Below are 288,358 nucleotides of genomic sequence, written 5' to 3'. Positions count from 1 at the left end.
ATCTATTCTTCGTTTATGTCTGTGGATTTTCAGATCTTTATCCCGCATCGCCGCTGGAACGGTTCCCCATTCGTGTCTGCTACACTCATACACTTTCTTTACCGTACCGCGTTTGTTGCTGAAGCTTCATAATCTGCAGATAGATAAGAATTATTATACAACATTTTATTCATATCTACTTCTGTGATCCAGAAACCGCAAAATGGTGTACGGCAGGAAGATACATGTATACCTGAAATAAAGCCATCCCTACCTCCACCTTTAACTCCTATCGCCAGTTGTCGGTACCCCTTTGTATTTTTGACAACCGCTTTCGGCAAATGACTTTTGTTACTAAACATTTTCATTACGAGAGAAAAGTCTCATTCTGTGTTGTCATTACGGTGGACAAAATACAGTATTTTGTAAATAGCTTTGTCACAAATTACAAAAATTTATTGCTAAAAGACACCTTCTGCACGTGGCATGTCCATATACTATGCACAGCGCTCACAAATGATTGTTAATTCTTAAAAATCACAATGAACTCATTCAGTAACAAAAATTTTTGCAGGAGAAGAAGATGAAAATTATATCTGTCAAAAACTGTTGTCAAATGTAAATACGAATTTATGCCATCTTCGCCATTAAACGTATTCTACCAAGTAAAACAGAACGGTCCTTATAATTTCTAAGCATGAGAAAATTCAAGCTTCCTGTGACGTTTTCACGCTGACTAACTGATCTCCCTTAAGTAAAAAAGATCGCTCCTTCTAATTTCGAAACATGAAAAAATTCAATATTTTTGTGACTTTTCATGCTGACTAACCAGTCTTGTGACAAAATGCAAAAATCTGCCTTTAATCATGGCTCCCTGTTTCCTTGATACAAATTGTTATGGGTTCCACGTCAACGAATTGTACTCGGTAATCGGTCCAATGTGTATTCTATAAGGAACTTTCCCCTTGTACGTCATCAACTATTCCACTCCAACTGTAAAAATGAAGTCATTTTTTAATTTCCAAGGAACAGATAGCTTGTTGTTAACTAAGTTATGTTCACCATATACAACTGTACGGAAAGGATTATTCGGTTGGAGGAACGCACCATCAGTGTTGTTAGCCTGCAGTGAAGAAAGGCCGTTGTGTACGAGTTGCCTGAAATGTGCAGACAGCCGGAAACGAAAGCTTTGTGAAGTGATTATCAAAAAAATTGTTCAAATGGCTCTGAGCACTATGGGACTTAACTTCTGAGGTCATCAGTCCCCTAGAACTTAGAACTACTTAAACCTAACTAACCTAAGGACATCACATACATCCATGCCCGAGGCAGGATTCGAACCTGCGACCGTAGTGGTCGCGCAGTTCCAGACTGTAGCGCCTAGAACCGCTCGGCCACCCCGGCCGGCGAAGTGATTATCGCCCCTAATTATGTGGAACTGTGAACTTACTCACTGTGGCAAACGAGGACAATATAAACAGCTGCTCCTGTGCCTGAGGGAGAATGAGCTATTGTCGAGAACCGTTTGCGGCGTATAACCGAGTTACGCTTGTTCTGCGTGATTCCAAGCATAGCTGTTGCCAACTAACGGGTCACTCAGTTTGAACAGTGGTGCATTATGCAATTTTGTGGTTAATCTGTGGAAGTGGTTAAATGGCCTGTACAAATTAAGTGAATCCATTAACTATTATGATTAAACAGCGGTTGTTGGTAACACACGCGTTAGCTGCAGTCTACTGATGAAACTACTGCCATCCATAAACATTTCGAATGTGTAACGGCTGCACACTGAATATGTAATAACTCACCCTAAAATTATCACCAAATGTATTATTTTTATTTCATCAACTTAAATAAATCCGTTCCGAGATGTTCGTAATAAACATTTGCTGATCACAAATATTTTTGCAATAGTAACCCCAGTAGCAAAGAAGGACTAACTTTCTTTTATATGGACTTATTATGCTATCGGTCTCCATAGGAAAAAAATCGAATCTTGAGAATTAGAAGCTTTTCATAATTCAATAATGAATTACCAAAGATTGCCTTCCTCGTACAAGCAGAAAATGTTCTCGTTTTTTTGAAAATTTTTCGAAATTAATGAAAGAAATGGTGGTCAATGGTAAGCTGTAATGTAAAGATCATTATTTAAATCGTGCGATTAGCTGATTTCGACAACTTGTGATTTTAAAGCGTCTGTACAACCATCGCGGTAGAGCATCATATTTCCTGCACACATGTGCATAGATCTGCATGTGTAAGTAAGAGGATATACAACTCACAGTAATGTACCATCTTATCGCTTAGTATTCCTAGTTACATGTGTGATATTATGTTTTACATGTCGGAAGTGTCAAATTATTTTTCATTACACATTGAAAGTACACTTTATATTCCATTATTACATTGGGAATGGATCACATCGACGTGACAGCGTTAAACGTTGTATTAGGAACTCTGCTGCCAGTACTGCTGCTTGACAACTAGCATCAACAGATGTGATGTCAAAGTCACATATATCCAAATATCGTAGTACATTACTTTTACTTGAAAAGTGGGTCCAAGAATTAACCCAGATTGTACGGGTAGTAACGTTTCGTTTTCATGTTGTATTCGCTTTCATTCATCAATTTTCGTGTATAACCCACGAATGACGTACAACCATCAGTGATATAGTAACAACTTTAAACACGGTTTTTGGATATTATTATATTACATAGAGATTGGGAACCTCTTGTATATTGATTCATTCAAAAGTATTGCTATGCTTCCCACTGCTTGGACAAGCTATTTGGCTGCCCAGACCTCTTTATTTATAAGTTGCAGTGAATACTAATGTTTTTTTTCTTTTGTTCTTTCTACAGTGATAACCGTTATTTCACGAGGAACGAGTGCTTTACAACCCTCAAACACTACCAGATATTACAATAAAATGCAACTCCGCACAAATTTTAGCTCACTTTTCCTCATTATTACGCTTTCACTCAATATGTACAGTGTTGCAGTTTCGCGTGCAGTAAGCAGTACCTCGCCTGCTTTTGCCATCAGATCCGTCGCAAGATGCTCTACATCAAGGATGCTGCGTATTCAGTTGGCTGCTGGGAAACTTCAGCTGTCTGGGAGAGCCGCTGCAGGCGTGGGCACGAGAGGAACTCTTCCAGCTCCTAGAAGGTGCCGACAGGCGGCGAAGAAGCCGTTTCGACGGCAGAGGAGGGCGGTCAACCGATAGCGCCTCCACGCTTCTTCAGAAATCCTGACAACCGCGTGCTCCGCCGTTCTGGAATGGTGCTGGAGCTTTTATCTCTAGAGAAGGAGGTAGCTAGCTCGCTAATGCAGGTTCGTATGGGAAGATGTACCGCTCCCTGCCGCTCAAAACTACTTACAATACACAACATGTTGCGTGAGAACACCGTGACATGCCGCCGCTACTAGGCAACGGTTGCTTTGGAATCACGCCTGGCCAGTGCAGTTGAGACCACAGCACTGCATGACAACTTACAACTGACACTTGTTAAGGAAAAACTGTCAGTTGCTACGGAACAACTGAAAATTGCTGCGGAATTACCGACCAATGATAGTAAACCAAAATGTAGAGAGTTAGACGTTTTAGCTGCAGCGAAGCTTGTGGAGGAACGCTCTGTATGCATTCGACAGTTCTTGCAGTACGGTATTTGACGAAAGTTGTTCTGGTATCGATTGGTGTGACATTCCGTGTGGTACGGCAACAAGTCTGTGAGACATCATTTGAGTGTTTACGATAGTGAACGAGCACTTCGACGATACGAAGCTGATCAAAGTGTCACTACTACCGATACAGTAATAGGTGTGTCCAAAAGTGTCAAAGAAATGGTTCAAATGGCTCTGAGCACTATGGGACCTAACAGCTGTGGTCATCAGTCCCCTAGAACTTAGAACTACTTAAACCTAACTAACCTAAGGACATCACATACATCCATGCCCGAGGTAGGATTAGAACCTGTGACCGTAGCGGTCACGCGGTTCCAGACTGAACCGCCTAGAACCGCACGGCCACATCGGCCGGCTCCAAAAGTGTCACCTCGCGATTAAAAAAGGGCCGCCGAAGGTGGAAATGCTATGTGAAAGCATGCTGGTGGTCGTAAACGGACCACCGGAACGCAAGAGGATCAATATGTAGCCATACTGGCGAAGAAGAACAGACACCTCATCCCTGGGGGAGACCACTGCATACCCTAGCAGCCACTATTGTTACACGTTTCTCTGACAGAAGCATTCCGTGACGATTAAATCATGTCGACTTGCATCCGCGGATATCCCATTCCAACCACGCCGTTGTTAAGAAAGAGTTCGTTGGAGTAGGGAAATTGTTGATTGGGGTCAGCAATACCTGAGGGATGTTCGCCGACGAATCCCGTTTCACTGGTGCAAGTTATTATGGTCATCATTTTGCGTGGAGACAGAGGAAAACAGGTTACACACCACAAAATGTTCATGAACGTCATCGATAAGGCCTAGGTGTTACAGTGCGGGCAGGTATTATGCACAGTGGTCTAAAACCGGCTGCATGTCATTGCGCGAGATGCCGTTCAGCAAAGCTGTATTGCAGGGAGATTATTCTGTATCATGTCCGTCTGTTTAGAGATGCGGAAGGTCCCGACTTTCTGATTATGGGCGACAATGCCCGACCACACAGGAACACTGAGGTGTCGGATACGCTGAAAGTGAAGATATTTATCGCATGGAATGGCTTGCATCCTCCCCGGGCCGAAACACTATAGAACATGCCTGTTATACTCTTGGCAGACGTGTTTCTGAACGGACACCTCTTTCCCGAACCGAGCAAGAACTGAAAACCCGCTTGAGAGCGGAGTGGGACAGTATCCCCAAATAACTCCTCAATAGCTTGGAATTCAGCATGAATAACAAGTGCAAAGCGTCCATTGTGGCCTCAGTAGGTCTATTTCTTACTGAGGGTCTGATGTCGACCTTTATGTTTGGCGCTTCACCAGTGAGAAACATAAACGTTATTTACGTACATTATCCTGCTTTCCCATGTGGTGAAATCTGTATCATTTTTCGTTATATATATATACCGCTCCATCTTTGTTAAGTATGTACTGTGTTTCATGTCATCCATTATTGTCTGTGATTATCCCTGTCCAACAACATCTACACTCCTGGAAATTGAAAAAAGAACACATTGACACCGGTGTGTCAGACCCACCATACTTGCTCCGGACACTGCGAGAGGGCTGTACAAGCAATGATCACACGCACGGCACAGCGGACACACCAGGAACCGCGGTGTTGGCCGTCGAATGGCGCTAGCTTGCGCAGCATTTGTGCACCGCCGCCGTCAGTGTCAGCCAGTTTACCGTGGCATACGGAGCTCCATCGCAGTCTTTAACACTGGTAGCATGCCGCGACAGCGTGGACGTGAACCGTATGTGCAGTTGACGGACTTTGAGCGAGGGCGTATAGTGGGCATGCGGGAGGCCGGGTGGACGTACCGCCGAATTGCTCAACACGTGGGGCGTGAGGTCTCCACAGTACATCGATGTTGTCGCCAGTGGTCGGCGGAAGGTGCACGTGCCCGTCGACCTGGGACCGGACCGCAGCGACGCACGGATGCACGCCAAGACCGTAGGATCCTACGCAGTGCCGTAGGGGACCGCACCGCCACTTCCCAGCAAATTAGGGACACTGTTGCTCCTGGGGTATCGGCGAGGACCATTCGCAAGCGTCTCCATGAAGCTGGGCTACGGTCCCGCACACCGTTAGGCCGTCTTCCGCTCACGCCCCAACATCGTGCAGCCCGCCTCCAGTGGTGTCGCGACAGGCGTGAATGGAGGGACGAATGGAGACGTGTCGTCTTCAGCGATGAGAGTCGCTTCTGCCTTGGTGCCAATGATGGTCGTATGCGTGTTTGCCGCCGTGCAGGTGAGCGCCACAATCAGGACTGCATACGACCGAGGCACACAGGGCCAACACCCGGCATCATGGTGTGGGGAGCGATCTCCTACACTGGCCGTACACCACTGGTGATCGTCGAGGGGACACTGAATTGTGCACGGTACATCCAAACCGTCATCGAACCCATCGTTCTACCATTCCTAGACCGGCAAGGGAACTTGCTGTTCCAACAGGACAGTGCACGTCCGCATGTATCCCGTGCAACCCAACGTGCTCTAGAAGGTGTGAGTCAACTACCCTGGCCAGCAAGATCTCCGGTTCTGTCCCCCATTGAGCATGTTTGGGACTGGATGAAGCGTCGTCTCACGCGGTCTGCACGTCCAGCACGAACGCTGGTCCAACTGAGGCGCCAGGTGGAAATGGCATGGCAAGCCGTTCCACAGGACTACATCCAGCATCTCTACGATCGTCTCCATGGGAGAATAGCAGCCTGCATTGCTGCGAAAGGTGGGTATACACTGTACTAGTGCCGACATTGTGCATGCTCTGTTGCCTGTGTCTATGTGCCTGTGGTTCTGTCAGTGTGATCATGTGATGTATCTGACCCCAGGAATGTGTCAATAAAGTTTCCCCTTCCTGGGACAATGAATTCACGGTGTTCTTATTTCAATTTCCAGGAGTGTATATTCCTTAGCAGTTGTCAAGCAGTGAATTATAGTACACACCGGTTTCATTTAGGGAAGCTGTCAGGAAACCATAAGTAACTTCTGTCGTCGCTGTACGACAGAGTTATTTTCTTACGTTGTCAATGTGAGCTGTATGGTACTAGTAAGGACCTAAAACGTCACCGAATTTACATATTTTGAACAAATTTCGTAAGGAACTAAATAATATTCATAACCTTAGACAAGAAGTCTTCGAGCGATTCAGTGGTCAAGTTGACACTAATAATTGTACATTTATCTTGGTCGCCAAGTATTTTTTTCTTCATTTTTAACGTCTCACAACTAGTTTCGTATTACCCTGTTATCAGATCTTTAACATCGATAAGCAGTATCTTGTCACTTATAATCAGTACATTACATTAGTGCCCAAATTGAATGTAATGATTATAAAGGACAAGATGCTGCTTATCAGTACGAAGTATCTGATGACGGATAACCCGAAGCGCGTCATGACAAACTAAAAATAACGAAAGAAATTGGTAATCAAAACAAGTGCACAATTATTAAATTATTTTCATTTGAAGTAACAATCAGTCAAACATCGACTTATATCATTTTCAATTTTTTTTATGTAACAGCCATTTAGAGCAACAGCGGAGCTATTTAGAATGACATATTTTTTTGGAACAAAGTACGTGATTGCTGGACTTGAAACACATTTACTACATGCGGACAAATCTGAAGAGCTATTTAGTATGATTGCTCTAGTCTTATCGTCCTATTTTACATTTTTATTGTGTGTGACGTTGAAACACTAGTATAGGTTGAATGTTGTCCGCCTTCCTCATTTACCGCACTAACGGCTTTCCATCTTATGTAATAGTAAAAGCACCGCATCGAATTTATGTATTACATAGTTCTCCCCAGCTGTAAATTTGGAGGCTTCGAATCGTTTGTGCGTATTTCGGCCTGAATCTGATCATTGTTGCTGTACAGATATTACAGGATATCGCCCGAAATTTGCTGGTGTTGCTATCGGCACACTGGCTTTCTCGTCAGATAATCGAACTTAAGCAATGTCGGGCGTAATGAAATATTCCACTCTACAGCGTAGTGTTCGCTGATATGAAACTTCCTGGCATATTAACACTGTGTGCCGGGCCAAGACTTTGCCTATCGCTTGCTAGTGCTCTGCCACATGAGCTACCCAGTCACGACTCGTGACCCCTCCTCATAGCTTCATTGCTACCAATAACTCATCTCCTACCTTCCAAACTTTATGGGAGTTCTTGTCGAAGCTCAGCACAGAAGCAGTCGAAAACGTACGCCGCGTACGGTAATCTACTTTCCCTTTGCCTTACAGAGAAGGGAAGGAGAAGTAGTGGCGTAAAGTCTCTGGTCACCAGGCTTGCGTCATTGTCCTGGGTTAAACTCCAAACGTCTCCGCATTGTCTCATGATGTGAGAGAATGTATCTTGTTTTTTCTTTATTCTTGCTTCCATTATCAACCGCAATTTCAGAATTGCCTCTATGGTGCCTTTACGTTTTCTAAAGCCAAGCTGATAGTCATCTAGCACAACCTCAATTCTCTTTTCTATGCTTCTGTATGTAAAAAATAATAAAATAAAAAACAAGACATATCTCGTATATGACGTCACTCGGTCCCGCGGCGGCCGGAGCTGCTAAGAGCTGGTCAACTCGCCTTCCGCGAACGAGAAGTTTCGGCCCTCTCCGATTGGTGCCAGCGGCCGTAAGCGTAGGTATATAAGCGGAAAATACTGTCAGCCCCGGGAGTCAGTAGTTTTACTCCTGACGACGATGGCGGAGTTAGCCATTGAAAGCTCGAGAATTTTATTGGAACTGACGCGGCTTGAAAACCGAGATTTTATCCAGTCACGCCTCCGTGAAAGACTCCGAGGACACATGCTTCCTTTACTGCTTTAGTCACTGAGGCGGTGAGTGGCGTACATACATGTTGATGTGACACGTCCCGTTCTGCTATTGTGTGTAGGAGAGTAGAGTTACGTAGTGCTGAGTATTCTTCTGAATGTGAAAGTGTTTTGAGCCGTTTCTCTTATGTGTCCAGTGGCGTTGGAACCCACCAGTTAGAGTCTGGTATATTCTATATTTTGCGGTAAGTTTGGTCGGCACATGTTGTACTGGTCAGTTAGGGTATCACCTTTTTGGAAACTGGTTCTGTCTCGCTTGCTAGGTTCTACAATTACGTGAACCACGCGAAGGGTCACTTACCAATTGATCATCTGTCTGTTATTTTGTACTGTCAATTGTCTACAGAAATCTCTGACTTTGTGTAACCTGACCAAAATCTTGCACTTGTTCCCTTTTAAAGGGATTCCATGATTTGCTGAGTGAATTGTCGATGGAGTAAAAATTCTGCGTGGCATTCGAGACAAAACGAACAGTCAGTCTCGCTTGTTGTACTGTTTACAAGATTAAGCTACCGTGATTGACTGTAGGTATCATAATGAACTCCGGATGCACTGTTGTTTAATTTTTGATTCGATAGGGTGTATCCCTGTTTCGACCGTCTGACGGTGTGTGGTTTATGAAAGCCATCCGAGCGAGCATTTAGTTTTGGCTGGCAGTGTTCTATGAATTTTTCTTAGTCTTGTTGACTATGTTTATTGAGCACCTGTGTGAAAATTTAGTGTAAGTTGTTGACTTGTGTCGACCCGTGTTTACATTCAGTATTTCCATTGTCTTCTAGCATTACACGGTTATTACTGCCAGCTATTGAATGTTGGTTGTAACGAATAAATTGCGTACTTACGGAATATCGTCTCAGTTATGTGACTGGTTTTGTGATTTCCTGTCAGAGAGGTCACAGTTCGTAGTAACTGACGGAAAGACATCGAGTAAAACAGAAGTAATTTCTGGCGTTCCACAAGGTAGTGTTATAGGCCCTTTGCTATTCTTTATCTATATAAATGATTTGAGGGACAATCTGAGCAGCTGTCTTAGGTTGTTTGCAGATGACGCTGTCGTTTATCGACTAATAAAGTCATCAGAAGATCAAAACAAACTGCATAACGATTTAGAAAAGATATCCGAACGGTGCGGAAATTGGCAGTTGACCCTAAATAACGGAAAGTGTGAGATCGTCCACATGATTGCTAAAAGGAATCCGATAAACTTCGGCTACACGATAAATCAGACAAATGTAAAGGCCGTAAATTCAACTAAGTACCTAGGAATTACAATTACGAACAACTTAAATTGGAAGTTTCAAAATAGTTCAAATGGCTCTGAGCACTATGGGACTTAGCTTGTAAGGTCATCAGTCCCCTAGAACTTAGAACTACTTAAACCTAACTAACCTAAGGACATCACACACAACCATGCCCGAGGCAGGATTCGAACCTGCGACCGTAGCGGTCGCGCAGTTCCAGACTGTTGCGCCTAGAACCACTCGGCCACCCCTGCCGGTCCGCAGCTCGTGGTCGTGCGGTAGCGTTCTCGCTTACCGCACCCGGGTTCCCGGGTTCCATTCCCGGAGGTCAGGGGTTTTCTCTGCCTCATGATGACTGGGTGTTATGTGTTGTCCTTAGGTTAGTTAGGGTTAAGTAGTTCTAAGTTCTATGGGACTGATGACCATAGATGTTAAGTCCCATAGCGCTCAGAGCCATTTGAACCATTTGAACCACTCCTGCCGGATAAATTGGAAGGAACGCAAAGAAAATGTTGTGGAGAAGGCTAATCAAAGACTGCGTTTTATTGGCAGGACACTTGGAAAATGTAACAGATCTACTAAGGAGTCTGCCTACAATACGCTTGTCCGTCTTCTTTTACAATACTGCTTACTGCTGCGCCGTGTGGGATCCTTACGAGACAGGACTGACGGAGTACATAGAAAAAGTTCAAACAAGAGCAGCATGTTGTATTATCGCGAAATATGGGAGAGAGTGTCACTGAAATGATACAGGATTTGGGCTGAACATCATTAAAAGAAAGGCGTTTATCGCTGTGACGGAACCTTCCCAAAAAATTCCAATCACCATCTTTCTCCTCCGAATGCGAAAATATTTTGTTGACTCCGACCTACATACGTAGAAACGATCACCACGATAAAATAAGGGAAATCAGAGCTCGTACGGAAAGATTTAGGTGTGCGTTCTTTCCGGGCGCTATACGAGATTGTAATAATAGAGAATTGTGGATGTTGTTCGCGAACACTCTGCCAGGCACTTAAATATGATTTGCAGGGTATCCATGTAGATGTAGATGTAGATGATCAACGTACTTTGCCATCACGATTCATCCACTTTGCTCTGTGGGTATCTTGGCTGTTAATCGCAAAGCCAACACCTAGAGCGTTTCTGATTATACCAGCGGAAAATCAGCGTTAATGGCCTATTTATTAGCAAGGCTGCCGTCATAACTTTGTATTCTAGTATCAGCATTGACCAGGCTAAGCCTGTAATGTTATGAAGGGGCTACCTTCACACTCTGTAATGAAAATGGAGATAAGCTAAGGCTAGTGCCATTATAGGATAAGAGGATAGAGTGATATTCTACGATAACAGCTACCATCTTAGTTGTGAGTGACGGTATCAACATAAAGCTAATAGACATCAAATGAACGATCTAGATTAAGAGTCAGCTTAGGTGTAGCTTAATGAGCAGTCTTTAGTCGGTGTATTAATTCACAGCAACCATTACTGCTAACCGGATCTATAGCAAGATGTTTTTATGTAAGTAACTAATTCTGCTATGAATGTCGTTTGTTAATTGCAAACTTTAGTGACCGTGTGCTAATCAATAACATTAGGTGATTGTGTTTCCGTGAAGCGGCTTTCGCTGATTATCAAGTGTACGATAAAGAATGTGAGTGCCTTATCTGCCTTCATCTTAAACAGCCCTTGATGCCAGAAACCTACATTCTTGGAGTATACAATTAGTTGAGATCAGTGAAGGTACTACTGACCGAAAGTTTAGATTGTGTGACATCGAAATAAGAGTCCAAGGAATAGAAAAGCAACTGGAATCACTCAACAGAGGAAAGTCCACTGGACCTGACGGGATACCAATTCGATTCTACACAGAGTACGCGAGAGAACTTACCCCACTTCTAACAGGCGTGTACCGCAAGTCTCTAGAGGAACGGAAGGTTCCAAATGATTGGAAAAGAGCACAGGTAGTCCCAGTCTTCAAGAAGGGTCGTCGAGCAGATGTGCAAAACTATAGACCTATATCTCTGACGTCGATTTGTTGTAGAATTTTAGAACATGTTTTTTGCTCGAGTATCATGTCGTTTTTGGAAACCCAGAATCTACTATGTAGGAATCAACATGGATTCCGGAAACAGCGATCGTGTGAGACCGGACTCGCTTTATTTGTTCATGAGACCCAGAAAATATTAGATACAGTCTCCCAGGTAGATGCTATTTTTCTTGACTTCCGGAAGGCGTTCGATACAGTTCCGCACTGTCGCCTGATAAACAGAGCAAGAGCCTACGGAATATCAGACCAGCTGTGTGGCTGGATTGAAGAGTTTTTAGCAAACAGAACACAGCATGTTGTTATCAATGGAGAGACGTCTGCAGACGTTAAAGTAACTTCTGGCGTGCCACAGGGGAGTGTTATGGGACCATTGCTTTTCACAATATATATAAATGACCTAGTAGATAGTGTTGGAAGTTCCATGCGGCTTTTCGCGGATGGTGCTGTAGTATAATACAGAGAAGTTGCAGCATTAGAAAATTGCAGCGAAATGCAGGAAGATCTGCAGCGGATAGGCACTTTGTGCAGGGAGTGGCAACTGATCCTTAACATAGACAAATGTAATGTATTGCGAATACATAGAAAGAAGGATCCTTTACTGTATGATTATATGATAGCGGAACAAACACTGGTAGCAGTTACATCTGTAAAATACCTGGGAGTATGCGTACGGAACGATTTGAAGTGGAATGATCATATAAAATTAATTGTTGGTAAGCCGGGTACCAGGTTGAGATTCATTGGGAGAGTCCTTAGAAAATGAAGTCCATCAACAAAGGAGGTGGCTTACAAAACACTCGTTCGACCTATACTTGAGTATTGCTCATCAGTGTGGGATCCGTATCAGATCGGGTTGACGGAGGAGATAGAGAAGATCCAAAGAAGAGCGGCGCGTTTCGTCACAGGGTTATTTGGTAACCATGATAGCGTTACGGAGATGTTTAACAAACTCAGGTGGCAGACTCTGCAAGAGAGGCGCTCTGCATCGCGGCGTAGCTTTCTCGCCAGGTTTCGAGAGGGGCGTTTCTTGATGAGGTATCGAATATATTGCTTCCCCCTACTTATACCTCCCGAGGAGATCACGAATGTAAAATTAGAGAGATTAGAGCGCGCATGGAGGCTTTCAGACAGTCGTTCTTCCCGCGAACCATACGCGACTGGAACAGGAAAGGGAGGTAATGACAGTGGCACGTAAAGTGCCCTCCACCACACACCGTTGGGTGGCTTGCGAAGTATAAATGTAGATGTAGATGTAGAATTGCATGCTTTTATTTGGTGTATCTATAATACGAATGTTGCTAGCCATTTGTACTTCTAGTCGGAATCAGAAGGCATTTGAAAGCTTTCAGTAAATGACACTAGCTATTCAGAATTCTGTTTGATAACAAATCGTTTGTGCCTTCTATGTGTGTTCCAACCTCAGCAGTTCGGAAGTTCGCGCCTTCGCTGATAATGACGTCACTCTCTTCGAGTTCTGATGTCTGGCACAGGGTTCACTCTGAAGACAACAAATGGACGAAATTCTCATCAGACTGCGTACACCGAAAACTGCATGCTTAAGAAATTTGAGACTGAAGCACAGCCGACTCTGACACAACAATCCACACTCCACACCCCAGTCACGCTGAGTGGCACAAGTGTTACATTCTTTTTGCGTTGTTCTGGAGAGAGAAAGAGAGAAAATGAAACACACTGGCAGCACTCAGCCCATTGTTTTCGATTAGCATCAAGAGGAACGGGGAGTCTAGCGCCGTTATCAGCCAAACAGAGAAACCACCAACAGCATAACACGTCATACCAACAGACACTGCGGAATGCTCTGACGTTGAACGCAAGACATTGGCACCAATTCTGCATGTCTGAAGATTGTGCCACCAGTGTCGCCAGCCAAATACTAACAATGCAGACTGCTTCAACTACCAGTGTACAGACAGACATTCTCCGAATACAGCGCCAGAGTCCAAGCGTGTCTAAACTGACACTGCGGGGCAGATAGTAAATATTTAATTTAGGGAGAACGCATGCACTGGTCATTATCAAGGAATAAATATGCCGAGGGCTGCGTGATCTTATTCAGTGCAGGCTTTAAATATCGTCGCTAAATTTTTTACCGGTTATTGTAACACTCTTTATACGAGTAATATACAGGGTGAGTAATAAATGAGGAAAAAAATGTCAAGGACCGCATGCTGCTATGCGTAACACGTAATGCACCGTTGTTAATTTCGTTCTCCTCGGTGTACTGTGTACGTAAAATAAAAACACCTGTTATCCATTGACTGAACGAAATCGACGAGCCTCACGATCACGACATGTCATTCACCCATAGATACAACACATAACACACCATTGAGCTGATGTGTATCTGCCAGCGTTTGAAAGACACGAGGAAGAACCAACCCCATCGTAATGTGTGTGAAATTGTATCAGAACTTGTTAATCACACGTTGCCGGCAGTAATGGAGTATACAGTCCCATGTTAGGGAAAGTGTGTCCTGTAAGCGGAAAGAGTGGTCATCGGCGGAAGTAAAACCACGTGTGTACAACACCTCTGCGCTGCTCACGCTGCACGATACTCTCCGTGTCGACAGTTGCTAACGGCCGCGTCGCAGTGTTACTACAGTACCACGGCAAGTTTTACAGACTATGAATACGCCGACATCCATCTCATCTACGGGCGTGCAGATGGAAGAGCTGACCTTTCAAGGCAACTGAATCACGAGAAGTTTCCTAGCCGGCGCCTTCCATCCACAATAACGTTTTACTCTGTGGACAGGCGCTTGAGGGAGTATGGTGCATGAGTAGCACCTCCAGAATTTAGTGGTCGTGGCCGACCGTCGACGTACAGTGCGGATGGCGAAGAAAAAGTGTTACAAACTGTTGCGGAGGACCGAACAATAAGCACCAGATCTCCCGCCACTGCGGTCGGAATGTCACAATCTACTGTTATGCGAGTACTCCATAGAAACCATTACCACCCGTTAAGCATGCAGAAGGTACAAGCATTATTGCCGGAAGACTACCAGAGGAGGCTGGACTTCTGCAACTTTATCCTACGGCGTCAGACCAAAGACCATTCACAAACAATACTGTTCACCGACGAAGCCTACTCCACGAAGGAGGGTATAGTGAATTTGCATAATTGGCACGAGTAGGCGGAAGAGAACCCCCACAGCACAGTGATACGAGAGTACCAACAACGATGCGGTGTCAATATCTGGAGTGGTATTATTGATCACCATCTCATAGGGCCACATGTGCTACCACAAAGGCTTACAGGAGAGTGGTGTCTGAGTTTCCTGGATGCTACATTACCGGAATTGTTGGAAGACGTTAGTTTGGCCTCTGTTATGAACCTGTGGTACATGCATGATGGTGCACCCGTTCACTTCAGCGGCACAGTGTAACGCCACCTGGACAGTGCCTTCCCTTCGAAATGGATCGGTCGTGGAGGCCCAGCAAAATCACCGGACCTGAATCCACTGAATATCTTGTTGTGGGGCGATCTGAAATCTGTGATTTATGAACGAGAGGTTGTTGATGTCAACACCTTTCAATGGAGAATACAACAACGCAAAGAGTTACAGACGTGTTGGATCGTGTTCAGCAATCCTCCGTGTGAAGAGTACAACTTTGCCACACACATCGTGGCCGTCATTTCAAACAGTAGTCATAAACCCCCACTGCAGCTTCTGGTCATGTGTTTCTATGTTAGTTTCGATTTGTACAGCTGTATTGCATTCGTTCGTATTAACTGCCTCATACCTGTGTAGTTGTATTTTGTATTCTGCATCTATGTACTCCTTTCATAAAACTAAGTCTGGGACACAAAAACCAAATTATAAAACATGCATGTACAGTAGTGCAGCCCCTCCTCACGTTCCTTTCCATATGCCAACTAGCCACCATACATAATACCGGCCAGCGTAACCGGTGCGAGATAGATGTGGGCGCTGTCATTGCTCACAGTGTTACGCAAACCGTCGCTTGAAGCCGCATGCCTCGCCTACTCATGAGCGACTAGGCTACCTACAACACTCGCATGTTGTGCCTTGCTGCCGATATGTCCCCTTGGCCAAAGTTGGCGCACAAGAAGCCCACCTCATATTTACAGATTTTTACCATTCAATTTCATTGTCATTTATTGACATAAGAACATGCGGGAAACGGATTCATGTTTGTAGCTCAGTTTGAGACAGTTTGCTTGACATATTTTTCCTAATTTATGACTCACCTTTTATTTTGTTTCCTTTACTGCATTTGGTATGTTTAATTAGAATTCTACCCCTTAATCTCAGCAGCTACAACGTTATTCACTATCTTGATTTGAATAGACTGTTAGCAGTAAAATACCATTCATTCACACGCAGAAGTGAGACATATCATTTCATTCAGAGACATATGGCTAGCTGACTTTGGGGTGGAGGTAACCCTGAAGGGGTGATGGAGAATGATGATGACACTACTGCAGGAAAAGCCTAACGTTGTGGGCGCCAAGTCGCTATGACATAATATTAGTTACCAACAAAAACCAGAAACTATGAAGTAGATGGAGCTCAGGGACACTGAGTATTAGCTGTAACATAATACCATTCGAACAGTAATGCGTCACTGATAATGAAAAAGACCGTCGTTAGTAAAAGTAAATGATGATCAGCATATAGGAAGATGTTCGAACTGTTATGCAAAGATTGAACTTCTTGAAGGATTAAGTAAACCGAACGGCCATTGCTCAGACACAATAGTGACATTTATGTAGAGGGTATAATATCGTATGGTAGAACTATTCATCACAGTGTAATGGTAACTGCCTGATCAGTGGAAATGCCGTGTGGCTAGGGCCTCTCGTCGGGTAGCCCGTTCGTCTGGTGCAAATCTGTCCAGTTGATGCCACGTCGGCGACTTGCGTGTCGATGGGGATGAAACAACACAACACCCAGTCCCTAAGCGGAGAAAATCTCCGACCCAGCCGGGAATCGAACCCGGGACGGTAGGAATGACATTCCGTCTCGCTGACCACTCAGCTACCAGGGGCTGACGCCTAACGAGTAACAATTCCCTTGCCGCTGTCAGGCGTCATTGTACTTCTAATTAATTGTTATTTATATATTTAGGTGTTGCAGACGTAATATTACCACCTGAGACACAACATTAATAGGCCGTCGAAGAGGAAGTGATGGCGAGTAGATAAAAGATTGTTTTTCGTTATCGTCGTTCTTAGGACAGTTAGTCGCATGTACAGCCAAAGCCACTTATTTCTTTAATTTGCATGAATAACTAAGCCACTGAGTTTATTACTGAATTCCAACAGACCATACATCATTATCGAGTGGAAAACCGGAATTATATGACAAACAAGCCGGCCAGCAGGAGACCACTTATGTGTTTGGAATGTGAGTGGAGGTTTAATCTGTAGGAGTTACAGGTAGGTTGAGCGCAGCCGTCAATGCGATGGATAAACCACGGTGTGATCACATACATACGGACTATATAAGCAAGGCTATCGGTTCCTAATGCTGCCGATTCGAAGTGTGGAAACAGACGCTGCTCACTATGGAAAAAGCAGTGACAACTCGTTGAGCTACAATATTTTTAACATGGAGTCGCTAACGAACAAAAGGATTAAAGCTGATACCGATTTTTCGAGGAAATAACTACTTACATTGTGATTCTTCAACTTCTCCTATCGTAAATCACGAAGAAATAGTTCACAGATGAATGACGGCCAGATGTCAGTGTCCAATGGGACCACTAAACTGTTGTAGCTGTTTTCTTCTCCGTCCACTGCAACCCACGAATGACACACTTGTGAGAAATCGCTCGCAAGTGGAGGCGAGTGCATTCCACCGTTTATGAGCCTGCCTAGCAGCTCAAACATGTCGCTAACGAAGCGTGCAGTCGCCAAATTTCTTCTTTCAAGCAGCGTGCGCACCCACTTATGCTGAGTTTCAAAGTCATAGTTAGGAATACGTGTCAGTTCTAACTTCTACAATTCTCTTTGGCCTACAGCTTCCATGCGATTACCGTACTTACACACTAACATTAAGAGAATGCTTTGATAACTCTGGTAAAAAGACAAGAAAAAATGTTTATTTCTTTAACAACTCACCTTACTTCTCGGCACAGTCACCTTAGAGGGATAAAGAAATGGTTCAAATGGCTCTAAGCACTATGGGACTTAACATCTGAAGTCATCAGTCCTCTAGACTTGGAACTGCTTAAACCTAACTAACCTAAGGACATCACACACATGCATGCCCGAAGCAGGTTTCGAACTTGCGACCGTAGCAGCAGCGCGGTTCCGGACTGAATCGCCAGGAACCGCTCGGCCACAGCGCCCGGCAGAGAAATATAAATTTTGTCCAACGATCCCCCCACTTTGTCATCACACCGGAAAACTTAATTCTGTCAACTCTCCAAAATACTCGATTACTGCAACTATCACTTCCTTGTTTGATGAAAATTTCTTCCCAGCAAGTCAGAGAACAGGAAGAAGCCACATGGGGCTAAGACTGGTGGACAGGGTGAATGAGGAACCAATTCAAATCCCGGTTCATGCATTTCAGCCAGAGTTATCGCTGATCTGTGGGATGGTGCATTATCCAGGTGAAAGACTACTTTTTGCGTGACAAAAGTGATATTTTGTCTGCAAGTGGATGCTTCAAACGATCCGGACAGAAAAGCATACTAGAGTCCAGCTATGGTTCTGCCTTTTTCCAAGTATTCTATGAGACATCACAATAAAAGGATGACAGCCAAAACAGTTGCAGGATAAAATTTTTTTATTAAAATTCTTGACCAAGGTTTCGGTACATGTAAATATACCTTCATCAGAAGCAAAACTTCCTGAACAGAAAGACACATTCATTAGAAAAGCCATATCAGCGAAAGTTTTTTTTTTTTTCCTTTATTGTAATTTTCAGCACCTCATACAAGGCGGGCTGGCAGCAGCTTAATACGCCGCTCTTCAGCCGTATGGGGTACAATAATATGAGATAGGTGACACAGAAAATACAAAAAATGGCGGGCAAAGAAAGTAGTTACAAAAAAAACAAAAAAACAAGAAGCCGTTCACGTTGGACGAAAAAAACACTTACACTTGTTGACACGGCGCACAAAACACGGAGAGCTGCGACGGCACATGTGAACAGTGGAGTTGTAACTGCACGAAACACAAAACGAAGCACACACACTAGACACTGACGGCGATGATCTCCGGTGCGCGAATGTTCACCATGCGTGTGCGAGTCCGGGGACCTGCCAAGAGAGGTGGAGGAGGAAGGGGAGTGGGAGAGGGAGAGGAGAGAGCGGAGATGCCACGGGCAGGGGAGAAAGGGGGGAGGGAGGAAGGGGGAGGGGAAGCCCGGGGGGGAAGAGTGGTGGAGGGAGGGGACGGGGAGAAAGGAAAATGAAGGGGAGGGAAGGGAAGAGAAGGGAGGGAGGGAGGGTGCCTAAAGGAAAGGACACCGGAAGTGGGTGGTGGGGCAGGGTCACAGTTGATAGGAGGGGTAGATGGAGGGGAGGAGGACACCATCAGGGAGGGGGAGCTGGCGGAAGCCACCTTGGGAGAGAGTAAGGAGGGTGGAGAGATGGAGACCGGGCGGGACGTGGGAATACAGGCGCGGCAGCGGGCGGGGATGGGAGAGGATTGGGGAGACGAGCAGGTGAGGAGGATCGAGTTTACGGGAGGTGTACAGGATCCGTATCCTTTCAAGGAAAAGGAGGAGGTGGGGGAAGGGGATGAGATCATACAGGATCCGCGTGGGGGAGGGGAGACGGATGCGATAGGCGAGGCGGAGAGCATGGCGTTCAAGGATTTGGAGGGATTTATAAAAGGTAGGGGGGGCGGAGATCCAGGCTGGATGGGCATAACAAAGGATAGGGCGGATGAGGAATTTATAGGTGTGGAGGATTGTGTAAGGGTCCAGACCCCACGTACGGCCGGAAAGGAGCTTGAGGAGACGGAGTCGGGAACGTGCCTTGGCTTGGATTGTATGGAGATGGGGAGTCCAGGAGAGGCGACGGTCGAGGGTGACGCCAAGGTACTTAAGGGTGGGAGTGAGGGCGATGGGACGGCCATAGACGGTGAGATAGAAATCAAGGAGGCGGAAGGAAGGGGTGGTTTTGCCTACAATGATCGCCTGGGTTTTCGAAGGATTGACCTTGAGCAACCACTGGTTACACCAAGCGGTGAATCGGTCAAGATGGGATTGGAGAAGGCGTTGGGAGCGTTGCAGGGTGGGGGCAAGGGCGAGGAAGGCGGTGTCATCGGCAAACTGGAGGAGGTGGACGGGGGGCGACGGCGGCGGCATGTCCGCCGTGTACAACAGGTACAGAAGGGGGGAGAGGACGGAGCCTTGGGGCACACCGGCGGAGGGGAAAAAGGTGTAGGAATCTGTGTTATGGATGGTGACATAGGAAGGACGGCGGGAGAGAAAGGAACCGATCAGACGGACGTAGTTAATGGGAAGGGCAAAGGTTTGGAGCTTGAAGAGGAGACCGGAATGCCAGACGCGGTCATAAGCGCGTTCGAGGTCAAGGGAGAGGAAGATTGCGGAGCGACGGGAATTAAGCTGTTCGGAAAGGAGATGAGTGAGGTGAGGAGAAGATCGTCGGAAGAGAAGGATGGCCGAAAGCCACACTGGGTAACGGGAAGGATACGGTGCTGGCGGAGATGCTGGTGGATGCGGCGGGTGAGGATAGATTCCAGGACCTTGCTGAAGACCGAGGTAAGGCTGATGGGACGGTAGGAGGAGACGGCGGACGGCGGTTTGCCAGGTTTAAGGAACATGAGTATACGGGAGGTTTTCCACAGGTCGGGGTAGTAACCGGTGGACAGGACTACATTGTAGAGCCTGGCCAGGGTGGAGAGGAAAGAGACAGGAGCTTCACGAAGGTGACGGTAGGTGGCACGATCGTGACCAGGAGCGGTGTTGCGTTTTGTGCGGAGTGTATCAATGAGATCCTGGGTAGTGATAGGGGCACTGAGTTCCGTGTGTGTAATGTTGTCCAAGTAGTGGAAACCAGGAGCGAGGGGAGGGACAGAGGTGTCAGTTCGATCGCGGATATCCGGGAAGAGGGAGTAATCGAACTGGGGATCGTCGGGGATGGAGAAGACATCGGAGAGGTAGGAGGCAAAGTGATTGGCCTTACTAAGGGTGTCAGGGAAGGGGTGATCATCGTGGAGAAGAGGATAGTAGGGGGAGGGTTTAGTTCCGGTAAGGCGACGGAAGGCCGACCAGAACTTGGACGAGTTGATTGGTAGGGTGGCGTTTAAACGGGTGCATGTCTGTCGCCAGTCCCGGCGTTTCTTAGCCGCGAGCAAATTACGAATGTGTCGCTATAGTTGCCGGTGGCGTCGTAGTGTGTCCGGGTCACGCGTGCGGAGGAAGGCACGGTAGAGACGACGGGATTCATGGAGGAGGAGAACGGCCTGTGGGGGTAAGGTAGGACGGTGGGGGTGGATGGCGACAGTAGGAACGTGGGCCTCCACGGCCTCAGACAAGGTCTGCTGGAGAAAGGAGGCGGCATGGGTGACATCGTCAGGGTGGTGGTAGGTGAGAGGGTGGCTATCGACCTGGGTGGAAAGGGGTATCCCGATAGGCATTCCAGTCGGCTCGGGAATAGTCGTGGACATACTTAGGGGGAGGGTCAGTACGAGGGTCGGGGCGAGGGCTCAACGAAAGTGAGAAACAGAAGCTTACGTAACGGTGAAATTACCAGAGTAATACACACACAAAATCTTTAGTACTTACTAAAATTACATCATGCAATGGAGAATAATAAAACAATTATGCCAAAGGCGTCGTCAGTAATTAAGACATCTCCAATTGTACAACATGTGTAATGGGCGCAAGGTCAAAGCGAACAGTTTAGCACCATTACTTCGCCTATGAACTATTGAAACACGAGTGGGAAAGCACTAGGGCAGATGGTTTCGCCGAGAGAGGGCACTTGCATGTGCCAGACTCGCGCACATTAAAATCCGTGAATACATACATAAGCGCATCAAAAATTATTAAAGGTTGTGTTAATTCAAACTGTGTCTTAATAAATAAAACGTATCAGCCCAATTAAAGACATTTATGTAAAATAGAAATATATAACCAATTTACCTGTGTCCTAGTGTCAAACGGATAAAGCTTGCGCTTGGAACAACTAACGAGAGAGGGCACTAGTGTAATGCGCGAGAGTCTCGCGTAACGTAGGCAGTGAAATACATACTAGCGAAACAACCAAAATGTTATAATAAAACGAAACCATCTGTCATTATGAATAAAACATAGTAGTCATTTAACCACACATACACATTGAAATTCATAACTAACAAACATCAAAAACGTATAACCCCAACAAGACAGGAAAAGCGCATTTCACCGGCATCAACAAGCAAGAAATAACTATTAGTCAGCCAGACTATATTACATTAAGGCAATAAGGGGTTTGAAACTGTCTAAAAATTTTTGTTTCGAAGCTGCACCTGTTCATTAAGAACAAAACCATTTTTTAGAGACAGATGCTTGAAAATCTCTAATTCTTCAAGCAAGTCTAGTTTGTAACCTTTATTAGCTTCATGAAGCAGCTCTACGTCGTCCAATTCACATGGCGTGTGCCGTAAGAGCCATAGATGTTCAGCAAAGGTGGAATTATATACGTTTTCCCCATTTTTACCTAACATGTGTTCTTTTACCTAATTTTAATGGGTCTACCTGTCTGCCCTATGTAATAATTTGGACAGTCGTTACAAGTAATTTTGTATACCCCGGATTTAGTGCTGAGTTCTTCTCGTGCTCCAATATTATGAATTACTCTACGTTTCAAGCTATTATTTACGGAAAAGGCAACTCTATAACCGTATTGTTTCTGTAAAAGTCTTCTTATCTTATATGAAACGTTCCCCAAGAATGGAATAGAAATAAAGTTATTATTCTCATACTTTTTTGCCCTGTTATCTCCTAAAGTAGAAAATTTTACAGCTGTTTTTTTCTTAGCAATTTGGTCAATTAATTTAGGGTCGTATCCATTGTTAGTAGCTATTGATTTTAATAAAGATATTTCATTTTCAAAACAATTCTGTGCTAAAGGTGTGCTCATAGCGCGATGAACTGCAGAATGAAAAAAGGCGATCTTGTGAGTTTGAGGATGACAGGAATGTGCTGGAATAATATTATCAGAAAAAGTTTCTTTACGAAAAATGTCGAAGCTAATAGTGTTACCCGATAACTTAAGTTTCAAATCATGAAAATGGAGTTCTCTCTCGTTATTTTGTATCTCTTTTGTGAATTTCATTTTCTCGTGGAAACTGTTGAAAACATGAAACAATTGTTGTAGATCTTGGTCACACCCTTGAAATAGTATGAGTATGTCATCAGCATAACGGGCATAAAAAGAAATCTTATTGCCTAACATAGGATTGATTTTGAAGAAATTTTCTTCTAGTGCATTCACAAAGATGTCAGCTAAGATGCCAGCTAACGGGCAACCCATGGCTAAGCCGAATGGTTGCTCATACATTTTACCATTAAACTGAAAGCAATTGTAATCTAGTACAACCTGCAGTAGTGACATAAGTTCCGACAACTGTAGCTCACTTAGAGTTCTATGTTGTCGAATGTTACCTTCAATAATCTTAAGAGTGATATCCACTGGAACATTAGTGTATAAACTTACGACGTCAAGCGAAACCAAACGAGAGGAAGAAGTGATCTCTATCGATTTTAGCTTGTTTATTACCTCAGCACTATTTTTAACAGAATAATTGTTTCCAAAAACAAAGGCTTCTTTAATTTTAGTATGTAAAAATCTCGCAAATTTTTGATGTGGGCTCTTTATTCCGTTAACGATGGGACGAACTGGGTGTTGACTTTTATGTACCTTAAACTGACTTCTAAGCATAGGTGCTCTAGGGTTCATATTAATTAAGGTTTTCTTTTGAAACTCTTTCATAAGATGTTTACTTCTTCTTAACGTATCCCTAATTTGCTTTTGTAACGTGGGGGTAGGATCCTGCTCAATTTCAAATATACCATTTTCTTCGAAAAAAGCCAAAGTTTTAGCAATGTATTCACTTTTATAGGCTACAACGAGCGAATTTCCTTTGTCTGATTTAGTGATAAGATCCTCATTATTTTTTAATTTACGGTTAATACTAGTAAAATGTTACCTCCTCTCTGTTTTAAATCACTGTTTTTTACCGACTTGACCTCTCTTTCTATAATTGTACTACATTCATGAGCAATCCTATTTTGTTGGGATTTTTCAGTTTTTACGGAATCAAGACCAACTTTAAGGTCAACAATAAAATTATCTACCACTTTAGGATCGTTAATATTAGGCATGAAATTATATTTAAAACCTCTCGCTAGCATGGCGCTTTCTTGAGGGGTAAAGCTTATAGAAGTTTTGTTTAGTACTCTGTCGAAAAATTGGTGTCCACAATTGACAGTTCTTTTTGCATGAACAACATTAGATTTTGGGGTAACATTTTCCAGTTTATGAAGTTTAAAATCATGCCTACACTGAATTTCAATCTTACGATTGTGTAACCACTCATTAACACTATGCCAGATACTGTCTACGTGAAAGTTAAAATAATCTTTAAAAGTTCTAGTAATACAGAGATACAAAGAGTAAGCTTCTTCATTTAGTTTATATTTCTTCTTATAGAGGTCACTGATTCTGTCACTCATAGTTTGTTTCACCAGTTTAGCTTTAGTAGATGGAAACTTCATACACTGTTTCATATTGATAAAAGCCTTCACGTAATTCGGTGTCAAATGGCGTCTCTCACACTGCTTAGTGAAGTCAATAGCCATACCTGTTTTCAGGATTTTAAATGAGATGTCCATGTATTTCGAAACAGCCTTTGAAACCTGGGAAGGTACATATTTCAAGATTTTAATGGCGAAGTAATGGTGCTAAACTGTTCGCTTTGACCTTGCGCCCATTACACATGTTGTACAAAAGGAGATGTCTTAATTACTGACGACGCCTTTGGCATAATTGTTCTATTATTCTCCATTGCATGATGTAATTTTAGTAAGTACTAAGGATTTTGTGCGTGTGTTACTTTGGTAATTTCACCGTTACTTAAGCTTCTGTTTCTCACTTTCGTTGATATGACTTTTCTAATGAATGTGTCTTTTTGTTCAGGAAGTTTTACTTCTGATGAAGGTATATTTACATGTACCGAAACCTTGGTCAAGAATTTTAATACAAAAATTTTTATCCTGCAACTGTTTTGGCTGTCATCCTTTTATTGTGAAGAATTTTAACAGTTGCTGCTGCAGCCATGTTTAAAATCTTGAAATTATTCTATGAGAATCACAAAAAAAAAAAACAGTGACCATCACCTGACCAGCTGGCAAAATGGTCATTTCTTTCTTAGGTATTCTTTCACTCGTCTTTGTCCATTGTTTTGACTGCTGTTTTGACTCTGGTTGAAAGGTATGTCCTAACGTCTGATCAGGGTAGAGCCAGAAAATAAAGTCGGTAGTTGCCAACCACAAGTTGTAATGAGTATAATATCTTTGAGTAGGAGGATCTTTGATGGTTAAGAGAGCCGGGCGCGCGCAGTAAAAAACTGGGGTGTCGTAGGTAGGTGCCCGGAGGAAGCAGACGTGTGCGGACAGCTTTAAGGTAGGAGCCGCGCTCGCTGTGCAGTTAACCTAAGAAAACTTTAGCACAAAAATGTATAATTACTTCAAATTGGTTTTGTTAATGTTCAGAGTTAGGTTTTGTATGTCCAAGGTTCGACACAGTAAGCGTTTTTTAAAATTTTTTGTAAGAGTGGTTCGTGCTACAAAAATGTTGTAAATGGTGGGTTTTTTACCAATATATATATTGAGATCAACATTGTGTTTAAATCTAATACCCTGAATCATAACTGTGGCCGAGCGGTTCTAGGCGCTTCAGTCTGGAACCGCACGACAGCTACGGTCGCAGGTTCGAATCCTGCCTCGGGCATGGATGTGTGTGATGTCCTTAGGTTGGTTACGTTTAAGTAGTTCTAGGTTCTAGGGGACTGATGACCTCAGAAGTTGAGTCCCACAGTGCTCAGAGCCATTTGAGCCTGAATCATAATCCACATCCTTCGCTTGTATCGAATATGAAAATGAGTAGTAAAGTAAAGTTACCCACCAAGGAAAGAACGTAAAGAAAATTAGGTCTCTATGCAATATATATTTGTGCAGTTCATGGTTTGAAATCGATTTTTGTAGAACTAACGTTATCAGAGCAAAGTTATTTCAAATAACTAATTTTAAGCCATTACACAACTGGCATTATTCAAGTAAAGATATAATTTCATTAAGTAAACATCAGGGCCAAGAGTTAATTTTCGAGTACCATCTTAATGCCATTGCACAAACAGCATTATTCCCTTAAACTTGATTGCTGAGTCAAATACATGTTGCATTTCTGGCAAAATGGAGGAGTGCAAGAAACAAGTTCACACACGCAGTCAGCTGCAGGTTTGTTGAATAATTAATCTAGATCAATCTTATCGTTGATACTTTCACAAATAAAAAAGGACACAATTTTCGTTAGATACTTTCATGGTGTGCAATGATGGACCCAGGTTTCATCAACAGTCACAAATCGGCGCAATAAAATCTTGGGGACCACGACATCTCCTGAGAGTGTGCTGAGACGTTACGCCAGATGCTCGTTTGGTCGACTGTGGGCAGTCGCGGTACCCACCTCGCACCCAACTTCTTCATAGCCAGTTCTCCGAGCAGCATATTATGCACTCGCTCAGTTCAGATACTTACAGTCTCAGAAATCTCTCCAATTTTTATTCGGCGGTTTTGCATTAAACAGCATGGATTCTGTCAATGGTTTCCAAAAGTAAATATTGTTCAGTGATAGTGGAAAGACTACGTGAACTCCATTCAGTTCAGTTTTGATGTGTGCAGCAGTGTAGCGCTTCAAATGAAAATGTTTAATAACAATATCAAACTCGGAGTTCCCCATTTTCAATGGCAGTCGACACACTGGCCAATTCAGACAGTTGTCAAGAACGAAATGTATGCTGGACGTTGTTGAAATTCATACGTAATCCTTGAAATAGTCAAATTTTCGATTCTTTCATGGAAATTTAGCAGACTTATCAAACCACCATTGTGCAGGCATGTAATTTCTTTCTATTAAAGTTTGCTTAGCGTGCAACAGAAACAATAAATCTGACTATTTTAGTTCGTATTTTAGACAAAAAAATTATTCATAAATGACATTGTATTGCAGCATTACATGGCCTTATGGCAGCTGTGGATGTGGCCGAAACTGCATGTGACCATATCACTGCCGGCCGGAGTGGCCGAGCGGTTCTAGGCGCCTCAGTCTGGAACCGCGCGACCGCTGCGGTCGCAGGTTCGAATCCTGCCTCGGTCATGGATGTGTGTGTTGACCTCAGGTTAGTTAGGTTTAAGTAGTTCTAAGTTCTAGGAGACTGATGAGCTCAGCTGTTAAGTCCCATAGTGCTCAGAGCCATTTGAAACATCTGAACCAGATCATTGGCAGATGGGGGTTGACCGCATACCGCGTTGGTCTTAACCCTGAAAGTGTCATTTTATCTTCATCATCGTTCACAACCATCGATCAGGCATGAACTGAAGCTTGTTATGTTTATACCCCTGTAAGTTTCTACTAGACTACTAGACTGGCAACTAGAGTGTTGATAAACTGTGCAACATTTCTTGTTTTTGAAGTCATTACTTTATTGCTACAGATTACACCTGAGTTGAGCGAGAGTATAGTAAGCTAAGTGTACGTCAAAAGGTGTTTTGAGGCAGCCACATTCCTCACGTGGGAAACTGCGCCTACAGACCTACTGCACAGTGACTGGCTGCTGTAGTGAAACCTACAGCTGGCTATCATCTGGTCTGCTCGCCTAACAGCTTATGTTCATTTACTAATAATAAAGTTGTTGTTGTTGTGGTCTTCAGTCCTAAGACTGGTTTGATACAGCTCTCCATGCTACCCTATCCTGTGCAAGTTTCTTCATCTCCCAGTACCTACTGCAACCTACATCCTTCTGAATCTGCTTAGTGTATTCATCTCTTGGTCTCCCTCTACAATTTTTACCCTCCACGCTGCCCTCCAACGCTAAAATTGTGATCCCTTGATGCCTCAGAACATGTCCCACCAACCGGTCCCTTCTTCTCGCCAAGTTGTGCCACAAACTGCTCTTCTCCCCAATCCTATTCAATACCTCCTCATTAGTTACGTGATCTACCCATCTAACTTTCAGCATTCTTCTGTAGCACCACATTTCGAAAGATTCTATTCTGTTCTTGTCCAAATTATTTATCGTCCATGTTTCACTTCCATAGATGGCTACACTCCATACAAATACTTTCAGAAACGACTTCCTGACACTTAAATCTATACTCGATGTTAACAAATTTCTCTTCTTCAGAAACGCTTTCCTTGTCATTGCCAGTCTACATTTTATATCCTCTCTACTTCGACCATCATCAGTTATTTTGCTCCTCAAATAACAAAACTCCTTTACTACTTTAAGTGTCTCATTTCCTAATGTAATTCCCTCAGCATCACCTGACTTAATTCGACTACATTGCATTATCCTCGTTTTGCTTTTGTTGATGTTCATCTTATACCCTTCTTTCAAGACACTGTCCATTCCATTCAACTGCTCTTCCAAGTCCCTTGCTGTCTCTGACAGAATTACAGTGTCATCGGCGAACCTCAAAGTTTTTATTTCTTCACCATGGATTTTAATACCCACTCCGAATTTTTCTTTTGTTTCTTTTACTGCTTGCTCAATATACATATTGAATAACATTGGGGAGAGGATACAACCCTGTCTCACTCCCTTCCCAACCACTACTTCCCATTCATGTCCCTCGACTCTTATAACTGCCATCTGGTTTCTGTACATATTGTTAACAGCCTTTCGCTCCCTGTATTTTACCCCTTCCACCTTCAGAATTTGGCCGGCCGGAGTGGCCGTGCGGTTCTAAGCGCTACAGTCTGGAACTGGGCCACCGCTGCGGTCGCAGGTTCGAATCCTGCCTCGGGCAGGGATGTGTGTGAAGTCCTTAGGTTAGTTAGGTTTAATTAGTTCTAAGTTCTAGGCGACTGATGACCTCAGATGTTAAGTCGCATAGTGCTCATAGCCATTTGAACCTTTAGAATTTGGAAGAGATTATTCCAGTCAACATTGTCGAAAGCTTTCTCTAAGTCTACAAATGCTAGAAACATAGGTTTGCCTTTCCTTAATCTTTCTTCTAAGATAAGTCGTAAGGTCAGTATTGCCTCACGTGTTCCAATATTTCTACGGAATTCAGATATAGCCCAAGATATGTGGGAGAGCTCTCAGTACTGTAGTATTATATGTAATTATAACATCATTTTATAGTTAGTTTTAGACTACATTTGATATAGTAAGGAGGGATGAACCACTCCGTGCTTCATCTTTAATGTAATGACTGACGACCAGAGGAGTAATTTGCGCCAACAAATCAGCCCTAAGTTTCACGGCATACAGCTGTGGTCGACGTAGTTGACCTCGTTCATCTGCAAATAATACAGATCGTAGTATAAAATCATTTGCCTTGTGATACGTCAATAAAGCGTTCTTCATTAGAAAATGATGAAGACGTGAATCTTGAGTACGACAGATTATTCATCATCTGGTCTTGGTAGACTTATGCATGGTTACGCACCGTTGTGGAACTCAGTTTGCTACTTTATCTGACAGGGTATGTTTGCTGGTTTGGCTATAAACTACCGACTTCATTATTTAGATGAGATAAAAGCCATAGCCCGTCCACTGCCAAAAAATACGGCCTGTTTCGGAAGCAATGGACTGTACGTGCTACTTTGGTGCTGGGACAACAACATCACTTTAACGCGCCAGATTGGCTGAATTTCCAAACTTTAGTGTCCTATTCTGGTGTGGCGAGATACTGTTTAGGCGTGTTACATGTTCTGGGGACAGTATCGTGTTGTCTGTGGTAACACAGAGGAGGGAACAGCGAATTGTTTTCATAACCATATGTTATTCACAGTCGCATATTTAACCGCTGGTGGGGAAAGGTGTGGTATATTTTCGCCGTACGTGCCACATTAAATCCTTTGCAGTGAGAGTTGTTTTAAGTTGGCCTTTTGCCTTGCACTGTCGGACATTTGTAATTTGGGTAGATGAGTGTACGGGCAGCCTAGTACTTTTCTGGGGTTCGGTGGAACCGCCAACAGCCAGCATGCAGCGCTGCAGTGTGCTGCCCGCTAGCTCCATACAGCGTCAGAGAGGGCTACCTCAACGTGCATCGACGGGTTCTTGCTTAACGATTATTCTGTCTGTGGCTGACGATTAATGCTGAACTGGTGCAGGCTCCTCACGTCACTTTGGGAGAGATTATTTTTATTATTATTACTATCGTTTTCGGTGATGCTTAATCCTTCGGTGGAGTGATCAAGTGTCCTTGCCAAGATTTTGGACGCAGCTTAGAGCAGGTTTTCATTCTAAGATATATACTTTGTACTCGATGCAAGTATGAACTTCATGCACTCTTTCTTGAACTGTTGTGATCCTTATTATTAACATGCGAAATTAATGTGTAATAGAGACAGTAAATCTTTAATAAAAATCAACTGGCACCTGTATGAAAGGTCATAACTTGAGAATGGCTTGACAGATGTGGCAAATTTGTTTTGTTATTGTTGTTGTGTTCATAATTGACAGGACAAAGTTTGTATGAAAGAAAATTTTTCGAAAATCCATCAGAAAAATCGGAAATTTTTATGGTATTTTTATGTGAAAATCTCGAGGAAAGAAGTGACAGTCGGTTTGACAGTTCTGGTGTCACATGTCTGCGTAACAAAAAAAATGTGATATTAAGTTTGACAGTTCTGCGGTCGACTCTTTTGTAACAAGAGTAAATTTCCCATTGAATGCTGATATTTTGTGGAGAAACAATAGGGCTACAATTGAAAGCAATATTTCTGTGTCATCATATCTTTGGCGTATTGCAAACATTCATTTAATTTCATTTTGTGGTTTATTCCTTTGGAAAAAAATGCCACCAGTCAAGCACAAAGCAGTTTGTGTTAAACCAACTGTGAGAAAGAACATGCTAAGCTGTTCTGTGAAAACGTGGGGTTTTGTTTTCCTTCTTGCAGTCATGTTTGACAGAGAAGAGGGAAGTTATATGTATGATAAATTTATAACCGTAGTTGCTCGTATATTAAAACCATGCGAAATACTGTCATTAAAGCTACTATTCTCACAGACACAGCAGCTGGAAAATGTTGAAAAGATTAGGACGTATATCCAATTCCCACACATATTTAGCAAATGCGAAGCATTGCCAGGTTCACACAGTAATAGCGTAAATGTACTGACAGAGTGTTTACTAATTCCAATGGCAATCGTTAATATGGTCCTCGTATTCTCCGACTATGTAGTGTCTATCCTGTATAATCACCTAGATCCACATTAATATCTACATTTATACTCCGCAAACTATCATTTGATCCGTGGCGAAGGGAATCTTGTGTCGCTGAAAGTAATTCCCTTTCCTGTTCCGCTCACAAATGGACAGACAGAAAAATGACTGCCTATATGTCCTGATATCTCTTATCAATTACACCAAACAGAAGTTATTTCCAAGTCAACCTATATCCCATTTCATCTTCATACCTCAGGGGTCAGTGTGCTTGGCTGTTATGTGGAGGAGCTGGATTCTATTCCAGTTGCTGTCATAGATTTTTCCTTGGTATTGGCCTCGCACTCAGCCTTGTGATGCCATTTCAGGAGTTGACTGAATTAGTGAGAAGTAGTGACTAAAGGGTGAAGAAAAAATCCGACAACGGTCGGGAGGGCGCTGTGCTGACCACATCTCTCTATACCACATCTAATGGAGTCATTGGCAGATGATCAGTCCCGACTGTCCCGTCTGAGCTAGAGCACGGAGCTTTCCTTTCCGCTTCCTATATCTTCATACAGTCACTCAAAGACGAAACTTTCCCGTACACTACAACTTCATCAGTAAACAGTCTAGCCGGAGTAGCCGAGCGGTTCTAGGCGCTACAGTCTGATACCACGCGACCGCTACGGTCGCAGGTTCGAATCCTGCCTCGGGCATGGATGTGTCTGATGTCCTTAGGTTAGTTAGGTTTAAGTAGTTCTAAGTTCTAGGGGACTGATGACCTCAGAAGTTAAGTCCCATAGTGCTCAGAGCCATTTGAGCCTAAACAGTCGTAAGTAGGCTGATTAGGTTTTATGTTGGTAACGCCACCTAGCGCTCTGTATGAAAATCACTGGCTGTGCTGTGTGCAGTCTGTGGCTGGCTTGCATTGTTGGAATATTCTAGTGTTGGGCAGTTGGATGTGAACAGCGCATAGCGTTGCGCAGTTGGAGGTGAGCCGCCAGCAGTGGTGGATGTGGGGAGAGAAATGGCAGAATTTTGAGAGGGGACGATGTGGACGTGTGTCCATCAGAAAGAGTAAATTTGTAATATTGGATATCATAAAAATATGGTGTGTCAGTGTAGTGTTGATCAGAATAGGTAAAGAGCGAAATGTCTGAGTACGTTCAGTTCAGCTCAGCTGTTTAAAAATCCAATAATGTAAGAGGTTTATCAGCACAGTAATTCATAAATTGTTCTAAGCGGACGTTCCACAGTCTCACATTGCGGCTCATTCCATCATTAGATTATTTAAGTATATAGAAAAACAGAGCAGTCCTATGTGCTTTTATCCAACCTTCTACCTCCTGCATGTTGGTTAAGAAGAGAAGAAGTAAGTGTATCATTCAGTACACTAAGACCCACGAGCCGATAACAGCACCATATGAAATGTCTCTAATGATTGTCAGTGTAGTGTTCGCGATACTATTAATATGAACATAACGTTGCCAGTAGTGACATTTAAAAACTGAGAATAATGTTCCAGTAAAAGTCAACAATCAATAGCACAATGGACATGAGCGACCATGTCAATGCTGTTATCTTGCGTCAAGTGCCTAAGACGTCCCACTACATAGTAGCCGCCCGAGCTAGACAACTACCTACATTGTTTGTTTGGTTCAAATGGCTCTGAGCACTATGGGACTCAACTTCTGAGGTCATTAGTCCCCTAGAACTTAGAACTAGTTAAACCTAACTAACCTAAGGCCACCACACACATCCATGCCCTAGGCAGGATTCGAACCTGCGACCGTAATGGTCTCGCGGTTCCAAACTACAGCGCCTAGAACCGCACGGCCACTTCGGCCGGCATTGTTTGTTTGCCACCGCTTTGGTCACAGTCTGTATTATTGGCTTGTACATTTTATTTAAATATATACATCATGATCTATCAAAGCCCGTGGATTGGCCACGCCATGCCTTTCTCACCGAAAGTGGTCTCAGTAAAATTGGAGAAGACTTCTGATGAGCTGCGAATTAGTCTGGCGGTTGATTTCCCGATGTGTTTTCGTCTGGTGGATTCACGGGCTATGTTACTACTTTGCTAATTTTCTGGAATGAGACCAGTATTGATATGAATTTCCAAAGCAGACGTTATCTTATTAGGAACACGCGCACCATTGTGTTTTCATCCGGGTGTACAGCCAGCAATGACATGAGCGTCTTTAATGTTGCGTAACTGGGTATAATGATGCTGTGCTACGAAAGGCTGACCTCGTGGATGAACGCCAGCATAATATCGACGTCAGGCACCTAAAGACGCTAACTCGATCCCGAGGCATGTTCGGAACACCCTAGGGCGTGAAGATCATTACCATGGGTTATTCTTGACCTGCAGACGTGGTCCTCAACAACGGGTGACATCACCACAATCCACGCTGGACGGCTTATCCACAATACGTGGACCCATTGTACGAGCAGTTACATTATGCGAGGGCGCTATACTCGGTACTGATGTTCTACTAATCTCAGGTGGGGACACACTAAATTTGAACCAGAAACACACCGTGGCCGGTTTTTCGACGTGCTTTGCATCTGCATTGCTGTGCAACATGTAACAATGATGGCAGAACATCTTTTATTGCAAACAATATCGCCGTGTCCCTCTCTGTCTCGGAGACCTCGAAAATAAGTACGCCCACGTTATCACAACTTCATTTATCAAACCGAACCGTACAAGACAGTAAGTGTTAACAGCATTAAGACACACATGTATTTTACGAGCACTTGTATGGTATATTCCGTGTTTGAGTCCTATCAAAACGAGAGTAACATAAGGATGGAAGAGGATGGCTTTAGGTATGTCACGGATTATAGGTAAGTCAAATGTAAAGTGGGAACTTACTTTTGGTAAGGACACATAATCGATCGTTAAAGAATTATGGCTAAGTACCAAGAAGAAGGAATAAGAATGAAAGTCGAAGAATGGAATGCTCGTATTAAAAAGGATGTAAGACAGGTATGCATTCTTTCTCACACCTTACTTCGAAGGGACAGTAACAGAAATAAAAGATGGGTTCAGGAGTGGGATTGAAATTCGGGGTGAAAGAATATTAATGATACGATTTGCTGATGACAGTATCCTTAATGAAAACGGGGAAAAATTACAGGCTGTAGTGAACAGAATTAACAGCCAATTGAGCACAGAGCATCGATTGAGAATAAATTGTAAAAAGGCGAATAATGTATTTGTGAATAGCAGAAATTAGAAACATGCTATCGAAACTGGGGACCACGAAATAGATGAACTGAGGGACTTCTGCTGCCTTAAGGTTAAGTTTGTCGCTAGTCACTTTCTAAATATACCTGGTTCCCGTTTCTTACGTTAAGTTTATTTCTAATCTTGCTTTTTTAAAAGATGGAATACGTAAGCACATTACTGTTAATTGACAGTGTTGGCGTAAAGTTGACCTCGAAAGGTTTAGAAACGCAAACTCGCATAATCAGTCACTGTACCGATTCTCCACCGATTCTGATGTAATTCAACATGGTACAAATGGTGAAACCACAAGGCTGCTAGAGCTAACACGAGTGCCTGTGTGCGCTACGTCCCATATTCGTCGACATGACTAGGCCAGCGCTTCATACACCAAGTTGCTGCCAGATTAGTTAAGGGACTGCCACACTCTGTGTCTACTTTGCCGGCTTATCGGTGCGCAAGCCCCATTACCTCCCCTCAGAGAGTAAACGTATTTCGTGGAATTATAACACAAACAGTAGGTTTCACCTACCTAGGACCCTATATGTACCGATTCATAAAACAAGGACAATGGCAAACTCTTCACCGTCGCTGCTGTCCGCCTCTGAAATAAACTGCCCTGCAGTCCTCTCGCAATTCAGATTCATGCTATGTTTAAGAAAAAAATCGAAGAAGTTCCTTCGATCATCCTCATAGCGCTTCCTCGAAACACGCAAATGGCCAACTTCCCCTCTGTCTAAAAATAAAGCCAATGCTTTTACACTAAAGAGCCAGAGAAACTGGTACACCTGCCTAATATCACGTAGGGCCCCCTCATGCACCCAGAAGTGCCGCAACACCTCGTGACCTGGACTAGACTAATGTCCGAAGTAATGCTGGAGGGAACTAACATAATTAACCCTGCACGGCTGTCCATAAATCCGTAAGAGTACGAGGGGTAGAGATTTCTTCTGAACAACATTTTGCAAGGCATCCCATACATGCTCATTAATGTTCATGTCTGGAGAGTTTGGTGGCCAGTGTAAGTGTTTAAACTCCTGTAGTCACTCTTCAGCAATTCTGGGCATGTTAGGTGTCGCATTGTCCTGCTGGAATTGCCCAAGTCCGGAGTAATGCACAGTGGACATGAATGGATGCAGGTGATCAGACAGGATGATTACGTACGTGCCACCTGTCAGAGTCGTATCTAGACGTATCAGGCGTCCTTTATGACTCCAACTGTACAGACTCCACACCATTACAGAGCTGCCACCAGGTTAAACAATCCCCTGCTGATATTCAGTGTCCATGAATTCATGTGGTTGTCTCCATACTCGTACACGTCCATTTGCTGGATACAATTTGAAACGAGTCTCGTTCGACCAGGCAACATGTTTCCAATCATGAACAGTCCAAGGTCGGTGCTGACGGGCCTAGGCGACGTTAAAGCTTTGTGTCGCGCAGTCATGAACGGTACATCAGTGGGCCTTCGGCTCAGAAAGCCCACATCGATGATGTTCCATTGTATGGTTCGCTCGCTGACACTTGTTGATGGCCCAGCATTGAAATCTGCTGCAATTTTCGGAAGGCTTGCACTTCCGTCACGTTGAACGATTCTCTTCAGTCGTCATTGGTCCCGTTCTTGCAGGATCTTTATCCGGACGCCGCGATGTCGGAGATTTGATGTTTTACCGCATGCCTGATATTCACGGTACACTCGTGAAATGGTCGTATCGGAAAATCCGCAATTCTTCGCTACCTCTGAGTTGCTGTGTCCCATCACTCGTGCGCCGATTATAACTGCAGATTCAAACTCACTTAAATCCTGATAACCTGCCATTGATGCATCAGTAACCGAGCTAACAACTGCGCCAGACACTTTTTGTCTTACATAGGTGTTGCCGACCGCAAAGCCGTATTTTGCCTTTTTGCATTTCTGTGTATACGCATGCCTATATCAGTTTCGTTGGCACTGATTGTATGTTTTTGTTACCTGTACTACCGTAATTTTTGTTTATCTAAATCTAGTATAAAATGCTTTCTGTAATACATCCAATGTAAAATACGTAGAACGTCTTGTTATGTGTAAGAGGGAGCCTGACGCCACTATTCTTTACAGTCAAATAAATAAATAAACTCTGAATATAATTTGCATTGACCTGAAAAAAATCGATGACAGACTTCTGCAAGAGTAGACAATGATACTGTAACGTCCCAGAATGAGACGAGGTACTGGCAGAATTGAAGCTGTCATGACGGGTTGTGAGTCGTTCTTGGGTTGCTCAGTCGGTAGATCACTTGCTCACGGAAGGCAAAGGTCCCGAGTTTGAGTCTCGGTCCGTCACACAGTTTTAATCTGTCAGGAAGTTTCAATATTGTTTCGTCTTTATCTTAAATTGTCCTGTCGTCCTCAGCTGCATGCGATAGCGTGTTGATAATTGTCACGTTAAGTCCCTCTGTATGCAGTCCTCAAGAGCTGACGACAAGATTAAAAACAAAATATAACAAAAATGTGTGTACATATCTCGGAACTGTCCTAGTGATAATTCGAAAGTCTGAAAACAAAAGAACAGCTTTAAAACCTCCAAAGCGACCACTCAAGTAGAGCAACAGCTAACGACCTTGCAGTAAAAATGTAAAATATTATTACCTTATTGTGCCAAAACTGTTTCTTGATTACTTTCAAAAAGCTCCATAACACATTATCTGTTATACTACGCCGGCAAGAGTGGCCGTGCGGTTCTAGGCGCTACAGTCTGGAACCGAGCGACCACTACGATCGCAGGTTCGAATCCTGCCTCGGGCATGGTTGTGTGTGATGTCCTTAGATTGGTTAGGTATAATTAGTTCTAAGTTCTAGGCGACTGATGGCCTCAGAAGTTAAGTCGCATAGTGTTCACAGCCATTTGAACCATTTTTTGTTATACTACCTGTATGTATTTTGTGTGTGCGTGTGTGTGTGTGTGTGTGTGTGTGTGTGTGTGTGTGTGTGTGTGTATGTGTGTGATATAATGTTTGTGTTGTGTGATGACGATGATGATGATGGTGGTGATGAGAAAAGGAATGCTGCTGCTGATGATGATGGTGGTGATGATGATGATGATGATGATGAGAGAAAGGAGAGGGTGAAACCTGGTACTGGTACATAGGCTATTGCTCACGAATAGCACCAAGGGGGCCGCCAAGCTTTATGTCCACATCCAGTAGATGGATCACCATCAAGAGTGTCACATGCATTTCAGGAGACACTGCTGAGATGTTTGGTATTTAAACTACGACGTTGACGCAAAGTGTGGTGGTCAGGAATTTGACGCCACCATCTCTCCTACCCTTGCCGGCCAAATATTGGCAGTGAAAATTTTTTCCACCACCAACACTCAAACCGGCTTACCCTCTGGTCAAGCGCCAGCGCACAATCGTGCGTTCGCGACGCCGGCGACGAAGGCGGCTGTCAAAACTGTTTCTCGCCCGAATATATAATTTCTAGTGTGTAAAGCGAAAGAGTATACACAAAAGCATGAAAGACTGGCCACGTGCGGGTAGGACACGAACGCTGATCGTTCCGCACAAACTTGATTATGCATGCAGACAGTTCAACTGTTCATGGAATGGAGAATGTTCTGGCGTAACCACAAGCGCGGGAACGAAGGTGCGGAACGCAAGAGCAGAGAAGGTGGTGAGGGAACATCGGCTAATGGTGCGCGGAATTGGAGCGACACCTGGAAGAAGTGAATATAAGTGCCGCTCCTGCTATCCTCGGCCGCTCAGATCGCCCCAGTCTATAACAGACATTTCTTCTACGCTATCAGATTGTCGTGATCGGTATCAAGTGCTTACTTGGACTTTGTGTATAGCAAGAACTTTACTGTTTTCATGTCACCTCTCGTTAGCGACATTTGCTGTAATAAAAGTTAAGTATTTTCAATTTGCTTTCTAGAAATTAAGCTACTAATATAATTTGTTTCAATTGTTGTATAGCATTCCGAGAACGCTGCATCCCTTAGGCACCCCATCAGCGACGATTGGGCAAGACCCCACAGAGAACCGTGACGATTTGTGCATATTACTACACCGCCAAGGGGTTACAGACCTTATTATGTGACATAAATATCCATTTGATACGTCTAACAGTTTCTGAGAGAAAAGGTTTTTAACAGTGGCACAGGCAAACAGATGGACGGAGAACAAAATTATCCTATTTGGAGGTTCCTACGCCATTCTGTGGCATCTAGTAGTCAGGCCTTCTAGATGAGTGGCTTCCCAAGTGAGTGCAATTATTATTCGTACATCAGAAATATTTTCATGATTATCATACCCACTGCAACTATGCTTGAAATATGAGTGAAGTTCGGTGGTAGGAGGAACAAGAGGTTGATGTTGTTGTGGAGGAGGAGACCAGACAGCGAGGTCATCGGTCTCATCGGATTAGGGAAGGACGGGGAAGGAAATCGGCCATGACCTGTCAAAGGAACCATCCCGGAATTTGCTTGGAGCGATTTAGGGAAATCACGGAAAACCCAAATCAGGACGGCCGGACGCGGGATTGAACCGTCGTACTCCCGAATGCGAATCCAGTGTGCTAACCACTGCGCCACCTCGCTCGTTTTGAAATATGAGAACTAGTGCCTATCAGTTAAGCTATAATTTAATTTCGTCCCTACTTTTTAATGCAACGGAATGGATAAAGCATCTGACTAATAGCTAGTGCACATTTCTGATGGACTCACTCCACCCTGGCAAGGCCACATTTCCTTCCTCTCATTTATTTTTTATCCAAAGCTTGAACAACCCAGCAAGAAAATGGAGATTATGTTAAAATACTTCAACAAAAAGTCTACACAAAACTCAATAATCAAGACCACTGGTTGTCTCATATATCTCCTGTTTTATTACAATAAATTCTTTCACTCTAATGTTGAAAAATTCCTAGCATTACACTTCAACACAGTAGTTAAACAAGTGATTCTCTACCCAATGGGCATGATATAACATAAGAATTTTACAATTCTATGGTCTCGTAATGTTTCTGTATATTGCTATTATGCACTTTCTGGATTGGTAAAGAATCTTTTGGTACTTCATTCTTTCCCACACTCTCGCAATCTCATTCATTAGCAACATAACGGATTTACTGACTTTCGTGCTGTACTAGGAAACATCATGCTTGACCCACTAAATTCGCAAATGTCCCATGCAAATCACACAGATTAAATACACATAATAAATCACACTGACATTATAAAACACATCTCAAAAAGCAATATGTTTGGTTATCTACTCGTTCTGCTTTCTCACATCAAACAATGGTCATCCCAGATTCACACGTCACTGACCCACGTACTAAATTTACCTGCCACAAACTCTGAAGGATTTATGCACATCTCCCTGTGCAATGCAACCCCCATGGAGCTGTGAGGTAGATGGCTGACTCACCTTAATTCACTCTCAGAGTATCTGGATATCATATTGGTCTCACACGAATGTATCACATAATGGAAGTTTTGGTATCTTATTCACCTTACACACGATCCTCAACTGAATGCTAGGACAAGCACTTCTAATTCTTTTTATTGTCTCACAGTCAGGTTGAGATTCACGCTGTATTCACCACGTGGAAGTGCTTGTCTCAGTATCAAGTTCTGCCCACGGAAATTTTAATAATTTTGAACTTAGATTTACACGCGCATGTATTTCATCGCAATACTATCACACGCTGGTATTTCGTCTTATAATTATAACACGTGGTTTCTTTGTCACTTCCGAAGAATCCAATGTTCCCCATGAATTTTTACCTGCCTATCTTTTTCAGAACAATTTACATGAGCCCCTCACCAAAAGTTTCTGAAAACAGATTGTATTAGTTCATCTAATCCTAAATATTCTACTTGCATACCAGTTTCATTTAACTTTCTTTTTCGGGAGCACACGTAGAGCACGTCTTCACACCTCAGGAACCAGCGAAAGAGTGCTGAAACATGGCCGTTCATCCGGTCATCCCGCGCTTAAACAGAAGTGGGGCAGGACCTTGCCACCATATTGGTTAGCCACATTCCAGGCCTTCTAGTGCTCTGGTGTACTTCCTCTCTTTGGCTCAGCCACAGGTGACCAGAGAACCGTCTCAAAGGTGATTATAGAATCCACCATCTGTGGTCAGCATACGACAAGCCATTCATTCAATTCACAAACATTACCAAACTCGATTCAGGGATCTATTTGAAGGAAGTGCACATCTGAATAATTAAACACACAAATTGCCCTTCTTTCCTACATTGGTATCCGGCTTTGCTGTATTAAATAAAATGGTGTTATTGTCCAAAAAACGCTGTTCTGACAAGAACAACATAGTACACTACTGGTCATTAAAATTGCTACACCAAGAAGAAATGCAGATGATAAACCGGCAGTCATTGGACAGATATATTATACTAGAACTGACAATTGATTACATTTTCACGCAATTTGGGAGCATATGTCCTGAGAAATCAGTACCCAGAAGAACCACCTCTGGCCGTAATAACGGCCTTGATACTCCTGGGCATTGAGTCAAACAGAGTTTGGATGGCGTGTACAGGTACACCTACCCATGTAGCTTCAGCACGATGCCACAGTTTATCAAGAGTAGTGACTGGCGTATTGTGACGAGCCAGTTGCTTGGCTACCATGGACCTGACGTTTTCAATTGGTGAGAGATCTGGAGAATGTGCTGGCCAAGGCAGCAGTCGAGCATTTTCTGTGTCCAGAAAGGCCAATACAGGACCTGCAACATACGGTTGTGCATTATCCTGCTAAAATGTAGGGTTTCGCAGGGATCGAATCAAGGGTAGAGCCACGGGTAGTAACACATCTGAAATGTAACGTCCACTGTTCAAAGTGCCGTCAATGAAAACAAGAGGTGACCGGGACGTGTAACCAATGGCACCCCATACCATCACGCCGGGTGATACGCCAGTATGGCGATGACGAGTACACTCTTCCAATGTGCGTTCACCGCGATGTCGCCAAACACGGATGCGACCATCATGATGCTGTATACAGAACCTGGATTCATCCGAAAAAATAACGTTTTTCCATTCGTGCACCCAGGTTCGTCGTTGAGTACAACATCGCTGGCACTCCTGTCTATAATGCAGCGTCAAGGGTAACCGCAGCCACGGTCTCCGAGCTGGTAGTCCATGCTGCTACAAACGTCGTCGAACTGTTCGTGCAGATGGTTGTTGTCTTGCAAACGTCCCCATCTGTTGACTCAGGGATCGAGACGTGGCTGCACGATCCTTTACAGCCATTCGGATAAGATGCCTGTCATCTCGACTGCTAGTGATACGAGGCCGGTGGGATCCGTCACGGCGTTCCGTATTACTCTCCTGAACCCACCGATTCCACATTCTGCTAACAGTCATTCGATCTCGAGCAAGGTGAACAGCAATGTCGTGATACGATAAATCGCAATCGCTATAGGCTACAATCCGACGTTTATCAAAGTCGCAAACGTGATGGTACGCATTTCTCCTCCTTACACGACATATCACAACAACGTTTCACCAGGCAAAGCCGGTCAACTGCTGTTTGTGTAAGAGAAATCGGTTGGAAACTTTCCTTATGTCAGCACGTTGCAGGTGTCGCCACCGGCGCCAACCTTGTGTGAATGCTCTGAAAAGCTAATTATTTGCATATCGCAGCATTTTCTTCCTGTCGGTTAAATTTCGCGTCTGTTGCACGTCATCTTCGTGGTGTAGCAATTTTAATGGCCAATAGTGTATGTTGTTGTATATTTTTTCTATATCGGGCAGTACTGTACCCTTTCACTGTATAAGGGTTCAGGTGTTACTGATTGACGTACAGAAACCTCAAGAAGAAGGCGAAATGCATGTGGTTTTATAAAATTAGTTTTAACCAGTTGCACATAGCGAAACTAACGAAAAATCTAACAACAAAGTAATATTGAGTTTTATTTCATACTTCTATTTATATCATGGTTCTCATAGTATAACACGCAGAGTGTGTCGTTTCAATGCATGCTACAGACGGAAGAGGAAGAAAGCTGGTAGCAGCAGCTGCGCCCAAAGCGGAAATAATGTGCCAGTCAGCAGCGAGCATTAACAACTTGCAGTGACGGACGGAACGGCGGGCCGCAGCTTTGCGAGTTCGTTCGACGCCGCGTTTTCGGGCGGTCGTAAATCCTCCGCTCGGCAGAGTCGTTAACGCTGCGGGCGGCAGATGGACAGCTTCGCACCATTTGGGACGGTCGCCGTAACGACAGCCCCGACCGCCGGCGCAAAACTAGCGCCGCCGGCGGATAGAGCTGGACGGCTGTCCGCTGGCGCCGTCTGCGGCTGCAGATTAAACGCGGCAGCCGAGCCCTTGACGAGCCGGTAAACACGACCCCGGGGGGGCCGGCCCACCAGCGCAGCAGCCCAGATGATGGATGTCCGGCGCGCCGGCGGTCCACATTAAAGTGGAAGAGCGGCAGCGGGGGCGCGGACCGCAGGCTGACCGCCCACTGAGCTCTCCCCAGCCCGTCGTCATTCATTAGAAAGTTCACAGACTACGCTTCCCAAAGGTTTAGTCACAATGCTACAGCAGCCTGCCACTTCTTGCGCTACGCAATCGTCGCTTTTTCAGTAGCAACTGTGGTTCCCACCCATTCTGAGACCTTTCCCCCTGAACAAATTAAAATCTCTGTCAGTATCCCTGAAATTTTGTAGCCTTTGGGCGTTGGTGGATGTTACTGTAGCAGATTAGCAAAGATGCGCCGACTGACATTGTTCACTGCAGGATCACAAAAAAAAAAAAAAAAAAAATTGTTCAAATGGTTCTGAGCACTATGGGACCTAACTTCTGAGGTCATCAGTCCCCTAAAATTTAGAACTACTTAAACATAACTCACCTAAGGACATCACACACAGCCGGCCACGGTGGTCTCGCGGTTAAGGCGCTCAGTCCGGAACCGCGCGACTGCTACGGTCGCAGGTTCGAATCCTGCCTCGGGCATGGATGTGTGTGATGTCCTTAGGTTAGTTAGGTTTAAGTAGTTCTAAGTTCTAGCGGACTGATGACGACAGATGTTAAGTCCCATAGTGCTCAGAGCCATTTGAACCAACCATCACACACATCCATGCCCGAGGCAGGATTCGAACCTGCGATCGCAGCGGTAGTGCGGCTCCAGACTGTAGCGCCTAGAACCGCTCGGCCACTACGGCCTGCCAGGATCACTCACCTGCGGGCCTTCTGTCCAAGGCATTGGACATAGTTTCTTACAGCAGGCGGTTCATCGATAGTAAGGAACTGATTTACAAAAGGGGCAGTACGGAAGCAATAGACAATGAAAGTCGTGATAATCCAGAGCAATATTTATTTAAATATTAATATGTAAGAGGCGTCCAAAAAATTCGTGATTTTGCGCCTATGGTGTGTTGGAGTGAAATGCATTTGGCATCCCTGCATACGTCCGTATTTAATGTGTTCAAATGGTTCAAATGGCTCTGAGCACTATGGAACTTAACATCTGAGGTCATCAGTCCCCTATAACTTAGAGCTACTTAAACCTAACTAACCTAAGGACATCACACACATCCATGCCCGAAGCAGGATTCTAACCTGCGACCGTGGCGGTCGCGCCGTTCCAGACTGAACGGCCTAGAACCGCTCCGCTACACCGGCCGGCGTTTAATGTGTTGGTTCAAATGGCTCTGAGCACTATGCGACTTGGCTTCTGAGGTCATCAGTCTTCTAGAACTTAGAACTAATTAAACCTAACTAACCTAAGGACATCACACACATCCATGCCCGAAGCACGATTCTAACCTGCGACCGTATTGGTCGCGCGGTTCTACACTGAAGCGCCTTGAAGCACTCGGCCACAACCGGCCGGCGTTTAATGTGTAACTGCCGGAAGTTTCATTGTTGTATGTCTGTTAAATATTGTTTAGTGCTGTCTTGAGTAGAACGTTGTGCCGCACAGTTTGCGAATTTCGAGATGGCAGAGTTAGACGAGCAATGCGTCTACATTAATTTTTGCGTGGAACTTACAGAGACACCAAATGATGCAGGAAGCCTACAATGATGAGTGCTTAAGTCGTACTCGGTGTTACGAATGGTTCACACCGTTTAAATATGTCTGGGCGGAGGTTGAAGATGACCAAATTTCAAGATGCACTTTGACGTCTACCAACGAAGCTTATCTTGGAAACGTCAACAAAACTGTGCATGCCAATCGAAGACTGACTTTTCGACAGACTGAAGAATAATGTAACATTTCAGTGGGATCACATCATGAAATCCTGACACAGCATCTTGGAATAAACTGTGTTGCCGCCAAATTCGTCCCATCGCTCATGTATCAAGACCAGGACGACCTTCCCCTTGCAATCTGTAAAGAGCTTGTGGATCGCGCAAATGAGAACGAGAGGTCCCCTAAGAGAATCATAACTGGCGATGAGACGAAGGTCTACGATTGTGATGTTGAGACCAAAGTTCAATCCTCACAGTGGGTCGCGAAAAATTCTCCGAAACCAAAAACTCTCGTATTGATAGCGTTCTTTGACTTTCAAGGATTAGTTCATGATAAATCAGGGCCACAGGGACGAACTGTTAATCGATGGTAATAGCGGGACGTAGTGCGACGAGAAAATGTGAGAAGGACACGGACTGAAATTTGGCGAGACAATTCACGGATCCTGCATCACGCATTTCCAGCGTTGAAAACCCCTTTAAAGGAACGAATATTTGCGACGATAGACAAGAAAGAAGAAAATTCGCAGACGGCGCTTCGCATGCTCCAGCAAGAGATATACCGAGACTGCTTCCGGAAGGGGAAACGGTGTTGAGAGCGGTGTACCAATGATGGAGGAGAGTATTTCGTAGGAGACAATGTACAATAAGTAAAAGATAAGCCCAGAAAAATTTCGTGGACGAAGATCCGGAACTTTCTCTAAGACCTCGTAAATGAGCGTTCGCCCCCTCACAAGGGTCCATAAATTATCACTCACAGAATGTAGCCGCTGGCCAACCAATAGACCTCCTGTAGAACAAGTTGGAAGTACACAAGTTCATACAACAAAACCGTCTTCAGAATAAAGACCCGTCCCTAGAGAGGGCACAGAAATGAAATAACGGATACCACTGTAACAGAAGAAACTAAGCATGGGTCATGTTGAAACCTTCCCGTCTCCTCTATATCTCTTTTTTTACGCAACCTTCTCTTCTATATCTCTTTTTTTTTTTTTTTTTTTTTTTTTTTTTTTTGTTACGCAACTTTCGCTTCTACAATAACCTATGAAACCTTTCCTTAGGATTTCTATATCTTGCTTAACAATAACAAATCAAATCTTCCCTTTGAAATTAATTCTCTTTCTCAATCTTCGCATACAAATTTAAATGCTGCTTATTAAAAGTTATTTTCTGATTATTTCGACGAAACATAGAATGTGTCGTCGTCGTGGCCCTTAGTCGTTACCTGCAATAACCCAAAACTGTTCCTTACCTTTTTTACTGTTACTGGATCGCCATCTGACTGCTACATCGAACTGCGACATGAATATACTTACTGTGTTTTACTATACTCCATTAGCTGCTGGTGGGCTGTCATAATAAGTGGCTGTATTTATTACCGAAGCTGACGTTATTCTTTAATAGCAAAGCTGACGTTATTCTTTAATTAATTTGACTGAAGTTACGTAATTCATAGTAAAACTTTTTCTTGACAACAATAAAATTTTGCAAAGTTTTACGTTAATGGTTTTTTGGGATGGATTATAGTCAGCAATGCAATATTGCTGGCAAAAATAAATTATATTGTGAATGAAATGATTTTACAAACGTTCAAATGTGACTTACTTTTTACAATAATCATACTACTAGCAATGCGCAAACATACCTTCAGTAGTCTTGAGTTTCTCAAAAAATTAATTCAATAATATTAGTTCCTCTTATAATAATAGTTAGCCGATGTCTCTGTACATTCGTTTATAATCTTTTGTAAATCATAGCTGGTGGCTGGCAGGCACACGGCTCCTCTCAACCTCTCGCTTCAAACCTGCTACCGACTCGCTTCACATCTCGCTTACTAGTGACTTCCTACGAACGCTAAAGTTCGGTCTCTCTTGCCAACAATGCATTCTGGTGCACACAGTCCATGCTACCATTACAAAATGTATCAATGCGCGGTCTTTCCCGCTATTTTCTTAAAACGTATCCATACGCGGTCTCTCCCGCCCTTTTTAAAATTATATAAATTTGCGGTCTCTCTTGCCAACAATACTTTGGTGCAGACATTCCCTACTACCACAATTATTTCCAACATGACAAATATTAATTATTCCTACTTAATCCTATTAATAAAATATAAACATCTTTCATAAATTGTGGTTTGACAATAGGCAATAGAAATATACACGTCTTACAATGTTTACGATAACAGTAACAGGGGTCTGCCAAAGCAGCTCTCCACGCTACATGTCGATCTGCAGCGCCTGTATCTTGTGGTGCAGAAGTAATGCTATTAGAGTCGCAACCATTGTAATTGCGATGTAGTTAGTAACTTTAAATATCACGAGAGGTCTGCGGATAACGAGCCTAGACTGTTCCCAAGGTAATATTAAGCACTAGCACTTCAGCGGGACGTTCCGTACACAGATGCCCGAAGCAAGTCCAGCTTTTCCCGCCATACACCACTCCCAGCTGAACAGGAGGTGTCTACGTTTGCACTCCATGGGACGGAACCAGGCCGCCGTTACAAAAACGTTACCTCCAGTACATTGGTCATGAACCTACGAGCCAATCAACTGAAGCTCATGCACAATTCAGAAGAAATTCCGCCCACGACTCTCCTTCTCAACGCTATTCTGCAATTCTTTTCGTTTCGTCAGAGAGCACATGCTGCCCGTTCTGTCTGCGCTACAAGGGATTTGCCGTCTCTAGCGTCATAAACCACCTCCACAATACACTGTTCTCTTCCAGAGCAATAAATATCCGCCCCTGCAGATACAACGAGATGCATCCCTGCCCCTCCTTAGCCGTTAGCAGCTGCTGAGGAGTGTGAGGCCACTGGGCCGTTTCTGTCACTGCTCGACCTTAATCAACTCCCAGACATGCAGTACCACAGCAATTGTTAGATCGTGGTGCTAGCGAGTAACAACCAACGAGCTGATTAATCCCATTTTGTACAACGTAAATATAGATCTACAAGTATATTAAATGTATGGTGGCAAAATCTTGCCGGCTTACAATACCCAGAAAACTCCAGCGATATTAACTTCAAACGTTTCACGGCTGTACCAAATAATCGCACACATTTTGTATGGTATTAATATTAGGCAATTATGCGGGCCATTCGAGGTGCAATAGAGTGCCTTGTAATGGTACGTGAATTACGTAACCATTACGACACCTCACCTCAACCTCTCGATTCCAGCAATATTCTACTGTGTTTCTATAAAGTAGTTAACATATTTCTGAGAGAACATTCAGATTTGATTTCATTAATGTAGAGGTACTTTGATACATCGATATGTTTATGTTGCAATGATATTATTCTTATGTGAATTCTTTCTTTTGTCACTATGATCTTTGTCGTACCTGTAACTCTGATTTTTGGGCGCGTAAGCGGTTATTAGAGAGTCAAGTCTTGGTCGTTATGTTGAAAAGACGCAAATTGTAGTCAGTTTACAAAATGTGAACTTTAAGAGTGAGGAAGGTATTTTCAAGTATGCTTTATATTGTGAAGCGATGTTTTGTGAGTTACATGATATTGCAACAAAAGTAATAAAAAAGAAGTGTAACTTAAATTCGAAGTTCTGATTACTTTTTCTACGAAATTACAAAGCTGGTACTTCTTGCTCATGATACAAGTATAGCTATCACACCCGACAGACAGGAAGTAACTGGTGAAATTGTAAACGATGTTTTTCAGAAAATCATTAAGTTGTTCTCTGCAAATGGGCTCTCATTAAACTTTGACAAAACACAGTGTATACAGTTCCACACAGTAAATGGAATGATCCCATTAATAAATATAGACTTCGATCAGAAATCGGTTGCTAAGGTAAAATATTCAAATTTCTAGGTTTATGCATTGATGAGGGGTTGAACTGGAAAAAACACACTGAGGATCACCTGAAACGTTTGAGTTTAGCTACTTATGCTATTAGGGTCTTGCAAATTTTGGCGATATACATCTGAGTAAATTAGCTTACCACGCCTATTTTCATTCTCTGCTTTCGTATGGCATCATATTCTGGGGTAACTCATCATTGAGTAAAAGAGCGTTCATTGCACAAAAGCGTGTAATCAGAGTAATTGCTGGAGTTCATCCAAGATCATCCTGCAGACACTTATTATTTTTACTTATTTGTTTTGGGGAAGGAGACCAGACAGCGTGGTCATCGGTCTCATCGGATTAGGGAAGGATGGGGCCGTGCCCTTTCAGAGGAACCATCCCGGCATTTGCCTGGAGAGATTTAGGGAAATCACGGAAAACCTAAATCAGGATGGCCGGACGCGGGATTGAACCGTCGTCCTCCCGAATGCGAGTCCAGTGTCTAACCACTGCGCCACCTCGCTCGGTGCAGACACTTATTTAAAGAGCTAGAAATCTTCACTGTAGTCTCACAATAAATATATTCACTTATGAAATTTGTTATTAACAATACGAACGAATTCAAAAGTAATAGCAGTGTACATGGCTACAACACTAGGAGAAAGGATGATCTTCACTACTCAAGGTTAAATCTAACTTCGGCTCAGAAGGGGTAAATTATACTGCCACAAAAGTCTTTGGTCACTTAGCTAATAGCATCAGAAGTCTGACAGATAGCCATATAGCATTTAAAAGGAAATTAAAAGAATTTCTTAATGGCAACTCGTTCTACTCATTAGATGAATTTTCCATATAGTAAGTGGGTAATTTCCAAACCCCCACAAAAAAATATTGAGTGTCATGTAATATTTTGTCTAATTTAATATCTTGTATAGACACCTTTTATTAACCTGACACGTTCCACATCATTACGAAGTGTCGTATTCATGATCCATGGAACAAGTACTAATGTAATCTAATCTACATCAACCATTGTCTTAACTTGCAAAAGTTTAATCTTCAAGAATGGTTTATGAAACACATCTATAAAACTTTTGAATATCGCAGAAAAACACCTAGGCCTCTTTGCATCCGAGAGTGGAATCATCACCATCTAGATTTTCGACGATTGAGCCATGAGTTCACAACGAGACCAGCGTGGGAGAACACGAAAAGATGAGTGCCTAGTTTATCCATTATTTCATGAAATGGCTCTATTAACTGTGCTCTAACGACACCTGCCACATAATATAACGTTGTTGTGGCCCGAAAATGCAATATTTAGTAGCGTGAGCAACACTACAATCATAATTAATTATTGACCTTTGTTGTGGTAGGGTTGTTACAGCCTGAATGTTCGCCAAATCAGATCCATATGTGTGTTCATACGGCTGCATTTCTCTCGGAAGGTGGACGTCTCCACAGGATACTCATCATCAAGCTGTCAGGGCGAGGTCGCGGAGGATGTTGGCATACACATTCTGGTTGGTGTTCAAGGTAAGGTATATGAGTGGGCCCGAGACCTGGTGCGAAAAAAATCCTCAAAACCTTCCAGGACCTCCTGCACACTAAAATACTACGCCAACTCTCTGCGAGTTTAGCTTTTCACTGGGCCGTCGTGCACTCGCCATCTACCATAGCTTTAAAAGAGGCGTCTCCAATCAGCTGCTGTCCACTTCCCGTTGTGTTGTGGCCACTGAAGATGAGTAGCTTTATGAGCTGATGTCGTCAATGGTCTTCTACGAGGTATCTGAGTTCAAAAGATAATTGGATGCCCTTTTCTCCGTAATGTTCACTCGAAAACTGGCGGACACCTATTTTTGTTCACTGACACAAATTCCTGACGAGTTTGAAACCGATTATTTGATCAAATTGTGTGCCAAACTCTCTTAACCAAACGACAATTACACTATCTAAGCCGGCCGGAGTGTCCGTGCGGTTCTAGGCGCTACAGTCTGGAGCCGAGCGACCGCTGGTCGCAGGTTCGAATCCTGCCTCGGGCATGGATGTGTGTGATGTCCTTAGGTTAGTTAGGTTCAATTAGTTCTAAGTTCTAGGCGACTGATGACCCCAGAAATTAAGTCCCATAGTGCTCAGAGCCATTTGAACCAACATTATCTAAGGCATCCGATTCATGAAGCGCACCTAACAAACACCTGACAATGAAACACTAATGTCTCGAAATCGATTGAACATACATGAGATAAATGTCAAAATAGAACTTCCAGCTGCTAGGTAACTTAATTTCATAGGAATAGCTATTAGACGGATGGATGTTCCATAAGTAACTAACTCCATCAAAAAGGTACACTACTGGCCATTAAACTTGCTACACCAAGAAGAAATACAGATGACAAACGGATATTCATTGGACAAATATATTATACTAGAACTGACATGTAATTACATTTTTCACGCAATTTGGGTGCATAGGACCTGAGAAATCAGTACCCAGTACAACCACCTCTGGCCGTAATAGCAGCCTTGATACGCCTGGGCATTGAGTCAAACAGAGCTTGGATGGCGTGTACAGGTACAGCTGAGCTGCCCATGCAGCTTCAACATGATACTACAGTTCATCAAGAATAGTGAATGGCGTATTGTGACGAGCCAGTTTCTCGGACACCATTGACCAGACGTTTTCAATTGGTGAAAGATCTGGAGAATGTGCTGGCCTCGGCAGCAGGCGAACATTTTCTGTATCCAGAAAGGCCCGTACAGGACCTGCAACGTAGGGTCGCGCATTATCCTGCTGAAATGTAGGGTTCAAAATGGTTCAAATGGCTCTGAGCACTATGGGACACAACTTCTGAGGTCATTAGTCCCCTAGAACTTAGAACTAGTTAAACCTAACTAACCTAAGGACATCATCACACATATCCATGCCCGAGGCAGAAATTTAGGGTTTCGCAGGGATCGAATGATGGGTAGAACCACGAGTCGTAACACATCTGAAATGGAACGTCCACTGTTCAAAGTGCCGTCAATGTGAACAAGAGGTGACCGAGACGTGTAACCAACGGAACCTCATACAATCACGCCAGGTGATACGCCAGTATGGCGATGACGAATACACGCTTCCGATGTGCGTTCACCACGATGTCGCGGGACACCACCATCGCAGGCGCTCCTGTCTGTGATGCAGCGTAAAGGATAACCGCAGCCATGGTCTCCGAGCTGATAGTCCATGCTGCTGCAAACGTCGTCGAACTGGTTGTTGTCTTGCAAACGTCCCCATTTGTTGACTCAGGGATCGAGAGGTGGCTGCACGATCCGTTACAGCCTTGCGGATAAGATGCCTGTCATCTCGACTGCTAGTGATACGAGGCCGTCGGAATCCAGCACGGCGTTCCGTATTACCCTCCTGAACCAACCGATTCCTTATTCTGCTAACAGTCATTGGATCTCGACCAAGGCGAGCAGCAATGTCGCTATACGATATACCGCAATCGCCATAGGCTACAATCCGACCTTTATCAAAGTCGGAAACGTGATGGTACGCATTTATCCTCCTTACACGAGGCATCACAACAACTCTTCTCCAGGCAACGCCGGCCAACTGTTATTTGTGTATAAGAAATCAGTTGGAAACTTTCCTCGTGTCAGCACGTTGGAGGTGTTGCCACCGGCGCCGACCTTGTGTGAATGCTCTGAAAAGCTAATCATTTGCAAATCACAGCATCTTCTTCCTGTCGGTTAAATTTCGCGTCTGTAGCACGTCATCTTTGTGGTGTAGCAATTTTAATGGCCAGTAGTGTATATTGAGTACAGCCACCGGGACAGCCTAAAGTGTCACAAGGGTTTTCATTACAACAAAAAGAAAAATCTTTTTTCCGTGACTGGAGACACATGATTAATGAGGGCAGAGCACGTAACCCCCTGATAACTAGTTTATATTTCCTCTCAAGGCGCGTACACAATAGGCCAATGAATGACAGTGACAGGATTCGCCTGAACGTTGGCCGCCAATGCATTGGCTTTCCGGTTATCACTCACACCCAACAATGGTCTTGGGCCAACGGTTTCGGCCAAGTGGATTCGTAGTTGGTTCCGATAACTTGCTGACATTGCTCCCGTTTTGTTAGTTGCGTTTAATTTACAATTTCACCAACCGATATTATGAGGAGGGGAGAGGCTTTAGCAGTCGTCACATGTGCAGCATTCATTTTACTATAAGAAGCTAATCGTCTGAAAATGAAGAAGAAGAAACGATGCTGATGTACAATATTTCTTTCCAAAAGTGGCCAGCAGTGTGGTGGGACAAAATTAATGTCCATTTTAAAGCTGAACTGGAATATGGGATATCTCATAATATTTTCTCTAATGAAAGCAACAGATTTCGAATTGTTATTGTTTCGTGTGGACCCCGAAATATCCAGAGCTAACACTTCTTTTAGGAAAACTGTACCTGCAGCAGAAACATTTGTTTTTGTCTTTCACAGCAGAAAGAAGTCAATTAAGATATATTTTCTTTTTCATATCGTGCATATCACTTTCTAATAGCTGAGTTATTTCGCTCCCAAGCCTATAATCGTTTCAGTATGTTTCTATAATCGCAGTTCGTAGGAACTCATAAACATCCCCGTTCACGATAAAACTATCAGGTTTAATGCTCTCTCCATATTCCACTCTCTACTCCATATTTTTAAACACAATAAAGACCCATCGTTAGTGAGGGTAGGCATTACCTGCAGGGGAACGGCGGCAGTTGAAATTAAGTGTTTCAGGACAGCCACGAGTCGCACTCAGTATGTTTTACTGACTGGTATCTCTCTTTAAGAGCCAGCTACTGTACTTTAAAGTGTATATTCCAGAGATTCTGATGATTCTCTTGTTAAACTTAAGATCGAAACTGGTCAATGAAACATACTAAATGCGACCTGCGGCTGTCTTGAAAAACTTAAGTACCCACTCTTTCCAGAACACAACAAGTCGCTGCTCAACCAACGAACACTCGACCGGGCCTACACAACCGACAACGCTTTGATATTACCGTCAGCAGATCTAACTGCAACCAAGGCCAACCGGTTCATTGACTCAGATTTTTCACCCGTACTATAACACTACCGTCCGCTACTGTTATACTATATCTTCAAAGCTGGAGGCAAATTGTATCACCTAATTATTAATCAAAGCAGTTACAGTATAATGAAGCAGAGCAGTGTTTCCCTCTGGAAGGAATTTTGTTATGTTGACCGTGGTGTACCTAACTAAAGTGGCTTATCGGAAGGGAAGGTAAATGTTTAAACAGTAACAAACAATATTTGGCCTATCCACACTATCCAAATGATAAAGAAAACGATCGCCAGCCTAATTAGGCATGAAAATAAGTAACATTCTCGTTGAAGAAGCTAAATATTAGTAACTTTAATGGACAGACACAGCCTATACTTTACCACACGCGAGTGCAATGAACTCTGGTACCTGCATATTTTAACGTTAAGGTTGGAGCTGACAGTTAGAGCAGAACAAACTATTTGCATAAATATAACAGATAACGATACACACTATTACCTTCAGGGCTTAGTCAAACTGAATGGTCTCAATAATATTACCATTAATATTCACTGTAGAATCATAAATTCGACATAGGTTCAGTATTACTTTTTAAACATTTCCTATCTGACTAAAAATTGCAGATGTATTTTACTGCAAAATTATGAACTGGGCATAGGTTAAGTCTCTCTCTCTCTCAGCTAAATACTTTTCTATGTAGAATGAAAGTTGAATGTATTTCACTAACAAACACTTCCTCACTGACCTTTGAGTAAAAGAAGTTACTGTTTTCGTAGATAGAGGTCTTTCTATTAATCGTTATTTAGCTTGAGCACAATAGACAAACTGTGGGTCCTGTTACACTATTAATAAGCACTTTCAATACACTAGAGGAACTCAATACTGTACAGAACTTGACAGGAATGGCGAGAGTAAATGAAACTTTCTATAATTAAGTAACTTTGTGCATTTGGACTACTTTCAATTGGGGGGGGGGGGACGCTTAATCTTGTACTAGGGCAAACTAAATGCACTTTCATTGCATTAGTGAAACAAGCACTTAGCAACTAAGAACATGCAACCCTCAACAGTTGCAGTTCCGAACTTTTACTGCAGTGAAACACAAAATTGAGATATTTGTAAGATCCTTTCAACAAACAGTATTAATTTTAGCACACTCTTTTGCCACATTAACTATAATATGCTTTCAATAAAGGACACTTGGTAAGCACTTTATCATGGGAGGGACCCTGAGTGGATATGAGACTGAGGATAAAACACGGTAGGTGCAAGAGTTCAGGTATAATTTACCTTATATTTGAGCACACTATAGCATCCAATAATCTGATCCTTCACTGTACATTACTATAGTTCTTCTGTTCCATTACAGCCGGCCGGGATGGCCAAGCGGTTCTAGGCGCTACAGTCTACAACTGCGCGACCGCTACGGTCGCAAGTTCGAATCCAGCCTCGGGCACGGATGTGTGTGATGTCCTTAGGTTAATTAGGTTTAAGTAATTCTAAGTTATAGGGGACTGATGACCTCAGATGTTAAGTCCCATAGTGCTCAGAGCCATTTGAACCATTTGTTCCATTACAATGATTGCGCAATGTGGTGGCGAGTGCATGTTGGTAGGTGGATTTGCAGGTAGAATTGCTGGACTCTGTCATTTCTTGGCGGCGATGACAGATGTCAATTCTGTCATAATTCCAGCTAGGTACTGCATCGATCGGAGACTTTGGCACATTGGAAAATGGGACGAAAAGCTCCTCTCGGCACCAGTATAATTCACAATCTTTCCTTGGTTCAGAAGCTCGTCCCCGGCTGACTCTTTGTTTCACCTTTCTATCCATGCCAACCACATTTTGCGCGCGCTACACAGTTCCATTCCTGAGGGGAACCACACCACCTTTTTACATTGAAACGCCCCCTTTGGAAAATTAATGAATTACAGTGCTGATAAATCTCTTACGTTATTTGATTTTCAAAGAAATGGGCAAAACTGAACGTACTCAGACATTTCTCTGCTTACTTATTCTGATCACCACTAAACTGACACACAATATTTTTAACGCAACGCAATCTGACTTTCAATAATCCCTACAAAAGAATGGTCCTGACTAACAATAACCTATGACTTTCATGAATCACTTATCTCCCAAAAATCTTCGTTACTCGAACTACTGCAGTACAGCGAGCTTCAATACTGCCAGCTAAAGAAAAGATTTTAACTACTGAAGGCACTAACTACTGATAGGCATAGATAGAAAATGAAAGATTTTGATAGAGAACAAACAATGCATTTATCTTAGAAATGTTAAAAAGTCAAAAAGCTCATGATATCCAATATTACAAATTTACTCTTTCTGATCGAAACAGGTCCAAATCGTCCGCTCTCAAAATTCTGCCATCTGTCTCCCCACATCCACCACTGCTGGCGGCTCACCTCCAACTGCCCAACGCTTCACGCTGTTCACATCCAACAGCTCAACACTACAATAGCAAAAATTCCAACAAAGCAAACCAGCCACAGACTGCAAAGAGCACAGTCAGTGATTTTCATATAGAGCGCTACGTGGCGTTACCAACATAAAAACCTAAACAGCCTACTCACAACATACAAAGTAAGTAAGAACCCTAAGTAAGGATCAGTAATTATATAACGGCAACCAAACATATTAAATAAAATAGATCAGTTACACATGTTGGTATTACTACCAAAAAAAAATAATAATTATTCACACTGAAAATACAGTTATATATATTAAGGTTTGTTCCCTCCGAATGAGGCAAAGAATTTGACTAATAAAGACAATACTTTGCACAGTATTTTATCGAGACAAATGTTCTACAAAGAAAGAATTATACAATTTTGTGTTATCGATTCAAACCAACAACTTTTACAGAAATTCAACGATATAATATTGAATAAACATAAAGCAAAATGAATCAGTAAAGAGTTAGGTAGGGTCTGAGTTGTGTTGTTACAGTACACACTAAGCTTATCTCAGCTACCGAGGCTGTTGGCTGTCGTTCGTTGGCCTTCTCCCTGTGCCTTTCTTTTAGCTCCTTTGTCGTTTTATATGAAATTTAATATCATGAATAGTTAATTTTGCTGTTTCTCCGTTGATGTAGCACATATGAGACATAACGATAGTGTGCTTAATTCGAGTGCATGAGTGTGCAAACAATTTGAGAGATTTTTATAAACATTCGTTTGATTTTTGTGAGTGTAAGGTTGCTGATAACTTCGCCGCTGAGCGAGCGCCCATAAGCTCCAAACACACACGACACACACTCGTTGACCTAGTGTGTTCGTGACTTCAGAGGTTACCCAATTACATCCGTGTTGAGTGAAGAGTACTTTTGTGCCTCTGACATCGGACCATTGTCACCAATGAAAGGCACAATTTGCATTCGTGTCTCAGATATAGTAGCAGCTCGGCGTGCGTCGCAGGCCTGGGAGGTTAACGCCAGTACGCGCTCTTCTCCGCCACTTGGAGCAAAGGCATGGTTTTCTTTATCGGTTGGCAGATATGCTTACTATTCTTCCAGAAAAAGAGCTGTCGTTGCGGAACGAAAACTAATCTTGTGCATATAGCCTAGTGAAGAAGTAGTTACTTGGTATTTATAATTCACTGCATGAGAGCAATAATTACATTATTCTTTTAAATTTTCCATCGAAGGTAGAAGATTTCTCAGTCCTATGGCTGCGTGCATGGAGAAGAACGACTTCGTGTGTTTATTCTGCACTCAATGGAGATGTTATATGAAGAGTTGATGAAAGCCTGTCAGTTTGCAACATCTCAGCTACACAGGTAAGTGGATACTGTCGGAATATAGGCCCTTCTACTAAGTCCATCATTTTTTGTACTAGCATCGACGCTTCTGTGTTGACCTAAGAGACAGAGTTAATTAATCTCTGCTCATGCTGTTATGAGCTGAGCAGAGCCAGAGTTGCTATCAAATCCAGGAAGAAAATGGCTGATCCGGACAGCGGACCGAAAACTTTTCGTCACCACCCACGCTCAGTTAAGCATCAACAGATTTCAGCCAACACTCCAGAATAGCTAGATAAACCGATCTAGAACCCTCATTCATTCAAAGCTGACTTCCATAAAAAACGACGCTTCATTATCAGGATAATCAATCACAGCAAGTCACATTTCCTTGGCCGAAAACGTATTCAGCAAGCTTCAGCTACACACCGTAAAGCAAGAATCTTCCACCGACGAATATCACACAACGAGACCGTCAAAGTTTTCGGACGCATATCCCACACTACCCTCCTTGTAAAAAGTAATCAAAGCATTAATTGTTATTGCGCTCTCTATTAATTACGTGGTTCTCATTTCCGTTACGTCCTCAGGACTCAGCACTAACGTACGTAAACATCGAGAAACTACAACGAAAGAAGAAAAGAAACGTAACTGCCAAAAAGTTTCCGCAACAACTATGTTAAAAACTGAGAAAATCACTATGCGAAATACTGCATCAGATTAGATAATTTTTCCAGGCCTTGTAACACTAAAACTTTAAATCAGTCGCTATTTTTACCTGTTTATAGATAATGTTTCACCTATATCTTATGGATACTTTGTAATACTCGTATTTCTGTTGACTTTTAAGTTTGTACTCAATATGCAAATTTCCTACAGGTGTTCTGCAGACTGTAAAATATTATACAAGATGTAACGCGTAATGGTGCAAATATTTTTGTGTGAGGTACTTTAATACGTAAACACACCCGTGTGATGGTTGTTTCTTCGTTACGCTGGAAAGTCGTGCTGCAAACACGTCACTACTCTACTAAGTGAGTATAGACTCACACGCATAGGCCACTTAGTGGCGTCAATATGTCCCTACTTCAAAGCTTACCCATGGCGAAAATAAGCATTAATGGCTTGCTCTTGCCACACATACTTAGAGGTACTATCCATCCTAAAAACATACGACTTGTAATGGATATAATTATTAGTCTGTATATATTGGCCACGACATCTTGGTAGATGATTCTTGCAGTGTCTGTGTGTTTATGGGTTACATTTTTTCATATGACTTGTCAAACCAATGGCAGCACGGGATGTCTTGCCACAATTGTCACAAGTGGCGGCTAAGGAGGGGAGGAAATCCAGTGTGCACTCCGTGTGCATTCCGGGTGGAGTCATTCCTGATGTGGAAAGGGTCCTTCCGTATGCCATGAAGAGCACAGGGTGCAGCCAGCTGCAGGTGGTGGCACATGTCGGCACTAATGACGTGTGTCGCTTTGTATCTGAGGAAATTCTCTCTGGATTCCAGCGGCTATCTGATTTGGTGAAGGCTGCTGGTCTTGCTTACGAGATGAAGGCAGAGCTCACCATCTGAAGCATCGTTGACCGAACCGACTGCGGACCTTTGGTGCAGAGCCGGGTGGAGGGTCTGAATCAGAGGCTCAGACGGTTTTGCGACCGTGTTGGCTGCAGATTCCTTGACCTGCGCCATAGGGTGGAGGGGTTTCGGGTTCCGCTGAATAGGTAAGGAGTCCACAACACTGAGCTTGCGGCTACACGGGTAGCGGAGGCTGTGTGGCGTGGACTGGGCGGTTTTTTAGGTTAGAAGGCCTCGGGAAAGTACGGGGTGGACTGCAATCTCAAAGGATGCGTGGCAAATACAGGACGAGCTTGGATCAAGGAACAGTGGGAATTGTAGTTGTAAATTGTTGTAGTTGTGTTGGGAAAGTCCCTGAGCTTCAAGCGCTAATAGGAAGCACAGAAGCTGAAATCGTTATAGGTACAGAAAGCTGGCTAAAGCCTGAAATAAGTTCTGCAGAAATTTTTACGAAGTCTCAGACGGTGTTCAGGAAAGACAGATTAGGCAGAATTGGTGGTGGAGTGTTTGTGTCTGTCAGTAGAGGTTTATCTTGTAGTGAAGTCGAAGTAGATACTCCGTGCGAATTGGTGTGGGTAGATGTTATACTTAACAGCCGAACTAAGTTACTAATTGGCTCCTTCTGCCGACTCCCAGACTCCGATGATACAGCTGCTGAACAGTTCAGAGAAAATTTGAGTCTCGTAACAATTAAATACCCCACTCATACGGTTATAGTTGGTGGGGACTTTAACCTTCCCTCGATATGCTGGCAAAAATACTTGTTCAAAACCGGTGGTAAGCAGAAAGCATCTTCCGAGATTGTCCTAAATGCTTTTTCCGAAAATTATTTCGAGCAGTTAGTCCACGAACCCACGCGAATTGTAAATGGTTGCGAAAACACACTTGACCTCTTAGCCACAAACAATCCAGAGCTAATAGAGAGCATCATGACTGATACAGGGATTAGTGATCACAAGATCGTTGTAGCTCGGCTCAATACAGTTTCTTCCAAATCCACCAGAAACAAACGCAAAATAATTTTATATAAAAAAGCGGATAAAGTGTCACTAGAAGCTTTCCTAAGAGACAATCTCCATTCCTTCCGAACTGACTATGCAAATGTAGTCGAGATGTGACTCAAATTCAAAGATATAGTAGCAACAGCAATTGAGAGATTCATACCTCATAAATTGGTAAGAGATGGAACTGATCCCCCGTGGTACGCAAAACAGGTCCGAACGCTGTTGCAGAGGCAACGGGAAAAGCATGCGAAGTTCAGAAGAACGCGATATCCCGAAGAATGGCTAAAATTTACAGACGCGCGAAATTTGGCACGGACTTCAATGCGAGATGCCTTTAGTAGGTTCCACAACGAAACATTGTCTCGAAATTTGGTAGAAAATCCGAAGGAATTCTGGTCGTATGTAAAGTAAACAAGCGGCAAGAAGCAGTCAATATCTTCGCCGCACAGTGCCGATGGTACTGATACCGACGATTGTGCCGCTAAAGCGGAGTTACTGAACGCAGTTTCCCGAAATTCCTTCACCAGGGAGGACGAATGGAATATTCCAGAATTTGAAACACGAACAGCTGCTAGCATGAGTTTCTTAGAAGTAGATAACTTAGGGGTTGCGAAGCAACTCAAATAGCTTGATACGGGCAAATCTTCAGGTCCAGACTGTATACCGATTAGATTCCTTTCAGATTACGCTGATACAATAGCTCCCTACTTAGCAATCATATACAACCGCTCGCTCACCGATAGATCTGTACCTAGAGATTGGAAAATTGCGCAGGTCGCACCAGTGTTTAAGAAGGGTAGTAGGAGTAATCCATCGAACTACAGACCTATATCATTGACGTCCGTTTGCAGTAGGGTTTTGGAGCATATACTGTATTCAAACATAATGAATCACCTCGAGGGGAATGATCTATTGATACGTAATCAACATGGTTCCAGGAAACATCGTTCTTGTGCAACGCAGTCAGCTCTTTATTCGCACGAAGTAATGGCCGCTATCGACAGGGGATCTCAAGTTGATTCCGTATTTCTAGATTTCCGGAAAGCTTTTGTCACCGATCCTCACAAGCGACTTCTATTCAAGCTGCGGGCCTATGGGGTATCGTCTCAGTTGTGTGACTGGATTCGTGAATTCCTGTCAGGAAGGTCTCAGTTCGTAGTAATAGACGGAAAATCATCGAGTAAAACTGAAGTGATATCAGGTGTTCCCCAGGGAAGCGTCCTGGGACCTCTGCTGTTCGTGATCTATATAAATGACCTGGGTGACAATCTGAGCAGTTCTCTTAGGTTGTTCGCAGATGATGCTGTAATTTATGGTCGAGTAAGGTCATCCGAAGACCAGTATCAGTTGCAAAGCGATTTAGAAAAGATTGCTGTTTGGTGTGTCAGGTGGCAGTTGACGCTCAGTAACGATAAGTGTGAGGTGATCCACATGAGTTCCAAAAGAAATCCGTTGGAATTAGATTACTCGATAAATAGTACAATTCTCAAGGCTGTTAATTCAACTAAGTACCTGGGTGTTAAAATTACGAACAACTTCAGTTGAAAAGACCACATAGATAATATTGTGGGGAAGGCGAGCCAAAGGTTGCGTTTCATTGGCAGGACACTTAGAAGATGCAACAAGTCCACTAAAGAGACAGCTTGCACTACACTCGTTCGTCCTTTGTTAGAATATTGCTGTGCGGTGTGGGATCCTTACCAGATGCGATTGACCGAGGACATCGAAAGCGTGCAAAAAAGGGCAGCTCGTTTTGTATTATCGCGTAATGGGGGAGAGAGTGTGGCAGATACGATACGCGAGTTGGGATGGAAGTCATTAAAGCAAAGACGTTTTTCGTCGCGGCGAGATCTATATACGAAATTTCAGTCACCAACTTTCTCTTCAGAATGCGAAAATATTTTGTTGAGCCCAACCTACATAGGTAGGAATGATCATCAAAATAAAATAAGAGAAATCAGAGCACGAACAGAAAGGTTTAGGTGTTCGTTTTTCCCACGCGCTGTTCGGGAGTGCAATGGTAGAGAGATAGTATGATTGTGGTTCGATGAACCCTCTGCCAAGCACTTAAATGTGAATTGTGGAGTAATCATGTAGATGTAGATCTAGATGTAGATGTAGATGTATCTGGCTGCTGAGGCAGTAGCAGTGGTAGCATTGCGAAGCTTTTTCTGCCTTAATCCGTCTAACAAGCCATCATCATGCTTCGACATTCCAGATGATATATCATCACGCCACTCTGGTCTCATGCTATCCCGTGCCTCCCATCTGTTTGTGTCGATTCCAAAGCTCTCCATATTTTGTTTACAGTAGTCCTTGAACCTCAATACAGCACGTCCTACAGGTCTTTTGGCTAAAGCGCTCTCTCCAAGCATCACCTCACGTGGTAATCTGTCAGGATCCATACGGTGGACGTGTCCCAGCCAGCGGAGTCGTCTCTGATCCAAGATATCTGAAATACTGTTGCAGTTAGTGGACTAACTGCTCGAAATAATTTTCGGAAAAAGCATTTAGGACAATCTCGGAAGATGTTTTCTGCCTACCACCGGTTTTGAACAAGTATTTTTGCCAACATATTGAGGGAAGGTTAAAGTCCCCACCAACTATAACCGTATGAGTGGGGTATTTAATTGTTACGAGACTCAAATTTTCTCTGAACTGTTCAGCAGCTGTATCATCGGAGTCTGGGGGTCGGCAGAAGGAGCCAATTAGTAACTTAGTTCGGCTGTTAAGTATAACATCTACCCACACCAATTCGCACGGAGTATCTACTTCGACTTCACTACAAGATAAACCACTACTGACAGACACAAACACTCCACCACCAATTCTGCCTAATCTATCTTTCCTGAACACCGTCTGAGACTTCGTAAAAATTACCGAGGAACTTATTTCAGGCTTTAGCCAGCTTTCTGTACCTATTACGATTTCAGCTTCTGTGCTTTCTATTAGAGCTTGAAGCTCAGGGACTTTCCCAACACAACTACAACAATTTACAACTACAATTCCGACTGTTCCTTGATCCAAGCACGTCCCGTATTTGCCATGCACCCTTTGAGATTGCAGCCCACCCCGTACTTTCCCGAGGCCTTCTAACCTAAAAAACCGCTCAGTCCACGTCACACAGCCTCCGCTACCCGTGTAGCCGCCAGCTGAGTGTAGTGAACTCCTGATCTGTTCAGCGGAACCCGAAACCCCACCTCCCTATGGCGCAAATCAAGGAATCTGCAGCCAACACAGTCGCAAAACCGTCTGAGCCTCTGATTCAGACCCTCCACCCGGCTCTGCACCAAAGGTCCGCAGTCGGTGTTGTCAACGATGCTGCAGATGGTGAGCTCTGCCTTCATCTCGTAATCAAGACCGGCAGTCTTCACCAAATCAGATAGCCGCTGGAATCCAGAGAGAATTTCCTCAGATACAAAGCGACACACGTCATTAGTGCCGACATGTGCCACCACCTGCAGCTGGCTGCACCCTGTGCTCTTCATGGCATACGGAAGGACCCTTTCCACATCAGGAATGACTCCACCCGGAATGCACACGGAGTGCACACTGGATTTCTTCCCCTCCTTAGCCCCCACTTGTGACAATTGCGGCAAGACATGCCGTGCTGCCATTGGCTTCACAATTCATATGAAAAAATGCAACCCATAAACAGACACTGCAACAATCATCTACCAAGATGTCGTGGCCAATATATACAGACTAATAATTATATCCATTACAAGTCGTATGTTTTTAGGATGGATAGTACCTCTAAGTATGTGTGACAAGAGCAAGCCATTAATGCTTATTTTCGCCATGGGTAAGCTTTGAAGTAGGGACATATTGACGCCACTAAGTGGCCTATGCGTGTGAGTCTATACTCACTTAGTAGAGTAGTGACGTGTTTGCAGCACGACTTTCCAGCGTAACGAAGTAACAACCATCACACGGATGTGTTTACGTATTAAAGTAGCTCACGCAATAATATTTGCACCATTACTCGTTATATCTTGTATAATATTTTACAGTCTGCGGAACACCTGTGGGAAATGTGCATATTGAGTACAAACTTAAAGGTCAACAGAAATACGAGTATTACAAAGTATCCATAAGATATAGGTAAAACATTATTTATAAACAGGTAAAAATAGCGACTGATGTAAAGTTTTAGTGTTACAAAGCCTGGAAAAATTATTTAATCTGATGTAGTATTTCGCATAGTGATTTTCGCAGTTTTTAACATAGTTGTTGCGGAAACTTTTTGGCAGTTACGTTTCTTTTCTTCTTGAGTTCATTTCTTCTTGAGTTCAACTCGATTTCTAAACTGGAGGAAACACTTCACGGCATTCGCTTCAAAACTGCTACAAAGTCTTCGGGAAATAGACCGCGCATCTCGAACTGTCAACACAACTGGCACTGCTAAGAGTGTTCTACTACTTCCACATCGCTGGAAATGGGTTATACACAATGCTGGTAATTACTCTGAAGGTCAGTAAAGCTTTTAAACGCGTATCTATTTTGTATGAGCTGTAAATAAATAGTTGCCACTGTTAAAGTTCCAACCCTCGTATTAACAATCTCCGATATATACAGCATGCTTCTTGTTGCTGTCTTTATAACTGGCAAAAAGCTTCTTATTTTGCAGTAGCTTTTTTCAGCTCTTGTGTCAGAATTATGTGGGAAATTTTGGCGTACAGATAATTTTTACGTTTGTATATTCTAAAAGAAACCATCATTGATTGTTTTTCAGGTGGCAGTTGGCTTATAGTTATTTTATACGAGCAGTAGTTGTCTCTGGCACATCAACTGAATGCCGATGCGCTGCATTTCCTAAGACGGCTGTCTTCTCTTGTAAGTGAAAGACAACTGGGTTTTCTGGGTAGAAAGGGCAGAGTCGTGGAGAAAAGTGGCTTGGCTCACAATACCTCTCTCCCTCTTTCTTTCTTCCTCTCTCTCTCTCTCTCTCTCTCTCTCTCTCTCTCTCTCGCTCTGCCTCTGCCTCTGCCTTGCTAGAGAACCAGTACGTTGCCCAACCTATGTGAGATGAGAAGTCATTCAAAGAAGCTAATGTAAACAACTTGTCTTTATTTAGTGATCAATAGATTTATCATACACAAGTAATATTAGTAGAGGAGCTTTCTTTATGAATTTTACTATTCTGAAGTCCCAGGCACACCTTCTCAGCTTGCTTACTGAGACTAGATTTCACATAACTCATTTTTACACAGAATGGAACAAAACAAAAATTATCGTACATTTAAGTGTGAATTTATCTCTTGCTGTCTTCCTGGCACTCCGGATGATAGTGCTTGGACTTTAAATGTATTAATAAGAACAACCTTGTCCCACTTTTCCGATGTCTCGATCCTGACGGAGTAATGACCATAGAAATCCTTCAGACATCAACTCCATAAGGAACTACAGTATTAAGGTGCCCTTTGTTTGCTAAGTGATTGCCGTATTCGAGAAGGGTAGACTTATAAATAGTGTTAATAAACGTCCTTTTCATGGAGTATGATTCGCTACTAGCCTTTCCGCCTACGTGCTTGCCCCTGCAGCTTTCCACCACCTGTGACTAAAGAGAAAAGCTTTCCTGCTTGAGAAATATCTTTTTAAATCACGAATTAAATTCATTTTCTGATCAACCGAACTGAAATCGTTCGGTCAGGTTTCAAAGCAAGTTTTAGATAAATTGTAAGGTCAAATCTCATTATATTTTCTTACTGACTTCAGATTACATAGCAGTCAGGGGAATTTACCGGTATAGATCAACCCTCTACTCCTGAGAGAAGCACAACAACTCCATCAAGTCAATTAGATATGGCGAACAGTTTTCCGTTGCCACTTTCATCGTTTGATGATGACTATATCGCAGTCTTTATCCTTCTGTGTTTTTAAAATGATGAATCTCGTTGTTCAACTTTCTTGCTTCAGTAGCTCCAAGCATTCAACTAAAAAATTCCGAAATTAATCTTTTAACTGCTTAGCTAGGATAATTTTTTCCGTGAAACGCGTGCTCAACAAATTCGCGTAGGTAGACATCGACATACGTTTACGTCAAACATTTCCGGAAACTTGAAGCAACTGTCGATAAGCCCCACTGCTGTAGCTACTGCAGGCTAAAGCCAATGTTTAATCGGGAAACTTCCCTCATCAGAACCAGCGGCATTTTCCATAAACAGTTCTGCTGCGTACTTTCTCTTGCTAGCGAGCTCCTGAGCATTAATCAGAATGAGTAATGATCGCGCCGTTCCATACTTCCAGTTCCAGCGGTTGATCGATATCTGAAGCGACAAACAAACGCACAGAGTATAAAATATTGGCTACAATCATGCGAGTAGCACTTCTTCCTGCCGTAGCAGTAGGAACCTGGTCAGCGGCTTAAAACAGATCATTGCGCTTTATAATAAATACATAAAAGACTGTCAAAGAAAGTCTAAATTGAATTTCAGTACTTTATTTGGCAATATTATATTATTCTTTTTCAGGGAGAAATGAAAATCTGACCAGATCCGATGGCTGATTCATTTTTATGTAGAATCTCCCATGTTTTCTTTCGATAAAATAATGTTTCTCGATCACCAATGGATGAAAGTTTAATACTTTAAGAAAGAGTTATAGTCTAAATGATATCGGTAGGAGCCGACGCCGAGGTACACTAGTTTTTGTTCCGAAGATGCGAGGGAACTTCAGTCATAGGTTCAACATAGGTTGAAGAAAGGCAAACATACATTTCAAGCAGTGGTCGTCAAACTCTTTTACTCAGGAGCAAATACTGCCATTGTGGGGCTGCACCTCGAGCCACATACATTCCCCCCTTATTATTAATTGGTAACCTACGTAAGTTAGCATGTCGACAGGCCCCAGTAGACCACCTACAGTAAGGGTGCGATAAGTTGGTTGACGGCCTCCCAAGTCGTGACAGTTGAAAGTTAGCACCATTCGGAATACTTTGTGTAGACTTTCCTTGATTCAAATTTCTGTCGCTTTCAAGAATAAGATGAATAACAGATTAACAACATTAACTGTACTAACAGTTAAATGCATTACGCTACACGAGACACGATCACGTATGTTTACTAAATGTTCTGAATCTCAGTTTTTTCCTCTCATTATGCTGTATTATGACAACCTTAAATTAATTTCGTATTCTCTAATGTGCATTCACTAAACCATGTTATTTCCGTGTCAAAATTCATACCATAATAGGTGATTTGTAGGAAATGTGTACCCTGTGAGTTTTCAGTAATGACAGGCAAATGATAAAATATCCCCTCCCCCTCTCATATCCTCTAATAGCGCAATGACCGCGTTACTTACCCTGTGCTCTGAAGGTAAGCGGCCAACTTTACTTAGCTCATGGCCGAATTCACCTACGAAAGTTGAAATTAAACACATCTTAAAATACTGCTGTCTCTGAAAGTATTTTTGTTTCTTTTCAGGATAATTACACTGTTAAGAAGATATAAACGTTAACTCACGTTTCTGGAATCTGCTGTTAGTTGCTATTTGGATACAATTATAAAATACGGCAGAAAATCACGGGCAGTACGAATATCTGCTTCGGGCCCCACTTGGACGACTTCTGATTTGAAGCATTTTTAGATTTAGAGTAAGCTTTTGACAGGGTTGAGGAGGAAGCACTCTTAGAAGTTGTAAAGTAGTTAGTGATAAAATACAGTGAGCGAAAAGGTAGCTACAGCTCGTGCAGTGGCAGAAAGAGAAAATAAGAGTCGACGGGCATGAAAGGAAAACAGTGATTGAGAAGAGAGTGAGGCAGGGTTGTAGCTACTCCCCAGTGCTGTTTAATTCATACACTAAGCTAACAGTAACGCAGACTATGTCGAAATTTGGGAGGGCAATTGAAGTTCTGGGAGGAGAAGTAAAAACTTTGAGGTCTACAGGCGACATTGTAATTGTGTGACAGACGGCAAAAGAACTGAAGAAGAGTTAAGCAGAATTGATAATGTTTTGACACAGAGAATATAAAAAAAAGTAAAACAAAGGTCGTGGGTTGTAGTCGTATTAGCACAGGAAATGAGAGAGTTTAACCACGTGACAGTGACCGAAGAAGGAAGGGTATGAAAAAAAATTTAAAAAAAAAGACAACCTAACCACAGCAAAGAAAACCTTTCTCAAAGAGAGAATTTTATCATCGTACGTAAATTTAAATGTAAGGAAGTCTTTTCTGGAAACACTTGTTTAGAGTGTAGCTTTGTACTGAATTCAAATGTGAACTATGTACTGCACAAACGAGTGAATAGAAGCTTTTCAAATGCACTGCCATGGACGAACGCTAAAGGTTAGATATGTAGAGTGAATAACTAATGACGAAACTTCCTGGCAGATTAAAACTTTGTGCCGGAACGATACTCGAACTCGGGACCTCTTCCTTTCGCGGGCAAGTGCTCTACCAACTTAGCTACCCAAGCACGACTCACGTCCCGTCCTCACAGCTTTACTTCTGCCAGTTCCTCGCCTCCCACCTTCCAAACTTAACAGAAGCTCTCCTGCGAACCTTGCAGAACTAGCACTCCTGAAAGAAAGGATAATGCGGAGACATGGCTTAGCCACAGCCTGGGGGATGTTTCCAGAATGAGATTTCCACTCTGCAGCGGAGTGTGCGCTGATATGAAACTTCTTGGCCGATTAAAACTGTGTGCTGGAACGAGACTCGAACTCGGGACCTGGCAGAAGTAAAGCTGTGAGGACGGGGCGTGAGTCGTGCTTGGGTAGCTCAGTTGGTAGAGCACTTTCCCGCGAATGGCAATGGTCCCGAGTTCGAGTCTCGGTCCGGCACACAGTTTTAATCTGCCAGGAAGTTTCATATCAGCGCACACTCCGCTGCAGAGTGAAAATCTCATTCTGGAACTAATGACGAGATACTGAATCAAACTGGGTAAGGAAGAAATTTACAACACAGCTCGATTAAAAGAAGGGTTCGTTTGACAGGACATATATTGAGTCATATTTAATCGTTAATTCGTTAATTATGTACTGAATCGAAGTGTGAGGGTACAAATCATAGAGGGAGACAGAGTACAGTAAACGCGTTCAAATAGATGTAGGTTGCTGTAGTTACACAGACATGCAGTTGCGCGTTACCAGAATTACGATTTGTGAGTTTTGGTACACTACATAAAAGACTTAGTAAATGGTAGGATTACCGGTAGGGCTGGTAGCATTGGTAGGAGAAGAAACATATATTATAGCGTAACAGAGAAACGGGGAACCGACAACTTCCCTTTGTGTTTTTGTTTGTTTGTTTGTTTGTTTTGCACGCAATTAGAACCGCTTATTATTCAGTGTTAGTCCATCGTGTATTTTACATCCTAACACAATATAAATTGCATTTTATAAGTAATAAAAATCAGTTGATCACGGAACTTCTGCGCTTTTATGTAAAAAAACCAAAGACTTGTGATACAAGTATAGTTTGTCTGCACAGACATCAAAAATATATAAATAATTATTGTTGTTATTTTGTAATCAATAGAATGTTCTTAATCATGATCAAAGGGAACAGTTTCCTGTTATTAATGATAAATGCCAAAGTTGTTTCTGAATAACAGAAACATATTGTATGTAATTTCGACCATGTGCTGAAGCGATGTTTGATATAATTTTGTGTTGTGCTTTTCTTTATTTTTCCTTTTTGTTGTGGAAATTGTTTTTTTAACTCTGTATGATAAACAAAAATTTTCTAATAAAATCTGAACTAAACACTGACAGTTACAATTTTGCTGTAACTACTGTTTACTTTTAAGTAACACACAGGTGGAAAACTCTGTAGGTTACGTTGCCTTTATATATCTTCACTCAGTGTCCAGATGGTTCACCACCTCCGGTTTCTAGGGGACTCTAGCAAGACAATGATCGCACACGTAAGGAAGGCGGACATTATGATGTAACGCGTGACAGGTATGGAACATACCTAACGTACTGGTAATGTACATACTACCTTAAGGGGCTCCGGAACGCCCTATACTTGCAATGTTAAAATAACGCTTATAAATTACATCTTTCCTCACAAAGTATTTGAGGTAGGAAGTTGAACTTTTTACAGATTATTTATTGTAATATGTGCTACAACTTAACACAGGGATTTTACAAAATGTTAGTTATTGAAGATGATTTTTTTCAATTGTAATGAAAATTCACAACATTTTTTTGCAATTTTTTATTTATATATTCAAAAATATACAGTTTTTTGGGAAAAGGCTGTGTTAAATTATGCAGAAGGTACTGTGTAACATTTACTGAAAGTTTGAAACAAATATGTTTGGAAGATCCTTAGAAAACATGTAATTAGTATGAGAAAATAAAAGTTTTCGGAATCGAGCGACAAAGATTGGATTAACTTTTTAGTGCATTCCAGGTCCATAGGATGGATTATCTTCATCCTCTGCAAACTCCTCCTCCAGCTTCCTCTTGTTCCTCCTCCTGTTTACTCTTGCATGTATTTCTAGACTCTTTACAGCCCTGTCTGCAGCCTGAAGGCGTTTCTTGTCTAAAGCAAGCATCGCTCGTTGTTGTGTTCGTAGATTTTGCTACAATTTTCTTCAGTTGCAGTTACTACAATACTGTTCCAAAAGGTGGTCATGTATGAACACTTATCACATTTTAGTTGTATTTCACTAGCAAGTCCTACGTGCTTTATTATGGAGAGTTCCAGACCAACTTCACTACAATGAATACATCTTACACAGTTTGAGAAAATTCCTTTGAGAATCGACATATCGAATATTTCATTCACATCCGATTCGCCCATAAAATATTCATAGTTTTCACTCATTGAACCAAGCTTCTTCTGTGAAGTATTTTCTTTCCCACTTTGACTGCTATGGGCAGGTGTACTTGAGAGGTTAGGTTCACTCACTTGGTTATCGTCTTTATTGTTTACAGTAATAACACATACCTTTGGCTTTCCAACATTTCTCCTTTTCTTAAAAGCCTTCAGAGGATTTCTAATAACTTTACTTTTACTCATTATTATACTTCATCAAAACAGAGACTCAAGAAACAGAATTAATTACGAATATTTTCGAGATAACTACACAGTAAATAAACATGAAACAATCGACAATCACACCAGCGATATATATTGAACCATCACAGGTTAACCACAACACATACTTTATCTCACATCACTAAAATGTACCTGATGGACACGGACGTTAATAATAACACCATTTGACAGCAGTTTAACAGCGCCACAGTGGGTCACGCCCATGTAGAACACATTTCACAAAAAATTTAAAAATAGTTGTAGTCTTCGGAATTGAATAAATTATATATCTATTAAAAGGTAATAGTCTGCAGATTCAGAAAACGCAAAAAAGTAAAAATTGAACTTTTCATGATTTTGAGCCTTTCCGGAGCCCCTTAAATGACCATAGTTCCTAGGAAAACGCTTACTTATGACAGTCTACCATAGCCTACGATCGTTTTACAACTCTAGACAGAGATGAAGAGAGCTGCTCCATCTAACCAGACTTTTGGTCTGCAGATCACAACAACGACAACAATAACAACAACTGGTGTCAGATAAAATGAAGGCAGAGGAAGCATCCCTTTCAGGGTTTCTGTGGTTTATCGTTAGGAATGGCAAGATACTAATTCCTTACTGAATGAAACATTCACTCTAACGTTCTTCGGCGGTACCTTTTCTTTCAGGTGCGAAATTAAGCAGTGCGCGAGGGATAAACCTTGTGGCTTAGAATGTACGCTGAAGCTGCTGCTATAATTGATAGCTCAGTTGGTTAGTGCAATGTCTTCGAGGGAAAGGGGCACAAATTCGAGTCTCAGTGCGGCACATAGTTTTAAACTGTCATTGAGTTATATGTAGACTCTTGTGAGTGTGACTACAAATTTTATGTCATATTATTATTATATCTTACTTTGGAGTTCACAACTCAAGTAAACTGACCAAACCAAGCTATGGTTATTGAAGAGGCACGCAACGTTTTCACTAGTTGCATGACCAGCAGTTTCAATTATTGACTGACCTGCCCTTGTAATATTAGTTAATAAGGCCTCGCTACGCTGGCACTGCAAGCTGCTAAAATCGAGGAAAACCTGCAGTCGTTATATTTACCGGACACATGCACTTCAGCTGTATGACTGGTGACAGTAAAACTCTGTGGAGATAACATATTCTTCCATTCAGATCTCGGGCTGGTACTACACAGGAGATGCTCTTTTCACAGAAAATAGATGTAGTGTCGTACGGGTGGGGGTCATTGAACGTTATATCCTTTAATGAAAGTGAAATGGGTAAATGGAAATTAGATGTAGTGGTTGTTAGTAAGGTAGGGTAGGTCAAAAGGAAGAACACAATTTCTAGTGAGACAGGCACAGATTTATCAACGAGCACAATTAAATTGAAGTAATGCAGGAAAGTGATGAACAGGGAATTCAGAACGCTGTGAACAGCTTCGTAAGCGAATTATCTTAGGGAAGACGAAGACAGAAAAAAACCACAAAGCACTACAGTAACACAAATTTATGTGTCTAGTAATTTCGCATATGTTGGAGAAACTGAAAAACATTTGATGCCTAAAAGAAATTACTCAAAATGTCAAGGATGACAAACACTTAATGCTCGTGGAGAATAGGAATGGGAATGGTAGAAACAAAATCAGACAAGGAAATGCAATAGGAGATAACGGACAGGACGAAAGGAATGGAAAGACAATACATCTCTTAGATTTTTACAGAGAGCTCAGTTTCATCATTCTTCACATTATGTTAAAGAACCATGAAAGAAGGACAGATACGTGCAAGACACCGGGAAACACCGGAGGCTTTCAGATATATTACATAATGGCAAGACAAACATTTACAAAGCTGTTTATAAGCAGCAAATTATTTTCACTGGAAGAAGAGCTCTCTGGGCATAACACTGATGACTGCAGAACAGCAGGGTATTAGGGGAATGGCACCTGAATAAATTAAAGCATATCGTGGTTACCGAGACCTTCAAAGAGAGACTTAGGCAAAAAAAGTAGACAGAAGTGTAGCAAAAAACCAAAGCATAGCTGTGAGTGATGAAACAGTAAAGGCCGTAAAGGATTAAAGAACCAAAAAGATAAGACGGCACAAAAAAACTTTGATAATTCACGATATATTAGATTTAGACTGCCTGACAAAAAAAAATTGCAGCTCTTAGAAGAGAGGAGGTGTTGAAATGAAACTTCGGGAGTTGTGAGAGTATGTGATGTTTTTTCAGTGGTTACAAAATCGAATAAAATTTACGAACAACTTAGCAATATGAGTATAGTTATTAATGTAACGATAGACCACTCTGGTCTGGATTTAAGCACTGATTTGGATGGGAAATTTGTAACAAAGTCCTTGTATCCTCTCCTGAGTCAAATTGGACCATAACTATTGCAACTGGTTCTAGACATTCTGGATATTGGCACGGGGAGAGAGACGATGTCTGAGGTGATCAAACAAATGCTCTTTCGGGGACAGATATGGGAACCTTACTGGCCGTTGGAGTATGTCAGCGTAATGTTGACATTACATACATACGTGCCATGTGTGAACGAGCATTGTTCTCTTGAAAACTGATACACGATACTGTTGCATTAGAGGTAGCATTTGAGGACGCATGATGAACTTGATGTGCTCTTTCGGGGTAAGAGTTCACTCAGTAACTACTACGAGTGACCCGAAGTCATAGCCCATGTCTGCTCACATACTGACGCCAGAAGTAATCAAGAGTAACACCCCCGTGCCTTTCCAAAACATTGGATAAACGGGACCTCTCCCCAAATCACCGCCATACTCGCCGACGATCGTCACCGGGAGTATGTGAGCTAACATTCCAAAGATGTTCGGGTTCACATATGATTCCTCTTCGTCGAAATGTCTTGGCTCAAACTCGGCTAGGGGTAGAACTGCACGTGTTGCATTACACGCCCTAAATTAGACACTTGTGACCCTTGGTTAAATTGTTTGGCTGATGGCAAGTGTGCGACGTTGTATGAAACATACAACGTCCATATAACAACAGTAATAATCATATCAGGAGCTGAATTAACGACCCATAAATGATGGTGGCCACACAGTTTCGATTTGGTTGGAATAATGTTTATTCAGAAAGCAATCTAATAGCGAAAGTGCTCGTATTTAGAGTTACTGTTACACTCGACCCCATATCCATTTGACACAGTTCGATCATTCACAATCTCATCGCGAAATACAAGTCCAATACTCCACTTCGTTCTGTAAGCGAAAAGTCAGAGTTTACACTAGGTGCGCGGCTGCTCACCGCTCAGAGACAAAGTCCCGCGATACCACACAACGTGAAATTTTCTAAGTCGTTTCACTTCCTAGCTGCCTATAGACCGACCGTGCGCTTTCGCGTCTGCACCCGCACTGTCCCTCTGCTCTTCCCCGACCGCGTTTCCCGACCGTCAAACATCTTCGTTCAACTGACTAGTGCAGTTCCCTTTCCTGCAGCCGTCCATCTGATTGGCTACAGCGTATTCTACAATATTTTACATTCTAACATATTTAAATAACCAAAGCATAACCACTTTCACGTTCTAAATAAAGCGACAATAATATCCATTACATAATATGACTACAGCTTATTCTACATTATTTTACATTCTAACATATTTAAATAATCAAATCATGGCCACTTTCACGTTCTAAATAAAGCGACAGTAATATCCATTACATAATAAACGTTAAATTCTTTTACGTAAAACCAATACAATTTCCTTCATAACTTTGAATGTCACAGACAGTAGCCTTGCACCAATGTCCTTTCTGATAAATAAATAAAGAACAAAAATGGTTCAAATGGTTCTGAACACTATGGGACTTAACATCTATGGTCATCAGTCTCCTAGAACTTGGAACCACTTAAACCCAACTAACCTAAGGACATCCCACAACACCCAGTCATCACGAGGCAGAGAAAATGCCGGACCCCGCGGGGAATCGAACCCGGGAACCCGAGCGTGGGAAGCGAGAACGCTACCGCACGACCACGAGCTGAGGAAAAATAAAGAACAAAAATAACTATTATGAGCTAAACTTTACAACAAATATTCTGTTACCTAATGATTCAATAAGGTGTCATGCTGTTATCGTTCAATGTGTTTTGTATGGAGGAAATGAAGATCAGATGCTTAACTTTAAATACTGATAATTTAAATTTACTATATCTTTCAAACAAATAAAGTTACAGAATTGATATCTACAAGAGTTTTCATTTGAATGATGCGCATCTATACGAAATGTTGATCGTTAAGATCGACCAAAGAGTTCAGATTTTAGCATTCAGGTCTTTGTTACAAGACCTGATAATTTCACTTTAACAGTAAATTCTAAACTATTATAAAAATGATCAATATTCAAGTTTCATTGGGATCACCATGAAAATTTATTAAGGATGGTAGATTAAAATTACTGTGTGTTCATTCCCTGAATTACTACTGAATTAAATAGTTTTCATAAATGTTTTCCTTTATGGCCGATCTTAGATCCACCATATTTAACACTGCTATGACTCTCTGGCCTTAAAAAGCTTCTACGGGGTTTCCCTATGACGTAGGTTCTCGTCTGTTTCAATCGCACACTATAGCGCATAGACCTCATTCAGCACAATAGACGCCTGTGAATTTCCCCATCTCATGGTGAAGCTGCGTTGTTTGTGGCGCACGGTCCTGGACGACAGGGTTCGTTTCTCAGTTCCTGAAGGCTGCCTCTTTTGGCCACAAATTAAATGAGAGTGAAATGCTCGTTAACTTACAAGTAGTGTGGAACCACGATTCATCGCTGAACGTAATACTAAGCCATTCACCGGTTCCAACGGCCTTGCCGCAGTAGTCACACCGGTTCCCTTAGATCACCGAAGTTAAGCGCTATCATGTCTGCCTAGCACTTGGTTGGGAGACCGTCCAGGCTGCCGGGAGTTGTCGCAAACCGGCTGCACTCATCTCTGTTGAGGCCAATTGAAGAGCTTTTTGATTGGGAAGTAGCGGCTCCAGCCGCTGAAACTGGCCAGGAGAGCGGTGTAGTGACCACTTGCCCCTCAATTTTCGCATCCAGTGACGCCTTTGGGCTGAGGATGACACGACGGCCGGTCGGTAGCATTGAGACTTCAAAGTGTGTTCGGACTGAGTTTAGTTTCTTCATCGGTAGTCCACGCTTCCCGGACCCGGCGCGAACCTACTGGTGTTAACGGCAGCCTGCTCATGGAATTCCGCCCACTGATGGTCTCCGACTAACTATGCGAGATCACACAGAATGTTGCAAGGAGACCATTACTTGCTCTGGGGTGGCAGCAGTTGTGAAGTGGTTACCACGTGCCCAGTTCACAATATGACGATCTTTCCTTCTGATGGTCACATGTGGTCGACTCGAACATTGACCAAGAGTTGCTTGCCATTACATTCCCATATAGTCCAATATCGCCTCTGTCACATCCGACTGCCCCTCAAATCAGTATACAGATCGGTTCTACAAGCTGGCCAAATGGAGAGACACTGTGAGGTTCTTTTCAAACGCAGTCAAGTGCTGATAGCGCTGTATCAGGCGGGTACGCGGCATCTCCGTGTTCTTCCAGCGATCACTCAATATCTGACTCTGTTTACACCCCTTACATTGTACTTTCGTGACAGCTGTACCTGTCACATATCAGTACAGCTCTTATAACTAACGTAGACGCCGATGATGAGTACGTGTACATAGTTACATTGACATTCTGATATCCAACCATGTGATCTGGGCGCTGCGCTTTCTTCGTTGGGCAGTCAATCTAGACTAAAATGGGCGATTACGTCACAGTTTGTCGGCTCTACTCGCTTTTGAAGAACGTGGTTTCTATTACTTTATTTTGCTCCTGTCATCAGCGGCAACATACTGGATGTTTCAAGCTAGAATAAATAACATATTTTTTGTTCATCTTGCCATAGTTAGCAGTTTTGTTTCTACATTATAATCATTTCTGGTCACAGTCGAATGCAACTATTAAAATATACTGCCTGGCCCAGTGCTAGTTACGTGAAGAAATAAAATTTTCCTAAGCAACACAAGAGACTTTGCTTACTTGGTGGAAAGTTCGTAAATGTAGTATTCTGGTACTTCGTACGACCTTGAACAATGCCTTACTGAACTTAGTACGTTACGTATGTAATGACCTATTCTCTTGTAATTCTGTATCGGTATTGGCGTAATTACATACGTTTGCTAGTCAGCTTTTAACAACTGAGTTACTGCATCATCAGCATCACAAAGCAGTAGTTTTTGGCCTGCAATATAAAAGAGTGCCTGACAGTAAAGTTATAACGAACAGTTATTACACTTCGACAGTGTAATGATGGGCCTTCGGTTATTAGTGTATATAACGATGTCCTCATAATAATAAGGACCGGCGGTTGTGGCCGAGCGGTTCTAGACGCTTCAGTCTGAAACCGCGCGACCGCTACTGTCGCAGGTTCGAATCCTGCCTCGGGCATGAACGGTTACTTACGTTTAAGTAGTTCTAAGTTCTAGGGGACTGATGACCTCAGATGTTAAGTCCCATAGTGCTCAAAGCCATTTGAACCATTTTTTGAAAATCAGATTTCTTATCAAACACCTTTCTGGAGTATTTACTGATTTTCAAAAATTTGAAACAGATGAATGTCTGTTAATTCTCAAGGTTCGCGTTAAGCCTAAATTCGTATAGCATTACGCTTACGACCATAAGGTGACAAGAAATCATTAATTCGGATTCGTAGGAAACATCAGGTATATCAATGACATCGTCTCTTTATTAGCTGTCTTTTGACTCATTTTAAGTACTTCCTTTCTTATACCTCTTGTGTGAGGAATTCAATCTTGAACGCACTGAACCTACATAGTCACTAATAAAGTGTGATATATCTGCTTGTCTTTAACTGCGAGACTGACATTTTATGATATAAGTAGCCTGATTTCAACTAAACCTTCTCTTTTTTGTAAACCTTTCCTACCAACACTTTGTCTCGCTTATTCAAACTGACGCTTTACGTCTCAGTTTTATACTTTATCAGTTTATTTAATCTAAAATACTATTTTGTAGTAAATATTTTATGGAAACTTGCAATTTCGATGAGGTTGTACTCAACTCCCACCACCCTTACACGTAGTTCAGCGTTCTAAATGTAGAACTGGTAAAGCAATTAACTTCTGTTTGCCACTGAAAGGCTTCGTCGATTTGTTTCTAAAAGACGTAAACTATTTCATTTAATTTTGATACTTGTATAACAAATTTGTTAAAATTCTATTCTTCGTCCTCCAAATCACTCAACTGTGAAAAAAATTTCTGGTGCTATCCATTTTCATTATCTTACAGTTCGTAAAATTTATCCACAAAGCTGACATAATGTGTTAGGTATTTTATCTATCTTATTCAATAATTCTTTTAACTTTGGTTTGGTGAGAGAACACTGCTTGCAAACGTTAACTTTGGAGTATTTTTCTCTTCATCGTCATTCCCAATGTAAACTTTTCTTTCCCTTTTCCTCTTATTACGACGTCCACATACGATTTGAAGGGAAGGAAAAAACTTTACACCTCAGCTATTCACAATGTTTGTCGGCCTTTCTTGCATCTCGGAACACTGTGTTCATATTTGTTTTTACTGTCGATTTTAATGGATGTAGAAGATGAGAGACAGACTTTGTATGTGGTGAAACAATAGCGTGGAATGCATCATAATGGACAGCACATTTCACCTGAAAAGACAAGATAGTGAAAGAATCGCCACTTTATATGCCAATGAAGGGAAAACGCTGGAGTTGACTCGCTTGTCATAAATTACGGTAGTGAGAATATCATCTAGGAAGAATATGAATCACTTTAAACACGGAGTTCAATATGAATTAATGTCGACATGGCTGATTAATTATTTTGTACCATAAGAAATTTTAAGTCATTCACTCGTCCTTAGAACTCATCCTATTCACCTCACAACTAAAAGTACCTTTTCGTCATTTGATACTATTGCAGGGTAACGAACAGGAGCACACTATTTCAAGCTGTACTGTGATGCTCTGGAATTGAAATCGACATCCCGTAGAATTTAAGAGGCTAAACTGCTTGTTAAGTAATTATAATGATCCAGTATTATGATGCTACTGGTTGAGCAAAGGTTCTCTCGGAATAAACTTGATCTAACTATAACTATATCGTACACAATATTTATTGAAACTAATCACAATCCAACGGCATTGTGTTTTAACTGTAGCTGTAGTTACGCTTGAACCATAAGTAGAATGAGCAGGAATAGGTGACAAATTTAGAAGTAAGCAAAGTAATAACAGGAAACCTAACGTAATTCGAGCGCTCTTTCCTTGTGAGAGAAAAAGGCCATCCAACCGACAAATAAAATTAGTGCCATAGAAAACTACTTACAGAACCATGTCCATGTAGCCAAAAAATGTTAAAATTGTATCACTAAAAAATATCACATATTACCATAAAAACAGTAAATATATATACGATTTAGCACAGAAAAATAAGAGATAAGACTTTGACATTAAATTCTTCAATAATTTTAAATCTGAGAGGTAACAATTTGCCTTTAGTAACCGTGAGTTTCTTGAAATTAATGAAGGAATAAATAATAGCGCCTCGGTAATTTGTTTTAATCGTATTTTACTAAGAACACTTGCTCACCTTAGCAAAAATGTTTGTTATAATCGAAAAAGGCCTCTGCATTTATTTCATGTTACTGACAGTGGACTACACAGGTAAATACGCTCTGAAATACCTAGAACACTTTCTGGAAATTGGTAAATACGCTCTGAAACACCTAGAACATTTGCTTAAAATTGATTTGTTATTAGTAAATTGGCCTCAGCTTTTTTTCTGCAACTTCATAGTCGAATATTTCCAAACGATTATGCCAGTATTCGAAGCAACAGTACAAAACACTGCTGAAAACTTACCTGATCTAAACATCTGTACATTTCCCTGCTATCTGTCATTTTACTTTTAGAAGTATTGTTCTCCGCCCATTTATGAAGTGTAGGAAACACCTTTGGGACCAGAGGATCTATCACACATTAAGTAAATACAAACTGTTAAATCAGTGCGAGAGTAAAGATTTTACGATTTGTCTTATGCAGTCTAAATCACTGGAATACACGAACACTCTTTCTCTGCGATTCTTCATAGACTAATATGTGCACCATTGAACTACCTTAGAAACAGCTCTGTCAGGAGGGTCAATATGGAGCTAGATCAGCTGCTTCAGGCAGCTAATTTGTCAAGCATAGGTTTAGTTCCTGTTGATGGTATTGGTAGGTGGGACTTCACAAGACATGGCCTGCATCTCAGTAGGAAAGGGAAGGGTAAACTGGCTGGGATGATAGCAAAATCTTTAAGGGGTGGGGGGGCCCTGAAACTCATGGGAGTACCTTTTTGGGCTAAGATCAGTATCCAAACATCCTACATTAATTGAAATTAAGCTTAATGAAAAGTTCAGACAAGCAGGTATTAGTGATGTGAAAATATCACAAGATTCTCATAACAGTACAGTGAAAAGTAATGTTAGTATCTCACAAGATTCATATAAAAACACAGTAAAAGTTAATGTTAATATATTGCATCAGAATATCAGGGGATTATAAAACAAAGTAGATGAGCTTCTTGTTTGGATAGAAGATTTAGAAACTGTAGGTGGTATAGATGTACTATGCCTGTCTGAACATCATATAGTTACAGATATGGAAATGGTAAATGTAGGTGGATATAAACTTTCAGCACGTGTAAGTAGAGACACTATGGAGAGAGGAGGAGTTGCTATATATCTTAAAATCAGTCATAGTGTAAAAAATTAGGAAACTAAAAAATTTAGTATAGGGCAACACATAGAAGCATGTACACGCTAGCTTAAACTAATTAGAGGTACTTTTATAATTGTAGCCATGTATAGGTCCCCAGTGGGAAATTTTCAACTATTTTTGAAAAACGTGGATTCTTTGCTGTGCTACCTGTCAGACAAAGGAAAGGAAATTATTGTTTGTGGGGATTTCAACGCAGTTTTTCTGAAAGAGTCAGATAGAAAGCTTGACCTTGAAGTATTACTTGGTTCTTTCAATTTGACATCAGGTATTAATTTTCTACTCAGGTGGTACAGGAAAGCAGCACACTGATAGATAGTTTTCATAGCCCAAAATAAATTCAATCAAATAAAACGTTTCCTGTTAAGAATGGTCTGTCTGATCACAATGCACAGCTAGTTACACTATATAATTCCATGCAGTAATGCAAAATAGTTCTCCACAACAGTGCATTCCATTAACGATTTAACACTTCAAAATTTTAGGGAAAGCTTGCAACAGGTAGACTGGGATGAGGTGTACAGGGAACATGATGCTAAATTACAATTTAACCTGTTTCATGATACCTTTGGGAGTATATTTGAAAACAGTTTCCCTTAGAAAACAGGGAATTATAATTGTAAGAAACTATGTAAAAAGCCTTCGGCTTACTAAAGAGATAAAAATAACTTGTAAACAGAAAAGTAAATGTATATTATAGCTAGGAGGAGTAATTATCCAGAAACAGTGAAACATTGTAAAAACTACTGCACTGTATTAAGAAAGTTATAAAAAAGCTCAGAAGTATGATATGTCTGAGTTATATTATGTCTGAGATTAGCACATCTTTTAATAAAATTAAAACAATTTGGGATATTGTGAAAAGGGAAACAGGGCAACCGAGAGAACAGGAAGGCTGTATTTCTATCAAACACAATGAAAAGTTTGTTAACAAGATGTCAGAAGTAGAAAACATTTTTAATAATCATTTTTAAGTGTTGTAGAGAAATAGGTTCCAGCTATTCATTAGAAAATGCAAGGCTATATATGAAAGAGGCAATATTTACGCAATTTGATAAAATTGAAATTCAACCCACCTATCCTACAGAAACAAGGAAAATAATAAATTCACTCAAAAGAAACGCTTGCATGGAATTGATGGCATTTCCCACAGAGTACTAAAAGCTTGTTCCCAATGAATAAGTAGGATTCTCAGCCACATATGTAGTAACTCACTGAAACAGGGAATTTTTCCAGATAGACTGAAGTATGCTACTGTTGAATCATTGCATAAAAAAAAATGTATCCGATGCTAACAACTACCGCCGAATCTCACTTCTGACAGCTTTATCCAAAATTCTTGAGAAAGTAATGTGTTCAACAGTAGCATCACATATTTGTAAAAATGAAGTACTAACAAAATGTCAATTTGGTTTTCAGAAAGGCTTTTCAACAGAAAATGCTATATGTGCTTTTACTGATCAAATGTTAAATGCAATTAATAACCAAACATCACCCATTGGGACATTTTGTGATCTCTCAAAGGCTTTTTATTGTATGAATCATGAAATTCTTGTAGATAAGCTTAAGAACTGTGGTATGAGTGGGACAGTGCACAAATGGTTTAATTCATATATAACTGGAAGAATGCAGAAGGTTGAAATTAACATTACAGCTAGTCTACAAAAACCAGGAGAGTCCTCTAACTTGGGAGGCATCAACAATGGTGTCCAACAGGGTTCAGTCTTGGGTCCCTTATTGGTCCTAATATATATTAACGACTTGCCACTCTATATTCATGAAGATGCAAAGTTAGTTCTTTTTGCTGATGATATAAGTATAGTAATCACACCAAAGAAGCAAGAATTTGCTGAGGAAAATGCAAATAATGTCTTTCAGAAAATTATTAAGTGGTTCATTCTCTGCAAATTGACTCTCACTACATTTTGAGAAAACACAGTTTACACAATTCTGTACAGCAAATGGCATAACACCATTGATAAATATACACTATGAATGGAAGTCTGCTGCTAAGATAGAAGACTCAAAATTTCTGGGTATGTGCATTGATGATAAATTGAATTGGAAGAAACATATCGATGATCTACTGAAATGGTTAGGTTCAGCTACTTATGCTATTAGGGTTATTGCAAATTTTGGTGATAAACATATCAGTAAATTAGCCTACTATGCCTATTTTCAGTCACTGGGACAATTTGTCAGTAAGAGAGGAAGTATTCATTGCACAAAAGCGATTAATCAGAATAATAGCTGGAGCCCATCCAAGATCACCTTGCAGACATTTATTTAAGGAACACGGAATATTAACAGTACCTTCGCAATACATACATTCACTTATGAAATTTGTCATTAATAACCCATCCGAATTCAAAAATAACAACGAAGTGCATAGCTACAACACTAGAAGAAAGGATGATATTCAGTATTCTGGATTAAATCTTACTTTGGCAAAGAAAGGGGTGAATTACGCTGCCACAAAAATCCTTGGTCATTTGCCAAATAGTATTAAAAGTCTGACAGATAGTCAAGAAACATCTACAAGCAAATTAAAAGAATTTCTGAATGACAGCTCCTTCTACTCAGTAGATGAATTCTTAGATATGAAGTAGTAACTGTGAAAATAAAAAAGAAATTAAAAAATTTTTAAAAAAATAAAATAATTAATTAATTAATTATTTTGTGTAAAGAAAACTTATCTTAAAGTGACACGTTCCACATCATTACGAAATGTCGTATTCATGATGTATGGAAAAAGGATTAATGTATGTATGTATGTAAACAGCTGAAGCAACTACAACTTACGTTCAATAATACTATTTATTGCACCATGATTGGCTGGCTTACGACACGGAAACGAAATTGAGGATATTGGGTGAGCTTATACTCTAGGGAACACGTAACCTCTGACTCCAAATAATTCCTTGTATCTTCTGGGGACATACATTGTCGTCCCCACAGAGGAAAGAACAGACACTAGCACCACCATATGGCAAAATAATATGCTGTAGGTCTTCATTCAGAGATTCAGTCACAAAGAGATTCCTTTGTGATATCGTGATCCACACCCGACTAATGCAAGCTGTCTGTACGTTCAAGAATAAGATTGTGCTCAGTTTGGGTAGATACTCACCTTCGTCTCTTTATTTGCATTTGCGAGAGTAAATATATTTTTAAAATCCGATAATGATCGTCTCAATCTGTAATACCTTCTAGAATTCCTTTCTCTGATGTTCTGGTGCTTAACGCCCAATCCACTGGCGATAAACTTCAGTTTTGAATAGTCTAACACCAGCTTCTGTCCTAAAAATTCGTTTAAGCATGTCCAGGAGACATGCTGCTGACACAGTTGTTGTTTCGAAGTGAACACTACCCCAAATACTGATAACTACCGACGTTATACTTCTTGATCACTGTCCATCGAAGGAATTACGGGCCCACTTCCCATGTCTTTTAGCAGAGAGGCGTTTTGCAGTTCCGTATTATAAATTCTGAACTGTTATATATATTTTATTCCCCCCAAGATGTGCTGGGATATTGTAATTGTGATTCCATTAATTTTTTATGGTCAGATAAGTGCTCCTCGTTTTACTTAATTTATTTGCAACTCTGTAATTCCAGAACGTTACATTGTGTTGTAATTTATCTTATATTAAAGGTGAAAACTCCTTAACTTTTTTCATTAGCGGTCATCTGTTCGACCGGTTGTCCGAGTTCTAATGATGTACCTTGCTCAGATACAGTAGAGGCTAGTAGTACCGATTTGAGTATAACTTTGTTGTCCCTCCCAAACTTGGAGTAGGCCTACCCCGCCATCTACGAGCAGTTGCCTCAACTGCTGCAGCGCTAGCGCCCCTATCGATTGCCTCTGCGAGTTCTGCGGTCGTCAGAGAGAGGCGCCACCAGCAAAAGCGGCGCTGGATATAAAAGCGGCGCGGTATTCAAAAGTTCTCTGATACGGTGCTGCGAACAGGCACAGGCGCATTTTGAAAACAGATACGCTAAACGATGTAGGTAATGCATATTACGATATGCATTAGTGAAAATTTGAACCCCATCTCACAAAATTGAGATGAGTAATAATTAGTTGATATTTGGCGACCACAGTCATAACAATTTTTTAAATGATAGCACTATCGATATCTGTCTATTTTTTACCAGTTCCGCTATAGAGATTGCGGTCTTTTAGCGATTATCAGTGCGACTGAGAAGAATATTAGTAAACGTCTATGTAGCGTTTCACTGCCCAACGACCACGAATTTTTATTTCGCATGGATTACATACACTGATATTCCTCCAATGTGTGCTTAATAATGGCTAAAAGGCCTAATTAGCGACACTGGAGCTAATAAGATACATCCATTCAGATGGTGCCCAAGAAATAACTTGTTCTATGTATACGAAGTAGTAGACGTAAGAGCTTCCAAAGAATGTAATTCATCAGTATGTCTAATTACTAGCACCTGGCATTGATGTAGGTCATCTACATTCCAAGAAACTTCATTCAAAGCGGATAAACGCGTCAAGAAAATATGAGAGGCTTAAACTTAAATTAGTAAGCCAGGTGAAGAAGGATCTGCTGATTTGAAAGCGGTAACAAGTCCGTTGTGAATGAATTGGTAACCGTTGCTGTACACTAGTCTCCTTTTCAGTAACTAGTCACCAGTAGAGAAAATAAAGCATTGCCACTTTTCAATACGTGTTTGAAGTATTACCTTTTTACAGTAGTACTTCTGCAAAAAGACACTTATGAACTCAACAAACTGCTTGATGTATTCTCTGTTCTGCTTCTTACTTCTGCTTTAGTCAAAACTCACCATAATGTAACGAAAAAATAATGGCACATATCCATTGCTATTCAAAGTACCAATGTTTTAGTAAAACAGTCCAAAAAAGGAGCAAAAATAACTACTTATAACCATCTGATACAACTTTCTTATAGTTTGTTCCTACAACTTTAGAATCATCTGAATCAGAAGGAAATTGCTACAATATTTCCTGCCTGGATTTGAAGAATATGTATAATGGCGTTGCATTTGTGTGACCAGTTTGCTTGAAACTCGTAACGGAATTCAAAAATTAACTAATAGTGCCCTTCATTTAATACATCAGTTTTAATATCACTTTACACGCGTTTAAGTATACACAGTAATTCAGTGCAGTCAATAACTAATGCTAACGTTCGTATTCGGAAAGGACACAACGAAATACACGATTCAGTTAATTGAAAAGTCATGACTTTTTCTCATCACCATTACTTGTTGCTGAACCAAAATACAATAGCATAAGTTGATATTACTAAACTTTTCAGCAGCACCACGACGTGCTTCAAATTGTGCTTGTGCAATGAATGATGAATTGACTTCTACAAGCTCGTAGCTATTGTGGGCTTTCACTATATCATCCAACATCACACCATGCAAGCCATTTTTCATGTATCTAGTACTTGTATATTGCCATCACCCAATATATGTGCATTTGTCTCAGCCATTGAGTAGTTATCCTCTGTCGTTTACTTTCAAACTCTTGATATTTGATTGCGTGTATTCATAACAAGACCTGCACTATAGACTCCAGCCACATAAAAGTAGTAATGTTTAGGCCATTTATGGTTCTGCAAAATTGCACATACTTAATTTACAAATTGTTCGTGTAAGATTATCAGATATTCCATATTCAGGACTTTTATTTCCATTTATTTATTCATCAATAATTCGAGATTCATACGTTTACTACCAATGGAAACGTTTTTGAAGCCTTTTGCAAAGAATTTGAAAATGTAATTATACTGTTGCAATTGCCGATAGTTTATAACTGATATGTAAACACTTTAAAGTAACGAGATTCAGTTCGAAATACAATTTAAGTAATACTGAACACGGAACATTTATTAGAAAGCATTGTTATAGTAAAATGTTGATGAGAAGGCTAAAGACAAAGCTGTGTACAAAATCTGACTAAACATTAAATTTATTACATTTATGGCGCAACTCATTATGATCGTCACAAATTTAGAAAAACAGAGTCGAATGGCCTGCAAGTATCAGCATTCCCGCAAGTTCAAGCCCGCAGAGAACATAGTGCTACACATAAGTAAGAAAGCTAGGAATTTCTTGTGCTATTCTCAGGCGCTGGACAAGTCTACTGATTTATCAAGTACCTCACAAGTTATCGTGTTCATTCGCGGCGTCAGTTTTGACTTTCATATAATAGAAGAGATGGTATCCCTTTGCATACGGCGATAATGGCAAAAGACAGTTTCGTGGAAGGAAAAAAAAAGAAGCAAGACCTTCAATGGAATCAGCAAACAGTTGACTGAGGAAAAAGTATGGTTGGAGTGAGGAAGGCTTTGGTGGAACAGATCAGGACTCAGTTCAGAGATTTGCAGATTCCAAACGCTCTGTCCATACATTACCTCATATATCATCAAACACTCTGTGGGAAAGACTTAGGTACATCTTTTGTACTGAAACCAGTCGTGTCTCCTTTGAACTTCACTCAGAGACGTGCACTCGGTCACCACTAGTTCCAGGCTTTCACTGAAGAAATCGGTTCTATGACTTGCGGTGGCTCAGCTGCGGTAAAGTCCTGTTTCGTTTTTACAAACTCCAAGATGAAAAAGATGGAGCTTTCCACAGCTGTCATATACCACGTGGCTGTCATAGTTGTTATATTTGATCGACATCACAGCCCAAATGAATGAAATGAACTTGAAACTTCAGGGAAAGGATAACTTTGTCCGTGATATCTACAGAATCTTCAAAGTATTTCATAAAAAGCTGTCATTGCAGCACCACTGGGAGGAGAAAATTTGTCTCATTTCCATCTTTTCAAAGAGTTTTGCGATATAATCTCCGAAGACGTCAACCTTAATTTTACGAAAGGAATATTCGTTAGCTGAAATAGCATCTTTTCGAGCGATTCTCAGATACTGACACAATTGAAAGTGTTTTGTTTTAAAATCTGTTTGAATGTAAAGCTGATGATGTCTCAGTCCAACACAGTTGGACCTCATTGATTTACAATTCAAGGTATGTTGAAAGAGAAGCACAGCGAATGGAACTTTTACTGCACGCCACTCACCTATGACTAAAACAGAATACCGAACTTAGTTTTTCGTCTTTCTTCCCAGAGCTTTTAGTTCTAGCTTAAAAGTGTTCTATAGAATGATGCTATGGCCTATGTTCGTCATTTGTTGGTTATCCCGGCCGACTGTGAAAAAATTGTTACTTCTGTGGGAGATGAACCAAGGCAATACGCCGCGCGGGGAAGCAGCGCGGTCTCAGACGCCTTAGCACGATTCGCACGGCTTCCCCCGTCGAAACTTCTAGTCTTCCATCGGGCATGAATGTGTGTTTTGTCCTTAGCGTAAGTTAGTTTAAGTTAGATTAAGTAGTGTGTAAGCTCAGGGATCGATGACCTCAGCAGTTTGGTACCATAGGAACTTACCACAAGTATCCAAAATTTTCCAAAGTAATTCTTTGTTGGATTTCAAGAGGTAAGAAAAGACTGACATTACTTCCTAATCGATGGTGTATAGATGACACCAGAAATTTAGAAAGGGCAAGATGGATGCCTCAGGCTGAAAACTTTAACGCATGGAGATGTCTACTCGAGGTCTGTGTCCACCAGTGGATGTTATATGGTATCTGTTGATGTGCTGGCGGTTGATTATGATTGTAAGTGTAACAGTCACAGTGAAAATGATAAACGTAACTGATTTCATAAAAAGCTAAATTTGCTTTTTAACATAAGTTTTTGAAAAGAGGGGCTTTCGTGGAGATGGGCTGAAGATGAGTGAGTATCAAAGGACATCTCAGTAGTCCTTACTTATTGCCCTACCTGTTCGGATGTTTTATGCTGTGTAAGGCAGACCACACGTTACGGAGTCGTGTATTTACGCATTCCACATTCAGGTTTAGTTAAAAAGTGTCCGTTTAATGTGAGTTTGTGATTCATGGAAATATTTTCGAAGCATCTCGTTGAGACACAAAGGCTGACTGAAAATATTACGACTTGTAGGAGAATAATGCGACAGCAGACCTATAAGACAGTACAAAATTACTTGGTTCCTCTTCCTTCTTGAAAAAAAAAGAAGAACCCCGGTTAAACTCCTCCCACAGTTTACATGATTTTAGTTTTCGTGATATCACAGTTGTGTTACCAGCGTCGTAAATCTATTAGACTTATTTGTGTCGTGTTCCTCCTGTTGTTTGCTTAACGATAGGGGCTGGTATTTCTGAGTACTCATTTTTAGCCGTATTAATCTCCTAAGGCTATTATCGTGCTGGAGAATTTCAACCAGCTTCCTGAACAAATGCAATTTTGTGCCGCAGGGAAGTGCTTAATGCAATTACTGTTCGTTAATGGAGCTCCATGCTTTTCTCTCAGCAGCACCGTTTGCTCTCAGTCAATCGAGCAACGGCAATGTAAACTTCTTGACATCGAAAATGGATGCAAAGCGCTCACAGAAACGCAGTTGACTTATTTATGGTTCATTAACTGGTTGCTAGTTTTTAGCAATCGGATTAGTAATGTCTTTCAGGATACGTTTTAAGAAGGTGCATACACCAATATTTAGAGAAAACAAGTTGCGAGCTCAGTTTTTACACACAGTCTTTTGAAAGATGAGTACTGGTCATGTGCTACGTTACTAAACACTTCTAAAAGCCTGAAAAGAATTCCAAGTCTGTTATTTAGAAACACCAGTTTTAAAACACCCTTCTCCACAAACAAGAAACCTGAACATTATTTACCCCACACAGTAAACATAAACAATCCAACCAATAACAGAACATAGTGTAATATGTAAGCTTCCATTATTCGTTACGAAGGACACACTGGCGCTTGTAGATTTAAATACTTTGACAAATCCACAAAAGCTTCGCACATGTGCCATAACGGACAGAGTATGTGACATCCACAGAAGCCTAGCTGTACTCCACGTAGAAGCCCACGGAAAAAACTTGTTCTAATTGAACAATTAGAAAAAATGGTACACAAAGAAAAAGCCTCTGAAAACAAATGAATGAACAACAGAAGTTTAGCAGACACGGTTGTTTTCAGTAATTTTAAAAGTTAATATTTCCTAAATATACTGGTATTTAACAGTGCAAACATTTGATAACATACAGCTACATTCTCATACTCCCAAATATCTGTTTTAGAAATGATATCTGTGTATAACTAATAATGTAAGAGCTTCGTATCTTCTTTGAAATAATAATACCTGTGTATCTGCAGAAATGCGGGATCTTTACATTACAAATGAGCTTTAGAATGGAGGGTATACAGTACTTCAAGGTACTTCAAAACCACGTATCCACTACTGGGAACAGTAACCAAGTTTCGTAAAATTACGTTCACAATTGCCCATTTAGTAGTCTGCCAATGTATTTTTACCAAGATCATAATTAACCTAACCTTGAAGAAAAAATGATTTAGACCGCCAAAGCACGTGGAGATGAGTCTCCAGGCCTCAAAGCGCAACGTACATTGAAATAAAAGAATTTTGTGACTGAAGGCTTTTATTCTTTATTTTACGGAAGTAATACATCGCGGAAGAAACGCTAACAGCAACTGATAAAATTCAATAGTTACAGAACGCTGATCTAAATTGTTGACTCAGTGTACTAATTTTCAATATGGTAGAAGTATGGTATTAAGATGGACATCGTTTTAATGAAGATGCCATACTGTAGTGTTACCGGGAAAAGAGCTCTTGTAGGATGGGTTGTGACACATACTGTTTGATATAGGATCCAAACCGAACCCGAAGAGAATGAAGCACATTTCATGACATATCAGGCAGAAGTGCTTAAGCATTGTTGTATTGAAATGTAGCACATTGTAGGTAAATAGGTTCTAAGCACGTGTTACAATTATAGCCCGTTCATCTCTTCAGTTTTGATGGGCAGACGTAGCGTGTTCGTCTCTTTCTGCCTCCCTTTTCAAGCGCTGGTGCTTGTTCTATGGGTGCAAGAACACGGATTGTCGCTCTTACTTCCCGAACATGTTGTTTACAGCGCGTTGTTGCAACTGAGGCAACGGTAAAGTACGTGCTAACGTTCTGGGTAAAAATTCCTCTTTCTGTTGGCTTGGTAGACTAAGTGTTGTACAGCACAGAAGCATTTACCGCTCTCAAATCTAGAATTCAATAGAAAATTGCCATCGGCCATCGTCTTGTCTTTCAGTTGTCTAGTAAACTGCGTATTTCTTGTCCAACTCATCCACTGCCCCCTTCATGGAATTATAACAGGCAATCATTCCAGGCTTCTTTGTACGTCTATCTTTTTCATCAGAATGACATATCAATGAAATTAGCACCACTGATTTATTTTTTTAGATACATAGGAACATAACACCCCTCAACCGGTGAAACCATTTAAAATTCTTAGGTTATTCTTTTTTATTTATTTTCCACTTGCCCTTTTTTTATCATATAATCGACCAACTCAATAGATGTAAACCAATTGTCAGCAGTGACATTGCGATAAAAGCCGTAAATGGTTTGACATAAGGGGACAACAGACTGAGTTGGTACCAAAAATTTATTTTCTTCGGAACATAAATTTTGACCATCGGAACCTTTTCCATAGTAAACGTACCCATTTTAGAAGGCATTGGTTTTACTGTTGCAAGTACTCATAATACTGATGCCGTGTTTGGCAGGTTTCTTGGCATATAGAGACGAAATAAGAACGGCCTTGGAAAGGCACCAAAATGTCATCTACAGTAACACTTTCTCCTAAAGTGAATGGGCTCTGGGAATTAGAAACGAATTTTTCAAATATAAAGGATACAGCTTGTCGCTCAATAGTCTTTCACTCCTTTCTGTTGCAGTATAGAATCATAAGCAGTGCTGTAGTAAAAGAAATCTATTTTTGCTCATAATGCAACGGAAAACTTCACGGGCAGAATCATCAGTTACGAAAATAAAGTCAGCATTTTCATGATTTGATTTGAACACTGCGAAATAGAACAATACACCAAAAAAGGCTGTCAGTTCTATTGAGCCTAATTGACTGAGTTCAGGCTGATTTTCGTTTGAGAGTTTATTCTTTAAGCAAATAGTATTTTATTCGTCCATTTAAAAAATTTCGTCCATCATTTCAGTATCCATTAGCTTACTCTAAATGAAAAGAGAATCATGAGTTTCATTTTTGGACAGTTTTGGAGAAGATAATGTTATGATAATGTTATGTGAAGCAGTTCTAAGTGCTCTGTTCGGTACAATGAGAGGGAAAAGAATAGCCCTACCCGAATAATTTAGAGTCCAAGAACAGAGCATTGCGCGTGTCCAAGTTCGGAAGTGCCAGTGTTACCAACTGTAGCTGTCTGTAGGGCTTCAGCTATTTGTTGACTGCTCCAGAACAGCGACAAAATTGAGGTTGAATGACTTTGCTTGGTCCCATTCAAAATATTGCTGCCAACAAGAAAACAGTAAACTGCCGGGGTGCATATTACTTTCTATTGCCATCCTAAACAGCCACTCCTGCAAAATGATATGTCCGTCGTATAAGCGAGTTCTAATGGAATTCTTCAGGTCTATTAGTTTGCCATTACCTGACTGGTACTAAGTGCAAACTACTTCGCAAAATAGTAGACCTCGGCTCAAGGCGCCCTTCTTCAAACCAATCGCCATGCTGATCATCACCAATAATTACAATTTTAAAGGTGCTGCATTACATTTAACCCCGATGAAAATTATTCTTGTAATTTTAGCCTCACTCTGGACACTGGAACACGTAGAAAACTGACAGGGAAGGTATTTTCTTTTATTTTAATTGACAACTTAATGCCTTAACAAAATACAGTATCGCAGTAGCAGCTCGTCAACGGAAAGGCTATGTAAGTGCTCGCAATGTGTACGCCTCTGCGTCATTTGGGTGCCGTATGGAGATGCCTATATTAAGAGCATCGCTCTCAAAGTCATATTGAGCTTTCCTTAGATCCGCTAGTAAATTTACAGTAGGAGTGCAAAACATCCACCTAAACTGCGTGTATTATCACCAGAGAGATTCCCATGAAGTGACGTGATAACGAGATGACCAAATAAGGCGCTCAGATACGACAAAAACTGTATTTGCACACTGCAGCATGTCGCAACACCCATAGTCAGAGAAAAGAGACAACGTAATAGCGGCACATCTTCCATGACGGTCTTCTCTCCTTCCCAAATCATGAAGTCTCGTATCATGCTATGTCCACTATTTTCTTTAATTGTGGAGTTTAGTGCTGTGAGCAGCAAGCTATGCCATCATTTCGATGTTCTCACAGACGATATCAGTCCTCCGAACCGTGGAGCAACTATGTTTCTTCGAAGTTGTTGTTCATTTGGCGTCAGGTGTCTAGGTTGTCCTCGTTAAAGTACTCTTGTCAAAGAACAATCCCTGTCCGTACCAGGACGTCAAACTGAGTCCTTCACAGAGCAGCCAGAGGCGCTACGGGGGAAATTACTTCGCATGTACGGAGTAATAGTTTTGTATGACTTTCCACTTCAACTGCTGTGATGAAGTTTCATCATTTGAATGCGTCAGTCGTCAAAACAAGTCTTCGTAACTGATAAAAAAGGTACAAGACTGACGTGAAACGTGTTATGTTAAGCGCTTCCTGAATTCCACTTTTATTACATATGTCGTCGTAATCACTATGTGCCGCATTTTTAAGGGGTGGAAACAGGACTGACGCCCGGTACTTTGTTACATTTCAGCTTAATTCAATTTAAAATATAAAAATAATACTTTACACTTAATGGAAGTAAAAGAATGACTAAAGTTTAATAAACGATTACCTCCAGTAACGAAATTTTCTTAAAATATTTGCCGAAGGTGAAGTGGAAGATGTTTCAGTGTGAGTTATGATACTGTTGCGGTTGAATAGTGTCGTATCCTGCCCACTAGTGTAATACTGGGTGCCTAGGAAGCTGTTTTCTCGGATAGCTAAGCAACAATTCACGCAAATCGTAGTAATGGAATTTATTACAGTATGTTAAATTGACAATTCTTAACTTTTCGTTTTCACAGAGAGGTGTCGCAAACAGCTGGCGACATGCAAATAATCAATGTTATTTCATATATACAGTTTTAACGCAAGCAAAACACAAACCGTTCATACGTCACGGCTAAAGCGTCCGGCCGAGCCTAGGCGGAGAGGCGCTTATATTCTCTTCAAATAGGGGCCGCTCCTGTCGTGGTGTCGTCCTAGTCTGCGTACTATTGGCTGACGTCATCTCGCAACCCTCTCTGCTGCAGCGTTCCAGGCCGACGCGCCGGAACGAACAGTTAATAGTTGCATGACGATCAACTCCCAGGTAAACGCGATTTCATATTAGTACTGCTTCCAACACACTCTAAGGCTACAGTAGCAATTGAATTTGCGGTTTGAAATAGCAATTATCTTGAGTGAATTGTACTACGCGATGCAATGTGTTCGCCTATAAGTTACGGTTTTTATTCCGGTAATAAAGGAAATTCCATGATGCATCTTGTGGTGAAAACGTCTCTTTGCTGCGGAATAGATGTGTAGCTTTGAATTAACAGTGTCCATTTAGAACTTTGTCGACACACATTACTATTCAGAATAAGGAAGTAGACAGCTGCGACAGCTAGAAATGGTGGTGTCTAATAATATGTATCTTTGACTTAATAGTGTCGTTGAATATATACCAGTACGGAAACAGTATACGTGGAGAAAGAAATTATGTGAACTAATAATAGCCGAATGTGTCTAAAGTCATTTTATTTTGTATGTGTCAATGTCTATAATTCATCACTGAAATAACCCTTAACGAACTATCTTAACAATGCTGTAATATTTTATGCAGACATGCCAATTATTACTATTTATTATTTTGTTGATCTGGTAACCTGTATGCAGAATATCTTAAGACTGAAAGTAGGAAAACGTGCTCACGAAATAATGAAATATTTTTATAAATATACGAGAAAATGCATCAGTGATGCTGAACAGTGTTAAGGACGAGGAAGCTATTTGGTTCTGGATTTGTATCCCGGAACAATAATTGGACTATGCCTACCTTGTTCATTCAGCAAAAGTGCACATAAACTCTAACAACGCACGTAGTCCTGTGTTTTGTATGATACGACAAGTGAGATTATTATATACTGTGTATTGTGGACAACATTGATGGACGACAAGAGAAGGAGGCCGTGTACGCTATGCCTCTCCTGTTTAAAATGTTCTAATAAATGTGAACGTCGACTGATAGATGTTGGTTCAGCAGCCTAAAAAAAGTAAGATTCTAAACTGCTGACCTGTTAGTAGCCGTAATTACGTCAAAAAATTTCTGTAGAGACACATTTCTATTTCGCTATAGTCATTAGCATCAGAGAATACGTCGAAGTTCTACTGGTGAACATTTGGTGAGTATACAGCTTAACTGAACTTGTGATGGCAGAAACTACACTGACTGCGGATAAGCAGTAACATTATCTCCAGATGGGTGGTGTTGACGACACGAAAACTTTTATTTATATTTTCCAGTGAACGATGCACAACAGACAGAATTTAATTTTCTTTGCATTTCAACTCTTTTGCTGATATCCTGATTGAAACAATAGCGGCGCACCTCTTCCAGCAAGTACTATTTGTTATCAGAGTTACGTAGTGAAGAACAAGATTCTCTAAATGATATGCTTCACTTAGCAGAAAGAAAATATATACACTGTTAGCTCCGTACACTCAAATACAAATTCCTGCAAAAATGTACGTTGTGTATAATTGTGTGTGATCTAATAAGTGAAAATGAGTGTTGTCGTCACTGGTCATTGAGTATAGTGTGTGGTATCGAAAAGGGTACCATACGTGAATATCACGTATTTGAATCAAACAATCATTATGGTGGTGAAAAATATCGCTGACACATTATTCTGGCGCCGTCGTAGCTAAGGGTTTGCAAATGTAGTATTTACCCATTCCAATAATAGAAACAGTGGCATCAAATATTGCTGTACGCAGCGGTCCATTAACTTTTTTATTTTGCAAACTGATTTTCAAGCATTATAACTTCATCTCTAATATTGCTACAAGTGAGACAATAAACCAACATAAATTACTTCTTCAGAGCCATTCCATATTTTGTTTAGTTTTTTAGCAGTGCTAAAAATTAATCTATAATGCTTTGAAACCGGTTTTATAACAAATGAATGTTGTTTATTCTTGTATATTGAATAACAATAAATGTAGTAATAAATTCTCTAAACGATATGATTTACTTACCTGAAAATAACCGTACAATCAGTTACGGATATAAATGTGATTATCGTGAGTACCGAACGTATCAAAACTAGTTTTCCCGTCCACAGCTGCGCCACAAGCGGTGAACTTTGATTGTAATGCTGTAGTTCGTATGTTGCTCGACTGATGATAAAGGCTTCTTGACACTGAATATCACAAGTGACTCACATTAATTAGCCTGTATCATTCGGTCAAAGAAACACCTGCTATTAGTAGTAAGTAGCGTCCAGACCGGGTGTCGTACGAGTATCACTAAATATCTACGGTTGGACGACTTGTCTGGCGTAGCGTTAATAAATTATGGACACAAATCTTCCTCTTGAATCGGTGTATCTATTAATGAAAACCTTATTAGAAATTCTGCAGTAGTTCGTGAGATTAGTTTTCACAAACAGACCGATAAACGTGATGGAGGACCTTAATTCCTTACGATGTATAGATTGCGTTGGTTTTAGCGGCTGAGTCGGTTAACTTCAGATTTTTCTGGTTAAGATTCATCGTTGTATTGTAAAATAACTTCCGCTGGTAAAATTAAGAGTGAGAAAACTGCTTTACAGAGAAATGGGCAAGATGTATTATCTACATGAGAGCGTAAGATGCAGAAAGCTTCTTATCTTCACGTTTGTCGATATAACTATAAAGAAATCACACGTTTGTCGATGTAACTATAAAGAAAGCATGGTGCAATCGTTGAATTCTGTAATTATTGTATGCTTGTTTTCCTTTAAGGAATACTTATTGATGCAAGAATAGTAACATTCTTCGCAGTTTATTAGCGCGAAAACTGATATCGGCGTATATGATTACGTATAAAGATGTTATAAAATTCTAAACGTGGACAAAAGAGAAAGGCAGTTTATTTGATATTCAATAATTTTCCTAATGTTCTTTCATATATAGCGACTTTTATCAATGAATTCTCATCTTCTGTACACAAATACAATTTTTCAAAATGAGATGCATCTTCTTCTGTTCGTTGACGATATCACTCTTTAACTTCAGCTTATAACTTAATTAGTTTGGGTTGGTATTATTTGACGTTCATTACTTAGCTTTTCCTCATCAAAAAGCCTTTAGGTAGAAAATGGCCCATAATGTTTTATTAATCACAGATATACAGACGTGATGTGTATAATGTCTTTGTACGACGTAATATCTTGCAGTCACAAATACTACTAAGGTGTTCTTAAAAGGACTTTTTACATTCTTTTCAGTGCAATCAAATGTTTATTGTAATAAAATGTTCAACAAGACCTTATAACTATAATAAGCAAATCTTCACTGGAAACACTAAAATAAAATAAAAAATAGTTTTGTTTCGTGAGTACCCTGCTGATCGACCCAATGGATTCAATATAATGACATCATCCGCCGCTTACATATGTGTTTTAAGCTTTACGTGGTTGGAAATGATTAACAGCTGTTTTGAATGAGAGACTTTGAAGTTCAAGATTAAATAAAGGAAGACATTGGAGCACTGAAGTACGTCATGAAGTATGGTGACATGGACTATGTTGCACGCAACATGAGAATCCATAATATTTAAGAAAGGAACAAGATTTTGAACCAATATTTCCGGCAAGCCATAGCACGCAAAATTAAATGTTTTCCTGAAGAGTTAACTCTTATGCCAATCTTAGGACATACTGAAAATGAAGAAGTGATGCTTAAGGAATTTGTTTTTAACGGAATTCAATATCTTATCAGAAGCGGGTTACGGAGATCTAACGGATGTTAATATTCACTTTCAAGCTTCTCATGACGAAGAAATAACGCGTGAAATCTACCAGTAAATATTAGATGCTGACTCTTTATGAAATGTCCCAGGTGAGGAACTATAGCGTTCCTGTGCAACAATTTTTCTCGGAAAGCTTATCTACAAAATTAAAGATCTGTAACTTCACGATATTCTTTATTTTCACAGGTCCGAGAATCTCTTTACAAAATTGTACAAAGAGACAAAAAAAGCGATTGGTTGCTTGCTTGGCCACTGTTGGTAGCACAAATCGTGTTTTGATATATTTTACATATTAAATTATTTATCCTTCAATATGCGTAGCACTCACTGTGTTTACTGTGTGGATGACTGCCCCCTGTAAATAATTTCTGATCCCTACGCACACCAAGCGCCGAAACTAAATCACGTCGTTCCTCCATGTCCTGTTTATAGCGTGCATGTGGTCCCCACGTGTTACAGATACGCACTATCTGATCAAATATATCCGAACACCTCTATGTAATGGAGGATTGGCCAGTAGATGTTACGGAATGTGGACTCGGCAGCAGAAAGTTTTGTGTGACTCAGTGACTTCAAACGAGGGCTAGTAATTGGATGTCATTTGAATAACTATTTGCGGCTGGTCCCGGCGGAGGTTCGAGTCGTCCCTCGGGCATGGGTGTGTGTGTCTGTCCTTAGGATAATTTAGGTAAAGTAGTGTGTAAGCTTAGCGAATGATGACCTTAGGAGTTGAGTCCCAAAGGATTTCACACACATTTGAACATTTTTTTGAATAACTATTCCATTATGGCAGGGCTTTCCAAACTGCATTCCGCAGAACGCTGTGTTCCGCTGGAAGTGAATAAGTGCTCCACGAAAACCGGCCAATAACATAGCGGTTTTGTTTTCGAAGTTTTGACGGCATTAATTTTTTTAAATTTTATTTTGATTTAGGTGTCATTTGTCATTATTTAAAATTGAAGTAATTACTGAATAAAACAAGTTTTCCTCATCTTTCTAAGATTTTATTGGTTGGCTGGTTTGTGGGATTAAAGGGACCAGACTTAAGTTTTTATTGACCTTCAAAATAAGCAAGGCGTGTCATACAAGTAAGAATATTCTAAGCGTGTTTCGCCAGAGGAAAAGTCTGGAAATCTGTGCATTACAGTCAACTGGAACCTTCCACAGGCGCCCATATCGACTGTCGGTGATGTGATTGTGAATTGCAAACGCGAAGAGAAAGCTGCAGACACGTAAATCAACACCATAAATAGTTCATGTACTGACGGCTATGGGCTGTTGGGCACTGCGGAGGGTATCTTGTAAAATAAATCGCATGGTGCCGTCCGAAGAAATCATTACTGAGTTCCAACGTACTACCAGCTGTCCATTGATCACAACGACGTTGCGTAGGGTGTTAAGATGAATGGGTTACAGAGTAGTCCAGCAGCAACTGATGAACCACACATACCAATCGTCAATCCTAAGCGAAGCTTGATGTAGTGTAGAGAGCAACATCACTGGACTGTGAATGACTGGAAACGATGATTTGGACTGATGAATCATCTTACAATTTTCGGCAATCCATTGACGGCCTTTGGTATTGTCGAGTGCCTGGATATACACTGATGCTCATAAATTAAGGATAATGCTCATACGTGGTGAAACAACGCACTGGTGGGCTGTTTGCGGCTTTAAATCACCTCGGGGTATGACCATGCAGTGCTTTTGACTTGCGGTCGTCGCACGGTGGCGTTGGCAGCAGTCCACATACGCAGAGGTGTGTTGGTGCATGTCAGAGTACGGTGCAGCGAGTAAGTTGGCAGACGTTTCCAGACGTGCTAATGGTGACTGTGTGTTTAAAATGGCTCAAAGAACCCATATTGATGACGTTACGAGGGGTAGAATACTAGGGCGACTTGAGGCTGGTCAAACACAGTAGGTCGTTGCAAGAGCCCTCCGTGCGCCACAAAGTGTGATCTCAAGATTATGGCAACGATTCCAGCAGACAGGAAACGTGTCCAGACGCTACAGTACAGGACGTCCACAGTGTATAACACCACAAAAAGACCGATATATCATAATCAGTGCCCGCAGACGGCCACGGAGTACTGCAGGTAGCCTTGATCGGGACCTTACCGCAGCCACTGGAATAGTCTACAGACGACTGAACAGACATGGTTTATTCGTCCGGAGACCTGCAAGGTGCATTCCACTGACCCCTGGTCACAGGAGAGCCCGTAATGCCTGGTGTCAAGAACACAGTACATGGTCATTGGAACACTGATCTCAGGTTAGGTTCACGGACGATTCCAGGTATAGTCTGAACAGTGATTCTCGCCGGGTTTTCATGTGGCGTGAACCAGGAACCAGATACCAAGCCCTTGAAAGGGACCTGAATGGAGGTCGTGGTTTGATGGTGTGGGGTGGGATTATGATTGGTGTACGCACACCCCTGCATGTCTTTGACAGAGGAACTGTTACAGGTCAGGTGTACCGGGACGTCATTATGCGTCAGTATGTCCGCCTTTTCAGGGGTGCAGTGGGTCCCACCATCCTCCTGATGGATGATAACGCACGGCCCCACCGAGCTGCCATCGTGGAGGAGTACCTTGAAACAGAAGATATGAGGCGAATGGAGTGGCCTGCCTGTTCTCCAGACCTAAACCCCATCAAGCACGTCTGGGATGCTATCGGTCGACGTATCGCTGCACGTATTCAAACCCCTAGGACACTTCAGGAGCTCCTACAGGCACTGGTGCAAGAATGGGAGGCTACACCCCAGCAGCTACTCGACCACCTGATCCAGAGTTTGCCAACCCATTGTGCGGCCTATCTACGTGTGCATGTCGATCATATCCCATATTGGTGTCGGGGTACATGCGCAGGAAACAGTGGCGTTTTGTAGTACATGTGTTCGAGACGGTTTTCTCAACTTATCACCTATATCGTGGACTTACAGATCTGTGTCGTGTGTGTTCCCTATGTGCCTACGCTATTCGCGCCAGTTTTGTGCAGCCCACATTGTGTGGCACCACATTCTGCAATTATCCTTAATGTATGAGCATGAGTGTAGTTACCTGCCATCGTGTGCAGTACCATCAGTGAAACGCGGAGGAAGTAGTTTGATGGTATCGGGATGCTTTTCGTGGTTAGCGCCTGGTCTCCTCATTGCGCTTAAGGAAAAGGTAAATGCGGAAGGATATAAACACATTTTACAGCTCTGTGCAAGGCCTGTAGAAGACAAACATCTCGGACACAATGTATCAGCACAAGAATTCACCCTGTCATAAAGTAGCACCCATGAGGTACTGGTTTGTCGACAATAACATTCCTGAAATGGCCTGGCCTCCCATAGCCCCGACCTGAACCTAATGGAATGCCTTTGAGATGAGTCAGAACGTCGACTTCTCTCTAGATTCTAGCGTCCAACATCACTTCTTTCTTTCTTCTCGCCTCTTGAAGAAGTATGGGCTGCTAATCCTACACAAACATTCAGACACCATAAGGGCTAACGGAGCACAACCTGTATTAATGTCCACTAGTAGGTGTTCGTATACTTTTGATTGTATCATATAAATAAAAACATAACCCAGTAAACATGTATTTTAACTAACTAAAATGTATTACAATGTAGTGTAAGTCACTGCAGGTAAATGTCGCTCCTGAAACCTGTTTAGCTGGAAAAAATCGTCAAACTTCGTTGCTACGGCTCCTATAATAAATTTACTTTGCTCCCGTCTTTACCGGGTTTCCTGCGTTCACTAACAGTTCCTTATGAATGGAGGCTTCATTGGCTTGCGCTGCTACAAGATAGAACCATTCGAAGGCAAAGCTCAATCCACCCGATGTCTCCGTTCCCCGCTGTACATGGCCACCCATGTAAACCATCTAAATCTGCACCCCTGTTCCCTTCGTGTACGATGCGCCTCCATAAAGGTTACTCCAAACTACAATCCTGTTTATCTTGTAACAACTGTTAAAAGACCGACATCATATGCTGTCACAAATGTAACGCCAAGCCTCATAAAAATTGAACTCAAAGTCTTCATACAACTTCAGCAACAGAAAACACAACCACATTCATTACATCTTGTATAATACTCACGCACCTCAAGGACATCTGCAATCAGTACATCAAAGAAACCTAACCGCTCGATCCATTTTTCACATCAATACAGCATGTTGCCTACTCACACCATCGTACTGACTACATTTTTGACAGTTCTATCATTTTGTTTCCCACTCTTAGTTTACCCAACTCCACAATGGTTCGAATCAATGCAGCATTCTCGTCTATAACATCAGTTCCCAAAATTCCAAAAAAGCACCCTTGCCTAGCACCAAATCAATGCTTTTATCGCGAACGGAATTTTCCTTTGACCTCACACATAACTCGCGTGTGCAACCTTGACGTACATAGGGTAATCAAATGAAAACGAGGCAGACTATGTAACGGGCATTGCGCAGACGTTGGTGACGCAGGCAGGTGTGTATTACTGGAGAGGTACCGGAAAGTTACAGCGCCAACGTTCACCATTGTGCCATTTCTCTGTTAGACGCGCTCGATTAAAGGGCAGCGAGTCATTTGTGAGTCTGATTTCATTATGGGAGGACGAGAAACAGGAACAGCGAGGTGTAATGCAAATTTTGACTGTGGGAGGAGTGGCAGGAAGTCAGATTTATGCCCAAGCGTCAGCTGTGTATGGCAAACACAGTATGTCACACGAACGTGTGTTTGCGTGGAATAAACCATTTGCGAACGTCGAGTGTTCAAAAATGCGTCTGAAATCTTATGGGACTTAACTGCTAAGGTCATCAGCCCTAAGCTTACACACTACTTAACCAAAATTATCCTAAGGACAAACACAGCCGGCCGCGGTGATCTAGCGGTTCAGGCGCTCAGTCCGGAACCGCGCGACTGCTACGGTCGCAGGTTCGAATCCTGCCTCGGGCATGGATGTGTGTGATGTCCTTAGGTTAGTTAGGTTTAAGTAGTTCTAAGTTCTAGGGGACTAATGACCACAGATGTAAAGTCCCATAGCGCTCAGAGCCATTTGAACCATTTGACAAACACACACACCTATGCCCGGGGGAGAATGTCGAGTGTCATTGAAAGACAGCAGTAGGTCAGGACAGCATGACCGTGTCATTATCCCTACCGTCATTGGTGCAGTGTGTGCTGCCGTCAGAAACGACCGACTGCTGACGAAGGAAGACATTCGGCTCGTGTTCGACCGCACTCACGGTACTGCTCACGCTGTGGTTAGGGGTTGCAGTTATCGACCGCGGTCATTATTAGTATCGTTAGACCCGCGAGTCGCGACCAGCGCCGCTCCGCGGCTTGTATCAAGTTTCTAGCGAGCTCTCGTCCACTCTTGTTCGGGACGTCAAGTAGTAAAGTAGCATAGCCTTCAGCTGATAGGAAGCGACCTCTAACAAGGCGATTGGTAACGTATCGCCTAAGTGAGGCCTCAATAGGTATCTGTTTATAATTATATGCACGCAGCCAAGAAGAATCCTATACAGCCAGTTAAGTACAATATTATTTTTTACCAACGACTTCTAATTAGTTTAGTCTTTGGAGATCCAGACCATGCAGCCAGCACCCAATCGACGTTACGGACAAATCTGCTGTGATTTATATGTTTCTATTTAGCACTGGCCACCAGTCAATATTGGCGACGACTCGTTCGTAGTCGTCATAACACACACCATGATGAAAGAGCATCTGAAGTTTCGGAAAATCTGTGCGAGGTTAGTTCTGCACAGTCTGACGGAGGGAAAGCACCTGGAACGTTATCACGTATTGTCGCGGGAGATGAAACAAGGCGACATCGTTTCAGCCAGGGAGCATGCGTCAGAGACAACAACGAAAGCACATGGATTCACACCCACCAAAAAACTCCAGTGCACCTCAGCTCCGTGAAAGCTATTGTGATCTTTTCCTTTGATTGCAAAGATCCGCTTCATATTGAACTCCTGGAATACGGCGCCACATTTAACGCGCAGCAGTACGTGGTTGAAGCGCGCCGTCAAGTACAAACGCCCAGGAATGATGACTGACGCTGCCGAAGCTTCGCTGGGAAGCTCTTACATATCCTCAGAACAGTCCTCTCTCACCACACGATTTCCATACTATTGGATCCCTAAAGGAAGCCATTCGTGGTCGACGATTTGCTTCGAACGAAGAGATCCACGCCTGGATAGAATCGTGGTTACATAGACAACGGCAAACATTTTCCAACGAAGCAACTGAGAGTCTTGTCTCACTGTAGGCTAAATGTATTAATAGTTATGGCTATTACTTTTCAAATAATAAATAGTTTACTTAATTTTTTCGGTGTCTCTCGTTTTCATAGCACTGCCCTTTATAAATCGACAACGTCACTACACCGCCTGCAGGTGGTTTCCAACAATTCCTGCCGATAACATTCTCTATAAACGCAGCTGGATAACATTTCACACTCAGAATGGAAAACGTCAGACCTTACAGTACCACTCTAAGTTTTCACGGGAACAAATGGAATTTATTGTCCGCTATTATACTAAATACACCATTAAATAAAATTAATTGTTGGTAAGGCGGGTACCAGGTTGAGATTCATTGGGAGAGTCCTTAGAAAATGTAGTCCATCAACAAAGGAGGTGGCTTCGTTCGACCTATACTTGAGTATTGTTCATCAGTGTGGGATCCGTACCAGATCGGGTTGACTGAGGAGATAGAGAAGATCCAAAGAAGAGCGGCGCGTTTCGTCACAGGGTTATTTGGTAACCGTGATAGCGTTACGGAGATGTTTAACAAACTCAAGTGGCAGACTGTGCAAGAGAGGCGCTCTGCATCGCGGTGTAGCTTGCTCGCCAAGTTTCGAGAGGGTGCGTTTCTGGATGAGGTATCGAATATATTGCTTCCCCCTACTTATACCTCCCGAGGAGATCACGAATGTAAAATTAGAGAGATTAGAGCGCGCACGGAGGCTTTCAGACAGTCGTTCTTCCCGCGAACCATACGCGACTGGAACAGGAAAGGGAGGTAATGACAGTGGCACGTAAAGTGCCCTCCGCCACACACCGTTGGATGGCTTGCGGAGTATGAATGTAGATGTAGATGTAGATGTAGATTAAATATTACCTCCAGTTATCTAATGGCTTCACTACTACATAACCGCCAGTTTAGGCAGAATTCCATGCCAGCACATGGGATCTCACTAGCATGCTCTTTTAAAACTTTCTGTACTGGAAAAATGACTATCGATCACTAAGTACACTCATTATAGGCTTGATACACTAAACACTCTTGAAACATCACCTCCGCCACATGGGTCCAGTGACTCGCTACCCACACGCCGAAGGACTCCCCACCGATTTCCGGATCCCTTCGGATATCTACGAAATTATTTACATCCAGGACTCTCAGTAAATAAGAAACAAGAAAGGTAAGCAGGGAATTTCATTAGTTATTTCCTGCTCACGTTAATAACACTCCAGTGCAAAATGCTACTGCCACGGAGGGCTTTTCAGTCTCTTATTTCCAACAGATGTTGGGAAACACCTACCATCATGGAAAAATTGCATTTCATTGACCTGGCATAGTAGGCTCGGACAACAAACTGTATATGACGATTACAGAAAGTCTGGCCCATGACCTGCACGCTAAACTAGGACCCCCTCCACAGCTACCAGGAACTGGATATTACCTCTACTATAGGCAAAGGATGAGACCAAAGGCGCACACATTCATCGTATGTTACAATAACTGTTCAGGTTCTTCATTTAATTGGACGTAAGCTTGACTCGACCCAACTAGCAATCCTAAGCAATGAACCCTATCGTCATTAAACTCGACTTAATGACACCTATCTCAAAATCGTCTAAGGCTGCAACCACACAAATCAGAAGTTCTACCAGTAGTATGTCCAAATCCTGCTCGGCGGCCACCCATCAGCGTGTAAATCTCTTCCGCAAGTAATGTCGACTTAAGCTATAACCAAGCATGTACCTCTCGTCCCGTCCATTTGAGCCGAGCGGCTAAAGGTGCTACAGTCTGGAACCGCAAGACCACTACGGTCGCAGGTTCGAATCCTGCCTCGGGCATGGATGTGAGTGATGTCCTTACGTTAGTTATGTTTAAGTAGTTCTAAGTTCTAGGGGACTTATGACCACAGCAGTTGAGTCCCATAGTGCTCAGAGCCATTGAACCGTCTATTTGAACTGATCCCCTCCTCCATCCTGTAACAGTCTTTTGAAACTCTCGGACAATCACGCTTGCCTCAACACTTCCTCGTGACTGGGACTCATTAAAAGGCCTCTGTGAGTTACAAAAGTCCTCAATCCGTTAAATGTGAAACGAGGTGTGACTTACAAAAAAACATGCACTAATATAACTCAATATAACATTAGTTATCAGCTGAAGTAAGTATTGTAAGCCTTTTAAGCCACACTCAGACCATAACTGTGCTCGATGTTGCTCAGTCTTCCATGACAGTCATTTGCATCTCGAAAATCTAAATAGTACATATATTTTTGTTCTAACATCGAAGACACGTTCAAGGTTCATGACAATCAAAATTTCGATTACACTCGTGTAACTGCAGATTATCCAATCATACTTCAATAGTCGTCTTCGCATTATGTCATTTTGACTGATACGATAATTTTTGGTATAGGTTTAAGATCCAATTTGTCATTGTTACCCCTATTGTTCCAACTGAAAATAACGAACTTCTCGAAACTAGTTAGTAGTGACATATAAATAATCGCACTAAATCTAAATGCAACCTTGCAGAAAATGTGTTTAATTTCAAAAATGCATCATGGCTCTGGACCAACATGCAAGAAAAAATAAAGGAAGACAACTACATACCACTATTTGTCAACTTAAAGACAGACTACAAGCAGAGAATGACATCGTTCAGGATACTGGTAGAGTTTAGATACTAACTCAGGGATTTTCGTCAAGCGGAACACTGTCAACACTAAATCAGAGATTAAATTTGTAAGAGGTATCTCAGACCACTTGGATCAAAACTGGACATTGGCTCTAAGCATTACCGTTCAAATGAAACCCAGGAAAGATTGTGAAGGTTTGGAAGAGTGGAGTCTCGGATAAAGAATCTTTTTCGTGTGTAACGGAGAAAAATTGTATAAAAACAGACTATCTGGGATATGCAAAGGGCTCTCATTAAAGGAAATAGCACGGGAAACAAATCAACAGCTCCGGAGGTTACAAAAAGTTACGAAGTTGTAAGTTTTGAATGTTACGTATTACATTCAAAATAGCCATTCTCTTATGAATGGAAGACGAGGAATGTGAGATAGCAAAATAATTTAAGTAACATTGAAAAATCAAACAATGGAACGGGATTTGCACTGAGCAGGAACACTGAAATTGATAGGAAAAAACTGATCCTGACACTTTCAGAAACAGGGTGAAAAAGTCTCTGAAAAATCTTGTGTTTAGAACTGAATGCTAACAACGATCTGTAGTGGACGACACAAGTGGTGGAGTTGATGGTAAAAAGAATATCACCAATTTCGTGGCACTTATTACAGTCGGAAGATTACTGAAAAACGAGTACAATTTTCGGCTTCTTTCAGCAAGAAGTAATACCGGAATGTTCTGAAAAATGACTAGAGTGGATGAAGACGCATTTAGAAAAAGTAAATTTAGAAAAGGATGGACCGAAATAAACAATAAGTGAGGAAAACTGCAATAAATTTAGAGGAAAGCTGAACATCATCACATATTCTCAGATGACTGGGGAAGAACCAATGAAGATGAAAGACTAAATACAGCCATAGAGCGACCTAATTTTGGCGTGATGTGAAGGCAAGAATGGTGAAAAAATTAAAAATATTGTCAACAAGTGATTCGTATATGAAATGTGGGTGAATTATATGTTTCTTGAATGTGGGTGAATTATACTTTTCTTCTTCTTCTTCTTCTCCTAATTGCTGTTTTATTATTATTATTATTATTATTATTATTATTATTATCATACTTGAAGTTTCTTCCGGAGTATTCCAACGACATTGCTCCACTTTAAAAATCCATATACAACAGGTGAAAGAATTATCTGTACGTCAAGACTGGAAATTTGCGTAGATCACGTTAACACAAAAAAGAAAATACACATGCTCCCCTGAATATAAGACCAATATCATTCATATCGATTTGTTGTAGGACTTTGGAATATACACTGTGTTCCAACATTGAGATACCGAGAAGATTATCTATTGACATACAGCCAACACGGATTAAAACAATATTTTCATGGAACATAATTCTTCTTTCGGTGCCCACCAGTTCGAATGTTGGTGACCATGATGGCTATTCTTCTCTTGGTAGCAACACGGAATAGTTCTGTTAAAGATATACTAAACCAGCACCTAAGGTTATCAAGCCAAGATATTCGTATTCTTCCAGGACCTCTTTTGCCGTTGATTTTCCCTTGATGTATTTTTTGTGGCAGATCACATCTGTTTGCATTAAGCATGATATTTCCTAGATACTACAACTTTCGGGATTTCACTATCTTGATTAATTTAGGTGTTGTGTTCATTCAGCTCAAAACTTCTACGTTTGGCAGTATCTGGATCTTTATGCGTTCTCAGGATCCGCCTATAAAGCCACAATTCAAAGAGCTCCAGCTTCTTCACAGTGTTTTTATTTAAGATCCATGTCTCCACCCGATATAAGAGGACAGAATATACACAGCAGTGCAAAAGTCTGATTTCTGTTTTTAGCGTTACGTTATGGCTTTTGAATACAGCAGTCATTTTCTGAAACACACTTCTTGCTTTCTCGACGCGAATCTTGATTTCTTGCGAATTGTCCCAATTTTCATTTATTATGGCTCCAAGAAATGTATAGTGTTCCGTCCTGTCTATAGTTCTCTGGTTGATGACTAAGTTTACTCTTGCAATATTTTCCTTACTTACAACCAAGAATTTTGTCTTTGTGGTGTTTATTTCAAGCCCATACTGACTGCTGACTCTTACAGTTTCATCCATTAAAATTTTTAACACTCGTATAGTGTCAGCAAATACGATAGCATCATCATGATATCGAATTTTGCTTGATCCCATTCCATTTATCAAAATTCCTTCTTCTACTTCTGTTTCTAAATTTCTCTATTCACTTAAGATAAATTCTGAATATATATTAAATGGTGTAGGTGACAAGATACATCCCTGTCTTATTCCCCTGAGAATTTTGACTGCTTCAGTATGTTCTCTATCAAACCGAAATACTGCTGTTTGACACCCGTACAAGTTCTTGGTGATTCGCAGATATATTTCCTCCATTTTAATATTTCTCAAGATCTCCATCCATTTGTCGTGTTTTATTCTATCTAAAGCCCTCTGGTAATGAGTTGGGCACGCAAATACAGTTTTGTTTACATCTCTACATCTCTGAAACAATACTTGCACACAAGGCTTGTCTTGTACCAACAGCGTTAACAAACCTAAACTGAGTAGGGGCTATCTGTTTTTCATATAGTCCACATATTCTTCTGTGTATCATCCTCAAAAATAAAAAGGAAACGTAACTGCTCAAAATTCACACGCGTTGATGTTTCTGGATATCCAGAATGCTTCTGATATCGTTCGTCATAAGCAGCTTCTACTCAGATTGCGTGCATATTGAGTATCCTCTCAGCTGTGCGACTATAGTTGTGATTACCTGTCAGAAATGTCACAGTTCGCAGTAACTGAGTATAAGTCATCTAGTGATAGCGAAGTAATTTCAAGGAAGCCTTATAGCTCTGCTGCTGTTCTTAATTTACATAAATGTTTCAGGAGACAATCTCAACAGTCCTCTCAGACTGTCCGCAGATGATGCTGTCTTATAACCGCGTAGTAGAGTCATTAAAAGATCAAAACCAATTGAAAAATCATGGGGAAAAAATCTACACAGTGAGAAAAGTAAGAACTGACTCTAAACAGTAAGAAGTTTGAGGTCCTCCACATGAGTGTGAAAAAATTGTTAAATTTTTGTTGCACAACTAACCATTCTTGATTTGACTAAATGTTTAGGTATCTCAGTTACGAACAACTTACGTTTGAACCACCTTACAGACAACGTTGCAGATAGGAGAACTAAAGACTAAGTTTTTTGACAGAAAACGTAGAAGGTGCAAGAAACTTACTGCCTAAACTACGCTTGTTCGTGCTCTTCTGAGATCCTTAACAAGTAGGAGGGACGAAAGACTTCGGAAAGTTCAACGAAGGGAAGTTAGTTCTGCATAATCGTGCATTAGGGGATAGAGCGTCAGGGATATTGTAAGCGATTGAAGTGGCAATCATTAAAATAAAGGCCGTTTTCTCTGCAAAGAGGTATTTTCACGAAAATTCAGTCACCAACTTTCTCCTCCGAATGCCACAAAGTTGTGTTGCCAACCATCTACACACGGAGGAGTGTCTACGGTGATAAAATAAGAGACATTGTAGCTCCAACGTAAAGATGGTAGTTATTTTCTCCAGAGTTTTCGGGGGTGGAACTGTCGAGGAATAGTGGTTGTATGAACCCTCAGCCAAACACTTAGCTGTGAATTGCAGAACAGTGATGTAGATGTACATATAGATGTAACCTATCTGCTGCTGTACTGGTAGACACAATAGTAGTATTAGTAACTCTGTATCTTACTACAGTAGCCAAGTCATTTAGTCTAAAGCGAAAAGTATAAGTAAACAGAGAAATAAATGTTACTAATCTGTCCAATATGAGAGAGATTCTGTTTGCAGAAGGAACTCCTTGCTAGAGAGTTGGCTCACAGGCCCCAGACGTCCGCACTGCGCCCCGGCACTAACTAAATCGCAGCTCCGCGAGGTGGAGCGCTGGCGAGGTGTGTAGCGGGCCTCCAGTAATTCCGTCATAAAGACCGAATTTAGGGCGTCGGATATAAGGCGGGGGATAAACATTCATGGCGAAACAGGTGCCGAGGGAACAGGCCGTCGACGTCGCAGGTCGCCGAGGTCGTAAACACTGCGTCGTGACGGCGGCGTCGGCGTCGGTGGCGGCGTGCGCGCTGCCGGCACGTTGCGCATTGCGTACAGCGTCGGTGGGGAGGGGAGGGGGGTGGGGGATTCCCTGGGGTGCGGGGGTTCCCCTGGTGGGGCGGCGCGCTGCCACAGTGGCAGCAACAGGGCATGGGGGGGGTGAAGGAGAGGGCTGCGGACGGCTCGTTAACACGGCGTCGACAGGTGCGCTTGAACTGGCACTGCAGGCCATGTTTTTCACTCGGGCAGAGTGGCACGAGAAATTATGTGCTCGTTTCTGATTTGGAAACTGGTTGTTGAAATAGTGCCAACTGCTAGGCGCTCAAGCACTAGCGTGTTGCAACGTCGTCCAAGACTTGGAAAGGCGGATACTACTCGAATGGAGCAACATTTTCTCTTCTGCTCCACTACGTTTCTTCTAGTGACAAGTAAATTGCTTTTCCAATTGTGAAATACAGTACACTTTTCATCCTGAAACTGTTCAGTTGTAATGTACTTCGTGAAATGTAGTAACTGTAAATCTGTGACCAGAACAGTGACTTGTACAATGGAGCAGAGGAGTGGCGTAACCGTTTCGCGTTCCCCGCGTGCCTACTGCGACATTCCTCCAATGCGAAGTCTTAGACTCACAGCTTACAAGCGCTCTACCATATGTCGTATATTATTTGTTTAGCATCTGATCTGCGTACAAAAAGAAGTTTTACCGATAGGTGTATCACGTTGTTTGCACCATTTACCTTGAGGCTTCAGCAGAACTAGAATTTACAGAAAACGTATCAGGATAAACAAAGACTGCAACCTTATTGCATACTTTTACGAAGTCCTACACAATGTGGACGTCCCCAGTATTTCACATACTGTACTACTTCCGTTAATATGTTTAGTTGGAGGGATGGTAAGATATGTGGAGAGTATTTATTCATATTATTGATATTGTTCAAATGGCTCTGAGCACTATGGGACTTAACTTCTGAGGTCACCAGTCCCCTAGAACTTACAACTACTTAAACGTAACTAACCTAAGGACGTCACACACATCCATGCCCGACGCAGGATTCGAAACTGCGACCGCAGCGGTCGCGCGGTTCCGGCCTGTAGCGCTAGAACCGCTCGGCCACCCCGGCCGCCTATGATTGATACATTTAACATCATTATTCATAAACATATGTCTAAAATATTTTTATTTGAACTCTCTGCCTTTCTTACGGCATTAAAGGCGTCCTGGAAGGACCGTTTGCTGATGCCTCACCTCTTAGCTTTTGTAGTGAAACGCAAAGAGAAACGAGGTTTTGTTGACTTGGTTGGTAAATAGGAAAGGATAGCCATCTGGCCCAACAGAGTTTTTGACATGTTTTGTTAAGTACAAGTATCAAATCAGGTGAATATATTTTCCTCCTGTTGTCTTGTCCTTGCTGATAAGCAATTACTCCCCCCCCCCCCCCCCCCCGAACTATTTTTACTGAATGTTGCCCCGATCATAGTAAGAAACGATATATCATCCTCTTCTCAACGGACCGATAACTCTGCAAACATCTGTTTAAAACACGGGGGTAGTTCAATAAGTAATGCCCCACATTTTTTAAAAAGGTGATTAATATACATAGACAAACGTCCTTGTTGGTGCTTCACATTTCATGTTTGTTCTGTGCGCTGGTGAAGTTTCGAACCGTTCTGGCAGATGGCAGAGCCACAGTACAGCGTCAAAATGGTGTCTACATACGACTCACGTTACAAGCAGCGTGCTGTTATTTAATTCTTGTGTGCAGAAAAAGAAGCAGTGGTGAACATCCATAAACGTTTGTGTGCAGTGTATGGTGATGCTGCAGCTGATAGGAGTAGAGCTGGGTGGTGGGTAAAGAAAGTTACAGCCTCAGCAAATGCAGAAACAGAGCTCCATGATCAGCCACGACCGGGACGTTCTGTCACAGCCAATGCTCCAGACATACTGAATCGTGCGGATGCCATCATCTGTGCCGATCGCCGCATCACAACTCGACAATTGGCTCTAAGGTTGTCGGTTCAGCATTGGAAGTGCGTCTGCAATGATTGAGAATCTCGGATATTCAAAGAGGTGCGCTGACGATGGGTTCCACGAATGCTCCCAGCGAACCACAAGATTCAAAGAAAGGCCATTTCATCTTAATTGTGGGAGCGTTTGGAGACCGAAGGAGAGGCCTTTCTGTCATGAATCGTTACGGGAGACGAAAGCTGGGTGCACCACTTTGCGCCCGGTACGAAACGGCAATCCATGGAGTTGCATGATCCTCATTCACCACATAACTACAAATTCAAGACAACCACCTCTGCTGGAAAATACACGGCGGCAACCTTCTGGGATTGTCTCGTCGATGTGATGCCGAGAGGGTCAACCATCAATTCAGAGGCTTACGTGAAGACTCTGAATAAACTCAAGAACCGTTTCCGACGTGTTCGATCGGATAACAATCCAGCAGCAATCTTGCTCCAACACGGGAACACATCACCAAATTGGGTTGCCTCATCCACCCTACAGTTCAGACCTGGCACCCTCGGGCTTCCATCTCTCTGGGCTGCTTGAAGATTTTCTACGGGGAACACACATTGAAGATAACGAGAGTGTCAGACATGTAGTGAAGACATGGTTATGCCTACAGGACAAGAGCTTTTACCAGCAGGGAATACATGCTCTTCCGCAACGTTGGCGTACCGCCATAGAACGTGATGGAGACCGTAGAAAAATGGGACATGGACAAGATATGCTAATGTATATTGTCACCAAATTCTGACTTTTAACAATAAGTACATTCTGAGAAAAAAATTGGGGCATTGTTTATAGAACGACGCTCGTACATCTCCTTCAGCAACTGTTACGAACATAAATAATAATTCTACATACTGACAGCTGCCGAAATATTTAAATAACGTGAACAGCTTAATGAATTTTAGAAGCACAAGTCAGGCACTGGAACCTACTAATATTTAATTTGCCATGAAGAAATAAATAATTCTACAGCTCTCCACAAACAGAAATAAAATGATTCCAATCTTATATAAATGAAGATGTTCTACTGAATGCAAAACCGAGAAATAATAAATGAATTGAGGAATCATATAGTTGTTTCTCAACGGTTTTTTAGTCAAGCAAAATACATCCAGCAATATTTTGTTCAAAGAAAAACGTTCGCAGCATCGCATCTTCATTTTATTCAAATTCTAAGTTTGTCAGTTTTAACAATGTCATGTCATAAATGTACTGCGGATGTCTTCAAAATCACAGCTCTCACAGACAGAGAAGCGCTTAAGGTTTCTATGTACCTAAAATTATTTTCTTGTAGTTGCTAGTCTTCTAAATTGTAACGGAACCAAATGTAATTGCAATATGTTACACTACGAATATTGCCTTTATGTGCATGAGACTTGTCTCATTGTGGCGACAGTATCATGTACTGCAGGAAGCTGTAGCATGTCTGCGTACTGTTAGGAAACGCAATTTTTCTAACTTCTGTTGACACTGGACAGCGGAAGTAAGTCATTCTCTTCTCATGACTTCCGAATTATAATATATTAGGCTCTGTCGTGGAGTCTCTTGAAAATGATTCAGCTTACCAGAGACAGTATTGTGGGAACCATATCTGTGCATCGACTAGAATGAATTTAATTCACAGTCTCTCAGTTGTAAACACAAGTCATTCGATTCTTTGCTTCAGATTCGTTTACACTGCCATTTAATATTTCAGGTACTGAAAAGGACAGTGGCAGAGAGTGAATGAATAATAATTGCTGATAAAAATATTAAAGCTATACTATTTGTAACATAGGTAACAAAAACTGTTGAACTGCAGGAAGAATGCATTTCTGATAGACCGTAAGCTACCGAAGCCAACAAACATGCACCGAATCTTTGGCGACTAAACGTTATAGGCTTAAGTTTCCTTTTATTTCCAAATGGGAGTTTTTTGAGATATTAATTTTCTAATTTTCGCTATTTTTACTTTGCAATTCACCATTTAATTGAATAGGATGATAGGAGAAGCAGGTCCCCCTCTTGGTCTGCCGTCTTCACCGCGCTATTAAACAGTATATTCATTATCCATGCTATTGTTTCATTCTAGTTGCAAAAATGTCATCACTTGTCGTATGTCGACAACTTCATCCTCCACATCTCAACGAAATTTCGTAAAACATTACGTAAGAGGGGAAGACTACAGTACTTTTCGTCTCATACAGTGATTTAAAAATGGTCCCTGTTTGATTCTTGGAAAAATATGCTCTCTGAGAAGACTCAGCAGTTACTTTGAAATCATACAGTACGAGACAATGACACTTTCCAGGGAAATAGATGTTTTCTGATCTCAAAACTGAAGTCTTTTAATAGATTTATATTATAACTGATCTAGGTTCCTGCGACTGCACTTGATCGTCATATTCTGACGTTGGAATGTATACTGACAGGATACTTTCGACAGAGCTACTGCCGACTACATTCTCCATTCTTGGTCATTCAGTTCCAATTCTACATCGATCAGTGTTGACAGCTATCTACCTCTAACCTTAACTCTTCTTATGTAGCAACCCATATACAGATGTATTAACTTCAATGAAAAATATATTATCTGAGAGAGAATTTCACAGGAAAACGTTATTTATCAATGTGTATAATTGTTTATGAATTGTTCAGAGATTCTATAATGATGAAGGACTGGAGAAAAACGAAAACTGATCGAAATATATTTAGGTTCCAGAGGAATTTGTTCCTCGGGCACGATACCGAGTGCAGTGGCTAGTTAAGGTGGGTGGAAGTAGGCTACCGTTGATTTGAGAAATTTCAGGCCGAAGGATTATCCATGTGACAAAAAGTCCTTCTGAGCTAGGCGAGGTTGAGTGTACGTTAACTCCAGCAGTTGATGGACAAAACAACATTAACAGCATGGGAGAGGTACGGCATGTCATGTACGGGAAATGGAACATTTAGGGACTTCTGAATCGAAGCACGAAAGATTGCACTGATGGACACTTTAAGACATAGTCGAACCAGCTACTGAAAGGAATAAGTTACGTCGTAGCTACCAAAGTGACTGAGGAAATACGAGTATCTATACAACACCCTCTAAGGACGAGGAGGAGTCGCCCTGTAGATGCTATTACCTTACGTAGTGTTTTTGAATACAGGGCCTGTAATATATTATTAGATGGCGAATAGACCAAGTTAACGTTATTGAGAAGATGAGAGTCGTGATCCAAAAATTTCCTAAATTCTGTATGAAGAAGTTTATTTTTCAAATGGGTCTTTATGGAAGTATAATCAACTGAGTATACACTGAAAGATATTAACTGTTTGACAGTATGGAAAATAAGAAGTGATATCTCTACTTTTTAAATGATTCGCCGAGGTACTTGTCAAAAGTAGTAGCTAATTTCTTCTAATGACGTAGTATGATATTAATTGAGTGTGAATGAGAGCTATTCAACTAAAGTTGAGTGAAAATATTCACAAATTCCAAGTATGATATTAAGCGAGTGTAAATGAAAGCTATTCAGATAAAGTTGACTGAAAATATTTAGAAATTGCATTAATGTGGAAAACATTAATTCGCATTTCGACGCTAGCTCAGAAACGAGAGAGTCAGTGCGTTCAACAGATCACAGTATTAAGTATTATCGCTGGTTATCTATGCAACGCAAACAATCATCAACTAAATTAAAACTTCAGACAAGAAATTTAACATGGAGTGCAGACCTAGTCATAACGTATTATACCTGGATAGAGAGAAAACTGCAAATCGTTTAACTACCTGCAGAAGTGTTAGTGTACACATGGCTGTATAGGGCATTGATTGGTTCAACTTCATTCATCGCGACGACATAACAAGCAACTTTCGTTAAGTGGTAAAATAACGCTACCGTGTGGGAGAAAGTCTTCTCGACTATAGTTCAAGAGACGTAACAAAAATAAGTGTGTAAGCCATAACAGAAAAAGAAGCACCCACGGAGTTCCCAACACAACGTGTAACGTAATAAAATACACTTAACTTGAGATGGACGGCAATTATCTTACACGGATCGTAATTTCAGCAGTTAAAATTGGTGCTACCATTTGAGTCTATTGTTCTAATACGCTTTCAGTAGCCACAAAAATTATTTTAAGACGTAATTTAAGATCTTTTACTGTTTCTCGTTCAAAATTATTTAAAGAATTCATATTAATTTTACGTGGCACACACACACACACACACACACACACACACACACACACACACACACACACACAGAGAGAGAGAGAGAGAGAGAGAGAGAGAGAGAGAGAGAAAGAGAGAGAGAGAGTAAAAGAAGTATAGGGTGAGCACAAATTCTTGCCCTGAACATAAAAATTTATAACAGAGTAACCGTTTGACGTAGTAAGGTACATTTGATGCCGTTACATATAATAGTGTTACTAGAATTTTTTGAGACCACTTACGTTAGTAAACCTCAACGTGTGCTCCCTCGGTAGCTCCGAGAATGTCGAGGTGGTGTTCCAGTTCCAAGCAGGTGTTTCGTAACGTGTGTTCTGTCACAGTACCCAAAGCAGCTTGTATCCTAGCCTTCAATTAGTTGACGTCAGCAACTGGTGTGTCGGAGACTTCGTCCTTGATATAGCCCCAGAAAAAAAGTCAGGGGGCGTAATGTCTGGAGAGCGGGATGGCCATGGTGTTGGACCGTTCCTTCCAGTCCCCCCTCCAGAAATTATCCCCCTTGAGTTTTTTTTTTTCTGGGGCTATATCAAGGACAGAGTCTCCGTCACCAGTTGCTGACGTCGACGAACTGAAGGCTAGGATACAAGCTGCTGTGGGTACTGTGACAGAACACATGTTACGAAACACCTGCCGGAAACTGGAACACCTCCTCGACGTTCTCCGAGCTACCGAGGGAGCACACGTAGAGGTTTACCAATGTAAGTCCTCTTAAAAAAACTAACGCTAGCCTATGTAACCGCATCAAATGTAAATTATAATGCCAAACGGTTATTCTGTAATAAATTGTTATAAGCAGGGCAGGAGTTTGTTCTCACCCTGTATATTTTATGAGGAAAAGTCCGTCATCCGAGAATATTTCGTTTTTTTCTGAGTTTTTATTTAGACACGTTTTTCCGAGCAGATGCTCCCTCATCAGGGTTTCGAAGATTCATTTTAGGCTTTTGATCATGATCATGCGAGAAACTGCTCCATTGACACAAGACGTTACGGTAAAAATCCTCGACCTTATTTGGTTTCCCATGGCACATTCACCATGGCCCATCGGTGAAGCAGACTCTCCGAATATGGAGGTGCTATTGCTTCGTCAGGTCATGCGGAAAAGGCTCGAGTGAATCTTTCAAATGGGGTCCATTCAGACCTTGTGAGGCCAAATGAGGAGCTGCTCGGATAAAAGAGCAACAGCATCATCAGGATTCATCCAGTGTCAGCAACAGCTTCAGAAACTGGCGTCATGCTGATCACACATCCGATGATTACAGATCGCGCCAAGTACTATATTGTTTGCAGCAGTCGGTTAGTCGGAACAGGACTAAGGCCTAAACCGTGAGTGGCGATTACGTTTAAGTGGATCGTCCAAATCCTCACGATGAAGCTCTTCTTGTGAAATACATTCATGTTCAGAGAAAACAGAACACCTAGAACTACTGGAGATAGGATGTTCATGATAACAGGACATGTACATTCGTATGTTCTGCAAAAATACTTAGCGTTTCCCTCGGTTCAACATATGTTCTGCTGCCTAGTAGGCACAGGGCTCGCCATGGGCCCTGATAACTTGTTCCATGCGTGACGGCATCGAAGCGTATAAGCCGCGAATGGTATCCTGTGGTATAGCTATACGTGGCGCATTCACCAGGTTCCAAAGTTCATCAGTGGTGGTTGGCGTTGGGTCACAGTGCTGCACGCATAGTTTCACCACATCCCACACATCTGCGATCGGCGACAAGTCTGGTGATGTGGCTGAACGGGGCAGAAGTCTGACATGCTGTGACTCCAACAATGCACGTGTTCGCGCAGCAACATGTGGTCGTGCACTGTCTTGCTGAAAAATGGCGTTTGGTGTTGTGCAGACAGGCTATTGCTACCGGTCACAGGATGTTACTGACGTAGGTTCACACTGATCACAGTGCCCTAGATAGGCAACAGTTGTCATTTGTGGTTGTACTCAACAGCACTGCACGCCTTGAGATGGCGATGTATGCCCTGTGTGAACGCAGTCACTGTGATGCTGCGCCCCTGTCTGTGGCGAACCAGAATGCGGCCACCATTTTCAAACAAACGGAACCCGGATTCGTCCTAAAACACGGTCTAGTAGCATTCCTGTCGCCAGCGACTTCGTTCCATACCCCATTGTCGACTAGCATTTTTCTGCACATTCGTCAAAGGTAGGCTGATAAGTGGACGGGGCACACGTAGCTCGTGCCGTAATCCGGGATCGGACTCCTGATGGTGTACAATGTGTTGCACTGTTGCTCCAGAGTCGAGGAGGACGCAGATCTGTCCTACAATGCCATTCAGATGAGATGCCGATCTTCAATGGGTGTGGTCTGTGTGGTGCGGCCTCACCCACCTCATCGTGTTCTACAGCCTTCCGTGAACCGTTCTGCACACACCCGTTGCCCTGCCAAAACACAACGTTCTGCACCAGCAGCAGTTTACTGCATGGATGTATCGTGTTGTATCAAGCCAATAAGGCGCCCTCTTTCAGACCCACTGATTACACGGTACGATTTGCGCATGCGTTTGCGACGCATCCAGCACGTCTGCTTAAGTCATATCGATCCATAATCCTCCGTTTATAGCGACAACGAGAGCCGCACGCATATCTTACGGTAGGTGGTTTTGCGCCGCAATATTGATGTTGACCTTGAACCAGCTGGCTTACATGATTCAAATGCTAGTCATTTCTGCAGCACATACTGATGTACATGTTCGACGAATATGAACGTTCCATCTCTAGTCCTTCAAGGTGTTCTGCTTTTTCCTGAATATGAGTGTACGTATCGGGAATGGAAACGTAATTACAGACATTCGATGGAGTTTGACCGATGAAACAGATGTTTAAAAATTTTTGTAGAGGAAGGGATGTGACTTTTTAGGTGTTGGTGGTCTTGGAATATGAGCTGGTGAAGCCGTGACGTCACCGACAGCCTGAGCCAGTACCGGCAGCAGTCGGTGAACTGAGCGTACAGGATCCCCGCAGGGTTGGATCGGCCCTACCTTCGTGTCCGGCCTATAGACGCACCTCCTCCATCTCGCGGGCCTTCTTGTTTGCGGACCCGCCGCCGCCGCCGCCTCCGCCCCCGCTCATCGTATTCATGGCGGCGCCGTCAGTCGCCCGCCTGCGTCACCTGTAAACAGAGAGGCGTCGCGTTTCAACGGTCAGCCACACTTCCAGCAGCCACCGACGCTCTCGAATTCTGGAACTGGTCAACGTGAGTGACGTCTACTGTACTCTAACCAGATAGTGGGATGTGTGTGGGGCAGCCAGCGGTGGCACTGCTCTGGAAGTAACAGCTGCAGGCCAGCGTCATTTTATCATATTCCCGATGCCGTTGCTGGACCCGCCTTCAAATCCTCTCAATAGTAGGATTTTTAAAACGCCTAGCACAACGGTGGTAATGAACAATGGTGTGAAAACGGGAGTTTTTAATGCTAGCAGTACCTATGCATTTTCAATAACGCTGACTACCAAGGGGATGAGGGAGTGGGGGAGTGGTACTTTGTGCCTCCCAAAGAAACTAAGAAAATAAGTAAATTTCGTTAACATTTCTTAACTGTCATTTACAACAGACTTTTAAAGTAGGTTCTGATGTATAAGTAGGGTCCAGTACCTTAGGGTATCTATTAGCACTACATTATCAATAGCAACGCAATTTCCGTAATGTGTACAGAAAGGGAAGGGGCACTTTTTGGCCAGGACAAAAGTTTTTGAAAATACAAATTCCTTAACTGTCGTAGACTTTTACCCACAACGTACTTTTTCAGGATATACGGAAGTTTAAGAAGGGTCCTGAACCTGAAAATATGAAGATGACGTTTGTTGTGAAAAATCACATTCTCTACCACGACAAATTTGTTGATCAAATTTTACTGAAAATTTTAAAACGATTTTGGAATCTGATATAAAAAAAAACATTAAAAACGATAAATAACTTTTCAAGATTTTAAAACAGGAAGTACACGATTCCATTGCAATATTGCCCCCTCCCCTCCCCCTCCACAGTATTGCGAGTGTCTAACTAAAAGTAATGAGCACAGCGAGCGATCTAATTTAATAAATAAAATACGGAAAAAGGGCCCATAAAAACCATAAAGGAGGAAGACATACGTATCGAGTAACAATTAGTACAATAACGCTGCTGTACCAAAAGGGGAAGAAACCTAGTTTGTGGTGAGGAATATGGCGAACGCCGATTGCCACATTTCAGAATCGTGCAGTTGAGGGTGACGTGTACTCCGATGCGTTTAAAAGCCGCTAGGCAGGAACACAGTCTTAGCTAAAACTGGATAGATGACGATTATGGCCCAGGAAGGGCACAACTCAGACTGTTGCATTACATGGAAGTGTGGTGGCGCTGGCGGACTGGTAACTAGACTAAACTTTGTGTGCACATAATCGTTAGCGTGTAACTTATTTGCAGGTCGTCTTTGGTATTAAGCGTTCAACTATAGGAGTAGCTTCTATAAACCTGATTATCTTAGGCGAATCGTAGCAGGAAATTTTCGTTGATGTTATATGTACTTAAAGTAATAAAAACGTAAATTGTAAATGATTGAGAGGGGACAGTACGTCCCGTTTTCATGATGTTAATGGGTAATTCGTACCACAATTAGTTGCAGCAACTAACTACTCTCAGTTTTTGTACTACTGGAATTTGATCGGTTTGCTAGTGGTGAAGGAAGATGCTCGTCGCGTGTATATTTATTTCCTTACCCATTGCAATGTGTCTTCCTTCCCTTCGTTCCCTCCTGTATGAGAGCAGTAAAAAACCACATTTTCAAGCTTGTTTCAAATGAGCTCCATCGGAACCAGAGAATGCTGTAGTGCTGCACGGTTGGAGTGCCAGCTTAACGTGTTCCACACTTACGGGAGATTCAGAGGGGTGGTCTGAGCAGGAGAATGGATAGCTACCCTTGTGTAAAGCGCCTGTAGTGGCTGACTGCTTTTTATCCACCCCTCTCCCAGAGAGATTGAGGCGCTCTAGGGCACAAACCAGAAGCGACGCTGCCGTCCAGGACACGGTGATACAGATTTGCGACAAACTCCTCTAAGTGCTTTAGAACAAAGCTTTTATAATAAGGAACCAGGTTCAATTTTCTAAAGTTATTAGATGGAACTGATCCTCGATGAAGTGTCGGGCTATCGAATCAATTTATTTCATCAATTTATGGCTGAATTATTTCGCAAGTGAGTACTTGTTTTAAACTCGGCTTTGTTCATGCGTAAGATAGTTGTTGTTCATTTCTCCGTCTCAGTTGCACGCTTTTAATTAAATTACATGTCTCTATGACTCTGGATCATCTTCAGATCTAAACCAAAGTAAAACTAAATATCTACCATCAAATATTTTACAATAATAAGAGAATAATTGTACATAAATACAGAATTTACCTGAGTGGTATTGAAATTTACGTAAGTAATGTAATTTTACTATTTTATGCCGTTTACCTTTTACAGCCCATTGTTCTACTATTACTATTTTAACGAGAATTTTTACTTCATTATACATTCTACAATTTTGGCACGATCCCTCTCGTTAAGCTCATGACTTCCCAAACATCCCCTCCATGCTTTCCCCTACTCCATTTCCCCTTGCACTGCCCACTCCCCTGACTCAAACGTATAACTGTTTAAGCTATTGACTGCGGTAGCAAAAAGCAGTACTCTGATATGTGGTTCTGAGTAGACAAAACGGATTGCTGTAGTTTGAATGCCGGGCTTATGTGACCCTGTGTTAATATTCCAGTTGTCAACCTCACTATTTTTATCAAGACATGGTAGAACTCGAATTAACCGAATTTTTAATTCTGATTTCAGTGATATTTCATTGTGTGAACTATAACCTTTTTGTCTAGCCACCAAGCGGGCTTTGAAACAGTGCGAAACGGTTTCAGCAGAAGTTTGTATCGAGGTATTTGGCTGCTAAGTTCACTGAAGCATAGACAACGGATCAATGTCGCAAATTCAGAGAAGTTATCTCATTTGTAATACGATCAGTGGGTGGCATCTTACTGCCACGTAATCTGAAAATTCATGCAGATACATTTTAACTCCCCCCCCCCCTCCCCCCAAGAACCATGGACCTTGCCGTTGGTGGGGAGGCTTGCGTGCCTCAGCGATACAGATAGCCGTACCGTAGGTGCAACCACAGCAGCCTTATCAGTAGTTGCAGGGGCAACAGTCTGGATGATTGACTGATCTGGCCTTGTAACACTAACCAAAACGGCCTTGCTGTGCTGGTACTGCGAACGGCTGAAAGCAAGGGGAAACTACAGCCGTAATTTTTCCCGAGAGCATGCAGCTTTACTGTATGGTTTAATGATGATGGCGTCCTCTTGGGTAAAATATTCCGGAGGTAAAATAGTCCCCCATTCGGATCTCCGGGCGGTGACAACTCTTGGGTAAAATATTCCGGAGGTAAAATAGTCCCCCATTCGGATCTCCGGGCGGTGACAACTCAGGAGGACATCGTTATCAGGAGAAAGAAAACTGGCGTTCTACGGATCGGAGCGTGGAATGTCAGATCACTTAATCGAGCAGGTAGGTTAGAAAATTTAAAAAGGGAAATGGATAGGTTAAAGTTAGATATAGTAGGAATTAGTGACGTTCGCTGGCAGGAGGAACAAGACTTTTGGTCAGGCGAATACAGGCTTATAAATACAAAATCAAATAGGGGTAATGCAAGGAGTCGCTTTAATAATGAATAAAAAAATAGGAGTGCGGGTAAGCTACTACAAACAGCACAGAGAATGCATTATTGTGGCCGAGATACACACGAAGACACGTCTACTACAGTAGTACAAGTTTATATGCCAACTAGCTCCGCAGATGATGAAGAAATTGAAGAAATGTGTGATAAAATAAAAGAAATTATTCAAATAGTGAAGGGAGACGAGAATTTAATAGTCATGGGTGACGGGAATTCGGTAGTAGGAAAAGGGAGAGAAGGAAACGTAGTAGGTGAATATGGATTGGGGCTACGAAATGAAAGAGGAAGCCTCCTGATAGAATTTTGCACAGAGCACAACTTAATCATAGCTAACACTTGGTTCAAGAATAATAAAAGAAGGTTGTATACATGGAAGGAGCCTGGAGATACTGACAGGTTTCAGATAGATTACATAATGGTAAGACAGAGATTTAGGAACCAGGTTTGATATTGTAAGACATTTCCAGGGGCATATGTGGACTCTGATCACAATCTATCGGTTGTGAACTCTAGATTAAAACTGAAGAAACTGCAAAAAGGTGGGAATTTAAGGAGATGGGACCTGGATAAACTGACTAAACCAGAGGTTGTACAAAGTTTCAGGGAGAGCATAGGGAAACAATTGACAGGAATGGGGGAAAGAAACACAGTAGAAGAAGAATGGGTAGCTTTGAGAGATGAAGGCAGCAGAGGACCTAGTAGGTAAAAAGACGAGAGCTAGTAGAAATCCTTGGGTACTGGAAGAAATATTGAATTTAATTGATGAAAGGAGAAAATATAAAAATGCAGTAAATGAAGCAGGCAAAAAGGAAACGCCTCAAAAATGAGATCGACAGGAAGAGCAAAATGGCTAGGCAGGGATGGCTGGAGGACAAATGTAAGGATGTAGAGGCTTATCTCACTAGGGGTAAGATATATACTGCCTACAGGAAAATTAAAGAGACCTTTGGAGAAAGGAGAACCACTTGTATGAATATCAAGAACTCAGATGGAAACCCAGTTCTAAGCAAAGTGGGTAACGCAGAAAGGTGGAAGGAGTATATAGAGGGTCTATACAAGGGCAATGCACTTCAGGACAATATTATGGCAATGGAAGAGGATGTAGATGAAGATGAAATGGAAGATACGATACTGCGTAAAGAGTTTGACAGAGCAATGAAAGACCTGAATCGAAACAAGGCCCCGGGAGTAGACAACATTCCATTAAAACTACTGACGGCCTTGGGAGAGCCAGTCCTGACAAAACTCTACCATCTGGTGAGCAAGATGTATGAGACAGGCGAAATAACCTCAGACTTCAAGAAGAATATAATAATTCCAATCCCAAAGAAAGCAGGTGCTGACAGATGTGAAAAATTACTGAACAATCAGTTTAGTAAGTCCCGGATGCAAAATACTAACGCGAATTCTCTACAGACGAATGGAAAAACTGGTAGAAGCCGACCTCGGGGAAGATCAGTTTGGATTCCGTAGAAATATTGGAACACGTGAAGCAATACCGACTTTACGACTTATCTTAGAAGCTAGACTAAGGAAAGGCAAACCTACGTTTCTAGCATTTGTAGACTTAGAGAAAGCTTTTGACAATGTTAACTGGAATACTCTCAAATTCTGAAGGTGACAGGGGTAAAATACAAGGAGCGAAAGGCTATTTACAATTTGTACAGAAACCAGATGGCAGTTATAAGAGTCGAGGGGCATGAAAGAGAAGCAGTGGTTGGGAAGGGAGTGAGACAGGGTTGTAGCGTATCCGCGATGATATTCAATCTGCATATTGAGCAACCAGTCAAGGAAACAAAAGAAAAATTCGGAATCAGTATTAAAATCCATGGAGAAGCAATAAAAACTTTGAGGTTCGCCGATGACATTGTAATTCTGTCAGAGACAGCAAAGGACTTGGAAGAGCAGTTGAACGGAATGGACAGTGTCATGAAAGGAGGGTATAAGATGAACATCAACAAAAGCAAAACGAGGATAATGGAATGTAGTCGTATTAAGTCAGGTGATGCTGAGGGAATTAGACTAGGAAATGAGACACTTAAAGTAGTAAAGCAATTTTGCTATTTGGGGAGCAAAATAACTGATGATGGTCGAAGTAGAGAGGATATAAAATGTAGACTGGCAATGGGAAGGAAAGCGTTTCTGAAGAAGAGAAATTTGTTAACATCGATTATAGATTTAAGTGTCAGGAAGTCGGTTCTGAAAGTATTTGTATGGAGTGTAGCCATGTATGGAAGTGAAACATGGACGCTAACTAGTTTGGACAAGAAGAGAATAGAAGCTTTCGAAATGTGGTGCTACAGAAGAATGCTGAAGATTAGCTGGGTAGATTACATAACTAATGAGGAGGTATCGAATAGGATTGGGGAGAAGAGAAGTTTGTGGCACAACTTGACTAGAAGAAAGGATCGGTTGGTATGACATGTTCTGAGGCATCAAGGGATCGCCAATTTAGTATTGGAGGGTAGCGTGGAGGGTAAAAATCGTAGAGGGAGACTAAGAGATGAATACACTATACAGATTCAGAAGCATGTAGGTTGCAGTAGGTACTGGGAGATGAAGAAGCTTGCTCAGGATAGAGTAGCACGGAAAGCTGCATCAAACCAATCTCAGGACTGAAGACCACAACAACAACAACACTTCAACTGCGATAAGATGCGGATCATTTCGCACATAATCAGGTGATAGCGTGGAGGACTGTGTAGGTCGCTTCTGCGAATCCCCCTATTGTGTCCCATGAGCTAGAATCAGCAGCATGAAGGGATAAAATGTATTCGAAAATTGCGAGTACGGTACCACCACAGCTACACAACTTACGGCAAAAATGAAAAGTTGTGCTGGTGCGGGATTCGAACTCGGATTTCCCGCTGTAAGTGAGTGGTCGCCATAATCGCTTCGGCTACCCGAGTACGCTTGCATGCAATCATGTAGGCATTTCCGAAGGGAGACTGCATCGAGCTTCACAGACAATTTCAAATAGAGGCACTGCAGTAACGTATTACATGCAGACAACAATGCAGTCTGTCGAGGAAACGAAATAAATCTCTCCCCTGTGTGGGATCCATGCAACGGTGCAAGCACTATGGGTAACGTACACTGGAAGTCTGGGTCTGTCCGTGAAGCGTGCTTCATGACAATTCGTGCAAAGCAGGTAACTTACTTTGGGCTGACTACCAGACATGGCGTGTTAATAGTCTAAGGACATTGTACTCGATAATGGCGTAAAAGACGAAACATACATTGTACGGGAGAGAAATACAGTAACGTACAGTCAAACGGTGGCGTATTCATTTTTTTTTATAAAAATGTGTGCACTACAAACAGCTAAAACAAAACAGGTAAACATCAGCAGCCAAATACTCCACCAAATGCAAGAACAGGTTTTTTTCTTTGTTGTGACGCCATGATTATATTTACGTGAAAGAAACGCACTTATAAAACGAATAACATAGTTTTAATTTTGTAAGAAAAGATTGAATTTTAATTTGATACTAGTTCGGGAAACATGGGAAGCGCCGGCCGCTGGTGTCCGTGCGGTTCTAGGCGCTGCAGTCTGGAACCGAGCGACCGCTACGGTCGCAGGTTCGAATCCTGCCTCGGGCATGGATGTGTGTGATATCCTTAGGTTAGTTTGGTTTAAGTAGTTCTAAGTTCTAGGGGCCTGATGACCTCAGATGTTAAGTCCCATAGTGCTCAGAGCCATGGGAAGCTCTTACCACACAAAATACACGATCCAGCCGCATTAATGAGACTAACATCTATGTTCGACGTCAACGTGCAATGGACACTCACAGACGGCAAGTGGCAGTGCCAGCAGTAGAGAGTACATAAAGTGTGTCGGGGGAACGCGAAAGACAGTGCAGTCGTTGTCGTAATGCTCAAAGGAAGCGATTTATCTGACGTTCGTAAGGGCAGGATCAGGAGCTTAAGAGTGCAACTTAAATTAAACTGTTAAATGCACAGGAGAGAGCGGATAGGTGGCAAAAGTACACTGAAGGTATCTATGAGGGGCAGACTTATCTAATTACGTGATAGAAGAAGGAACAGGAGTCGATATTGAGGAGATAGTGGTTCCAGTGTCAAAACCTTTGGAAGACGTAAGGTCAAAGAAGACGGAAGGGATAGTCATTGCAATGAAATTTCTAAAGTCATTGGGAGAAGCGGCAACAAAACGGCCATTCTCGTTGGCGTGTAGAACGTATCAGTCGGGTGACATACCATCTGACTTTCGGAAAAATATCGTCCACACATTTCCGAAGATTGCAAGAGCTGACAAATGCGAGCATTATCGCACAGCCAGCGTAACAGGTCATGCATTCAATTTGCTGGCAAGAATAATCTACAAAAGACTGGAAAAGAAAATTGAGGACCTGTTAGATTACGATCAGTTTGGCTTTACGCAAGGTAAAGGCACCAAACAGGCAGTTAGGATGTGACAGTTGATAATGGAAACAATGCCATAGAGAGATCTAGACACTTGCATTCGATTTATCGACCTGTAAAAAAACTTCGACCATGTCAAATAGGGCAAAATGTTCGAAATTCTGAGAAGAATGAGGCTAAGCTGCATGGAAAGGCGGGCAGTATGCAATATCTGAAAGAGCCAAGAGGGGACAATAAGTGTGGAACAACAAGAAGGAAGTGCTCGGATTAAAAAGTGTGTAAGACAGGATGTAGTCTTTTACTCCTACCGTTCAATGTATACGTCGAAGAAGGAATGACGGAAAAAAAAGAAAGGAACAATAGCGGAATTAAAATTTAAGCTGAAAAAATAATAACGATAAGATTCGGTTATGATATTCCTATCCTCAATGAAAGTGAGGATCTGCTGAATGAAATGAACAGTCTACGAAGTGTAGAATATGGACGGACAGTAACGTGAAGAGAGATGAAAGGAATGAGAAGCAGCAGACATCAAAATGACAAGGTATTTAGCATCAGAATTAGTGATAATTAATTTGATGAACTTAAGGGATTCTGCTACCTAATCAGCAAAATAACACATGACGGGCGGAACAAGGAGTACATAAAATGCAGACAAGGACTGGCAGAAACGGCATTTCTGGCTAAGAGGTATCAACTAGTATCAAACATAGGCCGTAATTTGAAGAAGGGTTTCCGAGAATGTAAGTTCAGAGCACAACATACTAAGGTAGTGGAACATGGATTATGGGAAAAAAGGAGCAGAAGGGAATCCAAGCATTTCAGATGTGGTCTTACAAACGAGCGTTAAAAGTTAGGTGGACTGATTTGGTGAGGAATGAGGAATCAGGGAGGAGAGGAATATATGGAAAACACCGAAAAGAAGAACGGAGAGGACGGCAGGACATCTATTAAGTCACCACAGAATAATTCCATGGTACTTGAGGGAGCTCCAGAGAACAAATGATAGAGATTGAAATACACCCAGCAAATAATTACGGACGTAGGGTGCAAGCGCTACTCTGAGATGAAAAGGTTGGCAGAGGAGAGAAATTCGTGGCGGGCCGCATCGAACCAATGAGACGACTGATGAATGAAAAAAAAGATCATCCTGTCATAATCTGAAACAACTTAATTCTGCAAGTGTCGAACTACAATTCAAGGAAACTTCAAAAACTGTTTAATATAGGAAAACATGTTATTTAACTGTATCGGTAATGTTATAGTTGAAAATTTAGGAATTATTGTGAAACGTAAAGCGGAAAAATATCTAGTTAACATACTTTGAGAAGCTGTTTTTCTTCAAATGATTGGCACTACAGTATTGGTAATCTAACAAAGGAAAATGTAGGAGTTAGTGTCCAACTTGAAACGGGAAATTATGTAGTTATCGTAACTTGAACTCTAGCACCATTTGGTTACAAAGTTTCCTAGAAAGTCTCCTGTTCTTCGAGTGATTGGCACTACCACACATTTCTAACGATTTGAGAAGGCGCGTTTAGCATAAGGAACGAGTGTTGTCACCTCACGAGGCCAAGTTCTCTGCCCGTTCACTATCTGTAGGACTGGTAGCATTTAACACTCACAACACAGCGTTCGAATGATGACGTTAAAATTCTCGTTTAACTACTACAGTTGATTACTCCTGCATCGACTTTCAGTCACCAAAGTTTCAGTAATGAGAAAAATCACCATGTCAACGGACAAATTGCTGTATTTGGTTTAATTCATTGCCTTTTTAATGGCCACTAGCGAAGTAAATTGTAGTTCTTCATTACTCGCAGTTTGTTCCAGGCTACAGGTATGGCTCGCACACATAATAATCTGCACTCACGTACTGTGTGTGCCACGTGGCTCACAAATTTAAAGTGAGTACTCCTTGTTATACTCGGTCTAGATCCCCGATGTGCCTTGTGACATGTTCACAGTGAGTGAGCTATACACACAAGAAAGATGGTCAGTTTAAGATTACTTAGTGGATACTTTCGTTGTTCGTTAGTTGGTTTGGCTTCAGTGTTCATACACTATTCAAAAATGCTATGCACACGATCTTTTAATGACAGTCCGCAATTTCTGCTCATACTCCTTGTATCAATGGCCAACTGCTCCCTCTGCTTAGTAACTAAATTGGAGATGTTGTACGCGTGAACTACCGGCTCTCTGGGGGTGTATGTTGTTGATGTAGGATGTTTACATGACGCTTCTTAGAAAACAATGTAACGAACTGCAGTGAAATGTATGTCATGATTCAAAACAGTGATCGAAGTCTCTCATACGAGGTGTGTGAGAAACGTAATGAGACTCAATATTTATCTAGCAAAGTTTTTATTTTTTTCAAACAACAATGTTGTCCCCTTCAAAGTAATTCACTTCGAAAGCTATACACTGGTGGAGTCGTCGTTTAAAATCTTGGTAGCAAGGCTGAAAAGCTTCATGCGGTAGTGCTTTTAACACGTTGGTCACATCCTTTTGAATGTTCTCCAGAGTCCCGAAATAATTTCCCATTAAGACGTTTCTCAGTTTCAAGAGAAAAATCGCAAGCGTTAGCCGAACAGGGGGGCTGCGGAACAACACAGATTCCTTTTGAGGTCAAAAATACCATGATGGAACTGACCCAGTGACATGGAGTGTTGTCTTGATGCATCATCCGTTTGTCTGCAATGTCCGGTATCACTCTATTCACCCTTTCCCTGAGCCTTTCAAGGACATTTTTGTGAAGCACTTGATTCACAATTTGTCGTGGAAGAACAATTTGATAAGAGCAGGCACACGTCCAACGTTTTCGTCGATTTTTGAAGCTGAATGTCTGCCTGAGCGAGGCTCATCTTCAACGTGTTCTCGGCCTTCCAAAGACGTAAAGTGCCGGCGAAAACTTGTGCCCTTGATAAGGACTGTTCTCCATAGGCCCTTTTTCTCAAGTTTTGAAGGGTCGTACTCGTGGATCGCCGAGTATAACACAAAACTTGATGCACTTTACTCTAAATACCACTGTTCAATTTTCTAACACCCAACAACACAACATCACTGAAGGTGCTCTCAAATATCACGTGATGTCTCTACGAAACTGAAACTCGGACTGAGTATTTGGAAGGGATGAACACGCCGGTCTACTCCAGTAGAACAACACCGCGGTTTCAGATCGCTAGCAGTGTTGTCAGTTCCATTACTGAATAAAATCTTCGCGGTTTTCAAGCTGCATCAATTCAAATAAAATTCTCGAGCTTTCGATGGCTATTTTCGCCATCATCATCAGGAGTAAAACCACTGACCGCTGGGGTTGGTTCTTTTCTTTATTGTTATTTCACCTCCCCTCGCCCCATGTGGGAGGGAGCAGCTGGGCTGGCAGTGGTACAAATAACCCGCAATTGAGCCTATCCAACTTAACGCTATCTTGGGTGCTAAAACAAAATAACAAGGAGACATCTCCACTAGAAATTTCGAATTACTTGAAAGATGATGTGTTTGGGAGACATATAAATAACGAAATGCGGTCTTCATGACTTGTTTAAAAACAATGACAAAAATGTGGACAGACAGCACAATTGAAAAGCACTTGAGAAACACTAAACACTTGAAAAAGCACTTGGAACATTGAAGACAGGAGATACATTGACCATTTAAAACAGAGCACTGCGTACTTTCACTAACAATTGGAAAAGGATCTGTCTTATAATAGCAAATTGTATATGAAGAGAACAATGGGTGTGGAGGGGGATAGGAGAGTGGTGGTGATGAGGATTGAGGACTGGTGAGAAGTGGTGTCGAGGTAGGGATGGCTGTTGGGGGCAAGTAGAGATGCATAAAAAGGTGGTGGAGGCGACAGGGAAGGTAAGAACTAGGAGATGTGATAGGGTATTAGGGGAGGAGAGCCCATGGGGTAGGGGGAATAGGATAGGGTGGATTCAGAGTTGTTAGGACAGGCATATGTCAGAGTGGAGTTCATGGTCTATGAGAGGAAGATCGTTGACATATCTATGGAAGAGGATGTGGAGGGTGTGCAGGTGAAGGGTTAGTGGGATGTGTAGGTAGAGGCACAATATAGGATTGTTGGAGTCGAGTTCCTGGGTGGTGTAGGTTATTCGAAGGTGTTCAATGTGAATCAGGAGAGTTGGGAATTAGGTGAGTTGGTGAAGCATCCTTGTGAGGGAAGGTACGCTGATGTGGAAAGCGAGGTGGACATCATGGTGTTCGGGGATTTGGAAAGATTTGTAGAACTATGCAACATTTGCATAGGGAAGAACGAGCTGGATCAAGGATTTTTTCCTATTAAGGACAGTGGAGGGATGCAGGCCTGATGTTCGGCTCGTTAGTAGTTTTAGCAGTTCTAGTCGACTGTAGGATTTCCGTTGGATAGTTAGTAATTGCCGTTTCCTCATTAGTTGCCTGTCGACAGTTGGTCCAATGTATTTTCGTGTATTAGTTAGCTGGATGGACCGGTCTTAAATGTGAGGTAAAAGTCATGGAGGCGGAAGGTGTGGGTAATGCATCCTGTATCTATTGCCTGGATTTTGGAGGGGTTAATCTAAGGACCATTGGTTACACAAGGAGGTAAACAGATTGAGATGGATTTGGTAGGATCGTTCGGATTTCTGGAGCCTATGACAGAGGGCGAGAAAAGAGTTGTCATCAGCATATCGAAGAAGGTGGATGGTAGAAACAGGTTTGGGCGTACCAGCAGAGTACGAGAGGTAAAAGAGATGTGGGAGAACAGAAGCTTAGAGCACTCCTGTAGTGGAGTGGAAGGGGAATTGTTGTTGTTAACAATAACACAGGATGGCGATTGGAGAGGAAGGATGCAATAAGGTGGACATAGTTGACTGGAAGCCATGTATGGAAGTGAAACATGGACGATAAATAGTTTGGACAAGAAGAGAATAGAAGCTTTCGAAATGTGGTGCTACAGAAGAATACTGAAGATTAGATGGGTAGATCACATAACTAATGAGGAAGTATTGAATAGGATTGGGGAGAAGAGGAGTTTGTGGCACAACTTGAGCAGAAGAAGGGATCGGTTGGTAGGACATGTTCTGAGGCATCAAGGGATCACCAATTTAGTATTGGAGGGCAGCGTGGAGGGTAAAAATCGTAGAGGGAGACCAAGAGATGAATACACTAAGCAGATTCAGAAGGATGTAGGTTGCAGTAGGTACTGGGAGATGAAAAAGCTTGCACAGGATAGAGTAGCATGGAGAGCTGCATCAAACCAGTCTCAGGACTGAAGACCACAACAACAACAGTTGACTGGAAGTGAATGAGTCTGGAGTTTGAGAAGGAGACCACAATGCCATACTTTGTCGTATGCTTTCTCTAGGTTAAGCGAGAAAAAGGCGGCTGATTTACAGATGTTGAGCCGGCTGCGGTGGTCTAGCGCTTCTAGGCGCTCAGTCCGGAACCGCGCGACTGCTACGGTCGCAGGTTCGAGTCCTGCCTCGGGCATGGATGTGTGTGATGTCCTTAGGTTAGTTAGGTTTAAGTAGTTCTAAGTTCTAGGGGACTGATGACCACAGATGTTAAGTCACATAGTGCTCAGAGCCATTTGAACCATTTGAACAGATGAGTTACGGTTGCTGAGCTGTTGGGAGAGGAGATGGGTGAAGTTCATCATCAGCATAGAAGGAGCGACAAAAGCCACGGAGGGATAGCAATCTGGAGGTATAGAAGCCACACTGGGTAACAGAAAGCAGATGCTGTTTGTGACGATGATGCTGGACGCATCGAGAGGGGATTGATTTATAGACCTTTCTAAACACTAAGGTGTGGCAGATGGGGGTTACGACGAAGTATCAGTAGGGATTTATTTGGTTTGGGGAAAAGTAGGATTCTGGAGGTTTTTCACACGTGGAGCTAGAAGCCTATGGAGACACGGCATTCTTTGAGATCGTGACCAAGTATGTGTTGTAATTTCTACTAAGCACTTGTTTTATTTCATGTGCTGTGATTGGAGTTATTAAGCCCATTTCTGATACGTCGTTCAAGTAGCGAAAGCTGGGAGCCAGGAGTGGGAATGTGGAGTCAGTGCGTTAATGGACAGAAAGGATTTGGGAGCGGTCAAAATAAGGGTCGTTAGTGATTGCGAAAATGGCGGAAAGATGGATAGCAAAGTGATTTTTTTGGCTGAGGTCGTCAGGTAAGGGAAAATTGTTGCTAAGAGCCGGGTTGTGGGGGTGGGATGCATTCCAGTAAGTCAGTGGAAAGGTTTCCAGTACTTATAAGAGATAACTGGGAATGTAAAAGTGAGTATGGTGCCTATCTGGCGCCAGTCCCGGCACTGAGTAAATTTCGAATGTGTCACTGTATTTGCCGGTGGCGTATGAGTATATTCTTGTCACGAGTTCAAAGAAAGGAGCAACGTAAGCGACAGGATTCACAGATAAGGAGAACGGCTAATGGTGGGAGAGGATGGCGATTACGCTATATGGCTAGTAGGGATGTGGGTGGAGATATCATCTAGCAAGATCTGTTGCAGGAAGGCTGTTGCATGGGGGTTATCATCAGGTTGCTAGAGGGTTAGGGAGTGGGTTCCATTCTGTGACCGGGACTGGCACGACTGCAGCGTCTGGCACCAACCACAGAGGGCTGAAACGGCACGTGCACAGAAGGTGAGTTGAGCGGCTCGTAGCAGCTCCAGCCCGCAGCGGGGCCGAATGACGTTAGGTGGCGCGAGGGGCCGGCGCCACGTTTGAAATTGCCGCTTCTGCGCCAGTACAATTGTCAAGCATTTGCCTTTACTTTCTTTCGACGTCCGAAGACCGCCCTGAGGCTCTACTTAGCGTACCCCTGCTCTTTCAAACTGTATTTTGTGTCCGTTTTCCAAGCAATGCTCAGCTGTGGCCGACTTGTCAAACTCCCTTTGTCTAATATGCCGCTTGTGCTCGGTACAACCCTCTGCAGCTGTGCAATATCTCTGGAGTATATAAATGCTGCAGTGTTTTCAAGGGACACTGAACACATCACGCACACGAAGAGCTATGTTGTCTTTAACAGGGCGCAGCATATCTCGTATCTTGGAGGTGGGCCGGAACACTGGTCTTAGCCCATGTCTCTGCAGCACACGTCCTAACTTGCTGCTCGTTGCCCCACAGTACGGAAGGTGAAAAGGCGGCTTTGTCTTTTGTACCTATTCATAAGGCGTCTTCCTTCGGTGGTGTCTGAAAGTACTTGCAGTGACTGTCTTGCTATAACCATTCTCTCTGATCACGTCTCTCAAGTGCTGTAATTCAGAATGTAGGTAATCGTTGACAGAAATAACTTTTGCTCTGTGTACTGACGTATTCAGGACTACTTTCTTGTGTACAGAGTGATGAAAACCACCCTCGTTAAAGTATCGAGCATTGTACGTCGGTTTCCTGTGCACTGAATGACCAAACCAGCCTCCTGCTTTCCGCTCAGGAAAATGTCCCTGTCAGGCTCAGTGTGCAGGCAGTTCGCCCACCTACAGACTGTCAAAACATCTTGCAAGATTACTAGCGCCCAAACTGCGACATTGTGAACATCATGTTTTAAACTCGCAGACATTTGTTGAAACACTCAATAAAATGAAAATAGGCCGAAAGGACTCAAAGGTTAGTCTGGATATTCTGCCGCTTTTCATAAGAGTGCCAGTACAAGACATTTTTGATCTTTTGGCTCCACCTAGACTCACGAAGTTGTTCCGTAATATCCTAACGACAGCGTACTTCTTGTATCGCTACTAATATTATGAAATGATGTGCCGGCCGTGATGGCCGAACGGTTCTAGGCGCTTCAGTCCGGAACCACGCTGGTGCAACGGTCGCAGGTTCGAATCCTGCCTAGGGCATGGATGTGTGTGACGTCCTTAGGTTAGTTAGGTTTAAGTAGTTCTTAGGGGACTGATGACATCAGATGTTAAGTCCCGTAGTGCTCAGAGCCATTGTTTTTTAAATGACGGATGGCACAGCGATGGGATCAGCAGTGTCTCCGGCAATCGCGAATTTCTTCATGGATCACTCTGAGGAGCAAACTCTGAACTCTGCGGTGATGCATCCGTCTTGATTCCTGAAGTACGTTGATGACACCTTCCAGATATGGCCTCAAGATGAAAATCACTGCAGCAGTTCGTCGATCACGTAAACGGTCTCCGCCCCAATATTACATTCATCATCGAGGTGGGGAAAGATGGCAAGCTACTGTTCTTGGACGTTTTAGTTGAGTGGAAGGCAGGAAGCCATCTTAGTCATACAGTATGCAGAAAACCGAAGCACACTGATTGATGGTTGAACGTCGATCGTTTTCATCATCCCGTACACAAGAGAGCAGTGCTAAAAACGTAGTTCACAAAGCAAAAGTAGTTTCCGAAGACGACCACCTACATTCTGAATTATAGCACTTGAGATTCATGTTCAGAGAGAATGGTTATAACAAGAAACACTGCAAATGCTTTCAGTGGCCATGGAAGGGGGACGCCTTGTGACTCGGCAGATGAGACCAAGGTGACTGATTTCTTGCCAGACTACGGGGCAACGAGCATCAAGTAAATACGAGTGCTGCAGAGTCATGGACTGAGACCAGTGTTCCAGCACACCCCCAAGATACGGAATATGCTGCGCATTGTTAAAGACGACATAGCTCTTCGTGTATCAGGTGTGCATGATGCCCTAGAAAATGCGGTAGCCGAGCGGGGTAGCCACGCGGTCTCAGTCGTCTTGACATGGTTCCGGCGGCTCCCCCCGTCGGAGGTTCGAGTCCTCCCTCGGGCAAGGGTATGTGTGTCGTCCTTAGCGTAAGTTAGATTAAGTAGTGCGTAAACTTAGGAACCGATAACCTCAGCAGTTTGTTCCCATAAGACCTTAACACAAATTTCCATTTTCCAAATGCGGCAGCACCTAGACAGCTCAGATAATTCGCAGAGTTGCAGAGCGTGTACCGATCACAAGAGAAATATTAAACAAATGGAGCTTGACAAGTCGGCCGTAGCTGAACATTATCTGGTAAAAGGACACAATATATAGTTTGAAAACACAAGAGTCTTCGCTCGTGAGGCAACGATTAGGGATTCCGTTGTAAAGGAGGCGGCTGAGAAGAGAATGGACAGCAGCAACTGTAACAGAGACCAGGGGTACGCACTTAGTAGGGCGAGGAGCTTGGGATTTGGATGTCGAAAGGGCGCTTGTAAGGAGGTGGGAGCGGCAGTTTCAAACGTAGCGCCGGCCTCTCACGTCACTTGATGTTACCCTTTACTTCGGCTGGCCGGAGCTGCTATGAGCTGCTCAACTCACCCGTGCACGCGTCTTTTCAGCCCTCTCTGCTTGGTGCCAGGTTCTGCAATCTTGGCATTACAAGTGGAAAACCGTGCTAGCCCTGGCAGCCAATGGTTTTACTCCTGACGACGATCGCGGAAAAAGCCATCAAAAGCTCGATGATTTTATTTGAATTCACACTCCTAGAAAACGGAGAATTTTTTATAGAGAGATGCCGCTGCGAAAGACTCCGACAGTCTCATTACCCTTGTCACACACCTCGTATAAGCCCCAAAGACAAAATATAGGTCACTCTCCTTGAAGTGAGTTTGTAACTCGTGATTCTGCAATACGCTGTATTAGACTCTTGGAGATGACACAAAGATGTGTCTTCCATTTTTCAGTGGCTGGCCCATCAAACTATAAGTTCCTCAGGCAAAATACGAAAATCCCTGAGTGGTCCCGTAGCTTCCTGTCGATGTGAACTTGGATTACAGAAAGATAATTGTTGTGTCTAGACAAGACAGCCTAGACACAATGATTTTTGGCGACGAGTCCACAAAGGGACTTGTTCTTTCTACTTGCTTCCATTTACTTGTGTCATGGCTTCGCCAGATGTACTGTCCGAATTTTATCGCTTGCAGAATCAGCAGACGCAGGCGTTATTGGATGCCCTTGGACAGCTCGTCCAGGGTCAACGCGCACTGCAAAACGATGCGGCCGCCGCCGCTTCCTCGCTACCGCAGCCACAACATGCAGTTGCACCCCCTTTCCGTAATTTTGAAGCAGACGTGGAAACATGGACGGAGTGGTCACGCCAGTTTGGATTTCATCTCGCCGCCTACGGAATTCAAGGTAACGAGCGGCAGCCTCATTTATTGGCGTGTGTAGGGGTGCAAACGTACCGTGTGATAGTGAAATTATTTCCCCAACGCGACGTAGCAACTCTGTCCTACGAAGAAATTTTGTCGGCATTAGATGCCTATTTCAAGGAAACAGTTAATGTAGTTGCAAAAAGGTATACTTTCTTTCGTACAAATCGTACGGCCAGTCAAACTAATAGGGAGTGGGTTGCAACATTGCAACGCCTTACAAGGGATTGTGCTTTTGAGGGTGAATGTGGACTCCCTTATTCAGATACTATGGTACGTGATGCAATAGCACAGAACGTTTCTGATGTTCGTATACGGGAGCAAATTTTGAAACTAGTCAATCCCTCCCTTCAACAATTGATAGACATATTGGATGGGCAAGACACACTTGACTTCGCTCAGGAAGCATTTGCAACTTCGCCAGCAGTGTGTAACATTAACCGGCCCGCCGGGCGCGCTGCACAGAACGGTCGACTGCCCTCGCGCACGTCCAAGCAGTTGCCACCACGCTCTAAACCAGGTGTGCCGCGCCAGCATACAAATGCAGTGAAATCATGCCCGCGGTGTGCTACTAGACATTCGCATGAACATTGCCTGTCACGCCAAGCTATTTGCTTTTTCTGTAATAAGAAAGGACATGTTCAAAGTGTTTGCCAGAAAAAGCTCAGATCAGACAATCACAACCATTCCAGGCCCTTTGCTTCGCGCCGGAATCGAACCAAGAATACTCAGGATCGTGAACCTTCGCCTATGGACATTCATGTAGTTAATTCCACTTCGTCCCGTGCCATTGTCTCTAACAGTGACTGTGTTCGTCCCACAAATACTGTGCGTCGACATCGCCGGAAATCACGTCACTTAGCAAGTGATGCTGTACCTGTATCAGTTCAAATTGCATGAGACAGCGCTCTTGTCGTCAGCAGAACAATAAACTTTTTGTAGATTTGGACTTTAATGGCAAGGTCATACCATTCCAGCTCGATACCGGAGCTGCAGTATCATTGCTCAATCATGACACGTCCAAACAACTGGGCAAACCCCCATTGCGTGTCGCCAATGTTAAGTGAAATAGTTATTCAGGTCAGAATATCCCTGTGTTAGGACAGTGCACTCTTCTTGCAACATACAAGGGACAAACAAAACTTGTGTCATTTTACGTTCTTCGTTCTTCTACTGCAGTGAACTTGTTTGGTTTAGATTTATTTCAATTGTTTAACATGTCTATAGTAAATCAGGTCCTATCAGTGAATCAGACTGTGCCTTCAGACAGTGTTTCTTGTCTGTGTGAAGAATTTGCAGACATTTTTGCACTGGGCTTAGGTTGCGCTCAGAACTATGAAGCACATTTGGAACTGAAAGTCAACGCGCAACCGAAATTTTTCAGAGCGCGCAATGTTCGTCACGCTTTGCGTGATGAGGTCGCAAAAACATTAAACGATTTAGAATCACAAGGTGTGATTGAATGTGCGCAATGCCTCTTCTCTTTCAGCTCTGCTTCATCGCTTATGCCGTACAGGTGTTCCTTTCGTCTGGACGACGGAATGCGAACGCGCTTTTCGCCAGTTGAAATCGGCGTTGCTTTCTAATACTTGCCTTACGCCATTCGATCCCCAGAAACCCCTTTTGTTGATGGTAGATGCATCGGATTTCGGGATCGGTGCTGTGCTTGCGCACAAAGATGGGTTGCGTGATCGCCCTATTCCCTTTGCATCCAAATTGCTCTCGTCTGCGCAAAGAAATTATTCACAGATAGAGAAAGAAGCTTTGGCTCTCGTGTTTGGTGTTACTAAGTTCCATGATTTCTTGTATGGTCGTCACTTTACCATCATCACAGACTACAAACCTCTGACGTCGATTTTTCATCCGAACAAGCCTGTACCTACGCGTACAGCGCAGAAATTCATTCGCTGGTCTTTTTTCCTCTCGCAGTACCGCTACGATATCTTGTATCGGTCCACTGCTAAGCACGGAAACGCCGATGCGTTGTCCCGTTTGCCTGTTGCTGAGGATAGAGCATTCGATTCTTCCGAACTTGCTTGTATGTTCATTGATTCGGAAACCGATGAAGTGGTCGAATCGTTTCCGATTGATTTTCGTCGTGTAGCTATAGCCACAGCTGCTGACCAGGTCCTTGCTACCGTTTTGCGTTTTGTTGCTACGCAATGGCCCTTGTCAAAGTCGCGGATTGAGGATCCGCTGGTTCGCCGATTTTTTGCTCACAAGGAGAGACTTTTTGTTCGACGTGGTGTTTTGTTGTTGCGTTCTGATAATGATCAGTCCAGAGTCGTGGTCCCACGTTCGTTACAGTCCTCTGTTTTACGGCTTCTTCACCAAGGACATTGGGGTATAGTGCGAACGAAACAACTTGCTCGTTAGCACTGTACTTGGTTCGGAATCGATGCTGCGATTACGAATATGTGTTCTTCTTGCATGGCGTGTGCCGAACAACAATCCGCACCGCTGCATAAAGTCTTTGCATGGCCAAAAGCCACTTCCGCTTGGCAACGCTTGCACATCGATTTTGCTGGTCCATTCTGGAATGCTCGATGGTTGGTTCTGGTAGATGCCTTCAGTAATTTTCCTTTTGTTGTCCGGATGTCTTCCACGACGTCAACTGCCACCATCCAAGCGTTGTCTGCTATCTTTTGCATTGAAGGTCTTCCGCAGACTATTGTTTCCGACAATGGCCCACAATTCATGTCCGCAGAATTTCAGTCATTCTGCCAGGCCAATGGTATTCAACATCTGACATCCACGCCGTTTTCGCCTCAGTCAAACGGTGCCGCTGAACGATTGGTCCAGACTTTCAAGTCACAGATGTTGAAGTTGAAAGAGTCGCATTCTCAGGAGGACGCGTTGTTGCTCTTTTTGTCATCGTATCGCTCTCAGCCCCGAGATGGTCGCTCGCCGGCTGAGTTGCTCCACGGTCGTCCTCATCGAACCTTGATGTCTTTGCTGCACCCGCCGCATCAGGTTCCTGTGCAGCGGCAGACTTCTGCTTTTGCTCCAGGCGACGTTGTATTCTATCGCAACTTTCGCGGCTCACGGCGTTGGCTCGCAGGGCGCATTCTTCGCTGCCTCGGCCGCGCGATGTATTTGGTTTTGGGGGCCTCTGGTGAGGTGCGTCGGCATCTCAATCAGCTGCGCCTCGGTCGTCGCACGGGTTCTGCCGCTCCCCGTCTGCTTTCAGCGACGGTGCCGTCCGGTCAGCGCCCTGGGGACCCATCTACTTGCTCGCCTAATCCCCAGGTGTTACCGACGATGCCTTCCATTTTGTACCATGGCGACGCGCCGCTGCCGCCTCCGCCGCCACCGCCTGTCCTCCAGCCGGCGCCGCCCGCAGTGGACGCCTCGCTGCAGCCGCCAAGCGCCTCCCTGGGTCACGCGTTGTCGATCGCTTCCCGTGACCAGCTGTCCTCCGCCATGGAACTCTTGCCCGCTCCGGACCACATGGCGTCTTCGCGCGTCGGATAGCCCGACGCAATGGAAGTCGACCCTTCGGCCCCTCCTGTCTCTTTACAGGCGCAAACACCGCATGTTGACGTGCACCCTGGACTAGGTTTTCAGGCGTTTCCTAGCTCCCCTCGGACCGAATGGCCGGGTGCGGGTGGCACAGCCTCGCCTGTTGTTAGGCTCCCCACCTCTTCGCATACGTCAACATGGGGTCCTCCCCACGGCGGGCGGAAGCCTTATAACACGACCGTTCGCCGATTTGCGGGGGAGGAATGTGGTGTCACCGCCAGACACCACACTTGCTAGGTGGTGGTTTTAAATCGGCCGCGGTCCATTAGTACATGTCGGACCCGCGTGTCGCCACTGGGTAATCGTAGACCGAGCGCCACCACAAGGCAGGTCTCGAGATACGGGCTAGCACTCGCCCCAGTTGTACGGACGACGTAGCTAGCGACTACACTGACGAAGCCTCGCTCATTTGCAGAGCAGATAGTTAGAATAGCCTTCAGCTGAGTCAATGGCTACAACCTAGCAAGGCGCCATTAGTAACATTGCATGTATCTAAAGAGTCTCACTTGTATCGCCACAATCTCCAGATGTACCAAAAGGATGGATTAAAGTTAAGTATTCCAGAAGCTACGTACTTTTCTTTATAGCATTCATTACGCACCCTGCTTTGGCTTAGCGCGTGCCTTTCGGCTTCCTCTCATTGTGTCTAGGCTGTCTTGTCTAGACACAACAGTAATCTAAATGAAACTGTGGAAACTGTGGTACACGCCATTAATACAGGATGAGACTGTATAGTTATCTTCGAGACAAAAGAATATCCTAAATCTCTATAGATGCAGGCTAAAGGCCACGTCTTCTCATTATTAATGTCCAATACTATCCAACGCTCATTTTCAGCAGGTATACCTCTACGTCGTTTTTGCAATTGATACATTAAGACAGAAATTTTTCCTAGAGAACACCAATAGACAATGGCATTCAAAAAAATTTTTTGCGCAGTATTCCTGTCATATCAGAGGAGGAAACAGAAAATGAGACTGAAATGAAATTGCAAGATTCAAGTCCCTTAAAGTGATGTTTTTATTTCAATGAACGTATTGTAGCTGTTCTGTCCTTCATATACTGCCGCACAATACATTCTCTCAGAAATGAGTGTTGCAACCTGTAGTATCTCACTATCTTCTGCTTCCATTATAGCTGTGAATTCAAATAAATGAAGCTGTTAGCAATGAGTAGATGCAACCTACGATTACGTAGGCGACAGGTAATAATGATAGTAATTCATCTGTGAACAGCTTCTCTTCCGTCTACCTCTTTCCGAAGTCGGAGTATCCTGTTGAAGAATAATGGAAGTTGTAGCAATGATCTAGTTATTTTTCGTATACTTTCGCAAACTGAATCAGTTCCTGTTTTTTGAACAGATTTCGTTATAGACTGAGGAAAAATGAGAAAAGCTCCTAGATATCTATGGAGACTAGATAACGTCGCAATGGATATTTTGTTTTACTATACATCTTCTTTCAGGATTGTCAGGAAGTCCATTGTGTTACATGCCCGTCTAAAGCTTGTTTATTCTTTTGCCTGATTAATAAATAATGCTTTTCTTTGCAATTTATAACAGTTTTAGGTACAGTGCGGTACATCATGGAGAGAAGGCTCGAAGGCCTATAGCATTTCTGTGATGTTTGTCTGGTTGCTTGAGAAGGATAATAATTTCAGAATTATCCCAGTTTTGGGGAATTCTCTATTTTTCTGCAAACATCTGTAAACAATGTAGCAAGTTCCATTTATGTAGCTCCACCTGTAATCGCCCCTCCTGAAACACCGTCAGCTCCCGGTAGCTTCCATTTCTTCGTAGTTGGTATGCTTTCATACACACCACCTGACATCATTTCCGAAATATTATTACATTCATTTTTTCAGTAACTGTGTTACTGATTTCCCTCTTGAACCTTACAAACATTTAAAGGAACACTGAAATGGTTATAACACATTCTATGCATTTATTACACCGTATACGAGTTTATTTAGTATTTTTCACCGAATAAAATAATTTTCAGGATGAGTACGACGTTTAGTTGTTGCCGTGACAGGAAGAGTGCATGGAGGTGGTCTCTATTTTTTCGTGCTCCACTTGTCGCAGATACATTTTGTGGCAGCAGGGCAGATAATGCATACGAAGTAGCGGCGTGCGTGTGACAGGTCCTCTCCCGATAAAGAATGGCCAACGGCGTCAACACGGCCCTTCTCACTGCCGCTTCCCTGCAGACCTGCCCCGCATCACCCACCGAGTGAGCGTTCATCTCTGTGCATCACAAATTACCATCCGTTCGTTCAATATTTTATACATGACGAACGTCTCTTCCTTTAACTCGAGTGAAATACAGATGGTTAACGGATCAGTGAAAATACTTATACTGTAATGTACACTGCGCTAGCTTTGGAGACAGAAGATGAACGAGAATGGGGAAGAATAGCGCGGCGGATCAGCGACAGCGACTGGAGTATTTGCCAGCTTGCGTGTGGTTTTTATGCGGTTTCCCATGCTCGTTTATGTGAATGTTGGACTGGTCTCCACATTCTCCCTCCGAAAATACGATATACGAACAGTCAAACACGGAACTCAGTTTGCACATCTCACAGGCGGGTGGTGTACACGACTTACAGATAAGACTGAAAGATGCTTTCGTAAATACGACGTTAAAATAGGGTTCCTAACAAATAACACACTAAAATTGAAGCTCCGACACAAAATATGTAATAGTAGGAATAAATTTCAGGATTCAGGTGTATATAAGATGAAGTGTGATGACTGCCGTAAAGAATACATAGCGCTGCCTGGTAGGAACTTTGAAACTAGCTTCAGGGAGCACACCTACTCTACAAAACAGCGTTTGGGGCGCATATGGCTGCCTTAAAGCACTCAGTCACGAACATTGAACAAAACTTAGACATCCTACATAGAGCACATAAGGGACGGTTTCTTAACATTTTAGAAGAAATTGAAATATACACCCACAAAAAGGAAGACCCGGCATTAGTCCTTAACGAGAAAAGCGAGTTCAGTCATAATGCCTATTTTAGTATTTGTGACGACTTACCGAAATGATCACTGTTGCGTATAGAAGTACAACCCGAAGGATGAGAGATGTGCAGGGTGAAACAGGTGGAAGATGCGTGCAGTGCCAAGTGTCGTTAACGGGGCCCTCCTGCACGGCCCTCTTACCCACGGCGATAGACATCTGACGACTGAACAGCTCACGGCACAACACCGAAATAGCGGGAACCACGGAAGCAGACCGTGCAGGAAAACAAGTCTACACCAGCGCCATAGATATATAAATCTCCCTTTGTTTTCGATCGTACAAAAACGATAATTTTATTGTGGATTTTAATTTTCACAAGTACAGATTTTAACCTTGACAAGTACAGATCTTAACTAAGTATTTTTAAAGATAAAAGCAAATTAGAAAAATCTACTTAATACAGTATGTGCATATGTAATGTAACAAATTTACAGACGCCTCCTGCCGGTAAGAGTTTTATAATTAATATAAATGACGTGCATTCTGCCAATCAATATAATGTGACACAGCGTGTGAAGGTTGCTGTGTGTGGACGGATTACTCCTGTAACCGAAATCGCAAGTACGTTCTGGTACATTTGATGTTGATTGGATAGGAAGAAATAGGTTTGAATTTGTGAAATAGTAAATTAGTATCTTTGTCATTTCAGTCCTGAAAATGGTTCTAGAGGAACCGAAACCGGTCATGTGAATAAACATTTTTGTAATCAAGACCTATTATAAGTAACATTCTACACATGAATGCTTGCGTTGCATTTGCAGTCAGCGTGCGTGAGATAACCACGAGACAGCTGCTGTCATACGAAATGGCACCACAGACCACAGCTCCAGACGTACCTCTAGCGTGTCTAGAACGCAGGAAGGTTGGTTGCAGACCCTCAACCGAGCTGCTTCTGACCAACACACGGCCATCACTGGCATCGAGGTGGAATCAGCTTTCAGCAGAAAACCCAACAGACCTTCAATCTGTCTCCCAGTGAGCCCTCGCTTGCCACCACTGATGTCACAAATGGAGGTGATTGGGGTCAGTGGAAATCGCGCTAAAGGGTGTCTGGCTCGGAGCTATCCTTTGAGTAACCAGTTTGTAATAGATCGTTGTGAGACTGTTGTGCCAGCCACTGCTAACTATGTTGCTGCAGATGCATTACGGTGAACGAGAGCCATAGGTCAGCTACATTGGTCTTCTCCCACGGTAGTGACACGTAGCGATCCGCACCCCAGCCTTCTTGCGAACCGTACATTTCCGTGACCACCGCTGCCAGCAATCACGCACAGTGGCTACGTTCCTGCCAGGACTTTCTGCAGTTTCGCAGAAAGAACATCCAGCTTCTCGTAGCCCTCTAACACGACCTCTTTCTACCTCGGAGAGGTGTTAACAATGGCGTCTTCGTCGCCTTAAAGTCATTCTTGACTGACATTAACGCACGACTTCCAGTCTGTAAGGCTAGGCGCAAATTGAGAAGCGTATAGCACGTGTGACGTGACACGAAACTACAGCGCGACACGCACGTGCCGCACGAGTCACGCGGGCCCAGCGCATATTGCGACGCGTACACCAATACTTCGCACGCGCCAACTGGCGACGCTCTGCGCTGACTGAACCGAAGCGCGCGGAACCTCTTATCTTTCTCAAACGATTTTACAGAAACTATTCTCTGAAAATATATGATTTTTGCCTTACTTGTAGCGTTATATGTCAGCTTCGTGCCCTTCACCTCGCTAATAACCATTCTTATTGTGATGTACAATATTAGTAAGACACTACGTAAAACTCAAAAAGTTTGCAACGAAAATTAAGAGTCGCTATGATTTTGCGTTTGGTGCGTATTACACCATATGTTGCTGCGTATGAAATTTAGCCAACATGCTGAAATTTTGTTTAGACTTGGGAGGAGATCTCTATCTGCCTCCGATCTCGAGAAATTGGATCCCATGCAGCGCGCTCACTTCCGATCTCACGCCCGCGAGAATGAAATACACGCAACATCTCTCGTATCTCCTAAACCGCTCGAGACGTCGAAACGAAAGTTTGGCGAATGATAGCACACAAGGAGGAGAGTGTTTTGCCAATTATTAAACACACGGAACTTTCTTATCTATGGCGATATATCACTACTTATACTTCTTTTTTTATTTATTTCACTCCAGTGACTGTAATTTGTTAAGAGTTATCGACAGCTAGCGAAACAAGAGCTTCCTAGTATGAAAATAAACATGAAATTTCTTCTTTTATGTTACTGCAAACTGATACCATGAGGTTTTTCGTAAGCTATTGAGCTCTGTAATTTCCAATTACTTGTTTAATGAGGCCCTACGTTTCGGGATTCTGTCTAAATAGCTTCTGTGAGATGAGTTGGGCAAATTACATTGTGACAAAGGAAGTACAATTAAACCAGTCACCAAGAGAAATGTGGCCCTTACTCATAAATGGTGATGCTTCTTCGAATGAGGAAAGGTTAACAACTCACACAAAAACAGATTGGCAATTCTGTTAGAATTTTGGTGGAATCCCCGTAACCCATCGTATTTTTAACATTGAGCGACGGGAATGGTAACTTACCAAAGGATTTTATTCCTTCTCTTGATCTGAGCAGTATTAAAATAATGACGAGCGTTCCTTCAGGCGGAATGATAGGCACATGCCAGATACTGTTTACTCACCTAGGGCTTGCCAAACTGACAATGCGTGATCGCGAATAAAATAGTTGTTATAGAGAAAAATAAACAATTGATCTGTCGCACAACACAATGGTCAGTGTATTGTCGCTACGAAGGATAATGCGCGTGACAGGAATGCACAAGCTAGCCATGTGTGCCTTGTGAGATGGAGTTCGAAAAACTTCGTCATGAAAGTAGGTCTGCCTTTGTCAGCAGCACATTTCAACAAATTAAATGTATCTAATCATAACGCTCTTTTAGGATATTCCTACTTTCGTAATAATAACGACCATTTTCTTCATTTGTGTAGCCTGTTGTTGTATAATTACTTTATTAATGCTGATAATGTCCATGCAACAATTGAAATGCTTTTTCTCATCAAGGCGAACCTATTAAAACATTGTTATTTGTGACTGCTTTTCGACTGTTTCTAGCTTCCAGTGGAAATATGTTGTTCACATGCATGTAGTACAGTGCGTCGTATTACATTATCACATCCATATCAGAGTAATCAAAGTGAAACTTTTATACTTCAGATCTTGGACGCTTTTTACCACAAGAACAAAGGGATCACACCTGTGGAGATTATTCCTTTCTAAATTTTGTAACAGATCGTACAGATACGCTAGCTCACCAGGCAGCGAGAATATAACCTTGCTTTACTTTCCTGCCTTGATTCCTAAACACATGATTTTATAATATTCCTTGCTTCCATATTCACTACCCTCTGTCCCTTCTTGCGATCTGTAAACATGGCGGAGGCATATGGTGCAATTCCAGCGGCCAATGGCTCCTCAGTTACTGAAGTATACATGTTTCTTGAGAGAAGAAAAACAAAACAAAACTATTCAGATATAAATAACAGAAAAGTATAACGTGCTAACGAAGAAAGCTGGAGCGTTTAAATGGCGAAAAACGAAACACTACCCAAAGGGAATAAAATTCAGTATACAGTAAGGCAAAATTTATCGTGTTGGCAATACTACCACTGCTGATATGCGCCGTTCCAATGTGAGCATATGGCCGGGCTACTTTTCAGCTCCCCTCCTCAAATTTCCCACGATGCTAGCGAGGCAAGCGCGACGCGCGGCGCGAGAAACTGTGCCTCAACCACAACGCCGCGCGACCTGGCGCAGACGCGTGTCGCGTCCCGGTCGCGTCGCAATTTGCGCGGCCTCATTTGAACCTGTGTTGTTACAAAAACGATCGCTGCGCTGCCTCGCGCCACACGCGCTATACGCGTCTCAATTTGCGCCTAGCCTAAGATAACTAACGCTCACGAGCATTACAGCGTGTTCTTAGTGTGAAACTGACTTGCATCCTCATAGCGACGCCACTAGCACCACTTTCATGCGACTGACGTGAAATTTGAATGGATATCATCCTCAAGATGTAGAAACACGCCTACCACCTTTCGTTTATGTCGAAGAGCTCCTTGGCGGTGCGATATTTTTCCGTCAATTTATATCTAGAATCATGGAAATTCGGAGTTGACATAATGTAACTGCACTTATGCGGAGTGAAATAATTATGTTTTTGCCATGTTGTGAGTGATGGGAGTATAGATAATTCTTTGGACCTACTTTTCTGCCGTGCCACACGCTGAATCACTCTTCACCTCATCAATAAGAGTGGTGCTTCTAATAAATCTAGTGGCACATGTTGAATTGTCTAACATCAATTTTGTCATGTACCATGATTATGTCTACTATCGTGAAATACTTTTGCACTGCTTAATTTTGGTGGAGAAATTGATCAACTCCATATTGACAACTGATTGACATGTTGTTCACTTCGACGTAGAGAAATATTATCACTCAGTTTGCAGTACTGCAATCTCATACTCGCAAAGCTTGTTTTTGAATTTGATTCAACAGAGTAGACAGATATGATGGAACTATGTGGTGGTCGATTCTGATAGTGTAATAACATGAAGCGCACGAATTAATTTTAACTGATCGGTACTCCAGTTATTACTTGGCCTTGAGGGTGCCCGCGTAGTTAAATGTTGATACAGAATACTGTGACCAAGCTAGAGGAACAGGAGACAAACACATTATAATCACTTTTATTTCTTATGAATTGTTCTGCTAGCCACCTTAGAGCAAGACTATCCTGGAGAAACTACTTTTATAGTGATTAAGAAGTTAAAAGGTTCCAACACCTAAAAGATGATCTTATTTTCATTAATATACTGAAGCTTTGTATGTCTTATTGACTAAAGTAAAGCAAGATTCGAGCAGAAAATGGATCAGAGTTCAAACACTTGTTTAGCACACATGTCGTACTTGAAAACTGCCGATGATGTCCGGCTGTGGCTGAAAAGATTGGAAGTGGCGGAAACCGTCGACACAGAGAGATACCTTGTCCACGCTAAATTATGGGCGAGGCCCTTGCGAAATTCTTCGACGGGGGACACATTCCGGCCACGCAGAAGTGGGAGTCGTTTGGCAACACTTTTTCATGACACGCGGAGCATTCGTGTTGACCATGGTGAATGCGTAGCCATATTTGGTTTGGTGAGATCGCTACTATGCAACACAGCCTGCACCGTAGAGCTGTAAAAAGTCTATTTTTAGTCTTTTGCATTTAGGAAAATGCTTTGCTGTGATGTCTTATTTCTAATTACCTTTTCAAAGAAAACGATTGTACAAATTATAAAAGTGGTTCTTGCTTCCGAGAACCATGTGGGCTTCAGCGAAACAGATAGCTAAATTTCCTGTTGCTTCAGCTCTTCATTAATGCTGCGTTTTGTGAAGTCACTGCTTGTATAATCTTTTGTTGTTCAATATTCTGTAAAGCTGCACTATTCATTTAACATTTTGTAGTTGTCGAGTTGCTTTGTGTGGATTCATGTGATCTTTATTTCAATCAGTGGATACTGCATTCCATATTCGTAATAGTGGTGTATTCTCATGAAGTTTCCCCACCTATTCAAAATATTTTAGACATGATAGGAGTTCGTGGAAGTGACTTCTGCGTCCCTTGATTTGTAGACAGCGTTTCAATTAGTCTGTATGTAGTAGATTTGCGTATTTTAGACCAGCAGGAAATCAAGAAATTATTCCCCCGTAGAATGGACGCTGTTTATAAGCAAGCGTAGATTATCACAGAATAGCTAGTCGGTCGTTGAGCAGTATTGGTGGTTTTGTCAGTCTGTGGGGGGGATGAGACCTCATGAGCTTCCTCGTGTCCTGACAGCCTTAGGATTTCTCGGCTAAAGTAAGTCTCTACTGTTTTCATTTGTCCTCATTTTTGGAGGCTGCATAATTTGCCTTTCGGCGCCTCTGCTTTTATTTAAGATGGCGGTCACGGTATGAGAGTTGTAGTTATAATGGCCGCAGGGAGGTAGAGAAGTTCATTAAAATAAGCCTGGGAGGCGCTTGAGTAGTTGGATTTTACTTCCGTACGGCGCTACAATCGTGAAAAGATGTATTAAAGCCGGCCGCGGTGGTCTCGCGGTTCTAGGCGCGCAGTCCGGAACCGTACGACTGCTACGGTCGCAGGTTGAATCCTGCCTCGGGCATGGATGTGTGTGATGTCCTTAGGTTAGTTAGGTTTAAGTAGTTCTAAGTTCTAGGGGACTGATGACCACAGAAGTTGAGTCCCATAGTGCTCAGAGCCATTTGAACCATTTTGAACCATGTATTAAAGTTTGTGGAACTAAGTAACTTGCTTATGTAGAAGGATTTTCATTTTTACAGGGTTAAATATTGTTGGAAGCGTTGTCATTCTTTTCGACAGGGCAGGTAGCAATAAAATTTTTCGTGAAATTCATCATGTTCAATGGGCTCGTAAGAAATCACACCTTAACAGTATCTTTCATGTTGATAAACGTATGTAGCTTATAATTCGCTTCGATTTCCTGAGAGTATTGTACTGCGCAATTAGACACCAAGTTAATGAGTAATGACGTTCTTATACGAAGTCGTTACGGAAATGAGCACTGCCTACTGTATCTTATATGATGGTGTCTTTCCTAGGTCGCTTATATTTACAACTTTGCGATCAATTTGGAGCATTGACAGGCAGTTTTCTTCATTTAACGGCTCACATAGTGGCTTTTGGCAAACAGAGCAGTAACATGGAAAACTTAATGATACTTATATTATCTGTGAATAGTGTTTTATGCTTTGCCAAATCACATTTCGAAGTCACACGAACACCAGGGCTTCAGTAGCAACTGATTAATTTTCCGGTTGTATTTATGAGCGGAATTGCATAGTTTTAAATGGCGGAGGATTGCGGTAGGGCAGTCATTTTTATTTTTAGCGAGCGTCACAAACCGTCGGGATGCGTATATGGTAGGCATAGGTTACCCGCAGTATTGAGAAAGACAAATGTGTTTTATGGTCAGCTGTCATTGCTAAAGACTATGTACAGGTCAATCATAAGCGAGGATAGGAATATTTAGTTCGAAGTTTAACGCTAAGGAAACAGAATGAAGACGCTGTCTCTGACTTCTCGCATTAGGCTGGAAAGCCGCCTGAAGGGTGTGTCTTGCATTTAGCTCGCCGGCCCTTACTTCACTTTCACTACTCATTTATCTCTGCAAGAAGAAATTCCATGTTCAAGAGCTGTATGACGCAGGAGAGAATCAAAGTCCCACTTCTCGAGCTGCGCAGGGCAGAGGGTATTCCGTATTCATGGGAGGCCAAGAATGAGCAGCTTAAGCCTCTCCGAGCCGCAAAATATCGTCAGACGGCGTGGACAGCATACGGGAGTTAGCTCTTTAGCATGTATCGTACCAGCGCGACTAACTAGAGTGGTACGCCCGGAGAAATTTACAAGCTGTCCTGTATTTCTCTTTACAACTGCGAGAGTTCTGTCTTCGGCGACGAACGTAAGCATTTTTCAGTAATTTTCAACAGCCTACGTACTAGAATCTCTCGTAAAATGTCAAAAGGCCACCCAACCATTTGCGAGTTTCTGTTGCCAGCATCTTTCATCTTCAGACAAATCAAATGAATTGTTCAGATACAGTCGAAGATAGGCCATATTATATCGTAGCTACAGTCTCTTGTTTTCTATAGGATATTAAACTTCATTCCAATTTTCAATTAATAACTTTTGGCAAAATTCGTGTTACCTTTATCAATATTTATAGACACCCCGCTGCCGAAATACAAGTAGTCTATGAACGAATTTTAGTGTAGTGGATACTTTGTACACATCGCTCTGTTAGTCGTACATCTTACAGTTTTAATTCTCGCACCCTGAACAGGCCCTATCATGTTCCATCTTGGCACATGCGCTTCTTTCTGTGTTACTGAATACAATCTAATTGTATAGCACACATAGTATTGTGCCTGTCCAGTATCAGACTACACTGACAATAACTAATCATGAAGAATCCATGTTGGTCACATGATGATTGGAGGCTTTCGGAAAAGGCAGCTTCATTCCTCAAGAGCCTTCTCAGGAATATTATACGCTCCACTGGCCCAGTCCCGTTCCGTTTTTCATTTTTGTGAAGCACCAGGACATGCTGTCTCCAATCATTATTCTAGGTACTAGCGTGACGTTGCCTAGTGGGCTATTAAATCATTTCGAGAAATATTCCTTTATACTGAACCCTTATAAATGACAGGAATCAAGTTATGCTACCAGGCACAGAGGTATTCTAGAAGTCGCCTTATTAAATCTATCCTTGGGGTCACACCTCTCTGCTAGTCATGCCATTCTGAGCCTACATACCATCATTACATTCCACTCAGCTTCCAATATATCAGTATGAATCAATAAGAATGAAATGAAACTACACACATAAAAAACGTATTGCATCACCTCGGTTCAGAGAGTTTCGGAACCTGTAGAGATAATTTTAGTAGATAACAACGTAACATCATTTCCGACCTTGTTGTTGCTCATGAAATCACACATTGCATGTTGTACCACCATACGGCGAGACCTTCAGATGTGGTGGTTCAGATCTTCAAAAGGCTTTCGACACCGTTCCTCACAAGCGTCTTCCAGTCAAACTGTTTGCCTATGGAATATCGCCACAGTTGTGCGACTGGATTCGTCATTTTCTGTCAGAAAGGTCACAATTCGTAGTAATAGACGAAAAGACATCGAATAAAATAGGAGTAATATCCGGCGTTCCCCAAGGAAGTATTATGGGTCCTCTATTGTTCCTGATCTATGTTAACGACATAGGAGACAATCTGAGTAGCCCTCCTAGATTATTTGCAGATGATACTGTCATTTACCTTCTTGTAAAGTCATGAGATGACCAATATCATTTAGATAAGAGATCTCTGTGGGGTGAAAAGTGGCAACTGACCCTGAATAAAGAAAAGTGTGAAGTTATTCACATGAGTACTAAAAGAAATCCGCTAAATTTCGATTACGCGATAAGTCACACAAATGTGAAGGCTGTAATTTCAATTAAATACTTAGGAATTACAATTACAAATAACCTAAGTTGGAACGAGCACATAGATAATGTTGTGGGTAGAGCAAACCAAAGACTGCGATTCTTGGCAGAACACATAGAAGGTGCAGCAAATCTACTAAAGAGACTGCTTACACCACACTTGTCCGCCATATTCTGGAGTATTTCTGTGCATTGTGGGATCCGTATCAGGTGGGACTGATGGATGATATTGAAAAAGTTCAAAGAAGGGCGGCTCGTTTTGCATTTTCGCGAAATAGAAGAGATAGTGCGACAGCCGTGATACGTGAATTGGAGTGGCAATCATTAAAATAAAGGCGTTTTTCGTTGCGAGTGGATCTTTTCATGAAATTTCAATCACCAGTTTTCTCCTCCGATTGCAAAACATTCTGTTGGCACCCACCTACATAGGGAGAAGTGATCATCACGATAAAATAAGAGAAATCAGGGTTCGCACAGAAAAATTTTAGTGCTCGTTTTTCCCGAGCACGTTACGAGAGTGGAACGGTAGAGAGACAGCTTCAAGATAGATCATCGAACCCTCTGCCAGGTGCTTAATTTTGAATAGTAGAGTAACCACGTAGATGTAGATGTACACACCGGTACCTCTAAAATCCAGTAGCACGTCCTCTTGCATTGATGCATGCCTGTATTCGTCGAGGCATACTATCCGCAAGTTCGTCAAGGCACTGTTGGTTCAGATTGTCCCACTCCTCAACGGTGATTCGCCGTAGATCCCTCAGAGTGATTGGTGCGTCGGGTCGTCCATAAACAGCATTTTTCAATCTATCCCAAGCAAGTTCGCTAGGGCTCATGTTTGGAGAACATGCTGGCCACTCTAGTCGAGCGATGTCGCTATCTTAAAGGAAGTCATTTACAAGATGTGCACGACAGGGACGCGAATTGTCGTCCATGAAGACGAATGCCTCGCCAATATGCTGCCGATGTGGCTGCACTATCGATCGGAGGATGGCATTCACGTATCGCACAGCCGTTACGGCTCCTTCCATGACCACCAGTGGCGTACGTCGGCCCCACATAATGCCACTCCAAAACAGCAGCGAACCTCCACCTTGCTGCACTCTCTGGATAGTGTGTCTAAGCGTTCTGCCTGACCGGGTTGCCTCCAAACACGTCTCCGGCGATTGTCTGGTTGAAGGCATATGTGACACATCGGTGAAGAGAACTTGATGCCAAACCTGAGCGGTCCATTCGGCATGTTCTTAGGCCGATCTGTACCGCGTTGCATAGTGTCGTGTTTACAAAGATGGACGTCGCCCATGGACGCCGGGGCTGAAGTTGCACATCATGCAGCCTATTGCGTACAATTTGAGTCTTAACACGACATCCTGTGGCTGCACGAAAAGCGTTACTCAACATGGTGGCGTTGCTGTCAGCGTTCCTCCGAGTCGTAATCCGTAGGTAGCGGTCATCCACCGCAATAGCAGCCCTTGGGCGGCCTGAGCGAGGCATGTCATCAACAGTTCCTGTCTATCTCTGTATCATCTCCATGTCCGAAAAACATCGATTTGGTTCACTCCGAAACGCCTGGACGCTTCTCTTGTTGAGAGCTCTTCGTGGCACAAAGTAACAATGCGGACACGATAGAACCATGGACTTGACCATCTAGGCATGGTTGAACTACAGACAACATGAGCCGTGTACGTCTTTCCTGGTGGAATGACTGGAACTGATCAGCTGCGGACCCCCTCCGACTAATATGCGCTGCTCATGCATGATTGTTTTCATCTTTGGGTGGATATAGTGACATCTCCGAACAGTCAAAGGGACAGTGTCTGTGATTCAATATCCACAGTGAACGTCTATCTTCAGGAGTTCTAGGACCCGGGGTAATGCAAAACTTTTTTGAGGTGTATACGGTTCCCGAGACCTTGTCAAGTTTCAAACATGTATGATATGTATGTGCAGACTGAAGCGACAGATGAAAATTTGTACCAAGGCAGGGAATCAAACGTGGGCTTTCTGCTCACTAGGCAGTTGTCTAACCACTGCGCCACCCTGGCACAGTGTCTTTGCACAACTGCACAGACTAGCGTAGTATGCCTTCCTCCCCAGTCCAAATTCTCATGCCCTTGTTGTTCGAATTTAGGGGGAATATCAAGTGGGATGAGGTGTGACTGGGAATTGGCATTGAGGAGGGAGGCGAGCTGGGGTAGTCCATGCAACTGTGCAAAGCCACTGTGCCAGAGTGGCGTAGTGGTTAGAACACCTGTCTGGTGACCACAAACCTTCATTTGTCGCTTCAGTCTGCATATGCACACATTAGTACTAACATACATTACATCAATTTAAGTCCTATACTACGAGATATAAGAAAGTAGGTTTTTTGGAGCTACTTTAAAGTCAGTCCGGCCAAAACCAGAATAACATGCACAATTATAGAATACTATATAGATATTATTAAAACTATTTAAACTTTTTTCTGGATATGGTATTCATATTAGCGCATACGTGGTTATTTACGCTGTCATGCGGCTAAATGGGGTTAAATGTTGTACACTAAACCACAGAAAATGGAAAATAGACTCAATGGCATATTCAGGACTGTAAGGAAGGAAGGAAAATTGGGTAAAGGTGCCGTTGACATCGAGGTCATTAGATACGGAGCACAAGCTCGTATTGTGTCAAGGATGGGGAATCATACCGGCTGCACCACCTCGCTCGGTTTTAGGAGTGCACCGTATCTCAATTATCCTTCGAGCATACTGTCATTCAGCTTTTATGAATGTAATATTTGACTGTCAATGTGGATTATCTAGTTGTTAGCTACAAATAAATATATTAACATTAATTATGTGTTCGTATATATAACAATCCTTCCAAAGAACTGAGTGGTGTTTATTATTATTTATCAGTTTCTTCAGAAAACAGGACTGTTTACTCTACCTTGTATTTTCAATGTATGTGTAGTGGGAGATAAGTCATAAGCAGAAGAGCTGAAAGATCGAGTGTGTATAGACAGACAATTTATTATCACTGTAATGAGCAGATCACACATTCAATGTGACGCAACTCTGCCACGTTTTCCCGTGTTTTCTCGCCGCCGCAATGTAGTTTTCCCGGTCTCTATGACATTTCTTCACGGACATACAGTGTGTCCTAGCTTTCGTATGTGTATAGGGGAATCTCTGACGTTCTACCTGCGAAACTCAGCGTGAAATTTTGTCGATATTCATTGCTTTATTTACTGACATATAATTGGTAGATAGATGATTGATAAGTTATTAGATGCTCATTTCCGGCTATGTACGAGATCTTACACGGAGGCCACACGGCAATCGGATTTTTGTAATTTTTTTATATTTATCGTAGATGAAGTTCTGAAATGAAATATCGGTTCTTATTGCTGTACAACCCTATTCTTAAACATTCTTGAGAAAATCCACTGAATTTTCCCGAGCTACTTTAATATCGTAGAGTAAGGTGTATTTTTGGAGACGAAGAGTGGCTCTGTGAAGGAGTCCACCTGTAGTTTGTGTGGTGTGGGGTCGATTTCCACCCGAAAAGAAGTTTATTAAAAATGTACATGTTCTATGAACATTTTCGTGAAAATCTACACAAGAATAAATGTGGGAAAAAAATAGGAAGTGCTCAACTGTGGCAAATACTACTTCAGAATCTCGGTTCGGTCACTATTTTTTCCATGTTTTTCGTTAATATCGAATATCTGCGGCATTTAAATATAAAATTCTTCGAATGTATGCTAATTAACAGCTCTAATTTTCTTGAAACTTGCATATCTTCTTACTTTTTATTACTTACCACACACAAGAACGTAGTTTTCATTCCAAGTATAAATTTTTATTACTGATCTTTTCGCACCGTCGAATCACATTAATGCGACCACCACCTATATTCGACGTCAACGTACTAAAACCATTCACAAACGGTGGGTGACAGCAGTAGCAATGGAGGGCATATGAAGTGCGTCCGGGGGACACGGAAAACAGTGCAGTCGTTGTCGTAATGGGGGAATGCAGTGATTTATTCGATGTCCAAAAGGGAATGATAATTGGTTTTCTGGACAAGGATGGAAGCATTCCCGAAAAGGCTAATTCTGTAAGCTGTTCGCGTGCTGCCGTGGGGGAAGTATACCATGCACGGCAATATCACGATGTCCAAAGACGGCGCCGAGGCAACTGCGGTGCATCTCTAGTCGCAGATGAGGGATATGAACGATGGCTGCGTAATGTGTACGGGTGAACAGACGTGCAACTGTTGAGCAACTGACCGCCCAGATCAACCAAAGGGATACCAACCATGTCTCCCCAACGACCGTTCAGCGAACGTTGCTGCGTATGGACCTCCGCAGTAGGCGCCCAGTTCATGCATCTATGCTGACCGCTTTTCATCGGCAACGGAGTCTGGAATTTGCACGCCAATACCGCAACTGAATGGCAAAAAGCGTCCTTTTCAGATGAGTTGTGTTTTATGCTCCATTGGACAATGACCGGTGGCGTGTACGCTATAAAATGTCTGGGACAAATACCCTACAAGAATCGTGAGAGCGTTATTTTGTGGGGAATATTTTCGTGGCATTTCTGAGTGCTCTCGTCATTCTAGAAGGCACACTGAATACGCCACCTCCTGCGTTGTTATATATGTGGGGAAAATTTAAAAATCGATTTTCTCCATTATTTTGGGGAGTCGCATCTACTGCTTTCGGCCACTGATATTTGAATTCTGAACTTTACTCGTCATAAATATAAAAAAAATTAAAAATCTGGCTGCTGTGTGCCTCTGTTAGTGGAATGCGCGGCGCTGGACAACTCTTGAAACGCCTGGCCATCGACTACTCAGTACACGTGTTCCGAGAGCTGGCGTTAATTTCGCCGCGCGGAGTAGCTGTGCGGTCTCGGGCGCCTTGCCACGGTTCACGCGGCTGCCTCCGTCGAGTCCTTCCTTGGGCATGGGTGTTTGTGTTGTCCTTAGCGTAAGTTAGTTTAAGTTAGATTAAGTAGTTTTTAAGCCTAGGGACCAATAACCTCAGAAGTTTGGTCCCATGGAAATTACCACAAATTTCCAATTTTGTTTCTATGATTAACTTCCCTCCTGAAAGCAGAAGTCAGATGAATGGAACAGACTGCGTTAGCAGCTGATACGAAACCGATCGAACGAGCTTCGCACTAGTTGAAACTAGCAGAGTGTAATGGTACAAACCATTCTAGCAGTCTGGACAACGTGAGACGAGCCACTTTGTGTAAGTGGAAAAGGCCTGAGAAATCACTACTCGACCAGCCTACCGGCAGCACGGCAACGAGGATGCAAGGAGACTCTGCAATTCTTGTGTTGGAACAACATGGAAGGGAGGAGTGTTGTACCTAGAGGACAGTGTGCTTAGTAAAACAAGTTTTTTTGCTCGCACTTCAGTTTAGTGACACCTTAGAATCACTACTGAGCACTAGAGACCGCCATAAACATGTTTTGTAGTTATTAGGACCTATCTTTGTATATACGAAGTCCAATAACTTAATATTCTTTCTTTCCTTATCCTTTCGCGGTGTCTGAATTTTATCGGAGATTCACGGTGAAAAAGTCAATGAACAATGACGGAAACCACCCACTGCGCATTGGCCTGAACCTCCAGCGATGGGATAAAAGGAATGCAGTTATTTAGATCCTAGCAATTATGATGAGAATCAATTGCATCGCTGTTGGAATTTGTTTTCATGACGTGGAAAAATGTGTGCAGTGTTTGGGTTTTTGGTGGAGGCAATTGTAGCAGATTAGCAATGAACCTACGACTGACAACGTTCCCTAGCGGATCACTGACCGGGCGATCTTCTGTCGAAGGTGATGAATTTCGTCTCTCCTGCAGGTGTTTAGTAGCCTAGTAAGACTCTAGTTTACAAAAGGGGCTATAGGGAAGCCGCAGACAACCAAAGTCCGAGCAATTTGACGAAACATATATTCAAAAACGAACACGTAAGTTCAGATGTAGCCCTCTCGCAAGTATTCACAAATTGTTACGCACGGAATGTAGCTCTGGGTGAGCATACTTGCTGTAGGCCAAGTTGAAAGTACACAAGACCACTTACAAACCCTTCTTCAGTATGAAGACCAGTTCCCAGGGACAGCACACAAATTAAATAGAGGACACCAATATAAGCAGAGAAAGCAACCATGGATCATGCTAATAACAACAACGCTCGGCCATAACAGCTTACTACGGGACATACAATCTGCGGCGTTAGTATCTTTCTGTACAGACGTAGCACAATCATCGTAATTGCGGAGTGCTTCAGGAGCATCAAGAGTGGTTCCCGGTTGACTAAACCTATGCAGTTCACAGGGCAATATGAAGCTCTAGCCATTAAATGGTGGTAACTACCGTACACTAGAATCGCGATGTAGACTGCTCTTGAACCTACAACGGAGCGGGGCTGGAGAGCTGCTCTGAAGGTTACTTAAAGGCTTGGTCGATGAGCTACAGTGCTCCTCCGCGGTACGCGAAAAGGTTCAAATGGTTCAAATGGCTCTGAGCACTATGGGACTTAACTTCTAAGGTCTTCAGTCCCCTAGAACTTAGAACTATTTAAACCTAACTAACCTAAGGACATCACACACATCCATGCCCGAGGCAGGATTCGAACCTGCGACCGTAGCGGTCGCGCAGTTCCAGACTGAAGCGCCTTGAACCGCGAGAAGGTCTTCGTTGCCAACCTAACAGGGGTGAGAGTTGGAACGACTTGAAATAACGGCCAGGGACAACAAGCTAGATTTCACCATCTTGGACGTTTTCTATATTAATTAAACGGGGACTGCCAAAGTTATCCTGCTCCTCTAAGCGATGGTCCTCTTCGTAGACAATACCTCGGTAGTGTCTGTGGACTTGGAAAAATTTATTTAGTGGTATTAATTCAATAATCAAGTTAGGTGAATTGTTAATTAATTATTCGGCTGGTCGGAGTTAGCTATCAGTTTACTCGGAATTTTATATGGAGTGAGAATCTGTGATCAGAATTAAAGGAACAATTTTATTTCTCTCTCTTCCTTTGTGGTGAGGATTGGTCTGGACAGATGTTGTGGCCTTGCCACGTGGAGTCATTACGTTACATGTGTATGCGAGACTTCCGAATTACTCGCATCATTAACTGTCCCATAACTGGACAGTATTTCCTTTGATGTAATTTACACTAACTTAAAAGCGCATTTCATCGAGGTGAGAGACGAGAATTGCACAGCATGTGTGGGGGTTAGTGCGTGGGATGCGACTGTGTGAGGACTCCTGTGTTTAGTACTACGGAATTTAGGTCCTATCCGGTCGTGTTCCTGTTACTTTAGGTTTTCCTTACTAGATGAAATCAAGCCAGGGAGACGTTTGACGTTTGAGGCCATTCTTATACCGCATAATGAGTTTGGATTCAACAAATGTCTCACCAGTGGTCCGTTCCTTGCTAGGACGTAATTTTCTCACTCAGCCTCCAGTGTTTGAAATAGTGGTCTGTAATTAGCAGGGAAGCATATTTCTGACGTGTGTCTCCAAGTATGTTCTTCTTCCATTCTTATACGTATCGACATTTTTTGTTTTGTTTTGTTCGCCACATGGATGGATTCCCGATGTTCCAACAGAGTTATTGTATTATGGGGACCACGTCTCTCCGTATAACGTTTTGGCAATCATTCATTGTTTGTGCCCTTGTCTTGATGTTGTTTGTGTCTTTTCGACTACTGATCATGTATTACGAAATAAAGATCATTTGTGAGACAAGCAGAACTCCATCCCTAAAGCGAACCGCCAGTCTCCTCCAAATCACCCTCTCGCTAGAATTTGTTTCCATTGCGCGCGATTCGATTGCTCATCCTAATTCCTAAAGTTACTGGGAAAAAATCTGCACTGGAGATGGGTGCAGAAGTTTAACATTCCACCTATCCTCTCCCACCAGAAGATATTTTAAACTCATTAGACAGTAACCAGGGATACTGTTAGCTAGTTTTCTCACCACGACGTGTAGCAAAGACTGAATAGAAAGCTTTCAGGTTTTATTATTTTGGTGGGGAATGGAGAGATTCTGACATGTAGTTGCATATAGTACTTATGAGCCACGTGGTGTGGCCGCGTTGTTTAAGGCGCTCTGTCACAGGCTGCGCGGCCGCTTCCGGCGTAGGTTCAAGTCCTCCCTCGGGCATGGGTGTGTGTGTTGTTCTTAGGAACAGTTAGTTCAACTTAGTTTAAGTGGTCTAGGGGGGACCGAAGAACTGTGCAGTTTGGTCCCTTAGGAATTAACACACATTTGAACATTTAGTACTTATGTGCTCATTCCCAATTTAGTTTTCATCAATTAATACCGTTGTGCTTTTTTCGAAGAGAAATATTTGGACTGGCTCAGTTTTGGATTAAAGGGTGTAGGGAGTTCCGAAATTTGGGACTAATGAGCCTAGAGCGACCAACCATGATTCCTTGGGTTTTGTACGAATCGAAATTTAGCTCTGTACTCTGTGTCCATTTAGACGATTCACACAGTTTATCACTGACGTTCTCGACAGCTGTCCAGAGTTCATTGGTTTTGCACTCCATTATAGTTTCATGTGTTATTTACAATGGGAAGCAATTGGTGACACGTGATAAGTGTACAGTGTGAAGAGTGTTGAGGGTAATATAGACTCCTGTGAGACGCATAGTACTACGTGTTTACACTGCGAATTTATAGCCCCAGATATAACATATTGATGGCGAGACTGTTGAGGTTAGAAAGTAAAACAACGAAGACGACTGCGTCAGGCCTTCATTAACATCAAAAAGCACATGATAGCATATCTTATCTGTCCACTGCTAACTCCAGGTGATACGATGTGGAAGCCTGACCGATGACAATATAAGTGTTTGCAAACCGCATTATGAATTGACTCACTATATCGATTTTTTCAGTTGTAACTGAATAATGTTACAGGTTACAGCGACACGCTGTTGAAGGACGTGTACATTAACAATGGGCACAGCGTAGAGAAAATTTTTATGATGTCCTTACAAGTAAGAATTGTGGTGGTTTACATCCAGTGCTCGAGATGGCGAGGCACAAGGGTCTCCTCATCCTATCCGTCTCTTAGGGGAGATGTTTTCCAGGTGTTGAAGAAAAATGACGTGGAATTGACTCTTGCGCAGCAACAGTATCTGTCTTATTGCTACAGTGGCGTTCTCCAGTAGACTGTTGTGCAGGAATCCTACTTCAGTTGGTTATTAAGGTGATGTGGAAAAACAAATTGCGCAAGTAGGCGATCGCCAATAATCCCTGTCAAAACAGTGACACTAAAATGTTGCTGCCATGACGATTCACCAATCGCCGAGGACACTCTTCAGATGACAGACGATGATTGTATACGTTTATACAGCCATCCATACCAAAGGCAATGTAGCTTGGACAGTGACGGAAGGATACAAATGGGACAGCTAAACACATATTTTTGTTTTTATTTTTCGTAAAGCTTACCGTTTCATTCCCTGCTCTCCTTCAATCTTAGCTCACGCCAGTTTGCAGATATATCGATGCAAAACTGTCTTGAGCGCTTTACTTCTGCTCTGCTCTTTTCTGTAAAATGATCATTGATACCATTCCGGTCATTTTTGTACGGGTCACTGTAGAGATATGCGTGTAGTAGGGGCCAAGAACCAAATGGAACACTTTGGTGTCGCGGCTCGTTAATTGCGAACGCGTCCTGTGACGGCTGGACTTATCTGCTCGCAGCCAGCCGACATTTCGGAAATTAGCGGTGGTCGGTATTTCAGCAGCCCGCTGTGGCGCCGGCGGCACGATAACGGGATTAACAGCGGAACAGAAATCACGGGCGTCGCTGGCGAATGTCCAGTGGCGTCCCGCGGGGAAACTCGGGAAAACTTCGTAAGACCGAGACCCGTTTCCGGTAGGAACACAAAAACGCTGGTTCCACAGGACGATCCGAGCTCAAAAGAAAAATTGTCACACTTCGGTCGGGGTGTTCCTCTGGGTATTTTTATTCGGAGGACGAAGGGGGGGGGCAGGAGGGTGGCTTAGTATGCAGTGGCTCGTTACACGAAACAACTGCGTTGCATTCAGAATACCGGTACACCAGTGATTAACATGCTAGACGAAATGTCTCTCGCCTTTGTGAAGAAAAATTGTAAAGCAAATATTTTCTGTGGCGACAACGCCGTAGTCCTCCGTCCTCGTGGGTTCAAGGCTTTAACTCTGACTAAGATAGAGCAACATCATGTCCACAGAAACAGTTAACGAAAACTTTGAGAACAGCAATGCAACGCACAGATAACCTCGCCGTTGAGCGCCCCTATGCTCCTCCAGTAATGCACCACCTTACAATACTCTACAGTTTCCAAAAGTTTCAAGAAAGTAATTTTGGAAACGTCATCCATGAAAATCATATGATTCAAATGACTGAAAAAACACAGATATTTATACACAAAATAATAGAATAAAAAGTAATTACTAAGTATAAGGATGAAGCGTAACTAACAGTGTTAGAAAACTGAGTGCTTTGATCGGACAGCTGATAAAGATACTGAATTGAAAATAAGTTTGTGACAGTACTTGACTACCAAAAGGGTCGGTTGATAGGTCACTTGGGTGGCTCTTATTCCTTCGTTCGATGTTTTCTTTTTTCTATTCTCCACTTTGGTTTCATTGTATACAAAATTTGTTGTGTGTCATTTCGACTCAGCAGGGAAAGAAGGAGGCCTGTCCTTTCGCACCTACAAGTGAAAAACACCAAAAATGGCATAAACATTTAATTTAGGTCTTTACCTGAAGAAGTATTGTTTAGAAGTAGGTGATTAACCAATAACTTCATTACTTTCAACTTCATTATTAATACTATTGTATAAACTTGTATTGTAAAATCTATAAATGTACGATGTACTACGTTTATCAGCCATATATAACCAGAAAATCACATTTTCTTTTAAAACTACGTACTCAGTGACAGAGCATCTTGTTTCGCCATAGAAACGTACAGCGAGACTCAGATACAATATGAAACATATACTGCTGTGTTTCCTTGTTTTTCGTATATTACTTATCATGGCCCTCCACTAGTTTCATGCCTCTCTCAGCCAGATAATTGTTGATGAGTTCATCATACCACTGGAAAGGATCTGTTTTAAGGTAACTGTCACTCAAATAAATTCTGGTGTAGAATATTTTTTAGAATTTGAAATAAACTTTTCAGTTGGTCTAAAAGCTTGACATGATATCAAGTAGAGATAAATACGGAACAAAATTATTGTTCTAGTATTTTTAGCTACATTCAGTTGTCCCACACGTCTTTACAATGAAAACCAGTTCATTCGATTCTGAGCATCTTCAGATACGTTGTGGTTGCAGGGCGACGCACCTCTTTTATATACAGTGCACAGATTCGTCAGGTCACTAATAAGTGTCTCAGAGTTGAAACAGCATGGAATTATCTACCTATCAGAGAGCAGCAGCGCTCTATCTTCAACTGTTTGGGACTCTGCTGAAATGGGGACGAGCGACTAGTGACTGGTCCCACATCACTGCACTCGGTCAAGTTCTCACGCCTTTCCTGGTGTCCGGACTTCGGACATGCGAAGAAGTGAGGATGGCCAGTCTTCGCGTAAGTCTCATCTCGCCTCGCCACACTACAGAAATCGCATGCTTGCCTCCCTTCCTCTCCCTCTCTCGCTCTCACTCTTTCGCTCTCTCTCTCTCTCTCTCTCTCTCTACTTTATCGACAGAGCTGTAACGTTGCCAAGGAGGCTTTCGTGATACAGTTAACTTCATGTATCCCGTGGAAAATAATTTCATCTTCTACCTAACGCTTCGAGCGCTGCACCAAGTCGGCCTGGGATGTGAGGAGGAACAGGAAAAGGCTGCAGCCGGACGCCGCCAGAGTAAGGCAGTGGGCTTGTCACAGTCTGCTAACAAAACGGTGTTAAATTAGATTTACCTTCTGGTGCAGAAACGCCATGGCGTTTATGCACTTGTCCAAAAAAAGAGAAAGTGAAGAAGCCACATCATTCAATGCTCAGTAGGAACCGTCGCACTATCATAATCTGGAAAAAGGACATCACACACACCCATGACCGAGGCAGGACTCGAACCTGCGACCGTAGCAGTCGCGCACTTCCAGACTGAACCGCTCGGCCACAAAGGCCGGCCAAAAATTAGTACTACTGAAAAATTTCCACCAAATGTTATTATTATTTAAACGACGGCCTCTGTATATTTTTACAATCGGCAAACCTTGGAAGGACAGCAATAGGTGAAAATAAGATAAATGCAAATTTCCATTGCCATTAACAACAACTTTACAGACTTGTCCCATGGGGCTGACTGAACATTTAAACAATGATGAAACCTGAATTTTAAAATTACTATAATAATATTAATAATAAACTCACCAGGACTAGGCGCTTCCTATTTCCAGCGAAAAACAAATTCCGGTACCGTAGCTAACCTTAGGAATTATTCAATGAAGAAACAAATTTAATATTAGGCGCTGTGGGTTTTCCTTTCGTCAGATATCCCTTACTCACAAGATATAAGCCACAGAATGAGGCGGTGGCTGAGCGGTTCTAGGCGCTTCTGTCCGGAGCCGCACGACTGCTACGGTCGCAGGTTCGAATCCTGCATCGGGCTTGGATGTGTGTCATATCCTTAGGTTAGTTAGGTTTAAGTAGTTCTAAGTTCTGGGGGACTGATGACCTCAGATGTTAAGTCCCATAGTGCTCATAGCCATTTGAACCACAGAATGAGGATTATACGTTTTTTATCTTACACGTTTTGACTGGTAACACCGAACAATAAGTAGAATCCGACAGGTTGATGACCTGACAAAAGAAGGAATACTAAAAACAATCTCTTTGTTTCTAGGCACCGCACCTACGAAATAAAGTCAACTGTGTTTAAACCAAGTGCGGGGTTCCCAAAGCCAATGCCGTTGCAGCCCATGACATTAAAAGATAGGGGGAGAAGGCTGTCCCATTAAGTAAACTACTAAAACAAAACAACGAGCAGATTACAACAGGGGTGACTTCGCATAGTAATTAAAAACTTTGTCGACTTTAAAAACATAGTCCCTGCTAATACAACGAGTACCAAACTGGCATAGAATTACTGGTCACTTAGGTTACAGAAAAGAGTTACTACATTACAATTATCTAAGTTAGCGAGAGGTGACCTCTACTGATTGCTTAGACCTTTTGAACGAGGCAAACAGCAGTTACATGAAACAGTTAACGTATTACAATTACATAAGTTAGCGAGTGACGACCTAGTCGGTGAAGAGTGCGCAGGCCAACGTGGCGTTTAGAAGGACAGGTACGAAGGCACTACGGTTCAAAAGTCCCACAAGGCGGCAACCACACTGTGCTTCATGCTGGAACAGACTAAAGGTGCTTCCAAGTCCGCGCTACCACTGCGCACCGAATACTGCCGCTGTTACAGTCGCTAAGTGACAAGGCCGAGTTGAGTTAACATTTTCTGGGTATCACGAACGATGCTATAATAAAAAAAAAATCCGGAAGTACTGTCGAACATGGGCTATGAAACCTAAACGGCCAGAAATTTGAAGCTCGGCTAGGCTTCTCTCCTATTTACAAAGGCAACAGGAACTAGAGAAGCGAGGCAGTGAGACTCTTACACGGCTGGAACAGTCACGCTCAATGTAAAAGTTTCCCTTTCAGACAAAAAGTGGATTCCTCGGAGCTAAAATTCAAACTAGGCGAACAAGCAACAAGGGGATCTTAATTCCACCGTCGCGAATCAGCTATTATAAGCAGCTAGATTACCCCAAGGTAAATTAATTCCGGAAACCTTGCGAGAGCTCAGTTGTAAGAAAGTTGTTGTACACACACAAACTTCCCATTGGTCAAAGTCGGTAGGCCTCGCCACAAATTCGAGCCCTCAGCTTTCACCACGTGGCAATGCCTCGCTTCGCCGGTCGCGACCCCACCACCACGCCCCCTAAATAAACAGCAGACGCTTTACCGCGGCCGCGAAATCATGTTCACGACGCGGGCAATTTGTAAAAGGAAAGCGAGCCGGCATAGTTAAACCTTTCCCACCAAAACAGGAGGATGGGATGTCCCAGAAACCAACTCAGGGCATGAGTATCCGTTTCTAGAAGAAACTCCTTGTTCTCAAGATAAAACTTAAATTTATCAAAGGCTTAGAGGGCTGCCAATGCTTCCATTTATAAACCCAATATTTAGTTTCAAGAGGTAATAACTTTCTAGAAGCGTCCCCTTTCTGTTTTTGCAGAAGTGCGGCCGCTATTCCGCAAGTAGAAGCTTCCTTCTGGACAAAAAACGGGCGTCCAAAATCGGGAATAGCCAAAACTTACTAAGTGCCTTCTTAATTGACTCAAATGATACCCGATGACTCTCGTCCCAGTGAAAAACGATCCCCTTCTTACGATGGTCGTTAAGTGGCCCAACTAACTGAATGAAACTTGAAACAAACTTATAAAAAACAACTGCCATGCCAATAAATTTAGTCATATTATTCCTGGACACAGGGAATCTACGAAAATCCCTATTGCAATCTTGATCGAACCTAATACCATCGGTAGAAAGTAAATTCCCCAAAACTGATATCCGCCGACGTGCCAAGGTTATTTTCTATAGTTGGACAGTCAATCCTGCCTCCATATGATGCTCCAGAATTGCCTCTGGCTGTTTCAAATGATCAGCGAAGGTGGTACTATAAACCACATCATTGAGACAGTTATGTACACATTAAAACTACAGATCACCCAAGACGCAATCTAAAAGGCGGACCAAAACAGCCACATCACTGAACATGCCAAACGGAACCGTACTCAACTCGCTTAAGTTCCAGTCCTCGGATAAAGGGATCTGATAATATGTGTAATGAAAATGAAGAACCTTAAAGACCTTGGCCCCAGAAAACCACGTAAAAAATTGTGTAAATTAGTGAAAGGTGTAGATTCTAAAACAACCGCTTGACTAACTAATCTAAAGTCAACCATTGGATGGAACTTCCCACTCTTGACCTTAGTTAGTGGAAGTATCACTGTCAAATGACATGACATCAATCAGTGAATGTAAATTCTTCATTTCGGAGGAAATAGGCTATATGGAGCTTGCCAGACTGGCATCTCAGCAGTAAGGATGATCTTATACTGAAGCTTATTCGTTATGCCTTGCCTGTCAGTTACGACCTGTGGGAAACTAATAACAAGCTGCAACAATTGACTACCCTCGTCTAGACTCAAATAAATGACCTTATATTTTCCAGACGGACATAACAGAGAACAGACCTCCAAAGAATTATGACAGGAACACAAGCTAATCTTTTCAACAGTACGACGCTTTAAATAAATAACCTCGTCTCAATAATCGAACATTAACCCAGTATTCAGGATAAAATCGCACTCCAAAATTAAATTGACAGCAAGTTCTTGACCACCAGTAAATTTGTCGACCATGAAAGTTACCAGTGCTTAACTTGGCTCACAATTCCCCAACCAGAGGCAACGTCCGCCCTTTAACAGTGCAACATCTGTGGGAGAGAGAGCACATGCAAGCTAATTTACAGGTAGCCCTGTATTCCAAATAACTCTGGTGGTTAAAAAGGGAAACTGAACTGACAGACTCAATGAGTGGGGAAATGGCTCCTGGTTAAATTGAGGGCAAATATGAGGAAAGGGCTTCCTTACCACAATTGCAATGTGGAGATAGCATTGCGGGATTAGGTATCCTACACCCTTCTGTTCCCACTGTCGTCAGCGGCTTAGTCTCTCCCTCCGCTGAACAGGACACTCACGTACCAAATGCACCGTTTCATCTCACCGAAAAGATACCCTAGCTCTGACCCTTTATAAGGAATCATCTTGGTATTCTTTAGAATCCACACGGACGCGGACGTCCTGACAATGACGTTCAGACCAAGGTGTTTGTCTGCGAAACCTAACCTCTCAATCGCAGAAACCAAGGAATCCAATTTGACAATTTGAGAACGGTGGAATATCGTTCATCGAAGGTAATACGGAAGCTGTCGGCCACCCTCATACCCTTCAACATGTTATCAACTATTTGAATTTCAGTAACCTGCAACTTCAGTGCTGAGACTGCGGTTCTAATTTGCTCAGTATACCTAGCCAAAGCTTAGTTGGTGGCCTGAACCAGCCAAAACTGCTTTTGCTCGAGTTCATTTTTAAAATTGGGTGAAAGCTTAAACTCAATAATACGCTACTGCAGACCATTCAGTCCACCTTTCTTAAAAAATGGTTCAAATGGCTCTGAGCACTATGGTAGGTCATCAGTCCCTTAGAACTTAGAACTACTTAAACCTAATCAACCTAAGGACATCACACAAATCCTTGCCCGAGGCAGGATTCGAACCTGCGACCGTAGCAGTCGCGCGGCTCCGGACTGAAGCGCCTAGAACCACCTTTCTTCAGCAAAATTTCGAAAAATGTACGGCTTAATACCCCACATGTGAAAGGACACAATAATAGAAATACAACATCATGTGACATTCCCAGAGCGTTGTCATGGAATTCAAACGTAACCATAAGCCACAGAACGTACTCTTTCTCGTTGGAGCAAATGGCCAGCAGGGTGAGGAAATTCACCAAATATACCCTCTGCTGATTGCTGAACCCCGCCTACCACGTGAACGATGTTTTTGAGCATTACCTGTTCCGGAGAACATTCCTGCGTGCCACTCACCTTTCCCAAGTCCCCTAAACCAAAACGGCTTACACTAGCGTGTAAATCCAGCACCAGCACATGCAAATCATGATCGTGTTTACCCTATTTGGAAATAAGCCGAGGCTGCTGAACATCCCTCAAACGGTTGGAGTTAGTTGGGCTTGAATCCTATAAGCCAGTTTACGGTTGGGTCATCTAGTTTCTAGAAAGTCTATATTTTGGCGTAAGACCGACACAGCAGTAGTAGAATCAGCTAGTTTGGCACCTACCTCGCCTACGTGGTCAACTGTGAGGATCAACAGGCTGTCCAAGGCTGTACGCAAACGAGCCACTAACTCAGTGACACTTCCATCAGAAGAGTGTTGTCGTATCCTGACCTCGTAGGCTAAATGATCTTTCCTAAAGAAGGGAATACCAGACCAATGGCGGGAGGTATGCTTAGCAACATTTCTGCAAATAGTACAGGAGTAATTACAACAATGAATTACAATAAGCAAATACAATAAAAGAAACAGCAATGACTAAAAATAATAATCCCATAATTGGTTAATGGCGCAATAGGGAAAATTCCTTATCTTAACCCAGAAAACCATGCTCTGCTCCATTTGAAATGTCACCTGTCAGAGTGTGGCTTAACTAAAATCAAACACGAAAGTACCGGGCGACGGATTTAAGTACATATCATTCATTATTTGACAAATTTTATTACCATTAAAACACTATAATACTAAAACAGTTTCTGAAATCTGCAACAATTACATTAAACAGAAATTAAAAAGGGACCAAATGCTTGGATACCAGGAATAGTTATAAAATTAAACAAGGTCTTTTATAAAATTATAACCCCTTATGGACAATTCCTTAAACAGGAAACCTTTAATCTCAAATTGCACCCCAAGTCTTATTATTATTTAAAACCACAGCCTGTGTATAATTTAACAATGGCCAAAGCTTGGAAGAACAGTAATGGGGGCAAATAAGTTAAATACGATATTCCATTATCCTTGACAAAAACGTTACAAACTTACCCCACTGGGTTGACTGAACATCTAAACAACCATAAAACTAAGCCACAACGGCATGAATTTTTGAATTTAAAAAAAAAATAAAAAATAAGAAATTTCAGGCTAAGTGCTGTCTCTGTATCTCCAGCGAGAAACATATTCCGGCACCGTAACTAACCTCAGAATACATGAGTGAAGAAACAAATTTAATATTTGACGGTGTGGCCTTTCCGTTTCCCTTATTTTTCTTTTTTTTCTCTATTTTTTTAATAAACAAAAACGTTCAGTGTCAACGAACTCTACTCTGCGCAAGACTGCTCACATTGACAATGCGCGGCCAGAATTTTCGGCAGAAATAAATTTCTTAAGCACGACGTTTAAGCAACTCAGTGAGAATTACATGCTTTCCACGATTTGACTGGTAACATTGAATAATAAATAGAACCCAACACGGTGATGACGTGACAAAATGAGGAATACTGAAAACAATCTGTTTGCATCTAGCCCACGCGAATACGAAATACAGTCAACTGCGGCCAGACCAAGTGGGAGGTTCCCAAAGCCGTGCCGTTAAAGACCTCGACATTCAAAAAAAGGGGGAGGAGGATGTCACATTAAATAAACTACTAAACAAAAGAATAAGTAGTTAACAGCAAGAGTCGCTTCCCATAGTAGTTTAAAAACTTTTCCAAACTTAAAAACGTATTGCTCTGTTAAGACAAGTGGCACCAAACTGGCGTAGAATTACTGACTGCTTACGCTTTTAGAATGAGGAAAACCGCGGTTACATGGAACAGTTAATAGATTACAATTACATAAGCTAGCGATTGGCGGCCTACTCGGCGAAGATAGTGCACATCGGCATGGCGTGTAGAAGGACAGCTGCGAAGCGCTACGGTCCAACAGTCGCATTAGGCGGCATACCACACTGTCCGTGGCGCTGCAGCAGACTAAACGCGCGACTAAGCCCGGGCCACGGCTGCACGCTCAACATTGCCGCAGTTACAGCAGCTCAGCGAGCACGCCCAGATGGGTAAACGATATAATACACATGCATTGTGGGTATCACAGAAGATGTTGCAATAAACAAATACACTCCTGGAAATTGAAATAAGAACACCGTGAATTCATTGTCCCAGGAAGGGGAAACTTTATTGACACATTCCTGGGGTCAGATACATCACATGATCACACTGACAGAACCACAGGCACATAGACACAGGCAACAGAGCATGCACAATGTCGGCACTAGTACAGTGTATATCCACCTTTCGCAGCAATGCACGCTGCTATTCTCCCATGGAGACGATCGTAGAGATGCTGGATCTAGTCCTGTGGAACGGCTTGCCATGCCATTTCCACCTGGCGCCTCAGTTGGACCAGCGTTCGTGCTGGACGTGCAGACCGCGTGAGACGACGCTTCATCCAGTCCCAAACATGCTCAATGGGGGACAGATCCGGAGATCTTGCTGGCCAGGGTAGTTGACTTACACCTTCTAGAGCACGTTGGGTGGCACGGGATACATGCGGACGTGCATTGTCCTGTTGGAACAGCAAGTTCCCTTGCCGGTCTAGGAATGGTAGAACGATGGGTTCGATGACGGTTTGGATGTACCGTGCACTATTCAGTGTCCCCTCGACGATCACCAGTGGCGTACGGCCAGTGTAGGAGATCGCTCCCCACACCATGATGCCGGGTGTTGGCCCTGTGTGCCTCGGTCGTATGCAGCCCTGATTGTGGCGCTCGCCTGCACGGCGCCAAACACACATACGACCATCATTGGCACCAAGGCAGAAGCGACTCTCATCGCTGAAGACGACACGTCTCCATTCGTCCCTCCATTCACGCCTGTCGCGACACCACTGGAGGCGGGCTGCACGATGTTGGGGCGTGAGCGGAAGACGGCCTAACGGTGTGCGGGACCGTAGCCCAGCTTCATGGAGACGGTTGCGAATGGTCCTCGCCGACACCCCAAGAGCAACAGTGTCCCTAATTTGCTGGGAAGTGGCGGTGCGGTCCCCTACGGCACTGCGTAGGATCCTACGGTCTTGGCGTGCATCCGTGCGTCGCTGCGGTCCGGTCCCAGGTCGACGGGCACGTACACCTTCCGCCGACCACTGGCGACAACATCGATGTACTGTGGAGACCTCACGCCCCACGTGTTGAGCAATTCGGCGGTACGTCCACCCGGCCTCCCGCATGCCCACTATACGCCCTCGCTCAAAGTCCGTCAACTGCACATACGGTTCATGTCCAAGCTGTCGCGGCATGCTACTAGTGTTAAAGACTGCGATGGAGCTCCGTATGCCACGGCAAACTGGCTGACACTGACGGCGGCGGTGCACAAATGCTGCGCAGCTAGCGCCATTCGACGGCCAACACCGCGGTTGCTGGTGTGTCCGCTGTGCCGTGCGTGTGATCATTGCTTGTACAGCCCTCTCGCAGTGTCCGGAGAAAGTATGGTGGGTCTGACACACCGGTGTCAATGTGTTCTTTTTTCCATTTCCAGGAGTGTAATTCCGGAAGTATTGCCGAGCAGAGACTAAGGAACGTAAACAGTCAGAAATCTGCAACTCAGCTGGCTTCTCTCTGATTTACAAGGACACCGGGAACGAGACATGAGGGGGACGACGGCTCCTACACGGCTCAAACAGTCACGCTCACTTACAGAAGTTCGATTTACCCTTCCAGACAAGAAGTGGGCTTCTCGTAGCAAAAATATACACTAGGCGAACAAGCAACAAGGGGGTTTAATTCCGCAGCCACGAGTCATCTACCATGTGCAACTACATTACCACACAGCAAATTAATCAGTTTAGGAAGCCTTGAATGAGCTCTGCACTAAGAAAGCTGTTGTACACACACAAATTTTCCAGTGCCCAAACTCACTATTCCTCGTCACAAATTCGAGGCACTTGACCCCCTTGACACCGAAACAGGAGGACATGGCCACCCAAGCACCAACTGTCGCAGCCACGGAAACGCCTCGCTTCTTCGATTGCGACATCATCAACACGCCCCCTAGATATGCAGCGCACTCTATACGGCGGCCGCGAACTCATGCGGAAGAGGTGAGCAATTTGTAAAACGAAGGGGAACCGACACGGCTCAGTATTGTGTAAAGACTCTTGCATAGCCTACAAGTTGTTGTAGCGTGTGCTGACCTCTTGTTTCAAAGATTATTTAGAAGATTTGAATGTGCTAGTTTTCATCATGCAACCAAATTTTTTTGCAGTTATTTTTGTTGCTAAAGTGTTCGGGGCGTGAGTTAAGAAGCTGTCTTCACCGGAAGTGTGACTAAGTGCTTTGTTAATACAATGAACACCACACAGAAACTTTTCGTGACTTTTCAAAGGTTTTACTATATTAGCACCTCTGTAGGAGACAAATACAAAATTATGCATCATGTTCGGTGAAATTTTTCAAACAATGTGCCTCTTTTCTGCTCTTTTCGCAATTTTTGTATTCGATATTCTTAATGTCCTGAAATTTAGTTGTAAATAAAACAATGTTCACGAGAACCCTCGTCATCATAATCAGGATTTCCTTTCAGCGAGCCGGGTAGGAACTTTGTGAACGATATGCCTCCATTGGTTTCTGTCCTGATATAGCTTTTCCCTCTGCACTACATCCCATGTTACTCCTCTCCTCTTGAGATCTTCCTTATCCTGGTCTGCCTATCTTGAAACCTTCCCTTTATATGTAAAGAAATATGAAACTTCCCCTTTGAATGTAAAGAAAGGCTGTGCTTTTAAACTTCTACGTTATTTGATACCGAAACAGCTGTGTAAAACTGAATGTGCTCAGTTTTCTCTTTACTTATTCTGATCATTTCTAAAGTGACACGCAATATTTTAGAGCAACACAATCTGACTTTAAATAATCCCTACAATAGAATAGCCCTGACCAACAATAACATATACCCTTCGTGAATCACTTACATCACAAAAAATCTTCGTTACTCGAACTACTGCAATACAGCGAGCGCCAATGCTGCCAGCTAAACGAAAGATTCTAACTACTGAAGGCAGTAACTACTGATAGGCATGTAGTTAGCCAATGAAAGATTTTGATAGAGAACAAACAATGTATTTGACTTAATAGTGTTCAAAAGTCATAATATATCAAATCTTGACATCTATTTTGACAAATTTCCTTTTTCTGAGGGACACACGTCCCGATCGTCCGCTCATATTGACATCTCAAATCTCTGGCATCTCTTCCCCCACATCCACAACGGCTGGCGGCTCATCTCCAACTGCCCCTGCCGGCCGCGGTGGTCTAGCGGTTCTGGCGCTGCAGTCCGGAACCGCGGGACTGCTACGGTCGCAGGTTCGAATCCTGCCTCGGGCATGGGTGTGTGTGATGTCCTTAGGTTAGTTAGGTTTAAGTAGTTCTAAGCTCTAGGGGACTTATTACCTCAGATGTTGAGTCCCATAGTGGTCAGAGCCATTTGAACCATTTTTTTTCCAACTGCCCAACGCTACGCGCTGTTCACATCCAATAGCCGAACTAGCGAATATTCCAACATTGAGTCCAACCAGTCACAGACTGCACACAGCGCAGTCACCGATTTTCATGCAGAGTGCTACGTGGCGTCACCAACAAAAACTTAAACAGCCTACTTACAATCTCCTTCTAGGCCGCCCAATTGGTCTTCTACTTGGTACCTCCATCTCCAGATACTGGCGTGGAGTCGGGTGCATTCGCTTCACGTGACCGAACCACTTCATTCTCAAAGCACTCATTCTCTCCTCTTTAGTCAATGTCACCTGCAGGTCTCTCAGGGGACACCGCCTTAACGTAGCACTATCCGTGCGGAGGGCTATGCAGGCGATAGCGTAGCTACCAAGAGGATCACCCATGCCGGGCAGGCCACAGAGGATGAGCCAGAGGAAGTGTGACCCACAATTATCAAACCTTTGCCAGGGATATGACGAAGTCCTTAACGGCAGCTACGGCGGAGAAGAACATCTTTGGTAAGGCGCAGCTGGCGGAGGAGGCACCCTTTCCCTCCTAAGGGCAAATGAGGAGTGGAACCACTGCCTTGTGGTGAAAAGGGATCTTCAAAGGCAGAGGGAGTAAACCCTGAAAGAAAATCCTCGGATGCGTTAAGCTTAGCCGGCTAGCAGATGAGAAAAAGTTGTCATTGCTTTCTATCAAAGAACTAGCCTGGGATTAAAAATAGCTAATGTAGACAGCACTTCTTGTTCCCCTGGAACGAACGACAGCTCTTCACAGGCTGAAGGAAAACAAAGCAACACAAGAAGATACACGAAACAAGAACAGAAAACTAAAACAGACTATGAAGCATGGGTTCATCACTTACAAGCGGAAACAAAACGGCAATCTATGGCGTGGCACTACACTACTTCTACTCCAAAGAACATTTCAAAGCCGCAGTCTCGGCCGGTGAAGTCTTGGCTACAGTCTTCTCTGACTCTTAAGGTGTAATTCGGTTTGGTTCTCCCTCATGGTGTAACTATCAGCTCTGAACCTCAGGAAATTGAAGAAACGACTTCAGCGTGTTTATTTCAACAAAACTGCAAACGAGCTTCCCCACAGAAACACAAGCCTGAGCAGCCGAGAGGAGCTCACAAAACTTCTTTGGACTGCTTCACCCTACAGGCCGAATCTAGCAGCTTCCCACTTCCATCTGTTTGGTCCAATGAAGGAAGAGTTCCTCTGGAAGCAAATTTAAACAGATGCAAAATGTCCAAGATTGGCTATCTTTTACAGAAGCTCGAAATTTAGCACGGACTTCAATGCGAGATGCTAATGCCAGTTTCCACAAAGAAACTTTGTCTTCGAATCGAGAACAGCTGCCAACATGAGTAACTTAGAAGTAAATATCATCGGAGTACTGAAGAAACTTAAATCACTTAATAAAAGCAAGTCTTCTGGTCCAGACTGTACACCAATTAGGTTCCTTTCTGAGTATGCTGACGCATTAGCTCCGTACTTAACAATCATATACAACCGTTCGCTCGACGAAATATCCGTACCCAAAGATTGGAAAGTTGCACAAGTCACACCAATATTCAAGAAAGGTAGTAGGAGTAATCCACCAAATTACAGGCCCATATCGTTAACGTCGATATGCAGCAGGATTTTGAAGCAAATATTGTGTTCGAACATTATGAATTACCTCGCAGAAAACGGTCTATTGACACACAGTCAACATGGATTTAGAAAACATCGTTCCTTTGAAACACAACTAGCTCTTTATGAACATGAAGCGTTGAGTGCTACTGACAAGGGATTTCAGATCGATTTCGTATTCCTGGATTTCCGGAAGGCTTTTGATATTATACCACACAAGCGGCTCGTAGTGAAATTGCGTGCTTATGGAATATTGTCTCAGTTATGTGACTGGATTTGTGGTTTTGTCAGAGAGATCACAGTTCCTAGTATGTGACGGAAAGTCATCGAGTAAAACAGAAGTGATTTCTAGCGTTCCACAGGGTAGTGTTGTAGGCCGTTTGCTGTTCCTTATCTATATAAGCGATTTGGGAGACAATCTGAACAGCCGTCATCGGTTATTTTGCAGATGACGCTGCCGTCTATGGACTAATAAAGTCATCAGAAGAAGAAAAAAAAACCGCAAAATGGTTTAGAAAAAATATCTGAATGGTGTGAAAAGTGGTAGTTGACCCTACATAACGAAAAGTGTGACGTCATCCACATGAGAGCTAAAAGAAACTCGTTAAACTTCGGTTACACGATAAATCAGTCTAATCTAAAAGCCGTAAATTCAACGAAATACATATGTACTACAATTACGAACAACTTAAAGTGGAAGGAACACACAGAAAATGTTGTAGGGAAGGCTAACAAAAGACTGCGTTTTATTGGCAGGACACTTAGAAAATGTAACAGACCTGCTAAGGAGACTGCCTACACTACGCTTGTCCGTCCTTTTTTAGAATACTACTGCGCGATGTGGAATCCTTACCAGATAGGACTGACTGAGTACATCGAAAAAGTTCAAAGAAAGACAGCACGTTTCGTATTATCGCGAAATATGGGAGAGAGTGTCAGAAATGATACAGGGCTTGGGCTGGATATCGTTAAAAGAAAGGCGATTTTCTTTGCGACAAAATCTTATCACAAAATTCCAATCACCAACTTTCTCCTCCGAATGCGAAATATTTTGTTGACACCGACTTACATAGCGAGGAACGATCACCAAGATAAAATAAGGGAAATCAGAGCTCGTACGGAAAGATATAGGTGTTCCTTCTTCCCGCGCGCTATACGAGAATGGAATAATAGAGAATTGTGAAGGTGGTCTGATGAACCCTCTGCCAGGCACATAAATGTGATTTGCAGAGTGTCAGTGTAGATGTAGATATAAACGTAGAAGCAGTACGTGGATTATGGGAAGGCCATTGATGGAGCAAGACGTTGGCTCTGACGTCGACCAGTAGAATGGCAACATGCGGGCATACAGACCCTCCCAGTATGGTGGTTTGAGGCCGTCGCATTAATCGAAGATTATGTTGAAAAACAGTGTTTTGTAAACAAAATGGTTCAAATGGCTCTGAGCACTATGGGACTCAACTTCTGAGGTCATTAGTCCCCTAGAACTTAGAACTAGTTAAACCTAACTAACCTAAGGACATCACACACATCCATGCCCGAGGCAGGATTCGAGCCTGCGACCGTAGCGGTCTCGCTGTTCCAGATTGCAGCGCCTAGAACCGCACGTCCACTTCGGCTGGCTTTTGTAAACAAAAGAGTGGAGAATAATGTAGTGTACTTGAATCCTGAATAAAACCAACACTCTTTTCAGGAAGAAAGTGTTTCATTACTTACTGAACGTCCCTCGTATTTGTTAAAGCGCTTCCGCGCCGTACCGATTCGGCATTGGGCACTATGCTCAGCCACAATAACTGATACGAGCAGTGTGTCCAGTTAGGCTCTGTTCGCCAAATCTCACATTTTATGCTAGGGCAACGTGACGGATTAAAGGTAAATGTTTTATTTTAGCTGACTTTCTCGTCTTAACTCACTGTTGCAGAAGCTGAATGTACGATGATATGGACTGAATATACACTGTTGATTACTGTAATGTTACTTATGTGTATGTTCAAAAATGTTGTAGAGTACCACTGAAGAAGCGAGGAACTGTGTTTATGCTTCGACCGGCGAAGATCATACTTATATTTGTGGCGGCATGGAGGTAAAAACAGAAGAGACATGGCTCTACTGACTTGCGCTGTACTGTGTTTTGAAGCCAGAGTGAGCAGGGCGTGCTATCTTTATAAGTAGCCCAAAACATTAGCAGACTACTGTTTATGGGTGCTTCTCGTTCATTATTTCTGTCGTGTGCGCGCGACAGCTGTTTTAAATGCTAAAACTTAGAGAGCTTACTTGAGTAACATAGTGTTAGAATGGCAATTTCGAAAGTTTTTCTGTTCTTTAATGCGTATTTGCTCTGGTAATACGACACAGTCAGAGATGACGTCATGGGGAAGTGTCACCGCTGTGAACTTTTCGGTTATGAATGCGGTGAAGCTAATGTTTTGTTCTATTTAAGATGGCGGACATCGGCTTCAACTTTGTGATGTAATGCCACCTCCTCTCTCTTTTTACCTCTAGTGGTGGCGGACAATAGTAACAGTTCAAGCGGCAAAGATCTTAAAAAAATGGCAGCCGGCCACGAGAAGAAGACTCGACGGCCATCTAAAGTAATGACTTAATTGTTAAAGGTAATGGTACCGCTGTTTGTTTGTTTGTGCAAGAGGTTCCAAATTGGTTTAATTTGGGTAATTATCGTGTAGGAGTCGAACAAGGAGATTGTGGAGAAGTCGTGGTGGACAGCCAATTTCACATTGGGGCATTCTCAGTATAGGTTAAGTGCTGACAGTTCAATAAGCTGTAATACAGACATCTGCAGCGATATAGTGGAACTTTCAGTTGTTAGTATAGTCTGAGTACTTAAATGTCAGAGAAATTACTGGCTCGTGATAATTGACTGGTTTCATTCTGCGAGTTCACTCCAGTGAAATACTGTCTAGTGATTTCTATTACGAATCATTGAAAGCCTATTTGGGGAGAGCTGGTTACGTAATGGTAAGGAGTGGGCTTAAGTATATTGTGGATGACAGCAATATTTCATAGTAATGAGCCGAAACGAACCACTGATTTATGATAGGTGATTGAATTTACGATAAAAAACTGATCGGGAGTGTTCCGTAAATTGTGGTTAGTGTTCATGTTTATGAAACACATAGATAATTGAATACTGCCGTATTTTATACGTGGTTAGCACACTCTGCGAGAAGTGAGTGTTCCCTGTGTTATTTGGATGGTTTGTGCACACGTAGAGGATATTGTGGTGCGTCATTGGAATGCAGAATGTATTTGTGGTAGCATTTAGCGATAATGGTTCAATTTGCAACGCATCTGATTCAACAAGCATCAGGGAATTTAGGAATAAAACTACATATTGGTCATACAGTGATGATCGCCCGCAAACTGCCAAGATCTTTTTCGTGGAACCACTTATGGAGTGTGTGCATTGTGCGGCACTATGTGTTGTAACGTATCGTAAGTGATGGTAATTCCTTAAGCGGTGGGTCTGCTACTGATAATTTAACTTTCAGGGATAGATGGTTATAGAATTTTATATTTCATTAGAGAGATATCTACCTACGAGGTTCACGGAAGTCAAAGATATAACGACTGTTGAACTGTGCAAAAGGACGCACCTTCTTATTACAGTTTGATTGAAAGTAAAAAAAAAAAAAAAATCAATAGTATTAAACAACTAATTTTAGTCGCTTATTATTGTAAATAAAACAGATAAGGCTGTATCTTGATGAAATAGCATAGAGAACATTCGTGAATGGTTTTAGTGAGTATACAGATTGGTTAGTACTGCCTGTTGTTTTGTAGACCACCAAATCAAAGGTTTCACAGCATTACATCGTTCAGTAAAACATTTAACTGTAAAGAATGTTATCTACTAGTTATTTAAAAGACCATGAAAGTGCAGCTGCGTACTTGCGACGTACTAACGAAAAATGGTACTAATGACCAACAGGTAGCTCAGAGGCGATATATGAGTAACTGCTGGTAGGAAATTTAAATTAAATAAAAATTAAGGTCTTGCTTTAACAAAGTAATATCAAATTTATTAACAGGGCTCTTGTAAAACATCACAAGACCAAATTACGATCCTGAGCTACTAGTATGTAAAGTAGCGACTGTTTGAGACGTAATTATGAAGGTTTTTTCAGCACAGTGCACATTATAATAGCTATATCTGTGCGTTTTAAAAATTTCGTGTGGAATTGAATATTCAAAGAAACGTTCTGCTTGCATCCGTCATTGTTTAGTGTACTTCACGATATTTCGAGTCGGCACCTGCCAGTCATCTCAGTGTGAGCAACCGAAGACTTACGAAGACTTGTCCACGTACCGCAGTTTATTACAGCGCTATTAACGGGTGAAAATCATGTACGGAATACACACAGTGCGCTAATAAATTATGCGACAGAAGAAGTATTCATAATGTGTTCGATGGGTCACCTGAGGATGACTGGCAGGTCCCAGTCGAAATGTTGAGTGTAATAGATGACGACCGGCTGCAAAACCGAAACTACTTTGAATACCTGTATGCGCTGTCCAAGCCGTTTGACAAGGTGTCCATCCCGCTAATAGAAGCTAATGTTGCCAGAGACGACAGCTGCGTGTGCTATATTTTGCACCATGGCTTGCGTGAACTGGATATTGAGGCGTAAAAGCTTGGAAACTGATGCCTCTTGCATTCAACTGCTTGAATAGTGAAAGCGTAGTATATGTGTAAACAATCGTCACGCAAGTTGTAACTCAAAACTGTGTGACTTTTAACTTCTGATTAAAGTGTAGCCCGTGTAGTCTGATCTATATTAGTCTTTTCTACCCTACTTTTAGATACAAACACTGACTGTGTAAATTACTTTCGATGGGTGTGATACCAATAAATCCAAAATGAGTCTGACTAATTGTAAATTAAATAAAATAAAAAAGAATGGTTATCAGTAAGACACAGAATTTCTTGCACATCAAAGAACGATACAGAATGACTAATTTTTGCAAGTTGAAACTGTGCCTTGTTAAAGAATAATGCACCTTACCAAATCATACTAATTTTCGCAAATGAATAGAGTTCCTGATTCCATATGAGAAAGTACGTTTCGGACCCTATGATTGATTCTTACCTCTGAAACTCAGTGCTCTTTGTTGTACAGTCGTAAGAACATGATGTGCTGCATTGCCTTATCGTAAAATAAATCATTTCGTGGCTAATTGCTTCATCATTTGCTGCAGACTGCTATACGAAATGAGAATTTTGCCATCGTACCAAAAACGCAGCGCACTTTCCACGCAACAGTGCGTAGTGTGGCAGTGCAGTAGTACTACGATTTTCATTCAAACTGTGAGGGTATGTTTAAGTGAAATATCCCCAACTGAATTAAAGGTTATTTTGGAATTAAACTGTTATTCCGACCCCTTTAATAACGCAGAAGTGAATAACATTAACATGAAACTACGATCTTTCCCTAGAGTTGATAACACCATGAAAACTAGTTACGACAGACAGTATTTGAGTAACGAAAAACTTAGTGTTTCCTTTTCAAATGAAATACTTTTAACTGAAAGTGGAAGATAACGAATAATAATTAATATTCAGAACATATGACTGATAATTCGCGCCGGCCGGTGTGGCCGAGCGGTTCTAGGCGCTACAGTCTGGAACCGCGCGACCGCTACGGTCGCAGGTTCGAATCCTGCCTCGGGCATGGATATGTATGATGTCCTTAGTTTAGTTAGGTTTAAGTCGTTCTAAGGTCTAGGGGACTGATGACCTCAGAAGTTAAGTCCCAAAGTGCTCAGAGCCATTTGAACCATTTTTGATAATTCGCCCTGTATACCAAAACATACAGCGCTTGCAGCAAATAAGAAATATTTACATGTTACCATTTCTCCAGACGAGTCTTCTCTCTATGAAGTCATCAAAGTTAGACAAGGGAGCGTCTGTAGTAAAATACATTCACTATTTAGCACCTCACTCAGCGATAACACAAAACTCTCTCTCTCTGTGTGTGTGTGCGTGTTTGTGTGTGCGTGTAGCCGACTCATAGATTATCTCGTTCTCTAAAAATAATGTAACCTCTGTTAGCCAATGAATACGAATCACTCATCTGTTCAGGCCTCCGAAAACATTCATAGTGGCAAACATTCCAAAGAAACTGCCATTTTCATGACAAGTACGCCTTGCAACGGTAATGACACAGTGGTAAATAACTGTTAGCAATGGTCTTGGAGATGTTGCCCGTTATTAGGACTCAGGCGACAAAATTTTGGGTCTTGAGCTTGAAATACCGGAGCAACTGTTACAGATTATCCTTCCTTTGACGCCATGTGGAAGCCACTTTTCTTTTCTTTTTGAGGTGCCAATTTAGGAAGGTTTCCGACAGAAATGACAGCGTCACATACTAAGATATGTCTTCGTTCAACCATATTAAAGGCATTAAGTAAACATAAAATTACTGTAAGACAATCCATGATGTGACTGGATTTTTGTGGTGGTACTTATTAATTATAATTTCACTTATACTTTAGCGTGGCATATGTATAGTATATAAATGAAATGGGAACCACGGCCAGACGAACATAGTGTACTAAAATTATTTGTTTTGAGAAACAAAAGTGACTGGAAACACGGCTAAAAATACTTACAAATCACTATTACAAAATGCTTGAAATCTATCCATCTTCATCAATGAAATAAAATAATTATATGCCCATTATCAATAAAGACAGCTCTCAAGATCGTTACCAGAGATTTTATTGTGTTTGATAAGAGATAAACCGAATTTTATCGGTCGAGACCTCCCACGCACATAACGCGAGCACATTGTCTTTCTTTCCCAGCTTTTCGTTTATTTCCCTCAAGGGCTCCATTACGCGCCTAATGAAGGAGATCATATTTATCCGCATACCCATCTCCTACACTTTCTTCGGACTATCCACAAAAATCGGCCACTGGATAAACAGTTTCAGATGTGTAATAAGACCTGGGTAGCACCTCGTACCTCTTGCCAAGGCGTAAGGCATCAGCCATGCGGCTGGCTCCATCTTTCGCCCTCCATCCAGTGATACTTCTGAACCCACCATCGACGGCCATTCAGTCTGGATTGAAGATAGACAAGCCTGTTGTGACACACTGCCATTGGTGCTACAATGTGGTTGCAGGATAAAACAACAGCCTGTGGCCTGTCACCCGTGACCAACGCAAATTCTAGTTGCTTGTGGACAGCAGTCAATTCTCTTTGGTTCCACACACAACGAGGACAGTCATTATCCATCTTTTTGCTGTGTAAAAACTGTATAAAAGCACGAAAATACTCCGTCAGTCATTGTGATGTGACCATCGCCTATGTTCGACGACAATGTGTAATAACTACATACAGACGGAATGCAGCAGCACTGGCAGTGCAGGATACAAAAAGCGTGTCGAGTGGGTGGGGGGGGGGGGAGGGGGGGGGGGTGCAGAAAACAGTGCCCAGATGAGCCAAGGGTCTACAAACTGTGCCTCCTCAACGACCGTTCACTGAATGTTGCTGCGAATGGACCTCTGCAGCAGGAAGCTGGTTCATCCATCGATGCTGGCTACTGTTCATCAGCGACGAAGGCTGGAATTTGGACGCCAATACCGCAGCTCGATCTCCACTGAACGGTGACAGGAGGTCTTTTCAGAAGAATCACGTTTTATGCTCCATCGGACAGAAAGCAAACACTCTGCAACAACTGTCGGAAGAGCCCAGGCCGTAAGGAGGGTTGGGGATGGGGTAGGGGGGAGCAATGGTCTGGGGAATATTTTTGTGGCAATCTCTGTGTGATCTCTTCATTTTGGAAGGATGGAGCAATACTAGTATGCATCTGTCCTAGGGGACCATCTCCACCCCTACATGCAGTTTCCTTTTTTCGACACTATGGCGCATACCAGCAGGATAATGCAACATGCCACACAGCTCATTGTGTACGTGCGTGGTTCGAAGAGCACCGTCATGAGTTTACCTTACTCGCCGGCCTACCAAACTCACCGGATTCAACCCCGATAGAGACTCTGCCGGACCACATCAAATTGGGGCTTCACGCAATGGATCCTCAACATATAAACTAGCGTAACTGGCCACGACAATGGAGCCGGCATGTTTCTACATCCTCGTCAGCACCTTCCAGAACGCCATGGACTCTCTTCCTGCGTGTCTCGCAGCGGTCTGTGCTGCGAAAGATGGTTGATCAGGCTATTGACATTAATGTGATTAACGCACCAACAAAGTAATGAAGAGTAACTGAGAAAGAACATACAGAAGTCAGGAAGAGATATCATTACCATATTGTGACACTAATAAAGTACTATCAAAAAAAAAAATTTTTAAATGCACTAAAATCTCCTCCGCAAATTTATCACTCCACAGTAAAGATAACAAAATTAGAAAACTGGAGAAACAGAAAGAAATATCACTCCTGAATGCCGATATAATAGCAAGTACACTGATTTTTAGCAAGTGAGATCATGCAGAAGTTTGTTGTTGTTGTTGTGGTCTTCAGTCCAGAGACTGGTGTGATGCAGCTCTCCATGCTACTCTATCCTGTGCAAGCTTCTTCATCTCCCAGTACCTACTGCAACCTACATCTTTCTGAATCTGCTTAGTGTATTCATCTCTTGGTCTCCCTCTACGATTTTTACCTTCCACACTGCCCTCCAATGCTAAATTTGTGATCCCTTGATGCTTCAGAACATGACTTACCAATCGATCCCTTCTTCTAGTCAAGCTGTGCCACAAATTTCTCTTCTCCTGAAAACTATTCAATACCTGCTCATTAGTTTTATGATTACCAATCTAATCTTCAGCATTCTTCTGTAGCACCACATTTCGAAAGCTTCTATTCTCTTCTTGTCCGAACTAGTTATCGTCCATGTTTCACTTCCATACATGGCTACACTCGATACAAATACTTTTAGAACCGACCTCCTGACACTTAAATCTATACTCAATGTTAACAAATTTCTCTTCTTCAGAAACGCTTTCCTTGCCATTGCCAGTCTACATTTTATATCCTCTCTGCTTCGACCATCATGAGTTATTTTGCTCCCCAAATAGCACAGCTCTTTTACTACTTTAAGTGTCTGACTTCCTAATCTAATTCCCTCAGCATCACCCGACTTAATTCGACTACATTCCATTATCCTCGTTTTGCTTTTGTTGATGTTCATCTTATATCCTCCTTTCAAGACACGGTCCATCCCGTTCAACTGCTCTGCCACGTCCTTTGCTGTCTCTGACAGAATTACAATGTCATCGGCGAACCTCAGTTTTTATTTCTTCTCCATGGATTTTAATACCTACTCCATATTTTTCTTTTGTTTCCTTTACTGCTTGCTCAATGTACAGATTGAATTACGTCGGGGAGAGGCTCCAATCCTGTCTCACTCCCTTCCCAACCACTGCTTCCCTTTCATGCCCCTCGACTCTTATAACTGCCATCTGGTTTCTGTGCAAATAGCCTTTGAAACACGTATGTATTCATTACCATTGATGGCGAGGCATGACAGAATCTCTGACTAGAGAGTTATTTATCGTTGCTAGTCTGCGCTTGACCGCGCGAGTCGTCAGCAGTTGCGTGCAGCGAGTCGGCAGGAACAGTTGCATGTAGCGAGTCGGCAGGAATAGTTGCGTGTAGCGAGTCGGCAGAAACAGTAGTAGTGTGTGGCGAGTCGGCAGTAGGAGTAGTCAGTCGATAGTAGTAGCGAGTGGACAGTTGTACCGAGCAGAAGTCGGCATGCGTCGGCGGCGTGCTCTTCTTGCGACTCTGGTCAAGATTCGGGACGATATGTATTGTTGTAGAAGGTAAAGACGCAGCATCTAATAATGTATGTTAATTGTAATTAATTTGTTCAAAAATGCCCCAATAATAATTTTTTATAAAGTAACTCTTTTTAAAAAAGTATTCATTTCAATTTAAATAATTTTTCTACTCTTTTGAAGAAAAAGCATTCATTTCAATTTAAAGTATTTTTTCTATGCATTCCTTGCAAGAACAAAAAAAAATATATATGGGCCAGCATTGCACGAAGCTATGTCGATAGATAAGAGCAGATATAGATGCAGTTTTTATTGAGGTAAGAATTTTCCTTTTGTTATTCAGAATAGAGGGCCGAAAGTCAGCGCTGCTGTCCTTATAAAAGTTGTCAGGTTTATTTATTTCACAGGGCCGAAGGTCAGCGCTGCTGTCCTTATAAAATTTATCCGGTATTATTATTTCTGCTGAGAGGTTCCATTTGGGTCATGGTTCACTATTTAATTAATATTATTGTGTGGTTTTTGGTCAATTTTCATTACTTACTTTCTGCAGGGTGATTACACTTGGCGACCCTGCCAGGATCGTATTTCTTTGAGAATCTTCTGAGAAGTAGTCATATATCTGCTCTTATTTACTTAAATGTAATTAGCATTTGGCGCAACACATTTACTGATCTTGTCACTTTCTTTCACAGATCATCAGCAATTTGTTGCTCTTTGTTATATTTGTGTTTGTTGCATTTTGTATTGTCTTTGTTTGATTTGTGAATAATTCTGATTTGTGCAAAAATGCCGCAAAAAACTGCTAATAGTACATCACGATGTGTAATGAATAAAATAGCCGATTCCAATAATTTGAATAATAGTACTTGTGACACACAGTGTAATGATGACAATCCTCCGTTTACTGACAATCAGTGCGTACGGACCATTAATAATGATTTTTATCTTAATGCTGAACAAACGAATTCAGTTGTGTCCTCTGTTAATTTGACGACAATTGGTGACGTGGGGCGTTCTGTTGCAATGAGCGCTGCCCAACTTAACACACTCGGTTTGCAGGATTTACGTGATGAACGCACAGATTTTTTTTAATGAAAACGAACAGTGTAATCAGAATGCGTCGGATTTATTTAATTCCGAGGTAGTGACTAACAGTGCGCATCTGATGGGCAAACCTTTTGGTGAATCACAGAATGACCAAATGGTCACACAAAACGTGACAATTGCAGGTACGCCATCACACAGCACGGGGAATAGAGCCGATAATTTTGGCTGGGATCAAGTTATGGCATTTTTACGACAAATGGATGAAAAACAGAATGAAGGACAAGACTACAATCACAAACAACTTAATGAAAAACTAGACAACAATTCCAAACAACAGAATGAAAGACAAGAGGAAAACCACAAACAACTTAGTGAGCAGATCAAACAACTTAATGAAAACAACGAAAATCTCAAACAACAGCTTAATGAAAAATTAGACAACAATTCCAGACAGTTAAGTGAACAGATTGCAGCTGTTGCCACGCAGTGTCACGATACTAAAGAACAGTTACGTGAGGAAATTGAGGCTTGTGCTAGGAAAAGTAGTGAAGAAATTAGATCTGTTGCTCAAGAACTAAGGGATATGCAAACAGCTCCAACAGAATCACTTAGAGACGAAATTAGTGCAGTTGGTAAACAATGCTCTGAAAAAGCAACATAATTACGCGACGAGTTTAAATTAATTACAGCAGAACTTTCGCGCACAATGGATGCAAAGATAGACGCGAAATTCGAACAACAGAACAGTCAAATTGACGAACGTTTTAATCATCACCTACAAAACAGTGATACGCGTTCCCGTAAATTTATACAGGATCAGAATAAAGTAAAACGACAAGTCATGGAAACAATCACCGCACAGAGGCAGGAAGATAAATGTAAATTGTTTGTGAAAGCAAAAACATACGTAGACAACAATATTGCTACTGTATCGGACGAAATTAATACAATCAAGCAGTTGAACACAGAATTGCGTGATGAAATTTCTGATCTTAAATCAGAAACAGATACACACACAGTAGATATTCAGACAGTGACAGACAGACTCGAAAAATTAAAATTAACACAGGATTCCGATGACATCAAAACTGACATTAAAAAATTGAACGAAACCACACGTAAAATACAATAACAAATTAATGTTTCTGACACTAAAAACGATGATCAGGTAAAAATACTGACTGAAAAATATGATGAATTGGCCAGTCGTATTGATGTTATCGAAAGTAATAATGACAGCAAATCTGACGTTACTTCACCGATTTCGTTTAACCAAACACCTGAATTCCAAAATCTACAGCAGACAATCAATGAGATAGATTCGTCTAATAATACATTACGTAGAAAATTGTCAAGTTTACAGCAAGAGGCGACATAGATAAAATATATTTCAGTTAATAACACGTCACAGCATACGGCGAATTCCGAACATTTCTTACACTCACACAGCCAGTATAATTTAGGTAATCTACAGAGAGTACGTGAGTTAGATTCCGAACAGTCACAGTCAAACAGATTCCCATACAATCTTGAACCTGTTCCGTCATACAGAGACGATAATTTTGATTACAAATACTTTCTATCAGTGAGAAAATTTAAAGTATTTAAAAATGACAGAACACAGATTCACCCTCTGGATTGGATACAACAATTCAGCTTTGCTTTTCCACCGACTTGGCCTGTAACACATAACCCTGAATTTATTTGTAGTTTTTTGGAAGGCGAACCGGCAACTCGTATGAGACCGATCGCGAGACAATGCTACTCGGTAGAGGAATTTCAGAATGCTTTTCTGTCAGCATATTGGTCGAAGACGACACAGCGCAGAGTTAAGGATCAACTAATTAGTTTACCAAATTATGAGAACTCAAATTTTTCCACTGTCGCACAATTTTTTGAGCACATGGTCCAACAAAACCAGTACTTAAGTGAACCATATAGTGAATCTGCACTTATTCAACTATGTATCTCTAAATTACCACGATCATTAAGGGTGTCACTTTTAACAGGTCAGCAGAAGGAAAATATTTCGGCATTCAGAGATCTGTTACAGCTTTTGAAAGTGCAGCAATTGGATTATTCCTTTATAAACAAAAATTTTTCATGTAGTAACCAAGGCCAACAAACTTACAGTAATTACGATCAGCCACTGAATTTCAATAGCAAAGGTAATAGACGCGTTAGGAACGACAACCACCAAAACATTAATAACAGACAAAATTTTAATTATCAATATCGTCAAAATTATCAGCAGCAGGAACAACATTTTGGTAACAATAGACGTTTTTCACCACAACAGCATGAAAGCCAGCCGGTTAGCATATCTAAGCAACAATGTAACACACAAGGTCAACCAAGCTTATAATGTTTCGCCGCGTACGTGTATAGCGTCGGCCCCAACAAATAGTAACACACAGCAACAAGGGAACCAGTATGTACAGAAAACACACTACTTCAATTCTTATCGCAATGCACCGTATAGAAATGACTATCACGATAGACGTAAAAACATTGATCACAATTTTCAGCGTACATTTAATAACGGTCGGTCTTACCAACAGCAAAATCATCCGCAAGAACATATTCTCATGAATGAACCAGACAGTAGGTATCATCCAGAGCGTAATACGTCTGGAAGAAATAACAGAACAGTTCAAATAGTCGAAATGCCACAGAATCCTCCTGATAATAATAGCACGTCAGATAGAATTTGACTAGATACTGTACAGGTCGCATCTTCCAGTAACACAAGAACTACTTTAGACACGCAGAATGTTGTTCACGAAAATGTTATTACTTTTGACGACATCCGAGACACTCTTTTGCAGGAAAGACCAGTTGTTCAAAAAACCATTTCACACCCTGCCATCGCAGTTAAAATTGAATCATCGAAATTTTCAGCAGTAATCGATTCTGGATCACCTATGTCCGTCATAAATGAAGAAACTTTCAACGAGTGTAACAAAGAGAATACCTATCCTACATTACCATTAGGCAAAACGAAAGTAAAAGGAGCAGTATCGAGTAAAGGAGTAGATGTTAAATTACAGACACATTTATCATTTTGTATTGCGGGTCATACATTTCACTCAAATTTTTGGATGGTTCCCTTATTGACAACAGACGTTATTCTAGGTACGAATTTTCTGGTACAACACGACGCAATTATTGACTTTCAAAATCCTATTTAGTGTTAAAGGATGAAAATGTACAACTGGCTTTAGAATTTCAGCACTCTTTATCTGCGGAAGAACAAACAATTAATTTACAGAGGTCATTTCCGTATCACGTAGCATAGACTGTAATTCCTCATTGTTCACAGATACGTACGTACACAACTATAATACTCCAAACGAAGCCGACTATGACGTAATGCAGACGATTTCTGCTAAAGTTAAACAGAGTAGTGCAAATACAGACGACGAACGCACGCAACTACACAAAATTCTTTTACAGCAAGCTCCAGTTTTTGACAACGTTCCTGGTACTATGTCCGGTTTGTGTATGAATTTCAAGTTAAACAGCACGACACATTTAAAGCCAAACATTATCCCATTCCGTATATTCACAGAGAACAAGTTAAGAAAGAATTGCAAGCTATGCTTGACCAAGGAATTATTGAACCGGCAGTTAGTCCGTACATAAACCCGCTCCATATTGTTAAGAAAAAGTATGGCTCACTTCGCCTCGTACTTGATTCGCGTCACATCAGTGACATTATTATTAATGAAACAGATCGCCCACAGACACTAGAAGAACTTCTACAGAAATTTCACGGTACTGCTATTTATTCTACATTAGATCTGAAATCGGGATTTTGGCAAATTCAGCTCCATCCGAACTGCAGAAAGTACACAGCGTTTCTCTGTTTTGGTGACTGTTATAAATTTTGTAAATTACCATTCGGTTTAACTATTTCTTCTGCAGCTTTTATTCGCGGTTTGAATACAATACTTCCGACAGAACTTAAAGACAGAATCACAACGTACGTGGACGACATTCTTATTCCAGAAGCTAATTGGTCTGAACACAATCTGATTCTAGGACAACTGTTGCAAACTTTTCGTGCACAAGGACTCACAGTTAATCTCAGTAAATCGCACTTTGGTAAAACTTCTATAAAATTTCTTGTACATGTAATTTCAGCAGAAGGCATTGCGCCTGACCCGGAAAAACTTCAGGCTTTACGTGACATTACTATTCCTACGACGATAAAACAACTACGCAGCTTTTTGGGTTTAATTAACTTTTTTCGTAAATTTATTCATTACTCTGCTTTAGACACCCCTAGATTATGTCAATTGACAGGTAAAAACACTATTTGGCCCTGGGATAAGCAAGCACATTCTGAATTTATGAACCTGAAACATGCTTTGTTGAATGCACCACTTTTATCGCACCCAGATCTTATAAGAAATTTTTCTATTGCCACCGACAGTTCTAACACCGCTTTAGGCGTACACATTTTTCAGGAAATTGAAGAAGATTGTTGTACAGTGATTAAAAACATCGCTTTTGCAAGTCGCATTCTGTCAGCTGCTGAGCGCAATTATTCTGTTACTGAATTTGAAACATTATGTGTTGTTTGGGCTTTTATGAGACGTAGGCATTTTCTTTATGGAAGACATACCACCGTTTACACAGACCACAGAGCGATACAATTTTTACTTTCGGTTAAATTTACACATGACAGATTAAGTAGATGGAAACTTTACTTGCCCGCATCTCGTGGTCGTGCGGTAGCGTTCTCGCTTCCCACGCCCGGGTTCCCGGGTTCGATTCCCGGCGGGGTCAGGGATTTTCTCTGCCTCGTGATGGCTGGGTGTTGTGTGCTGTCCTTAGGTTAGTTAGGTTTAAGTAGTTCTAAGTTCTAGGGGACTGATGACCATAAGATGTTAAGTCCCATAGTGCTCAGAGCCATTTGAACCATTTGAAACTTTACTTGCAGGAATTTAATTTTACAATTGTTCACATTCCCGGCACACAAAATATTGTAGCACACGCACTATCCCGTTCTCTTAGCAACAATCAGCAAGACATCGCAACCAACTTCTGCAAACCAAATTTCAGCGTCAAGTACATTCAACAAGTTGCATTTGAAAATTTCATTTCGTCGTCATTACAAGACATAGCACAAGAGCAAAGTAAAGACAACGTATGGAAAGAGATTAAACACCTTTGGCAAGATAGGAATAATGTTACCATTAGAAACCATTACATTGTACGCAATGACATTCTGTTTCGCCGCTCTCATCCTGACAGCAACAATTGGTTATTACGCATTCCTGGTGAATTTGTTAACAAATTAATCTGGTATACTCATTTAAGTTACGCACATTACGGAGCCAGAAAATGTTTTCTTATACTGAGACAGAACTGTTATTTTAGGAACATGGAGAAACGCATACGACGAGTTTTAGCGTCATGTAAAATCTGCCAGAAAGCTAAATCAGACACAACTTCACATATTCCTCCATTACATCCCATTGTGCCTGTTAAATTAAGACATATGGCCGCTGTAGACATTTTTGGTCCTATTCCCAGAACTAACAGAGGTTTTTGCTACTTCTTTGTCGCTGTTGAACTCACTTCAAAATTTGTTGCGTTCACTCCGTTACGCAAAACTACTGCTAAAACTGTTTCGGAAGCATTTGTAAAACATTTTTTATCTCATGTAGAGCATGTGATGAAAGTAATTTACGACAATGGACCACAGTTTCGATCTGCTATATGGACACGTATGTTACGAGCTAGAAAAATTTCTCCGATATATATATCCAGGTACCATGCTTCCTGGAACCCTTGTGAACGATTAATGAAAGAAATTGGTAAACTGTGTAGAATTTACTGCCATAAAAAACATATTGATTGGGACACACACATACTCTCATTCCAGGATGTAATTAATTCCATACCAAATGAATCCACTATGCTATCTCCGTCTGTTATACTGAAAAATGTTGAACCACCTAACAAAATTAAAGAATTAGTAAACTTTCCTACATCTCGTCGACTACGACACCACGAAATAATTGACATTGCGCTGAACAACATCAAACGTGCCGCAGAGTGCCGGAGAAGACAGCAAAAACAGGTTTGTACACGCCGTGACTTTCACATTGGACAGAAGATATTAGTACGTACACACTATTTATCCAGCAAATTAAAAGGTAGGTGCAGTAAATTTGAACTTCTATACGCAGGTCCGTATAGAATACGAAGCATTCCTCACCCCAATGTTGTACACATCGAAACTTTGAGAACCAAAAAATCGAAAGGAAACCACCACTGGTCAAACCTCAAACCTTTTATTGAATGAAGATACTTTATGATTTAACATGCTGTAATGCCATTTGCTAATTTTTATGACCACTTATGCAGTTATATTCACATTTGACTACTTACTGATGATTGTCGTATTTTTCTTGGCAAGTGCCCGGCAAGGTAAGGTTAGCAGGTCGCTCTTCTTGTCGTTACACATCAGACCGTGCACATTTTTCCAGATAAACTTACGTATCTTATGAATAATTATGCAATTTTATCTAGTGACATATTAATTTTATTAAATTCTCTCTCCATTAAAGTCTTTAATTCTCGCCTGTATTAACTACACAACATACAAGCTGAACACAAAGAAAGTCACATTTCTTGTCGTCATTTTTTATGTATGTACGATTGTTTTCCTGTTTTGTTTGTATACACTGTGAAATAGTTAACATATAGCAAACACCAGTTGACTTTGACATTTTGCCTTATGATATCTCAAGATCGTGACTACTTTACTTCTTTTTTTTTTTTTTTTTTTTTTGCTGCTACATTGTGATACACTGGGTACATTTTTCCCTCTGAGCACTATCTATGTTTTTGACGTATTACGTTTTCTGTCATGCTATGCTGTATGCTCAATTATGTTACTATCAACCAGTTTTTATTTAATGAGTATATGATTTAAATGCAAGACATTAATCTTTGTTCATCATTTTCAGAAAGAAATAAGGTGTAAAAGAAATAAATTAAACAGAAATGGGAATTTCACCTTCGGAATGAACGAAAGAGGATACAATACCTCGTGATGAAGAGTAAATGGATCAGAATTAACAAGCATTAACAAGAATATACTATGCATATCGTAGAATAGCAGTCTTAACTAATTTTTTCTTTCAGAATACTAGGCGATTGATGCAGGCTGTCAGACAGAACTACACATCTTAGTTTTAGTGATGAATTATGCTAGAAATAAGGAATAGTTGTGTAATTAGTAATGAAGTGACTTTTTTTCAGATGATAATGAATGGTGATGAATGATGATGAAGAATATGCTACTATGGATAATGAAGTTTTTCTTTACAGGTGATGATAATAATGGAGTTATGATAATATAGATAATGAAGTGATGGATAATGAAGTTTTTTTTCTTTACAGATGAGGATAATGTTGGAGTTATGTATTTATGCTATGTAGTTATTTATGTATTTGCTGCAGTTCGTTTCGACAGTACGTGTTATATTGCATAGTATGATGACTGAAGGTTTTGGAAAGGACAGCTAGGGAACACATTTTTTATACACATTTCACTACCTGTTAATTCGAAGTTCACTACTTTTCAGCATTAAATGCGTTTCTTCTTTCAGTTTAATAATCCATTTTTGTATTTTGCAGGAGAAATTATTTATGAAATTAATGTGCTATAAGCAGTTGTTCATTAAACCTATGTCATTTATGAATGTGATTACATATACTCTACTTGTTTCATAATCTTGCTACAGCTGACTCATGATGAATGACGTTACACATCTTCATTTGCAGCAACAACTCAAAAGCAAATATTTTCATTCTTCAGTAATTACCCAACGCAATGCATTGCTAAAAAAAAAGAATATATATATATATATATATATATATATATATATATATATATATATATATATATATAATGCTTTATAATTAGGCAATGAGTGCCAATGTTGTCTGTAAAACGACTGATGAACATTATTCTGTAATACTATGTCATTTATTAGCTCCTGTTTTCAATGATGACTTCTGATGGTTTATAATTAGGCAATGAGTGTCAATGTTCTCTGTAAAACGATTTATTTACATTATTCTGTAATACTATGTCATTTATTAGCTCCTGTTTTCAATGGTGACTTCTGATGGTTTATAATTAGGCAAAGAGTGCAAATGTTCTCTGTAAAACAACTCATGAACATTATTCTGTGATACTATGTCATTTATTAGCTCCTGTTTTCAATGATGACCTCTGATGCTTTATAATTAGGCAATGAGTGCCAATGTTCTCTGTAAAACGATTTATGTACATTATTCTGTAATACTATGTCATTTATTAGCTCCTGTTTTCAATGATGGCTTCTAATGCTTTATAATTAGGCAATGAGTGCCAATGTTCTCTGTAAAACAACTCATGAACATTATTCTGCAATACTACATACATGGTACAGAAATGTTCAATAACTGGGCAATGAGTGCCACCAACTATTAGTGTAATTCTCAATGAAGACTAGTATGTGACTTAATGTCCTTCACCTTCTGACCTAATTACCTGGAATTACAGCAATATCCGTTTGTCCTGTATATCCTCATGATAATGGAGCACTACATTTGGTTTTTGCACTAATTCTACGTTGGTGTACCTTACAAGAACGTGGTATTGACACGACATACTGTCCACCATCGTGAGTGATGGAGATGCTATTATGGTCCCACTGTTTGGTGTACCTAATGTACAACCAAAAAGATAACATGGAATATTACTAAGACATTTCAGTGTCTTGGCTACGCTGATTAATACTTCTGGGAAAAGAACTTCAGATTGTCTCACTTGGTGTTGTGCTTCTGTAGAAAGATATGGACTTTCAGTGCAGCTGCGTGCAACCTAAAGTGCTACAACCATGATGCAATCCTTCCCTTTCCTATCCTAATTCTTGTAGCATAGTGAAAATCATTTTTGATACATGTTTTGTATTCATGATCTACACATTTTTTTGATTTGCTGATATGTTCTGAACTACAGTGCATGTGCACTTATGTCATTTGTTAATTTGTTTTGTACTCATTGTATATATATTTTGTCACTACCTGATATGTTATGTACTCGGTGCATGTGCACTATATTTACTTCATGTTCTACACCTATATATCTGTATATTCTGTGATTGTAAAGTTAGTTAGTTAACAAAAATTTGTTGCTCATGGCAAGTCCAAATGACTCACCATCGCTGCCAAATTTTCGCCCCCCCCCCCCCCCCCCCAGTGGAGGGTTATGAAACACGTATGTATTCATTACCATTGATGGCGGGCATGACAGAATCTCTGACCAGAAAGTTATTTATCGTTGCTAGTCTGCGCTTGACCGCGCGAGTCGTCAGCAGTTGCGTGCAGCGAGTCGGCAGGAACAGTTGCGTGTAGCGAGTCGGCAGGAATAGTTGCGTGTAGCGAGTCGGCAGGAACAGTAGTAGTGTGTGGCGAGTCGGCAGTAGGAGTAGTCAGTCGATAGTAGTAGTGAGTGGACAGTTGTACCGAGCAGAAGTCGGCATGCTTCGGCGGCGTGCTCTTCTCGCGACTCTGGTTAAGATTCGGGACGATATGTATTGTTGTAGAAGGTAAAGACGCAGCATTGCGCACATCTAATAATGTATGTTAATTGTAATTAATTCGTTCAAAAATGCCCCCAATAATAATTTTTTATGAAGTAACTCTTTTTAAAAAAGTATTCATTTCAATTTAAAGAATTTTTCCACTCTTTTGAAGAAAAAGCATTCATTTCAATTTAAAGTATTTTTTCTATGCATTCCTTGCAAGAACAAAAAAAATATATATGGGCCAGCATTGCACGAATCTGTGTCGATAGACAAGAGCAGATATAGATCCAGTTTTTATTGAGGTAAGAATTTTGCTTTTGTTATTTAGATTAGAGGGCCGAAGGTCAGCGCTGCTGTCCTTATAAAATTTATCTGGTTTAATTATTTCACAGGGCCGAAGGTCAGCGCTGCTGTCCTTATAAAATTTATCAGGTATTATTACGTCTGCTGAGAGGTTCCATTTGGGTCATGGTTCACTATTTAATTAATATTATTGTGTGACTTTTGGTCAATTTTCATTACTTATTTTCTGCGGGGAGGTTACACCTTTCGCTCCCTGTATTTTACCCCTGCCACCTTCAGAATTTGAAAGAGAGTATTCCAGTCAACATTGTCAAAAGGTTTCTCTAAGTCTACAAATGCTAGAAACGTCGGTTTGCCTTTCCTTACTCTAGCTTCTAAGATAAGTCGTAAGGTCAGTATTGCCTCACGTGTTCGAATATTTCTACAGAATCCAAACTGATCTTCTCCTAGGTCGGCTTCTACCAGTTTTTCCATTCGTCTGTAAAGAATTCGTGTTAGTATTTTGCAGCCGTGACTTATTAAACTGATAGTTTGGTAATTTTCACATCTGTCGGCACCTGCTTTCTTTGGGATTGGAATGATTATAATCTTCTTGAAGTCTGAGGGTATTTCGCCTGTCTCATACATGCAGAAGTTATTGCAAGAAAAAATACAAGTATCTAGGAAACTTAATTAAAAGGTGGTCAAACCTGACAAACACAAAATTATTGTTCACTTTTTGACATAAGCACATGAGAGCAACTCTATCCTAAATTCTGTGGGCAGACGGAAGCTCCTGGTTCTGGTGGTTGCAGCTCTCGCCTACGCGGCACCACCGGGTCAATAGCATGTTAGTCCATTTTTGGAACGTAATACTGCAAAGATTCTGCATGGCATAGATTCAGCAAGTTTTCAGAGGTATGCCACACCAGATATCTGATCATAGGTCTACGTCCTATAAATTACGGTCTACAGGTTTGCGAACGCAGAGCTTGGACCCAATAACGTCCCACATTTTCCGTATCGGGCTCAATTCAGTCGAATTTGGTGAACAAGACATCAGCGCGAGATGGCTATCATGGTGTGTGATGTCCTTAGGTTAGTTAGGTTTAAGTAGTTCTAAGTTCTAGGGGACTGATGACCACAGATGTTAAGTCCCATAGTGCTCAGAGCCATTTGAACCATTTTTTTTTTTTTTTTTTAAAGACTCTGAAATTCGACGCGGACGGATATACTGCTGGAAAGTGTTATCGCCGTCGGGGAAGACATCAGGGATAAACAGATGAAACTGGTATACAATGATGTTGACGTAGTCCACAACTGTCATGGCCTCTTCGATTACCACCACATGTCGTATGACATTCAAATGTTCAAATGTGTGTGAAATCTTATGGGACTTATCTGCTGAGGGCATCAATCCCTAAGCTTACACACTACTTAACATAAATTATCCTAAGGAGAAACACATACACCCATGCCCGAGGGAGGAGTCGAACCTCCGCCGGGACCAGCCGCACAGTCCATGGCTGCAGCGCCCAAGACCGCTCGGCTAATCCCGCGCGGCGTATGACAGTCCACGTGACTGTACACTACAGCAAAATACTGCCTCGGTCGACATATGCCTGCGGCCTGGTGCATGTTTAGTGCAACCGTTAGACTGGATGGCAGTGTATTCTGGCATGATTATGAACCTGATAAACAATAACCCTTAGATTGTAACACATGAAAAATTGGCGTTTACGTTAACATCCGTCTCGGAGACTAAGATGACCAAATTTTTCAAAGAATTTCCACTGTAGTGAATATCGAAAATAAATAACAATTCAAAAGCTTGATGAAAAATTTATACTAATATTTTTATTGTCCTTCAATCACATCTTGCAACACAATACGAAAAAGTGGTAACTTTAAATACTAGTTTTTACACGAAATAGTTTGTAAAGTATGTTATTCCTTTGCAAAATTCACAAAATTTTATATTTTTTTCTGTGTCAAATGAAATTGCTTCCAAACTTGACATCTGTTTTCTCAAATATTTTGATAAACACGCAAAGACATGGAAAAAATTACAAATCTCTTACACATATTTTGCATATTTTCATAGAGCATTGTAAGAAATTGGGTTTATCAAATTTCACACACTTGTACGCCATCATTCCGTTCAATGTGTGTGGACAATAATTGCAGTTTTTTCTCTTTCATAGTTTGTCCCTTATTTTTGTTCTTGTTGGATTCCCATCTCTTTGCTTTTCATCCAAAATACCTGAAATCTTTATCCTGAGGTCATCCATTAAGTTTGGAATCTGGAGCCTTCTCTGCATATGGCGTCTGATTAAGTTCATTCCTATGCTCTTTATGAACTCATACCGTGAAATCGTACCTTTATGAAGGTACATAACATCGCATTTGCGCAGCTCACAAACATTAGAAAGTAAAGTACTTCCAGTGGCCATCTCCTTGTTCTCCAGTTAGCTGAGTAGTTGCTGCACTTCATATCTAGAGCGTCTACGCCAGTTTTTGTGGCATTACAGAAAATGATAATTGTTGCTATTTTCATCAGTATACGCAGTGTGGTGCATAGAAGAGAGCGCTAAAACTGCCTTAGAAAATTTTGGAACAAAAGACGATGGTGTAAGATCCTTAGTAAAACCTTAAAAACTGGAGACCATTTCTTTCTTTGCGTTGGGAAGAAACTCTTTTGGAACTATTCTTTCGTTGGATTTTAGAGTTCCAGTTTTTTGGCAGCTGCTTACACAATTCAATGAAGCAAATCCTGTGTTCGCTTTAGGAACTTTTTCTCTTCCTGAGATAGTGTCGCTCTATCACTATCCTTCCCCACATAAATGTAAGCATTATACAGATATGAAGAATATGCATTTGTGAAGCACATGACACTTATGCCGTATTTAGCACGTATCTTGGGGATAAATATTTTGAATCGGTATCTACCACTAAATGGGATTAGACTCTCATCAACACATGCATGAGCCCCACTCGAATATACCTTCTGACAATTAGAAGTAAGACGTTAGAAATATTAGACACAGCTGCTGAAGGATCATCTCTTCTCCTCTGTTCGTGAGTAGGCGCATCATCAATCTGAGAGCCCAGTAAAACTTCACTTCGTTTTAGAGACATGTTTGCACAAAAATGGGACGTCCAGTACAGTCATTTGCGAAAGGTGATGCCAAGTTTTCATGTCCACACTTGAAAATGGATCAGAGAACCATCAAACAAATCACTGCCTCAATTTCAGTTTTGTCTTTATCTTTATAACTGGAAGACGAAGGATTTTGTAATTTATTCCTAATCACTTGTAGTTCTGAGTTGCTATGTACTACTAACTCGTCCAACATCTCAGCGTTAAATAATAAACGCCATATTTCTTCTATGTCTGGATCGTTACCTAACTGATTGGCAAGGCCTAGCGATGATGACAATCTAATTTCTTATTAAATTTTTGTTTCGTGTCTTAGTACCGCAATTGGGAGCTTTGGAACTCCAACTGAAACAGTTCACGCTACGAAATTATGCACCAGTGTAATATAAACAATGATTTCATGTTATGGCCTGAAAGTTTTGGTATGCATCTGGATCTGCAAGATCCCACCAACAATTATCTGCAAACTTAAATATTCTAGTTTGAATATTCGATAAATTAACAGATCATTATATTAAAAGTATACGTTCTCAGAGTCTGCCTCCTTAGCTTAGTGGTCGTTGTCGATTACTGCCAGTCGGAGGACCCGTGTTCGATTCCCAGTAATACCAAGGGTTTTTCCTTGGTGGTAGGACTTGTACGAGGTGCACTCAGCCTTGTGATACGAACTGAGGAGCTACTTGTCCGAGTAGTAGTGGCTCCGCGGTCTGGAAAGTCTTCAAAATGGCCGGGATATCAGTGTGCTTACAACATGCCTCTCCATACCACATCCGCACGACGCCACAGTGCGGACAGAGAATGACACGGCGGCCGGCTTGCATGAGTTGGGCCTTCAAGTCCTGGCGAGGATCTCATATATCCACGTATATTTGGAAGCATAAAACTTGGACTACAAAACTGTAACGCTGGATTCAAACACTCTGAAGTACGAGAAATTTTAAATAAAACTGAATTTTGGAATACCCAGGTTTGTTAAAAAAAAATTCCGGAACATTCTAATTTTACGTCAATGATGTGTTGGAGCGAAATGCGGTTGGGATCCCTGCAGAGGCCTGTAATTCATGTGTAATTGCCGGAAGTTTCATTGTCGCATGTCTGTTAGTGATTGTTGAGTGATGTATTGAGTAGAACTTTGTGTTGCACAGTTTGCGAATATGGAGATGGCAGAGTTAGAGGAGAAAAGCGTCTGCATTAAATTTTGCGTAAAACTCAAGAAAACATTTACAGTTACACACCTAATGATGCAGGAAGCCTCCGGTGAAGAGCGCTTAAGCCGTACTCAGTGTTACGAATGGTTCACACGGTTTAAAAATTGCCGGAAGGAAGCTGAAAATGTCCATCGTTTAGGACTCCCTTCGACGATTACGGATGACGCTCTCGTCAGGGACGTCAACGAAACTGTGCATGCCAATCGAAGAACGACAGTCTGAGAGACAGCAGTAGAGTGTAACTTCCATTTGGATCAGGTCAGGAAATCCTGACACAGGAATGTACGGCCGCCGAGTTTGTTCCACGGCTCATGAGTCAACACCAAAAAGACTTTCGCCTCGCAATCTGTGCAGAGCTTTTGTTGCGCAAATGAGAACGAGATTCCCTTAAGAGAATCGTAGCTGACGATGACATGTGGATCTACTGTGATGTTTCCACCAAGGTTCAGTCTTCATAAAGAATCGGGAAAGGATATCCATGACCATAAAATGCACGTCAGGTTAACTCAAATGTTAAAACTACCCTCATACACCAATGGCCATTAAAATTGCTACACTACGAAGATGACGTGCTACAGACGCGAAATTTAACCGACAGGAAGAAGATGCTGTGATATGCAAACGATTAGCTTTTCAGAACATTCACACAAGGTTGGCGCCGGTGGCGACACCTACAACGTGTTGACATGAGGAAAGTTTCCAACCGATTTCTCATACACAAGCAGCAGTTGACCTGCGTTGCCTGGTGAAACGTTGTCGTGATGCCTCGTGAAAAGAGGAGAATTGCGTACCATCACGTTTCCGAATTTGATAAAGGTCGGATTGTAGCCTATCGCGATTGCGGTTTATCGGATCGCGACATTGCTGCTCGCGTTGGTCCAGATCGAGCGACTGTTAGCAGAATATGGAATCGGTGGGTTCAGGAGGGTTATACGGAACGCCGTGCTGGATCCCAACGGTCTCGTTGAAACGTCCCCTTAGAAAAATTTATACATGACTGTGCTTAAACTGACCCACAATATTTTTTGGCACATCGCAATCTGACATTCAATAATCCCTACAAAAGAATGGCCCTGACTAACATTAACCTATACCTTTCACAAATCACTTACCTCACAAAAATCTTCGTTACTCAAGCTACAGCAATACAGCGAGCGCCACTACTGCCAGCTAAATAAAAGATTCAAACTACTGAAGGCACTAACTACTGATATGCATAGTTAGCAAATGAAAGATTTTGGTAGAGAACAAACAATGTATTTACCTTACTAGTGTTCAAAAGTCATAATATATATAGCAGTTCATGACATCCAGTCTTACAAATTACAAAACTCCGCCATTTCACTCCCCACATCCACCACTGCTGGCGGCTCACCTCCAACTGCGCAACGCTACGCGCTGCTAACATCCATCTTCCCAACACTACAATATCAGACAACAATGCAAACTAGCCACAGACTGCACACAGCACAGCCAGTGATTTTCATACAGAGCGCTACGTGGCGTTACCAATAAGGGAACCTAAACAGCCTACTTACATAGCCCCCGTGCTCCCCACAACAAATTTTACAAATTGTTTTGGGCAGTGGCCAATACAGATTTGAAAAAATTTTTCCTAATTACAATAACAAAGAAATCAAATGCACACACTTATTGACACAATGCTGGTTAGAAGCTAAAATTTTCTCACAGTCCTTAAGGACAGTCCTGATCATTCATCACAGTAACATTGCAGTGTTTTTCTCAAAGTCTGAGCAGTAAAAGAAAATGAACACGGAAGTAGTGGATTTCCATGCAGTCTTGAAGAAGTAGTGTTGTCCTTCCAACGGAAAGACAGTGCTGACTCTCGACATGCAGACAAGTAATGGGTCGCAACAGAGCAAACCCACAGCAGAGTCAGTCGAAGTTTTGAAGAATATTGGTAGGTAGGTCATCACACAGCAGACCCATTGTAGTCCTGGTAGAGAGTATGGTATTGGTGAGTCATCAGAGGTGCAGACTCAGGGCAGTCCTTGTAGAAATAGTGGTATTGGTGGGCCATCAAAGATGCAGACCCACTGTAGTCCATGTAGAGACAGCCAGCAGCCATCTGTTGCGACTGTGCAGGTGCACAATCACCATCGAAGAGTCTTGCGGAGAATATAGCAAGTCCATAAACCACTCACAAACCACTCACAAAGTTTTTTGAATTGTCCTTAGAACCAGCAATGCTGTTACCCAGTCCCTTGCTGAATTATTAACACATGTGCAAACACTAACAGTCCCAACTGCTCACATACTGTGCATATATTATGACCAACAGAAACGTGTGCAGTGAAATGATACTTAATTTTAAGAACTGGTGTCTATACAATTATTATAACATGAGAATACAATAACAAAGGTACAAAATACATCATTTAAGAACATAACAATACAGATAACATTTGTAGTAATACAGGCTTTACAAAAGAATCGAAATAACATATACATCAGTGTTACAGGAATTATGACATAAGTTCATACATAAAAGATCAGAATAACTTTTGAAACATCAACTTCACACATGAGCATTAAAACAAAACAGAATAAATAATGTCTGAACATCAGAAAAATTCTACAACGTAAATCTTATTAGCTAAACACATAAAGACAGGAAAAACACAAATTCACATAGTGTAATAACACAAAAATATAGGACAGGGTTTGTTTTACTGCAGTATTTTGCAAACAAAACTTTCTTTACTTCCTGGATATCTCCCTTCATTCATCATTATTCCCAAAAAGTCCTATCTATACCTGCTTTCTGTATTTTATTCATATTTATTTCAAAATAATTATTTCTCAGTGCACAATACTCATTTTGGCCCAAATCTTTTTCATTTAACTTCTCAATGCATTCTTTCCCTATTCTCCACAGTTAGTTTCTTATATAGTCTACCCCATCTTAAGCTAAATTAAGTCTATTGAGCTCAGATGCTAAACTAAGGGATGAGGCAATGCAGCAGCACAAAACAATTAATACAAACAGCAATGAAAAAAAATGGAAATTTTCAAAGCAAGCAGCAGCAAATCTAAATTAGCAGAGCAATTGCAATATTACAACTAATATAAGGCAATGTGCAGCAACAAGAAAAATAAATCAGTAGTAAAACTGGCTTAACAGAGTAATACAAAGTCAAATTCAGTAACGTTATGCCTGGCAAACAACAGCAGCAAATGCAATAACTTATATCTAAACATAACAAAGCTCAAGCAGAAAAAATATTACAGTAAAAATGGCCATGTTTAATACATATGTCACATCTTAGGGTGATGCATCACCTTAACTTACACTACTAAATAAGTTACCTAGTCATTGACAAAAATTATGTATGCAATTCCTGTGAAGGGAAATGACTTTTTGTGCTCCCTCGTTTTCTTGAAGTAGATTATAAAGTTATTATGTACTGGATCTGTAGGCATAAAATATTTATATTAGTACACCTATAAAATTTTATTTTAACCAATGCTGCAGTGCAGCTAGAAACTAGATATTAAACAAAATGAGCAATCTCTAAACTGCAGAGACAATAGATGTAAGATGTTTCTCATCATTTCATTAGGCATTTTAGTAAATATCATAAATTAAGAACTCCAGTGTAATCAGATGTTTTCAAGTTTGAGCATGTCGTATTTGCGATGCTTTCTACAAAGGAATGTCAATAGCGAGGATAATGGCCTCCCTTTTTTTTCTCCACCTGTGCCACTGAAAGGCACACACTAATGGCTTTTTCCAGGTGACTGTCGCGCAACTGGGTGCCCATGACACATTACGTGCAGGTGGTCACTTAACTTTCTTACTGAAATATTTACGACACCAGTTTGCAATACAGTGACAGTCTCATAGAAAAATTTCACAGGTCAAGAATTTGCATTTCAAAACTGTAGAAACAAAATCCTGTAAATATAACTGTGTCCAAAAAATTTTCGGCAGCATTGTGATACATTCACGCATATACACACATTTCATAACTCTTAAAGTACGATTCTCAGTTTCCAACATCCTTTTTCACAAACCAGAGTCCCTAACTTCTATTCATTATTCGTATACATATAAACACGTAATCACATTCCTCATATAGCATCAGCTTATTGATCATAATCATACCTCAACAGCATAATACACATTGTCATCGTAATAATAACATCATAAAAACTCTGTCAAATCTTAAAATCGTCGTAGCTTTCTACAATAATTTCAAACCATAAATAATATTCTCTGCTCATTTCAATAGTGTCATCTACCTCAAACGTACTTTAAAAATCATGATCTCATACCAAATACATCAATCAAAGCCCTCATAGTATCACAATGGTTCTGAAAAAATATGAAGCATTCACAAAGTACAGACAAAATACAGTTTCATAGGTGTAAAGTTATCCAACTGTGTAATTGCGTAAACATGTCACTGATGTATTAAAAAAATGTTTGTTTCTCTGTTAAATAATCAGGTAGCTGTGTATTTTGTGTTGGAGAAATATGGTACCGATGTGTAAAGTTTTATAAGAAAGTGCCATATTAGCTATGGCTCCTTGTGCTTGCCACACACATGGTACACAAAGTAAGCGTGTACCCCCCTGAGGATTAACGTAATTATACCCTCAGATGTATCACGGAAAAACTTTGTATCATTGTACTTCAAATATCTTTAAAAATAAATGTTTTAAGTACAAAATTAATCACTCAAATACGTGTACTGTAGCGCTAAACTGTGCGTCTTGTTGTAAGATAATCTCTGTGGAAGTGTCGTAGTTATCGTCCTCTGAAAGCTAAGTTCTGCAGAAGTCAATGTACTTACCTCATGATAAACAAAAGTGAAATGCTTTGCGTATAGATATCTTAGTTATTACGCTTATTGCGGTGATGAAGAAGGTACTGTGCTGTAACGTATTGATGTGCTACAGAAAAGGCTGTCTCCTTGTAGCTATACCACAAAAGTTACTACTAAAACATGTTTTACTTTCCAGAAGAATTCAGAAAAACTGTGCAGATATAAAACAGATACACCACAAAAGCAACATTGTAAATTGTCACTAGTTAGTAGCGTCGTGATAAAGTCGTGTAGCTGTCACATAAACTAACCACTGTGTCATCTGGTATCTCACAGAAAGTACTTTAAATCCAGAATGTATTTTCAAGTAAACCAAAATGTTGCATTAAAATCTCATTAGCAGTACTGGTAAATGTTCTAAGTATGTGAGCCTTATAGTCGTTACGTAATCATGCAACTAACAAGCAAGAATGTACACACACAATAACACTGTGTCGTCTGTTCACAATAACAATGCATTCGTAATTTCTGTTTAAATAAGTTCTCTTGGTTCTTGACTGGATATTTAACTTCAAACATTGTTGCATATTAACAGATTCTAGCCGGCCGAAGTGGCTGTGCGGTTAAAGGCGCTGCAGTCTGGAACCGCAAGACCGCTACGGTCGCAGGTTCGAATCCTGCCTCGGGCATGGATGTTTGTGATGTCCTTAGGTTAGTTAGGTTTAACTAGTTCTAAGTTCTAGGGGCTAATGACCTCAGCAGTTGAGTCCCATAGTGCTCAGAGCCATTTGAACAGATTCTAAGTCTGACAAAGCATACTAGTAATGTAAAGTGAAAAGTTATATGGCAAATACAAAGTTAAAAAGCAGATTATCTTTCAATAAACGGTTTTACATGTGAAATGTGGTGTAAACTTTTACTCTTACTACTATGCAGAGCCCCAGCTTCAACGGAATCATCGTGTGGTATATATCAGTAAAGAATACTGGAATTTTTCTCAAGGTTAGCATCTATGTTATTTTTCTCTGAGCCAGCCGGCGCACGCGGGTGCCTGCTGTGCGAGTCATTGTCTGTTTCTTTGTTGGCGCGCGTCGTTATTAGGATTAGAAGACCTAACTTCTACAAATTCACCTTGTCGAGAGTGCCCTGCTCTGTTTGAATCCAACCAGTTCTGATAAAATTCAGGTCTGTCGTTATGATTATATCGTCTGTCGTCATGTCGGTAGATTCCACAGTTTCTTTCTTGTCGGTCACGTGGTGGAGAATTTCTCCCTGAATCGTAACTGTGCGCTGAACTGTTGTGTCTGAAATTATTCTGTCTCCCTTGATAATAATAGTTCTGGTTACCATATTGTCTGTTTCTATGATTGTCTCTGTCATATTCATTACTACGGAAATGCGAACTTTCTCTGTAACTATTACTCTGCCAGTGGTTGTCATACGGGTGGTGTCTGTTTTGGTCACGATTTGTGCTTTGAGAATAGCCTCGTCGTGTCCAGTTATTATTTCTTTCATCGCGGAATTGCGACGGATGTGACCTGTAATTGTTGTGTTCCTGTTTTTGCGTTCCGCGATTGTCAGTGTCAATTTCTAATTCTTGCAAGAGTCCCTGAAAAGCTTCAATGTCGTCTTTGCAACGTCCTGTCAAAATAATATGTCGTAAATGTTCAGGTAATTTGATTAAGCAAATGTACACTCCTGGAAATTGAAATAAGAACACCGTGAATTCATTGTCCCAGGAAGGGGAAACTTTATTGACACATTCCTGGGGTCAGATACATCACATGATCACACTGACAGAACCACAGGCACATAGACACAGGCAACAGAGCATGCACAATGTCGGCACTAGTACAGTGTATATCCACCTTTCGCAGCAATGCAGGCTGCTATTCTCCCATGGAGACGATCGTAGAGATGCTGGATGCAGTCCTGTGGAACGGCTTGCCATGCCATTTCCACCTGGCGCCTCAGTTGGACCAGCGTTCGTGCTGGACGTGCAGACCGCGTGAGACGACGCTTCATCCAGTCCCAAACATGCTCAATGGGGGACAGATCCGGAGATCTTGCTGGCCAGGGTAGTTGACTTACACCTTCTAGAGCACGTTGGGTGGCACGGGATACATGCGGACGTGCACTGTCCTGTTGGAACAGCAAGTTCCCTTGCCGGTCTAGGAATGGTAGAACGATGGGTTTGATGACGGTTTGGATGTACCGTGCACTATTCAGTGTCCCCTCGACGATCACCAGTGGTGTACGGCCAGTGTAGGAGATCGCTCCCCACACCATGATGCCGGGTGTTGGCCCTGTGTGCCTCGGTCGTATGCAGTCCTGATTGTGGCGCTCACCTGCATGGCGCCAAACATGCATACGACCATCATTGGCACCAAGGCAGAAGCGACTCTCATCGCTGAAGACGACATGTCTCCATTCGTCCCTCCATTCACGCCTGTCGCGACACCACTGGAGGCAGGCTGCACGATGTTGGGCCGTAAGCGGAAGACGGCCTAACGGTGTGCGGGACCGTAGCCCAGCTTCATGGAGACGGTTGCGAATGGTCCTCGCCGATACCCCAGAAGCAACAGTGTCCCTAATTTGCTGGGAAGTGGCGGTGCGGTCCCCTGCATAGGATCCTACGGTCTTGGCGTGCATCCGTGCGTCGCTGCGGTCCGGTCCCAGGTCGACGGGCACGTGCACCTTCCGCCGACCACTGGCGACAACATCGATGTACTGTAGAGACCTCACGCCCCACGTGTTGAGCAATTCGGTGGTACGTCCACCCGGCCTCCCACATGCCCACTATACGCCCTCGCTCAAAGTCCGTCAGCTGCACATACGGTTCACGTCCACGCTGTCGCGGCATGCTACCAGTGTTAAAGACTGCGATGGAGCTCCGTATGCCACGGCAAACTGGCTGACACTGACGGCGGCGGTGCACAAATGCTGCGCAGCTAGCGCCATTCGACGGCCAACACCGCGGTTCCTGGTGTGTCCGCTGTGCCGTGCGTGTGATCACTGCTTGTACAGCCCTCTCGCAGTGTCCGGAGCAAGTATGGTGGGTCTGACACACCGGTGTCAATGTGTTCTTTTTTCCATTTCCAGGAGTGTAGATGAGTTCTGAGGGGCTGTATGGGTTTGAAAGATACTGATTCTTATGCAACATGTCTTCAAAATATTTGCTAAGACTGGAAAATTCAGATTGTTCGAAACGTTTCATCATTATGGTGCTATGTTTTACTCGGTCTTGTGTAGCTTGAGACCAATACGCTGAGAGGAAGGCATGATAAAATTCTCCTTCACTGTGACAATCGTGAATGACCGATCGCATTCTTACAGATGATTCATTCTCCAAGTAGTCACACATAAATTCTAACCTGCACTCCAATGACCAGTTGGGAGGAAAACAATGAGAGAATTGATAAAGCCATGCTTGTGGAAGAATGTCGTTGTCAGAATTCTGAAATGTTTTGAATTTACGTGTAGTAATGAACAACTTATAGTCAAAATCATCGTGTCACCGAGTCGCACATCGCTCATTGTTACTTAGTTTCGGCGGTTCCATCTCAAGATCCAATGCGCCTTGCCAATTTCTTTCATAATTTCCGAAGTGTCCTGTGTTATTATTTTGTGGTTGTTCCGTATTTCTATGTCCCTCTTCCCGTACTGGAGCGCGAGTGTCCTCTGAAATATGTAATTCTTGTATTACTTGTGCCAACTGATCTTGTACTTCCAGGATTTCTCTTTTGTACTGTGTATTGATTTGATTTTGATTTTGTTTGAATTTTCTAATTTGTTCATACTCTGCAGTGTCCGTGAAGGCTACAGGTCTTGTGTCATTCAGATCATCATCTACCTTTGTAGATATGTTAGTGAACTGATCTGAGAGTTCGGCTACTTTATGTGATAGAGAAATTATTTCCTCTGTGTGTTTTTCTGAACCAAGTTTTAGAGTGTCCATTTGTGTTGATATCGTATCTACTGCGTCCTTTACGTTTTCCTGAGTTTTTGCAAGTGACGTAACCGAATCGGTAGATGCAACTGAGTCAATTCTAGCCCACAAGGTCTCATGATTTTCATGAACAATGGTTTGCAGTTCTTTTATGGCTGCTTCGTGATTCTGTGATGCATTTTCATGACGCGAAAAAATGGGTCGGAAATGCTCACAAATTTGTGTTTTTATTTCATTACGGACTTTTTGACATTTCGATTCAATGTTATGTAACTCAGAAGTTAAGTCTTCACGTGTTTGTTCAAGTGTGGTGGCTAACTTTTGAAGCTTTTGCTGTGTTTCTCTCTGGTGTTGTTCCAATATGTCTAACTTTTGAAGATTTTGTTCCATTGTGTCTAACTTTTGAAGATTTTGTCGCATTTGTTTCTGATTTTGTTCAAGCGTTGTGTCTAACTTTTGTAGCCTTTGTCCCATTTGTTGCATTAACTGTAATAACAATGCACTGGTGTCTGAAACATGTTCCTCAGTGCTTTCCGGCAGTGAAGTTACACCGGCAACATTCCCATTTTGACAAGCAGAAACTGTGTCTTGAGTTATTTGAGAAAACGGTGAGGACCCAAAACCTGAATCTGCAGTATTCGTAAGATTGTGTCCTGTCATTCCCGATTCCTGAGGCGGGCTGTTGCCGACCGATCGATCGATAATGCTTCCCTGTTCACTAAATGTTTCACTGGGTACACCATTGTTTGCCGCCCACTCCATTTCCCAATGCACAATTACCAAATTACTATGTTGAACATTAGTTAATTCATTACTCGGCGGTGCTAACACACTGCTTTCGTCTTCACTATCATTTCTCAGTTTACTTTGGAGCCTAGTGTTACGTTTTTCACACGCCATTATTGTCACAATATTTCACACGACAACACAGAAAAACACAATTTGAAGAGCAAAATAAGAAAACACATTAACATAGCACTGAAAATAATATCTAGTTAATTGCTAGCGCAGCTGCGAGTTACATGGTGCAAATTTACATGCGTGCCACACCTGTTTTAATGTACAACAATGAAAGACTGCAACTACAAAGGAGATTCTCTCTACAATTACGCGCTAGCAGTAAACAAAATCTACACTAATTACACAAACTACAAGAAAAAATCAGAAGATTCCAGTGAGGTATCCTCGGCTAAGGGTCGACATATGAAACGTCCCCTTAGAACAATTGTACATGATTCTGTTTAAACTGACACACAATATTTTTTGGCGCAACGCAATCTGACTTTCAATAATCCCTACAAAAGAATGGCCCTGATTAACATTAACCTATACCTTTCACAAATCACTTACCTCACAAAAATCTTCGTTACTCAAGCTACAGCAATACAGCGAGCGCCACTACAGCCAGCTAAATAAAAGATTCAAACTACTGAAGGCACTAACTACTGATATGCATAGTTAGCAAATGAAAGATTTTGATAGAGAACAAACAATGTATTTACCTTACTAGTGTTCGAAAGTCATAATATATATAGCAGTTCATGACATCCAGTCTTACAAATTTCAAAACTCCGCCATTTCTCTCCCCGCATCCACCACTGCTGGCGGCTCACCTCCAACTGCGCAACGCTACGCGCTGCTAACATCCATCTTCCCAACACTACAATATCAGACAACAATGCAAACTAGCCACAGACTGCACACAGCACAGCCAGTGATTTTCATACAGAGCGCTACGTGGCGTTACCAATAAGGAAATCTAAACAGCCTACTTACATCGTATCACCAACGGTCGAGATGACAGGCATTTTATCCGCATGGCTGTAAGGGATCGTGCAGCCACGTCTCGATCCCTGAGTCAACAGATGGGGACGTTTGCAAGACGACAAACATCTGCACGAACAGTTCGACGACGTTTGCAGCAGCATGGACTATCAGCTCGGAGGCCATGGCTGCGATTACCCTTGACGCTGCATCACGGACAGGAGCGCCTGCGATGGTGTACTGAACGACGAACCTATGTGCACGAATGGCAAAAGTCATTTTTTCGGATGAACCTAGGTTCTGTTTACAGCATCATGATGGTCGCATCCGTGTTTGGCGACATCGCGGTGAACGCACATTGGAAGCGTGTCTTTGTCGCCGCCATACTGGCGTATCACCCGGCGTGATGGTATGGGGTGCCATTGGTCACCTCTTGTTCGCATTGACGGCACTGTGAAAAGTGGACGTTACATTTCAGATGTGTTACGACCCGTGGTTGTACCCTTCATTCGATCCCTGTGAAACTCTACATTTCAGCAGGATAATGCACGACCGCATGTTGCAGGTCGTGTACGGGCCTTTCTGGATACAGAAAATGTTCGACTGCTGCCCTGGCCAGCACATACTCCAGATCTCTCACCAATTGAAAACGTCTGGTCAATGGTGGCCGAGCAACTAGCTCGTCACAATACGCCAGTCACTACTCTTGATGAACTGTGGTATCGTGTTGAAGGTGCATGGGCAGCTGTACCTGTACACGCCATCCCAGCTCTGTTTGACTCAATGGCCAGGCGTATCAAGGCCGTTATTACGGCCAGAGGTGGTTGTTCTGGGTACTGATTTCTCAGGATCTATGCACCCAAACTGGGTGAAAATGTAATTACATGTCAGTTCTAGTATAATATATTTGTCCAATGAATACCCGTTTATCATCTGCATTTCTTGTTGGTGTAGCAATTTTAATGGCCAGTAGTGTAGTTTTCTTTGACTTTGAAGGATTAATTCGTCATGACTTCGTGCCACAGGGACAAACTGTTAATAGATGGTACTAATGGGACGTGTTGCGGCACCTACAAGTAAATATGAGAAGGAAACGGCCTGAAATGTGGCGAGAAAATTCATGACCCTCGCATCGCGATAACGCACCCCCACATTCATCCCTGTTGGTGCGTAACTATTGCACAAAAAACGAAATAAATATGCTGTCTCATCCTCCGTACTTTCCAGACCTGGCTCCTGCGAACTTTCTTTTATTTCCAAAATCAAAAACCCCGTTGAATGGACGACGATTTGCAACGATGGACGAGGTAAAAGAAACTTCGCAAATGATGCTTCGTGCGATTAAACAAGAGGCGTACCAACCCAGCATCCAGAAGTGGAAATGGCATTGGGAGCCGTGTATCAATTGTGGAGGAGAATATTTCAAAAGATATAGTAATAGACGGCAAATCACCGAGTAAAACTGAAGTGATATCAGGTGTTCCCCAAGAAAGCGTCCTGGGACCTCTACCGTTCCTGATCTATATTAATGACCTCGGTGACAATCTGAGCAGTTCTCTTAGGTGGTTCGCTGATGATGCTGTAATTTACCGTCAAGTAAGGTCATTCGAAGACCAGTATCAGTTGCAAAGCGATTTAGAAATGATTGCTGTATGGGATGGCAGGTGGCAGTTGACGCTAAATAACGAAAAGTGTGAGGTGATCCACATGAGTTCCAAAAGAAATCCGTTGGAATTCGATTACTCGATAAATAGTACAATTCTCGAGGGTGTTAATTCAACTAAGTACCTGGGTGTTAAAATTACGAACAACTACAGTTGGAAAGAACACATAGATAATATTGTGGGGAAGGCGAGCCAAAGGTTGCGTTTCATTGGCAGGACACTTATAAGATGCAACAAGTCCACTAATGAGACAGTTTACACTACACTCGTTCGTCCTCTGTTAGAATATTGCTGTGCGGTGTGGGATCCTTACCAGGTGGGGTTGACGGAGGACATCGAAAGGGTGCAAGAAAGGGCAGCTCGTTTTGTATTATCACGTAATAGGGGAGAGAGTGTGGCAGATATGATAAGCGAGTTGGGATGGAAGTCATTAAAGCGGCGACATCTATTTACGAAATTTCAGTCACCAACTTTCTCTTGCGAATGCGAAAATATTTTGTTGAGCCCAACCTACATAGGTAGGAATGATCATCAAAATAAAATAAGAGAAATCAGAGCTCGAACAGAAAGGTTTAGGTGTTCGATTTTCCCGCGCGCTGTTCGGGAGTAGAATGGTAGGAACTTGGTATGATTGTGGTTCGATGAACCCTCGGCCAAGCACTTAAATATGAATTGCAGAGTAATCATGTAGATGTGGGTACCATGTACAATAAGTAAAAGGTAGGAGTAGGAAAATTTTGTGGAGAACGTTCCAGGATTTTTTGAACAGACCTCGTACAGAGTTCTTGGAAAAACCACGATGGAAAATGAAAAATGAAAGCTTTGAAATAGTGTATACCAGTCCTAAAACAAAGAATTATTAGCGGCATCGAATTTTTGAAGTTTACGTGGTTTACATAACTCTAAAAATGGTTCAAATGGCTCTGAACTCAATGCGACTTAACTTCTGAGGTCATCAGTCCCCTAGAACTTAGAACTACTTAAACCTAACTAACCTAAGGACACCACACACATCCATGCCCGAGGGAGGATTCGAACCTGCGACCGTAGCGGTCGCGCGGTTCAAGACTGTAGCGCCTAGAACCGCTCGGCCACCCCGGCCGGCTAACTCTAAAATTGTGAATATTTATTTAAGTAAAATGTTTCATTGTAAACTAATTATACCATTATCATTAGTTTTGTGAAAACTACAGAGTGAATAAGTAAAATACAGCATGAATAAGAATTTAGCAAATTTATATACTGATGTTATATTCCTTATGTGTAGAAACGTCATCATAGAAGAAGAAGACAATTTCATTTAAGGAGTAGGGTTGTAGCAAGTAGGGTTTCAGGACCTTGTTACAGTTTAGTACTTGCTGTTAAATTCATAGCTGGTGTGTTACAACGAAGAGCGTTGGGTGTCCTGGGGGCTTTAACATCAATGTTACCAACGTAGTTGTTCTACTAATGATATTCACTGGTGTAGTCTAATTCACAAAATGAAGGGTTGGTGGTGGCTCGTAACTGGAAGTAACGTGCTAAATTATCGATAAGTGACTGGTAGTGTTGAGGGAGCAGTGCTATATCGCTTCTAATTACCTGGCAGTGCGCCAGCAGGGGGTGCTAAATCACAGAGTCCTCTGTGGTGTCTTACGCCAAACAGCGTATTACGACATGGTCCAGCCAGGTCACTTGCGTACTTGGACGCATGACGCTCAGTTTGCTTGTATTTCGTTTGAATTCTGTTAGGAATTTTTCATCACTAGCATTAGATGGACAAGCGACGAAAACGTGATTTAAATTCAGGGAAAACATCGAAAGTAATCTGTGATGTAGTTCTGTTAACAGACTAGGCAGGCTTAAGAAGGAACTTATTTACTACTACCGAAATTTTAATAGAAAAAATGATACCGGTGATGACTTCAGCTTAATTAAAAAAACGTTTTGCTTTCATCGATAACCAAAGAACTTCGTGTAAATATTCCACGAATTAGAATGAGGTAAAAGGAATCCCGGGAACAGTGTCTAAGTTGTGAAGTAACTGTGTAAATATACAAAATGTTAGTCGGATTGCATTATAATACCACGTTGTCAGTGGATGATAACATAAAATTAAAGCAGGAATGAAAGTTAATTGATTATTTGCATTACCAATAAGTAATCCTAGACGAAACAAAAGGCACATGTCAACTGCGAATAATATATCTCAACGAAAAAATAGAAGATGATTGCATTCATCCATTAATATAAAAAAATCTCCATGTAGCATTTTGTTGGACAAGTCACACTTGAGAAACTCGAGCGTTATACTTTCAAAGAGTCGGAGATATAATTTAAAAGCTCATGAGAGTTACAACCATCACCAGGACAGTAATGATAATCATTTTGTGCAAAATATTCAAAGCAACATGAATTTTATAAACAACGACTGTTGTAACTTTGCTGTACGGTTCTAAAAAGTTATCCAGTCTCAGTGTCGTCGTAACTGCCGTCTGCGTCACGTCTGCTGTGCAGCGAGCAATGTTAATTTAAGTATTAACTGTATTTTTCTTACTTGTCACTTCTTCTTCCGTGTGTATTTGCTTTTAGGATGCTTTAATTTTCGAGTGCTAGTAATAGTGTTCAATAGATCTCGTGTTTGATTTGAATACAGTCAGAGAGAGTCCCTTTAGTCAGCCATAGTGCCAGTAGTGCTCGTGTATGTTTTGAACACAGTCCAGAGACAGGTAGTGCTATTTTCATTGCTTTCAACAAGAAGTTTCTAGTATAAATGAATGCCGTCTGACTAGGGCCTCCCGTCGGGTAGACCGTTCACCGGGAGCAAGTCTTCCGATTTGATGCCACTTCGGCGACTTAAGCGTCGATGGGTATGAGATGATGATGATTAGGACAACACAACACCCAGTTCCTGAGTGGAGAAAAACTCCTACCCAGCCGGGAATCGAACGCGGGTCCTTAGGATTGACATTCTGTCGCGCTGACCACTCAGCTACCGGGCGCGGAGAAGTGTCTAGTAACCACAGTTTAGTCATCAATCAGCCGCCTTAAGTGAATTAGCAGTCTAGTTAAAAGTTGATTAACTCTCTAGAGTAAACTGATTTCTTAGGATGGATAGGATGTGTGACTGCTGTGTACGGACGCAGGAGGAGCTGGCCACTGTTCGCGAACAGCTGAACGTGTTGATGGCCGCGGTCAGCCGTCTTCAGGCTGCTGCCTCGGAGTATAGCGGCAGTGGGGAGTCTGGTGCGTCGCATGGTACACCCCAGGTGTTACATGCTTCACCCACGGTCCCTGGTGTCGAAACTTCTTCGCGGGTACCGGGCGTGGTTGGGCCACCCACTCCCCAAGGAGAGTGGCGGGTTCAGCCACGTTCGCGGCGCACGAGGCGGAGGGTCAATGTGGTGGCTGGCCGTGTGGCATTGCCCACTCTGCCTGTGAGGGGACATGTGGCCGCTCCTTCAGCAAGGTCCGAGCAGGCACACGGGGGAGGAATTTATTAGTGATTGGGAGCTCCAACGTTAGGCGGGTGATGAAGCCCCCTAGGGAAATAGCGGAAAAGTCTGGGAACAAGGCCAATGTCCACTCTGTCTGCTTGCCTGGGGATCTCATCCGAGATGTAGAGGAGACTCTGCAGGCGACGATAGAGAGCACTGGGTGCACCCCACTGCAAATTGTTGCTGATGTCGGCACCAGAGGTCATCCTCCGTTCATACAGGCGGTTGGCGGAGTTGAAGGCGGAAAGCCGCGCTCGCGGGGTGGAACCTGAGCTAACTATTTGTAGTATCGTTCCCAGAACCGATCGCGGTCCTCTGGTTTGGAGCAGAGTGGCAGGCTTAAATCAGAGGCTCAGACGATTCTGCGGAGATCTGGGGTGCAAATTTCTCGACCTCCGCTATCGGGTGGAGAAATGTAGGGTCACCCTGAATAGGTCAGGCGTGCACTAAACGAAGGAAGCGGCTACAAGGGCAGCGGAGTACGTATGGAGTACAGATGTGGCTTTTTAGGTTAGAGAATTCCCTCCCTAGGCCCGACAAGACGCCTCCTGAGACGCGGCAGGGTAGTAGTAGGCAAAACGCAACAGGGAATAACAATATTAACGATAACAAAGGAAGTAGGTTACAGTACACTTGTTCGCCCACTGCTTGAATACTGCTCACCAGTGTGGGATCCGTACCAGATAGGGTTGATAGAAGAGATAGAGAAGATCCAACGGAGAGCAGCACGCTTCGTTACAGGATCATTTAGTAATCGCGAAAGCGTTACGGAGGTGACAGATAAACTCCAGTGGAAGACTCTGCAAGAGAGACGCTCAGTGGCTCGGTACGGGCTTTTGTTGAAGTTTCGAGAACATACCTTCACCGAGGAGTCAAGCAGTATATTGTTCCCTCCTACGTATATCTCGCGAAGAGACCATGAGGATAAAATCAGAGATATTAGAGCCCACACAGGGGCAAACCGACAATCCTTCTTTCCACGAACAATACAAGACTGGAATAGAAGGGAGGACCGACAGAGGTACTCAAGGTACACTCCGCAACACACCGTCGAGTGGATTGCGGAGTATGGATGTAGATGTAGAAACCTGACAACAACAAAACTTAGTTTTAAAAACTATGGAAACATGTAGTCCTTGGCATCACAACACGAATGATGATGTTAGAGGCGAATTAAGTACTAAATCAGTGATTCTACATATATACGCTCATCACATTAGGCCCAGAATAGTATGATCATTTGCCCTATAATCCAAAATGCATCACAAGCAGCAAAGCATACTTTCAATCAAAAGGGAAATCGTTTCTCAGAGATAAATCTACACATATTACAAGCACAATTTTAGTAAAACATTGAAGTACTTATAAAGTGCAAGAAATGGGAGTTTAATTTTGTTATCAGATTTCAGGATGTTTCGCTTATAGAATGAGCACTGTCAACGACTTACATGTTTATCCTCGTTACATTGCAGCACTGCTGAGTAACTTCTGGAAGAGTCTTACGCAGCCGTACATATAAGTAATCTATGTTCCCCCACATCGTCCAGACAGAAATCGCGCAAATGATAAGTAGGCCATGAACCAACTAAATACAGACACACAACACACACACACACACACACACACACACACAGTATCACACTGACAAATAGTGGATCTGATCCACCACATACCAGTCGAAAATATTTCTTAACTTCGTATACACACTTCTTTTGTGATGTTTTGATATGTATTTCCCATATAAGTTATAAAAATTGCAACTGCAAAAATTACCTCATATCTGATGGAAAAATGTTTTACATTTGCAAACAAAAAAGTATTGTGGTTTGTGCAGTGCAATGTTTCACAAACTGAACGTCTGTGAATGTCAGAAGGTATGAGAATAGTGTAAAGCTCCAAAAACTGTGTGTGCTAAAAAAGTTATTTTAAAAATGAGAACTCTTTGTAGTCTCGTTAAACTGACTTATGATCAGTACCAGAGATGTTGCAGTGAACATTGATGATACTTTTAAATAGTGTCAAACACTCTCCGTACAATCGCAAAATACGGCACGATCCACATATTACTTAAGAGAAACTTTATTCTTTCTAAATTTGTAATTTATTAATGTTAGTACTTATTAACACTCAAAGCAGGGGAGTAATTCCAGGAAAAGGTAGGAGAAGAAATTGTGAGGGCAACCACTGAATCACCCTTGGGTAGCATTTTCGGTAGAGCAGTTGCCCCTGAAAAGCAAGGGTCCCGAGCTCAAGTCTCGGTCCGGCACACAGTTTGAATCTGCCCACAAGTTTCAGGAATACAATTACTTTATCATCATTTCTCGGTTGAGTGATTGGTGTACATAAAACTGATATTCAGATTTCAGTATTTAATAAACATTAATGTTTAGCACAATTTTTTTCTTTCAGCGTTCGCTTACTCTATCGTTCCTATGTAACTTTAAGATGTGACGTGACGTTTTGCCGTCATAATAAAACAATAAATAGATCCTAAACACTCTCAAAACGAACTTCCGGAAGTAATCTTGGTAAGAAACAACGCAGTCGGTAGACAGAAACTGCAGATGACTGACAGAGCATGTTTCCACAAATTATGTGGGATTGAGGCGTAGAATGTGCCTATAAATAGAGTGAAATGAGTGTGAACTGTATGGGGTACCCGGCATGAGTCCATCAAATTGAACTCAATGGAAATGTGTAAGACTCTGTGGACGACAGCCGGCCGGGGTGGCCGTGCGGTTCTAGGCGCTACAGTCTGGAGCCGCATGACCGCTACGGTCTCAGGTTCGAATCCTGCCTCGGGCATGGATGTGGGTGACATCCTTAGGTTAGTTAGGTTTAAGTAGTTCTAAGTTCTAGGGGACTGATGACCTTAGCAGTTAAGTCCCATAGTGCTCAGAGCCATTTGAACCATTTTTGTTGGCGACATCTTTAGCTTCAACACACATGCTTCGTAGGATTCAGGTATGGGTCTGATGTGTTCGAGGAGACACCGCTGACCATTATATAAGGTACTGCAAGATAACTTAAATGCGCCCAACCGTAATACACTACGTGACTAACAAAGTAAAACACCTAGTGGCGGAGGAAACTTCACAGGGTGGCAGGGTGTGTGGTGGTATTTCAGAAATCACTAAATCGAGTTAAATTTAGAAAATACTTGGAGTTAAGAACCCACTTATTACGACGTTGCACTGCCTGCATCCTGCTTACGTTTGCTCATTCAGTCGGGAATGGGGTCTTAGAGACGTGGTAGCCTCTCCTAAAGCAAATTGGCCTGTAATTGTTGTAACTCATCCCTGATATCCCGGATACTAGCACTGGGGCGGACACGTGACGCATTCTGTGTGTGGCCGAGCATTGTTCTGTTGAAAAATGTCACAAAGATATTGTCGAAAAGAGGTGACACATCACACAAAATGCCCATGATGTACCGTTTTGCCGTCAGAGTTCCCTCAGTCATTACCACTAGATCGATCCCCACACCATGCCGCTGTGCTCTCAAAAACAATGGAAAAAGATCGCCACCACACACGGCGACAATAGTGATCTCGAATAGTGCAGAAAAGCGATACATTGCTGAACTCAGTGTGACCCCATCAATCAGCATTTCATGCTCCCTGACCACGGCACCACTCCAAACGCAGCCGTCTGTGTTGTGGTGTTGACGCATGGAACGCATTGGAAGATAATTTCCTAGTCTAGCTGCTGCCACTCTTCGACCAACGGTGCGGGAGGACACGGAAGGTTTCGGGATCCATTACTTGTTGTCGGACAGTAGGCACGAATATAAAGGGGTTAAGATAGAATTGGTACATAATATGTCGAACCTCCCTTGTGGCGGTCAGACGTGGTCAACCGGAACCGTGTGGCCGAGTATACCTGTCCTCACGTTTGCAAACAGTCCAACGTCGGGCTAATGTCGCATTCGAGTTCCACACAAATCTGAATACTGCATGATTTGACCATCCAGTGGAGGCCCACGATGAGGTCCCTTGCAACGTTTATAAGGTGCTGATAACAGCGCCTCACGAGTACGGAGCCCCTCCACGTCCTTTCCAGTAACAGCTCAATATCGGACCCTAAACCACGTCCCTTATATACGCTACCAGGCCTAATATCAACAATAAACCCGAGCAACAGTAGTGCACTCTGGTGACCATTCTGTCTGTCCCAGAGAACTGCAGCTCTAATCATTTTTCATACCTGCCAATATTGTTTACGTGCGCAAAGTTACTTGGACATTCGACAATGTCTTCCACGTGTTCACTTTTTTTGTCAAGCAGCGTACTTTGGCCATTTGGGTTAGTGTGATGGCTCTGAAGTTGCACAGGCGTCAAGAGATAATGGAGGGTGATTAACGTTCAGGACATCATAGTGTCAAACTGCCCCTTCGGGAGGAGAGGTGTGCATCGCTTGCTGCCTTCCTGTACTATCAATTCCATTACGAATTTCTCCAAATACGTTGGTATGTTGAAAATTATGTTGATTCAACAACACACATTATAATGAGGAATGTACAGAATTAACGACATGCATCTTAACATAATGAATGAGTGTAGAATGAGACAGAGAAAAGCCAATGGCAGGTTTTACTTTTATATTAACGAACACGAAAGGTGCAGAGCAGCACTGAAGTGTTAATATCAGGAATTATATCAGAAGTATATAAAAGTAAATGTATGTACGTAGGTACGTTCCACATCTCCTCTTACACTACAGAATCGCTTTCAATCAAAGTTGGTTCAAATGGCTCTAAGCACTATGGGACTTAACATCTGAGGTCGTCAGTCCCCTAGAACTACTCAAATCTAACTAATCTGAGGACGTCACACACATCCATGCCCGAGGCAGGATTCGAGCCTGCGACCGTAGCGGTCGCGCGGTTCCGGACTGAAGCGCCTAGAACCGTTCGGCCACACCGGCCGGCTCCGAAGTTGTTACACGCATCACTTACTGTCTGTGAAGAACAACTGTGGGAGTAAGAACCACATACCTCACAAGTGGGTGTGAGTGGGCGAAAAGAAGGAGCGTAGCTCACGACTTGCGCAATAAGGTAGCCAGGCAATTCTCATCCAGTGTTTGAGAATGACAGGATTTAGCGACTTGCAACCAACTCGACACATTATTTCACTTTTACGAGACTTCTTCCCGCTGACACCTACCCCCGTCTCCATCTCCATAAAATGAGGAACGGAAAAAATTCATCGCTTACTACATTTTCCCTTGTTCGTGCAGTAAAACTGCAGCACCTGCATGAACCTTAAATATATTACTTCTCTTAGTACTAAATATACTCACAAAAATTTTTGCAAACAGTATCCACATACACCACTGGCTGCACCTTCAACAACTTAATATTAAAGACACATAGTTTAGAAGATATGACGTTATAAACTTTGAGCTGCGTGGAAATGAAGACTGCGGGGTAAAATCCACTGGCCGTGCGGGATTAGCCGAGAGGTCTTAGGCGCTGCAGTCATGGACTGTGCGGCTGGTCCCGGCGGAGGTTCGAGTCCTCCCTCAGGCATGAGTGTGTGTGTTTGTCCTTAGGATAATTTAGGTTAAGTAGTGTGTAAGCTTATGGACTGATGACCTTAGCAGTGAAGTTCCATTAGATTTCAAACACGTTTGATTTTTTGAAAAAATCCGCTGGAGGTAAATGTGAAACACGTATACAAAAACGTGTAAAATATGTTAATTACGTATATGTGAAATACACTAAGGTGGCAAAAGTCATCGGGTACCTTCAAACATTGTGGCGGACCTACTGTTGCCCTGCGTAGTGCAGCAACGACGACGTTGCATGGGCTCAACAAGTCATTGGAAGCCCCTGCAGAAATATTGAGCCAAGCTGCCTCTATAGCCATTCCATAACTGCGAAACTGTTTATGGCGCAGGAGTTTGTACAAGAATTGATCTCTCGATTATGTCCCATAAATATTGGATGGAATTCCTGTCGGGCGATCTAGGTGGTCACATCATTCTCTCGAACTGTCCAGAATATTATTGAGTACAATCGGGAAGTACTGTTGCGCCGAGACAAGGGTCATTGTCGTCAAAGAAAATTCCATCGCTATTTGGGAACATGAAGTCCAAGTAGGTAACATTACCATCTCCAGTCAATGATCAGTTAAGTCCATGTAAAAACATCGCACACCATTGTGGGGTTGTCACCAATTTGCACAGTGCCTTGTTGACAACTTGAGTCCATAGCTTCCTGAGGTCTGTGCTACACTCGAGCCGTACAGTCTGCTCTTACCAACTGACTTTGGACTTGGCTGCCCAGGCCATGGTTTTTCCAGTCTCCTAGTTCCAACCGACATGGTCACGAGCCCAGGGGAAGCGCTGCAGGCAATGTAGTGCTGTTAGCAGAGGCACGCGTTCGTCGTGTGCTGCCATAGGCTATTAACGCCAAATTTCGAAGCACTGTCCTAACATATACGTTCGTCGTATGTCCTACTCTGACAGTGGTTATTTCACGCAGAGTTGCATGTCTGTTAGTATTCACAATCCCACGCAAACGCCGCTGTTCTCCGTAGTTAAGTGGAGGCCGTCGGCCACAGCGTTACCCGTTGTGGAAGGTAATGCCTGAAATTTGGTATTCTCGGCTTACTCTTGACACTGTAGATCTTGGAGTATCGAATTCCCTAACGATTTACGAGATGAAATGTCCGATGCGTCTGGTTCCAACAACCATTCCGCGTTCAAAGTCTGGCACATCAATCACCTGAGTACAAATGACTGTTCCGCCGATGCGTAACCCTTTGTTATCTTGCGTAGACGGTGCTATCACTATCTGAATATGTGCATATCGCTATCACATCTCAGTGCTTATGTAAAATAGACGTATGCAGGAAACTCCACGAGTAAATAGCGCCTCGTAAAGCCCTGGATCAATTTCAACAAAACTTGGTGCACGTATTACTCAGTATCTGGAAAGAAATATTCTGGGGTTAGAAACAGCAGCCTCGTAGTCTGTGAACGTGATGACGTTGAGAGAGAAGGGCGGGGTGTGGAGTAAGAGAGGGATAAAAGGGAGGGGGAATGAGAAAATGAAAACAAATAGGGATAGGAGAAGATAGAGTGAGAGAAGAGTAGGGGGAAATGAACGAGAAGTGTAGGAGACAGGCAGGGGCTGAGAGCAGGTGATGGACAGAAAGAGCAGTTGGAGGAGGAAAAAGAGATAAGAGGAGAGACGCAGAGTGGGGAGCAGGAGAAAATGGCAGAGAGAGGGGGAAGGAATAGATGAACTTGAAAGGGTACAGTACCGCCCGACATTGAAAATAGGAACAACATTCTTCGTTATTCTTGTCAGAACAACATATTTTTTATAATAATAACTCAATTTCACCTAATACACCGAAGCCGGATACCAGTGTAGGAAAGAAGGACAATTTATTTGTTTAATTGATCACATGTGCACTCCCACAAAATAAATCCCTATATCCAATTCGGTGAGATCTGCGAAATGAATGAATTTATGGTCGTCTGCTAACCGCAGATAGTGAACAGGAAATATATGATCATCTTTAAGACGGTCCTTTGGTCACCTTTGGTGGAACCAAAGAGATGAAATTTACCTGAGCTTTGAGCGCCTGAAATGTGGCTGAGCAATACGATAACATGGTGCGCCCTCACCGCGACGGAGGTACGAGCTGACCCGAAGAACGGCCACGTTTCAGCACTCTAGCGCTGGATCTTGTGTTGGTAAGACCTGTCTTAGGTGTACTCCGTAAAGACAAAAGAGTGGAGAGTTTGGTATGCATGTGAAATACTTAAGAGTAGTTTGGAATAATTATTTCTCTGTTTCAGGAACTTTTGGGGGGAGAATTAAATGACAGGCAGGTAATATTAAGGGGATCCTAGTAATCTTCTGAAGTGACCAACGGTCACAATGAAACCACATGTAGCAATAAGTTGAAATACTTCCGAGTGCTAAAGTTAAGCTGAAACACTGGCGTGTGTACTATAAATTGGAAATATTTAAGAAATGGCGTGTGCGGGACTTTAAATTAGAGACGAGTACGTCCACGTGGTGAGTACTGTGTGAGTCTCAATCTGTGTATGAGGCAAAGGATAAAGAGAAGTACTCATCCATGGTATCAGTTGAGGACTGGCGTGTATGACGAATATGTTCCTAATATTACTTTGCGTGTTATGTTTCCGTGTGACGCTTGATTCAAACTATAATACTCTAAGAGTGAAGCCAGGTGAGCCAGCCGTCTATCCAGCAACGCCACTTGGCTTGTATTGCGCAGGAAGACGTACATATATCCTCCAGAGTTCATAGTAGGAAAGAAAAGTTACGAAGTGGGGCAGTGTCGTGTGAAACTGGGATGAATACTAATTGAAGTGGGAAAGCTGACAGTGATGTAATTATAACGTTGTGACTATTCCTTGTGTTGTATTCCACGTAGCCAGTGTGGTGTATTTCATGTAATTTAAGTATGTGTGGTTTGCATGGGAGAGTAGCAAGACAGGTTCAGAGGCAGTGGGTTATGCATGTTCCTTTTTGTACCGCTCGGTCTGGAGGAAATTTTCGTGATGATGGGTGTGAGAGTCGAAGTGTGAGATATAGCAAAACATCCACCATCCTATCCAGAAAGTGCACTGTAGTGTTAGATAAATACGAGACCATAAGATAGAGAATCACCAATGTAAAGCCATGCCCACTGGGCAGAGTTTCTCATGTGTAATTGTTGTAGAAAACGTAATGGTGTGTTTAGGTTATAGAATTTATCGGAATAAAAAAGATAGTGAAAAGAAAAAGATTGGTGGCGTTTTCCTTCGAATAGTATGTTGTCATGATATCCATAATGTATAATGTGTGCGCCATTCATATTCAGTACGATGGCCACGTGTTGATCAAAGCCGTTAGGTAAGTAAGAAAATGTTGTATTGCCAGTGCGTAGTGAACAGTCAGAGTTGTGTCAATTACTAATAGTCAGAAGTGCGTTATCCGTTTCCGTTGCGTAGTATTCAAACAGGAGAATAATTTGTAACTTAATTGTGAGTACTAGAGCTCATGTTACTTGATAAATAAGAATGAATCCACTCGCTTGGCAGACCACTCATCTTGCAGGCCTGACTGCTTGATGCCACAGTATGAGCAAGGCATGTGGGTGCCTCTCAAACTAACACCAAAATAAACACATACCAGGGCCATACCAGGCGCTCAGCCAACTTAGACACATAAGTATCGAGTAATGTGTCGCAGTTTCACAACCATTTCATCAGTCAGAACATTTGTAGAGAATAGGGCCAATGTCGACACTGTTGGAGAGGAGGATTGCTTCACGTTGTTCCATCTTTTTTGAACAATTCAGGTCCATCTAATTGTTATTGAATTCTAACATATACAGGAATGCTAGTTAATTCAAAATGCCATGTATTACTAATATTAGCTGCAGTAAAATTTGCCTCATTCAGGCACTCATTTGCAAAAATAGAGTGTGTTTAAAAATATGAAAAGCTACCTAGTACAAAATAAATGCTATCTTCCTCAGTAGCCGACCGTGGTTGCCGAGCGGTTCTAGACGCTACAGTCTGGAACCGCTACAGTCGCAGGTTCGAATCCTGCCTCGGCATAGATGTGTGTGATGTCCTTAGGCTAGTTAGGTTTAAGTAGTTCTATGTTCTAGAGGACTGATGACCTTGGAATTTAAGTCCCATAGTGCTTAGAGCCATTTGAACCATTTTTTCTTCCTCAGTTTCAAATTAAGAATAAAGAAATCGTAGCCAATAGTTGCTGTTTTTATACGTACGTTGTCCTCATTAGTCCCATGCACGAGAAGTCAACTCTGTAAAATAATACGTATAAAATAAATAACTATTGGCTAGGATTTCTTCAGTTACCATATTAATATGCATTAAAGTCAAATAATAGAGTCTGATGCATATCGACTGAGAATTTATAAACTCACAGTCAGGGAAACAAATTTTGTAACATGTTTAACTTTCAATATGATTGCTGGATGTTAATTTGCGATGTTACTGCTTTCTGGTGGAGAAAGCACAATGAAAATAAATTGCCGTGATCGCAAATTCTTGTTGACTGTTCTCCTGTTGGTCTTGTTTTCCATCGCAACAGCTGATGCGAAATTATGCTGAAATTTGGCATGACAGGTAACCAATACTTTTAATCAAAAAATTAATAAACCAAGAGTGGTGACATCGAATATTCAATCGCATAGGCAGACTCTTCACGCATGTGTTGCTACAAAAATTTTAATTACGTAGCAGAAACAGAAGCAAATTGCTTGTATAAATGATCAATAGTCTCTTTAGTAGGGTGAAAAAGAGCATGAATCGAATCTCAAGAAGCCCTTAGACATTTCGACTTATGTTAGTTGCAGCCGGGCAAGTCGTTATTTGTTATAAGCTGTTGCCATTAGTCGCCAAGTAAAAGGGCGAGTTCAGCGGTCTGGAGATAGCTGAAGCAAGTGACCGTGATCACCGGTAGTTCATACCACGATATCGGCGACATAGGTGAAGAAAAGACGGGTCGTCTTGTCTTTTCAGGAGCCCAGCAGCTTACTATAGTTTTTATCTTGTATAATCGTTGACAGAAGTTGTAAGTGTGATCCAAACATATCATTTTTGACGTTTAATTGTTCTCTGTGACACATGCCAAAATTTACACAGGTGCAGATGGACATCAGCTCAACACAACGAGTCAAGTCTCCTACCATTTCCATTGTTCAAATTTAAGGGGCTCCGGTTAGGCTCAGAATCATGAAAAGTTCAATTTTTACTTTTTTGCGTTTTCTGAATCTGCAGACTATTGCCTTTTAATAGATATATAATTTATTCAATTCCGAAGACTACTACTATTTTTAAATTTTTTTTAAAATGTGTTCTACATGGGCGTGACCCACTGTGGCACTGTTAAACTGCTGTCAAATGGTGTTATTATTAACGTTCGTGTTCATCAGGTACATTTTAGTGATGTGAGATAAAGTATGTGTTGTGGCTAACCTGTGATGGTTCAATATATATCGCTGGTGTGATTGTCGATTGTTTCATGTTATTTACTCTGTCGTTATCTCGAAAATATTCGTAATTAATTCTGTTTCTTGAGTCTCTGTTTTGTTGAAGTATAATAATGAGTAAAAGTAAAGTTATTAGAAATCCTCTGAAGGCTTTTAAGAAAAGGAGAAATGTTGGAAAGCCAAAGGTATGTGTTATTACTGTAAACAATAAAGACGATAACCAAGTGAGTGAACCTAACCTCTCAAGTACACCTTCCCATACCAGTCAAAGTGGGAAAGAAAATACTTCACAGAAGAAGCTTGGTTCGATGAGTGGAAACTATGAATGTTTTATGGGCGAATCGGATGTGAATGAAATATTTGATATTTCGGTTCTCAAAGGAATTCTTTCAAGCTGTGTAAGATGTATTCATTGTAGTGAAGTTGGTCTGGAACTCTCCATAATAAAGCACGTAGGACTTGCTAGTGAAATACAACTGAAATGTGATAAGTGTTCATACATGACCACCTTTTGGAACAGTGTTGCAGTAACTGCAACTGAAGAAAATGGTAGCAAAATCTACGAACACAACAACGAGCGATGCTTGCTTTAGACAAGGAACGTCTTCGGGCTGCAGACAGGGCTGTAAAGAGTCTAGAAATACAAGCAAGAGTAAACAGGAGGAGGAACAAGAGGAAGCTGGAGGAGGAGATTGCAGAGGATGAAGATAATCCATCCTATGGACCTGGAATGCACTAAAAAGCTAATCCAATCTTTGTCGCTCGATTCCCAAAACTTTTATTTTCTCATACTAATTACACGTTTTCTAAGGAGCTTCCAAACATATTTGCTTCAAACTTTCAGTAAATGTTACACAGTATCTTCTGCATAATTTAACACTTCCTACCTCAAATACTTTGTGAGGAAAGATGTAATTTATAAGCGTTATTTTAACATTGCAAGTATAGGGCGTTCCGGAGCCCCTTAAAATGTAGAATTAACTACTTAAGTTCGTAGTGTAATATTTAGTTTCTGAAAAAGAAGAAAACCTTCTGGAGACTACACTGCTTAGTGTCATTTGTGCAGTGTAAGAAATTCCAAGAGATCAGTTCAGCAGAATGACGCATTACGTACAGTCCTTGACTCTGAAGAATAGTCAAAAGACTGGAACAACTGAGTGTCTTCATTCAGTCCTTAGTCACATGCGCTTAATTACATCATTTGTTCCTCTCTTTCAAAGACTTTCTGTATGGTTCAGGTTGGCCCAGTTCCGAAAGAAAGCGGGTTTGTTCTTGTTCACTACAATTTGGCAACCTGTTGTCATGCTGCACCCACGACCAAACGAAATGGTGGCACATACGGATGGCATAACGTACGAAACAAAATGACATACAACACTGATGAGACATTTACCCTAACTACAATACCGACATGATTGAAGTAATGAAAAGTGGGCTTCTCATTAACGCATTTGTGAATGGGAATGGGAGTCCTGTAACCTTTAAATGCGGTGATCTCGAAACCAGGAGACGGGGAGAGAGTTAGATCATTCTTCCTCAACTAGTCTCGTTGGTAGCGACTAACAATGCTGACACCACACTAAAGCTACTACGAAAGAAGATGAGCAGAGGGTTGAATGGTGGAGCTTCACGGAAAACGAAGTACACTGACACCCGATAAGACAGAACGGACAGGTTTCCGCTTCAGACACCAATGAGTAATAAGCAGCACCTTGGAAAATTTATTGTAACCTGGTACAATGCAAAAGAAATATCAGTTGCATGCTAGTGTGCATATGGATAGCAAAAATGGAACTAACACATTTAAAAAGTGAATACTATGTAGAAGGATCTCACATTATGAGATTGAAAATAGGCAACGCTAGCAAAATCAGTTGTATTGTTATCAAATTAAGCTAATTCGCTTTCATTTCAACACAATACTAAATATTTTAATAAGTGAATAAATAAGAAATGTAATGAGTGGTTGTAAAATATATTTATATAACTGGAAAAGCCCAAGACTGTTATTCACTAATGTGATTTTTTTGTGTACTTTAAGCTATTCTCAATTATCATCACAAATTTAACATCACTACTGTAACCTGGCATCCTCTAGACCTTTTTTCTATCATGAGACTTCTGACTGGATTGATGCGGCCCCCCACTAATATCTCTCCTGTCCTGACCTCTTCATCTCAGAGTAGCACTCGCAGCCTATGTCCTCTAGTACCATGGAAGTCATTCCCTCATGCCTTAACAGATGTCCTATCATCCTGTCCCTTCTCCTTATCAGTGTTTTCCACATATTCCTTTCCTCTCCGATTCTGCACAGAACCTCCTAAACTCCTTACCTTATCAGTCAAGCCAATTTTCAACATTCGTCTCGAACACCACATCTCAAATGCTTCGATTCTCTTCTGTTCCAGTTTTAGAACAGTCCATATTTCACTACCATACAATGCTGTACTCCCGACGTACATTCTCAGATATTTCTTTCTCAAATTAAGGCCGCTATTTGATATTAGTAGACTTCTCTTGGGCAGAAATGCCCTTTTTGCATGGCTAATTTGCTTTTTATGTCCTCCTTGCTCCGTCCGTCATTGTTTATTTTACTGCCTAGGTAGCAGAATTTCTTAACTTCATATACATCGTGACCATCAATCCTGATGCTCTCATTTTTATTACTTCTCATTACCTTCGCCTTTCTTCGATTTACTCTCAATCCATACTCTGTAATCATTAGACTGTTCTTTCCGTTCAACAGAACATGTAATTCTTCTTCACTTTTACGCAGGATAGCAATGTCATCAGCGAATCGTATCATTGATATCATTTCATCGTGAATTTTAATTCCACTCCTGAATCTTTCTTTTATTTCTATCACTGCTTCCTCGATGTACAGGTTGAACAGTAGGGGCGAAGGGCTACATCCGTGTCTTACACTCTTTTTAATCCAGGCACTTCGTTCTTAATCGTCCTCTCTTACTTTTCCCTGTTGACTCTTGTACATATTGTATTTAACCCGTCTCTGCCGGTGGCTTACAATTATTTTTTCAGAATTTCGAACATCTTGTGCCATATTACATAGCTGAAAGCTTTTTCCAGGTAGACAAATCCTATGAAGGTAACTTCATTTTTCTTTAGTTTTGCTTCCATTATAAACCGCAATGTAAGGATTGCATCCCTCATGCCTTTACTAACCCATCCTTAATTTTCTTTTCCATTCTTCTGCATATTATTCTTGTCAGCAACTTAGATGCATGAGCTGTTAAGCCGATAGTGCGATAATTCTCGCACTTGTCAGCACTTGCCGTTTTTGAATTTGTGTGGATGATGCTTTCCAGAAAGTCAGATGGTATTTCACCAGACTCATACGTTCTACACACCAACGTGAATAGTCGTTTTGTTGCCACTTCCCCCATTGATTTTAGAAATTCTGATGGAATGTTATCTATCCCTTCTGCCTTATTTGATCTTAAGTCCTCCAAAGCTCTTTTAAATTCTGATACTAATACTAGATCCCCTTTCTCTTCTAGCTCGACTACTGTTTCTTCATCTATCACATCAGACAAATTTTCCCCTCATAGGGACTTTCAATGCATTCTTTTCACCTATCCGCTCTCTCCTTTGCATTTAACAGTGGAAACCCTGTTGCACTCCTAATGTTATCGCCTTTGCTTTTAATGTCACCGAAAGTTGTTTTGACTTTCCTGTATGCTGATCCTGTACTTCCGACAATCATTTCCTTTTCGATGTCTTCACATTTTTACTGCAGCCATTTCGTCTTAGCTTCCCTGCACTTCCTATTTATTTCATTCCTCATCGATTTGTATATCTGTATTCCTGACTAGCCCGGAACATTTTTCTACTTCCTCCTTTAATCGATCAATTGATGTATTTCTTTTGTTACGCATGATTTCTTCACAGTTACCTTCTTTGTAACTATATTTTCCTTCCCAACTTCTGTGATGACCCTTTTTAAAGATGTCCATTTGTCTTCAACAGTACTGCCTACTGGGCTATTCCTTATTTGTGTATCAATAGCGTAAGAGAACTTCAAGCATATCTCGTCATTCCTTAGTACTTACGTATCCCACTTCTTTGCGTGTTGATTCTTCCTGACTAATGTCTTAAACTTCAGCATACTCTTCATCACTACTATATTGTGATCTGAGTCTGTGTCTGCTCCTGAGTACGCCTTACAATCCAGTATCTGATTTCGGAATCTCTGTCTGACCACGATGTAATCTAACTGAAATCTTCCCGTATCGCCCGGCCTTTTCCGAAGTATACCTCCTCCTCTTGTGATTCCTGAACAGAGTATTCGCTATTACCAGCTGAAACTTGTTACAAAACTCAATTACTCTTTCTTCTCTCTCATTCTTTATCACAAGCCCAGATTCTCCTGTAACCTTTCCTTCTACTCCTTCTCCTATAACTGCATTCCAGTTCCCAATGACTATCAGATTTTCATCCCACTTTACATACAGTATTACCCTTTCAGTACTCTCATACACTTTCTCTATCTCTTCATCTTCAGCTTGCGACGTCGGGACGTATACCTGAACTATCGTTACCGGTGTTGGTGTTGGTTTGCTGTCGATTCTGATAAGAATAGTCCTATCACTGACCTGTTCACAGTATCAAACTCTCGGCCCTACCTTCCTATTCATAACGAATCCCACTCCCTCTATACCATTTTCTGCTGCTGTTGATATTATCCTATACTGATCTGACCAGAAATACTTGTCCTCTTTCCACTTCACTTCACTGACCCCTACTATATCTAGATTGAGCCTTTGCATTTTCCTTTTCAGATTTTCTAGTTTACCTACCACGCTCAAGCTTCTGACATCCCACGCCCCGACTCGTAGAACTTTATCCTTCCGTTGAATATTCAATCTTTTTCTCATGGTAACCTCCGCATTGGTAGTCCCGTAACGGAGATCCGAATAGGGACTCTTCTGGAATCTTTTGCCATTGTAAAGATCATCATGAAACTTCTTCAGTTACAGGCCACATGTCCTGTGGATACACGTTACGTGGTTACGTGGTTTCCATTGCCTTCTGTATCCTCATGCCGTTGATCGTTGCTGATTCTTCCGCCTTTAGGGGCAGTTTCCCACCCAGGACAAGAGGGTACCCTGATCCTCTGTCCGCTCGTCCTTCCTCTTTGACAAGGCGGTTGACAGAATGAGGTTTGACTTCTCATGCCGGAAGTCTACGGCCGCCAATACTGATTATTAGTCAAAGTTTAAGCAGTGGCAGGATTCGAACTCGGGACCGATGACGATTTGATTATGAATCAAAGAAGATACCACTAGAACCTGGTGCAGTCCTCTAGACTTATGTACGGGCTACTTTCTTTGGCTGTACGCCGTCAGGTTCTAACAGCAAGTTTTGTGCTTTCATCTACCCACCTGCAGTTACGTCGTCTTCTTGAACTTTTTTTCACATCTAAGAAACCAGTAAAGAACTTCCTTAAGATGTACACTATTCCATCACAAAGTTACACGTCTCTTAGAGATCCATTTAATTTTCGTTGCGGTCATAATTATGTCTTCCACTTCTCTTCACGCTGTTGCCTGATGCGTTTGTTTTCCGGGCCCTTCTGGTGATTTACCACTTGCATCTCCCTAATGCTCCCCGACTAACCTTCAGTTTGTGAAAGATTTTCACAGTGAAATTATTTCTCTCAGTGCTGAAAGACGAAACTGGATATCTACACTGCTTGTATACTTCCCTTTTGAAAATTAGTAGAAGCTTTGTTTTGGATTCTATGTTATGAGTTTATCAAAACAATTGTGGAACATTTTTCTTTTCTGTTTATTTCTTTCACTGACCAGGCATTCATCGTCTTCATCTATCCCGACATACAACAACTCATCATCTGTGTCTCTGTTTCCCCAGGTAAATTTTACGAGCTTGCTTTCGTTATGCAGTGTCCATTGTACAATATGCTTATATACAGGGTGTATCACAATTAATGGTGTAAACGCCTACTGTTGAAAGTACACAATACTAGAAGCTAAATATTCTCAGTAAACATGAACTCTAAGACTTACGAGCGCTTGTTCATCTTCGATACTGTGGAACGCATCTCTTCTACTGAACAAGTGCTCATAGACCCAAAGGTATACAGTTTAGAACTCATGTTTTGTAGCCCTTTTTTCTGGTTTTGGTCCCTACAACCCCCGCTTAAATACTGGGAGCAGAGTGTTTTCAGTAGACAAGACTGATTTCACAGTGTCGAAGATGAAGAAGTAAGCTACTCAAAGCTCTTAAGTAAGTATTCCAGATCCCAAGTTTACCGAGACGCTTTTGCTTCTACTATCGCGTACTTTCAACGTTATGAGTATACGCCATTAATTGTGACATACACAATATGTTATCAGAAACATCTCGACACCCCAAAAAAACATACGTTTTTCGTATTAGGTGAATTGTGCTGCCACCTACTGCCAGGTACTCCATATCAGCGACCTCAGTAGCCATTAGACACGGTGGAGAGCAGAATAGGGCGCTCCGCGAAACTCACGGACTTCGAACGTGGTCAAGTGATTGGCTGTCATTTGTGTCATACGTCTATGGGCGAGATTTCCACACTCTTAATCTTCCCTAGGTCCATTGCTTCCGATGTGATAATGAAAGGGAAACGTGAAGAAACACATACAGCACAAATGCGTACAGGCCGACCTCTTCTGTTGACTGACAGTGACCGTTGACAGTTGAAGAGGGTCGTAGTGTGTAATAGGCAGATATCTATCCAGACCATCTGTCAGGAACTATAAACTGCATCAATATCCACTGCAAGTACTATGACACTTAGGCGGTTCCTGAGAAAACTTGTATATCATGGTCCAGCGGTTACTCATAAACCACACATCACTCCAGTAAATGCGAAACGACGCCTCGCTCGGTGTAAGGAGTGTACACATTGGACGATTGAACAGTGTAAAAACGTTGTGTGGAGTGAGGAATCACGGTGCGCAATGTGGCGATCCGATGACAGGGTATGGGTATAGCGAAAGGCCGGTGAACGTCATATGCATGCGTGTGTAGTGGCAACTGCAAAATTCGGAGGCGGTGGTATTATGGTGTGGTCATGTTTTTCATGGAGGAGGCTTGCACCCCTTGTTGTTTTGGGTAGCACTATCATAGCAGAGGCCTACATTGACGTTTTAAGCACCTTCTTGCTTCCCACTGTTGAAGATCAATTGGGGAATAGCGACTGCATCTTTCAACACGATTGAGCACCTTTTCATAATGCACGGCCTGTGGAGGAGCGTTTACACGACAATAACATCCCTGTAATGGACTGGCCTGCACAGGGTCCTGACCTGAATCCTATAGAATACGTTTCGGATGTTTTGGAAGGCCGGTTTCGTGCCAGGCCTCACCGATCGAAGTCGATACCTCTCCTCAGTGCAGCACTCCATGATGAATAGGCTGCCATTCCCCAAGAAACCTTTCAGCACCTGATTGAACGTATGCCTGTGAGAGTGGAAGCCGTCATCTAGGCTAAGGGTAGGCCAACAGCATACTGGATTCCAGCGTGACTGACGGAAGTCGCCACGAACTTGTAAGTCATTTTCAGCCAGGTGTCCGGATACATCTGAACACATAGTAAATCTGAACTCAAGTAAATCTGGAAGCTTTATCAATTAAGCTCTTCTGTAGTACATGACAGTTCTAATGCACTAGAGGCAGAGTTCTTTCGTCAGCAGAACAATGGTCGTTCCGGTGTCCCTGGTTGATACGTATTTTACACTGTCCAGTACCGGTAACATATGTGACCAACTCTCAAAATCGTGCATAGAGAACTTTTGAAGTGTGGACCGCTGCGAAACGTGTGCGAGATAGTCACTGATTTTCTAGAAGTTACCGACACCGACAGGAATATGGAGCCCTGCCAACCCTCCCAGTGCAAACGCCAGTTGCGATAGGTTTCTCGGTTGAGGATCCGTGACGCAAACAGTCCGATCGAGATGGTCCCACAGACTCAGGATTGAGTTTAAATCTGGAATGTTCGGTGGCCAGGGAAGTACGGTAACCTCATCATGGTGCTCTTTGAACCTCACATGTACACTGTGAGCTGTGTGGCACGTTACACTGTACTGTTGGTAGGTGACATTATGCCGAGGAAAACAAACTGCTTGTTGAAGACGACGTGGTCCCTAAGGACAGAGGCATACTTGTGCTGCTCTATTATGACGCGCAGAGTGATGTGATAACTCAGGAAATTCCACAAAAACATTTCCCGTCCCATATCACACCGACGATTGTTGCAGGGTGTTCGCTTTCAGACGCTTCAAGCCGTAAGCCATCTCTCCAATGGAGCATAAAAAGTGTTTCACCTGAAAAAGCCACCAGCCGCCACATAGTGGACGTCCAGCTATGGTACTGGAGTGCAAATTCCAACCATTGTCGCAGTCAGCTTCTGTGCGTGAACCAGATGCTTATTGTGGCGACCCACATGCAGCAACATTCACTGAACAGTCATTGAGGAGACACTGGTTCATGTGGGCGGTCAGCTGCTGAGCAGTCGCACGTGTATTCATCTGTACACATCTTTACCCCTGTAGTCTATGGCCCGTGGTGCCCACCCAGTTTCCTACGGAGCTGATTTCGGACAGCGCTACTTTCCCATTATAGTAGACATTTGTCTTAATTTTATTCCAGCTTTAATCGTATTGGAACATCGTAACCACCTGACGCATTGGCTTTGTTCATGTCTGGAATTGTTTCGTGCATTGCATCTGATGTTACTTCGGAAATTACTTAAGGAGACCTGGACGTGAAACGACTGAAATTTTCGAAAACATTTTTTGTCATCATCTAAAAGACAATTTCATCCCGTTTCCAAAAACGTATTTTTAACCTACTTCTCAGTTGTTGATTTGGTCTTAAACGCTCTTTGAGGAAATGTCTGCAAACCAGCCACACTCATGCAACAGGCAAGAAATATCACCATAAGCATTTCTTGCCTGCCACAGTCACGGAAGCCGGCCGAGGTGGCAGAGCGGTTCTAGGCGCCACAGTCTGGAACCGTGCGACCGCTACGGTTGCAGGTTAGAATCCTGCCTCGGGCATGGACGTGTGTGTTGTCTTTAGGTTAGTTAGGTTTAAGTAGTTCTAAGTTCTAGGGGACTGATGACCTCAGAAGTTAAGTCCCATAGTGCTCAGAGCCATTTGAACAGACATGGAAACAATAAAGCCAATACACAGGGACCTTGCAGATACAAAATTAATTAGCAAATATCTACATGGCTGTACACAAAACCGTAATGAGAGTTTCAACAGCTGTGTGTGGCAACTAGTACCAAATACAGTGTTTCTTGGATGGACAGTACTCAAAATGAGTGTGACGGATGCTGCCATCTATTTCAATAACGGTGTAATCAGCAGGACAAAAGTAATGGACAAATTAGGCATCCATCGAGGAAATAATATGGTAGCTGTTCTGACTGTCATAGATCATCATCGACTAGTTGAAGCTCAAAGGGCTGTGAAAGCCACCACTAAAGAGTCCAGAGTAAGGAAAAGGCTCCTGAAGAAGTCTACAGAGGATAAAGAAGCAGGTGGCCAGCAAGATTATGCTGCTGGAATGGTTTGAAAGAGGTACACGGTGTGTCAAAAACACTGTGAACATTTTTTTCTCATTTTCACGAAACTACATTTTCAGAGCATTGTGTACATACTACTTAACAATGGTTTTATCCATGTTCAGCAAATTTCTCTCAAGTGAAGATTGGGGTAGTACCTTGTATCATGCCTAATACATCGCAGAAATTATCTTTGTTTGTCATTCAGCATATAATTTTAGCGGTATTTTTAGACAAAATAGTAATGTGGTATAATAGGGGTTTTTCTATTTCCTAAGAAATACTCCAACTACAAAACGAAAGGCATAATGTGTTCCTATGAATGTAAGAAGAGCCCGCCTCAGTTTGAATGATATTAGACTGATGATGGAGTTAATGTCATTCATTGTTGGTAAAAAGCCACAGCTACCTCCGCATTGTAGATAAAGAGTAATGTGCACTGAGAGCGAGGTGTGAAAATGCAGCCCGTTCACGTCCAGGTCCCCTTAAATAAATCTTGGAGTACTTGTGTAATTTCCTCTGTGTTATTAAATAAGGTCCCATCTGTCATCTTATCTGATGTAGTGTGTTATAATAGCTTTTTGTTTTTCTTTCTTAGTTAGCTGTTTTCAGTTGGTGCTGTATTCAAAATTTTCGTTTTATCCTCTCACGTCCTGTCGAAGACATACTTTTGCTTAACATACAGTACTGTATCATGTCCCTATTGTCGTTTCCGTGAAACTCTTGCCTTTTCTTTAATAGCTACACCATTCCGTTTGATATTTCCTTCAGTTTATCAATCATTAATGTTTGTGGCTCTATGCAGTATCATGGTCTGTGAGTCCTCTGGTCTCCAGCGTCCGATTTACGGAATATGTTACAAGTTCACCCCGGATTTTATGTAATATCAAATTGAGGAGTATATACATAAACAGATAATCAAAATTTGTGAAATATGTAAATAAATGTGTAGGGAAGCAGTTACATATAAAGTACTAAAATACAGATTTTTTTGTTAGGAGTGAGAAGTTAACATGTAGCTACTCAAATATCTACATTAATTCTTAATCGTATCATTTCTACACGGGCTCCGGAGGCAGGGATACATTTGATACCTACAGCTTGTGGCACGTAACGTTATCTCTAGAAAACCTTCTTCGTTGCTGATATCATTGTATTTGCTTCAGGGAATTGATGTCTGTCTCTGTCGCTCATTGCAAGACATGAGCCAAACTTGTAACTTGCACTAAGGTTGGATAAAATACATCAAGCGATATCCCTCTTTCAACGTGTATGGGGTTGCATCTGTGTACATCAACTGAGCCCTCTCTTTTTATACTCTCTGTGGCCATATCACTATAAGTCCAGCATTAATAAATACAGAATTTGTTGAACTATTTGTTGCCTTCAAACATTTACAGTAAATGAAATAGGGTTAAAATGCAGAGTCAGAACCCAAACTGTCATAGATTATGTTCCCAGCAATCAATGCAAAAGAGTTCTTTCCTAAATTCACTATTAGATGATGTAGTCGGTCTCGCCACCAATGTAAGTAGGACCTTTTTCTTTGAACGAACCAACGTTCATTGCTAATATGTGGGTTACTTCGTAAATGTTGTTCATTATGAGATTCCACCGTAATTCTTATACGATTATCATTGGTTTGACAGAAGACTATTCTGCAATCGCTGTTTAATGCATTCTCAATAGAAATTGATGTTTTTAGCTTTGGTGTAAACGAAGACGCAACGGGTGCCATGGTTAAAGTTAATGCAGCTGACTGCTACAAATGCCGGCCGAAGTGGCCGTGCGGTTAAAGGCGCTGCAGCCTGGAACCGCAAGACCGCTACGGTCGCAGGTTCGAATCCTGCCTCGGGCATGGATGTTTGTGATGTCCTTAGTTTAGTTAGGTTTAACTAGTTCTAAGTTCTAGGGGACTAATGACCTCAGCAGTTGAGTCCCATAGTGCTCAGAGCCATTTGAACAATTTTTTTGAACTGCTACAAATAGTGAAGCGTTTGAGAACAAGAAAGGAAAGCGTTTAAAATAAGTAGTTACCGTTCGCATCGAACTTCTGCCATTATCTTTGAGTGTAACGGGACTTATGACAGTATGAGAAACACAATAAAAAACTTAGTTCTTTTTCCTTTCTTGTTACATAACGAAAATGTATGGGGCTTACGAAATCGTATAATAAATTCACAGCAATATCAAAATTGTAAAATTACGTGATTTAGTGTGATATGTGTACTATACCACAAAACGTTTAAAAAATGTAATTTAAAACTTTGAAATATGGGTCCTTTCAGTGTAATTCGTCGACATTTGAGTTTTGCTTATTACTGCCTACAACGGAACAAAATATGTAGTTACATAAAATCCGAGCTATAAGCTTGAGCAGGATATAGTCCAGTTACCCATACATGTGAAAAGAAGAGTGAATTTTGCTACTAAAATTTAGTTAATTGATGTACTTATCATTCGTCGGAAGCGTATCAGGGAACGTGACAGCCCACATGGGGGCCGGGGGTGTCGACAAACATCGGTATGTAAAAAGAAAAAAAAGCGATACGTAATAATAACGGAACGTATGACCTGTCACCCACGCATTTTAGTTCACAGCCGGCGCCTGTAGTACATTCAACTACTTTCTCCTTTTCGTTGGATACTACGTCGACGAGTAAAATGTTAACAATACTGACACCGATGCAGACAACCGAATCACGAAACAACTTTCACCTCACTACAAACACTCTGTCGTTTCATTCAATTCGTTGCCCACAGTCCTCTCACAATTCGTACAATTCCTTACCCACCGTCCCGTCCTAGCTGATGCTCCTAAAAGCAGAAAATTTCTGGGACCAATGGGTAGAAGGAAATCACTTGTGGTAACATATGGTTACGATCCTCTGAAATTCTCGATTAAAAAACGTCCACTGCTGGAGTCACTAACACAGGGAGAGTTGTTTTGTTTACATAGTCAAACCTTACTTTTGAGGTAGCACGGACGAAAAATTAGGCACTCATACGCCACGACCTCGATTTCTTGCATTACATAAAATCCGGGCTCTAGTTACAAGTGTAAATAGGAAATAGTCCAATCAGCCATACGTATGAAAAGAAGAGAGCGAATAACAACACAGCACGAGGACAAGTAGAATCTAGTTTCCACTCCCACATATATTTTATTCATCTTAGAACCACTTTCACCGGGCTACTTCTAATTGATAATTTAATTATGACCATTATTTAACATATATTTGACCTTGTAAGGAGAACTTAACAGTTGCTAACAATTGAAGAGTGCTATGAAATATGTGTAAATATCGTAGAAATATAACTAAAAATCCTAACTTATAATTAATCTAAATATCAAAATAAATGCATTAGTTGTAGAAACATTAAAGTTTTACGCAGAAACGTAACTAAAATAATAAACACTTACATGTGCGTGAACACTGTGAGTCTCTGTAGAAATGGCTTTGCGGAACCTTTCTGCCTTGGAATTATACGATGGGAGAGCTGCAGAGTAGCACTTCTCACCGAACAAGGACCCATGACATGAGTGGCCTGCCCCTGGAAGTACATGTTTCTGTCGCCCTGAGTCCAACTGACATCAGAGTTATCAGAAACCAGGTCGTGAATGCCATGTTTTTATAATTTATTTGCAGCAGAAGTTAAATTCGCCTACATTTAGACGTATCAGGCAACTTCTAATTTCATGATCTATGTTCTGGGATTTTAATACTATCATAATTAATAACTAAACTATCATAATTAATAACTAAACACACCGTATTAAAGACGTTGAGTTCTCATTCACTTGGTGTTCACGTGCTGCCCCACTCTGGTTCCCACTCAAATGAAAATTCAGAAACCTTTCTGGGACAGGTGGACATTTTTAATTTGTCAACAGGTTAAATATGTATCTGTGACCTCAGACACACCGTTGGTCAATACCGACATATTTTCATCGTCATCACCAAATATGATATCGTTCCTTGACATCGTACGGTATAATACTGTTCTGATAGAAGGAGGCATAATGAGACATTGACGGTGTGAAGAAGAGTTTTTTTAAATGGTGGAGCTGTTGGAAACTGCTACGGTCGCAGGTTCGAATCCTGCCTCGGGCATGGATGTGTGTGATGTCCTTAGGTTAGTTAGGTTTAATTAGTTCTAAGTTCTAGGGGACTGATGCCCACAGCAGTTAAGTCCCATAGTGCTCAGAGCCATTTGAACCATTTCTTTTTTGTTGAAAACTCTGCGTTGCTTTAGCAGATAGGTTGCTACAAATCTTCCATCGTTCAAAAAAATAACCTGTTAGGCTCGTAAACACACTTTCATTGTGAAAAAGAACATCACCCACACACTTCTGCACATGGTCCTCATGAACGCTTCATCACTGAAATGACAACTTATTGTCTTCCTCGTCATCAGGAGTCCACGCACCCCAAATATAGCTCACTATATCTGTAAACAGACATCATGTAGTCAGTGCTAAGTAATTGGTGTAAGAGGAAACAACTGGCTGAAGCTCAACCTGCTGGTCTCAAATCGGTAAAGGCGCTACTTCCTAACAAATATAATAATTCAGAATGGTCCGTCTCTGGTTCTGCGTACCGAACGGTACGTGCCTTTGGGAAACCCCAGATCTGATAAAACCAATACGGTCACCCTTCCGTCTCCCACCTCACCTAAATAAAACCTTGACATACAGTTTCCCTATGTCATCAGTCTTGCAGCTGATTTTGAAATTACTCTATATCTTTTTATGTATAGTGCTAATATTTTTATCTCTGCATAACCACTGGGCCCCCTGTATATTGCAATACTTGTCTGCCCCCATTTTCTGCGTTCTACAGCTCATTCCACTGTAGAACTAATTATTCCTAGTTGTCGTCACAAATGTCTCACTTATCAACTGTTCTGATAAGGGTTTTCCAAAGATTTCTTTCCTGACCTATTCTTATTGGTAACTCTTCATTCATACGTTCGCTTGAAGTCTAACATTACGTGGCCCATATGTGGTTTTAAACCTCGAATCTCATGTAGGTGTGTTTCTATGATACTGAAGGTTCTAAAATTGACTATATCTATTTCTTTTGTAAGATTTCGTTTCAAAGAAAAAAATTATTTGCTGAGAAGGAACTGCAGCATTCATCGAAATGAGAAATTGTCTTCATACACTGACGGAAAAGTACAGGGTAACATAATATGGCGCTATTCTTGTGGCGTTTCTGTCATATTTTTCTCCAATGTCACATTTTTATTTTACTTCCACTTGCTATCAGTCAGCGATAACATTCAGTAGCAGGAAGACAGGGATACAATACTATGCATTGAGTTTTGTGGAAGATGGTCTCAGAGTGTGGGAACGCGTCTGAAAACGGTGACTGTATCATGTTGGAGTACTTATTAGACTGCCGGGAATCACCTACTGAGCGTGGCATGAAGCAGTACAACCTTATTAGTTAATATTTATTATTTGAAAAGTGCTATACTCCTCCAGCCATACTGTCAACTTTAGTTGCACTGATATAAGGTTAATAAAAATTTCGCAAAGCTATTAATGAAAGTAAGAACGTAAATGAGACGAACATTTTAACTTAGTCGTTATTGATGGAAAATGTTCGATCAGTGAAAAGCCCCCACCGAATAAGCAGGTGCCAAAATGTTATTGAACTATTGTTCACTGAAGGCCGCTTAGTTTCTAAATTGACCACTCAGTAACTTTATACAAGCTTAATTCCGGAATAGAGCGACTGTGTTAACATTAATTTTGAGTTTCCGTGATAATTTTTTGTCCAGCCCTAATCTGAGTTCTTGCGCCCTCAAAAACTGTTTAAATCATGAGCCATTATTGTTCTCACAATTGCGATACCTCCAGCACATGAACCATGCACCGTTGCCGATGTGCATGCCTTGCGTACCTCAACGATACAGACAGACATAATTGAGACGCGTATAGCGCGTGTGGCGCGACGCAGCGCAGCGCGCGTTTTTCTAACATCACAAGTTCAAATGGGACCGCGCAAATTGCGACGCGACGCGACTGGGACGCGACACGCGCCTGCGCCAGGTCGCGCGGCGTTGTGGTTGAGGCACAGTTTCTCGCGCCGCGCGTCGCGCGTGCCTCGCTAGCACCGTGGGAAATTTGAGGCGGGGAACGGAAAAGTAACCCGGCCATATGCTCACATCGGAACGGTGCATATGAGCAGTGGTAGTATTGCCCATACGATAAATTTTGCCTTACTGTGTACTACATTTTATTGCCTTTGGGTAGTGTTTCGTTTTTCGCCATTTAAACGCTCCAGCTTTCTTCGTTAGTACATTTCACTTTTCTGCTATTTATACCTGTATAGTTTTGTTTCTCTTCTGTCAAGAAAAATACACACTTCAGTAACTGATGAGGCATTGGCCGCTGGAATTGTACCATAAGCCTCCGCGATGTTTTCAGATCGCAAGAAGGGACAGAGGGTAGTGAATATGGAAGCAAGGAGTATTATAAAATCATGTGATTAAGAAGCAAGGCAGGAAAGTAAAACAAGGTTATCTTCTCGCTGCCTACTATGCTGGCGTATCTGTACGATCTTTTACAAAAATTTAGGAAGGGATAATCTCCACAGCTGTAATCTCTTTGTGCTCCTGGTAAAAAGCGTCCAAGATCTGAGGTATATAAGTCTCATTGTGATTACTTTGATATGGATGTAACAATGTAATACGACACACTGTACTACATGCATGTGAACATCACATTTCGACTGCAAGCTAGAAACAGTCGAAAAGCAGTCACAAATAACAATGTTTTGATCAGTTCGCCGTGACGAGAAAAAGCATTTCAATTGTTGCATGGACATTATCAGCATTAATAAACTAATTATACAACAACAGGCTACACAAATGAAGAAAATGGTCGGTATTATTACGAAAGTAGGAATATCCTAAAAGAGCGTTATGATTAGATACATTTAATTTGTTGAAATGTACAGATGACAACGGCAGATCTACTTTCATGACAATATTTTTCGAATCGCAACTCACAAGGCACACGTGGCTAGCTTCTCCATTCCTGTCGCACGCATTATCCTCCGCTACTGTCAATACATTGACCATGGTGTTGTGCGACAGATCAGTTCTTTTTTTTTTTTTCTAAACAACAAATATTTTATTCGCGATCACACAGTCAGTTTGTCAAGCCGTAGGTGGGTAACCAGTATCTGGCATGTGCCTATCATTCAGCCTGAAGGAACGCTCGTCATTATTTTAATACTGCTCAGATCAAGAGAAGGATTAAAATCCTTTGGTAAGTTTCATTCCAGTCGCACAGTGTTAAAAATACGATGGGTTAGGGGGATTCCACCAAAATTCCAACTGAATTGGCACTCTATTTTGTGTGAGTTGTTAACCTTTTCTCATTCGAAGTAGCATCACCATTTGTGACTAACGGCCACATTTCTCTTGGTGACTGGTTTAATTGTACTTCCTTTGTCAGTGTAATTTGTCAAACTCATATCACAGCAGCTATTCAGACAAAATTCCGAAACGGAGTACCTCATTAAAGAAGTAACTGTCAATCACAGAGCTCCAAAGTTTCCGAAAAACTTCATAGTGTCGGTTTGCAGTAACATAAAATAAGAAATTTTATATTTATTTTTATGCTAGAAAGCTCTTGTTTCGCTAGCTGTCGATAACTCTTAAAAACTTACAGTCACTGGAGTGAAATAAATAAAAAGGGAAGTATAAGTACTGATATATCGCCATAGATAAGAAAGTTCCGCGTGTTTAAGAATTGGCAAAACACTCTCCTCCTTGTGTGCTATCATTCGCCAAACTTTCGTTTCGATGTCTCGAGCGGTTTAGGAGATATGAGAGATGTTGTGAGTATTTCATTCTCGCGGGCGTGAGATCGGAAGTGAGCGCGCTACATGGGATCCATTTTCGCGAGAACGGAGGCAGATATAGACCTCCCCCCAAGTCTAAACAAAAATTCAGCATGTTAGCTAAATTTCATACGCAGCAACATATGGTTTAATACGCCCCAAACGCAAAATCATAGCGACCCCTAATTTTCGTTGCAAACTTTTTGAGTTTTGCTTAGTGCCTTACTAAAATGTGTACATCACAATAAGAACGGTCATTAGCGAGGTGATGGGCACTTTGCCACGAAGCTGACATATAACGCTACGAGTAAGGCAAAAATCATGTATTTTCAGTGAATAGTTTCTGTAAAATCGTTTGAGAAAGATAACAGGATGAGCGCGCTTCGGTTCTGTCAGAGCAGAGCGTCGCCAGTCGGCGCATGCGAAGTATGTTGTACGCGTCGCAATATGCACTGGACCCGCGCGACTCGTGCGGCACGTGCGTGTCGCGCTGTAGTGTCGTGTCACGTCACACTTGCTACACGCGTCTCAGTTTGCGCCTAGCCTAAAGCAAGTGCTACCACAATGGAGGGGTATCTGTGTAGGGGTCAGACGAACATGTAGTTCCTCCAGTGGGGATTACGATCTGGATGATTGATCAGTACTTGTAACATTATCCAACAAGGCCCCGCTGTACTGCTATTGCAAAACGTCTGAGAGCAAGGGTAACCTACAGCAATTATTCTTGAAGAGGATATGCAGCTCTGCTGTATGGTAACATGTCGATGGTAATACATTCTGTAAGTATAATTATCCCTCATTCAGATCCCCGAGCAGAGACTTCTCAGGAGCATGTCGTCATCCAGAAAAACGACTCTGCTTTTATTTATTGATTTACGCATCAAGTTCCGTAGGACCAAATCGAGGAGCAAATTTCCAGGGTCATGGAACGTGTCATTACATGACATTACAACATAAAAGTAATAACAGATAAAAATAAAATGTTTATGAACCCAAAAAAGTCAACCCATAAATATAAGTAAACGCAGTGAACAATATTTTTTCAAGGATCTCCTCAACAGAATAGAAGGAGTGACCTATGAGGAAACTCTTTATTTCCGATTTGAAATCGTGTGAATTACTGCTAAGATTTTTGAATTTGAGTGGTAGCTTATTGAAAGTGGATGCATCAATATACTGCACACCTTTCTGCACAAGAGTTAAGGAAGTCCAATCCAAATGCAAGATGGATTTCTGCTGAGTATTAACTGAGTGAAAGCTGCTTATTCTTGGGAATAAGCTGATAATGTTGACAAGAACGACAGTAAAGAATATATACATATTGAGAGGCCAATGTCAAAATACCGACTAGTGAACAGGGGTTGACAAGAGGTTCATGAACTTAGACCACTTACTGCCCGAACCACCCGTTTCTGAGCGAAAAATATCCTTCTAGAATGGGACGAGTTGCCTCAAAATATAACACAAAACGACATAAGCGAATGAAAATAAGCAAAGTAGACTAATTTTTGTGTCGAATGATCACTTACTTCAGATACCGTTTCGAACAGTAAAACTGCCAGCGTTAAGTTCTTTGAACAAGGGCCTGAATGTGGGCTTTCTACAACAGTTTACTATCTACCTGAACACCTAGAAATTTGAACTGTTCAGTTTCACTAAACATATGCCCATTCTGTGAAATTAAATCGTCGGGTTTTGTTGAATTGTGTGTTAGAAATTGTAAAAACTGAGACTTGCAGTGATTAGCGTTACTTTATTTTCTACAAGCCATGAAATTATGTCATGAACTGCTCTATTTGAAACGGGGCCAGTGTTGCACATAACATCCTTTACTACCAATCTAATGTCATCAGCAAACAGAAATATTTTCGAATTACCTGAAATACTAGAGGGCATATATATATATATATATATATATATATATATATAAGTAAAAGGTTGGGACCCCAACACTGATCCCGAGGGCACCCCCCATTTGAGTGTACCCCACTCGTACCCCACATCACAGCCATTCTCAAGAATGTGAATAATGATCTTCTGCTGTTTGTTGTTAAAGTTAGAGGTGAACCAGTTGTGAGGTACTCCCTATATTCTATAATGGTCCAACTTTTGGGGCAATATTTTGTGATCAACACAATCAAATGTCTTATTTAAATAAAAAAATTGCCTACCATTCGAAACCTTTTGCGTAAACCATCCAGTACCTCACAGAGTAAAGAGAATATAGCATTTGGAGTTGTTAAAAGACTTCTAAAGCCGAACTGTGCATTTGGTAGCAAATTATGTGACATCAAATGATCAATTGTCCTTACATACACAACTTTTCAGTACTTTTAGCAAATACTGATGGCATAGAAATAGGTCTACAATTGACTACATTATTCCTTTCTCCCTTTTTATAAAGCAGCTTTACTACTGAGTACTTTAATCTTTCAAGAGATTGACCATTCCTAAAGGAAAAATTACAAATATGTCTATGTACAGGGTTAACATATGCAGCACAGTACTTTAATATTCTGCTAGGCACTCCATAATATCCATGAGTGACCGTAGTCTACAGTGATTTAATTATTGACTCAGTGCCTCCCTTGTCTGTATCACAGAGGAGTATATCAGACATCAATCTTAGAAAGGCATTTGCCAAGAGAGTGATATGATCCCCTGTAGAAACTAAATTTTTATTTATATCACCAGCAATGCTCAGAAAATCATAGTTAAATACTGTACATATGTCAGATTTATCAATAACAGAAATATATTTAGTAAGAACAGACCTTGTATCATCGACCGTGTGCTGCTGACCTGGCACTTCCTTCACAACTGATCATACAGCTTTAATTTTATACTGTGAATTACCTTTTCTATTTGCGTACCACTTGTTCTTTGCCTGCCTGATAACATTTTTAAACACCTTACAATACTGTTTGTAATGGGCAACTGTGGCTTGATTGTGACTACATCTAACATTTTGATATACTTCCCACTTTGTTTTACATGATATCTATATCCCACTAGCCAGCCACTCAGGCTGCCTTTTACTGCTAGTACCCCATTTAGAGCGTTCTAATGGAGAACCAGAAGACTTATAAACTCATTGTACCTTAAACAAAAAGTTTCAGTTAAAGTGAGAGGAGAAAGTACAAACTGGATCAGACTAGGGAAAGGAGTAAGACAAGGATGCTGTTTATCACCTACTCTTTTCCACCTGTACTTGGAAAATATGATTGACCAATGCTCATTAGATGACAAAGGAGTAGAAATTGGAGGAAGAAGAGTAGGGTGCTTGAGATTTGCTGATGACATGGTCCTTCTAGCCACAGGGGAAAAAGAATTACAGGATTTGGTGGAAACCATTGCAACTAACGGAAAAAAATATGGAATGAAAATTAACACAAATAAAACAAAAGTATTGGCAATAGGAGGAAATAAGGAACTAAAAATTGTGCTGAATGGAGAAAAACTAGAACAGGTGCAAAATTTTAAGTATCTTGGAAGCAGGATAGACACCGACTGGAAGTGCACCACAGAAATTAAAACAAGGATAGCAATGGCAAAAGAGGCGTTTTATAAGAAAAGGAGAATCTTCTGCAGCGGTATGGACAGAGAACTCAGAAAGAGACTCATAAAATGTCTTGTATGGAGTGTTCTTCTATATGGCGCTGAAACATGGACTATGAGGAAAAAAGACAGAGAAAGGCTGGAGGCTTTTGAGATCTGGACATGGCGGAAGATGGAAGGAATAAGTTGGATGGACAGAGTAAAAAATTAAGAGGTACTGAGAAGAGTGGGAGAGAAAAGGCAGTTACTAGATGTAATAAAGAGAAGAAAAAGAAATTGGATTGGGCATATATTAAGAAAGAATGACGGACTGATAAAAACAGTTTTAGAAGGTTATGTAGAAGGGAAAAGGAAGCGAGGAAGGAAGAGATTCCAGATACTGGATGACATGATGGACGGTACAACATACAGCAGCGTTAAGAAGGAAGCAATGGATCGCAGATAATGGAGAGGCAACGGACCTGCTAATATAGCAGATAACTGATGATGATGATGATGATGAATGGAAATCAACTCTCAAAGACAATGAGAAATGTTCTAAGGAAAACAATATAATTGTCATCTATGTTTTTGCCACTATAAAAATCCTGCAACTCTAGTTCCTTAACGAGTTTTAAAAAACTCTATTGCCATTGGATTAACTTTCCTACATATCTTGTAATTATATGTGACATTTGTTTGACTACAAAAGCCTTTTAGTGTAAAATTTTGCATCATGATTTGAAAGGCCATTCACCCTTTTACTAACAGAATGCCCATATAGCATTGAAGAATGAATAAAAATATTGTACGTCTGTGCTACTGTTCTCCAGCACTCTACTTGGAAAAAACATAGTCTGCATCAGATCATATGAATTTAGGAGATCTAGCAACATGGTCAGGTTACCTTCCATTAGAAAAGTGCATACACTCAGCGACTGAGATTTGATTTATAAATTATAGAGCTCAGCAATCAGTTGCCCTTTATTTGCAGGTTTTGTTTGGCAAATCTATATTTCAGCTAGTGCCTAGCCATTATCAATGCACTGTTTCTAGTCTCGATGCATGTCAGTTCCCTGTTGTTCAGCCATATTCAAAGAACTGTGACTGACGCTCAGATAACAGGGAACTGACGTGCATCGAGACTAGAAAATAGTTGATTGATAATTGCTAGGCACTAGCCGAAATCTGTATTTGCCAAATAAAACCTGCAAATAAAAAGGACGACTGACTGCTGCGGTCTATAATTTGTAAATCTACCAACATACTTTTTCTTGTACGATCATATATAACATTAACATTGAAGTCATCACATATAACTAATTTCTAGTACTTCCTATGAAGTGAATCAAGAACGCTCTCGAGCATGAGCAAAAAGGCTCTGAGGTCAGATAAACAACAAAAATTAAAAGTTTATTTCCACTAAATTCAGCTGCCGCTGCACAACATTCAAATATCTGTTCAGTGCAGTACCATGATACTTGTATGAACTCAAATGGAATACTGTTTTTTACATACATGGCCGCTCCTCCACTCCGAAAGGAACTCCTAGAAAAAAAGGCCAGATAATCTGTATCCTGGTAAAGGAAGCCTCTGTATTGTCAAATTATTTAAGTGGTCCTCCGATATAGCAACAATTTCAGAGTTATTTATATAAATAAGGAACAGGAATGGCCCCAACTCTGATCCCTGAGCCAAGATCTTCGAATGTTAAATTCCTTAATAGGGTAGAAAGGTTAGAGAAATTGAAAAGGAAATGAGCAGACTGAATTTAGGTATAGTGCAAATGAGTGAAATCCGATAACAGGAAGAACAGCACTTCTGGTCAGTTGAGCACAGTTTTATAAGTTCAGAGCCAAATGGGGGTAATGCAGGAGTAGTTATAATGATGAGTAAGAAATCAGGAATGCAGGTAAACTCTCATGAACAGCTTAAAGAACGCATTATCCTAGTCATGACGCATACATGGTCCACACTCACACCAGTATTATATGATTATATGCCAAAATAACTCCACAGGTAGTCAAGAAGATCTATGGACCTACGACGAGATAAAAGAAATTATCCGGTTTTTTAAGAGAGACGAAAAGTTAATTATAATGGAGACTAGAACTCGATAGCAGGAAAAAGAAGAGAAATACAGCAGGAAGAGACCATGGACTGGGAAAGGGAGTGAAAAGGGGAGACGCTTGGTAGAATTTTCCACAGAGCATAATTTAATCATTTAAACTTGGTTTAAGAATTATGAAAGAAGGTTATATACGTAGAAGAGACGAGGAGATACAGGAATGGAAAGCAACAGATAACGAAAACATTTATCGAACTACAAAACATTTCCAGAGACAGCAGATGTGCAGTTTGACTAACTCATTTGTTTTAAACTGAGGATATTTCAGAAATTAAGGATATAGGATATACATAAATGTAGAAGAATGCGTAACTTGGGAAAAATAGATGCCGACAAAGAAGTAGAAAATACCTTACGAAAAAAGAGAAGAACCTCTATGAATGTAAAGCGTTCCAACGGCAAGTCATTACTAAGCAAAGAAAGGAAATGTGAAAGGTACCAGGAACACTTATAGAAGGGGTATACAAAGCACACGAGCATGAATCCAATATATATAAAGGGAGGAGGAAGAACTTGAAGGCAATATCATAGAAAGGGAAGAGAAAATAGATGAAGAGAAGTTGAAAGATACTGCAAGAACAACTTGAAAGAGCACTTAAGAAGAGAAGAATTTGACAGAGCATGAAGCACTTTAAGTCGAAACCAGGCCACTGGAGCAGACACCGTTGAGTCAGAATTATTGACATTCTTGAGAGCTCCAACAATGATAAAATTATGCCACCTGACGTGCAAGTTGTATGAGACATGCGAAATACGGCGACTTCAAGAAGAATGTAACAACTCCATTTCCAAACAAGACGAGTGTGAATATTAGCGAACTGTCAGCTTAATGGCATGCTTGCAAAATACTGGAACAAAATATCTATGGAAGGTTAGATTTACTGCTAGGAATGGTCTTCGGGGAACAACAGTTTGAGTCCTTGAGAAATGCAGGAGCACGTGAAGCCATATTGACTGTAGGACGTATCTTAAAGATCTTTCCATGAAGTTTCAATCAGCAAATTTCTTATCCCTGTATGAAAATATTTTACTGTCACAAACCTATAAAGGGAGAAATGATCATCATAAAAAAAAAGAGAAATCAGAGCTCGTACCGAAAGATTTAATTGTTCGTTATTCCGACACGCTGTTAGAGAGTGGAACGAAAGATAAATGATATGAATGTGGTTTGAATAAGCCCCTGCCAGACACTTAATTGTGAACTGCAGAGTAATCATGTAGATATAGATATAGATGTAGAACACACTGAAGTAAGGCACAACTACGTTTATAGCATCTGGAGATTTAGAATAAGCTTTTGACAATGTTGACTGGAATACACTCTTTAAGGCAGTTTAGGTGCAATGATAAAATACAGGGAGGGAAAGTTTACTTCAAACTTGTGCAGAAACCAGACTGTAGTAATAAGAGTCGAAGGACATGGAAGGCAACTACTGTTTGAAAAGACATTGAGATGGCATTGTTGTCTGTTACCGACATTATTCTAATTATGCACTGAACAAACCATAGTGCAAACCAATTACATATGGAGAGAAGGAATTAAAGTTCGAGAAGAAGAAACAAATTTTTTATGTTTCCGAATAGCACCGTAATTCTGTCAGGGACAGTGAAGAATTTGAGAGGGCAGTTAAATAGAATATATAGTGTCATGAAATGATAAGATGAATATCAACAAAAGTAAAAGAAGAGTAATGGAATGTAGTCGAATTAAATCAGATAATTCTATTGGAATTATATTAGGAAATGAGACACTAAAAGTAGATGAGTTTTGCTGCTTGGGCAGCGGAATAATTATTGCAGAATATTTGATGAGTAGATCTGGTATTTAATAAGGAGGTACATACATTATTGTATGCTTCATGGCTCAAAATATTAATCAGAATCGTCATACATTGCACGAGGCACCATTTGGTTTCAAATTAAGTTTATTTTGGGCCAATGTATTGCGCTTACGTATTTGGCGTTGTTGATTGTGTCTCTTTACCGATTGCAATTTTTCTTTTTCTGAAACATTTCCGCATAATGTGCAAATCAGCGTTGAGAATCAGCTTTGCAGATGCATGTGTTCCCTGAATATTTCTTACGAAAAAGTGCTTCAGTAAATTATTTTATGTTTACTTCCATCGTATGCGTGCTTTGAATTTAATTCTATAATTTCTGTGTCTTATGTGACGAGTAATAATGATAGTACGTGTCACAACCATTCCAGTGAACAGCTAATTGCGAATAGTAGTTAACTTATCTTAGGGAAATCCAATAATGACAGTGTCGCTGCATTGCAGTATACTATGTTGTTGCCACACAACTGCTATTAACAACTTGTGATACTTCTGCTTAAGGCAGTTTGTAAGTAGGCTGTTTAGGTTTTTTTATTGGTAACGCCACCTCTGTATGAAAATCACTGGCTGTGCTGTGTGCAGTCTGTGGCTAGTTTGCATTGTTGTCTGCCATTGTAGTGTTAGGCAGCTGGCTGTGAATAGCGCGTAGCGTTGCGCAGTTGGAGGTGAGGCGCCAGCAGTGGTGGATGTGGGGAGAGAGATGGCGGAGGTTTGTAATTTGTCATGAACTGCTATATTTATATATGATGATATCAAGGCAAATACATTGTTCGTTCTCTATTAATATCTTTCATTTGCTGACTATCCCTATCAGTAGTTAGTGCCTTCCATAGTTTGAATCTTTTATTTAGCTGGCAGTAGTGGCGCTCGCTGTATTGCAGTAGCTTGAGCAGCGAAGATTTTTGTGAGGTAAGTGATTTGTGAAAGGTGTAGTTTAATGTTAGTCAGGGCCATTCTTTTGTAGGGAATTTTGAAAGTCAGATTGCGTTGCGCTAACAAAATATTGTGTGTCAGGTTAAGCACAGTCATATATAAAATTGTTCAAAGGGGAAGTTTCAAGTTCAGCGTGACAGAAACACGGTTAAAGTCACACCAACGGGCAGAGTACCCTTTTGTATTCATTATGGTATGGAAGAAAACAGCACCCGATTATAGATATATAGGGCAATTTTGTGAAATGATGGAAAAACATACTGTTTCAGGTTATGATCTTCCTGAATGGAGGCTGTCAAAAATTACTGTATACATCTTCCCGTCGTAGCCACGTATGCACACTGGGTGACCAATCAAGGGAACAGGTAGCCCAGCCAAGTATCCCTACATTCCTACAGCACTTTGTAGCGTTAAATGCAGGTGGAATCTGGCATTTTCTGCTCGAATGTCATCTCCCCTCTATGAATCATGGACCTTGCCGATAGTGGGGAGGCTTGCGTGCCTCAGCGATACACATAGCCGTACCGTAGATGCAACCTCAACGGAGGGGTATCTGTTGAGAGGCTAGACAAACGTGTGGTTCCTGAAGAAGGGCAGCAGCCTTTCAAGTTGTTGCAGGGGCAACACTCTCGATGATTGACTGATCTGGCCCTGTAACAATAACCAAAACGGCCTTGCTGTACTGGCACAGCGAACGGCTGATAGCAAGGGGTAACTACAGACGTAATTTTTTCCAAGGGCATGCAGCTTTACTGTATGGTTACATGACGATGCCATCCTGTTGGGTAAAATATTTCAGAGGTGTAAAAGAGTCCCCATTCGGATCTCCAGGCAGAGACTGCTCAGGAGGACGTCGTTATTAGGAGAAACAAATATGGCGTTCTACGGATCGGAGAGTGAAATGTCAAATCCGTTAATTCGGCAGGTAGGTTAGAAAATGTAGAAAAGGAAAATGGTTAGGTTAAAGTCAGATATAGTGGGAATTAATGAAGTTCGGTGGCAGGAGGGAAAGGACTTCTGGTCAGAGGAATACAGGGTTAGAAATACAAAATCAAACAAAGGTGTTACAGGAGTAGGTTTAATAATGAATAAGAAAATTCGAACGCGGGAAAGCTACTATGAACATCGTAGTGAACTCACTATTGTAGCCAGATAGACATGAAGCCCAAACTCAGCACAGCAGTACAAATTTATATCCCAACCAGCTCCACAGATGAGGAACATGTTGAGGAAATGTATAGTGAGACAAAAGAAAATTTTCAGATGGTTAAGGGAGGCAAAGTTTTAATAGTCATGGGCAACTGTATTTCGATGGTAGGAAATGAACAGAAGAAAACGTAGTAGGTAAATATGGACTGTCGGAAAGGAGTGAAAGAGGATCCCGCCTGGTAGAATTTTGCACAGAGCATAGTTTAATCATATCAACCAGTTGATTTAAGAGTCATGATAGAAGGTTGTATGCGTGGAAGAGGCCTGGAGACACCAGAAGGTTTCAGATTGATTATATAATGGTAGGACAGAGATTTCGAAACCAGGTTCTATACTGTAAGAGATTTTCGGGAGCAGATGTGGACTCTGACCACAATTGACTGGTTATGTAGAGCAGATTAAAACTGAAGAAATTACAAAAGTCTGAATTTTAAGGAGATGGAACCTGGATAACCTGAAAGAGCCACAGATCGTAGAGAGTTTCAGAGGGAGCATTAGGAAACGATTGACAAGAACAGGGGAAAAGAATAAAGTAGATGAAAATAGGTAGCTTTAAGAGACGAAATAGTGAAGGCAGCACAGAATCAAGTTAGTAAAAAGACGAGGGATAGTAGAACTCCTTGGGTAACACAAGAGATATTGAATTTAATCGATGAAAGGAGAAAATATAAAATTGCAAAAAATGAACCAGGAGAAAGGAATAACAAACGTATAAAATATGACACAGACAGAAAGTTCAAAATGGCTAAGCCGGAATGATTAGAGGACAAATATAAGGATGCAGAAGCTTATATCACTGGGGGTAATACAGATGCTGTGTACAGGAAAAATAAAGAGACCTTTGGAGAAAAGAGAACCACCTGGATGGATCTCAAGAGCTCATATGGAAAACCAGCCCTAAACAAAGAAGGCAAAGCAGAAAGGTGGAAGGAGTATAGGGAAGGTTTATACAAGGGAGATGTACTTGAGGGTAATATTATGGAAATGAAGTATTACGTAGATGAAGATGAGAAGAGAGGTGAGGTAAGACACTGCGTGAAGAATTTGACAAAGCATCGAAAGATGTAAGTCGAAACGTGGCCACGGGAATAGACAACATACCGTTAGAGCTACTAATAGCCTTGGGAGAGCCGTGACAATACTCTTCCATTTGGTGAGCAAGATGTATGAGACAGGCGAAATACCCTCAGACTTCAAGGAGAACGTAATAATTCCAATTCCAAAGAAAGCATATGCTGACAGGTTTGAAAATTACCTAAGTATCATTTTAATAATTCACGGTTGCAAAATACTAGCACGAATCCTTTTCAGAAGAATGGAAAAACTGGTAGAAGCCGACCTCGAAGGAGATCGATCTGTATTCAGGAGAAATGTAGGAAACGGGAGGTAATACTGACTCTTGGACTTCTCATAGAAGAGAAATAGAAGGAAGGCAGATCTATGTGTATCGTGTTTGTAGACTTAGCGAAGCCTTAGAGAATGTTGACCGGAATACTCTCTTTGAAATTCTAATCGTAGCAGTAGTAAATATAGGGAGCGGAAGGCTATTTACAATTCGTGAAGAAACCAGACGGCAGGTATACGAGTCGAGGGGCATGAATGGGAAGCAGTGGTTGAGAAGGGGGTGAGACAGGGTTGTAGTCTATCCGAAGTCATTCAATTTGTATACTGAGCAAGCAGTAAAGGAAACAAAAGAAAAATCTGGAGTATGAATTAAAGTCCAGGGAGAAGAAATAAAAGCTTTAAGGTTTTCCCACAACATTGTAATTCTTCAGAGTCAGCAAAGGACTTGGAAGATAAGTTGAATGGAATGGACAGTGTCTCAAAAAGAGGATAGAAGATAAAAATCAACAAAATCAAATCGAGGATAATGTAATGTAATGGAATTAAATCAGGTGATGCTGAGGGAGTTAAATTACGGAACGAGACAATAAATGTAGTAGAAGAGTTTTGCTGTTTAGGGAGCAAAATAACTGATGATGGTCGAAGTAGGGACGATATAAAATATAGACTGGAAACCAGAAGAAAAGCATTTCTGAAGAAGTGAAACTTGTTAACATCGAGTATGTAATTAAGTGTCAGGAAGTACTTTCTGAAAGTAATTTATGGAGTTTTGCCATCTATGGAACTGAAACATGGACGATAAACGGCTTAGACAAAACGAGAGTAGAAGCTTTTGAAATGTGATGCTACAGAAGAATGCTTTAGATTAGACGGGTAGATCACGTAACTAATGAGAAGGAACTGAACAGAACTGGCGAGAATAGAAGTTTGTGGTACAGCTTGAGTAGAAGAAGGGATAGGTTGGCAGGACACATTCTGAGGCATCAAGGTATCACAAATTTAGCATTGGAGAGAAGTGTGTGGGGTAAAGTCGTAGAGGGAGACCAAGAGATAATACACTCAGCAGATTCGAAAGGATGTAGGTTTCAGAAGGAGATGAAGAGGCTTACAGAGGATAGAGTAGTATGGAGAGCTGTGTCAAACCAGACTTTGGACTGAAGACCACAGCAAGAAAATGTAATTTGATGAAAACAGTCTATACATTTACAGCTACGCACCGCCGAGCACTTAGCCTCCCTTCTACATTTACCAAGTCAGCCCTGTTGTCATATACATTATCACCCCACCCTATGATTTCTCTAGTTAGAAAAGTACGACGATGCCGGTAGTCGACATTGACATAACTTGTCAATTTAATGTCTGATGTTGGCTGGACTTCCCGTCAGTGGGAGAGCTTCCCATTTAAGTAGTAATTTAAAGTTCGCGCAGCAAATTAAAAGGAAGTGTTTTCGTAAATGAACAATGTCTGCTGGTCCCACAAAATCATTAAATACTAGGGTCAGTAACCGCTTAGCTACACAATTAATGGGAAAAGTTAAGCCATTGCCTGGTTTATTTACTCTAATAAGCACGCTGATGAAAAACTGAACATAAGAAAAATTTCCTTACAAATGAAACACCATCAGCCTACTTCGCAAAGTATTAAGTTACACTGATTATAGTTTAAATGTTTGTTTGGAGCCGCAAGGTACGGTAGAAACGAAATGAAAATTATGTCCCCCAGGGATAACGCTCGATTCTACATTCACTGACAATGCAGAAATAATTGCATTAACCATGCTGTAAGAGACAGGTGCTAATGAGGCATCCAGAGGAATTGAAGATGTACACTTGTCACTGTAATGACCTGTAACGTGGAAGCACGTACACAAAAATTCACTAAGATAAAGTTCACTTGCCAATCGACAAACGCAGGGAAGTCATTAATGGACCAATGTCAGAGTCTGGGCCAGAGTGAGCAAAAACTTTGATATTCTCTCTCTCTGGTGCCCCATTAAAAATGAAAAAAAGCACAAATACTAGCATCACCCAATCAGGCAAGTGACATGAGTAGAGATTGTGGTCCAATGCCCCCTCGAAATAACCGACCACGTGTCCCCACAAAAGAAAATATAGGCCTGCTGCTAACCGACAAGCGAAATTCTGCTCACAAATTTTCAAAAGTAACTGTCGAGTCGCACCTTAAAGTTGTAACGGCCATCTATTGTCTACACAAGGAGAGCATCCAATTGCTAGAAAAATGCAGGGTATAAAAGTACTAAATGCCTGTTTTTGAAATTTTTTCTATTGCTCTTTGCAGTTACTACTTTCATTCTCTACATCATAGTGGGGTAAATTAGTGCCTCATGTTTGTGGACACGTTTCCATCAATTTGACCGCTAAAAACAGGAGCGAGTAACCGCAGAGTGCCACTTACTGGAAGTCTTCAAAGAAAAAATCTGCGACAACCGCCAGATTTCGCAAGCTTTCTTGCCGAAGAAACAGAAGTAGGGACCTCTGAAGAGGTCACGAAGAAGCTAGCGTTCTTGCCGTTCTGTGACTCAAGTAACAGGAAAGATTAGCCGGCTTCTGAAGAAACATAAAATCAATACGGTTTTTAGGGCACTGGCTAAAATTCGTCAGCTGATGGGGCCTTTGAAGGACGACGCCGGGCTCAGAACGCCAGGAATACATAAAATACATTGTGGGTGGGGAAGTTCTATATCGGACAGACTGTACGTACTATTGAACATTGCCGTGTAGAATACGAGAGATGATTTCCCCTACGGTATCCTGATAAATCAGCGGTGGCTGAACATGCTTTAGAAAACGGAAGTCGTATTGCATTTGCCGGGACATCTGTTATTACGCGGACTACTAGTTTTTGGGACAGTGGTATAAAAGAAGCGACCGAGCGAAAAATTTGTGACAATACCCCCAATAAAGGCGGCGGTCTGCAGCTAAGCACAGTTTGGACCCCGGCCATCGAAAAATGAAGCGGGCGCGGCAAGCGCGCAATGAAAACATTACGATATATGACTCTGGAACGAGTACCAGTGATGTCACTGAAGAGAGCGCGACTATATAAGGACGGCAGCAGCTATCATTCGACAGTCATCACTTGACTGTCAGGAGAACTCGGGCGAAAGCTCGTGGATTTTGAACCCGTGGACGCGGCTGGAAAGTCCGAGAAAATTTTATCAGTATATATCGCCGCGAAACAATGCATTCGTGTATTACGAAGCACTTCAGCTTGACTTAAATGACAGAAATGTATCGAACAGAATCAATAATGTGAATACATACGTACGTCAGATCGTCTTGACTGTAATACATTAACAACACTGACTTGAATCCATACATATTTGTAGGTATGTTCGACATCTCCTTCTACACCACTGTAACGATTTCAACCAAACTCGGTACACATACCATTGTTTGCTGTCTGGCTACGATCACTGTGGGGATAACAAGCACCAACCAACCATAGTTAAAGGAGATGCTATAAACAATGAGATGCGTCCAGAACTGCTGAATCATGCAGGACGTTCATGTGTACTGTTTCCGTGGTACAAATTGTATTCACAATACATTTCGCAGGCGGTATCCACATATGCTGCTAAATGCACCTACGAAAGTATGTGATGGTACCACACATAGTCCAGGAAATATGAAGTCATAAATACTGATATATGTTAAAAAGTGCAGCTTCATGCATGAAGTTCTAGTAGATTTCTTCTTTACTATAAGACGCTCCTACAGTCTAGTTAGCTTAATGAAAGTCTGCACCGTGGCAGTATTTATGAGAAGCTTTGAACTGCGAAGCGTAGATGACTGTAGGTAGAAACGACAACCTTGTGTAGGGCTATGAAGAGGTGTTGTCATAGAGTAGTTTACAAAATCGTGTTGTAGACGCGAAGTGGCTGCGCTCAGCGAACAGAAGCTGTCTGTGATAGTGTTTCTCGTTCTTGATACTGTACCTACACATCCCAGCCTCATCCATATTTCACTGTGCGACTGTCTCATAATTTCAAAAATATTTACATGAACACATGGAAATGAAACCTTTTTAATACTTCACTACAAAAAGGGTTCATTTTTTGTTTTCGTTTCTAATAGAAAATGAATACCCGGGCAATGCCTGGATTTTCAGCTAGTTATCTGAAATAAAGGAAATGCTAATCCTGATTCGGCCATCGTAATTTCAGAACCCCATGGATGTTCTAATCACTGAGGCTAATTCTGAGATAATTCTTACTAATAAGCCAAGACCGGTATATACCCCTCCCTTATTAATTAGTAAGATTGGTGAAATGGAGTGTTTACAAAAGTTTTCTCACTGTAACTGTTGTTATTGCTACTGCTACTGTCTTCAGCATGATCATTTCAAAAACTTTGTTACTCAAAAAGAGGTATCAGTGTCTTCAACTTAAAAATTTCTGGCTATGTTTAAAACTAAAATTTATAGCAGTAGTGTGAAAAAATATGGCTATGTTTTTTTCCAGTTTTCGGTTAATACACTACTAATACTGCCACAGTATCCCATTGGCATGACGCCTCTGTTTCCTTGATACTCGATTACTCTGGGAGAAGAATCCCTGGCCTTCTTCGTCTATTACATACGTCTTAAGAGTGCTGGATAGGATCAATGTTAAGTGACAGAGACTGAAGTCACAATATATCGACTGACTTACAGCCATGGAAATGGCTCCCTCTGGAAGCTTCCCACGCGAGTTAGGCACGAACATCCCACTCCGATCTACAAATAATTCTTTCGTGCCGTATGCAAAAGCACGTACAACACGATATACATCCGCACGGATTGTGTTTCCACAGTCTACATGTACATGGATACTCCGCAAATCACATTTAAGGGCCTGGCAGAGGGTTCATCGAACCACCTTCACAATTCTCTATTATTCCAATCTCACATAGCGCGCGGAAAGAATGAAAACCTGTATCTTTCCGTACGAGCTCTGATTTCCCTTATTTTATCGTGGTAATCATTCCTCCCTATGTAGTTCGGTGTCAACAAAATATTTTCGCATTTGGAAGAGAAATTTGGTGATTGTAACTACGTGAGAAGATTCCGTCGTAACGAAAAACGCCTTTCTTTTAAAGATCTCCAGCTCAACTCCTGTAAAATTTCTGTGACACTCTCTCCCATATTTCGCGATAATACGAAACGTGCTGCCTTTCTTTGAACTTTTTCGATGTGCTCCGTCAGTCCTATCTGGTAAGGATCCCACACCGCGCAGCAGTATTCTAAAAGAGGACGGACAAGCGTAGTGTAGGCAGTCTCCTTAGTAGGTCTGTTACATTTTCTAAGTGTCCTGCAAAAAAAAAATCGCAATGACACACTTTCATTTTTTGTTCCTCGTATCTCTGTCTTATACAAGGATGAGTATCTGAACGCGGCTACAAGTAATACAAACTACGATGAAGGCAGAAGGAAAGCGACATTTACTTCTGAAGCCCCAACGACTACGCTTTCGTTACAGACGGACGACAAGCTTATATATAGGAAACATGGAGAAGGGATTCGGCCTTGTTTTTTAGAGGAGCCATACTATGATTCGCACTGTGATATTTATGGAAGCCACGGGAACGTAACCTGAAAAGCCGTCCTCGTGCACGCTATTGCAGAGACTTAACCAATGCGCAACGACGCTCGGTAGCTTATATTGGCTTTCCTACAACTGTAGCACACGATGTTATTTAGCGGTAGAGAGATCACAAAGCACCTATCCCAGGCCGTGACCTACACTCCTGGAAATGGAAAAAAGAACACATTGACACCGGTGTGACAGACCCACCATACTTGCTCCGGACACTGCGAGAGGGCTGTACAAGCAATGATCACACGCACGGCACAGCGGACACACCAGGAACCGCGGTGTTGGCCGTCGAATGGCGCTAGCTGCGCAGCATTTGTGCACCGCCGCCGTCAGTGTCAGCCAGTTTGCCGTGGCATACGGAGCTCCATCGCAGTCTTTAACACTGGTAGCATGCCGCGACAGCGTGGACGTGAACCGTATGTGCAGTTGACGGACTTTGAGCGAGGGCGTATAGTGGGCATGCGGGAGGCCAGGTGGACGTACCGCCGAATTGCTCAACACGTGGGGCGTGAGGTCTCCACAGTACATCGATGTTGTCGCCAGTGGTCAGCGGAAGGTGCACGTGCCCGTCGACCTGGGACCGGACCGCAGCGACGCACGGATGCACGCCAAGACCGTAGGATCCTACGCAATGCCGTAGGGGACCGCACCGCCACTTCCCAGCAAATTAGGGACACTGTTGCTCCTGGGGTATCGGCGAGGACCATTCGCAACCGTCTCCATGAAGCTGGGCTACGGTCCCGCACACCGTTAGGCCGTCTTCCGCTCACGCCCCAACATCGTGCAGCCCGCCTCCAGTGGTGTCGCGACAGGCGTGAATGGAGGGACGAATGGAGACGTGTCGTCTTCAGCGATGAGAGTCGCTTCTGCCTTGGTGCCAATGATGGTCGTATGCGTGTTTGGCGCCGTGCAGGTGAGCGCCACAATCAGGACTGCATACGACCGAGGCACACAGGGCCAACACCCGGCATCATGGTGTGGGGAGCGATCTCCTACACTGGCCGTACACCACTGGTGATCGTCGAGGGGACACTGAATAGTGCACGGTACATCCAAACCGTCATTGAACCCATCGTTCTACCATTCCTAGACCGGCAAGGGAACTTGCTGTTCCAACAGGACAATGCACGTCCGCATGTATCCCGTGCCACCCAACGTGCTCTAGAAGGTGTAAGTCAACTACCCTGGCCAGCAAGATCTCCGGATCTGTCCCCCATTGAGCATGTTTGGGACTGGATGAAGCGTCGTCTCACGCGGTCTGCACGTCCAGCACGAACGCTGGTCCAACTGAGGCGCCAGGTGGAAATGGCATGGCAAGCCGTTCCACAGGACTACATCCAGCATCTCTACGATCGTCTCCATGGGAGAATAGCAGGCTGCATTGCTGCGAAAGGTGGATATACACTGTACTAGTGCCGACATTGTGCATGCTCTGTTGCCTGTGTCTATGTGCCTGTGGTTCTGTCAGTGTGATCATGTGATGTATCTGACCCCAGGAATGTGTCAATAAAGTTTCCCCTTCCTGGGACAATGAATTCACGGTGTTCTTATTTCAATTTCCAGGAGTGTATTTCCCAGATGCTAGCTACTGGACATGTCTTTGTTAAATGACACACTGATATGTAACTGTATAAACATTCATTCATACATATTCTTTGAACAATAGGCGTATGATCAATCGTTCGCGTAGCACACAATAGCAACTTCCACAATGAGAAAGTCGTTTCGTGCTGTTTGAACATTAATTCATATCGAACTCCCAGTTAGTGATGCCCCATTTCAGTACCTAAGTAACTGTTTGGCAACGTCACTGTAGCACATACTCGCATGTATTTCCGTCTCCAGCAACTGCCAACGACTGACTACTTGACTGTTTTGCAATGCAAAAAATTATCTACTACAATGCACATGCACGTCATAGCCGGCCGCGATGGCCGTGCGGTTTTGGCGCTGCAGTCCGGAACCGCGGGACTGCTACGGTCGCAGGTTCGAATCCTGCCTCGGGCATGGGTGTGTGTGATGTCCTTAGGTTAGTTAGGTTTAAGTAGTTCTAAGTTCTAGGGGACTTATGACCTAAGATGTTGAGTCCCATAGTGCCCAGAGCCATTTGAACCATTTGCACGTCATAGAACTGGAAAGCAGATAAATATTATGCCAAAAATTAAGTTAGACAGCTAAATCTCTCACACTACGAGAAAACCCGGTACGTTACCACAAGGAGTTACGACTTGCTCACGTAGCACAGTGGCATTCTTCATTTTTCATGAACTTCTTCATTGGCGCAGTGGCCTTTCGGGAAAGGCTTCCACCTCATCTGCAGTGCTACGTGAGGACAACAAACTTTCTGTGTTTCTTACAGTTGCTGGTCGATGAGTCCGCTTGCAACTTGACACTGGACCCCCAGTGATTTTGCTCCACAGTAGCATTTACGGATGGCTTGGCAAACCTTAGTTGTGCACATCGCGGCATACGCTGACGGTATGTAATGGCTATGACAGACCTGTCTCAGGCGCTTATAGTCTTACTGCCACTTTCCGAAATTTCAGGAAGGCAGCGACATTTAGACTGCTTTCCACGTGAGACAGTGCTCAATTTTTTGTCTCAACTCTTTTGATTTGTCTGGGGTAATCGTTCAGGACAATGAACCTCCTGTTTTTTCCTTTGATACTCGGGACAGTGTTGTTAAGTTCTGTGCAGAATTCCAGGATTTGTTTTCTTAGGATTTAGGCAATGTGTGTTTTTAGGCTGAACTTCAGTGCTTAGGATATGCCATTAATAGCCAGGGACTTGACCCATTGCAATTACATTTACTTGCTATTAGCGACCTTCCACTCCCATGTAATGTGCGGGAATTGCACTCCGGTTTATTACTAACGCCGTCGAAGTCGTAGCTCCCTTACAGTGCTTGTGCGGAAAGAATGTTCCTTTTGTTTGGCTACATCAGCGTGAGTCTGCTTTGCACACATTGAAAGATGCTTTGCCTAGTGATCGATGGCTTTTTAATTTTGATCCAGCCAAACCTGTGATCTTGGCTGTAAATGCTTCCTCTTACGTCACTGGTGCTGTTCTGTTGCATAAATTTAATGCTCTTGGCTGACCGACTGCCTTTCCTTGGAAGTTGTTGAACATAGCTCAGAGTAATCATTATAAAATTGAAAAGGAGGCTCTTGCCATTATCTATGTCATCACTAAGTTTCACCAGTACCTTTTGGCAGAAAATTTTACTTGATGACTGGCCATAAACCTCTACAACCTCTGCTCAGCCCATGTCAGTCAGTCTCAGCTCGCATAGCACAGAAGTTGCAACGGTAGCCTCTTCTTTTGTTAAACTACCAATGTGGGATTGTGTATCGGTCCATTTCTAAGCATGTTAATGCAGAATCTCTTTCACACGTCCTCGCTGGCCCAAATCCAACATTCTATGAGTCCTCTGCTCCCTGTTGCTCCATTGCTGCACAGGACACAGATGCTTTTCGTAGATTTCCGCCTCATCACTGCAAAATTATCCAGGGCACAGATGAGAATTTTCATTTGCAAATTCTGTTGCACTACATCCGCACTTGTGTCCGATCTCAGCCAGACAGATTCGTAGCTCCATGGTTCGCTGGTATTTTATCCGTTGCAGTTCACCAAGGTTTCGTTTCGCTTCAACCCGATACTGACCAGTCACATGTTGCGGTTCCCCAGGTTCTCCACCCTGAAGTTTTTCGTTTCCTACCTCAACGTCACTCAAGCATCATTCGCACCAAGCAGTTGGTGTGACATCATTGCACTAGGCATGGTCTCGACGTACAATTTCATCTGTTGACTTCCCAGTGCCAAGCGTACAATCTACATCAGTCAGCCCCACATCAGCAGTTCTTTGCCTAGCCCCAACCTCAAGCACCCTGGAAACGTTTGCAGATGGATTTCGCGGGTCCTTACTGGAATTTACGTTGGCTGATCGTCGTTGACACGTTCAACAAATTTCCGTTCTTGGTTCCTCTGCACTCTACACGGTTCGTTCCGTAATCCACTCCTTGTCGTCGATCTTTTGTCTCGACAAATCGGCTGAACCGATTGTGACTGACAGTACACCTCAATTTGTTTCCAACGAGGATGAAAAGTTTTGCAGTTTTGCGCAACCACATCATGAGTGCACCGTTCCACCCTCAATCCCACTTTGACTTTCTACGAACATTTAAGCCACAGATGGACAAACTTTGTGCTTCCCACACACGGGATCAAGCTCTGCCGCTATTCGTGTCTTTCTTCTGCTCCCAGCCACGCGACGGACCATCTCCGGTGGAGTTGTTACATGCACGTCGCCACGGCAGCTTGCTTCAGTTGATCCGTCCGCCAGTGAGGCCAACAGCCTCTCCGCCCAGCCAGGCTAAGTATCACGCTAACAGTTCCGTCACTTACAGATCTTATGGCGGACGGAGGCGCTGAAAGAGAGGCACTATTGTTCTCTCCATTTACAACAGAAACCGAAAGCATCACCTAGTCCATGTGAACTGCATGGCCCTGCCGGAGTCTTTGTGTTTTGAGATTCCGTGCCTGCCCGGACGCAGCAGCCCCCGCTGCATCTCGCTCCCACAGGCACTGCGCCCTCTGCGCTGGTCCCAGAGCCCCTGTAAGACGATGCCTTTTCACGGTCATTGCCCTCTCGACAGCTACCGTTGTGTAGAGATGGGTCCCTCGAGTCCTTCTGCAGTCGTCGAGGTGCCTCCATCTTTGTTTACTCCTCCGCCTCTGGATGTGGGTGCGCGTCCTCAGGCAACGTCCTCGGCTCCTGTCTCCTCGTTGCTACCTACATCCCGCCCACACCCCCCCCCCCCCAATAATTTTTCGGTCATCTACACTACACGACGAGAGTGAGGACGTTTTGAGAGGGGGGAGGGGGATGTTGTATCAGGCATCGACACCACACCGTGGGCGTCAGACTGTTGGCAACTGAATTTCAAATTTCTGTCCGACGCCGGTAGAGGTCGCACGGAATCTGGCGGACCCAATGGTGTTCGCCGCTGTGTCAAGCCTCTAGCGCCTACCTACCACTAGCGTCTTCTGCCACCGTGACACAGGACGGCCGACGGCAGCCCACTTATACTAGGAGCGTTTTTGCTACACCATAGTTCGTAGCATACTTACTTTAGGGGGCTTTCATACTTGTTGAGCTTGTAACTGCACGACTTTCTTTCTTGCTGAGTTATTTGTAATGAGTCTTCGTATGTTTGGAGAAATGATATTTAGGTAGATCTTCTGTTTACTGTGTTAAGCTGTAAGATGTCAGGCAAATCCAACACCTTCCATGAAAACGCTTCCATGATAAGCAAATCCAGTAGTATGTCACATAGCTCCGAATAAATCGTGACATTAAATTAACCAAAGTAATACGAGTAACGAGTGAGCAAATGAAATACGACAGACTAACACAAGAATGCCTAAATGCATTTCATACTTTCAAACCGTGAGACAGACACAGTTCCGAGGGGAGAAACGAGACCAGAAGCCGAGAGCAGAACCGTGTTAAGCTAGAAAGCCCTACGATAAGGGACGGACACCCACGTCGCCAGCAAACCGACAGGACCACCCCCCAGCCCCAGCCCATGTTAAAAGCTAGAGCCCTCCAGAAGAACAGCATAGATCTTACGATAAAACTAAAAGGCCCACACCAGCTGCTAGTTTTAACGTGAGACTTTTTCACGTCTCTGTTACGTTGCAAACCTAAAAAACAATGCCCCACCACGAAAAGTATAATGTTTCTCATTGGATAGACAGAATTTTTGTAGGCGGAGCTTAAGGTTAACATTGAGACCCTGATAGGTCAGATGAAAACACAGCGAGATAGTTTTTTTTAAACCAACTTCGGTAAATTGTAGTAACGAGAAGTTAGGAGAGAGTTGCTTCCGAGACAGCGAGCTGGATGGAGCTGCGTCGCCCGATGCCCCCTGACACTGCCTAACCAACGACAAGGTAATGAACGCACGCGGTGCCGCATAACAGCGCATAAAGCCCCACTCAGAACTGCAGAAGTCTCATCTGTTACACCCCCGTTTTGCGTAATACTAGTGTCGATCGTCAATTAAAGCTCATGGTGTTCACATTTGCTACGTAAGTTAAAATCTGAAACACGATGATTTTTCTGTTATATAATTATTGAGAATCCACATCAACCACTGTAATTTACGACAAGTTAGATAAGTAATTAAAGGTAATTGAGGGTCACTGTAGACCATTTTGATAGTTTTCTCTTTTTTGAAACTTAATTTAAACGCAGATTATAGATGTGATATGGCATAGGTCGTCCTTCGATCCATTGTAGAACTTGGAAACCCATTCAGGGAATATTCGTTCACAATTTTTGTTGATCGCAGTTGGTTTTTATCATCCTGTATTGAAACATTTCCTTTTATCAATAGTGCAATTTATAAACAATGTTTTGTGAGTAGAATAAAATTTCCAATGGTAAACTTAACTGCTTTTTCGATGTTATTTTACCAGCTAAGTAAAAATAGGAAAGCCTTGAACCCCTTCCACTAAATTTAGTTAGTATTAAGATTCTTTTACAGGGAGTGCAGTGGAGCTGACGCTGAAATCATTAGGTATTTGGTTATATCATCGCTAGTCTCACTGAACTCTTCTGAACTCTACATGTCATGTGTGGTCTGGCGTCTCCTTACCAGCAACAGGCCCAGGTTCAAACTTGTCAATTCCCTAAAAAACACGCTCAGAGCGTCGTTGCGTGAAAGTGGTAGGGAGACACGACTTAGAACAAACACAAGGCACGCAGAATGTTACAGAATGGTGACCCTGCCAGGATGGTAAAATACCATGATTGGAGGTCGACCACATGCCTAACTAGGTCAGAAAAATATCGTGTTGAAAAATTTTCGTAGTAAAAAAGTTTTTTTCCTAAAGTTATACATAGTCGAAAACAGTAGCTGCAGCGATAGATAGTAAGAAAGTATTCGATAGAAAGCGAGACATTTTAGCAGAGACAATAGCATAATTAAATTATCAATTTTAAAAATTGTTAGAATTAAGTTTTCTCCTCAATGCAAGCGCGCAGGTGGCGGATACATCGTTGACAAGTTGGTTCTGACCCAACAAGTAAGTTGGGTATAATACGTGTCAAGTCGTGTGAGCAAAAAGTTTATGAAACGCATGAGATCGTATGAGTGCATGTTGACTCGAAGTAGGGCGCGTGAATTGCTCTTAAAACAGAAAATAAGGGTTTCGGAAAGATTAGCAATGGCAGATCGAGACCTTGACCGAATTGAGGTAGAGACCCAGCATGAAGATGGACAGAGAATAGAGGACAGTACAACAGACGATGCAGTATCGCGAGAAATAAGACATATAACGCACCATAATGAGGATAATGTACGTCAAGGAATAGAAAACGTAAGTCAGCATACGACAGAGGAGCAGGAAATTAGAGAGACAGTCGATGAGGATTCTAACTTGCGTCTTGAATACGTAGAACCCATAGTACAAGTAATCAGAGCTCCCTCACCACAGAGTACAAGGAATGCGAGCAGGAACGTGTCACAACACAGTTCAATGCAATCGGTTGCGAACCAACACTTGTGCGAAAACACAGAGCGTAGGACGTCGGAAGAAAACGCAATAGGACCCACTATCTGGCAGAATTATTACAAAAAATTACGGAAACCATGACAAGGCAAAATAAAGACATGGCGAACCAAATTCAAATTCAGAATGCAGAAACCACGAGACAAATGCGTGAGATTAATGAACAAAACAAAAAAATTCAGTTACACCTAAGTCATATTGAAGACGAGGCAAAAGAATCTCGAGAAGTGATAAGAAACTTAATAACAGGTCACAATCAATTGAGAACAGACATTGACAAGGTACAAGCGGACGTACAAACATTGCGTAATGACACTCAGGACGAGATCAAAACATTACGTAACAACACCCAGGGAGAAGTCAAGAAACTAGAGAAACAGATAAACGTAATTACTAGACAAGCAGCAGGTACAGCGCGTGAAATTGTTGAAAACAGTGTGTTACACAAACGTATCACAAAAGCAGCGCTGAAAGGATATGATAACCGCATAGTCAAAATAGAAGCGCAAACGAAGCGACAATTTCAGAAATTGCGAACAGAGTTGTTGCAAACCACTGAAGAGCGTAGTGAACAGGATCGAACAAGCACTGAGTCTGCAACCACATCCGTATCTGTAACAGCACCGGAAAAACAAGCAATTAACGAAGATATTACGCATTTGCGATTCCAATCACAGGCGGAAAGTAACATACGTGAAATCAGACAACCTGCACAGCAACAAACACGTTTCGAAATTCCTGATGAACAAACGTCATCACAAACACATGCGGAACCACAAATGTATGTTTCAAGACAGTTTGGATCGTGCTATGAAGCAGCAAGGTTAGCCAGACAAGATACCGAACCAATACCTGACAATGGAAAGCCTGGTCGCGAAGAGTACAGTGCAATGCATTCAGCTACACGTTCACAACCGATGGAAGAAAATTATTTCGTACCACTCCAACGATACTACGCAAGGGTAGGCGAAAGTTACAGTGGACAATATCCAATGGATCTACCACAACCTGAAAGAACGACGGGAGAAATGATCATAAACAAAAGTGGCGAAGAATCGCGAATTTCATATGGAACTATGACGAAGTACGACAACGATCATTTCCCCACAGTCAGAAAATTTCAAAACTTCATTACATCCACGAACTTTTATTGATCAATTCCGAGTAGGATTACCAGAACACTGGACGCTAACACACAAATTAGACTTTATATGTGCACACATGTCAGGATCAGTCGCAGAAACCATGCAGAATGTTGCAGCGACATCCCGATCGTACGAAGATTTCAGAGAGAAGTTTCTTTCACGATATTGGTCCAGCGAAGCACAGAACAGAGTGAAGTACGAATTATTACAGAACCCATATTTTGAAAATTCAGGAGAGAAGAGTCCCGTGAAATTTTTCGAATTAATGGCAAAGAAAAATCAATGCTTAGATGTACCATACAGTGACGGAGAGTTGATTAAATTATGCGCGATGAAGTTACCATTGAAATACCAGCAATCATTAGTAGGTCGCGGAGGCAATGACGTCGAAGCATTTAAAGGTATTCTAAGGGAACTAGAGTTCATATTTTCGGAAGATGACGCAAGAAAAAGACGAAGCGCACGTGACAACGAAAGCAAAAAGCAATGGAATCCACAAGACACAGTACGAAGAAACAATAATGACGAACCACGTGATAACTTCGCACCAAGAAACGACAACAGATTTCAACAAAGTACCGGCTATGGATTTAGAAGAGAATATGGCAATAACTATGATTCACCCAGGAACGGCAACAGCTATTACAGAGGGAATAACGACAACCGGAACGGGTACTGGAGAACCAATAGACCGACAAATTATCAACAAAGAAACCACTATCAACAAGCTGAACAAGAAAAGAGAATACAGATAGAAGAGCTGGAGGTAAGACCACCAAACCCCGATAAACGTTCGAATTGACAGCTAAGCGCCAATGCCAAAGAGAATGACGCGCCGACCCAGGACAATTGCAGCACCTTGAACAGAGAAGTAAAAATCTTATCACGAGAAGAGAAGAAGGAAGAAACAAATCCGCAGGGACCAGATGAAAACGAAGACAGGAAAATAACAATATCGTGTTGGGATGAAATTAATTCGGAGAATACTGATGAGGAAGATGAATTACCAGAGGCACGCACAACGAATGTAGGAGGAAAGGACGAAGTAATGAGTATTGCAGAGCTATTTGAGATGGAAACTAGGGAAAGCGAATTCAATGAGGATAATGCGCAGTCGACCGAAGTTGAAAATAAGTTACTAGTGGCCACACAACCCAATGTATATAATGAAGTTATGAAGCGATAATTAGAGCATTTAGATGCGATTATGTGGAAGTAGCGACGAAGAAGGAGAAGATAGACGAGGATGAGGAAAAAGTAGAGAATGTTGAAGAAAGGTAAATGAAGGAAGAAATAGAGAGGAGGAAATAAAAGAGAGAGAAGTAGCAGTCGAAGCTTATCCTACAGAAAGTTCGAATTCACAAGGGAAATTCCTGAAAAGACTCATGTATGATTCAGTGGAGGATTCGTTGATGCAAGAAGAAGAAGAACAGAACCAACCCTTTCAAATTCAACCAATTGTGAAGCCCATGGTAAAGCATATCCCAGTCAATGTTGTAATTGATAGCGGAAGTGAACTGACTGCGATCTCAGAAAATTTATTCATGCAGTGTAATGCCAATGAGGAATTGCCAGTTCTGAAAACACGTAAGATTAAAGTAAGAGGTTCTATTAGAAACAATGCTGCGGAAGTTACGAGACAAACAAAGTTAACTCTTTCATGTCAAGGTCAAAAGATCGAAGCCAACTTCGTGATTATACCTAAACTAACTGTAGATTTGATTATAGGTGCAGATTTTTTAAATGAGAGACTAGTGATTATAGATATGGGGAAAGGTAGCGTAACATTCGGGAATGTCACACTTTTCTTTGACCAATAGCTAAAATTAGAAGAAGTACCAGTTATAAACAAACAATTAAGAATGATGCGAGATAAAGAGGATGAAGAATTACAATGGTATGCACAAAATGGCGAATCGCCTCAACTCATGTTAGAAGTCCATAAAGAAATCGACGAAAAATTGCAGGAAGTTCAAGGTATTTCGGAACACAGTAAAAGAGAATTAGAGGATATTTTACGAGATAAAGCAGATGTATTTTTACCTAAGACTGGCAGTATTAAACACTTTCAGTATAAGTTTGAAGTAAAACAGCACAAACCATTTAGAGTGCCACCCTACACAATCCCATTAAGCTACAGAAATAAAGTATTCCAGGAGATATCTAAAATGTTAGATGACGATATTATTTAACCAGCTACCTCCACATATAACAGCTCGCTCCATATTGTACAAAAACGAGATGGGAGCATCAGGTTAGTGCTTGATTCCAGACAGATCAACAAATCATAATCACTGAGACAGATTGCCCAAAAAAATTAGAGGAATTGATACAAAACTTCCACGGTGATAAGATATTTTCATCAATTGATTTACGGGGTGGTTTCTGGCAAATAGAACTGGCCCCAGAATGTAGAAAATTTACAGCATTTATCGTATTCGATAGATGTTACCAGTTTAAACGATTGCCATTTGGTTTAAACATATCATCAGCAGCGTTTATTGGGGGATTTAATACTATACTCAGTCCTGAAATTTTACAAAAAATTACTTTTCATGTCGATGATGTGATTATAGCATAACCCTCTTGGGAACATCACAACGACACATTAAATCAGTTTTTACAGATCATGAAAGAGCATGGGGTCACATTAAATATAACGAAATCCAAATTTGGAAGACGAGAGGTCAAATTTCTGGGACACATAATTTCAGAGAAAGGGGTAATGCCGGATCCAGAAAAACTAACGGCAATCAAAGAATTCTGTACTCCATATAATAAGAAAACTCTCAGAGGACTTCTAGGTCTCACCGGATTCTATAAAAAATTTATTTGGATCGACTCTCTCGCAACACCACGCCTATGTGCACTGAGTGGAAAAAACACGCCGTGTGTATGGGATCAACAAGCCAATGAAGAATTTTTAAAAGTGAAAAACGCACTAACAACAGCACTGATTTGAGCACATCCTGATCTAACACAAAATTTTTGTATGGCCACTGATAGCGCGAAAACGGGTTTAGGAGCTGTTTTATTCCAAGAATACGAACAGGCAGGGCTAAGATCATATAGAACAATTGCATTTGCCAGTTGGGTACTCACAAAAAGCGAGAAAAACTATTCAGTCACGGAGCTGGAAGCATTGGCCATTGTATGGAGCTTCCAACGTTTTTGATACATCCTATTAGGAAGAGAAACAAAAGTATACACTGACCACAAAGCATTAGAATTTCTGTTATCAGCCAAACTAAATCATGGGAGGTTAGCCAGATGGATGTTAATACTACAAGAATTTGACTTCACTATTACACACATACCAGGACCAGCGAATGTATTAGCAGATGCTTTATCACGATGTCCACAGGGTGCATCCAATAACATAGGTTTGGAAGCAGCAGAAGACCAGTTTACAATGTGCTATATGAAACAAGTACCTTTCGAAAACTACATTACGACAGCATTGAAAAACATAGGCAAAGAACAGGACAAGGATCCCGAAATACTAGGAATCAAACACAAGTGGAGATGTAAGGATTTTCCAGACATTCAACAGCACTATCTCGTAAAAAACAATGTTTTATTTTTTAGACGAAATGTTGCAACGAATGAATGGTTAATTTATATCCCAGATGAACTAATTAATAAGTGCATATGATACACACATTTAAGTAGTGGCCACTTTGAACCAAAGAAATGATTTTTAAAAATAAAACAAACAAGCCATTTTCCTAATATGGAAAGACGAATTAGAACAGTATTAGTCAAATGCAAAAAATGTATCAGGGCTAAACATGTCACTTTCCAAACCAAACCATCTATGTTTCCAATAATCCCTAAAAGATTAAAACAGATAGCTGCAACAGATTTGATGGGGTCCCTCCCACGCAAAAAAAATGGATAAATTTTCATATTTGTCGTTTTGGAACTTACTTCTAAATATGTTACCTTGACACCATTAAAACGGGCGACAGATCTTACTATAAGTAAAGGATTTAGACAAGATTTTCTCAGACAAGTAGGTCGAGTGGAACGAATAATTTCGGATAATGGCCCACGATACAAATCAGTGCAATAGCAGAACACGTTAAAACAACACAAAATAAAACCCATCTACATATCTAAGTACAAACCTAGCGTAAATCCAGCAGAACGATCTATGAAGGACATAGGCACTTTATGCCAATTATATGCAAGCAAAAGGCACGACACTTGGGGTATATAGCTTAAAGATTTTCAAGAAGTAATAAATGAAAGGCCACATAGCACTACACTACCACCTCCAGTTACTGTACATACAAATAGTGAACCCCCAAACATAACAAGAGAAAATGTTAGATTTTCTATTGTACCATGTAGACAGCACAAACAAGTCATAGCAACAGGACTCTCCAACATCAGAAAGGCAGCCATTAAAAGAAAAGAAAGAGGTGATAGAACAGCAATTAAAAGAAAATTCTCAGTAGGCCAGAGAGTATTTGTAAAAACACACCGTCTCTCCAGCAAACAGAAACACAAAATACACAAATTTTATGCTGCATACAAAGGACCTGTCATAATTAGCCAAATTGCTCATGATAATGCTGTGGAACTAATGAACCCAAAAACAGGCAAAACCTTAGGACTTCACCATATGAGCCATATGAAAAAGTTTGAAGATTAATTTTATTACTGGTAAACAATCAGCACAATATTTCAAGATTATGTTGCAGATAAGATCGTCAGGAGAAAGAAGAATGAAGAGAGGGGAAGGTGGGAAAAAGAAAGTAGTTTCAATAAAAACAAAAACAAAAATAACACCAATAGTACCATAGATTAAGGTGAAGGGATAAAACATAGATAGTCTAACAGCATGAAATACTAAAATGCTATACACCATGACACTACACAAAAAATAAAAAAACAAATTTGACGATTCTTGTAGAAGTTAAGACTCAAAATATCTTAGAATTGTAACATGGAAAGGGCACCAAAATTTGTAAAGCTTTTTAAGAAGGCGTAAAACAATGTAGGTACTAGACATATGTTAGATGATTATAAGTAAAACTTTTTGTAAGAACCATTGTAAAAACTCCAGCAAGGACGAGATGCAATGACCCACAAGTTGCAACGAGCGAAGTATCAAGAAAGAAAAGGACGTAATTAGCAAGGCACGATTCCTACAAGGCAGGACCATTGAGAGAAGGGAAAGGACAGTGAGACCAACACAGGGCCCTTGTATCGAAAGTGGGCAGTAAATCTGCTCGCTAAGCGGAACCCTGTTGGTACAGAACATGGAACCACAGAGTGGCGGAACCCTGCAGAGACACGACAGGACACCGAACGCCAGAAGGGTCTCAGAATGCCCCGACTCAGCAGAGTGAGCAAAAAACGGCCTGACGAGAAGACCGCTTGTGCAGGCCACCACTGGCAAAAAAAATTATGTGTAGAAGTCACACTACTGCTATTAAACAGCACGCTGATGCACGAAACTGAAGAAAACTTCCACAAAGTAAAAATGACACGCCCAAACAATTTATCAAACTGTTATAAGAGGAGAACTTCAAAGCGACTAGTTATCAATAAATACTTACATATCCTGCCCATAGAAGAACCAAGAAGCAAGTAAGAAGCAGAGAAAAAGTAGGAAGAACAGAAGTTGAAGATTCACATGATTGAGACTAAGAAAGAAGATGGGTGAAGAATAGACGACATACCTTCCCAAATCCCTATGCTATTGTAAACTAGTCGTCTGCGAAGTAATACAACGAAAAACGACCGCTTTCACCGACACATAGCGATGACTTTCACGTATACAAAGCCAGTAAACCACGAGATTCTGCACTCACAGCTCCATTCCATTATGGGACCTCCACAACAGCAACACACACTTGCAAAGCCAACAAGGAACGACGAACAAAGCTGTACATCAAATACTTGCCCACATCCATTCCGCTCAAGTCCATCACCTTTGTGCAAAAACATTCGCCAACCTCATGCTTAAACATTCATAGGATTGTGTGAATGTGTGAAATCAAATTATGTGATGTAGGAATTGTGCAAAAGAAATGTGTGAAAAACTAAATAAGTTAAGCACACCAGTTAATAAACTACAAAATAACAGTCATGGACTATGAACTTAAGTAAAAAATAGACTGTCGATAAAAATAAGTCATTAGTTCTGAAATGGACAGTATATAAAGAAAAAAAGTAAGGCATAATAAACATTAAAACTATATGCCACTTATTTTCTCCTCATAAAAATAAAAGAATAACTATATTTTACTTATTTTCTCCTTATAAAAACAAAGAATAAAATATTATGTTGTTGGATGTTTTCCCGTTTTTTTTACATTTGTACCATTTGTTAGGATAATATCTCAATACTTGTGTATGTATATTTCTTTGTGAAAGCAATTCTTTGAATTAATTCTTATTTGTTAGTGTAACAATTTTGAAATGAGTGTCTAGAAACAACATTTTCCTTGTACATGATATTTAGAAAATGTGTTAGGAATAGATTTTACTTAATTATTACATTTATAAAAGAAAGTATTTCTAAGAAAATCGATGTGTAAGATTCCTCACTTTTCAATAACAAACTTCTTAAAAAACAAATTTCACACTTAAATAAATAAAGAAAATAATTAAAAATTAATAATAATAATAATAATAATAATATAAAAATGTTCTTCTCTTGTCAATATAAACACATTTTTCAGAATAATGGGGAAGAATATAAAAGTATAAATTAGTAATACAAACTAGCATAGAACCAGAACATCGTGGCTGAACAGTATGCAACAAAATTTAGATCACGAAATAATTTTTGACTGACTTAGACAACGATTCAATCATTGCCTAAATTCAGTGCAAAATTTAAGTTCGAAGGGTGGTGATATGTAAGGTGTCAGGCAAATCCAACACCTTCCATTAAAACCCTGACATGATAAGCAAATCCAGTAGTGTGTCACACAGCTCCAAATAAATCGTGACATTAAATTGACCAAAGTAATACGAGTAACGAGTGAGCAAATGGAATACCACAGACTAACACAAGAATGCCTAAATGCATGTCATACCTTCCCACCATGAGACAGACGCAGTTCCGAGGGGAGAAACGAGAGCAGAAGCCGAGAGCAGAACCGTGTTAAGCTAGAAGGCCCTACCATAAGGGACGGACACCCACGTCGCCAGCTAACCGACAGGAGCACCCCCCCCCCCCCTCAGCCCATGTTAAAAGCTAGAGCCCTCCAGAAGAACAGTATAGATCTTACGATAACACTAAAAGGGCCACACCAGCCGCTAGTTTTAGCGTGAGACTTTTTCACGTCTCTGTTCCGTTGCAAACCTAAAAAACAATGCCCCACCACGTAAAGTATAACATTTCTCATTGGATAAACAGAATTTTTGTAGGTGGAGCTTAAGGTTAACATTGAGACCCTGATTGGTCAGATGAAAACACAGCCAGATAGTTTTTTTAAACCAACTTCGGTAAATTGTAGTAACGAGAAGTTAGGAGAGAGTTGCTTCCGAGACGGCGAGCTGGATGGAGCTGCGTCGCCCGGCGCCCCCTGACGCTGCCTAACCAACGACAAGGTAGTGAACACACGCGATGCCGCACAACAGTGCATAAAGCTTCACTCAGAACTGCAGCACTCTCATCTGTTACACCTCCTTTTTGCGTAGTACTAGTGTCGATCGTCAATTAAAGCTCATGGTATTCACATTTGCTACGTAAGTTAAAATCTGAAACCCGATGATTTTTCTGTTATATAATTATTGAGAAACCACATCAGCCACTGTAATTTACGACAAGTTAGATAAGTGATTAAAGGTAATTGAGGGTCACTGTAGACCATTTTGATAGTTTCCTCTTTTGTGAAACTTAATTCAAACCCAGATAATAGATGTGATATGGCATAGGTCATCCTTCAATCCATTGTAGAACTTGGAAACCCATTCAGGGAATATTCGCTCACATTTTTGTTGAACGCAGTTGGTTTTTATCATCCTGTATTAAAACATTCCCATTTTATTAATAGCACAATTTATAAACAATGTTTTGTGAGTAGAATAAAATTTCCAGTGGTAAACTTAACTGCTTTTTCGACGTTATTTTACCAGCTAACTAAAAATAGGAAAGCCTTGAACCCCTTCCACTAAATTTAGTTAGTATTAAGATTCTTTTACAGGGAGTGCAGTGGAGCTGACGCTGAAATCATTAAGTGTTTGGTTATATCATCGCCAGTCTCACTGAACTCTTCTGAAATCTAGATGTCAAGTGTGGTCTGGCGTCTCCTTACCAGCAACAGGTCCCAGGTTCAAACTAGTCAATTCCCTAAAAAATACGCTCAGAGCGGCGTTGCGTGAAAGTGGTGGGTAGACACGACTTACAACAAACAGAAACCACGCAGAGTGTTAGAAAGTTGGCTAAAAATGGTTCAAATGGCTCTGAGCACAATGGGACTTAACTTCTGAGGTCATCAGTCCCCTAGAACTTAGAACTACTCAAACCTAACTAACCTAAGGACATCACACACATCCATGCCCGAGACAGGATTCGAATCTGGAACCGTAGCGGTCCCGCGGTTCCAGACTGTAGCGCCTAGAACAGCTCAGTCACCCCTCCCGGCGCGTTAAGTTTCTTGATAATCGTATCTGCTCCTTTCCAGCATTCCTAAGACGACAGTTGCAGCACCGTTTTGTGGCTCTGGTATTACTGTGCATTATTTCCAAAATCTAATCTTAGACTTACGTTTAGCGAGGCGGTGTGAAAACATTTTTATTGCAATGAGAAAGTAAATGAAATTCGCGTGTCCTGCGTAGTTTAATCAAGAGCTTACTAATTACGAATCCTTCAAATTTCCATTTGATGCTTTTATATCCTGCCAAAGTGAGCGAAGGACGGAATTTAAATGACTTTTTAAAAATGTTCAAATGTGTGTGTAATCTTATGGGACTTAACTGCTAAGGTCATCAGTTCCTGAGCTTACACACTACCTAACCTAAATTATCCTAAGGACAAAGACACACACCCATGCCCGAGGGAGGACTCGAACCTCCGCCGGGACCAGCCGCACAGTTCATGACTGCAGCGCTCTAGAGAGCTTGGTTAATCCCACGAGGCTAAATGACTTTATTTAGTACCACTGGACATATTTCGTAGAATTTTGCTTACTCGATACCACTCTAGATACAGGAAACTCTAATTTCCTTTAATATGGTGCATGATTTGAAACTTTTTCAGCTACACGTACCATATATACCTGGCACTATGGCGTGTGCTGTATTACAGAAGCGCTGTTAGCATAACAACAGCTCATCGATAATAAACCATATACATTGTGAAACATCCCACAACACACTAGAAGTTATAAACCACATATTAAGCCAAAAGGCGCCAGCAGCAGAACGCTTTATAGTCTTAAAAAACGTTCTCATTGTGTGGATGTGGAAAGCGCTGCATGTAAATGTAAATTTGTACATGTTTCAATCCTCTAAAGATGTATCTCAACATATAATTACGGCATGTTGCATGATTTTTCTGCACCTAACCCTTTGGTGGCACATTTTTCAGTAAGTTTCTGTAAATTTTCACGTACTGTACTGGAATTAATACATGTCCTACACCATGTGCCAATAAGTTTGCTCGTGTTCTACATAGCCTTGATACTCTTTGTTGAATTTTAAAAATAGTTTCCGTTACAAAGCTAACAAAAGTTTACAAAGCATGTCATTCTAAACAGATGCGAACTTACGACTTCACTGTACCACGTTCGTGGTAACAGACTTTTTTGGCACGCTGCTTAATTGGTCTTTGTGCTGCTCTGTACTGTGTTACTGTTTAGACTTCCTGTGTCTACTCTGCTGCTATACAGAATGAAACCAATCGTTGACTTACAACTGCACTTCCATGAGGCTGTTTTGTTGTTTACACTGATATGTAACTGTTCTGCTCCAATATTGCTGGATCTCCAAACACAGCAACACATTTGAGGCCCCTGGTTGCCCTTTCAGTTTGATAAATCTTGCCTTCGGTTACGAAAACACCACTCATACGGTTATAGTTGGTGGGGACTTCAACCTTCTCTCGATATGTTGGCAAAAATACTTGTTCAAAACCGGTGGTAGGCAGAAACCATCTTTCGAGATTGTCCTAAATGCTTTCTCCGAAAATTATTTCGAGCAGTTAGTCCACGAACCCACGCGAATTGTGAATGGTTGAGAAAACACACTTGATCTCTTAGCCACGAACAATCCAGAGCTGATAGAGAGCATCATGAGTGATACAGGGATTAGTGATAACAAGGTCGTTGTAGCTAGGCTCAATACCGTTTCTTCCAAATTCACCAGAAACGAACGCAAAATAATTTTATTCAGAAAAGCGGATAAAGTGTCACTAGAAGCCTTCCTACGACACAATCTCCATTCCTTCCGATCTGACTATGCAAATGTAAACGAGATGTGGCTCAAATTCAAAGATATAGTAGCAACAGCAATTGAGAGATTCATACCTCAGAAATTGGTAAGAGATGGAAGTGATCCCCCATGGTACACAAAACAGGTCCGAACGCTGTTGCAGAGGCAACGTAAAAAGCATGCGAAGTTCAGAAGAACGCGAAATCCCGAAGATTGGCTAAAATTTACAGACGCGTGAAATTTGGCACGGACTTCATTGCGAGATGCCTTTAATAGTTTCCACAACGAAACATTGTCACGAAATTTGGTAAAAAATCCGAAGAAATTCTGGTGGTATGTAAAGTACACAAGCGGCAAGACGCAGTCAATACCTTCGCTGCGCAGTGCCGATGGTACTGGTACCGATGATTGTGCCGCTAAAGCGGAGTTATTGAACGCAGTTTTCCGAAATTCCTTCACCAGGGAAGACGAATGGAATATTCCAAAATTTGAAACACGAACAGCTGCTAGCACGAGTTTCTTAGAAGTAGATACCTTAGGGGTTGCGAAACAACTCAAATCGCTTGATACGGGCAGTTTTCAGGCCCAGATTGTATAACGATTAGGTTCCTTTCAGATTCCGCTGATACAATAGCTCCCTACTTAGCAATCATATACAACCGCTCGCTCACTGATAGATCTGTACCTACAGATTGGAAAATTACGCAGGTCGCACCAGTGTTTAGGAAGGGTAGTAGGAGTAATCCATCGAACTACAGACCTATATCGTTGACGTCGATTTGCAGTAGGGTTTTGGAGCATATACTGTATTCAAACATTATGAATCACCTCGAAGGGAACGATCTATTGATACGTAATCAACATGGTTTCAGAAAGCATCGTTCTTGTGCAACGCAGCTAGCTCTTTATTCGTACGAAGTAATGGCCGCTATCGACAGGGGATCTCAAGTTGATTCCGTATTTCTAGATTTCCGGAAAGCTTTTGACACCGTTCCTCACAAGCGACTTCTATTCAAGCTGCGGGCCTATGGGGTATCGTCTCAGTTGTGCGACTGGATTCGTGATTTCCTGTCAGGAAGGTCGCAGTTCGTAGTAACAGAGGGCAAATCATCGAGTAAAACTGAAGTGATATCAAGTGTTCCCGAGGGAAGCGTCCTGGGACCTCTGCTGTTCCTGATCTATATAAATGACCTGGGTGACAATCTGAGCAGTTCTCTTAGGTTGTTCGAAGATGATGCTGTAATTTACCGTCTAGTAAGGTCATCCGAAGACCAGTATTAGTTGCAAAGTGATTTAGAAAAGATTGCTGTTTGGTGTGGCAGGTGGCAGTTGACGCTAAATAACGAAAAGTGTAAGGTGATCCACATGAGTTCCAAAAGAAATCCGTTGGAATTCGATTACTCGATAAATAGTACAATTCTCAAGGCTGCCAATTCAACTAAGTACCTGGATGTTAAAATTACGAAAAACTTCAGTTGGAAAGACCACATAGGTAATATTGTGGGGAAGGCGAGCCAAAGGTTGCGTTTCATTGGCAGGACACTTAGAAGATGCAACAAGTCCACTAAAGAGACAGCTTACACTACACTCATTCGTCCTCTTAGAATATTTCTGCGCGGTGTGGGATCCTTATCAGGTGGGACTGACGGAGGACATCGAAAGGGTGCAAAAAAGGGCAGCTCGTTTTGTATTATCACGTAATAGGGGAGAGAGTGTGGCAGATATGATAAGCGAGTTGGGATGGAAGTCATTAAAGCAAAGACGTTTTTTGTCGCGGCGAAATCTATTTACGAAATTTCAATCACCAACTTTCTCTTCCGAATGCGAAAATATTTTGTTGAGCCCAACCTACATAGGTAGAAATGATCATCAAAATAAAATAAGAGAAATCAGAGCTCGAACAGAAAGGTTTAGGTGTTCGTTTTTCCCGCGCGCTGTTCGGGAGTGGAATGGTAGAGAGATAGTATGATTGTGGTTCGATGAACCCTCTGCCAAGCACTTAAATGTGAATTGCAGAGTAGTCATGTAGATGTAGATGTAGATTTCTTAAGCATGTCACTACCTGCATGATATTTCTGATCTTCTATCCGTTCACACGCCTTTACGTTTTGCACTTCTTTAGTGAAAGTATTCATAACATCCAAATAGGACACACACCTTCACTTCAAGGAATTGAGACTTAAAAGCAGAGATGGGGCTTGCAGAGAATTTGTTCAGTTACGAAACCATTCTGCTTATTTAGCTGATAATCTAAGTGACCAGTACCACATTGTGAAGCCGTATTGCAGATTTTAAGTTCGTTTGTCACGGATTATAAAGCCTTGTGGATGTTCAAAGGCGATGCCTAGTAGATTATCTCTTCTTCCCATTTAATAATATGACATATATCTTGAAAATGTTTTTTTCTTATTCCCCATTCTTTTGCTAAAGGCATTAAACTTGTGTAATCTGCAACAAACCCATATTAATATCGTTTTGAGTTCAGTTGAAGACAACGACTGGATGGATGGTTAGAGAAATGAATACGGTTCTAGGCGCTTCAGTCTGGAACCGCGCGACCGCTACGGTCGCAGGTTCGAATCCTGTCTCGTTGATGTGTGTGATGTCCGTAGGTTAGTTAGGTTTATGTAGTTCTAAGTTCTAGGGGACTGATGACTTCAGATGTTAAGTCACATAATGCTCAGAGCCATCTGAACCAAAGAAATGAACATAAGAGTAAAAATGGCCCGGTGTGCAAGAAACTGAAACTTCAGAATCAGTGTTCATTGCCAGGGTTATTCAGAGAGAAATTGTGATATGTCTGCCCGGAATTTTAGGAGAGATACAATAACAAACAAATGAACCTCAAACAGACTGCAGTTGAAGACACAACTGTGACTGCAGTTCGAGAGAAGACTAAGTTGGAGAGTTTCTAAAGTAGATGAATACTTTTGATTAATCATAAGAACTCTCTTCAGCAGTCCAAGAGCCGAGAAGAGACCGAGACTAAGTAGTAATGGATCTTGTGTGTGACACAAGAAAACATCTAGAAGTAACGTGGTTGCGTAGAGATGACGTGGAAAAATCTAGGCGGATCTGTCATCCGTGCAGTTGATTTTATACGACTGATTATGATAATAATACCTTGTTACTATTGAATGATTAAATTTCTGCTCTTCGTTTCTCTTGAGGACAAATCTGCGCAGCACTCTCATTTAGCTCCACGGTGGCGGTAAGTGACGATCGCCTTAGGGAATTCGGTTAGTGTAAACTGGGGTCAGGTCGGTGATCCTCGGTTTCCCGAGCTATGTCTCAGAACTGTCGGCAGTCTCCTTTTATTATATACTTTAGGCATACTTCCAAAAGGCGTAGCAGGTAGAAATTGATGTCGTAATAAATGGAAATGTAAAATCTAGAATTCTCAATAATTCGGAATACTACGATAGTATTTAAAAACAAAAATACAAAAAAAATCTTCTCTAAATGGGGTGCATGCCGGTATGATAGATGGCTGTTGAGGAGAAACAGTGGATGGAGGGGAATCTCTGGGGTATCCAGCGCACCACAGCTGCCCTGAACTTGTTCATGGAATACAGCGCTTTTTACCTTCTTTATAGCTTCTCGCTGGAGGGGGATTCCACCGGATATTAAATCGCTAAAAAGCACTACGAGCGATCACGGTTGAGGAATAAAAACGCCCTATCAGAAGCCTTGAGGGTAGCCCTTACTATTCGACATAGTCCACATTAAAAGTTATTTTCTGTGTCACAGGGTCAAAATGTGTTGAAGCACTTTAAAGGAGAAAAAGTTACGTTCGTGAAAATTGTATTGCTTTACGTTAAAATTGCGCTAGACCAACTAGCTGGATATCTAAAATCAGCTGAGGTGCGTAACTAAGGAAATAATATAAGACAATAAAGGTAGTGTATCAGTTGATAAGATGCTTTAGGGGTCTTACATTAAGAGCGCTAAAGTACTCACTTTTAAAGCTCATACTCGTGAACAAGAGTACTCACTTAAGTTATCGCTTCCAGTTGGCCAGTCTGTCAAGCTGTCAGCTCGCTCCTACGCAGAGAACGAAAGAGGTTGTAGGAGCCGGCCGCTTTTGACAATGTTGACTGGAATACTCTCTTTCAAATTATGAAGGTAGCAGGAGTAAAACACAGGGAGCGAAAGGCTATTCACAATTTGTATAGCAACCAGATGGCAGTTATAAGAGTCGAGGGGCGCGAAAGGGAAGCGGTGGATGAGATGGGAGTGAGAAAGGGTTGTAGCCTACCCCCGATGTTATTCAGTCTGTTTATTGAGCAAGCAGTAAAGGAAACAAAAGAAAAATTCGGAGTTGGAATTAAAATCCATGGACAAGAAAAAAAACTTGAGGTTCGCCGATGACATTGTAATTCTGTGAGAGACAGTGAAAGACCTGGAAGAGCAGCTGTGCACAGTGTCATGAAAGGAGGATATAAGATTAACATCAACAAAAGCAAAACGAGGATAATGGAATGTAGCCGAATTATGTTGGGTGTTGCTGAGGGAATTAGATTGGGAAATGAGACACTTAAAGTACTAAATGAGTTTTGCTATTTGGGGAGCAAAATAACTAATGATGATCTAAGTAGAGAGGTTCTAAAATGTAGACTGGTTATTGCAAGGAAAGCGTTTCTGAAGAAGACAAGTTTTTTAACGTCGAGTATAGATTCAAGTGTCAGGAAGTCGTTTCTGAAAGTATTTGTATGGAGTGTAGCCACGTATGGAAGTGAAACATGGGCGATCAATAGTTTGGACAAGACGAGAATAGAAGCTTTCGAAACGTGGTGCTTCAGAAGAATGCTGAAGATTAAATGGGTACATCACATAACTAATGAGGAGGTACTGAACAGAAATAGGGAGAAGAGAAATTTATGGCACAACTTGACTAGAAGAAGGGATCGGTTGATAGGACAGATTCTGAGGCATCAACGGGGTCCAATGGTTCAAATGGCTCTGAGCACTATGGGACGTAACATCTGCGATTATCAGTCCCCTAGACTTAGAACTACTTAAAACTAACTAACCTAAGGACGTCACACACATCCATGCCCGAGGCAGGATTCGAACCTGCGACCGTAGCAGCAGCGCGGTTCCGAACTGAAGCGCCTAGAACCACTCGGCGACAGCGGCTGGCATCAATTTAGTATTTTAGGGCAGCGTGGAGGGTAAAAATCATAGAGGTAGAACAAGAGATGAATACACCATACGGATTCATAGAGATGTAGGTTGCAGTAGGTACTGGGAGATGAAGAAGCTTGCACAGGATAGAGTAACATGGAGAGCTGCATCAAACCAGTATCTGGACTGAAGACCACAACAACAACAGTATTCTCTGACTGTGGGATGTGGTTTACAGCCAACAGAAAGCTCACTAATAGATTTAACTGTAGAGCATTTACTTTTATTTTACCGGAGCAGTTCACACCGAAGTCACATCATGAATGACTCTTCCAGATATCGTGTCGTCTGATCATAAATTCCTCATCGGTGTTTCAAGATGTCTGTTAGTTGCAAAAATCTTATTATATCTTCCTTTAAGCCTACATAATCCATCTTTACAGTAATCTAGAAAAACTGGCGAGATTTTGCCGCCCCTTTTTTGTCCCTCCGAGACCAATTTGAAAAGTTACTCTGCTCACAACAGCAATAAATTATTTTACACATACAGTGGAGGCTCCAACCCAATCTCATTTGTCAGTGGACGACTTTTTTGTATTCCCTACCTACAGTCTTGTAACAACTATTCGTCAGTCGTCTCTGACGTGTAGTCTTTCAGAGAAATGGAGAAATAGTAAGGTTTTTCTATCCATTAGCTTTAACTCACCCATCTCAAAATGAAAGACGTAGTGAGGTTTCTGACCTGTCTGTCAACGACGCCTTTTAGGATTGACGAACCAGAAAAAATTAAAACCCAGTAGAATAAAGTCATTAATATACTGAAGCGCAGATAATACTTCTGTTACTGTTGTAAAAGTCTTTTCTACGATCCCAGCTCAGCTATTTGTACGCGGTCAGTCGGTCATTGTACGTATCTGAAAACTGTCTAGGGCGTTCTCCACGGGGGCGCTGTAGAACATAAGCCTGGTACTGAGGCCTT

Source organism: Schistocerca americana, chromosome 6, assembly GCF_021461395.2.
Source record: "Schistocerca americana isolate TAMUIC-IGC-003095 chromosome 6, iqSchAmer2.1, whole genome shotgun sequence".
Lineage (NCBI taxonomy): Eukaryota > Metazoa > Arthropoda > Insecta > Orthoptera > Acrididae > Schistocerca > Schistocerca americana.
The sequence above is the reverse complement of the archived record's forward strand: the minus strand, read 5'-3'. Positions refer to the sequence as shown.